At 38.9% G+C, this 260,619-nt stretch overlaps 3 protein-coding genes and 1 long non-coding RNA gene across 9 annotated transcripts; 2 read left to right on the top strand and 2 right to left on the bottom strand.

Annotated features, from left to right (window-relative positions):
• Positions 1 to 54,441: 54,441 nt before the first annotated feature.
• On the bottom strand, positions 54,442 to 55,820 carry LOC116444790. The gene is made up of 2 exons (XR_004240502.1): positions 55,317 to 55,820; positions 54,442 to 54,738 (listed from the first exon to the last, which is right to left on the bottom strand). It is a non-coding gene; the product is annotated as an uncharacterized LOC116444790 (long non-coding RNA).
• Positions 55,821 to 56,279: 459 nt separating this feature from the next.
• On the top strand, positions 56,280 to 164,759 carry ATP8A1 (ATPase phospholipid transporting 8A1). 5 transcript variants are annotated; one of them, XM_032108988.1, is made up of 37 exons: positions 56,280 to 56,463; positions 64,191 to 64,305; positions 65,471 to 65,570; positions 69,372 to 69,470; positions 72,470 to 72,515; positions 75,928 to 75,968; positions 79,492 to 79,565; positions 81,234 to 81,303; positions 81,898 to 82,025; positions 86,469 to 86,580; positions 87,356 to 87,521; positions 89,725 to 89,852; positions 92,472 to 92,549; positions 94,947 to 95,035; positions 95,561 to 95,605; positions 98,183 to 98,255; positions 100,188 to 100,293; positions 101,503 to 101,585; positions 101,738 to 101,787; positions 107,263 to 107,332; positions 108,340 to 108,424; positions 111,923 to 112,062; positions 113,918 to 114,056; positions 115,231 to 115,295; positions 118,786 to 118,958; positions 124,250 to 124,433; positions 124,541 to 124,651; positions 131,235 to 131,309; positions 131,428 to 131,550; positions 134,021 to 134,099; positions 139,292 to 139,353; positions 142,551 to 142,607; positions 143,076 to 143,183; positions 155,050 to 155,138; positions 155,543 to 155,635; positions 159,833 to 159,924; positions 160,257 to 164,759. In XM_032108988.1, the coding sequence occupies exons 1-37, from the start codon at positions 56,415 to 56,417 to the stop codon at positions 160,352 to 160,354; spliced, it is 3,495 nt and encodes a 1,164-aa protein (XP_031964879.1). In that variant the 5' UTR covers positions 56,280 to 56,414; the 3' UTR covers positions 160,355 to 164,759. The 5 variants fall into 5 exon arrangements, with proteins under 5 accessions (XP_031964879.1, XP_031964881.1, XP_031964882.1 ...); XM_032108990.1 differs by lacking the exon at positions 79,492 to 79,565 and adding an exon at positions 76,870 to 76,943; XM_032108991.1 differs by lacking the exons at positions 79,492 to 79,565; positions 95,561 to 95,605 and adding an exon at positions 76,870 to 76,943.
• Positions 164,760 to 167,273: 2,514 nt separating this feature from the next.
• SHISA3 (shisa family member 3) lies at positions 167,274 to 170,977 on the bottom strand. The gene is made up of 2 exons (XM_032109213.1): positions 170,683 to 170,977; positions 167,274 to 169,822 (listed from the first exon to the last, which is right to left on the bottom strand). The coding sequence occupies exons 1-2, from the start codon at positions 170,975 to 170,977 to the stop codon at positions 169,371 to 169,373; spliced, it is 747 nt and encodes a 248-aa protein (XP_031965104.1). The 3' UTR covers positions 167,274 to 169,370.
• A 57,986-nt stretch (positions 170,978 to 228,963) lies between these two features.
• BEND4 (BEN domain containing 4) lies at positions 228,964 to 260,216 on the top strand. 2 transcript variants are annotated; one of them, XM_032108122.1, is made up of 5 exons: positions 228,964 to 229,442; positions 237,746 to 238,312; positions 249,558 to 249,649; positions 252,947 to 253,116; positions 256,358 to 256,450. In XM_032108122.1, the coding sequence occupies exons 1-5, from the start codon at positions 229,079 to 229,081 to the stop codon at positions 256,365 to 256,367; spliced, it is 1,203 nt and encodes a 400-aa protein (XP_031964013.1). In that variant the 5' UTR covers positions 228,964 to 229,078; the 3' UTR covers positions 256,368 to 256,450. The 2 variants fall into 2 exon arrangements, with proteins under 2 accessions (XP_031964013.1, XP_031964012.1); XM_032108121.1 differs by having other exon boundaries at positions 228,965 to 229,442; positions 252,947 to 253,187; positions 256,358 to 260,216.
• Positions 260,217 to 260,619: the final 403 nt, after the last annotated feature.

The following is a 260,619-nucleotide window of genomic DNA, read 5'->3' as shown; positions in this document are numbered from 1 at the left end:
GGCCTACATGTTGCTTTCAATATTTTGGACAAACACCAAGTACATCATTAAATGCTGCATTGTTAAATTTTGAAGGTGGTGGTCTTCCCCACACACATTCTTCTGTTCTGTTAAACTTCTGAGTCCTATTGCTGAGCTCTAAACTTCATTATTGAGTAGCCTTATTTAAACATATCTCCCAAATGTTCCTTGGAGGCAAGAAAAGTTTAATTATATAGTTTTAATGGAATTACTCAGAGATTCTTATAGAGAAATGAAAAGAACTTATAAGTACTGTGAGTAGGCTTATGTTTTCTTAAATTTTATTCTTAGGTTATAGAAATGTTTTTTAGATTGGTTTATATCCAACCAGATTTTTTGGATGGGCAAAAGTTATTTTGGTGCTCTCACTCTGAGGGAATCAATGCTAACAACATGTAAGTAGCCCTTTTTTTGGTCAGATTTATTCTTCTGTGGTAGTTACTGCTTGCAGACTTGTGAGAGACTGGATAGTTAATGTTTAATGACTCAAACAATCAACCACTTAACAGCTCAGATGCAGTGGGCGTGCACACCTTGGCTGGAGGATCCACAGATTCTCTCTTTTCCTATTTCTTTCTCCCTCTCCCTCTCTACCTCACATTTACTGTTAAATTAAAATCCATACTATTGACTTTGGTATGTGGTCTCGTTTGCACCTTAATTTGGGCAGAGACATCTCTCTAATAATTTTAATAACCAGATCTTAACAAGACAGAAAATTCTGCTGCTGAGCATGCAAATGTCTACCAGAACCCTTGATCTGACTTGAAGCACATATCTTGCATGCCTCCCTCCACTATGTACTACTTTTCACATTTATTTTTGAGCCAAAACATGACTACTAGTTATCTATGGCTTTCACAGGAGAAAAAATATATTCAGGGCTTTCTTCCTATCATTTTTTTCTCCCCAGAAAATCACGTCATTATTGTGATAGTACACAGCAGATACTCTAGTGATTCTAATATATAATAATGCAGTTTAGGTCTCATTTCATACCCAGGAATAAAAGTGATGAAAATAAGACAAAGGACTTTCATTTAGTTCCATTGTCACTAACTGATATCACCTCTAGTATTCTTGCTGCAAGTTTCTTTCATTCAAAACTTGATAAATCTCTGTATGTTTGTTCTCCATGTCTTCAGTTTTCTCAGCTGAGACAAGAAAAAATTTTGTGAAGTTGGGTTTTTTCCAAATTCTCTTGTTGAACATGACATCAGATTGACTCCTGTATAAAGAAGATGATTTGCATACACGGTGATTCCCCGTACATGCATCAGCTGATAAGAAATGCCATCCAATCCCTGGATTGCTGTGCTGTTTTTAATTTAAGGTGGATATCAGTTTTTGTGACAGAAATATTTATTTATATACAAATATATTCAAACCTAGATGGCATTTCATACAGCCTTCAGGATATCAGAAACATATCAGCTTTCTCTTGTGAGCCTCTGGGGAGAGTTAATAGCCATGACTTCACAAAGGTAAATGTTTATGACACCTGAGGCAGAAGAACCATTCATGGACACAGAAGAGGTGAGACAGGTTTGACTTTTCCACCTGACAGTAAACCAAAACTGAGTCTAGAGGCAGAGAAAGACAGACAGAGGGCAGGGCATTAGGGCATCAGTCTGTTTAATGGCTGAGGTAATTGCAAGAGGGATGAATCATTAAGTCACTTAGGCTCTGTTATCTCAGCAAACAAATGGGGAATCACCTCACTCAGTCTGATTCAGAGAAACCCTTACTGTGAGCAGGGAAACAATGTCAGCAAATGCATGTCTGGACTGACTGATGAAACCATGCTGAAGCTGGATGAAATCACTGCCTCATACCAATAGAAATTCAGAGTGTAGTCAGTGCAAATGAGCAGCCGGGGCAGTGATTCACGCCCTGGCGCAGGGATGTCAGGTTCTGTCAGAGCCAGTCTCTGGGTGATGCTGGCACACAGCAGCCCCAGGCAGGTGCAGGGGGGCTGGAGAGGCACCACCAACAGAGGAGGGAGGCCTTTCTTTTCTGTTTGCCAACAAAGAAACAGGTACTTTTTCATCTATAGAGGAAGGACAGATTATGGTTTTTTTCTTCTGTCACTGATTGTTTCAAAACCATTGGGAAAAAATGATGCAGTGATATCCAGCTTTTTCCCTGCACTTCAGTGCACTGTTGCTATCATAAATAGTTATTTACTATTCCAATTGGCAGTCACTTCCCTGGGCCACTCATTTTCTATTTAAAAAAGAGATGCCAAACATCATCCAAAAGGATATGCACATACCATAGTACCAGGGAAAAAATTAAAATATGAAGCCTTCCTCTTTAGCTACTATTAATCTCTTTAGAGACTGCTCTTTAGAACTGGGAAACACTGACTCACTGAGTACCCAGCACTCTGATATATGAACACTGTTTAATAACTTGCTTTGTAAATTATAATGAATCATTTATCTTCAGTCACATATTCAGTTGTCATTGTTGTTGTTATCGTTGCTACTACTATTATTATTATCTCAGTCTTACTACATTCCTCAGGAAGCCAAAGGTACCAAGTATTGCTGCCATACACTTCCCTTATCTTGTTTTCATTTCAGCTTGGGTTTTGAGGACTTCAGCTGAGTTAATTCAATTTACAGGCTCATTAACCAGACTGCAAATGAAAGTGGAAGACAGTGTATCTCCACAGGAATTCTCAATGTCAGAATGGTCTCTGGGTCTTAAAATCTCAGGAGCTTCTGATGCAGCATCAGTCTGATTTCTTATACCTGCAATCCAAAATAGGATCCAATAGTGGCAAAAGAAACTGAAAGGAAAATTGTAACTCTTTTTTCTCCACTATATACTAAGTTGCATGTGAATTTCTCTATAGGCTTCCTGGTAAAATCTTTACAAATAACGACTGACTTGACAAAAGGCTTGTATGCTAAATCTTTTTTTTTTTTTTCTGATTTACCTTAAAGCTGTTTCAAAACAAAAGAAATAATTTTTCTCTCTCCAAATCTTTGTCTTTCTAGCTCTACCCTGATTTGTCACTGCTGAGAGACAGTGACAGCATTCAGCGCTGTTTCCAGAAGGCATGTCTGAGGGCTGTATCCTGAGCCTGCCTGTACAAGCTTTTTCAATGTAGCCAGCCCCACAGCATTATTACTGATCACAGTGCTATTCCACCTTTTAGTTATGAGATTCCTTCTGTGAGTGTGAGATTCCTTAATTTATAAATGACTTTCTGGTTAGAATACCTTTTGGAGGGGCTTTTTGTTTTGCATTGAATTGTTTTGGTTTCATTGGTTTTACTGTAACTGTAAACTTGTTATTTCTTATTTGTTTGCTCCATGGAGCTGAATTATATCAGTTCCCAAAGGATGCAGCCTTCAGCTGAACACATATATAAACATGACTATTTCTTTTGTGATATGTATTCATCAGAGGCAAATTCAAACATACACTCTAATTTTATTGGGTTTTTACATTTGAAGTAAGTATTCTCAAAGGCACAATTTCAAACCAAATCTTTGGTGAGGTTCTGTGGCAGTCCCAATTCTAAATAAGCTCAGCAGGAACTCAAACTGCCTCATCACCCCCCATCAATGATGTTGAGCTCAAGATATTGACTGAGCTGCAGCATACTTAATTCTAAAGTTTACCCTTAGTCTCCAGTTAACCACAGAGGTCTCAAACAAACCCCATTCACAAGCAGTGGCCTTTATGCCTGGCAGTTAAATGCCGGGTGACTAAATGTCACCTCTTTGAATGCAAAAGCTATTTCATTGTCCAGACCTGTCCCTGGAACACTGAGCAGCATAATGATTCCTGATAAATTAGGCACCTGGGATGTCTGATACTGCAGTGAATTTTCATAGACATGCTCTGCCACTAGAATTCCTTTTATTGTGGTCTCCAAAGGCATGTATTTATTGGATCAAAAATCTCCTTTTGCTGGGACTTCAGTTCCAGGCCAAGTAATTTGTGAGGTTTATCCTCACAAATCTTTCTGTATCTTACATTTTGAGGGAGAGTTTCTCATTTTTCTACAGCAGGCTTTGTTTATTTTCAGCAAAAATAACCCAGATGAAAGCTAAATCAGCTGGTCAGGCAAAGACTCCTTTTAAAAAGTGAAGCATTTTGATGGTGTATCTCTAGCACAGAGATCAGATTTTTTAAGGATGACCCAGTCAGTGACACAAATGAATCTTAGTTATCAATGGCATTTCCTAAATGTTCGGAAGTACTGAGCCAGGTCCCCTAAAATCTTAAGACTGGGTAAATATAGTACAATTTTAAAATGTGCATATTTCTTTTCTCTTTGATCTTGAACTCATTTGTTAATTTCAAACCTTTCCTTGCAACAACACAGAGAACAATCACATTTTTTCAGAGAAGCTAAGATCTCCATGCAATCCTTTCACTTCAGCAGTTATACAATCGCCCACGACCACGTCCAGTCAGGTTTTGAGCAATGACATTTTCCAACCTTGTGCTGAAGCTCGCTGGTCACTGTGATACAACAAAATTGCAAGGATTGCCAAAACTAGTCTCTTAGGGTGAGTTGCAGCAGGGTGCATACAGCACCTTGCACCTCTCTTGAACCTCTTCCGTATAGTCTGTTGTATCAGGATAGGCTAGCAAAAGATATAGCCATTAACTCACACAGCAAAAGTTATTCTGTGAGATCTCAACACCTGGCATCTGATAATCCATCAGCCACCATTTACTTGTATTTCTACTGTCAAGTTTGCCAGGTCCATATTACCACAGTGGATAAGCACCTAACCTTATTTTAGAATATCTTCACAATGGGATGCAAAACCACTCATCAGCAATCCACATTGCTTAATCAGGGAACAGCTGGGTAGCAAATTGCCACCACTTGCTGTGGGAGGACTCCAGATGTGAAGAGACCTCAGGGTGAATTTATAGATGCTGGATACAGACCCATCTATATTTCACATGACCTTTATTGTCCTACCTGGTATTTTAGTGATAGCATTTTGATGTTTAATTACAGCCCGGGTCAACACAGACCTTCCTCAGAGGGACACTCACATTGCCTGCTACAGGGGTGACGTGTGAAGGTTATGTGAACACAGTATGGATGCCAGCAGCTGGTGGAAGAAGCACTCTGACCTTCGAAGTAATCATAGATGCTATGGCATTTCCCAGGTCCCCAGTGATACTCAGGCACTTCAGCCCTCCTGGACAGACCTAAGTCTTATGATAGGAGACAGAATTTTTGAGCGGCTCAAAGACTACACAGCAACTGTGGTACTGTACAGCATTTACCTGAGCTGCCCCACCATTAGCATTTAGATGGCTGGACCAGTCTTTCTTGATGAAAAAGTTGAACCCTAGACCACCTGTCAAATTTCATTTTTGTTGTTTCAGTCCCTCTTTCCTTTAAAAATATCACAAGCACACAGTAAGGCACAAGGTTAAAGCCTCACTGAGTCAAGACAGGGTCAAGTGGTGAAGTGGGGGCTTTTTCTGATGTCTCCCTTCAGCAGCTTGACAGTGGAGGGCAACACAGAGTATTGCAGGGAATCAAGTCATAATTTGCATGAGCAAATGGGATAAAGTTCCTGTCAGAAACACTAAGGGCAGGTATGGGAATTATAAGAGGGAATTAGGTTGTGAGCTGTAAAACCTGCCTGCAGAGGCACATGGCAGAACAAGGGAGCACATGGCAGCACAGAGAGCCTTGTGTCCACTGGGCCCTGGGGGGAGGAGGTGTCACTCAGCAGACCCCTACAAAGTGTGCTGCTGATGTGGCAACACGGGATAGGTCACGCCACATAAGGAAATACCGTGCCTTGGAAAAGTGTATAAAACCAACTCACTCCTTTGAATAAACGATTCACGCTCCCTGCTGGTCTGAGTTCGTGATTCAGTCACTGACAGGCAGGGTTCTTTGGTTTTGGAATCTCAGCTACAGCTTTAACAATGTATTTGCCTAAAGACTTTGTTAAAATACTGCTTTTTTAAAAATACTATTTGTCAAATAGGGAGCAGAAATAAAGAAATTCTCACAGAATGCCTTTCCATGCTTTTATGAGCTCTGTATTACCATTATCTGTTCACGTAATACAGATTGATTTCTTTCCTTATAGACAAGAATGTCAATTTTTATACATATTATGTCCACAATTATACAAGGAATACTTAAAGTAAACACTGTATCTGAACACATTAGAAATTTCTACACTTGTGGCTACATATATTTCTGCTTCTTAGGACTTATTACTTATCATTTTATATCGTTCATAGACCTGAACAAATGTGCATTCTGGGACAAAAGCTGGCATATAATGTGATGATATCACTTACAAGAATACCATGATTGTATTACTGAAAATACATATGTGCTGTAAAATGCTGTTTTATGCTGATAAATAATTGATTTGAATAAACTTGAAGTTTAAATCCCATTTTTGGTTTTCTGTGACTACAACTGGAGTAGAACTACACAGATGCACACTCACTGGAATGAAATGCATGAATGTGTCTTATTTTTCTTTTTGGAAGAAAATTAGGATTGTTTCCTCTCTGTTGGTGCATAGTTGTACCCCTTACTTCATAAGACTACACTAGCCAGCATATGAGATGACAGATTTCAAGAGCTAGTAGGTTTCTTGGCGCACAGTAATTGAATTTGGTGCCATCAGCTAGAGTCAAGAGTCTCACTTTACCTTACAGAAAATTAATAATGCTTATGATCTTTCATTTTTAGCAAACACATATTGATGTATTTCATGTGTATATCACAATTTCTTTGCCATATGTTGTTCAACACGACAAACTATTCGCATGTGTGTTTCAGTGTCACATTTGAAGTCCTTGCACCTCCCTTTCTCTGTCCGAACTTCTCTCAGCTTAAAACATTTTTCTCTAACTTTCAGGCACTATTAACAAGAAAACAAAGCAGAGTGGGAAAGACATTAATTGGTATAAAAATTTCCATTATTCTCATATGCAATGATTTAATTAGGAGCAAATATTTTATTATGGCAAATTGTCTGAAAGCCTTTTAATCAGATTCAAAATTCCTGGCAAATAGAGTATTCAGAGCAGAAACACTGAACAAAGTTTTCACAGTCCTTTTTTTTCTCTACTGCTCTGAACCACTTGCTCACCTTCTCCTCCTCCACTCAAGCCTTGCTGCTTTACCTGCTTCTTTCTGATCTCTTTTGTTGATCCTTCCTTGGAGGAGCGAATCTCTACTTTTTACAGTAAAACAAAATTATTATTTAGAATGTCTAGATTGTAAGCTTTCAGCAGTATAAGAATTTATTTTCAGTTAGTCATGCTTTATTAGGTATATACAAGAAATGCATAATTCCTCTGACTGGAAAAAGATAGATTACGGCCAAGTCATTTCCCACCAAATTATCAAAATATGCAATTTGCTGTTTCATGATCAATAGATGGTGTAATTCAAGAAGTGATTTCCTACCTCTCTGGCTCCTGTAATAAAATAATTTTATTACACCAGAATTATATGTATTATCCTCAAACTAACTAGAGCTTCATGTGTTATCTTGGGAAACATACATATTCCTAGTAAATTGGCTGATACTTTAACAGTGTTTTTTTTACAGTTTGGCCTGAGAAAGTTATCTATCTTCAGTGCTCCTAGGAACCTATTATTTTAAGGGAAAATTTGTAATATTTCATTTGATCTGAGCATTTCAATTATTGTTTCCTTTTCTGAAATCAAGAACAAAACAAAATTTATGCAGGAATAAGAAATTAAATTACATTTACAAATGTAGCTTGAACTGAGGCAATGATTCCAATGCCCATTTATTAAACTAATTTCGTGTTTAAATATTCAAACAATCTGACAAGGCAGAGACTCATTTCATACTCAAAGTCCAACACTGCAAAGTAAGAGTTGATATTTACATCTTTGTTGGTTTATGTATATTTTCCTCTGGACACTGTTGTTTCATGGGCCTAACTCACACTCCCTAAATTGCAGGCTTAAAATATATAATATTGAAATAATGATTAAGCATTTACTGATTTAGTAATACACTACTAAGAAAGTAATTACCTAATAATATAATTAAATAATAGGCATCTCACTACTTCTGATTTAGCTGCATAATTTTGGATAATTATTGCATACAATTACAAAGCTATTATCACTCAAGTATTATGAAACACACAAAACTACTACTGAATTAGAGCTCTATCACCCCCTTTCCTCCCACCACCACTCAGCACATGGCTGCAAGTCCACCTATCTTTACCATACCCCACACCAAGTCTTTCAGACATAGACCTGATGGAAAGCTCCATGGTTGTCTAGGAGAGCTCCCTCCAGCATCCCAGAAGATGGGCCAATATCTCAGTTTACAAGTCAGCTTCACTGTTTGTAGATATCTGTGCTCCTGGCATCAGAAGTTTCACCCCCTCCTGTGTTCCTTACCTGATATCACTCCTTATTCTAATTTATTCTATTTCCAGAACCACCTTTTTGCCACTCTTGCATCTCCTTTCCTTTGACCAAACTCTTCTTTACGAATCAAAGGTGGACCAGACCTTTTTCTTGAAGGCATATCTGGCTCCTCTTCACTTTTGAGTGTAGTGGACCTATCTTGTACTTGTAAGCCCTTAGATAGTGCAGGATCCTTCCTCTTGGTGCTAGAAGTCACCAGCTTCCATACTTTCACTTCTCCAGAGGCAGCACTTACCTTAGGACTAGGTATGGACACTGTGCACCCTTTTATCTCCTCTTACCTCATCCTTATCTGACAGCAGCAGGCACCCTTAAGTTTCTCAGAGGTTTCACGGCCATTCCTCACCAATCCTGGATCTTGTCCCCAGAAGGCCCAGAAGCTCCCTAAGAAGAGCCCACACAAGCTGTCACACCTGTGGCTGCCTCTGTTAGCTGTGCTCATGAGAGTCCCCATAGCACGAACCACTGAAACCTTGCAGAGAAGCTAAAAGAACACAGAATCCCAACAGCATGGACCAGCTCAGAGAAAAGCAAGCCCCATGAAGCTTTGTAGAAGTGAAATATCAGTTAGATAACTGCACATATCTGGAAAAGCCTAAGCAATCTCTGTATAGGTAAGCTCTGAATCTGGAGGGGAAACATTTGCTGTTATGGTTTTCCATGGCTGATTTCCTAGACCAACCACAGAGCAAATCTGAATTTAAACTCTGAGTATATACTAAATATACTAAATTAAAAAGCTGTTTCTTATGGTCATGTGTTGGCAATCCTATGACAGAGGTGGCAGAAGTAGGGCACAAAAGCCCTTGCTCAAAGACTGACCTATTTATTGTACTGACCTGATGCTTCAGGTTATACCCACTGACACTACAGTCAGTCAGAAATTTTGCACTATGGCATGTGTCTTTCTGACACACTATCCCAAAGACTTTTCTTTGTGGCCTTATATTTTGTTGCATCCCTTGATGGCAAAGTTGTAGTTTGGTACTTTCTACACATGCAGACCTGGAGCTCAACTAGTTATCTGCCCCTCAGGTTGTAAAATTGAAGGTTTTGGAGATACCCAATTAAACTGTGACCACTGAAAGATACAAGAAAGCAGTCATGAGATCAGGCACAGATCTACAAACAATATTGTCTGTAAGACTGAGTGGCCTCAAATGTCAATGTCTTTAAGCTTTGTAATGTTTCTGATTCCCAGTGATTGCGTGTACATTGCTATGTGGAGCACCCTATAGGCTTACAGTCCAAATGATGTTCATCTGCATTGCTGCAGCCCAGGACGTCGCATGGTCTGCAAAGTTTTTAGGCTAAAGGGAAATCCTGGGTGTAGACTATTCTTAAAGTGTCTCTTAGAGCTTACTTGCCCTGTGAACAGGATAAAGCATCTTTCTATCTGATATATTCTTGGGATAGACATGACAGACAATACAGAAACTGCATGTATAGTGCAGGTGAAACATTTTGAGTCAAAATGTCCAGCAGCAGAGTTTTCTTCCATGCTTTTTTGTAGTTCATTCATTAGGATATTTGCACAGATGGGAGAAATTTAAACAATATAGTCTAAAGAATGTAAATATGCTCAGGGCAAACACAAACCTGTGGAGACCTATAAAGGGAAATCACTACATTCTCAGCCTCCATTTTATTCATGTTTTGTTTACTATACAAACACGGAGAGGCAGAGGTGATGAGGCATTTGCTCAGGAATTATTCAGGACCATCTGGCATCTTGAGGTAGTCTGCACTGTATCTCCTTTGGAAACCATAGCAACTCTACAATAACTTAATTGTGTTCTCTGATGATGGCATAATAAATAATAAGTGTCACTGCTAAAATATACTAATTAACGTATTTTCAACTGCCCAGCTGCTGTATACAAACGTACTGTCTATTATGGGTTTCTTGGTAAGAAGTGTTTGCAAAACAGGAACAGAAAAGGACTCAAAAGAGCATAATTTTGCATGACCTCACTTCTAGATAAATTCAAGGAGGAAATGGTACACGATTTAATTGATTAAGAGTTGTGGGAATCAGTCAGTCAGTCAACATGGTTTATGGGAAATACATCATCTTTGTCAAACAAATCTAATTGCATTTCTTAAGAGCATAGGCTTTGATGATTTAAAATAACTAAGCAGATGTAATCCACACAGCTCTATAAGGTATTTGATATACTGCAACATGACAAAATATGACTAAATAGCAGTACTACACATCATCAATAAGGTGCACACTAAAAAGATCAAGAAGGGGATAACAAATGGGCAAGGGGGATGAGGGGGTTTATGTGGAAGCCAAACCTCAAAATCACGGTTCAACTTTGCGAAATGTAGTTTTTTACATCTAGAAAAAAATGAATACAACCTATTCAGCCAAAAAAAAAAATCAGAAAAGTAGTGAATCTGAAAAATATCTTTGAGTAATACTAGATTCAGAAATTCATCCAGATTTTTGGGGAAAGAATACAGGCTAGAGGGTCCAGTAGCTATAAACCCGGTGTTAGAATATGGCTAACAAAGTTCAGGTGCATGCTTATATGCATTGCATGCTTATTGCCAATGCAGACAAGAGTGAAAGAAATTATTCATGATTGGAGAACATAAACAGAAAACTGTGGCCATGCTGAAGCCCTGGCCACGGCATTAGCCAGTGTTTTTCTGTCAAGCTAGTGGAGGGAAGTCATACAACTGCAGCAGCACAGTGAAAACAGGACCAGCGGAAAGAGCTACTTGCTCCATGTGTCATCTCTTCCACGATTACTTCCAGAACAGGCTCATACCTCAGCATAAGGCTGCCCTACATAGTGAGCACAGGCCAGCTTGCTCAAAACTATCCCAGGCATCTCTGACAAGGCCCAGCATCATGTTATTTAGACATGACAATTTTGTGTCCAGCTCAATTCAGACACCATGAAATATGAGAAACTGAAGCCAAATGCTTATTAATGTCCTAAAATCAAGTTGGATACTTTTCAGGAACACCCAAGTGACTGGGCTTAGTCCAGGAGATGGTAGTAATATAATGACTTATGATACAAAGAGGATCTGACAAGAAATGATCACATGGCCCCAATCAGTGAGCACTGACCTACGATTTATTAAAAATATACTGTCACCTCATTCCCAGACTGTGTTTACCACCATTACATTGTCACACTGTGAAAAAACAGCAGGATGATCATCCAGTCCTGGAACAATACAAAATTGGGAAATATTGTGTTTTCATTAAGGCTTGATTTCAATAAAATTTAAAATTTGTCAGTAGAAATCAAATACCTTAATAAAGGAAATTTCTAGGGAGAAAAGTGGAATTTTTCCAACTGAATGTTACTTAGAGTTAACTAAGAGTGCCATTGTCATGCATTAAGAATGTCAACATAGACCTCTCCTTAGTGATAGTCATATTCATTTCGTAGTGATAGGACAAGGAGTAATCGGTACAATTTGAAAGAGAGGAAATTTAGGTTAGATATGAGGAAGAAATTCTTAATTGTTAAGATCATGAGGCACTGGAACAGGTTGCCCAGGGAGGCTGCAGATATTCCACCCCTGGCAGTGTTCAAGGACAGGTTGGATAAGCCCTTGAGCAACCTGGTCTAGTGGGAGGTGTCCCTGTCGACGGCAGACGGGGTTGGGACTGGATGGTCTTTAAGGTCCCATTCAATCCCTTAACATTCTGTGAATTCTATGATTGCATAAAACACCGGCACAAAATATCATGTTTGTTCTCTTATCCCCCCAGGCCTGTTGGTCATGTGAGCTTTGACCCACCTTTGTTCCCTAACACAAACATGACTGTGTTGATTTTCCAGCTCCTTAAGGAGGAATGTACATTGTGAAATCCAATGCAAGTAAATACACTTGTTTTCAAAGTGGTAATTGAAGTATTTTATAATCTTATTATTACAATACTCAGTCCCATGCTATCTTAGGCCAAAACTGTACCTTGATCTCTCACAACAGATCTAGCTTGTTTTATAGCAATATAAATGGTGAGTTATAAACAGTTGTAGAACATAATATTGAAGATAATATCACATACAGTAAAAACAAAAAAAGTGTGGTTCAAAAGTATAATTACAGGTTAAAATACATTGATACACTAGGAAAAAATATTGCCAAGCATATACACAGGACTTTCAGACAGAGCAAATAATCACAAGACAATCGTGAATTATGCTTCTATTCATCATGACTCATATTTGACTCACGGTAAGTGAAATTAATTTCAGTCACAGGCATAAGCAGAAATACTTTTTCTATGTGAAACTAAGAGTTGTTTTGACTGGTTATTAGTTCTGCCTCAGACGACCATTCCCAAATATCTGGGGAAAACAAAATCCCACAAGGTGAAATGCTGGTGAGTTCATCCCCATTCCAGCTCACAGAAACACGGGAGTGATTGTGCAGTTTCTTCCCCTTTTTTGCCAGACAACCTTTCCTTCAGAGACAGGTCATAACATCTACTGAGGCTGAATTTAGCCACAGTAGAGTGAAACGTGTGTTGAGGCTTGTCAGGCTGCCCTCCCCCGTGCCGTGCCGTGTCCGCAGCCCGCCCCATGCGGGTACGCATCCCAGGGAACGCTCATGCCGCGGGGCCACTCCAGCACTCTCACCTTCCACCACTTCTGTGTCAGCAAGACACACACAGCAACACCACGGCAACACCTCTCAGGCAAAATTAGCTGCTTATCACTTACAGGATGACAGACTTGGGCAAAATTCTATAGCTTTACGTCTACTCCTGTGAAAAGCAGATGATTATGCAATATTTCACGCAATCGAGTCAATAGACATTTGTTAATTTATTTCTGTATTTTCCAATACTGAAAAAGCTAAAGGACTGCTATTACCTTCAGTTGAACCAGTTTCAACCCAGAGCTAAAAGGGACATGCTATAGACCCGTGTAACTGAAGCAGAATTCAATAATGTATGTATTATTTTCCTGATTCTATTGTTTGAGCATACTTCATTGTTCATTTTCAGATATACTGGGAGTTAAGCATAAAAATAACAGTAACTGTGTCTCTGTAATGTGTGGAGTGGGAGGAAAAGGGAGACTTTGAAACAATTTCAGAATTAATAATGGTGTGCTATTCTAGGCACACTGCTATTTTATACTAACTTCACAGAAAACTTTGAAATTGTTTAAATGGTTTTTGTTAGATGAGAAATGCTAACTGCACAAATTATCTTATGTTCTTTGCAGAACAAGGGAAGGGGATTGATCCTTTTCCTTTCCTTTCCCCTTCTTTCCCATCTCTCTCCTTTTCTTCCTCCATCCCCACATTTCTGCAACTTGTACTTTCACGTGACAATAAATCTTACCTTCACCACCCCAGTAGCACAAAGCTTTTAGGTAGCAATCTAGCAACCACCATCACAGTCAGCTGGGACTCTGTTCTTTCAAGACATTTATGGATACGTGCCAGAGAGTAAAAGTTAGTTCCAGGTGAAACCCAGCCAGAACAAAGGATCACACCCCTACTAATAAGCCTAAGTGAGATACTTCAGCAGCTTGACTTGACAGCCATCATCAATCTCAATGCAGAAAGCAGTTCAGATCATTTACTGCTTAGGCAGGTTGAGATCTTTCTCCATGATTCTAGTTAATCCTCAGAATCACTTAGGTAAACTCAGCGTCATTTCCAAGAATAGATGGATAGATGCTGGTTTTCCTGCCTCGGATGTTTTAACATCAAAAAGGAAAAATGTTCTGGGCTGGTTAAGGTAGTGGTGCTCTAACAAACACAACATCTCATCTGGATCTGCAAGGAAAGAGTGCAGTGCCAGGAATTTTCATGGCTTTCACTGTGAGGACTCTCGCACTTCATGAGACAGCCTTGGCTCACCAGCTCTCTCAAAGAACCTGCTACCCTTGCTCTTATCCTCCTGCCTTCCACAAGTTAACATCTGCTAGCATGAGTTAATGCCATTTAGCAATACCTGACATTCTCTAAAGGAGAACTACCTTCCTGAAAGGTTTCAGCCTGACACCCCAGGCAGTCTGCAGAGGTCTGCCTGAGGACAGAGCTGTCACTCACCTGCTCCCATTCTCCCAGATGTCAGTCCTGCATTCTGCTTCCTGAGGTCCTGCCACAGCCTCCCTCGGAACAGAGCATCTGTCACAGGCTACTTGGGCAGCAGCATGTCCTCGCCCCACAGTCCTACAGAGGGGTTGTTCTGAGCTGTGCACCGGCCTGTGCAATCTGCTGCATTGCCTTGATGTAGAGCAATGGGTCAATTCTGCCAGACGACATTGCAGGGCTTCCTTCTCATCTTTGTTTTTCCTAGACTAAAATCTCAAGCAATTTCCAGAGCCCCATTAGGCAAGATATTTCAGAAAACACTGAAAACCTACATAATACGATTATTGTAAAAACGAGGTCTTTCATCGGGGAAGTCTATGAATAATTACTTCTAATTAAGTAGCTGATCAATGCAGTAAACCATTCATCAGTGCTTTAGTCCTGCATTACAGACTGTAATATTTTTTCTGTTCGTGCAAATGCTGAGCAAGAAAGTGTAATCAATGAAAACATTATTAAAATCTTGTGTCACTGCTAGGAAACAAATTGAAATTTTTTTTTTCTTGGTTTTGTTTTCCTTATTTGATCTTGCAGTATTAGGCAGTAGTTGTCCATTGGCGAATGACTCATTCTGACTACAGCCCTATTTGAAAAACAGGAGTGAAGCAATAAGTACAACAGGAAGAATAAGGAAAAGAAGAAAGATGGGCTACATACAGAAAGTCATTGACTTTATTAGGAAAACTTAGGAGGAAGTTTTTTCTAGAAAGTGCTGAGCCAAAGATAATAGACACAGAAAACTTATTTTAGAGAGCTTTACATTCTGTGGACTGTCATTACACCTACCACATATAGCACAAACTTGCAGATTTATAAAGTTGCCATGTTATGCCTTATTCTGGGATCAGATACTCCTGAACTGTTTAGGGGATATCTGATGGCAAAATCAGTGTAACAAATATGGTTGTGATTACATGTAGAACAATAATACAAGAAACTATAAATATTGGCATACAATTCATATTAACTCAAAGACTGAATATTCATATAGAAATGGAAAAAGTTCTTCTTGGACCCAAGTGCTCACACGCTGCACAAGAAAGGGAACCAGAGCACACAAAGACTTCTGGCAATACTACAGGCATGAAAATAATGCATGGAGAAGCAGTGGCTGGGTCATTATTTGTTTGATAAATGCTGAGCCTTCAGACAATCTGGCTTAAAATTTAGGAGGTAAAATGCTGTTAAAGTTTTTGCCATGGACTTGTGAATTTTCATGTTTTCATGTTCCAAATTTTACTTGGGTTTTTTTTCCCAGAAGCAGAATTATAATCTTATTAATACAAGGAAAGTGTATATAGAATAAACCCAGGAAGGAAATATTTATTGAGATTCTCCAAATATATGTTGAGATGCCATATAAAGCCATGACAGACAGAAGCTTTTGCAGTATCTTAGATATTAAGAATTCAGTTACGAATCCAGGTCTTAATATGCTTGGGATATGAAATAATAAAAGCAGGTTTTCACTGTTACTTGCACAGTGAGTAAAACAGAGAACATGTAAGTCAGACTATATACTATACTTCTTAGAGAAAAATCATAATTACAAAAGGCAATAGCGGCAAATGTAAGAAGTAATTTTTAAAATGCATCAAGAATATTAAGGATCATTCAAAAGAATTTAAATTCACAGGTTCGTGAAGAAGAAACATGTAGAAATCAACTGTTTGCCCAGAAACAAAAAGCAAAAACAAAAACAAAGTGGTAATGCAACAACAGTAGTTCCTGAAAAAAAATCCTATTTTTTATGAAGTTTCAAATTTTTATCATAACAACAATTATAGGAATTTGAGTAGATGCCTACCAAGAAACCAGAGGGGGAAAAGAGGGGAAGGGAAGCAAAACAAAAAACAAAAATCAAAACCAAACAAAACAAAAAACCCAAACCAAAATAAAAACAAGCAAAAAAAACCCCAAACCAAAAACAAAAACAAAAAGATAGAGCAAACTTGTAAAAAAAAGTCTGAGACTTATGACAGTGTTCCTCCAACAGTATATCTGCCTATTCCATACTTTCACAGCATTCCAGTAGCCACTTGCCATAGGAGATACTGAACACCCCACAGTTATTTTTTTCACTACTGTGAATTGACAGAAACATAGCTTTTTATGTGAAGCAGAAACTAAACATCTTGATAGCATGCAAGTGCCTACTTGTTCCGACCTGTAAGTACAAGCATAATGTTGGTCATTATGGGGAGTCCCTCTGACTCTAAGAAAGCAAATCAAATTTAATCTGTCATTGTAGAATAAAGGCTGCAAGTTGTCACTGATGTAGAAGAAAAAAATATTTATATGGCAAGTGGAAGAAATGATAAATTGTACCACACAGTTCTGTGGCATGAGATTGCAAGAAATATTGCACATTTCTTTCCTTCCCTTTCTTTGAGTATATACTTTGCCAGCTGTAGTTATAGACAAATACCAACTTGGAGACAGGTTTTTTAGTTTCAAATATATTCACACATCTCTGAAGCTATCAGTCATCTGCAATCCCTGGGCATGGCTCTAGGTGGAACTATCTTATTTTTATTCATCTTGACCAAAAAAAATAAAAACAGCAATAACAACATGCTTTCAGTAATACGAATAAAAGTATCAAAGTCCATGTATTCCTCAATGTTTTCTTGACTGTAAAACAATCTATCTCCCAAGAAGTAGGAAGTAAGTCAGGGAAAATGGATAAAATAGTGTTCTAACTATTTTCTCTGATTACTTCATAAAAACAGTTTTGCCTGTTTTAAGGCCAGGTGGAATGATCCAGCAAGAGGAGATAACAAAGCTCTGAGCCAAATCCATGGCAATCAATGGAATGCATCTCACTTATTCAATGAATATTACAGTGTATTGAATATTACATTTAATATTCAGTGTATATTAAATTCCATCATCTTCAACACAAACCAGATTAATCCTACTTTAGTTCTCTTGACCTCAGCTAACTGGCTCAAATGTATCATTTTTCCCTTGAGCAGTTCCACTGTAGGGTTTTTTTAAATGTCTCCATTAAGAGAAGGCAGAATAACATCAGTATGACAGAGCTGGAGGGGCTGCATGTGCCCTATGGGTTTCAGTCAGATCATGTGCTTGTCACCCAGCCATGGAGAGAAGTCCCCCACTGATGAAAGCCCAGTGAGCTGCAATCTGCCTGGCAGCCTGCAAAGAGCCTTTCCCTCATCAGCAGGTGTTTTATAAATGGCTTAAAAGGAACACAAAAATCCCATGAGTATTCAGAAGTACACTAAGGTTTCCAGAGGATATGGAAAGAGACCCACATGAGACAACTCTTACTGCTGGAGGAGACACAGAGGAAGGTCTAGCAGACAAATGAATAAAAACTTATCCATATCTGCAGTTACAAAAATAAGGTGCTTAAGAGATGAGCAAATGAAGACAGGACCCACCACAACACTGGGCAGTGAGTCAGCCATGGCACAGTCTCCTTCTTGTTTTAACAGTAAGATGGACCCCCGCTTTTGGCAAGCCAACCCCATTACCACAAGGTTGTGAATCACTTCTAATGCAAAGCTCTCTGACAATGTTAATGTGATAGTCAGTGTTCCATTGGCAGAGCTGGCTGACTGCATAATGGAAACTGGTGTAAAGAGGCCACCTCTGGTTTTATAAGCAAGACCTTTATAGATTGCAAAGGTTGTCATGCTTGTCAAAACTTCTTACTACATGTCGTTCAATATTTATTCAGCTCCATGAGTCCACAAGTGACTGAGTATTTTTTCTGGGTTTAATTCATATTCTATGTATTGAAACAGCCAATTTAAATTTTAAAATGTGTCTCTTAGTGACAAGTTCTAAATCCCATCTTCAGGCAAACAACAATTTGTAATTCCTGTTTACCACTTTCACATTTTAAGCCAGTCACATTTAATTAAAACTGCAGAAGTAGGCTATTTGTTGTAAATCCTAGTACAGTGAATACATCAACACCACTGTAAGAAATAAATAACTCAGTGCTACTTTTACTTAACCAAGTTTCCAAGCACATCATGCATGATCACTTTACCTTAATCTTTGAACTCCTCCAGAGATTAAAAGAATGCTTCAGGATTCTTGCAGTCAGGAGAAAGAAATACAGTAGTGACACACATGAGAAAACGTTTCATTCCTTCTGCAGTCAAATTTACAGGATAATAATACAGTAGATTTTGAACATGCAAGTTCCAAAATGAATGCATTTCAGATGCACTAAGAACAGGGGCTCCATTATCTCTATTGTATAATAGCAGCTAGATTATCTTTATAGTGTAAGAGCAAAAGACACTCTATAAAATGAGTCCAGGTATTTACAGCGTAGGTTTATAACCCACTCTTCTTTATACTAGAGCATTATTATACCTCCCAAATGTTTCTATACTGAAAGAGTGGCTACTTCCTTGCAAAGTGAAATTGATTTAGTATTTCATAAAAGAGAAAAAAAAAATCAATTTTTTTGAAACTGCTTTTTTGAAACCTTATAAGGGGCTGTATCAAGTCAAGGGACAAAAAGCCCTTCTAACCTGATATTCAGGCTCAAGCAGTGACCAATACTGGAAGCCTAGGGATGCCGTTCTTTACTTTTCAAATTCCCAGAAAAACTAAAAAAAAAAATTATTTATGTTTTGAGAATTTATTTCACTGTGTTTCCCAACTGCTATGACTAAATAAAGTTTTAAATTAGAGATATGAAAAATTTTGTGTGCAAATCATCCATTTATAGTAAATACTCCCCATAAATTCTTTTATCCAAAACCACAAAATGTTTTGGAATACCATTAATGTAAAGCTAGCTGAGTTAGTCTCTTACTACATTACCTATTTTCATATTTATGGAAAAAACTTACCAAAGACCAGATTATATGGGGTGTATATTTAATAACTCTGCTTGTCAGTCCAAAGTGCTCTGTGTCATTTACCCCTAAAAGAATTCACAGAAATTGCAGATTTCTATTTATGAAATGTTTAACACAATGCAGATACCTGCTTCTCACAGAAATCACAGGATTTCTGTATATGTCCAACTTAAATCTATTTCTTCCATACCTCCAGCTAAACTTCATTACAAAACTGACACTTGACAATGAGGTAATACCCTAAGTTGCCCAACAGGACAGCAAACAAGCTTAGGCTCTTCCGAGAAAAGTGACAAAAGCAAACGTTCTGGGATGGAGTTTTTTGTTTGGTTTATTTTTTGTTTTGGGTTGGTTGGTTGGTTTGGGGGTTTTTTTTCCAAATTCAAAGTAGAGTTCTAAGTCCTTTGAATTCTTCAAAACTGACACATTTGGCTACTACTGAAAATAAGATGACGATGCAATAAACAGCAGCTGCCTGGAGATGAGAGCATTAAGACATGTCCCAGATGAGTGTATTTCCTAAAGTTGTTGATTTAGCCACAATAAAAATGAAAGCTCAATAACCATAGTTTGAACAAAAGAAAGTTTTGTACCAGGGTCACTTGGTCATGCCCACATAGAACCAGTGATTGCTATACCATTTCTTGGTATATAATTTTAGGTTTGAAAAGTAGGTAACAGAAAGGTAGTTACAAAAAATATTTGCACTGTGACCTCAAACAGAATGAGATTTCAGATTTCATTTTAAAAGTGTGATATCTGTAGTGTCTGATCTGCTTTCATTCTTGTCATGAGACCTTAGTGCCTGAAATCATTGCATGTGTTCCCTCTACTGAAGTGAAAATAAACAAGGTGAAGAGGGAAGTGATGAGTGCCTGTTGAACTACAAGAAATTTGCAAGCAACTGTTCACAGAAAAAGAGGATCTTCCACACAGAAGCTCAAAGTGAAAGACAATTCTCCATCTGGAATACTTATTTGATCTTGTTCTCCTGCTACTATTTGGAGAATGTTCTGGAGATGAGTATTGAGTTCAAAATTAATTGGGGCAATGATCATTTTTTCAAGCCCTTGATGTAAAGCTTCTTCTTGCCACCAAATTAATGACAATCTTCTATAGTAATAATCAAAGGAAGAAAGGACAACTCAAAGTCCCAATTTAGACAAAAGATTACTTCTCACAGTAATAACTCACCAGTTCCCTAACCACTGCTTCCGCCAGTGAGTACCATGGAGAGGGATCCACAGGATTTTCTCCAAGTATGGGAGGAAGTCCTCTAGTCAGGACTTCCTAAGCATCCAACTTCCTGTCCTTTCTGCTGCACTTCATCTAGTCATTGGACTACAAAAACTTGGTTTCTAAGCATTAATAAAAGTTCTTAAGTTTAGAGTGGGACACATTGCAAAACTGCAACAACATCCTCTTGCAGCCAATATATACATTTAATCTCTTTTTTTATAGCACGTAGTCCATGAAAGATTAATAGCGCTTTGAGGCTGGCTTTGTGGTCTTTACCAACAGCTTTATTGCTCATTTTTCACCTAAGCTCTGTATTCAACCTCCTTTTAAAAGCTCAAGGGAAGTGAAGTGCCATATTAAAAATCAACTTATTCAGACACAATGATCTATGAAGGCACCAGAACTGGCTATAGGCTGTGTATATATTGCATTTTGGTAGGATCACACAACTTTCTGCCAGTTCCCCAGGCATAGGGATGCTCTTCCACCACTCCAGCTGCATTTTCACTCAAGGTGCCTCAGTTGTGTCCATACAAGGTTTGCACACCTTTGTTTACCTTGTCCTTCATGCATTTTTGACACCTGCTAAACCAGGGCTGAGGTCCTACCTGAACAAAATGAAAGCCTATCCCTGGGTTTTCAATTGCTTCATGGCTTCAAGATCCTGCCTTTCAGGGCTATCAAGCAAAAACAGAGGCACAGGTCTCATGCAAGACATGAGACTACATGAACACGGTGGCTACCCTAGAAAGCATCTCGGCTCACTTTTTCTCTCTAAGGCAAGTGTCCTAGAGCAGCGAATAATGCCAGCAGTACTATTTATAGCTTTGCTTTTAAAGCATGGTTGTTCTGCTCATAGATGTGCCAGGAAACGTCCTCCATGAAGGCTCCCTATTTATTCTAAAAATGCACATACACAAGGAAAAGGAAAGTACTTTATAGCAAGTAGCATGAACAACATAGAAATGGACAGAGATGTGCCTTAGAACAAGGCAGGCTTTGTAAGATCACATCATCCAGCACTTGCACCTTGTAAAGTTCATTAATATGTCTCTTATGAAACCTGAAAATGGCACTGATTTGGTGCCATTCTTCTAAAGATTATGCAAAGACTAAAGGTCTATCAGCCCTAATTGAGTAAGCTCAATCTTCTTTCAGGTTTAAAAGCCACAGTAGATAAATTCATGTACCAAGGTAGGTAGCATGAAAATGTCTGCTTCTTACTTTTATGGACATTCATTTGGACTTTAATGTTACCAGGAGAATAAGAGAATAACTTACTAAACATACCAGAGGACCAATGCCTGTCAGAGTCTTAAATTTACATCTGCTGTTGCCATCAATAATCTTTCACCAATTCATCAGTTCTGTTCTATGTTAAAAAAATACTACGCTGATGTTTTAACTAAATTACCAACTTCACTAAATCTCTTTTTGGTTCCAGTTTTCACCTGGCATTCATTTCAGAGGGCATCTCTCAGCATTACAAGTCAGGTACATTTCCTTCGCTGAATTACCTGTCTCACTGAAAGCTGCTGCTCTCCCCCTCCTTTTATTAAAAAAAAAAAAAAGCCACCACCATAAAATATCAACCTTGCTTCAGGCCATAAGCATCATGCTTGTCTCTAGCCCTACTTTCAGTATTACCATCTTCTTAGATCACTTTGCTAACTACCTCACTTCAGTGGCTCCCTGACTGCCTCCTTGCAGCTCAGCTGGAGTAATCTAATATCACCTTCTATTGGGCCTCAAGGGCTGATCTTGATATTCTCACTTGCTCTTCTTCACCATCTACAGACATGCTGGAAGAAAACTGTAGAAGCCTAACTATTGCACAGGAGATAGAAGCTGTAGAAGAGCATCGGCAAATGGAAACGATAATTTAAAAAAACGAAACAAAACAGTTGGATAGTCTGCAAGAATGTGTTTTGTGTGAAAAGCACAGCAAGTTTTCTCATCGTATATTTTTCAGCTGGTCAACTTAATATCTTACCTAGCAGGAGGTCACCTTAGAGTGGGAAATTAAGAGTCATTCTCCAGATGATTTCTTCCCCTGTTACAACAATTGTTTTAGTGGTTTCATGAGCAGTGAATCTTCTCTGTCTTTGCCATGTATACAGATCCTTATCTGTCCTTTCCTCATCCCTGTGGCTTTTTCCAACCAGCATCAACTCCTGCCATTTTATGATAAACATTCTTTCTTTTCTTAGACTCTCACATTAGCAGATTTCATTTAAGGCCAACAGAGAGAAACTACCAATAGAAAAGACTAGTCAAGGGTAAAATGGGTGGAAGAAAAAGAAGAGGATCAACTAAGACTGCAGAAATTATTAGTCAAAGAAAGACGTTAAGGAGAAAATGGTTTCAGATTAAGAAAATAAGAAAAAAAAAGTAAGAGAGAAAAAAAAAACAACCTAAAAAAAAGAAAACTCCTCAGCAAAGTTAAAACAGATGATGAGAATCAACTTACATCCCTAAAAGCTCACACACATATGCTAACATGACTCTTCTGGGAACAGCATGGGAGTTGTGTGAGAAAAATATTTTGCCGCAAAAAGAATCTTAGGATGACAGCATGGTCAGTGGCAAAAACCACAATGATAATTTGCTCAAAAGGTGACAAGTCCTAGAAAAACAAGTGAGATAATCCCGCTTTATTTAGACAAACAAGCTTATGGTTCACTATATGAAATATAGAAGCCAATGGTCAGAGCTCAACATTAAATTCTCTATCTGTAAGTACTATGCAACAAATGGAAAAGCAGACCTGAGGAAAGAAGATAGAGAGTGAATTTACATAAGCATTTCTGCAATATTACAAGCATTTTTAAAAAAGTATAGGAGTGGAATATGCAAACAGCTTCTTTCTGTGTGGCAAGGTCTACTTAACAGCTTGGTATAACTGAAACCCTGCACTATTGCTCCTCACTATCTGCAGGGCGTGTTGCAGAGACTGGAGACCAGCTCTTGGGAAGAGACAAGCTACACCATGGAAGAGTAAATGCAAGTATGAGATTGCTGGGAAGGATCCCTGAAACACTGTCACATTTCTCTTCCCCATAGGCAGTATCCTGGAAGGTGCATTACTGAAATCTTCAAAAGGCAGGATTTGGGAAACATATATATATAACACATACAACACACACGCACCAGCAGCACACATATATTTACATATATTGTAACGATCACCATTACCAAACACGGACCATGGACCATGAGTTACCCAGGTAGTGGAGATCTTCACAAATTTGAAAATCAGTGGAAGGTCTGTACGAGAGATACTTACAGTAACAGGGATGGAAGAGAAAGATTTGTAGGGCTAGGTGGTCTCCAGGTAAGTAATCGATTTCATGTACCTAAGTTTAGGGACATTTTCCCACTTGAAACAATACCCTTTTGTTTGCTTCTGTGCTCCTACCTAGCATGTACCTAATATGTCTTACTTTCAAGCATCTTTCAGAAATTACCAGGCTATGTATACTGGGCAAAGAATGCAAAGTGACTCCCACCAAGAAATGACACAGAAAACATGGGAACTGCAACCATAGATATTTTTAAAGAACATATGCTCTGCAGGTGTGTGGGCCATTCACCACGAAACACAGTATTTTTACTGGAATCTCTCTCCCTTTCATGTGACACACCCTAACTGAGAGAAACGGCCATGTTGTATTACATATAACTACAGTAAAAAGGACAGACAAGATCAATATCTCCGGCGTAAATTATGCATATTTTTGGTTAGACTTTAATCTGTTCCATTTAAATTCATGACTCATTTCTTATGTGTAGCTGAGATTTAAGGAACTACATTTAAATTAAAGACTGTGAAATTACAATATTTTGACAAATCAAAATGGTTAGTGTTCAAAGTTTTCTACTTCAATAGCACCATAGATTTTTAATATGCTAAAATTAGTCCTCCAAAAGTATTATTAGAAATTAGTCCAGTGGTTTAATGAACTGGTCTTGTCCCATTAAACAAAAGAGACAAATTTAAGCAGAAATTTACATCAATAGGCAACTCTAAAACCCTTACTGTAGGTTTCATTTTCAATCAACTTTTTTAAAATTGCAGCCTGATGGCCTGGATTGAGCCGTCCCAGTAGATCTTCCGGCTACACCTACACTTCCATAGCATTAGGATCCCTCTCTTTCTCACTTACCTCAGACCTGGACAGCATTTGTCAATTCCACCCCAAATATGAACTACCTTAGATGTTTATTCCTTAGGATAGTGTGTATATAGGCAGATCTACCCTATAATTTCACTTCTGTAGATGCTGTCTCCAGCCAGAATCATGGTCCCAGTGCCACATTACGCTAGATGACAGACACACATAATTATGGCTTATTCCCAGTATCTGAAAACCCACAGACTGTCCACTCCCAAGTAGGACTGCAGATACTGGTTTCCAGGATGGTTTATTTCCATGACAGACAAAGTGGGGTTGATAAGACAGGCCGAGCAAACCATCTCTTCTGTGAGCAAGCTGAGCCTTCTGGAAGACTAGGTTTTGGAGACCTTAACTCTGACATGGCAGAAGAAGGAGTGCAACCTCCTGGCTGCATGCTCCCATATGGATCCCAAGAGGCTTGTGAAAAAATACTTCAGTGATAGCTGATATGATCAGTAAACACCACTCCAGAAAGATATTCACCATTAAAGAAAAACCCCAGCCATTAGCTTGTACCTGCATCTGGTGACAGTAGATGGATGGGTTGCATTGCAGTTTCCACGTGAAGTCCAGGAAGTTGGGATATGCTGATTGTTTTATTTTCTCACCTATACAGCTTTGCAAAAGACCTCCAGATATTCAAGACAAAGATTTTGTCTCTAGTTTTGACCCCACTCTCTATGTGCCTAAAGGTGCTGGAAAATTGATAAACCTATAATGCAGGAGTTGCAAAGTCAGGAGATACAGATGCTGGTCCAGCAGAGAAGGGAGCTGACTCAGCAGGCCTGGCACCAGTAACAGAGATATTAGATTAATCTAGAGCCAGAAGTGGGAAATAGTTCTTTCTCAGCAGCCACCCTGCAACAGTAGTTTCTAGTTTATGAGCCCTGAGGGAGAGCTGGATGGACAGCAGCTGCAAGAGTTTCCATCAGGAGTATTCGGTCTGATCCTGAGACTTCCCTTACTTTTTGCTATTTACAGTGAAAGCTAAATGACATAAATTCTGGGCAAACCTAGCTGGCTCAGGGGGAAGTGGGGCTAGAATGACCTCTCTGGCAAATCCTTCAGCTCTCAGGCTCCAAGAAAGAACCTGAATGAGATTGGAAACTCCTCTAGGGCAGGTGAGTGAGCAGGATTCAGCTGAGCATCCAGCTAGTAGTTGGGCTTTGGAACACTAAAGTTCTCAAGGTATATTCCTAAACGTTCCTGGGAGGTGCTGGGGTTAATAGTGGATGTTGTGTGTCTCTTCTGATGAGTACTGTACAGGGGAAAAGGAGGCACCTTTTTTTGGTTTGTATTTTTCTGTCCTGCAGAAAATAAGCTTTATTTCTTGTTTTCATCAAGGCACCACCAGCTTGGATGGCAGGCTCAGCTCCTCCTCCTCAGAGGCCACTCTGCATCCCACCCACTATGAACACCTTTCCATGAACACCCAATACACTTGGGCTTGACCAGCTCAAAGAATGGCCCCAGACACAGTTACAGCTCCCCCATTGGCAAGTTATTTGTCAAAATTATGTTCTATATAGGACTTCAGAGAAGTCAGCACTTAAAGCATGGAAAAGACATGGATAAACTAATTTTCAGAGTTTTCAAAAGTATCTGTTCATGGAATATGTGACAGGATATAATGCCTACCTAATATTATAGGGTGAAAAGTGTTTTGCTTCCACAGACAGTCTACGCGTGAATATTGAAAAGACCAGAGGAGGACAGTCTTAGGAAACAAACTGAAGAGAAACTCCCAGCACTGCATAAAAGTCTGCATGGTAAGATCAGAGAAGTGAGACTAATAGGATGTAACGGGATCTTCGGAGGGATGCCTGCATCTAAGGAGATACCTGTAGCACTGTTTTCACTGAATACAGTGAGATCTCTGTCTTGTACCTTCAGTGGCTGCCTGGAGACAACACTTACAGATATTTTTCTCATGCCTTCAAATAACCCACACAAAGTTTCTCTCAGGCAGGCAGAGAAACTCTTGCCATTTTGACCACAGAGGCTGCTATGCAAAACATCTCAAGTTAAAATTGTGCTGTAGAACATTACTTCATAGTCTAGACTTACCACTTCTGCAACAATTTAATCGTGGTTACGTAAGCTACATAAAACTCTTCACTATAAGAAGATAAGCCTTACCAGAGTTTTGTAAGGAAGCATATTAGCATATACTGATGGGTGGAAAAAAAAAAACAAACCAACATTTAGTTCCATAGCATCGAAAAACTGTGACTAGTTTTCAAGGTCTTGCTTTCTTTCTTTTATTGTTATTGCTGGTCGTAAAACATCTGAAGGAAGAACAGCTAAAGTGCCTCTACTCTAGAAGGAGATACAATAATCCATCATTCAAAGTACATCATCCATCAAGGATTAGTTTCCAGGAGTCTGGCTTAGTGTTGCTTGAAAAATTGCTTTTAAGCAGTCCACAGGTGGGAATGGACACATAGAGGAAGAAGAGCAAGACAAATGCCAATCTTCCTCCAACCAGCAGCACTGAAGCAGTAACATTAGATTGCCAGTTAAATATCATCTCCAAACTGAAATGTCCTCAGGACTCATTTTATTGTTGTAGTGGGTTCAGTTTGTTCCGGGGTGGAAACACCAATTTGGTGTAGTGGTTTAGTCCAAAATACTCATTACTATTTACCTTCTGTGAGATAAGAATTATGAGAAAGCAAAGCAGGCACAAAACTTGAAAGAATATAAAGAAGTTTATTAACAGACCTAAAAGAAGAAAAGGAAAAAAAAAAAATTCATACCACACTTTCAGAACATTTCTCCTCCCCCCACCTTTCCCCCTTCTCTCACTGTAAAAAGACAACCTTTGAGATATTCAGTCTGTTTACCACTTCCATAATAACCTTGTTCAGTTCACTTAAGGAGAGGAGTCTCTCTTGCTCATGCTATAGAGACATCTCCACAAGAGATTCTCTCATGACTTCAGTATCACGAGCCAGCCGCCCAGGTTGGTTCTCTGCTCGAATGTGAGAGTCCCTTCCCCTGACTTGCAGCTTTTCCCACAACTGCTTTCGAGGGTCCATCTTGAAGGTTTTTGGGGTACCATTTTAAGGTTGAGCTGTTCAGAAACAAAAGTTCTCTTCACTCATCTCTGGGAGCATTTCATCTCTAAGAATAGAGGCCCCTCCCTTTTCCTGGGAGAAAAGGGTCCTCATCACCTTCATCTCTAGGGCTATCTCTGGGAGTATCTCTAGGAACAGAGGTCTTCTCCTTCCAATTCGAGCAAGAGTCCTCACCGCTTCCATCTCTCCCTGTTCAAATTTCTCCTCAAATTACATCTTCTCCAGCATTTGCTTATTCCAGCAGAGGTGCTTTTGCTCACAAGTACAAGTTGAACGCTCTGTCCCCCATGCTTTCATGAAATGACAACGGGTACTCTGATATATCATAGTTCATCACCACCATAGCTTTACAACAGAATTTCAGCTTTAAGCATCTCCTCTTTCTCCTCCCTCAGGATTTGAGCTCTTCTTTCTTTACTTAATGTCTGCAGCTCTTCAGAGCACTAAAAGGGTTAATCTCACCCGGGCCTTGCAGCTGGAATTTCGCTTATCGCTGTTGGTCACATGATCTTTGCCGGGCAGCAGGGCAGGTTCAGCTGAATCTTCGGCTGCACTGGAGGGGGGGAGGGGGGCCAGGCTGCTCCGTCTGCCCACAGCAGGGCTGGGGGGCTGTGGGTGGAACAGGGCCCATCAGCTCCAGGATTGCTGTGGCCCAGCCCAGCCTGGCCCGAGCAGGTTCTGGCCCGGACCTGGCAGGGCCCAGCAGGGCCCGCTGGGCCCTGTATGGGCCCAGCCCAGTTACCTGTCCCCTGGCCGGAAGCAAGAGAGAGAGCTTTGCCCAGCATTTGTCTATTCTTAAGTGTGGATCACAGAGGCAGTCAAAATTTTTAGTGGCTTAAAAAGTTGCCAATATTCAAACTAGCCAGTTGATAGATTCTGTCAGGTCATAGAGGAAGCTGTCGAACCTCTTTGCAAAAGACTCACTTCCCGGGGCTATGCTTGCTAACCCATGACAATTGTACAGATCAATTACACAGAGTCTCCTCCAGTCAATGTTAAAAAAAAATCCACCTTGAAATTTATCTGACACTCTTTCAGCTGTGTTTGCTGAAAGTGGCATGGGACCTTTCATCCCCTTGTGTGCTGGTATGCAAGGAAGATTGATCAGCCCAGGAAAGGTGAAGCAATACAGGCTGCAGAGGAGCATCTCCCACACTCTCCACCAAGCAGGGAAGCCTTGCTCTTATTCTCCCATTAGGACCTCCTGCATCAGTCCAGGCTGTTGTACGAAATCAGTAAATTCCTGAGACTTCTGTTGCTACCTGGCGTGCTCTGAGACCTGTTTTGGGACAGCCAGCCCTATGTCACTGGAAAAGGTTTAGGGAGTCCCAGGTAATTTCTAGATAGTCCCAATCATTTTTCAGGGTGTTCTTATGAGTATGCAACCTACCAGAAGAACAAGAGGCAGTACTAGACAAGACCAGCTGTATTTCTTCTCATTGTTGCTGCTATTGTTACAGCTTCTAACTGCATATGGGTTTTGTGATGGAGATTGGCTTCCATCTCTCTTCACCACTATCAAACAGTGAAGAGTAAAAAAGCATTCACTCTTAAAGCAATGCACTACTAGTTCTACTCTTACGCACATTTAGTACACTTAACCTACTTAGTCTGACATAGCAAAGACTCAAATGCCTGGTAGAGGGCAAGATGGCAGTTCTGCTTCAGTCTCAAGTCAGCAAACAAGTATCATTTCCTAACTGTGAGTACTTTGGGAGAGGGAAACAGGTGTTCTGGATAAAACTCCCCTCTAAAAAAAGGAGAAAGGCTGAGCTGATACAATGGAGTAGATTACAAATTGTATTTGTCTGACTAAAAGGTGGGAGAGACTATTTGTCACTTGGTCTGTAAAGAAGGCCACTTTACTTAAGGCTTGGCCATGACAGTTTATGGTGTTTAAACTCTGAAATACTTGTGTAGACATTTGGAAGAATTTGTGTATCTGTAAAACATTAGAATTTTCTTTTTGGTTTAAACTAATAGGATAGTCATTTTTTCATATCAGGAACTGATGAATTTTAGGTCCATTATACTACATCAGTATCTTCTAAGCCTAAGCTTGTGCAGGTCATTGGTATGTTTTTTCTTGTCTTCTTGGGAATTGTCTGTCTTTGTCTACTTTTTCCCATTTTCATTTAAGCATTTTACATTGTTTCTCTGGCTGTTTTAAAATGGCACATAATTACTTACGGTCTAAGACCCAGCAGAACACTCAATCACTTACTAATGTATGAGCATTACACGTTTACTAGAGGGTAATAAAAAATCCAAAAATGTCACCTGGATAATTGCTTAATAATACTCATGCATTCATTGTGCTACATCCTGCCACAGATCCTGATAAAATGGAACACAGATGAATAGCTGTAGGCAACTTGCAGAGAAAAACTTCAACCCCCTTGTTGAAGTCTTCCTGTCCTCTGAGTTCGCCCCGTGAGCTCAGTGTGCACAGGAAAGCTGGATGTACACAGCACTAGACAAAGCTGGTGATATCACCTATTGTTAGTCTCCTGACAATTTCCATTGAAGGATCCTATTTTGGTTGTCTCTGCCTAACTCTTTGGACTAAAATTTTCTATGCCAGGTTCTCTGCCTGAGGCTGAATTTTATTGGAAGCATTGCAGGGAAAAAATACTCTGCTGTGTCAGAGAGCAGAGTTGATGGAGGAGGGGAATACATTGCTTTTTCCACATTACCAAAACAGTTTAATAAACTAAACAGGAATCTGCTTACCACTGTTTTTCCCAGCCCTTGCAAGGTGCTGCAGCTGATCAAGTGGCTGGATCTGTGTGACTATGGAAAAAAACACCTGGATTATGAAAGTTGCAGTGGAACAGATGTGTTTGAGTAAAACAGTTTTCAAAACTCCATTTTTGTTTCAGTGGGATTTTCCCAGCTAGAAAAAGAGGCTAGCTCTAACCATTTAGAGAGAAATCAGTATCTCAAAGCAGATAAGGACAAGACAGTATTGGGATGAGACAGAAAGAATATGCACTTGAGAGAGGGAAGGAGAAAGGGAAAAAGGGAGAAAGTGAGGGAGAAGGCGAAGGGGAAGTATGAGGAACACAGGCCTTGGGCTTGCACCATACAGCACTCTCTGTTTCAGACCCTGATGGTTCCCTACCCTTTCCCTACCCTTTCCCTGCTAGCAGAAGCTCATATTGTCCTCATCATATGGCTGCTCTGAGAACAGAATGACAAGCTGTCATCTCACCCAGTGAAGGAGATTTGTGTATTGAAACTAAAATACTCAATACTGTTGATTGGCCCTGCCAGTGTTAATATAGTCAGTATGATTCTTTTACAGCAGCATTGGTTTCCTCAGTTCTGGGAGGGATTAGACCTAAAAATACGCAGGAAAAACATAAAGATAAATTGCAAAGTCAGTTATATAAAACTAGATTAAGATTGATTCTGTATTTCTCATCACATGTCACATGGGACTGATCCATTTAATTTCTCACAGCAGTTAGCTGCCAAATTCTGCTTACATGCTTGGAGCAGAGACAAACAGCGACCAATGGTCTAGAATGGGCAGAGGGCTGAGGGGAAGAGCCTGGACATTTTTCAGTTGCCTGGCTCTCACTCCCTCTCAAAAGTATGGGGAGAATTGATTTTGACATCTATAATTTAAAACCAAACAGTTGGTAACATTACTGTTAAATGCAAGTGTATATATAATTTACCATTTGTCTTAATTCCAAACTTCCATTTTAAGATTCTTTAAATAAAGAAACAAATTTCTTTGGACAGACTTTTTTATTTCTACTTCCAATACTTGATAAGTGCAGCAGGCAGTGAAATGCTAGAGTCGTCTCTCCTCCCTTCCTTTCTTCCTCCCTCCCTCACATGGAGGATGTATTTACAATAATGGTTTTACAGGAGGCTTCCAGACTCTAAACACCCATAAGCAATGCATGAATCACAAGCACAGACATAATGCTGCATACACAGGAAGCAACTGAAATCACTCAAAAAAGTAACTGAAAAAATAAACATGTTCTGTGGTGGTGTTGGAAGTGATGGAGAGGCAGGAAATGCTCATTTCTGAACCTGTTCACTCTGAGTTATTTGAGGCATTGCAAGGAAAACAGCTAGCAATTCTACCTTCCATGTGATGTTTTTCATCAAATGAAGGATGCTAGCCAGAGACTAACCACTTCATCAGGTGTCAGGCTCAATGTGCTCTTCCCCAGCTCTCAAGGAAATGTGCTCTGCAGTCAGATTGGTTAGGGGATAAAAAAAGGCTTATTTTTAGTGATATCCATTTGAATCACTCAGATTTCCGGCAATTCAGAGGCCAGCAGCCAACCCTCAGACCCTGCGTGGCAGGTGGGGGCTTGGTGTATCTCTGAGGTGACACATTACTGGGCAAAAAGAAGGAGCCAGATGGCTGCCTCAAAGCCCAGCTCTAGGGGAGCTGCCTCAGGAGAGTGAGCAGCCACTGCTTTAGCTACCAAGGAGGTGGACTGGGGGAGGGGGAAAAGCACTCTTGGAGCATGGACCAGCCAGCCAGCTTGTATTCAAATGCCTGCTGTTCCCTTTCATTAGAAAGATAATCAGACTCCAAGTAAAAAGCAGTTGTGTTGGATATTTTTATTCCATAACCCACTCCAAATTGTAGATTTCATGATAGCCTGAAGAGATGAAATTTAACAAATCAAACAGGAAAGTCCATTTAGACAGTATTAGTTTCAGCTGTGTATGCACCTTTGCATCAGAGCATCTTTGGGACCTGCTCCACGCATTCCTGCAGCTCCTCACAGGCAGCCAGATCTGCTCTATTGAAGTGCAATGTCATTTGCTCAGTGCAGCCTGTGAGGTGACTCAGGTCTAGTGTGCTCATCAAAAACAACAATATGATTACATTAATAGGACACAGATTTCAGGCATATCAACAATTACCTGGAGCACAGCACAAGTCCTGACAGAAATTATGTTCCTACACATTAAAAAGATTGAGAGCTAAAGATCAGTTAATGGTAAAATGGAAAAATATAAAAGAATACCACAAATAAACCCATTTCTGCTGTGAGCATAGTTCTCTTTAGACGCAGAGATCATGTCCAGAAGCTGCAGGAGGAAAATAATTGTGAGAGTCTGCCAGACAATCTGCGACACCAAAAGCCTGGAGTGGAATGATAACCAGAGCAAAGCACTTTGTTCCCTTTACGTGATATATTTGTTTTCCCATCAGAAACCACAGAGCCATGATAAACTGATGTTAGGATTCTGCAGCTCTTTCCTTATGATGGATAGTTAAGAAATGGAGATATAACTATATTAAAAACTTCTGGTGGTGGAAGTTTAGGCCATCCCTGTCCAGGGAAGGGCTCTTTTTAACTACACAGAGAGCATCTCTTGGGTGCAAGACAGCACATAGCATACAGAGGTCTTGCAGTAGACTAGTGTAGGAAGGCAAGCAATTCTGGTAACTAAGAAAAGGGCTTCACAGAGCTCATTGCTATTCTGGGACTGCAGTTGTTTTGTAGTTTTATAGGAACATTTCTTCCTCTAATGCAATTTCCAGCAGATTCCCTGTAAACAGCTCATTTGCTTGAGCCACGGGTGAGAGAGACATTTCTGACCTAAAAACAATATCTGACCTAAAAAACATCTTGGAAAGAAAATGGGGAAGTGATTGGGAAAGGTATTTTTGTAGGAAATGGTTTAATCTTTCTTTCTTTCCTTCCATGATGTGTATGAGTGCCTTCCAGACACTGAAAACCCCAGGAAAAGACAGTCCTCTCTGAAGCAACATACAGCAGAAGGTGCTGCTCTGAGGTGTTACTGCGTGCTTAGCAGAAGCAGAGAAGTGGTTTATCATGTAATGCAGCACATAAAGCTCTCATTTGAATTAGCCATGTAAGTGATAAATATGGTTAGCAGCCCAAATGAACCCACTGAAATTTAAGTGAGCCGAATTTATTAATTACTTAAATCAATAATGAAACTACCTATGTTAATCTTTCAAAAACAGTCATTAATTTTTCCTAAGCTCAATCAGTACCCAGATAAACAGGCAAAGTCAAAACATTATTTTCTTCATGAAGTTTGTTGCCACAGAGGTTTTCAAGCTGCAGTGAACTAGCTAGTGAGATATTCCCTTTTCTTTTAACTAAGCATAAGGGGATACAGCAGAGGAAAAGAGAGAAGGAAATTAATAAGCATGTGTCAGTGTAACTACACTGAGTAATTTTAATATATAAAAAAATTTCAAAATAAACACATGCATTTTTTTCTTATGTTATTGCACCTAATTCTATCTAGTTATCAAGGGAATGTACTCAATTGCAAATAAGAGAAAAACCATTCACTGGAGGCTGGAAATAGAAGAGATTGTGCAGTTTCTTTGAATGCAGTCCACTCTGAAATTGCAAAACTTCTTTCTATGTGAATAATCTTTGTCAGTACTGAATTAATTTTATCCATATTAATATGGGCTGACACCATAAATTCCCTTTGAAAGTCAGTGACCAGATTTTTTTCTGTGCAGCTACTGAAAATGAATATCATAATGAATCACATTTTTTTCTTCTTCCGCTCCCTTTTAGTATATACATTAAAGGAAATTTGAGAGAGGAAATAAAAGCTCTTTCAACATTTTCCCCACCTCCAAGGTAGTGCATACCACGTAATGGTTCTGTTTGCCACTTTTGCAAACTCTTAAGTAGCATTACAATGTGATATTCTCATCCTTGACACTTCTTGGTATAATGCTTTTACCAACTACATCACAGCACTCTTTTATTTTGTCCATGAGGGAATTCACAACCCTCAGTGCTCAAGGACTTGCACAATTCCCAGTGTGCATTTTGCTCTGAGCTGTGCCAGGAGGTTTGTACCCAATGCTGAAGCCCAATTCTTTAGGATACAGTCTGAAGAGAAGTTCTGCTCCTCACAGTATTTTGAGGGAAAATCCACCAAAATTTATGACTAGCTTCTTAAAAGACAGTCGTAACTGAAACTGAAGAGTTGAATCTTTCTCTAAGCTACCTCACATTCATGTTTCTGAACACCAGCAGAGCAACAGAAGCCTGCCTTGGACAGCCTCTACTTTAAACAAGCATGGCTAGAAATTGCAGAAGCTGATTTGTCGAGAAGCAAACTCAGTTTACAGTAATGCAGTTGTTTGATCTGCTGCAGACTAACAGAACATTCGACTGAGGTCAGGTTTCCAGAGTATACAGCAAATACAGATCTGTAGATCTGACTCTTCAGAAAGTCTTGGAACTGTTTACATGCTGTAGTATTCTCTGACTCCCTCTGTTGACCTAGTAAATATAGGAAAAAGAAAAGCGTGATGATTTAAAGTAATCAGCCTTCTGTCACTGATTAATCTATTTAGACATCTAAAGGAGTTTACACTCTAAAGATACAAAATTTCCTATTCCCTGGTCTTTTTGTAGGCCCCTGAAAACATAAGTTGCTTCAGTGTGGTTAGAGGTATGGAAATAGACTAAGGCAAAAGTGGAAATTTGACCTATAAGCTAAACAGTATATTCATGATATAGCTATATTTAAAGGTCTAAAATCAGTTTGACAGTCTGGAATAATCTTTAGTCTAAAATCAGACAATTAATTTGGAAATAAAAATCTTATCAAGCTAGAGTAGTTGATATTATTGCACGTTGCTTTATCAAAGTGAGATGTTCCTTTGCAGTGACACCATTGACAGGTACAATTTCTTTGCACTTGGCATGCAGGGCACTCAGTTTTCCTCTGGTAAAAACTAGCTGTAGCTCTGTGCTGCCAAACAAAAACAAATAATTGCTATCTTAAACAGCTAAAATAGAAAATCAGTCTAATTGAAAGAAAGCATGCACCTCTTCTGCTCAGGTGTTCCTGCCAAGTTGCATGAAGGGCCACACTTTACATCTGGGTCAGGTCATTGGTGGTACTTTACCCTGCCCCTTGTCTGGATCAAACCTTCTCCCTACACTCAAAGCCATAACAGTGAAATCATAAATTCTTCTCCCCAAGAAATAACAGGAGGAGAAACATAAGAGTACCCTAAATCTTTACTGTTACTTTGTTGATACACAAAGGTAAAAGAAAGTGAGGTTTTCACAGCAGCCACTCTGAAAAATTACACACATATTTACATGAAAGTGTGCAGCAATTCTCCAAGAAGGAAAAAATTATATCTGAAAAATTAAGGCTAGTATGGTGATGACGTTGCTATAATACAATAATATATAACACAACCCTTGCAGTAATACAAGGCTTGCTAGATTCTACTCCTCCTTCCCCCTGTTATGGGAAGCTTTGTTTCATATTTGATATTTTCTCCAGAAATCAGGTCTACAGGTATGGAGTTCACAGTGCCTGTGAGTAAAATAAGTACCTAAAACCAAACAATATTAGGCCTAAGACTGCACGCTGACTGTGAATGGGGAGAAAAGAGGTAGCTGGAATACCGTAGACAGTAACAGAAGACTGACCACAGGCTCATTTTGGTCTGTCTTTCTGCAGTGCAGAGTACAGTCCCTGTGTCGTGTTGGCTGGGGAGTTGACAGATGAAAAAAGCACTAAGGGGCATGATTGTCTCTCCCATCATCCTGTCTTTAATGATCACACATTCAAACCAGTAATCTGCGGTGCTGCATGGTGTGAGATGGCACAGAATTGCTTCAAGTAATGTGGGTAATGTCTGACATAGAGGGAATAGCTTAGATCAGTGTTTAAAATTTAATTTCCTAGACATTTCAAATTATTCTTCACTTAACACTAATTTAATATTTAGATATAAGTCTCTTCAGGGAAGGGGAAATGGAGGATGTGTGACTGTGATGCCAATGACTGGGTGGTTAGAATGAAACAGCTAATCTAGAAAGTCAAAGCAATATAGAAGATAGAACTTACAGCAACTTTTCTTATTGGCTAGATTAAAAAAATTACACAGATAATTCTACTGTTTTGAAATATAACTGTTGAATTGAATGTCATAAACCTTATTACTGGCTCAGAAGATAGAGTGGTATCACTATGAACCCAAGCTGTATAATCCTAAATTTCTTTGTTACTGAGATTCCACTCCTAGAACATCATATCCCTGCTCTTATTAGAGCCTGGAACAAAACCAGGAGGCAAACAGCAAGAGCAAAGGCTCTTCCAAAAAAAAAAAATAGAGGGGCACAAAACCAAAAATTCTTCTTCTTTCTAGTTATTGTTGTAACAGAGATTTATTATACCCTCAAGGACGAATTAAAGCAGATTGCCATCATCCAGATATAAAGAGCTACTTAAATGAACCAGAAGTAATAAATTGTTCTGAAGGTTAAAAAAAAATCGGTAACCATGTTGCTGCAGGTGGGATACTGGAGAGAAAAGACTTTAAGGAAGCGGAAGTACAGACGAAACAGCTTGTACTAGTTTTTCCCCCGTTCCCTATGCAGGACCTATCAGAGAAACAGACTGCAGTGAGCAAGTGATGGGCTGGTCACTAGAGAGTGTGCATCTGTAGTAGTCCCTTCATCTGCAATATGGATACAAAAGCTTAAATGTCATTTTCTCTGTGGATAGTTCCACCTTTGCTGGTTTAACCCAAGAGAACCGAATCATTCAGATTTTCTCCACAGCAGAGACGACCAGCATTGCATGTGATACACAGACCCTGGAGGAAGTTTGGACACCAGAGCCAAATTCCACCACTCTCCCTGAAAACAAAATAAGCCCAAAAGAATGAAGAAGGCTCAACACTTCTATAACCAAGCCCTAGGAATCTGCCTCTGTGGCATTCAGTGAAATGTTTCTCTTCTAATCTCAGGGGAGCCTGTGCAATGTACAATGTCTGCTTCTGCTTTCTTCCTGTTCTGCTGGGCATCAGCAATCCCACCAGAACACCTTCTGTATCGTACATCCTTACCATGTATCTGTGAAAGCAGTGCTTTGTAGCAAGACCTTTCCTAATGCAAGAAAGTTTAAAAAAAAAAGCCACCACAAAATCAACCCACATATTTTCAAGGGTGGTATTTAAATGTAACTGCAATTCTTTGTCATATTGCCAGGAGAGTTTTCTGTATTTTTAGAAACTAGGCAGACAAAAATAGAAGAGTAAGTCTAATATTACTCTGCTCTCTTGACATATAAGCCATTACAAAATCAGTTTAATCACATTTTTTAAACGTATCAAAAATATTTTTTCTTGTTTTACACTGCCATTAACCAAACTAAACTATAAATTGGTATATGTCTTGATAGAACAATGTACAGTAGAATTCAAATTATATCCTATTCCCTTTTGAAATTCAAGAAAGTGAAATAATCATCTACTAGATGCTCCAAAGAGCAGGAGTGAAAAAAATTTATTTTTTAAAAAGAAAGGGGAGGAGAAAATTTCAGATATAATTTTTACAATCTCTATTCATAATTGTTTATTTTGGGTGCTCTGTGGTTTTGAATTGCTAATAGAAGTTCAAGAGTGGGTAAATCAGGGGCAGGAGGGGTGAAGGAGGTAGGAAGAGGAAGCAAATGCTTCAAACTGGAACTGCTGAGTGCAATTAATTTGGTCGGTTAATTTGACACAGCCAGATTCCGAGTGCTCCCTGGATATCGCTTTTCTAAGGTCATTTAGTAGCTGGTTTAAAAGAAAAAGTTTAAATTACAACTGAATTTCATTGCTATGGCTATTACCATTATGTTTGAGAGACAAACACATGTAGTCCTACTATCTTAGCTTCTTGAGTCATAAAAGAGAAAAGCAGGCAAAGCCAGGAGATAAGGCAAAATCACTACTTGAATTCAGGTAGATCCTGAATTTCTAGACTAAGGCTTATATTTTTCACTTACCATTGTGTCTTTTTTTTCCTCTCCCTTTTGGTATAGTGTGTAACTATGTTCCAAGAAAGCAGAAACTTATGAACAATAAAACACTTTTTCAGAGCAAAGAGAAGTTCCCACATAAAATACATGAGAAAAATGAGAAATGAAATGAGAAAAAAAATTAACCAACAGTCCATAGATTTCAAATGTGTCCTCCAAAGGTAGTAGAATCAATAGCCCAAGCAAAACAACTGGCTCATTTGACCAGCTTTTTCCCTGTGTTCAAGAAGAAGGGGTAGAAAAAATAAAAAATTTTTCTTAAGAAAAGAAGCTAGGAGTTCTCTTTATGTTGGAACACATGGCCTGGAGTGACAACAGAAGAAACCAACATGTCTTTTACCATTAAGTGAAAAGTAAATGTCTTTACTACCTTCTAATTTTAAAAAGACATCTTATCTGGATGAATCCTTATCCCCACTAGCAGAAATAACTTGAGAAGTCTTCCACAAGGTGTTAATTAAACTTAACCACCACACAACAGCAGATAAAAACAGAAAACAAAGACAAATAAAAATTTGGCAAGATTAGAAATTGCAGGATCAACATCATGTTAAAAATGTTTAACACAAGGGAAGTATCCAATATTGCTCAGGAATGGGAGGAAATGACAAAGAAAGGCAACTGAAGCAATGCATTTCTGTAAAAATCACACATTCCTCAAGATGTTGTTGTTCTGATGGGGAAAAATTAATCAAGTAGGAAAAAGCCTAAGAATATTTCAAGCCTTCTATAAAAAGAAAAGTTCGACCTACATGGCTGCTGTGCCGTCTTGCATTCTTACATTCTTAAAGCAGTTTTATTAACATGTCACACAACTTGTAACTCAGATTTTTTCCAGCCAGGTCCTACACTGTTCACCAGAGTGCCTCACAGCAGAGAGCTGCTAGGCTAAACTAAATAAAACATTAGGGAAGTATTAGGACTTCTATGGTTACTTTTTTCCTTTCTAGTCTCTGTCTCATTTTGTGAAAACAACACAGACAAGAAAAGTAGTTAGGAAGAAAATAATTCCATTGCCAAATAAACTTCATGGTGTCATAAAATCAAAGTATGCAAGGAAGACTCAGGTCAAGTAGAATTCTAATGATGTAAACCCCAAGAGTAGAATTCAAGGCCTACTCATGAACGCAAAAGGGAAAACTATCACTGTATTAAAGCATCTGTCATTCTCTTCCTCTTCTCCACAGAAATGAGAATTTCCAGAGGATAACATATAAAATAGCATCACAGATGTAGCTATAGCAATTCCTACAAAATATATCTCTGATAACAGTACTTTACTTGAAGCTGCATTTCTTGTCCTTTACCTCTAATAATTAACATGTCTGGGACCTGGGCACACAAAATCATCTGAAATTATTTCCTTCTTTGTTATCAGGAAAAAATACAGGCCTGTATCTCCCACGTGTCCTCCATACATATGCACATATGCATACACACAAAAGCCATTTTATACCCTGCTTTGAGGATTCAGGCTTTGCCCTTTCTCTCCTACTGAGACAGAAGTGATGCACTTCAAGGCATCAGAAGAAGCTCTCAAGAGAAACTATGTGAGTTTGGAAGTGGGGCTGGGGAGGCCTGGTGGGGAGGGACTGCTGGGGTGTATGTGCAGCAGTGCCCTGGGTGGAAACTAAGCTGCCCTGCAGGTGAACCAAGCAAAGGACAGTGGAAAAACTGTGTTGGTCTGCTACCAATACAATAGTCATCTCTGATTGCTAAATTGATTCATGCACATATACTATTTTTTCATTTATTTTATTTTCAGGTGGTTTGTCAGTTAGGTACTGAATACTCCTATATAGTTAAATCTGTGGCAGAATTAACAAGCACTTTCCTGATATGCATGCTCTCCCATATATTTTCAGAATAATCAGGTGCATTCACATTATGATGCCATCAAAAAAGTATTTTTGACAGGGATTCTTTCAGACAACTTGCCTTGCTGTTCCAGAGACAGGATTTGTGTCAGGTCAAACAACCCTCACATTTTTTTGACAAGAGAACGATGACAGATTAAGCACACACTGAGAATAAACACTGAGAATGAGAGATGTTTCTAGGGGGAGAAAAGGCCAGCTTTCTTCTTGGAAGGCAAGTGCTTAGGAAAACTACTGGGCTTTTTGTCAGCAGGCTAACTCTTGATCCTAGCACGCAGCTGGCAACTGTGTTTGCTTGGCCGGCTGTGGCTGCAGAGGCAACACAATTGTGGCGCTGTGGTGGAGCAGAGGAGCTCCCAGCATGGCAGCGTTGCTCTTCAGCCACTCAATTGTCTGCTGCAGAATACAAGACTGCAAAAGAAAAAAATCACATCAGGTGAAGGGCATCTCTCATTTCAGTTGCGTAATAAAAGTTCTTCACTGCATCCCTTTTGTCCCCACTGTAATCGAGACACTCAACAGAGCAGTGACATCTTCACTTTAACAGTATAAATAGTGGCTTTGAATCAATATACTAAGCATTCCATGGTGGAGTAAGAACTGAAATGGGTATTCTATAAAATACTTGTATTGTTTTAAAAGAATGTCCAATGCATTGAGTCTCAGCACTGCAGCCCTGAGACAAAGGACAAGGTAACAGTAGCCTGTGCCATAAGTCACTGCATGGTACTCCAGCAAGCATTTCAAAATCAGCCAAACTTTCTTCACCCAAACAAATACTGAGTATTTATTCAGTATTTTGCCAGATTGTTCATCAAATTGTATTGATTTTTATCAGTTCATAAACATATCTCAGTTTGAACTTTACATCACTCTTGACATAAGACCTAGATTAAAAATGTTTAAAACCTAATGAAAGTTTTCCAAGGCCTGGAAAAAAGGCCAGATAAGCTGTGTATTTGGTGGCCTGACAAATACTGTTAATATCTGAGAAAGAATGTCTGAAGTAGCTTTTTAAAGCATCAAACCTTTTTTAATTGATTCATTTCAGAAGTCTTGTCAAGTAGTAACACATATGGAGGTTCTTGTAAACTCAGTGGTAAGAAGCAAAATACAGGAACTAAAGCAATAATATTTGGCATTCTGGAAAAGAAAATTTGAAGACTGACAAATATCAAAATAAATTAAAAAATACCACAGCATATGCTCCTATAGCATCCAAAATTTATCTTCCCAAACAGGATTAACTGAATAATTCATAAGTGCTGCAGAATGAGGAATGAATGCGTTTCCTATACTAATCTTTGTGAAAGTGATTACTAGCATTGCATGGGATTCCCAGTACTCCCTTTTACACCATGAATGAATGTTTTACTTCTGTTTCATAAATGACAACTCACGAGAGCTTTTTTCCTTCTGTGCCATCATTATGTACGGAACATGCACTGTTGTCAGCTATTTTTTTTTCTTTTGTTCTTGCAGTTTGCATTATTTTCAAAAATAGCACAGCATTACAATTGGACATTTGTCTTTCATGGAAGCAGAGGATTTTCATGCATAGGCCTGAAATCAAACTCTTGTTTTACAGAAAAAAAGAGCATACTAAAGATGTTGATAGGGTTAGAGATTGTGTTTAAGCTCAGGACTGCTTCTTTTACTCTCAACTGTGAAGTCTCACTGATACTATCAATTTTATTACCTGTCAAATGTAGTTTATAGCAGGTACTTTTTCTGTGATAGCATCCCCATCCCCAGAATTATTTAATCTCAAAGTCAAGGAAAGATAATGTTCTTGTGCAATCAACAAGAATCCAATTAGTGTCTCCTTGGCTTTATCTCCACGCTTCAGGCACTACTATGAGGATCCAGCCCTTGCAGCCTCTCTCAACTTTGTGCAAGCAAACATTTTTTGGAGCAGATGAGCTTTGCACTGACCAACACACTTATACCATGCGGTGCATTTGCACAACTCTTCTGTTTCCCCTTTAGATGGGTCCTGCATCTATCTTTGCCTTCCATGAGTGGCCTGTGATCACACTACCCAAATATATTTGATACCCTCTGTGGCCATTGTTAGTAGAGACTACAGTTTTCTTTCCAGGTGGCAACAGGCAGCTCCCATTGGGAAGAGGAAGGCAGTAAGAGCAAAAGTTCTGGGAGTGAAACTGCTGGCCACTCACACAACAACAACTAAGAGCAGGGTAGAACATCTGCAGGAACCTGAACAGGTTTCTGGTCCTCTTTTTAATTTCCCTATGAGAGAAAGGAATCAATTTCTTTTCATTGCCATGTTCCCTTTGGGAAACTAAGGCAAAGGTCATGTGCTGAATGCTGAGTCACTGCTTTGATTTATAGACCTGTTGCAGTTTGTGTTTTATCCCTGCAAGTTCAGTAATCATGTGACATTGCCAATCCTTAGAGTCAACTTATCTCCACAATTAAAATAATTCTCCATAAATATACAGGAAATGCTTAGCTTGACTGTAAAATAACACGCAATTTTATGGATTGTTAATTTTAAATTTGTTTTACTTAGTTTTCTATATTTGCTCCTTTACAAGAGAAGAATGAAAAGTAAGCAATACTATTCATTTTGTTCTAAACTAAAAATTTTATAATTGTTTCAAAAAGCTATTATCAGCTACATTTTACTGGTAAAGAGACAATTGTGGAAATCACTGCAGGAAATGAGAGGCACTATCTTGAGCTAAATTAATGTTTGCCTTCTAGCTCACAGAAGGAAACAATTAATAAAACAGGGATCCTGTCAACTGGACACATGCTGCTTTTCCACAATGGAGGATGAAGCACCTTTACTTTTCTCCCTTCAGTGTCCCAGGAAAGCATCTGGTTTAGCAAACCCACGTTTTTCTTGTATTTTTCTTTGGCAAACTATACTTTCCCTTTAAATCAGCTCTGCATAGAGTTCCATTTGGGTTCAAGACCACTCAGTTCTCTGGGTCCTAAGCACACTGCAGCTGTGTGCAGTATTGCTGAGATATAAATAGATCACCATCTCAGCAGGTTTTAAAGCTACAAATAAGCTTATTAAAACTGAGACATTTCACAAACTGCATTCAGTTCTATTAATGCTGATCTTTCCATGCAGTAACACTGAATTCAGTTATTCCATAGCATTGCAGTGAAAGGTGAGTCAAAGTGATCTTGGATCTCTCTGGATCTAAGTTTACAGTAGATATTTCTCTGAATACAAACAGCCTCCTTTTCAGCAGGCTAATGTTTGAGAATTTTAAAAAATGTATAAAGTAATATTTTTTTGGCTTAGATGAAGCTTATCTTTATATCCTCACATGAATCAAATTCAGCTTGGTAAGAGAGATAAAATGTACAACAGGTAGTGCTGGTGCTGGTGGAGGTTTTGCTACTAGATGAACTAGTTAAACTCCACCAATGGCAAATACTGTTCTGTGTTTCAAAACCTGAATAATCATCTGTTTTAATTTTCGAACATCTGATGTAATAGTGATTTCACTTGGTAGTCTACATTTCATGATCCTTTTCTCTCAGATAAACATTATATTAGTCACCTGGTATCTAAATAGATGCTAGTATCTCTAAAGAACTTGAAGAGAAATGGAAATGGAAGACTTTGAGAAAACTTTCTTTTTGTTTCTCCTTCAATTTTCCTTTTCTGGGATAATAGAGCTTTTCAACTTCTTTGAAATCTTACCAACCTTCCACTACATTTGCATTCTAAAATAGATTTATTTATATTTAGCATTTTTCTTTGGCTAGCAGAAGAGGTTATGATGCTGGATTAGTGCTTTATTCATAGCAGGATTTCAGATGAGTCATGGATATATCTCTGCAGCAGCTGTTGCAGACCTTGTAATGCCATTATGCCCTGACTCTGAGATGTTACACCAAGGTACTGTGGCTACCCTCTTAGTAATTTCTACAACACAGAAGCCCTTCAATGTAGATGGTAGGAGAGTATCAAGAAATTTTGATGTAGAGCATATCCTGAAGGCATAATGCACACAACATGCACTTTACAAGTTTTGTGACTTTTTCAGATCTTATATGGAAAAACACTGCAGAAGATGAGGAGCATGTACTTGCAGAAGTTTGTAGCTGTGACCTGTCAAAAAAGATTCACTTCCTACATCATGGTAAAAAAACCCAAAACATTTCCTAGCTCACAGTAAAAAAAAAAAATGAAACCCAAAAACCCAAAACTCCGAACTAGCCAATGAAACAAACAAGGAAAAAAATCTCACAAACCCAGCAACAAAAAATAGCCAAACGAAATGCTTCCTTGCTCATAGTATGAAAAAAATCCACAAAACAAAAAGAAAAATAAACACTTCTTTGCTGATGATTTTAAAAAGTCCTATTTCCTTCTTCATCGTAAAAAGCCTCTGCAGACTCACTGAGAACCATTAATGTCTATGAGAGCTTTTAGGGGTCCTGCTGAAAAAGTACACAATTGTAATACAGAAGAAAATAGATCTCCTTTTGATACCAGAAATGTGGCCAGGAATTTAGCTGAATGCCTGCAGAGGATTAGAAAGCATCTTACATATTCCCAACATCATTATAAAATTCTGAGTTCTGGGGAGGAGTTATCATAAGCATAGACCCAGATAATGCTTGACATTTTAAGCTTCAATGCCAAGAACTCTGCTAAGCTTCCACCCTTGAGTGATGCCATCTGCACAGGAATATTAATCCCGTATTTATCTCTAAGGTCTTTTATGTTAAAATAGTCACACTCAGCTAAATTCATATTTAGAGCAGATAACCTGCTACACCTGGGGATAGGTACATAACGTTCAGCCGCGTGTCCTAAGCCCTCAGTAAACAACAGCTGAGATCACTTGTTTCTGTCAAGCCATCCAGTCAGATAATAGGCATTACTTTGGACTAATGGAAGATATATATCTGGCTTCTTACATACTTTTCTAACATTACACTTGCTAGTCAATGCTCATTTCATTTGATTTCATTCCACTGCCTTTATTTGAGCATATCTGAAGTTTATCTGGTTTATGAAGATATAAATAAAGTAATAGAGGACATTCATATAGAGATTTAATAGTAAAAAGTTATATTTCTGAAAATCAGAAATAGAATGGTGCAAAATTGTTATAGCATGAAGACACACAAATAAAAAGGGATAGAAGAATGAGACAAATAATTTTTTACACTGCTGATTACCCAAAAAGATAGATTCTTTTGACGTGTCAAACATCTCAAAGATAAAACAGGAATTCTCACTGCCTAATACAAAGGAATGGGCACCAGTCATGTTACACATTCACTCGCTCTGTATTAGAACCTCCCTTAAAGCTTTTCAGAGACTCCTATCATGCTGCATGTTTTCATTTTGCAATGAACCCAGCATAAAGACATTATTTTGTTTAAAGGTCATGCAAACATTAGCTGAGTACACTCTTAAACAAAACTATTTCATAAATACACATAGTTAGAATATTTCATAAGGGCCCAGTGTTGCAAGGCTTTGAATATATGAGCAATGACCTCATTTCCCACATTTGTCTGTATTTATCACCTACATAAAAGGGAATAGACATCATAAATTCTAACAAATACCTCAACACAGATCAAAATAATCTTGTGCCATAATGGTAAATATCACCTCTGGGCAACTAGGTATAGGCTAGATATAGCGTGTGTGAGCAATTAGGTACTGTTAAAACTGAAAGCTGGATGTTTTAGTTCCTTACATTGGGTGTTCAAAAGTTCCTGAAACAAGATACAACAGAATCGAATCTTCTTTTTTTTTTTTTAATGTATTGCAGCTGCCTTTCTATCTAGGTAGTTTTATAGCACTCTTCATTGTGGTATTGCAGAGCTAAATGAATGCCGAAGACAGACTATTAGAAAGTAAAATACCATGTCATGTGCATCTAACATAGACTAGGCATAATTATATTCTTCATTTAAGAGTGCCATTCTTTTAAAGATTACATGAGAATGCCCTTCTGCTCTTCATCTTTTTTTAATTGTGCCGCATTACCTTACTCTAGAGAAGACAGAAAGAAAATGGATAATGCAATAGGTCACCTCATTGAGGAATAATACTGATTTATACCACAGTATTATTTGGCACTTTGTGTTTTAGGCAGAAGCAGGTTTTTAGTTTGCTCTACCGACTAGACAATAACATGATGGCTTAAAACTACTGAAAAAAAGATCTGGGCAGTATCCTTGCACTCCTAAGGCCAATAGCAAAAGGGACTGTCATGTTTAGCATGCCCAGGATTTAATTCTGAGCTTTTCTTTTTACTGAAGGACACGGAATATATCAAAGGAAAGTTTTCACAAAAGCATATGAAAACAAAACTTCTTTGGGAAGTTGAGAAAAGTGGTTTGTTACCAAAGCCTAAACTGAGCAGTGCTTCATGTGTACATTAAAGCCTGTAAAGTTCAACAGGCAACCAGGATGCTGTGACTTTCAACTCAGGACAAACTGACTCTGTAACCCATACAGTGAAACTTTCTAGATTTTTAAAGGCATTCTAGAGCCAAAGATAAAAAAAAACATCATGCAGGTTATTTTCAGTTTTCATTAAAACCATTATATTTCAATCTAAACCACCTGCATCGTTGATGTCAAAGGTATTCTTTTACAGGTGGACTAACATTCTCCTGGAATGCTTGATGACATGCGCCATAAACATCGTGAGTATTCTGACACTCCTGAGTTTCAAATCTTACCTGTCATAACAGTTGTTGGACAATTGGTTATTACCCACAGCCCAAGAGCTGAGGCTCTTAACTGAGGACTAGGACAAGCACCCACCCCAATGCCAAATACCAGATGTTTGCCCAGGAGTGTGTAGAAAGCATGAGCTTCTTGACATCCTAAAAGAGGTGTACTTGGGTAGCTTAAGACACTTTATCCATTATTTTAACTCCTCTCTCTTCCTTTGCTTTGTACAATGTTCCAGTACTCCTACCTTCCCTATCCACAACTATTTCCTGACTCCAGTCCTCAGTGCTGCAATCACACCTCATCCTCCTTGCCATGCAATTGTCTCCAAAAGTGACACTGAAGAACACAGGAAGTTTAATTTTTTTAGTTGTTCACTGTTAACCTAGTAAGTGCCCTCTCGATCTGGGAAAAGCTAGTACGGAGGGGAATCCTGCCCTGTCCTTCAAGTCCCAGCAGATGGTGTAACCTTCAGAGATTTGGCTGTCAAATACTGACTGCACTGAGAATCTGCAAGCTCAGATGTTCGGAGTCATGACTCACCCAATTTCAAGTTGACTTTATTCTCAGCCACTTTTGAGCAATGTCATAAGGCATTCCTCTTACCATTAGGCAGATCAGCTGCATGTCTGCAAAGGTTCTGCAGTTTCTCAACTAAACAATCAGTTAATATTTAATGTAGGAGTCCCTCATCACACCATTTTCTCTCTCTCAAAAGGCTGGCTGCTCATATTTGGATGCACTGAAATCAGGAAGAGACAAGAAGGCACAGAGATCAGTTTCCAACTTCAAATCTGCTACACTGCAGAAGGGCACTACAGGCAGTGCCCATTGTACTGCCCTACTACTACAGAGTGACACCTGCTCACTCTCCTCAAAACATGGAGCTGACTCATGCACTATATTGCTTTGTTTAACAGATTCTGAGTGGATTTCAGATTGATAATTAATTTTTGGGTTGTGATTTTCTTCTCTTTACTCATATTTCAATATTCCTGCTATTTTGATAGAGGTTCTCCTTATTCCCCCTCCTTGTTCTCCCAGAAATATGCATCTAATTGGATATGAGTATTTTAACAATGTTTTTTGGAAAAGTATCCCAGCCGTTTTCAATTTAAACTTCAGCAGCCTTGCTCACCATCAAGTTATTCCAGATACAGTGTCATCTTTAAAATTGAAAGTGTTAAACCCAGCAAAAAATGGAGGAAAACAGCAATGAATTCTACTATTGTTATCAAGGTAAAACTATATAACTTAAATTTGCACTGATTTCTTAAAGTGAAAGTAATCACTGAACAGCAGAATGAAATGGTCATGCTGTGTAATTAAGATCTGTGTGTGCCACCAGGCATTACCCTTTTAGCATTTTCTTATATGATTTGCCCTCACAGAAGAAACCAATCTAGTATAAACATCTGCATTTTGTTTCTCTTCCGTGGCTTTAACCTAGTATTTGCATAAGCATGTGATCAGCCACAAAGAGGCCATCTGGCTGGCCACACTCTCCTTGATCCATTTTCTTCATGTGCCAACAGCGCTTGCTCCTGTGCCATCTTCCTTGTGGATAAATCCGCTTGCCACAACACTATACCCAAACTATCAGCATGACTGTTTCAGTTTCTGTCTGCTGAGCAATGAGTGCTCGTGTGTTTGCCAGAGCTTCAGAAACATCAAGGAATGCCTGCAGAATGGTACAATAGCCTTGAACCCACTATGAAGGTCAAGAAGTCTGGCAAGAGTTCAAATCTTTGCCTTGTTGGTTTTCTTTTGTCCAACATGATGAATTTCCTCTTATTTTTTACACTCATGACTATCAAGAGAGTTACACACAGACCTTGACCTTCATGTTCCCCTTTAACTGTCTGCTTTTGTATGACTGCTTCCTGTTTACCCAGTTTACCAGCTACAGCATGACAAGGTCCTGTAGGTTCAGCAGATATGTACTGGCAGTCCTGTAAGAAACTGTCTCTACTGTGGACCTATATTTATGACTTAAGACCATGGAAACCCAAGATGATGATCATTTCAGCCCAGTCTTGTAAGGTCTTGAACACCTGCAGAGAGACCTTGACAAATTGGGCAATCACCCACCATATGAAGTTCTGAAGTAGTGACTGGGCAATCACCAGCCATATGAAGTTCAACAAGGAAAGTGCCAGACTCTGCACCTGGAATGGGGCAGCCCTGGATATACAGACAGACTGGGGAATGAGAGACTGGGAGAGCAGTGCCATGGAAAGGGACTTGGGCTTCCTGGTCGATGACAAGCTGAACATGAGTCAACAGTGCCCTGGCAGCCAGGAGGGCCAACCATGTCCTGTGGGGCATCAGGCACAGCATCGCCAGCCGGGCAAGGGAGGGGATTGTCCCGCTCTGCTCTGCACTGGGGCAGCCTCACCTCAAGTCCTGCGTGCAGCTGTGTTAAATATAAAAAAGATATTAAACAATTAGAGAGTATCCAAAGGAGGGCAACAAAGATGGTGAAGGGCCTTGAGCAAAAGCCACATGAGGAGCAGCTGAAGTCACTTGTTCTGTTCAGCCTGGAGGAGACTGAGGGGAGATCTCATTGCAGTCTACAACTTCCTTTTGAAGGGAAGAGGAAAGGCAGACACTGATCTCTTGCCTGTGGTGCCCAATGACAGGACGCAAGGGAATGGCCTGGAGTTGTGTTGGAGGAGATTTAGGTTGGATTTTAGAAAAAGGTTTCTCAGTTGGGCACTGGAACAAGTTTCCCAGAGAACTGGTCACAGCACCTGACAGAGTTCAAGAAGCATTTGGACAATGCTCTCAGGCACATGGCGTGACTCTTGGGGAGGGAGGGCCAGGAATTGGAGTCAATGATCTCTGTGGGTCCCTTCCAACTCAGCTTATCCTGTGATTCTGCGATTCTGTGACCTCCTCTGAAAGGCTAAGCACTCTTCTTAGCATTATTACTGAAGCCAAGACCTCACTGTAATAGGGCTGGCATTATTCATGTTAATATCAAAAGAGAATAGCAAGGGACTGTAAGGATATTGTAGTTCCAAACCCCCTGCCATGGGCAGGGAACCTTCCACTAAACCAGATTGCTCAGAGCCTCATCCAGCCTGGTCTTGACCACCTCCAGGGATGGGGAGTCCACAACCTCCCTGGGCAACCTATTACAGTGCCTTACCACCCTTACAGCAAAGAATTTCTTCCTTATACCTAATCTAAACCTACCCTCCAGATGAAGGCCATTTCCCCTTGTCCTATCACTAGATGCCTTTGCCCCAAAAAAAAAAAAAAAAACAAAAACAAAAAGAAACTGTTCAAAAGATAAATAAAAGATAAATAAATGCTTCCAAAGTTGAGAATTTGGAAGTCATGTGTGACAACTTCTAAAGAAGTATACGGCACAATGAAGACAGCAGAGGTCCCCAAAGATCTCTTCCTACATAGCCTCTCTGTCCATATCCGTCCATCATTCTTGCAAATTGAGTTATGGGAAAGCGTATTTTGGGAAAAGATAAAGAGTAACTTCCCTCCACATGTAAAATAGACGATATGAAAGAAAAGGATAATGAGGTAGATTTAAAGAAGTACGGATACACTCGCTTTACTGACCAAAAGGAATGTTCCTGATGGCACATTTAATAGTATGTGTACTGTCTTTTCCAGGCCAAGCTACAAAGCAGACCAAGAACTGACCATAACTGTATTGCACCATTGTGGACATCTGTAGGTTGGCTGCTTCCAACTAGCACACTTCCTTTTAGCATGTGAGATCATAACTTTTCAGGAACTTGCATGTCTGATGTGGGCCAACTGATGCTGCCACACAGTGTTACAGGATGCACACCAGAGAACATGTTCTCGCAGGTTTCCACCGGTTCTGCAACCAACCATAAGTTTGGGTTTACGCTATGGAATTACAAATCCTTAAGTATTTTTCCCTTCAGTGCCCTGAATGTGAATCTAAAAGAGTATAAAGAAAATTCGAGTAAAGGATCTTTGGGCTCAGGTGTAGAGCTTGAATTACGAAGAACAGGATATATAGATGTAGTGTCTATTTGTTACACTCTGGATCTGCTCTCTTTCTGTTTGTCTTGGGGTTTTTTGTTTTCCTCTGATTTGTTTATGCACTCAGGCACTGCTACAGCAGCTGAGTGAGAAACTAACAGGAATGCCTTGACAGGTTTCTACAAAGCAGCCAAGAGATTGAATTATTTCATGTGTTTTGTGGTATTTTCTGTATGTCTAAATATCCACTTCAGGGGTCTTTTATTAACATGTTTTGCTTCAGGGAAGGAGAAGTTTTGTATTTCATAATCATAAAGGATATGCTCAATGTAAATTTACACTGGCTTGAATGGAAAAAGCACATTCTATAATAAAAATTTCCCAGAAATAACATTTGGGCAAGCAGAAGATACGCTGTTGTCTGTTAAACCACCAAAGTAACTGTAAGGAGTTTCACTAGAAGTATTTGAAATATCAGCAAAGTCAATATTTTTTAAAAAACTTGCTTAGGAGATATATCTATCTGAGAAGATTAAAAACCTAACATGAGAAATTCCAAAGTTTAGAAAATAACAACGAGGTAACATGTAATTTTGTAAATAAAATATTACCATTTTAATGGTTTCAGGAAGAATTTTAAAGCACTTAATCTGATCTGCTTATAGAACAGGTAGCAGAAGCTTATGCTTAGACATATGCACAATGGATTTAAATATCAGTACACAAAGCCTGTAAGCATTACCCTTTCAGAGGGTCAAAGAATGTAATGAAAGAAAAAATATGCTATTGCTCCTTTGAGCACAGCACTAGTTGTGTTCAGCAATACCACACATAGTCTTCTAGTAAATTACAGACTCACCTGAGCTAAAACGGTTGCTTCCCTGTACCTTTTTGAATTTTAGATGTAGCTATTTATAAAATTTCATTAGACACTTCCCATGCTATGGGAGTATCTTGTGTATTAAATTACAAAAGTAATGGTTCAAAATTATGAGCATTTGAGATTAATGGCACAGCCACGAGTTGCTGCAGTATCCTATGAAGCAGAAAAAGACATATACCAGAAACCCTTTCCACAAAGCTCTGGGAAAGAAACAAAAGTTAGACTAATAATTTTCCCTTCCACTACTGTATGAAACCTGGCCACTTGTTTTCTGTCAATATATCACAAAGGGAAGTTGCACCACTTCCTATGCATTAACAGCATTACTGGGAAAATCTAGACTAAAATTTTATACGTACCAAGTTTGTGAAAACTTCAAGCCTGCAGACCTCATTTATCCTGCTTTATATGCAGTCATTTTGTGTAGAGTATTTTTTACTCTGGTAGGTTAGTACAGTGCATAGTTAGTATACCACAAAGAATGAAAACTTCTGTATTTTCTAATAAAATAAGTGTTTATACCATTTGCAAGAACAGATCTGAGTTGGGTTAAGTACTCTATATCCCCAAAGGTCATTAGAGACGAAATGGTGAGATAAGACTGGATCATCACAGCTCAGTCAAATCATCAGGCTATGGAGTAGTGGAGGTGATATTTTTGACATATGAATAAACGTGTATCCTTTCACAATTTTCTTTTATTAGCTCAACATTTCAGCTGTCATTGCAAGACATTTTCTGAAATGTCTGGAATAACTTATTCTTCTCAATGAATATGCAATTTTTCTGCATATATTTAAAAAATTAGGATTCTGTCATCTTTTGTTCCAAAAGGTAGTGTGTGCTAATAAATTAATGCTAATAAATTTCTATCTGTTCCACCAGAGCTTCCACATATTTCAAAATAAACATTGAAGAGGAAACTCAATTAAGAATGTCATCTAATCTTTAAAGCAGAATATAGGCATATTGTTTAACTTACAGCTGTGTTGGAAAGCAGACTGGCTTGCTTCTGTTTTGCAGTCCTGTCATGTACATTCCAAACAAGCGATGATCCAAAACTAAATATTGGATTCCTTAAATATAGAGCATATTCTCAAGTGCATAAACTAAGCATACTCTCAACTTTAAAAGCTGCAGAAGCCTTTTCTGACCTGTTTGTATCAAAAAAAGAAGGGTGGTGTATGGAGGTGGAAAATTCTTGAGTAACACAGGCTCCATTTACATAGAAGAGCTGAAAGAATGGAGCTCATACAGTTGCCTTCCAAAGAAAAGAAATAAATACAAGGGCCAGTTGGTTCTGCTGGCAGATCTTGTGGGGGAAAGGCAGAAGAAATAGATGCTACTGTGCTTCTCCTGGAGTAATGTTGCAAGTGGATGGAGACTCTTAGGAAATACAGTGGCTGAGTTTCATTCATTTGGATGACATCTGGATTAACTGTCTGTTGTGTAACTAAATGGTTAAACATGTTTATCTTACCATTGAGACTTTGTAGAATAAAAACCGGAAAACCGGAGAATTCCTTAACTGATGGCAAGATTTAATAAACCTTTCTCATTCTTTCAAATATAACTCATGCTATAACTTTAAAAAGGGTTTTTTCTTAAAAAAAAAAAAAACCCGAAACGATTAAGCTTTCATAGTAACTCAGAGTACACAAAAGTAAACCAAAAATAAAGCTAGTAATTTTGTTGCTGTGCTGTTTTGTGAGGTGGATAGTGGCCTTATTTGTAAAATAACTATTCATAATTTTAAATAACACTTGGCAGCATTGTTATAGTATCTTCTGTTCTAAAGAGGGTATACTTCAAGCTGTCCAAAGGTATCAGGAATAAGCACCACCTGCCAGGGATATTACAGCCAAAAAAACCAGTTTATGCTTATAAAATAGCATCCAAATGTGGATTTAAGTGACAATCCTATTTGCCACCAGTGCTGCAGTAATTTGGGGTAAAATGCATGTTGACTGGCATGTATACTGATTTATAGTGAGTTTCACGGTTTGGTTGCAGCCTTTTAACAATAGGGTAGCTGCTAGAAATTGCAAACCACCACTTCCGCCCCCCTAAAGATCCTCTTTTACAAAAGGGCCCTATTTATGCTGGGAGGTTTATATATGTTGAGTCTCCTAAATGACTGCTTCAGTCAGGCTTCAATGGACTCTCACAGAAAACTAGTAGCTCTTTCTTGCAGAAAGTGATTTGCTCCAGCCAAGACTGCCCACAGCTGACCAACCCACACTAAGGATTTCTTAAAACTGGATGAGCAATGCATTTTGTTTTACCAGAAAAATGCATGAAGAGAGATCTTTCTACAATCCTTGTTTCTGGTTCTAAAAAAAAAAAAAACCAAAAAACCAAAAAAACTCAAAACCCACAAAAACACAAACAACCCACACAGATTGCTGCATAGGATGATGCAGTAGAGCATTCTCTTTTGAAGGACAGTCTTGAGCAGGTTTTCTGGCCTATGACTTGAAAGAAATCCATGCTATTTATTTCCTAATGCAGTCTTCTCTGAAGCAAAGTATTCCTCTTCTTTGGTATCTGAGCTCGGCAGCTACGAAAAACAAATTCTTGGTTCACTTTCCTCTATGAGTGAAGCGCTGTCTCATAAAATCATAAAACCATTGATGCTGAAAAAACCCTCTAAGATCATTGAGTTCAACCATTAACATAAGACTGCCAGGTCCATCACTAAACCATATCCCTAAGTACCAACAACATCTACTTGTTTTACTTGATCTATTTACAGAGATTAAATTTATAAAATTTTATCAAACAAAGATTCACTCTGTTGCTGTTAAGAAAGACTATATCTATATATATCCATATCTTATTTTCTCAGAGTGGGTGTGTATGCCCTGTAGTGAAAACAGCAGCAATCCTACATCTGCAATCTGTGTTATGTACTTTCTGAAGGACACAATGGTGGCCTTTAGAGGACATGTCAGCCTCAAACCCTCTCAAGATTCATGGGATAATAGTAGCTTTATTCCATTTCAAAACTTCCATCATCCTCTAGGCAGTTAGTATGCTTTATGCCTGACTGAAACAGATATAAGAAATAATTATGTCAAGTAGACCTGGCTCCAAATCCCATCATCTTTCCTATTTTCTTCTGCATCCTGTTTTTACCGAGACATAGGGACAACATGCGGCAGCCGCACTGCTCAGCCTGTTGCAGTCACCCCAGTGTCACGCTCAGAGCCTTGAAGTGCTGCTGCTGCTGCTGCTTCCGCCCGACGCATCTGCGGCTGGGACCTCCTTTCCAACAGCCCACAGGAGGAGCGCCTGGATTCACACTGACTCACGGCTCTCAAATTGCGGCATCCTGACTGAGGAAAGATTAAAAATACAAGCCAGGCGAGAGTTTGAAGGCTGCCTGTCAAACACAGCGTGGCACCAACCCTCTCTTCGCCTGATGAGGGCTATGGAACACCATTTCAAATTCCCTCTCTGGATGAACGCCTCCTGGCCCCCACCGCGCCCCTCGCTCCATTTACACATCGCTCAGCAGCGTACGACACCGAGGGAGGGAAGGAGTCCGCTCTGTATATAATCGCGGCTGAGCAGCTCTGCCGGCTCCCCGCCGGGCCTGCTGCCCTCCGCCCCCTGCCGCCCCTGCCGGGCTGCACACGCTTGCCAGGGCCCCGCTCACCCCGCCCGGCCCCCGCCACTCCCCGCCCCGGCCCCGGGTCCCGGCCGCCGCGGCTGCCGGAGGCACCGGGCGACCTTCCCCGGGGCTTCCCCCGCCCGCCCCCAGTGCCGGGCAGCGGCCCAGGGCTCGGCGCGTTCCATTCCCCCCGCGTCACGGGGTGGGGGGCGCATCGGAAGCCCTTCGCTCGCTCCAGAGGCGGGACACAGGCCGCTGCAGTGCCGGTGCCCGCTTAGGCGCAGTGACCCGACAAGCTTGACCCCGGGGGGACGGGGAGATGGCGGCGGGACGCCTCGGGACAAGGAGGCGGGGAGGGGAGGGCGGAGTTGGTAGGTTCCGGAGGGGGCCGGCGAGTGCGGAGCGCGGGCGCCGCGGCTGTCAGTGAGCAGCGGCGCCGCCAGCGGGGAAAGGCGCAGCCGGGGAGAGCCGCCGCCTCGGGTTGCCGGAGGAGCCGCCGCCGCCGCCGTCGGGACCCTCCGCCCTCGCCCCGGGCCTCGCAGCGGCGCAGGGCGCGCTCCGGCGCGCGGCAGGTGCAGGGCGCGCCGTTGGAGGGAGGTGGCCGCGCCACCGCCCCGGCGATGCCGGCGGTGCAGAAAACGGTGTCCGAGATCCGCTCCCGCGCAGAGGGTAAGAGCCGCCCGCCTCTCCGCGCCGGCACGGAGGGACGGGGGAGCCTGGCCGGCGTTCCGGCGCGGCGGGGTCTGCGCCGCTTGGCCGGGAGGGGGCGGTGGGAGCCGGCGCCGCGCCGCCGCTGCGCTCCTCTCCGCGGTCTCCGGTCGTGCCGTGCGCCCCCGGTGGGGCTGCGGCGGCGCCGACCCCAGCTTGGGGCGTCAGCGGTGCCGGTCTTCTCAGGGAGGCTTCGTATTTGTCGATGTCCGGTGAGCCCCGGGCGGCATTTTGCCTCTCAGCGATGGCAGCGGCGGTTTCAGGGCGAGCGGTGGTTTCGTTTCCCCGCGGTGGCTGGCTGCTCGGCCCGCCGGCCCCAAGCGGCAGCGGTGGCTCATGGCCTGGGGCCCTCGGCCCCCAGGAATAAGCCGGAATCCCTCTTTTGTGTGTAGCATGTACGTGTGCTCTGATCATCAGAAATAAGCGTTTCTGATACAGGGCATGTGCCAGGGAGCTTCGGACAGCGCTCATGTCTCGTGCCTAAGCGGGTTTGCTTAGCCTTCAGATATCGTGTCAGCAGCTGCCTTGTGAAAAAATCACTGCAGTGAATTTACTTTGCTATAACATTCATTGCATGCAAAAGTAAAATTCGGAATCGTGGACCCCAAAGCAGCAGTATGTTGGGACAACCTGTGATTTTTGGTTGCTACAGGTAACAATAACAGTGTCCCGGTAGTGGCACAAGAGGTATTGAGGCAGGTATGCAGGGTTTATCCCATTGTCTGAAAGTTTCCTCGTTTAAACCATACATCAGGGTTTTTTTATTTTACTTTATTTTACTTTATTTTATTTTATTTTATTTTATTTTATTTTATTTTTAGCTTTGCTTTGCTTGATATAGGGAGGCAGAAACTTCTTCCCTGTATGTTTCTTCCTTCTTCCAAACAAAGAATATTTTATTTAATTTCTGTGCAAGGAAAAGCGCAAACAAACATAGATTAGAAGTGGGCTGATATCTTGATGTTCTTTTCCAGTTTTACCATGTTATATCCCTTCCTCCACCAAAAGTAGGTTTGTAGGAGGTCTGGATCTGCTTCTGCCTAGGAAATGTTAGTGGCAAAGAAATAGAAGAATGCATCTTTCTAAGAAGAAAGGGAGAAAGTGCATCCTTTCAGGAACACTTCTGAAATGTGTTCACAACCAGAGCAGCAGTCCTGTATACTCACAGTGATTAGTAGACGTATATAATGAGACTAGTTAAATGTCCAATTTTTCAGTGCTTAATTTCAGTTCTTTACCACTTACCCTTGTTCCAGACAATTGGTTTTCACTGCAAGCTGAGCATTGCATATTTAAATTGGGAACGTTGATGCTCTCTTTAAAATTATCTAGTTACAGAACTCTTAATGGTTATTAACTGAATAAATGTGATATTCCCTGAAGGTAACTGGCTATCCAAGATTCACAGTTGCAGTAAGAGGGGAAAAAAAAGAGTCTGGTTTATTTTCAAGGTTGAATGACTGTGAAGCAGTTAAATACTGGGTTTAAGAAGCTTGCCAAAACCACTTTTTTTAGGGCTGGCAATAGGTATAAAACATCTTTTAAGAAACTTAACTTTCACAAAATGACATGATAGTTTTTTCATTATACCAGTGGAGTTGATTCTATATGACTCATAGTGTACTTTACTGTATATATAGTACTACTCAAAAAAATTAGAAATCTGGTACTGTTTTCTTTTTCTTATATTAATGTGACACTTACTAATTAATTTTTTCTATATTTAGTTCTGGTTGTGTATACATAATTCACAATGAAACCAACATTAATGCATCTCTTCCTTTTTTTTCTTTTTGAGATGAGTGCTTCCGAGTCTAGTTAGTCCACACATTTAGACTATGTAGTTGGCATTTCTAAACAGCTCTTTGTAAGTAAATGCTACTGTTTTCTAAAAAAGAGAACTCCAGTATTCTGCCATGTGGGTCTCAGTATTTGACAGGGACATAAAGAAACTGTAAAATCCTGGTTCTGGCCATCACCCAAGTCTCTTAGATAAGCACAATGCAAAGTGATGATAAGGCTGCTTTCAGAGAACTCCACCAAAGTCTTATCCCCAGTGCAGAGTTGTTATTGGCAGGGTCCCTCTGTGTTCTTGGAACACTAGTAATACTGTAATCACAAACAACAGCTTCCATGACTTCTGTCATGGTGTGGACCATTCCTTAGCCTAAGACTTGTGGGTCTCTGAGAGACAAGTTTAGTATTACTTTCCTTATTCTAGAATTTTTGTATTGTATCTTTGGATCTAAAATGTCATTTTTCTCTCCTGTCAGTACAGCAACTAATTTCTGCTTCAGAGACCTTTTCCATGGATCATAAGCTGCCTTATCAGGCTGGACTGTCTGGACGTCATCTCAGAAAGAACTAAGCTCTCTCTCAAATAACAAGATAGTGATACTGTTATTACGACTGTTGTGCTCAGATGAAGCAAACGGAATCTGAGCTGTCAGAATGATGTGCACATATGTCATTCCCAAGAAGTGGTCAACAGTTGCACAGAACAATTGACACTACAGTCTGTAAATTATTGCAAAATAAAAATTGTAGGTGTTTTAGGGTCTGTAAGCCAACATGTTATGTGCATAGAGAAAACAATTTGAACAAAAAGGAACTACTGATTTTGTGCCATTCTTCCAAACCTCAGCAGGTTCTTCATGGCTGATGAAGGATAACCAGGCATGCTTATAACCGTGTTTTAATAGATTTTTGTGTCTGTTATCCTGTTGCAAAGAACACATGCTGCTTACCATTCTAAAGTGGTATGTGTATCAATAAAGTCTTGCTCAAGGCACAGAATATCTGGCCCTCTTAAACAAATTTAAGAAATTGGTGTCATGTATTCTGCGATTGCAGAACACATGGGGAATCTTTAAGTAGTGTGGCCTACATAAAGCTTTATTAAATACAGTAACTAACTGTGGTTATTTTAGCTATATATAGCTTTCCAGTTAATATATGCATTTATTAAATAATATGAAATTGAATAATTAAAATAATTTTGTTTCTTTTGAGATGTTCTGGAAGAGTGGAATTGTTCTTAGCAGTTCTTATTAGGGTTCTTTGAAGATTGAAGCACTAATCCTTTTCCTCTCTGTGTTGGTGGAGTTCAGTGAACTATATTAGGTCATTGAGAAAGGGTAGAGAGTTGAGGTGCCATGATGCCGCCTACCAAAACTAGTAGGTAATAACTAGTTCTTCTTGTTGATGGAGGTAAATACCTGTACAAAATCTAGGTGAAGCTGAACTGGGTAAGATGAGATGACTTTCACATAAAGAAGGAATGTATTTTGAAGTTCTGTAGTAGTCATCAGATTGCCTTCAGCAGACTATCTGTTTTTGTAGTGCCTAATATATCCTTAGGTATTTCTACTTATGGTCTTCAGGACTATATAACATTTTGCCAGATTTAGTGATTTAGTCAGTTATGTCTGGGGTTTTTTTCTACCAAGTGTGTTTAGATCCCAGTGTTTCACAACAGGGAAAAGACTTGGTCTCATTCTAGACAGGCTTGGCCATCTCAGGGGTACCACCAGGTTCACGCAGGTCATTTAAATTCCCTTCTGTGCTCTGGCTCCTCAGAAGGACAGATTGATGGGTCAGGTTCCCAGTGCCTGTTCTGTCACTGAAGGTCTGTCATGGCTTTGCAACAAATAATTCTGAAGCCACCTTGTTTTTTCTAATGATTCCACTTTTGAACTCTGCCACATTCTTCAGGAATATGAGCTAGCAAACAGACTATTCTGGCTTTGGCTGGGATAGACTTAGTTTTCTTCCTAGTAGCTGATACAGTGCTGTGTTTTGGATTTAGGATGAGAATAATGTTGATAACACATAGATGTTTTAGTTGTTGCTGAGCAGCACTTACACTAAATCGAGGACTTGTCAGCATCTCAAACTGCCCTGCCAGGGAGGAGGCTGGGAGTTCCCAAAAATTAGGGAGGGGACACAGCAGAGCAGCTGACTCCCAGCTGACCAGAGGGATATCCCATACCTTTTGGCATTATGATGAACAACTAAACTGGGGGAGAGTTGGCAGGGGGCTGGCAGCCTGCTGCCCAGAGCCTGGATGGACACTGGTCAGCAGTTGATGAGCAATTGTGCATCACTTGTTTTCTATCTTCTTTTATCATTATTTTCCCTTCTTTTTCTGTCCTATTAAACTGCTTTTATCTCAGCCCATGAGTTTTAACGTTCTTCAGATTCTCTGCCCTGGCTCTGGGGTAGGCGAGTGAGTGACTGTGTGGTGTTTAGCTTCCTGCCAGGTTAAACCTCAGCACTTAGTTGTATAAAAGGTTCTTGGCTACAGCATCAGCTTTCAAAGGTTTTGAAAGCTCTACTCAGAGAATAAAAAAGAAATTTTTAATGATTAAGAGAAGTGTATTAAAATCCTTTTGGCAATTTGGTTGAGGGTTTGTTTTCTTCCCTTTATTTCCATATTACAGTATATCTGTATGTAACTTTGTCCCATTCTTGTAATGAAAATAAGACTGTTTTAAGGATTGAAAGCTGAAAGCCTTGCACTACCCTACCTAAAGAAAAAATTAGAGGTATGGAATCTACTGTTCTTGTTTTACTAACACAGAAACTTTTTAATCAAGATTGGTTTAGGAAGAGTCCCTGCAAATACTGTGTGCTGGAAGAGAGTTGCTTCTTCCAAATTTATTGTTGGAAGCAAAATACAGTATTCAATGGGTGCTCTTGTTGAAAGAAGCTCTAATTGGTTTGGGGGCTGTGTTTGTTTATTTCATTGGTTACTTATTTATTTGCAATTTGTTGTTATTGAAGATTTTTTTTTTTTTTTTTTTTTGCTGGCTTAGGCTGCCAAATAAGCCTGTGTGGTTCCTTGAGGAGTATTGTGTTGGCACCTGTTGAGGGGGGCCAGTCTGTCAGGCTGGCTGCCCTTCCTCTGAAGAGACTCCTTGAGAAATACACTGATGTTTGAATGTGTGTGCCTTTCAGCACGTGAAGAAAGAAACAGAGAAATTGCAGAGGGTCGATGTAGTAGTGGGGATTTCCTGTATCGTAATAGAGTCTGTGAATTATGAATGGCGAATGGGATGAAATTAAAAGTTTCTGCTGAGCCTTTTCTCAATGTGTGGAGACATGACCTTGCAAAGTAGTGTCAGGAATCTATTTTGAAGGTAATAGGTAAGAGGCAATACACTGGGCCAGTGGACTGGAGAATGGCTTGGATTTTGCCTAACCTGTTTGCAAGCATTTCTAGAACGTGCTAGAAGTAAGCATTAAGTTTTCATGTACAGCCTTAATTATCCTTGACATGCTATACATTCTGATGTATTCCATTGCATTATAACATACAGGGTTTCAGTTTCTTTTTCTCATTCTCGTACAGAATGAACAGTGTATATTTAACAAGCAGCTGTATAAACACAGATTATTGTTATCATGTTAAAACTTAATGGTGATTGATTTATGCTATATCCATTGGTACTTTATAAGCTCCAGCCTGAAGACTGCTTAGGCCTGTTGTCAGCAATGTCATCGCTGACTGGTTGACAAAACATTAGTGAAAAGCCTTGGGAGAGAAGGATACATTGGTATCCCTTTCACAGATGAAAATTGCGATGCAGGCTGGCACAAGATTCCTCATAGTCCATAGAATAGACAGAAAACTCAGCTTTCACTGGCTACTGGAGGCAGGTGCTGGGAATGTCAGTGAGTGTAATAAAACTATTTCAAGTTAAGCACGCACAAAATGAAGCATATACGGATGTCACTTCTCTGGGAATAATCTGGCTAGTGTCACAGAGAAAATCTGCAGCAAGGAGTGGTATCTCATTAACCAATGAGACCAACCAACCAAGATTAACCAGTTTAATGGCCTTGGCTTCCAGCTCAAGATTGGTCCATCACAATGAGCAAGAAATCAAGCCCAGGTGGCAGAAGGACTGGATGAAGCAAGGCATTTGTCACTGTCCCACACAATATACTTGTCTCTAGACATATGGATTTGATGGATGGACCACAGAGTGGATAAAAAAATAGCTGAATGGTTGCATTCCAAGAGTTGCAGTCAACGGCTCAGTGGAAAGCAGTGACAAGTGGCGTTCCTCAGGGGTCAGTATGGGAACCGACTTATTTAGCATCTTTGTCGGTGGTTTGGGCAGTGGGATTGAGTAACCCCTCTGCAAGTTCGCTGACAATGCCAAGCTGTGTGACGCTTAACATGCTGGACGGAAGAGATGTCATCCAGAGGCACCTTGACAGTCTTTAGAGGTGGGCCTGTATGAACCTCATGAAGTTCAACAAGGCCAAGTGCAAGGTCCTGCACCTGGGTCAGGGCAATCTCAGGCACAGATACAGGTTGGGTGGAGAAGGTGGACAAGAAGCTCAACAGGATTCGACAATGTGCATTTGGAGCCCTGAAGGCCAACTGCATCCTAGACTGCATCAAAAGAGGCATGACAGCAGGTCAAGGGAGGTGGTTCTGCCCATCTTCTCTGCTCTTGTGAGACCCCACCTGGAGTACTGCATCCAGCTCTGGGGCCCCCAGCATAAGAAAGACATGGACCTGTTGGAGCAAGTCCAGAGGAGGGCCACTAACTTAATCACAGGGCTGGAATACATCTATGAAGATGGGCTGAGAGAGTTGAGACTGTTCAGCCTGAAGAAAAGAAGGCTCCGAGGAGACCTTCTAGCAGCCTTCCAGTATCTAAAGGGGGCCTGCAAGAAGGTTATAGAGGAACTTTTCACAAGGGTATGTAGTGATAGGACAAGGCAGAATGACCTTAGTCTGAAGGAGGGTAGGTTTAGATTAGGTATTGGGAAGAAAATCTTTACTACAAGGATATTAAGGCCTTGGAGAGGTCGCGGACTCCCCATCCCTGGAAGTGTTCAAGGTCAGGCTGGATGGGGTTCTGAGTAACCTGATTGACTGCAAGGTTCCCTGCCCATGACAGGAGGGTTAGAACTACATGATCTTTAAGGTTGCTTCCAACCCAAACCATTCTATGAATTAGCAAGGAGTCCCTGACAAAGCTCAGGTGTAAAAAGGGGAACATACAAAAGGTCAAAGCAGCAACAGGTGGCTGTAGAAGAGTAGAGAGAGATGGGTTTAGCTGACAAAGTCGCAGCCTACCTGGGGTTTAACCTGGTGAATGACTTGCAGATGCCCTTCTTGTTCTTCCTTCATCAGCAGGAAGATGATGACTGTCGGAAAGGTGGGGCCTCTAGGCTGCATGCTGCAGGGAAGCTGGAAACAAAAAATAGAATGCAGTAAACAGTGTCTTCTCCCCTTTAGTCTCTAATGATAAGGTCAGCCTTCAGGAACCACAGGTTGCTGCTACCCGTTGGAAAGACTGAAACAAAAAAGATTTACCTTGGTGGAGAAGGACAAGTTTAGGGAACAGTTAAACAAACTGGCAGAACAAAAGTCCGTGGGATCGAATAAGATGCAATCACGAGTGCAGAGGGAACTGGCAGGTCTCACTGTTAGGCTGCTCTCAGTGATCTTTGCAAGGTAATATGGTCTGTGGGGAGTGTAGATTTTTACTGAGCATCTTGACTATATAAAAAAGACTTTCTTGTTTTTTCAGGGGTCATGACTTGTGAGAAATGCAAATACATTGGGTTCACTTTCACAATAAATGTCCCTTTTGTCTCATGAAGTGCCTTGAATTTTGTGTAAGTAAACCTCTTTATATAGAAAACATGCTGTGTTTTTACAGGCTATGAGAAGACAGAGGATGTTTCAGAGAAAACTTCCCTAGCTGATCAAGAGGAAGTGAGAACTATATTCATCAATCAGCCCCAGCCAACCAGATTCTGCAATAACCATGTCAGGTATTAACAAAAACACTAGAACACTGCATGATGAATAGCAAAATTGAAAAGCTTTAGTTTATTCCATTTCTGTCATTTCCACTGGCCACCAATGACAGTCTTAGACACCTGAGGAGACAAGTAAGCTGTTTCAGTAACAAATCTGACCTTCTGAATTTTTAAGAATGGGGTGGGGAAGGTACAGCTGTAAAGCAGCTGTACCATCAGCATGTCCCTAGAGGACAGGTTTGTTCTTCAGGTTTCAGTTCAGTTCATCTTTGAACCTATTCGTGGTAGCTGAATGCTGATGCAGGTGTACTGTGCTTGAGCACAGCATTGTTTGTGCTTTGGAAACACTTGGCTTTTTCAGCCAGCCAGTAACAAAGATGCTGTGGTTGCCTATGAGACTAGTTTTCAATTTCAGGTTCAGGCTTTAGGGACTTTGCTGATGGTTTATGCTGTGGTTCTTTCTTTGTTTTTGATGAATTTTCAGTCATACAGTAAATACTCATAAGTAATGTGTGTTTAGATCTGATAACATCCTCAGTTCTGTTGTTAAAATTCAAAGGAAATGAATGGCAAAGATACCTCTGTCCCAAGTAGGTGTGTTTTCTGAAGGTACGTTTGATAATGTGCAGAAATTCTGTAGACATTGGGACTAATGTGGCAGGATTTTCCATTACCCTGAGAAACTTTTTATGATGTTTCTTGGTGTATACAACTTGCCTTTCTGTCTTTTGCTTGGTTACTTGACAGTGTTGAGGTCTTTTGCAAGACACATTCATTGCCCCTTGTATTGACTATTTTGTGCAAGGTCAAAGTAAATATGACTGATTTAAAAAGAAGTTAAAATATTCTTTAAAATCTTTTGCTTAAAAGGTTTTGGCATGATTGTTTTAGGCTCTTAGATGGTGGTGGTCAGTTCTTAAACAGATGTAACAGGCTGACACAGAGCTGAGAGCTCAAACATTTGTGATGATAGCTTAGCGGAGATTGTTTTGCTAGGATAAATTATATTTTCTTCTTCCAGCCTAGCAGAAGCACACTTAATATCCAATATTTATCAGTTTAAAATCAAAAAGCAAACTGTTTCATTTGAAAGCTTGTATAACTGAGATGGAAAGAATACATTTGAAGAATTTTTAGTACTGTAATAATAGCGTGTGTTTTTGTCTCTTCCTCTCAGCACTGCAAAGTACAACATAATCACATTCCTGCCAAGGTTCCTTTATTCCCAGTTCAGAAGAGCTGCTAATGCATTTTTTCTTTTTATTGCATTGCTTCAGGTAAGATCAACACTAAGATTTTAATATTTTAAATGCGCTAAGAGAGCATTTATATTACAGACAGAGATACTGAGATACTAAGGTTTCTGTACTGTTCTTTCCAAGCTAGCTGGCCTATCAGAACAGCTGTATCATGTAGACATATCTTTAATAAAATGCTTGGGTTTGTGGGTTTTTTACTCCTTGGACATTACAGCATGCACACAAAGATTTTTCTATAAAACAGGTTAAGTATAGCTGAAATTCTGTTGGGTGAAGAAGTCTTGTGAAAAGAAAATTCTCTTTAAAAATATCTGGCATATACAGAAAACTGTTACCTGTAGTTGGCATTTCTTCTAGAGGGTACTATTTAAAATCCTGAAGTCTATGAACTTTATTCCTGCAGGTTCTTTTGAGGGACAGGAATTGCAGCTGAGGGGAAGTGATTATTTATTCTTAGAGATAAAGATTGAAATTGAGCCTAGACAAAGAAAACCAGTTATGCAGTCCAGTACTACAACAATTATTTCCTGTAAACCAGCTAATCAGTGTACTGGTTCGGAATGAAGCACACAGTCTTTTTCCTATCGCCACTGTAGCTTCATTAGGTATATTTGTAAAGTGAAATTCTTCACCCAGCTTACTGAAACTTTTTTGAAGAAGTACATAACATTTTGCCTATCTATCAGAATATTTTAATTTTGCGATAGCTCAAGTTGATAAAGCAAGTTGTGGGGTTTCTGTATACTATTCTTTCAATGCATTAGCTAATGTAAATGAAAAATTGAACTGTGTTCAGGTGCAGTTGTAATTACCATTGACTAGTTCTTCATTTCAGACATATTTGATAAAACCACATTTTCAAATGCATTGTTTAGAATGTGTTGATTTGTCTGTTGTGGAGGCCATTGTTGACATACCAAACAAAAATTACTGAAAAATGGCACATAAACTGCCATATGTATTTTTTTTATTCCTCACTTCAAATGTTTTTGCAAGTCGAAGTTTATTCCTCTGTCCTTACTCTGATTTCTTTGCTTCTTCTTTAAGTGCTTGGGACAGTCTTATGATACACCTGCATAAGTAGCTTACACTGTTTCCTGGGGGTAAAAAAGTTCAGGGTTTCATTAGGTTTTCTGCCTGGAAGCCTGTGGCTTCTGAATAAATATCCTGCTAACCCCGTCTGGCATCTCAGGTTAATCCAGTGGTCCAGCAGTGTTCCCTGTGGTGCCACTGTGCACCTCAAGCTAGAGACGCAGAATACGAGGTTTCAGAAGTGTAAGGAAGTGGAGTGTTAGGACTTTAAAGCCCGCTAGCATGTCAGGCTATCAGTGAGACTGCATTGTCAGGAGAAGGAAGTAGAGAATAATGGAATTGGAGTACAGGCTGGTGACCCTTTTGCTTTCAGATTTTGCCTGCAAAATAACGTGCAGTTGGAATGGGAATTTGGACATACATTAGGAAGGAATGAAAAGGTAGGAATAGCTGGAGAAGTGATGGATCCCTTTCCTCTGTAGGCAGCATATAGTCACTTGCTGAACAGGAACTTTCTGCCTCATTTCCATTTAATTCCTTGAAAAACATCTACAGTAACCTGGAAGATAAATCTGTATTAGTCTTACAAGAAACATAGCATATGTACATACAACATCCTCTTTTCTTTCAGAATTACAGTGTGGTGGTAGCAAAAAGAAATGTATATAATTCATAAGTAATCTTGGCTGTTTTTCAAAACATTTTATGATAAATTGAGGGTCTCTTTTAACCACATTGAGGCACCACTAGTTAGTGTACCATTTTCTTGCAGAGCTGTTATTGTCATTGCACTGCATTACCCATAGTAAGTCTGTTAAGGCAGCAATCTTTTCAACTATCAGTGTTGCCATTAAGAATTCTATCAATACAAAGATAATTATGGATAACCATCCATGTATATCACATAAGCAGCTGCATTTTCTCACAATCTACTTTACGTACATGTTTGCTTGTGTCACCTGTGCTCATACCTGGTTAGCAAAAATGGGGTTTTTTACATTAGTCTGGCAGAAAGCAGCTATTTGAAATTTGTCAATTAATATCTAATATGATTAAAAATATCTCTTAAGAGATTAAAACTGTAAAAAAGCAAAAATTCCTTGGACTAGTGTACACTCTAACAAAAATCTAAACTGGAAAGTTTAGCTACATTTTATAAATATGTATTTTAATTCAATTGTAAACACAGAAAAGGAAGGTGAATATTCTGCAAACACTAAAACCTCTGGAAAAAGTACCACTGAACACTACACTGCTTAAAATGCAAATGTTCTTTAATTTTATCAGCTGCTTTTGAATTAAAGCCTTGTCATGGGTTAGCAAGCATAGTCCCGGAAGGGACGTCCTTGCTAAGGGGTGCTTACAGTTTCCTCTGGGAACTGAAAGAACCTATCAGCTGGCCAGTTTGAATATGGACAAGTCTCTAAGCCACTTAAAGTTGTGATCACCTCTGTGATCCACATTTAAGAATAGGCAAACTCCCCCTCCAAGCTCTCTCTCGTTTCCGGCGCTGGGACAGGTGGTTGCGGGCCCCGTGTGGGGGCCAGCGGGCCCGGCCAGGCCCTGCTTGGGCCAGGCCGGGCCCGGCCACGGCCATCCTGAAGCCATGGACCTGTTCCAGCCATGGAACCCCCCCACTGCCTTGCCGTGGGCAGCCGGAGCGGCTCGGCTCTCCCCCCTCTCCACTGCGATAAGAAACATTCAACATTCCAGCTGCAAAGCTGCAAGGCCGAGGTGAGATTAACCCTTTTATTGCTGTGAAGAGCTGAAAACCGGAGGGAAGAGAGAGAGGAGATGCTTAAAGCTGAAAGTCTGTTGTGAAGCTATGATATATCAGAGTATCCTGTTGTAATTTCATGAAGATATGGGGGGTGGAGTGTTCAACTCGTGAGCAAAAGCACCTGCGCTGAGATAGGCAGATGCTGACGCAGCTGTAATTTCATGAGAAGTTTGGACAGGGAGAGATGAACCAGATGAGGACTTTTGCTCCAAACAGGAAAGGAGAAAACCTCAGTCCCTAGAGATGAACCAGATGAGGACTTTTGCTCCAAATGGGAAAGGAGAAAACCTCAGTTCCTAGAGATGTTCCCAGAGTTAGTCCTAAAGATGAAGATGATGAAGACCCTTTGCTCCCAGGGAAGGAGAAAGGCCTCTGTTTTTGTTTCTGAACGGCTCGACCTTAAAATTGTACCCCAAAACACTTCAAGAGTGGACCCTCGAAAGCAGTTACGGGAAAAGCTGCAAGTCGGGGGAAAGGACGCACACGCAGGCAGAGAGACTCCTCTTCCTAAATGGACTGAACAATATTTGGAAGTCGGCGGCTGTCTCGGTGTGATAATGTTTTCATAGCATGAGCAAGAAGAGACTTCTCTTTCTATATGGACTGAACAAGGTTATTATGGAAGTGGTAAACAGACTGAACATCTTAAGGGTTGTCTTTGAACATTGTCAGTGGGAGAAGGGAGGAAGGTGGGGGGAGGAGGAGAGTTCTGAAGGTGGTATAATTTTTTTTTTTCCTCTCTTAGGTCTGTTAATAAACTTCTTTATATTCTTTCAAGTTTTGTGCCTGTTTTGCATTTCTCCTAATTCTTATCTCACAGAAGATAAACAGTAATGAGTATTTTGGACCAAACCACTACAAGCCTATAAACCTCTCTTGGAAATAATAAACACCATGTCTAAAAAGTGAATTCACTTGTCTTTATTTGCACAGAGAGTACTGTTTCTTGTATTAAATGTTTTCAACCAGCAATGCAAAATATTTTTCTCTCCTTTTTTTTTTAATAGCAAATACCAGATGTGTCACCAACAGGCCGCTACACAACATTGGTTCCTCTTTTATTTATTTTAGCTGTAGCTGCGGTGAAGGAGATAATAGAGGATATTGTAAGTATTTAATAACAGTGTTTTGTAAATAGTTATCGTATTTTTCATTTATAATGTTATGAAAGTGTTTCCCAGTTGTCAAATCCAGGTCCAAGCATTTGATTTACCTCTTTATTTCTAACGTCACATGCATAAAATCCTTCGTTTCGCTCTTGTGACTTTTCATGGTTTTGTAGACAGCAAGGGAAATAGGCCTTTTCAGTTTTTCCTGTTGCTCCAGTCCAGTGCAATTTACTGTTAGCATTTCATATCTTAGTGATCTGCTGACTCCTGATGGCCAGGAACACAAATAGAATTGGTCCTTGTTAGGCAGGTGCCTCTACCTCTGCCAGGCTTTCCTAGGCTCTTTCCTTCACTGTCTGTGGTAGTGGTTGTTTTGCTTTCTTCTTGTGTTGAAAGAAAACTTCAAAAGAGCTGCGACATTGTCAACACAGAAGTGTCCGTTCTGACTTATTTTATTTTAAGGGGACAGAAAGGAATTTCAGTCTCTGTTTCACTTCATACAAAAGATGTTGGGGTTTTCCAAGTACCTTCCTGCCCTCTCTTTAACTAAAAGTATATGACAGAAACCTATCTCTCTAACTTACTTAAAAGAATTGAGTCTTTTAATTTATGTCTTTTGTATCTAAGGAATTAAATTAATCTTAATTATTTACCAAATCACTCTAGATGCTGAGAATTTCTTCATCTGCTTTTGTTCTATTTTAGTTCTGCAGCTGTGTTATAAGAAGGACAGGACATTAGATATGTCATGATACAGCAGAGTGCCTTTTCTCCACTAGAGGAAAAGTGTTCCTGTTTGTGGGCTCTTCTCTTGAGTTTTGGAAAGGGTTGCAGGTAGTGTAGTCTTTCCTTGCACACAAATAGTAAGCTCCCTGGGAACATCAGATTTATGGTGTTTGAGCAGAATTACAATGTATATGCAGAAAGTGGCCAAGAGGAAGAGTGCTGAGCTGCAAAGGAGGTTTGGAATGGAGGGTGGTTGGTCACATGCTGCCATTATTGATACAGTCAACTCAGCTTTCTTCTCAGTTACTTCAGTCAATGGATGGTAGGCAAGATACGGGCCCCCTAGATTGTACGAAGCTCCTGGGTCACAGAGTTGAGTGGTCCTGCAAGACACAATGAGGTTTCTATTAAATATTTTTCTTCTATTTGGCGTTTCCAGTTTTTGCTGCCTTACAGTCAGTTTCTCCTTAAATGCCTTTGTTGCTTTCTCTTTACATAAACAAAACCCCTTTTGAAAAAAAGCTGTAAAATCAATTCATGTTCTTTCGGATATTTTTAACCATTCTGCAGTTAATGCTTACGGACTTACACCATCTGTCAGAGTCTAGGCAAATATAAAACTGAGGCTGCTGCTACTGTACAAAGTGTCCTTTTTAAAGTATCTCATCTCGTCACTTTTCTTTTGTTATTTATTTCTACCATTTGCTCTTTGTAACTTGAAGTGTACAGTTTGGTGTGGCAGGGGAGAAAGACAGGGATCAGGTATAGTGGGTTTTGCATATATCAGCTAAATAAAGTTCTCATTACCAAATGCTACAGAGATACCTGAAACCAGTACAGCTGTACTGGCTTTTGATGAGAAAGCTGACCACCTTCTGCCTAGTAGAATATTCGAAGTGTTTTCCCTTAACCGTTAATTTTCGTTATATCTCAGTTTTTTTACACAGTGAGATACCTGGGATTTCCAGGAATGATAATCTTCATCTAATATTAAAGCTTTTGGATGGGAACCTTGTATATTGATATCAATAAATGTACTTATCAAAATAATACTTTCAGCTCAAGAACCAAATGTTTCTTTTTCTGGAATGAAATACCAATAAGAGAAAGACATTAGCAGAAGATATTATTCATGAGCAGCATGTGTTTTCCATATATGCTTAAAAGTGCTAGCAAGATTGGTGACATGCAATGCTAGATTGTCAGCTGTTTTTTTCAACGATTTTCACCCATCATACCTCAGAAAACACTGGACATTAACATTTCAAAATGGAGGACATTCACCCTGTGGGCAAATAGAGATTGCTTTGGTCAAGTTACGCTTTCCATTTGAGCAGGAGTTATTTATCTGTGCAGTCAGCCATCTTTTTGAAAGGAGAATCTGCTGGTAATCTGTGAAAATCTGGTAAAAATAATATGTCAATTTTGTAAAATTATAAGATGGCCTTTTAAGAGCTGCTAGCTCAGAATCATATCAACATTTTATTGGCAATAAATCACTCAAGTAGCTTGACTTACTTTTCTTTCATTTTACAAGAAGGCTTCTAATTTTGTTTGTATCACAAAGGCGTGAAATCTGAATGTCTGTTTAAAAAGTGTACCTAACCATTTAATTCTATTTAAATTAATTTTCTAAAACATATTCCTGCTCAGGAAGAACTGAGTTCATGAGTCCCAAATAGTGTGTTTAAACTAGTACTCTCCTAAGCTTTTCGTATCTGAGTTTGGTCATACCTTGAAAATGCTGGTTGTTAATAGTTGTATCAAAGGATTACTGTGGAAAGATTTCTCACGGCTGTATTAAAACTGAGGGGCATCATGGCCTGTTTGGAGGGATGTGCTGTCGACTTTTTGTCTGTTTGTTAGGGTTGTTGAAGTCTGCAGGCAGCTTTGTAGAAGTGGAGTCATGTAAACACATGTTTACACAGTCATTGCCTGACGTCAGATGTCTGTATGAGACACTTAGATGAAGAATTGTTCCATGATCTTTGCTCTGGTAGAATCATCTACCAGTTCTTTACATAAGGAACTTGTCTAGATAGAGATTGCCCACAGGACAGGATATTGTAGTGCAACACAATTAGCCTGGAACTTGGTGTGACTTTCCTGGTGTTCATAACTACCCAAGTAATTAATAGTCCTGTTAAAACATTTTGTTGGTTTACTGAGTAGATGAGAGGGAGGGGCTAATAGAGGTGGTTTTTATTAGAAATATGAAAGCTTTATCTTACCAACAGAAATCTTTTAACCACTCTTCATTTTTAATTTAGAAAAGGCATAAAGCTGATAATGCGGTGAACAAGAAACAAACTCAAGGTAGGAAATTTTTTTAACCTTTTTTGTGGGGGTTTGCATTTTTGCACATGGTCGTTATATAATTTGAACTGCTGACATGTAGTTGAGTGGCAAATTGCATGTTCAGATTACTTCAAAGTTTGTAATGTAAACAGTTGAAATAATAATTTGCAATTACATTAGCCCCACAAAATAGAGTATGTTCTAGATTAAGGTTTTGAGGTTCCTAAGAAACTTGAACATTTACTCATTTAGCACAGGTGATGATGTCACTGTTAAAAGATCATAATCACCTGTATATTTAATGGGCCTACATTATAATTAAAAATCTGCATTTCTGAGTACACATATAATTTTCTTCAGCCAGCAATAGGAAGGAAGCATCAAAAAATAGAACTTTCTTCCTGTGCTGGTTCAAAACTGTGGATAAAGACTAATGGAGTTCTTTTGGGTTTCATTTGTTGGGTTTTTTTCATGAAATCAATGTCACAGTTTGATTAGAGGTGATGAGATATTTAGCCAATGTACCCTAACCAAAACACTGGCATGTGATTTTTTTAATAGATTTTGATAAAGAAAAGTAGTATTAAATCAGGATTATTTTAGCTCAAAAAGTGAGGGAGATATTAGTATGTCCTAAACACATTTATCAGGTAGGAAGTCAGGAGTTTAGGTTCCTGCTTTGCTGCTCTTCAGTTTTTCGTGTTATTTGTTCTGAGGTAGACCTCTCTTGATGCAAATAGACCTGTTTTTATAAACAGGAGGAGGAATGAGTGTCATGTGAATTTGATTGCAGAAAGTATGAAAAATACCACAGAGACAAATCTTACATGGAATCCTTTTAAATATATAATGAAAATAACCTTAATTTTTTGGGGAGAAATGTAGTCATTGGTTAAAGATAAACAATTGTGTAGCACTGCTAAATACTGGAAACCTAAATTTTAAAGCCTACATAAATTGTATGTAAATCTTAACTGTAAAATTTATGGAGGATTGGAGGGCAAGATAACTTAGGAAACTATTGAGCATGTAGAAACTACTGTTCAGTAGCAGGTATGGAGAGATTAGGATAGGGAGACAAAACTATTGACTGAAAGCACAGGAAATAGAAATCTCCAGAGGCCAGGCCTGGAGAAACAGATACATAAAAAACAAAGGAAAGTTTAATGTCGACATCCAAAATTCTTTCATCAGCCACTCATAGCTTTTGAGATTACAAACAGTTTTGGTGGCAGTGAAATCTTAAAAGGCCTTTTCAATTTTTCTTTTTGTCTAGAGTGTACAAAGTTTTAATAAAAGGCTTGTTTTACTCTCTTCTCTGACTCTTCTTCTTGGTTACCTCTCATCTGGGTCTTTGGTAACTGTTCCTAAGATTGCCGAATGTTCCATGCATGCAGAAGAGTATCTTGGAAGTTAAATGTGTGATGAGGATAAATATTGCTAGCACTGAGAAACACATTTCTTAAACTAATGCAGGATTCACATAAGTGCAGCATTGATCCTAGCATCCTGACTAAGCAATTTTTAAATGTATTGTCAAATAAAATCTATTGTCAAATCAATAACTTAGAAGTTAATCAGTATGGCACTCTCTTACTTTACTTTCATGTGTTCAGCAGTTCTGTGACCCTGAAAAGCAGCGATGTGCATAGTATGTTGTATATACACCTTTGGTTGCCCTTTAAACACACAAAATTGTTAGTGAAATGACATGTGCATGTGTAGATCCTGTCTACGGGTCCCCGTTCAACTTTCTGTTCCTTAATGATGATCTGTATCTCAGTTAATCTTAGGTGACTAACTTTCTAAACTTCTATTACTATAAAAAAGCTTTTGCAGAGGATTTGGATGTATTAGGCTGCATTGGGGATGATTTTTGTTGCCTCAGGCTGAATACCTATACAACACAGCAGGACACCATCAGACGTTCTGACAGGATGAAATCTGCATTTCTGCAATGTGGTGAAGTAGCCTTCTGTAGGGCAGATGGAACATGCTTTTGAAAATTATGTTAGAGACAGCTGAAAAGTGGGAGATACAAATGCGAAAGTCGGGCTGCAGAAGGCTTTATGGTGCAAGTTCTCTAACCATTACATAAAAGATGCATAGCAACACCACTTCTTTTTTTTCTTGTGTGAAAATGGATTTACCTGAATGTTAGTGTATGTTAATTGTGTTTAAAAGCTTACCGGATCATGCTAGGGTGAGAGTACTCTTGAGATTTCAGGTGGCTCAGCATGTTTTCGTGAGTCTGACTCATCTGTTTGTGAGCTGATTTTAACCAGTTAAACCAGCCAGAAACAAATCCAGAAAGGAAAAATGATAGTGTCCTTCCATGTAGTGGGTTAAACTGGCTCATCAAAAGGTGCAGCAAACCCTGGAGGCAGCATGCATAAAGCAGCGAGGGCACACACCTTGGCATGGGGTGATGGCAGGACGGGACCTTCCCTCTACAGCCAGAAGCCCCTTCTTACGAAGCCCCTGGCCACATCTGGGGACGTACTTACATTTCAGACCTGCAGAACTCCACTGACAGTTATTGTACTGTAACTATTTGTGAAACTTAGTTGTCTGGATTGATGCAAGGTGTATTTTTAATTCTCATCAGTTCTTTCATCTGGTTGGTGCCATGAAAGCTGGAAGACACAGTGAAGGGGAACAATCTCTTAAAGTTATCTGAGTATTGATACATAGCAATATGTTTTCTTTTTCTTTTTGCACATCCAGCTTCAGTAACTGGGGCTAGAAAAAAGTTACCTTTATTATTCTCTGAAAACACAATCTAGGCAATTAACTGGCAACAAGGCATGTTTTTTGTATCATAATAGTAACACTTAAAACTAGAATAGTGGAATGTGGTTGCAATATTAATTATATTAATATTAATTGCTACTACCAGGGAAAATCTATACTCAATACTACTCTAAATAGCATGGGATACTTTCAGTATATTTGTGGAGGAGGAGACAGTAGTGATCCTAAAGTTCTCTGATATGCCAGTAACAGCAGAATAGATAAACTCTGAGCCTCCTGGCACTTTTTATGAACCTTGAATATATGCCTCTTGCCTACCCCCCTCCCCCCCCAATAATTTCATAACTTTCTAACTTTGCAACTTTCTATTCCAGTTACTGATTTATTTTGGAAAATACATTATCAGAAAATCTATATCAGATTTATTTGATTCTCAAGCCCTGTAAAAGGTTCTGACTGACTTTGTAATAAGATTCAATGGTACAAAAACTGTTATAAAGAATATGTGCTATATATTTGAAATGCTTGATCTGAATTCACAGAAACAAGGCATGCTGCAAAATATTATGTAAATGAGATGTTTCTATATGGCTTTTCATAAGGAATCTAGCACATACCTGTAAAGTGCAGTTAGATTGTATGACTGGAAAATTTTTTTTTTTCTTTTTTTTTTTAGTACTACGAAACGGTGCATGGGAGATTGTCCACTGGGAAAAGGTGTGTGTCTTTACTGGTTACTTTTAGAGGGTAATGTGTATTTAATATTTTTTTTATTTCTCAAAGTAATTGTTAATGATAAAAAATAGCTGGTATTATGGGAAATGTATAATCTCTTGTATTTTATTTTTTGTTTGTTGATATTTGTCTCTGAAAACATACTTTGAAGTCAAGTCAGTTTTGATGGCATGAGTCCAAACTGGTGGACTTTAAGTTCAGTGGGAATAAGCTGAATAATATGATGGCTGTGGCAAAATGACTCACTTCCTTAGTATTATTTGGTTTGCCAAGGCAGAAACTTCTTTATGGAAACTAGTTACTTTGTGGTTTTGTTGAACTTCATTGTTTTAAATCATGAGAACTTTAAAGACTTTTATGCAGTGATTAGGAAGGGAGTCTTAAAGGTATCTTTCAAGAACTAAATGTTATGCTACCATCTAGTCACTTAGTTTTAGTGATTTCCATACCTGAAAACTTGAAGAAAATTTGACCCACCGTAATTTGGAGGCAAGGTTTAGATGACTGGCTTATACCTTTGAAGAAGCAAGGATATAGTGTGATGCAAGAAAACCATGCTCTTAGGTGATATTAATTTCTTCTTTAACTAACTTCAGTCTTTCAGTAAAGTATTTTACAAAACCAGCAAAATTAAAGAACTGCATAGAGAAGAAGGCTATTAAAGATTAGGCTTATTTGGCTAATTAGGCTTATTAAAGATTAGATTTCCAAAGAATTACAATAACTTTTGACGGAACTCCAGTTGTACAATCTAACTTCTCTAAGTGTGTGAGTTTCTAACAGTTTTGCTAACAACTTCAGCAGGTAAATATTTACTGTGCTTAAAACAAGGAGATAATACATTTTGTTTGAGACCATTAACCAATTCCCAGTTTTCTTTCAGGTAGATGTTGGAGATATAGTTATAATAAAAGGCAAAGAGTATATACCTGCTGACACTGTACTGCTCTCATCAAGGTAGAGATGCCCACTGATGCTTAGAGTGTAGAGGCTGGTTTCTCTACCCTGCATTTATTTATTTATTTGTGATTGCTCCAAGGAAATAAAGAATAAACAAAAGTGCTGCTGTTCTGAAGTGTAGTCTTTTGTTCATTTGGTCATTTATCATTTCAGGCAATTTTTTTTTTAAACTGTGACAATTGCAGTTTTGGAATTACACTGGCATTCAATTTATCCCTAAGAAAAATGTAGTATGTTATTTTGTTGCTGGATATAATACAAAAATGGCTGATTCTCTGTCTAAAAATTGGACCTCAACTGCCATATTTAACCATGTTGGCTTTTTGGTATGTACCCAACAAATTTCATCCCATAAGTAAATCAAAATGGATATATTACAGGGAACAGAAATAGTTTTTAAATTATATAGTCTCCAGTTTGATAATTGAATCAGGAAAAAAGTGAACACAATACGTGAATCATCAAATTAGCACTGTCTGAACATTCACTTTATTATCTAATATACATATATTATGAATAATTTCATCAGTTGAAAGCAAGACTTAATTTTTAGCATGTCATGCTGTGACCCTTTTTACATGGACAATCAAAGGTTGTTTATCATCATTTCCTTGGACAGTTTTATTTAAGAAATCCACATCTTAAGTGGAAGATGCATGTTTTTCAACATCTATTTGATCAGGTCAACAGACAACATATTCTAAGAATCCTTTTCAATGAATATTATTTAAATGTGAATGTACTGTAATTTTTTTTTCTGGCACAAGCAGAAATGTTATGTGTATGACTATGATTTAGGTAAAAACCCTTTATGACCCCACTGAAGTTAATTAATCCACTCATGCCTACAGTTAATAAAGTTAGGATTCTATACGTTTCTGTTGACAGACTGTGGTATAGACTAGAACACTGTTTCTCTGTCTTCCATTTTATCTCAAAATTAAGTATAGCTGTTTCTAAAACACTTCTATTAAATTATTATCAAGTGTAAGGTAGTTGCCAGGTAATATTGTAAATTTTCCCCACAGTCTGTCTTCAGTGCTAATGTTAGTCATAACTTAGCTTGTATCGAGTGTCCTCTGTAAACCTTTTACATCTGTACTTTGAGAAGCATTTATAAATTTTAATGGTGCTTCTCCACCAAGATCTTTGTAGGCAATATACCTTGCAGCAAGGACACTAGTTCTATTGGCCTGATAATAGTTTCTGTCATGCTAACTACAGTGTCTTGCAGGTGGAACAGAGTACATCCTCTCAGAGCAGCTTCTTCATAATCTTCCTGAGTAATCCCCTAAATCTGAGTCTATGCCTAGGTGTCTTCGCGGTTTTGCCCTTTCGAATTTGGAGGACACTTGTACCACAGTTGTGGTTTACACACAGGAAAGTACCAACTTCCTGAAAAGCCTACTTTGCAATCCTTGTACCCCCTGAAGGAATCTTATGTCATGAGTTGACAGTGGAAATACTAGTTAGCTGCTACTGGACTTGGTCAGGACTGTTTCCACTTTCTTTAGCCCCTCTTCAGTGCCCTTATTAGAACACACTATGTGTGTCCAACTTTGACCATTACTTACACTGAATTTTCCTGTCAGGTTTTCTTCTAGGATCAAGTTTGCAATGTGGACTCTTTGAATCGTGATTGCTTTTCTAGGCCCAGTTCAGGCATTTCTTCCAGCTAAAACTTCTTCCCTAGTTACACTACTAGGATCCTGTCTCAGCCTTCCTTCCTGGAGAGAACCCTGTACTACTACATGACCTCTAATTCTGCCTGCATACTGGCATATGCTGTCCTCCATCTCTCATCTCCATGTGGCCATGTATTCCTCAGGAAGACTCTCATCAATTTTGCTTTCAGGTGTTCACTGATGCCCAGTTACATTTTAGGTTCCAAAAGCAATGAGAGTCTGTGGGCCTGGTTTTAATTCAAACTAATAGTACTGGGTTCTTTTCACCAGCAATAGCAGTTTCTGGAGAACAAGAGGATCTTAATTATTTTGGGAAACTATAATCTCTTAGGATGGAAGGACGCAAACCTCTGAGATTTAATTCTGCATGGTTCTTGCTAGTTCAGTGTACACAGAAATTTATGAAACTGGAAAAAAATAAAAAGTAAATTTCAGCATGTGTACATAGAAAAGGTACTTGTTACTTGGCTCTTCAGAAAAGTTGGTGGAAAATCTATCGTGGCTTTAATTTTTTAATTGATATATGGAGTGGCTAGAAACTTGGTCAGTTGAGAAATAAGCGTAACAGGTTTTCATGTTTACAGTAAAATGTCAGTGTGTTCTGCAGCTTAAAGTTTGTGCCTTACAGTAAAATAAATGACTTGAGTAAAAATGGAAGTGTTCTAGCTCTTTTCTTTCTGACCTGATTAAAATAGATTTTGAAAAAATTGTCATCAGACATTTTAATTAACATGTATTGTTTGAATAATAATTTCCAATTCTGTCTTTTTGTCTTTGTTCATTTGTTTTGTTTTGTTTGTTGTTTTTTTTTCCCTGTCACTTATTTTTCTGTTCTAATCATTTCAAACTGGGATATGTAGGTGGCAGTAGGGGAAGTAGTGAAAGTGACCAATGGGGAACATCTCCCAGCTGATCTCATCAGTCTGTCATCAAGGTTAGAATAAAGTAGTTGCACAGCATACGTGTATGTGGGTCCTCATATACCAAATATGAATAACACTGCCATGTTGATAATCTTTGCTTTGCTATTCACCTTTCTTCAACAAAACCTACATATTTATAAAATTAGAAAGGGTTCAGTTGATAAAATGATACAAATCATTAAAGTGTAAATACACAATAACACTCCAAGAAATTAAAGTTGTTTCACTCCTCTTGGTTTTTATGCTACCGCCATGAAATTTTATCAAACAAGTGGTCATTGAATAACACAGTTAAACACCAGGGTAAATATATGTTTAAGAGGAATGAATATACATGTTTCTACCAACTCACTATTTTCAGCAAAGAATATAGTTTAACATTGGTGGGACTGGTAGAGGACCCTCTGCACAAACTTGGATGTTGCACAATCTCTGCTGCATGTGGTGGTAAAAGCAGCATTGTTCTTGTGTATTGTGACAAAATGCATGTTTGTTAGACATGTCAGCTTTATGCTATTGTCTGTACTCTTACCACACTTTATTTTTCCCTAACCAATCAATGGGCCTGCCTTGATCTAACTGTAACTTACTTTGGAGGTCACGGTAATCTGCTACAGTTGTTGCAATTAAGCATGTGTCTCACTTGAAATGTCTTTGCTGCCTTAGTTTGTTTTAAAAGTGCTTTACAAAAATATTGTTTGGTTTTTATTGTCAACTAATAAAAATGTTGGAATTGTGAAAGTATCTTACACAGGTGTTGCTATCCAAACAGGCTAAATTAAAGTTATTTATATTTTTAGAAAAGTTTGCCAAGAATAAAACAGTAGCCTGAAAGCACCTTATGATAATTTGTCACATTTTAATGCTTGTACTTCACAAAATTGTGTTAGAATTGCCTCCTTAACCTTATCCTGCAAATAATCTAAAATTGTCACTTATCAGCAGCCACTGTTGCATTAATAAAGGAAATTTTAAAAACACTTGACACTCAAATTTCATGCTAGAAGGAAGGAAAACACTAGAAGCTTTAACGTGTAGAGAGTAAACCTTATTCTTTTATGTTTTAAGGGGATTTATTACTTACTTGATCCTTTTCAAAATCAAAACTTCTTTCTGTCTTAAATCTAAGTAGTAGGTGTTCTGTCCTTATGCCCAGAAAATGGGACATGACTGGAGTAATTAGTAATTTCTCAGTGTGTGTCAAATGGATGAAGCATTCAAGTAGTAATATTCTGCATGAACTTAAAACTTTTAGTTTAACAAAGCTTTTGAAATGGCAGAAGGAGGATATATTTCAAAAACCTTATTATGTTATCCATAATTTAGACTTCTTTTATAAGAAAACCTTTTGCAAGGAAACTTTAGTATCTTAAACTCCTGATGCCTGCTCTAGTAAGCACTACAGATGCACTAAGCTGTGTCTGTATCATAATCTCATGCATAAAGATAAAACACTTGCTGTATACAGTGCTTTTATCAATTTTTCATTTAAGAAAATAGGCTTTGGCAAACTTCTCTGAAAATGTACTGTTAATTTTTATAGACTTGGCTGTAAATTATTCTAGTTTGAAGATTTGATAAGACAAACCTGTTTGCATAAATAAGTATTACAAGATTACAGGAAGTTTATGGATTTTGCCATTATAATTTTAAATTCTGGATTTTTTTTCTCTTAATAGTGAACCACAGGCCATGTGCTACATTGAAACATCTAACTTAGATGGTGAGACAAACTTAAAAATTCGACAGGTAGGTATTTCACTTTTGAGAATATTGCTGATACTATTTTTGTCTATTATTGCTTATAAAAACATTTTATTACATTAATGGACATTTTAGAAGACTCTGAAATTTTAGTGGTTTGAATAAAAATGGATTATTGGCATCATAAAAGTGGAGCAATGAGTGGTACTCCTCAGTCATTCTTTGTGCTTTATTTTCAGGTTTTTCCTTTGGGAAAGTAGGTAGAAACATAAGTAGTTTGGGTATTGGATTTGTTTGTAGAGAGCAGATGATGAGGCAGAAGCCCTGCAGAAAGCAGCTGATGGGGCCAGTATTGTCCTTCAGGTGGGGAATAGCAGATTTTGACTGAGTGCGCTGTCGCTGTGCAGGGACAGTCTTGCTGAGCTTTGTGATGGATTATGACCCTGTCTTGGTCACGGTATTTTCAGATGCCAAGGTGACTTTTTTCACTGTAGCACTCAGTTGTGACAGTAAAGTGTAGCTGGCCCATTTTACTCCCATTGGGATGATTGTTTTCTCATCTTGCACTATCAGTTTCATAATTCATAGATTTTTTTATTGGATAGTGTTTCTTAATTTCATGACGAATTTTGTTTACAGGGTTTGCCACTAACATCAGACATAAAGGACACAGAAAGCTTGATGCAACTTTCTGGCAGAATTGAATGTGAGAGCCCAAACCGACATCTCTATGACTTTGTTGGAAACATCAGACTGGATGGGCATGGGTATGTAAATACAAGGAACAAAATTTTGGGAGATTCAGTCTAACAGTAGATAGCTATGAGATCTTAAACTACTGAAGTTAAAATATGAATAGTAAATCTTTTTCTATTTATTCTCTGCTAGACTTTACTCTTGAAAAACTAGAGGCATAAAACCTTACTTCTAACATCTACAACTCGAGTTGTTTTACTAGTTGTCCTTCAGAAAGCATTAGGTATTAATAATAGAAGAGAGTGCTAATCACATTCTGACAGTTCTGCAATATGTGCCTAGTAACTCAATTCTTAAACGTCATCTGTTACAGAAGCTGGATAGAAATGGTTGCTTGTCTGTTTTTTTTTAATTGTTCTTTTCTTCTCTTTGTCTAAGTCTGAAGTGGAACAGAGTCCATTGCTATATACCACCAATTCTTCTAATTTCATAGCTGAAAGATGTTTAATACCTTAGTGTACTGAAAGTATGTTCCTTTAAAAATAGAAAATGTGCACTTACAATACACATGCTTGTACAACTGCTTAAAAAAATTCCTAAAATACTTAAATGCTTACCAAATACTGATATTCAGAGTCCTCTGTGGGTTCCCAGAAGATTTATTGCTAGGTCCAGAATTGTTGAATCCTTCATTCCCAAAGATTCACAGTATTTCTTAGTTATTCAGTAGTTATTTCTTTCTCCATATCCAATATTGTTCATGTTTGTGGGTTTAGACTGATACATATACTACTAACTAATTACTAAATACCTCTTTTTTTTTTTTCCCTTAATATTCCATTTTTTATTTACTGGTTTCTTACAGATGCATTCCGGGAGTTTTCGGTCGCAAGAGTGTGGATGTATTATAATTCCACTGTACTTGTCATTAAGAAGAGAAAAACATTTACCTGTAATTCTTCTCTGAAGGTAATAGTTATAACAGATCCACACATTCATTCTTCCTCCCTGGCTATAAGGAAAAACATACTTTCCTTTTTAATCTAATAATTTAATTTTAAAAATTTGATTTAAAAAAATATTGAATATTCTGATGGCTGTCATGCCTGAAGAATGTGTAGGAAGACGCCATCTGCTGGTCAGGCAATTTTTTATTTGAGAAATTCTGTTTTGGAATATTATGCCTGTAGTTCTTGTGCAGTAGGATAGTTCCAAAAGTGTGGCTCTAATATAATATTTACCTTCAGTGAAAAAGAATTGCAGGTAAGTAACTCTTTTTGGATCCTGGCCTTCCTTCAACCTGAAAAATCAGTGATATGTTCTTTTTCTGTCCATATTAGAGGGAGCGCAAATTCATCTAATTCATACTTATTTGTCCAGATCTTTAGACCTTCCTACCAGATTATGTAGGTCCAGTTGTGATTTACACTTTATCCATTACCATCTTTACATATTTGCAAAAGCAATAGAGAATACTGAAAACATATCTCCCTCTTCTTTCACTTAATATAAGTCATTGGAGTGTCATAAATGTTGTATCTCATTGACTTTTCCAGTCTTTTCTTTTTCCTTTCATGGGAGAGCAACTCAAAAAAAAAAAAAAAAGGTTTTCTTTTTTTTCTTTTGGATACCCAGTATTCAAGAAGACAGAACACCCATTACCCATTAGTTACTTTGCCTTTTGGCTAAATCTGTGAACTAAAAGAGGCAAAAGTTTTCTTGCTACCCTCAGCTTTGAGTGTGCTAACCATATGACCAAAGTGTGCAGCTCTTTATTATGATGATGAGTATACAGAGGCATGTCAGCTTGGTTTTAGTCGATGAAGATATTTAGCTAGAGAAAGGAGAAAAGTTCTTTAGCCTGGTTTATATGAAACTATGACTGGACAGTGGCTCAGAGAATGGTGAGGGCATTGTGCCCTCACCATCAGATTCTAGTTGTCCAGACTTAAAGTAAGTGTTTTCCTGAAGACATTCTTAAAATTTTGGGTAAGAGTGAAGTATACTTGTTAACAAAAACATTCTGGTGCGTATATTTTCACATGTGTCTCAGAAATTACTAGTTCTTAATATACCTTTGGCAGCTCTGCCAGGAAAGTATTCTAAAAGCGTCTTTCCCCATTGAGAACATGCCTTACTGAAAACAACCCAAGCCTGTTGTTGAGAGTCAGTACTTATGTAAAATACAAGGGAAATCAGATGAGTTGGATCAGCTTTAAGAAGGCTGAGGCTGGGAAATAAGACACTTGATGCCTCTGTCAAGTCATTGCACCATTGCTTTATTAGAGTGAAGTGTGATCATGATGTTGAGAATTAGTCACATGACACCTGGCAGGGCTTTCCATGCCCCTGGGTGCTTTGCTGTCTGTTCTCATCTCATGTTAGTCTCTGTACCAGTTCTACTGGAGACAACTCCCAGTGTCTGGAATCCTATTCTCTTGTGATTGTCTTCCCAGTAAAACACTCTTCAGAATAAAGTCCTGTCCAAGTTGAAGAATGTTATCCATTTGAGAGCCACTGTCCTGATGGAAAAAAAAGTCAGTGGATTCTGCAATAGAAGGGAATTTGCTACATACTCTCCACAGGTTTTAGAGAGGGAAAATGAAGAGAAAGATCAGGAAGTTGTAGAAAGAGTCTTGGAACTTACCTGACTCTTGAAGGAGTACAAGAGTTTAGAGTTGAAGATTTTGACTTCTGCTTTCCTCTCCTTTAACAGCAAAAGAGACAGAACCTTTTGGCATTCCAAAGGAGGTCCACAGTTCAAAAAGTTTCCAATTTATCTATGGGAGACTAGCATATAGCCTAGAAAGTTTTTTCTTTCATCTTCTGTGACATTCATGTTAGTGTTAATAGACTGAAAATATCTGTTTATTCTTAGAATGATTGGGAATCCATTCTGTGACTGAAATGTCTGTGTTGTATTGATAAATGATTCTAAAGTTTTAAAACGATTCTGATCAAGGAGTGCAAATAAATACAAGTGCAGAAGCGGCCTTTGATATCAACAGGAGTTCTTCTTAATGATTCCTGAGTAATTCAACCCCAGGTGTTTCTTTCATACTTGAAAGGACATTTAGTCTCCTGGTTTTGCCATGATATGAACATATTTGAAATACATGAGCAGCACAGTTCAGATTTAGAAAACAAGTAAGTATTACTAAATATATCAGTAAATATGTCTTACATTTCAGTTTTCTCTTCCAATACCTTCTTTTGATGCAGTGCCTGTGCCTGGAAATTGTTTTCCATGGCAATATCATTCAGGATTTCAGTTGCTGAGGTATACTTAATTGCTGGGGAGAAGAATTCCTTAAACAGTCAGTATGCTCTGTGCTAGTTTCCTAGAAAGTTTAGTGGACCAAGTTGCAGTGGAATGGTGTTTGTTAGTAGTTTGGTTTTTATAGAAAAGCGCTCAAATATTTTTCAGAATTTTTTTTCCTAATTTCTTCCAGAACTGATTCCAAGAAGCTGTTTGCCACTGTTAATTTTAAAAGAGCAATAATTCTACTTGCAGTGTTTGAATCTTAAAAGTTTGTGTGAGAGGAGAGGACATGATGGTCCAGAAGAAATTATTGCCTGAATCTCACTCACTGAGACTGACTATAGTCTTTGAGTTACCCAAAATGTTACTAAATATAATGGCTTTTTCACATGCTTTATATTTTATATATCAGAGATACAGTTGCTGTCCTAAATCAGTTAATTTGTGATCTTAATAATGTGTTGCTTTCAAAAAAGTAGAGATAGTAGTCTTAGGTAAAAATTCCAAACACTAGAGCACTTTTGACACATCTGAACTGCTAGCTGGTATTTATAGGAAGAAAAGTACCAAAACAGGGCATGTTTTTCCAAGGGAAAGAGTAATAATTATCTAATATTTTTGTATTTTAAGGAAAACTTGACCTACATTATATGTATAAAGACAGCTGTCTGAATTTAAGACAATTAAATGTTTCCAAGGTCTTTTGAGGGTATGTTGCTCCTTTACTACACACAGTTTTAAAAGAATAACGGAACAAAATATACCTGGTTTTGCAGTTTAAAGAAGCCGCATGAAATATTATTGTGAATGTTAAATAAGTGTTTTCATAAGGATGTTTATTTCACTAGAAGAGTGGACTAACTTCAGAGTTCACAAAATTACTTCATTTGAAAATTGCTTTTGAAAATCAATTTTGTAAGAGACCATTTAGGAAAAAACTTGGTAATCATAAATCACAGGAGAATTAGACATTTTTAGTTTCAGTATGCTTGGTTAGTAGTACCATATCGAAATTAGTAGTCCATAATAAAAATTAGGTGGTAAGTAATATTTTTGCAAAGTTAGATTTTTGGCCTGATTTTTATCTGTCAAATTTTCTCTGTCAAAACTCCCAAAAAGTTAACTGAGAAAATTAGGTTCCTAATGTATTAATCCTGTAAATTTTGAGAAATTAGCTTTAGCAACTACTGATTACATTTATTCATTGACATTGATTGGTTTTGTTTTAAAATGTAAAATTTCTTACTTCTAGTACTGTGCCATTGGGATCTGATCAGATTCTTCTACGAGGAGCTCAGTTGAGAAATACTCAGTGGGTTCACGGGATAGTTGTCTATACTGGACATGACACAAAACTTATGCAGGTACAGAAACATGGCTTGATTCAATATAGTAGTAAAATGTCAATAATAGAGCATCTTTCATATGAATTAAAAGCAATAAAAATAAAGCAATTTCTGGTCATTTTTAGTCACTTAGTCCCAAAGTAGTTTTTCTACTTGTAAGCATATTCATTGATTCTCTCTTGTGACTTGTGCTTTGAAAACTTATTTATTAGCAAGTTCTATTATCATAGTTTATCTTTTTATTTTTGTCTGCTCCTAAAACTGTCCTCTTGTGGGGCTTTCTTTCAAGTGCAAAGGTAATCATTCTTGCCAGAAAACAAAATGAGGAGGGAGGATACTGAAATTACTTTGCCTAATGTGTTTTGAAATACCAAAACAGAGATGCACCTGTTGAAAAATAAGAATTTCAGATTGGTCATTTATGTCATATTTACTGCTTTTCTAATCTGTAAAATAGTTACTTGAAAAAGTGTGTTTGTATTAGCAGCTGTCTTCTATTGCACTGACAAGGTGTATGTACCTTCGTTTTTAATGTTTATTGTTAACTGTTGGTGTTACCAGTGTTCTGTGTGATTGTTTAAACTTCTTGTGACACAATTCTAAAGCTCTAATTCATAGATTTGTAAGATGCTGGGTGGGTTTTCTTTAAGTAAAACATTTTTAGAGCATTTATGATGATGGCATATTTGGGAAAATATTTAGAAAAGGATATAGTAACATGTAATTTGAAAAGCAAGAACCGTGTTACCTCATCTAATATTTAATAGCCACTGTTGGTTTTTGTCTTTTGCAGAATTCAACAAGTCCACCTCTTAAAATGTCTAATGTGGAACGAATTACAAATATTCAGATTTTGATTTTGTTCTGCATCCTTATTGCCATGTCTTTGATCTGCTCTATTGGCTCAGCTATATGGAACCGGAGGCATATGGGAAGAGACTGGTATCTTGATCTAAACTGTAAGATTTAAAATATTATATTAATATTTTAGTATTCAGTTGCCTTTCATATTTAGAAAGGACGATGATTGCCTTCCCTTGCACAGTGGGTTTTTTGTCAGTCTCTCTTCTTTGTTTGTTGGCTAAAGTCATTAGGCTAGGTATATCACAGCAAGTATAAAATTTGCCTTACTGTGCCATCTTAGCTCTTGCTAAATTCAGGAAGGGTGAGATGATTTGTTTTCCTCTACTTCTTTCAGGCACTACATCTCTGCAGCTCACCAAAGTCTGTGTCAGCATTCCACTGGCATAAACAGTCAGATTCCAAGACATCAGACTAAACCCTTTTTGAACTGCTTCCGATAGATTGCGTTTAAAGCTGCAGTGACTTCCTGAATTTTTAAACTTGCTTGTCTTAGAAAGTGACGCTGTGGCTTATAATTTTTAGTGTGTAGGGATTTAACTAGTTAATATCAGAGCTTAATAGACTTCTCCTAAAGAAGATAAAAGAGGCATGGGAGGTCTCATCTAATAGATTATACTGGGCAGCTGTACGTAAGGTGGATGCAGGGCACTGTGATGTTACACAGGCCTTCACGGCAGCATGCAACATATTGACATAGTCTGACCCTCAGTGAGGAAACAAGATTTAAAAGAAGTTTTCATGAATATACTTTGCAGTCAATTATTCATGTTTTCAGAATTTCTTATGGTGGGTCTATAGCCATCTTTACTTAGGCAGCACCAAAACTGAAACAAAGCTCCTGAGTACAAAGTTTCTGAATGTAGTCAGCAGAGTGGGGGGTTTTGGGGTTTTGGTAAGTTCTAAAAGAAAAATCTTGAAGTTCTGATTTGAAGGCACTCCTAAAATTTCTGTGTCTGTATTTATGATGAACCTTGCTTCCCTTTTCGATGCTGAGAAAGAAACTTTTTTTTTTAATTAAGAAACTTAACTTTCGTGTTTTCCTAGCAAGGTAAGAAAAAGTGAAATAGTTCATAGAATATTCACAATTTTCAGTAATATCAAAGAATGGCATTAGTTGTGCTTCATCTGTGCATTTTTTTTCTTTTCTGGGAAATACAAAAGTTTTAAGAATATGGTGGCTATTATATGGTTAGCACAGTAGTGAAGCAGTTCATAAATTGTTGTTATTCCTGAAAAAAGAATTCATGAAATAGTGGCCATTGATACTTCAGTTTGTGTGTTTTCAACTGATTATCCATGTCAGTTTATTTCCTGATACATGTCCCATGATTAAATGAAATTGTGTTGGGTTTTGTAAGGTATGTCATTTAAGGCTGTATTCAGCACATATTTGTTCTGATACCAGATGCTTTTAATATGTAAGAAGCATTTTATCCCCCTTTCCCCCTAGTTATTTAATTTTTTAGCTCCCTGGTCTTTTAGATTAGTACTTCATATGATGCTGGAATTGATATTAATGAAAGTCTCCAAAATCTTCTTTCCTGGATCTTAGAGTAATAACCAAATCCACATTGGACAGACAGTGGAAACCTATCTGAGGCCCTTTTTCTTCGAGATACCTTGAATACAGGCAGGCAGGCTCCATCTTTTACCCTTTTTCTGTACTGTAGAACAGACTTTCCCATTTGCATCCTCTCTGAGGTGCTGCTGCTAGTTACCTTTAAAAGGAAAACATAAAACTTTAAAGGAAAAAGTAGTATAAAACTGCTTGGTTTATATGTTAATATTCACATTTCCAGTTGTTTAGAACTTTCATTAAACTCTCTCATTTCATCTCCTCCTTTCATGGGGTGTGACTTTACCTTTTTCATAGTATTTTGCTCTGTTGAGGGAGATTATGTGATTGTGTGAGTGTGGATGGAGAAAAAATGCATTCCACTATGTATTTCCCCCTTTCAAAATATAAAACTGTTATATTTTGAGTTTAGAACTTGGTTGCTTATGTAGATATTCCCAGATTTTGATCTTAAAATGTAGCGAAAGAGGGAATGGCTGGTAAGTTTGCTCTTCAGAAATTGGAGATGATTGCAAAGGTCTCTGAAATTGAACTCCTCTATTATAATAGAGATCCTTAACTCTGATGAAGGTTTTATCTATAGGCAGTGACACTGTAATTAACTCCAAAATTTCTTAGAACACTTTAAAAATCAGCTGTTAATACAATATTCTGAATACAATAAGTATATATACTTCTAAGTACAGTCTCAAATGTTTATTGTTTACTTTGGTTTTTGGCAGATGGTGGAGCAAGCAACTTTGGATTGAATTTCTTGACTTTTATCATTCTCTTCAATAATCTTATTCCAATCAGCTTGTTGGTTACCCTTGAAGTCGTTAAATTTATCCAGGCATATTTCATAAATTGGGTAAATATTATTTTTATAATACGCATTAATTTCTAAAATCGAGGGATTCACAAGTAAGTGAAATGATGGATTGTTTGTCTATGTAACATTCTTTTCAGACTTTTTATAAATGCTGTTTATTAGTGGAATCTGAGGAGGTAATAATAAGTTATTTTATTTAGTGCTCTTATATCTGCACCAGATTGATTTTTGGAGCATGTTTGTTCTAATCCACTAATTATAGAGGAGCAAAGTGAGCTATCTGTGGATTGCAGATAGAAACTTCAGGTTCTCATATTCCCCAAAACGTGATTAAAACCAAATGAGGTTAAATGTTGATACCAAAAAATTGATATATTTTATTTAACAGTAAATGAGCGTGAAAGAAGGAAATAGAAAAAGTTGGGGGGAGGGCAGGAAGAGCGAGAGACAGATTAAGTAGAAATATATCACCCCTCCATGGCTCCCAACGACGTGGTGTCAGTCCTCTCCATCTGGTCTTCTTGATGGCGAGGGTCCCCCTCCAAAAGGCATAGAATTCAATGGATTAATATTTAGTTAACCAGCCTGGTTTGGGCCAGGTGGAAATGCCCAGGGCAAATTTGACAGTGTGTCTGGCAAGGCTCTGGGTTAGTTGCATCATTGTGCATCATGTGCAGTGCTCTGGTGCAAGGCCTCAGGAATGAGTCTGGGGAATGCTTTGGGGGATTGTAACACCCCCTCAGGTGCCCCTCACATGAATGTCCTGTGGATGTGGCTTTCCTGGGGTGGTGGAGGGTTGTTTCAGAGCTGAGCCTGTTTGTGTAAGGGAGGATGGATGTTCACTGCGTTTGACCAGAGGTTGCACCACACCCCCAAGACCTTCCTTCCCCTCCGGCCTTGGTGGGGGCAGAGTCTGTGCAAACCTGGCAGCAGGAGATAAGCTTGAGCTATGGCCTCCCCCAGCCCAAAGCCATCGAGGGATGATTTTCAGGACAGCTACTGGGATTGGCCCTCCCTCCCATAGATGCTCTCCCAGCCTTACCTGTTTCTTCCCAGACCTGAGATGACTGAACAAAAGTGTCACTTTATCTTATCTCAAGTTCTCTTAGCTGGCTTAACTTACAGTCCAAGGTTTTAGTCAGGGAGCCCATTCAAGGTGGGCTTCGGTGGTGCAGCTTTACACATCAATGTTTAAGCCATGAACTATAATCAGTCTCTGACAATGTTCTTGTGCTTTTTACTTTCTCATTATTGATATTCAGGTATCAGTTTCATTCAGAATGACCAGAAGACAGTGTTTTGCAGTGCTGGGGAATTTTGTCCAGTTTCAGATTTTCTTTCCTGACTCACCCCATGTTTTCGGGTTTTTTGGCATTTTGCTTGTTGTTTTTTTCTCAAGCACAACCATAGTTTAATGGAGTGGGGGTTTATTGTGCAAAGGCAGTGTCTGTTAGTATTATCACTTATGAAATACATAAAGATCATTTTGTCATCCTTTAATTTTTTTTTTCTTAATGAATTTAGTGGGGGAAATGAAGGTTTTACTCTGTTTGAGGTGGAAGTGAGCTATTTTCCTTAAAGCCATGTAAGCATGCCTTCCATTTTTCTGGGTTTTTTCCCGAGTGTATATTTATCGTAGCATTCTGAACACTTCAGTCTGATTCCTTGATCAAATGTGTGAAATAGATTTGTATGTGTGAGATATGTCACCGAGATATAGATAAGAGTGCATGTGAAGTAGCAGGTGAAGCACATGCTTTATTTTAAAAGTTAAATACTTTTATGAGCAGTCAGCTGGTTTCAATCTCTTAAATTTTTCTTGTGCTGTAAAACAAACTCTTAACAAATTGGAGAATGCAATGAAATTCTTCCTTAATTTTCTGTATTTTAAAATCGATATTCAGCAAAGACCCATTTTGAATGCGTAGATTGCCACTGTTTATACAGGAAATCAGAAAGGCAGTTTTAACTTCTCTTCCTGCCCCAGTTTCTGTTTATGAGGGATTAGTTGACTTTAATTTATCCTAATCTGGGACTCTGGACATTTATCCTAAATAATATTTCTCTTTGTGTGTAGATTACATTTGCATGGAGAAGTTGGTCATCTGCAATCTGTTGCACTACGTTGCCATATTTGACATTTTAATCTTTTACTGTATTTGAAAACAAACTCTGATGTTTATTTAACAAGTAAGAGGAAAAGAACTCACACCATGTGAATTGTATTTTACATTTATTGTGTACTTGCAGATTTATCTTCATGTTTTTATCTCAAGATATATTTATCTTGCTATTTAGAAATGACTGGTTGTGCATACAATAGAATTAGGTAAGACTGACTTCTCCCTAAGAGTCACAGTGTAGTATTTCTGCTTGTTGCCAAAGTCATTTTAGATGTATGGGTCAACAGTTTTTCAGTAATACAGATCACTAGAAATAATCTGAGCAAAATCTCCCATGAGAAAATCTTATTTCTTCTGGGGACTCTTGGAAGTGATCTGATAGTGTCTGTGGCTTCCCGTCTTGAAACAATCTTAAGTAGATCTATTCATGTTTGGTCTTTTCTTCTATACTTAACTTTTCTATTTATGTGCTAGATATTTTGTAAGAAGTTTTGGAAGACTGATTTCTAAATATATGTACTTTTTTTGTCTGTAGGACATAGACATGCACTATGAACCTACGGACACTGCTGCGATGGCTCGTACTTCCAATCTCAATGAAGAACTTGGACAGGTAGAAAAAAAAATTACTGGTTCTAACTCTGTGTATTGAAATTATTCATGTGAGGATTTATTTTAAAAAATATATTCTTGCCTTAGTATTTGCTTATTTTTATTCTCTTTTTGTCAGATATTTTTAAAAATACTTTGCAATATAAGCAAATTAAAACCAGAATTAAATGAACAATCTCTGTATCAAGGTGTATGTGGTCATCACAGAAGATTGAAGTGTATCAATAAAGTTACAAAATCAAAGGAATTTTGAGCATTAAGGCTGTCTGTGGCACAAAATTTAGTCGCAGTATATACACTCATGATAATGTGTCTTCAGTATGTCTTTTTTTCCCACATGCTCTGCATTCCTCAGAAGAGACAGTGACTATCTTAGGGTTGAATCACAGTTTATATATGTCCTCTTTTCTTGCCACTAAAGACTGGAAGCTGTGAATGGAATGGGATCTCATGGCTGAATTAAACCGTGGAAATTTGAGCTTAATTCTTCTTTTTGATTTGGAGTTCTCTTTGAATACTGTAAAACCAGTTTGACTTTTCACAAGAGATCACTTATATGTTGTTCATACTATGGAAGTATGACTTGCTACAAGCGAGTCTGGGACACAGGGTGTGCTTTTAGAAGCACTGCACATGGTATTTGCTCTTTCAGTCAATTGTGTTTGCAGTCTTGCTTTAAAAACATGCTAAACTTTCTGGTACACTGTTGATGGGCAACTCTTGCTGTGGAAAATAAATTACATGCTCATTTAATTGAATTGTATTATGAACACAAGTATGCATGTTCTTGCATTTCCTAACCTAGAAATAACTAATTCTTTACTTTATTGCATGGGAATGTAAATGTTGTCTCTGGCTTTCCAAACCAAATAAATAATAACTTGGTTTTAGCCATATAGCAAAGCAGTCCTAGGGCCTAATACTTAAGAGATGTGCCTTTTGGAAAAACTGGCTGAAGATTAACATGTTCTATGACTGGTTTACATAGAGGAGTACAGGGCTTTTGCCTGCTGGGTTTGACATGTATGTGCAGAAAAATTTGTTCTTTTCCTGGCTTTAAAGGGGGGTACGAGCTCCTCTAGTGGGGAAGAGTCTTTGTTGAATCTTAGCTTTCCTTCTGTTTCATTTTACACTGTCTGTTTTTTCTATCTCTGCAGCTAGTTTGTTATTCACATTCCCAGACACATTCTTTCCTTTTGACTTCAGTAGTTTTTGTCTTCATTTCTTAGGTTTCTCATCAAATTCTCCTTCACCATCAGGAGCTAGTCAGACTTCTTGGGATTTACACTTTCATTTTTTCGAGAGATTCTTAATTTGAGCAGATTTTTGTAGGGAGACCAAAGGACTGCGCTAAAAAGAGCAATTTTCTTCTTTGAAGTACATGAGGGTTGCACATAAGGAAGAGAAGATTTCCCCCAAGAGATCTTTAGGTTTTAAGAAAGGCAAAACTTTGGTGTTGGGAAAAAAGCTGAATTTTCTTAGCTGCAGCTCCCATTTTCTCATTGTGCCCATACACAACAAAAACAAAACAAAACAAAAAGTGCAGCATAAACCTGACACAGAGGAAGATTTCTTCTAACTGCTGATTTGGCTAAGTCATAATTCCTCAGAAACATTTTTACTAATACATAGCTTTATTAGTCCTACTAATTCCTAATTAAGAATCCTTGGATTTATTTTTAATTAGAAATGAATTTTAATCAGTTGAAATTTATCTGTGACTCACAGAAGTTTTCGTTCATCACAGATGACTTCATTTCTTCATACATTAACTTTTTTCTTAAAATTGGGTTTAAACGAAGCTTAAAAATATCACAGGTTCATGTACTTCAGCTTTGAATTTTAAAATGCTTTACCTAGTAGTTTCTGGAACAGAAGGGTTTATAATGCTAGGGAAACAGGAGATCTAGGTAGAAAGGAACGTATTTCTTCTTTTCCTGTTATTTGGCATTTCTGATCTGTTGCTCTTCTACTAACATTTCGGCTTTAAGAAGATATTTCCATGTCAAAAAGATGGGTTTAGAAATGCATATAGATATACTTTTCTTACCATATGGCTTTCTGTGAGAAGGTTAATGTTTTACTGGCAAAGTCATTGGTCTTCACTAGTTTCTTGCACTTCAGCAGAATGCAGAATGAGGGATGGTTAAGTATACCACTGGGCACTGAAGAACCTTAGGTGTCCTGACATCTCCGTTGACTGATTTCTTTGGAAATGGGTATGAGGGCTGTATATCTGCCATGTTTATGTATTGGTTTTGTTGTTGGCTTTTTTTCTATAAAATGTGAAAATTGCAGAAGAGGTGAAAATATTTCATATGTTGATAGCTATGAATGCTACTAGATATGTCACTAACTGCTGAATGTTAATCTATAATGGATTTTATCATTCATTTAGGTCAAATACATATTTTCTGACAAAACGGGTACCCTGACATGCAACGTCATGCAATTTAAGAAGTGTACTGTAGCAGGAATTGCATATGGGTAGGTATTTTTACATGCTGCTTCATCTGTGTGCCTCTGCCTGTCCATATGTACCCATGCATTAATACTGCAGTTAAAATAAACTTACACCTGGCAATATCTATAGCTCAGTCAGCTTTTTGTGACTATAAGATGTTACTTACAAGAGACAGGATCATTTCTGTCAAGACATCTCTTTTTGCAAAGAGGAACAGAAATTGAGAATACCACAGGCTTTCTGCTGTAAGGCAACTTCAAAATGCATGTTTTTGCCATTGTTTACCCTGCTTAATGTTGTTACAAAATAAAAGCCTGAGGGAGACTTGCAAAAACTTGGTTTGTTATAGTTTATGAAGTCTCAATAGCAACACCATATTTTTGTAATTTTCATTGCAATCTAGGCGCTCGCAAAATAGTTGCAAAAAGGGGGTTTTTTTGGTAATTTGGTTTGATTAGCTAGCTACTTTTTTTAATACGATCCAATTTTTTAGCATTTGTGATTCTTTCTCCTCTCCCTGTTCTATTTTTCCCTTGCTTCTTATGCAGCCATTGCCCTGAGCCTGAGGATTATAGTGTTCCTTCAGATGATTGGTAAGCTCTAAAGATCATTTAGCTTCTGCTGTTTCTTGAAGATTCAGGTTTAAAAACACTGAGCAATGTATTTAAAAATTGAGCTAAATGTGAGATTATTTCAGAAATTATTTCAGCATTGAATTCATGCAGACTGACCATCTTACACAAATTTATGCCATCCAAATTCTATGGCATTAGGTTGCGTACTCAGGAATAGAATCTCTGATAGGGTCCCTGAAATAAAGTGCAGTCATTCTACTGACAGTCCTGGTGCAATTCAAAATTACTTATTGGAGAGGAAGTTTTGTCTTTTGTTACGTATTTGGTACTATGGTGACTTCAATCGCACTGTTCTACTGTTAGTCAGTAATATGTTAGTAATAATCAATGATGTGCTTAGAAAAAAAAATCCATATTTGAGAGTGAAAAATATGTAATGTTATTGTTGCTATTTTACTTCCTACAGATAATTTTAGAATACTAGCACTACATAGTTCTTAAATGGAACTGAGATTAGAGCAGCCAAATACACTTGGGATTGACATTGATATCTTGACGGGGCATCAGGAAAGATAAAGTCCTGACTTCCTTTCTGCTCTTATCTACATGATGCCTTGTACTTCTTCATTATACTTTCTTAAACTAAGTATTTGCAATACCATTCAAAGTAAGCTCAGGTACATCAGAGAAAAAAAAACGTCATTTACAGCCTTTAAATTATCACTGTTTTATTTGTTGAAAGTAGCAACAAGGCAATGTCACACAGAATTGCAATGTGTTGTCACCTTTTGTTGAAAACATTTGAAGGAAAAAAAAGTCTTTTCTAAATTAGAATTAATAAGTTCAGATAGAAAAAACCCCTCAAATCCTGAAAAATTCCTCTCACAACACATAAAATGTAGTACACATGCACACCCCAAAATCTTACCTGATCTGAATGTCATCATTTGATGCAGAAGGAAAATGTTTCTTAAAGATGCATGTGTGCTTAACTGCATACAAGTGGTTTCATTAAAACAATGAAGTGCTTCCATGAAGTTAAACATCCTTGCTTATAAGCTATTAAGTAAAAAGACTAGTTTTGACTAGCACACATAAAAATCTTTTTGAGCGCATCTGAAATGGATAAACCGATGTCCAGAAGAACAAACCCAAACCTTTTATAGGCAAAGAATATATTAGAAATACTTATAAAATACAATGCTTGAAATTTCTTGGTGTGGAAATCTGTTGCAATTAATAAAATCTGTTTGTGACAGTAACATTTCTAGCCCTAACATGACTAATATACTAAATCCCAAATCTTTTATATCTTTTTTTTTATTATTATTAGAAAGAATTGTTTTCCACTTTGTCACAACATATACCTGCAAATAGTTTTCCTTATTTTAGCACTGAGAATCTGGAAAATTTACATCAGAAAGCTTTAAGCAAGCAAATCTTAAAGCTTAGACTCTAAACAAATATATTAAGTCTGAAGATGTTATTATTTGGCACTTCAAGATCTATTTGCTTTGCATTTAAAAAAAGTCTTCATGAAGGAGAATGCTTCAAATTTTTCACTTCAATTATAGTTAGAAAAAGTAGTCCTTGCATGGCTGTACAGAGGAGGTTCTGCATTTTATATCCCTCCACAGCAGTTATTGCAGGACTAAAACAGATCACATTTGGTTTTCATAGAGAATCCTTAGACTGCCTTTGATGTATATGGCTTATTCTTCAATTTAAATCACCAAACATATTTATTCTTTTGTAAGATTATGTAATCCAAAGCAAGACCCAAAGTAAATGGAAAAAAAAAATTCCTTCAACTGGATTCACCTTTCAGTATTGTTTTGTTTCACTCAAATTCAAAGTCATCTAGATATATTCAGCTGTAGTATTAAGAGTGTAGCTGTAGACAGCTGCAGTAACAAATCTTCTAAGAAGTATCTACATTTTTGTGTTCCCACATTCAGCCAGAATATTTGTGCAATTCGGGAGATGTTAGTGTATGACTTTATTTGTCCAGAACCATCTCCTTCTTGCATTTCTTAATTCTATACTTCACCATTGTTGCTGTGTCTTCTTTATCTTTCAATTTAATATGTTCCTTTTTGATCATAAGTAATAGAAAGCAAACCCTCTACATGCAGACTTCTCTCATGTCTGAACTCATTTGTTTACCTCTTTCAGATAACAGACTTGCTTTTCTGCAAACATTTAGAAACCTATCCCAAAACTGCTAATTTCTTGTTGAAATGTGATCTCTTTAGGCATATTTTTTTTGTGTCCCTTCTGTAATCTCATTCTAGAGATCAGAAGACAAGAAGCCTCAGTCTTACATTGTGGATATATTTTTACTTCATCCTTCATTACCTGAATTCAGCACAGAGACTTTGCTGGATTTAAGTGTATTTATATAAACCAAGGTTTCTTTAAATTAAACAAACTTTGGAAATGTGAAAGGAGTACCTTTTCAATTCTTTTTCTCACAGTACATGATCGCAGCCTTTATTGTAGCAGCTACAGCCCAAAACTTGTGTTTGGATGATTTGTATATAAACTGTTAAAATCATGCTAAGAATGATCTCTTTTTTACTTAATTATTTCTAGGCAAGGCCCACAAAATGGAGAAGAAAAAACATTTAGTGATGTATCATTACTGGAGAATCTTCAAAACAACCATGTAAGTTATATAGAAACAATTGTTTCGTGAGATGAAACCATTGCTTCCAGTAATTCAAAAGATTATGTCCTTTGAGGGGAAAATAAATAAATTGTGTATTTATACAAAATCAGCATGACCTCATTAAAGCTTTCATAATTGTTGCTGATACATGTTAATTACATCCAACCCTTTTTTTCCTCCTTTTTCATTTTGATGCTATGGTTCAGATGTTACAAGTTTGAAGTAGTCTCATGTTCTTCATTCTCTGGGTGTTTTACTGGTACTCCTGTGGTTCAGATGATGTCATGACATCCATTAAAGCTTTTAGGATAAGCCAAGTTATTTTACATCCTGACATGACTTACCTGGGCTGGGACAGGAGTCAGGAGTTAACCGTATGCAGTGGGTTTGTGTGCATGCTTCCATGAGGTTAGATCTTCAGATGATGAAATGAAAAAGGCATTTTGGAGGCTGTTACTTGTACCAAAGAGACAATACATTTCTCAGGAAATGAACAAGTTATTTTATGATCTGTTTAAGAATCAGTACAATCATTACAACCTTCTGTCTTTTGTTTGTACAACAGATGTTTTTACCTAGTCATAACCAACACCTACTTTAAACAGTGTAACTATTTGTTCTCTTTTTGAAGAGTGTAAGTAAATTGCTCTTTTCTTAAATTTTGTCTTCCCAGCAGACTAGTTCCAGTTTAACTGACAGACAGTGAAGCATCTTTTTCTTACAAATGGGGCAGTCTTTAATGGTAGACATCTGAGAGCCATTCTCAAATGTATCTAAAGCAGAGGGGACTCTTACACTTACCTGCACAGGCCATTTATATTTACAGTGCTGGTAACAGGGAGAGTAGCATAGTTTGAAAGAGGCATCAACTATTACTGCTGTTGTCAAAGTGTCCTTGGCGTGCAAGTGTTGAACCTTCACAGTTTTCTGGTAGATACATAGTGTTAAGTATATATATATAATATGAGCCTGCAAGCTATAAAAATGTGTTTGTATGCATGCTAAAAATTGAGATACACATTCAAAGAGAGGTTTCACCACTGTATTTTAAATGTCTTCTGAAGTGCTTTGGAAAAGAATTTGTAATTCAACCTGTTGAGGTAACTGAGCCACTTCTGAATACATCTTAGAGGATTTGGGGGCCCTCAGTGGAAGAGAACAGGAACCTCTCCCATTAGTGTTTCTGCACTACAGAATTAAATTAGGTCTTCAAAGATTATTGTATTTTATAGAGCAATTGTAATGTTAGTCTACTACAAATCTGAAATACTATAAATATGCTACAAGTAACCCTCAGCTGAGGTGGCAGCTGCTTTGAGCTCACTTACAGGGAATGCTGGGGTTTCTTTTAAACAACCATTCAGGAGTCAGTTCATTCATTTTGCAAATGCCAGCTGTAGTAATAAGGTTCTTAGCCTGATATATTCATTTAATGTCCTCTTGAAAAGCAGTATGATCTTGCAACATTTTCTATGTGATTTTTGCTGTTAGATGTTAGATGTGTGCTGCATCTTTGTAAAGATTCTTAAAAAGCATTGTCAAATACAGTATTAGAAAAAAGTAAAAGAGATTATTTTTTAATAAAAAAGACAACATCCAAAGAGACTTCTGTGAATAAAGTAAAATTTTTTCAATACATTATTCATACTTACCTTCTCTAAAAAATGATTATTTGAAATGTTATATGGTTATCTAATTTTGATTGTTACAATAGCAGATGCCACTAAATTCTATTTATATAACCAGTATTTAAGTACAGCAGAAAGAAGTTACCCTGCATGCTGATTAGTGTATAGGTGGTTTTTAAAGAAAAGAGGAACCATCTGTCATTAAATTTTTGTGGGCTATTATTTGTCTGTATCTATTATTACATTTTGGTTATTTATTGCTTAAATGATTAATCACACTCTGACATCTTTTTTTTCTTAGCCAACTGCACCTATAATATGTGAGTTCTTGACGATGATGGCAGTGTGTCATACAGCAGTTCCAGAAAGAGAAGGTGATAAAATTATATATCAAGCAGCATCTCCAGGTAAGACTCAGATAACTCAGTGAACATATTCTATCAACTCAACAAGCAAATTTTATTCGGTTCATTGTTTTTGAAATAACTTCCAAAATTTAAAAAAAAATCTATAAACCCTATACCTCAAAAAAGAGTTGGTATCAACTAAAATCAATTTTGTAAAAAAGGATTTAGACTTTTTAAATTTTCTTCAGAAAATACATCTGAATGTCCTGTGGATTATGTAAGGGCAAATAATCAGTAACCATACAGCACTACTAAGGTGTTGTCAGACTGCTGTGGAATTCTAAAGGAACTGCTCAGAAGTAAATAAAAATCAATCAGGAGACAAATTGATGTTCTTGCCTATGAACCTATTCTGTACTTGGTAACCATTATACTGATTTAGAACAGAGACTGTAATCAAAACAGAAATGTTTTTAATAGGATAGAAATTGTGTTAAATTCTGTTAGAGATTGACAAAATATTATAATGCAAAAGGTCTGTTTCAAGCTTATTGTGGTTCATAGACAATTTTCGAATTCAGCAAATGATGAAGCAAGGCAGAATGATTAAAATATGTTCAGCTCTGCTGAGCTAATGTGTTACAAGTTATGATGGTAAAAATTACCCAAGGTGGAGAGGTTCTTCCCTGACTGCCCCGGCTTCTAGGTGCCTACCTCTCTGAATCCTGTCCTTCAACAGCTGAGAGATGAGGGCAGAGGTAGGGCCATAAATAAAGTTAACTAAGTCATGGCAGTGTTTTACTGGGCATTGCAAGCAAATTCCATTCTGACATCCTGGAGCCACTTGGAGAGAACTGATGACTTTTGGAGATGTGGTTGCTGGTTTCCTGAATGTAGACAATGAAGAAACCTATTATTTACAGGAATGACTTCTAACTCTTCTTGTACAAACCAGAACTTAAACCAAAAGCAATGTGCTTTGTCCAGTGCCCTACTGAGGAAGGTGCTAACCTAGGTGCTTCGCAGAGGGTGCTCGCATTGCTGAGCTGAGAGTGTTCCTTTCAGGGCTTATTTTCTCTGAACTGTAAACTCATTTCATCAGTTTTAACAGGAGAACAAAGAGTTCTTTCCAGCACCACATCTAATCTTAAAATCCATAAAGGAAAAAGGAAATGAGAAGTAGAAAAGCCTGGACTGTGTTGATTCAATCATGGGGTAAACTAACCGTTTTCTGGTACATTTGTAAAATAACTATTTAACTTGCTGCAGATGAAGGAGCATTGGTCAGAGCAGCCAGGCATCTTCGTTTTGTATTCACTGGAAGGACACCTGACTCAGTAATCATTGAGTCTGTAAGTACATTGGAGTAACATTATAATTTACTGTATTTGCTTCGCATTATGGTACATTTGTATTGACATGTTTGGTTCGGTTTGGTTCTTTTGCTTGAGATTTTTCTTTTTATTCTTACTCTTTTTTTATTTATTCTTTTTTTATTCTTCAGCTGGGACAGGAAGAGAGATATGAACTGCTAAATGTCCTGGAATTTACAAGGTAACTTTTTACATGGTGTCTTTTTGTGGAAATACTTAGAAACTTCTCTCATGAATAAAAATGTTTGCCTTTTTTATATTTTTACAGACAAAGTATGCAGGTTGTGTAGCTTTCGTCTGTGTAATATGTAAACACACTATATACAAAGCAGAGTACATGATTAAAATTAAAATTACACCTGGTTTATTGTAAAAAAATTTTGGAGGTTTTTTTTTTTTTCTTGTTGTCTACATTGTGACTAATATTTTTCACTTTTGCCTTTGCTCAAAGATTAAGAAAACCTTTGATCTCAAAACTTTAAAAAAATCTGTGAAAAGTAATATAGGAAAGTACTCAAACTTCTAAACGTATTTCTGAAAGCCCTGGCACCATATGATTTATTAAAAAGCGAGTGTATTTATCATGACTGATAAAATTAAATTTTGCATTTGACCTTAAATACATTTGTATAACTATGGCTTGTTTAAATACTCTAGACTGAAACTCATTATGTTCTGAGCAGCATCACTACAGCATTGACCAGTTGGTTTACTTGGAATATGAGTTTATCACGTATTTTGCTTTCAGTAAAAATTTTGTGTTAAAGTTCTTGGAGTTACAAATGTACCCATAAGAAATATGAATGCAGTTTCAATTCTTATGTAGAGCTGTTTATATTTTATCGGTGTTTGCTGTCTGTGTTATAAATGTTTGTGTAGGTCCATTGCTTACTTTGGCAAAGGGTAAGGAAGGGATTTGCATGTAGAGGAAGTTCCTTTTTTTCTTAAAATGATTACTCCTAATTGTGCCTGTGGAAAGTGATTGTTGTTTTCCTTCCTGTCCTATTATATTTCCCTTGAGCTTAGCTAAAGAACCAAAAAAATGAAAAAATAAAACAATCCAGTGCAATACTGGAGAGACAAACTGAAGATGTATGAGTTGGGTGAAATCAGAGTAGTTGCCTCTAGTTATAGTAATAGCAATAATAATATGAAACGTAATGAAAGATGCAACAGAAAGTAGTTTTTATGGTTATGAATGTCTTTTAGTGTCTGTTTGCAATTAATGTTCTTTTTATATAATGTAGAGGACATACGTGAATTTTTTAGATTTATGTCATGGTTTCATTTTTTTTTGCAGGCATTGCTTGCATTTTCTTTTCTTGAAAGTTAGCAACTATGTACTGCAAAGTGCATTGCTATTAATTTGACTTCTGTGGAAGTTCATACTTCGTTTCTGGAGTAACAGTGAAGGATTGTTACTTTGTTGCTGGTTTTCAGCTTTGTCTTGATTTCACAGATTTTTTTTTTTTTGAATTTCTGTGTCAGTCTAAAATTGTAATTTAAACAGTGATACTTTGTGGAGATGGGAGAATTGCTTATAAATCTCAATCTTCGGAGGTTTTTTGGTGGATACTGATCACAGAACTTTATTAAGTATTCAGTTTTTATAGACTTTTTTTTCTTATTCTGCAATATTTAGCTGTGCTTTGAATTGACTTGTTGGAAGCACTAGAGGTCACCCGTGTTCCACAGCAAGAGAAATTTTGGCTCCAAAACAACACCATTTGCATGGGTAGGAGCATGTCGCTTCCGAGAAGTAATCTGTTTTGAATAAACTGTTAAGAGTTTGCAGGTGTTCCAAGTTTTTCCCAGAAAAAATGCAAATTAATTCATTGCCGCTTTCCAGTACAGGCTAGATTACTACTCTTCTGCAAGTAGAGTGCAACAGTGTCAACATTTGATAGGATAGTCTTCCGGAGAAGCACATTACAGAAGTAAAACTTGTAGGAGTACCTGGTAGGCTTGCCACTTCTGGTATTCTGTTTTTTCCGTGATTACACTTGTGCCTGTGAAAAGAGAAGTAGACTTATGGAACATAGTAATTATACTTTGTTCATAGCAAGGAAGTAGTTGTCAATCTAATTGGCAGGTGAGCATACTGAAAGCATGCTGAAAATACTATACTGATAATTCTTAAAATTAGCAAATAGTGTTTTAAAAACTTGTGCTGAGTTTATGTTGCCTCCAGTAGATAGTCTGCTCAGATGCCACAACTGCTTATGGTACCTTTAGTTCTAGAAAGTAAAGAGTTGTTCAGATTCTCTGCTGTTCAGGGCTTCCTGTACTGTTAGGGAAGGAATTGTGCAGTGTTGTTGTGCCTGTTCTTGTATTCTGTCACCTAGTGCTGTAACAAATAGAAAAACTGCAGCTGTCTCTTGGCAGCCCAAACCAACTCCTAGGGTATGTGTTTGCAGGGCAGGGAAAAGCAAGGCGCTGTGTCAAAGATGCAGAAGCGTAGAACGTCTTATGTTTGACTATGTGCACTGTCTTTTCACCTGGGCTAGTTGTGAAAATGAGTAAGATTTTGAGTTTGTGATTCCTTGTGTCATTACGTATAAGCAACGTCCACTATCAGTGCACAAATTGCACGTTGGTCCTTGAATCAACATGTCATTGCTAGCCGTGCTACTGAATGAGGTTTTGATTTGTATCTGCTTGTTTTCCTAGAGGAATAAATTGCATTTTTAGCACCAGCATTAATTTCACTGGCAAGTATTGAGTACATATGTAGTAATAATATCTCAATATCTGGAGTATGTCGATGTATTGATTTAATGACTGATTTTCATTTATGTCCCTGGGGCATACTTCCATAGCTAGCAGAAACCATCTGTGATAGTTACAGTTTAAAGCTTCTTGTCTGAATTCCTATATTTTGGATTTACAATGCCAATGTATTTACCTGTAATTCATACCTTGACTAGTCTCTCCTGTGTGATCGCTTTCATGAGTAATCCATGTTGTCTTAGCTGTTGTAGTGGGCAGACAGAAGTCATCCCAGAGCATTTGAGGCCTTACCTCCTCACAATCATTCAAAGAGCTCCAGAATACACTGATTTTGTGACTGAAGACCTGATACTTCTGAAAGTAAAAAAACAGTGACTGGCTGACAGAGGAGGTACCAAAACCTCTGTAGCAGTGTTTGTTTTCTGTGGTTGTTTCATCCTAAATGTCAGATTTTAGAGTTACTGGACCTATGAAGATCTACTTCTGAAAGCTGCAAATCTTGTGACTGAGAGAGGTATTTCTGTCACTTTAAGATGCTTCTGCCTATTTATAATCCCATTGCAACTCCATGGGAATTACCAGGTATTCTGCCTCTTTGTAACAGCCCAAAGGGTTACCCAGCCTGCAGGTACATAGAGATGACAACAGGGTTTGCAGGATTCCATAGCACACAAGGACACGGGGGCGCTTTTTTCTACTTTCTTTTTTTATTACAGATTACTAAAAATTACTCTTAGTAAAGGAATGTATACAAACACACCCTGAGGATGATTTGCGTGGAGCTGGCTCTTAAAGAGGCTCCATGCTGGGTACAAGTAAGTCATTCATGTGGGGCGCAGACAAAAGGGGATGCAGGACACCACTACATTCAGCAGTTGGTAGATGCTGCTAATTCCTGTATTTCCCTTGGGACAGCCAGTAGATGATGGTGTGTTCTTTTCTCCCAGACCAATTTTTATTTTTCCAGATTTTTGTCAATTCCTACATTCTCCTGGTATTTTCTCCCTTTTCCAGACAAAAAGTTCTGGTTATAGTCTCTTGTTTTGGGCAGATTGATGGTATCTCAGGATGTCTCCAATTTCTAGGCTTGCAGGCATTTTCTCTGTCACTATTTCAGCAAACATCTTCTGTTTTTTCCCATTATAACCAGGTCATCTTTATGGCTGCTCACATCACGTCTACAGTGAAGAAACAGAAAAAAACAGTGGTCTCACACTGACAGTTATTTGTAGTAGTGCAATTTAGTGGCTTACTGTAGTTCACCAGGAAAGGAAATAAAACTGTCACTGCTGTAAAAAGGCTTATAAAACTAAGGAGTCCTTGACAATAACTCTTGGTCATTAGCTTTATTGCAGCTTTACTAAATGTATGTCAGTCAAGATTCAGTATCTGTCTGTCTAGCTAAAGTTTCAGAATGCTATGGGAAAACACTGGTTATTCTTTGATACACCTTCAGTAAAATAATATGATGCTCTATGCAGGACTTCAAGGTTGCAATCTTCTGGTATTGCTCAGTCTTTACCTGGCAAGGGCAAATATATCAAATTATTGTTTATACAACCCTCTAACCTGCTGTAATTCCTCCACAATTTCTGAACTGAACATTCAGGCAAGTGTAATGAATTTGAGTAGGCTATATTGTCTTGGCAGGGATCAATGTGAATCTGCGACTTTCTTTTATTTTAGGCAGCTTAACTGTAGTTTAGATGATCTTAATTTCTCCAGTGTTGTCTAAGTAGATCCCCAACTGGACACTGTCTAAAGTTTTTTGGAATTCTACTTACCTGAGGTTTTTTGGATTAGAGGTGAAATGGAAAAGCATTTGCAGTAGTTAATAGCTTTGTATGCTCTTTTGTGCAATATTCATGGTAACAGTGTAATTTAATATTACTGTTGAGAAATTTTTACTTGAAGCAAAGTGCACACGCAGGTGGAATTAGAAAATGTTTTCCTGAAGATACTCTTCAGCCTGTTACTTCATCAGTAATCATAAAATTCTTTCCTTCACCTATGTGCACATTCCATTTACAGGAATTTCCATGGCAGTCTGAAAGTTCAGGAACCATTCATACTCTTTGATGAATGAATATATAAATGGGATCCAGTTCCAACAGAAACCAAAATTGTTAAAGGACGATTTATTTCCATCTCTGTTTTAGTGTGGACTGTTGTATGAGAAATGTTTTGTTCTCTGAATGGTTTCTGTAGATTTATTTCTAAAGTTGAAATTTGAAAGACTTATGATAAAAATACACATCTTGACAGGACATGATCTTGCACCTAAAGAATGCTTTTTGGTGAACCTCAAAGAGAAGAAGACAGAAAACAGGCTGTGACAGTCTTCTCCATGCTTTCTCCAGTTTCTACCTCAGTTATGAGGACAAAAATAAAAAATAACTTGGATTTTATTAACAACTGAGATCCAGAGAGTAGTTAAAATTAGTCCAGCCCCTTTCCAGTTCTTAGCATACTGCAAAGTTTGCATGATAAATGAAACTCTGGGATGACAGTAATAGGATTGCAGCACAGTACAGTGTACGAGTGACTCTGGCTGACTGGGAAGGAAGGAAAAACTGAAACAGTCCACGATACACTACCTCTTTATGATATTGATGATAAGTGCTTTGTTCTTTATGATGCTTTTTTGTCATCAGTAGACAGTATTCAGATGAAGGTGAAAATTCTCAAAATCATTTTGATGGGAAAAAGGCCTACAGAAGTATGCCTAGGAAAATAGCATTCCTTTTAATTGTTAGGCAGTAAAACTGTTTCCATCCCAGTCAGCTGAGAACATCATTCAGAATAGAGAGCGCTGACTTTTTATCCTGTGTGTAATATAAAATATATATTGATATTACTAGGTAAAATATTGGTAAATGCTTGTATTGATGAACTACCTTATATAGAGCATTTATTTCTCTTTCAGCACTAGGAAGAGAATGTCAGTGATAGTTCGCACACCATCAGGAAAGTTAAGACTCTACTGCAAAGGAGCTGTGAGTTTTATTCTGTTTTCCCTGTAACAAAGAATACATGCTACCAATACAAATACAAAAGTAAAAGATTGTTATAACTGCAGTCAAAACATTGAAAATGTGGGGAAAGGAATGTCGATGTACCTCTTTCAATTTACATTGTTTTGCTGTGTAGCTGTTCAATGTGATGGACCAGTTAATGTCTTTTTTTACTAAGTGCCTATGAAGATACGATGGACCTGTTCATCCTATTCTTTGTACTGGACTAATACCTTTATACTTCCTATTAATTGCTTCCTTCTGTACTCCAGGAAAATGGATGAACATGTAGATGAATGTATTAATTACTTGCTGGAGTAGCTGAGCATGGATCACTAGGTAGAGATAGTAATCTAGCATAAGTGACTAGAGTGGAATTTTAACCAACCATTGATATTACACAGAAGTATTTTTTCCCAAAAGCAGGACCTGTGGAAAGGTATCCTTATCATAATGCTTATGGGAATAGCAGAGTTGCTCTTTAGTTCTTGGTTTGTATGTCAGGTCAAGTTTGAGGGGGAAGATGATGAAATCCAGTTCCAGAATGGTTTAAGAAAGGAAGTTTGTTGAATATAAATAAATGTCCATTTTTTATCATCTCAAGTGAAGAAAAGAAACTGTTGTTAATATTCTGTATATTAAGCTGGCTACAAAAAAACTGAAAATGGCAGTTATGAAGCACTAATTTTATTTTGTGGGCGTAATATTAAAAGAGGAAGACAGCATTTTGGCACTTTTCAAAATAAGGGGAAATAGCATCAAAAAATGTAGAAGAAAAAGCTGCATTATAGCAGAATTTATAAGTTTAGAAAATCTGAGGATTAGAATATCCTTTTTTAACTTCTGGAATAAAATTATGTCTAATTTTTGATGCTTAAATAATACAGTTCTATTTTTCTGCCATTTTCCTACATGATTTGTATTGTGTACCTAAAAAAGAAATAATTTTTCTATTAAAGTGTTCTGAGCTAATTTTATTTGTTTTGTAGGATACTGTAATTTATGACCGTCTTGCCGAAAGTTCAAAATACAAAGAAATCACCTTAAAACATCTAGAGCAGTTTGCTACAGAAGGTGGGTGGTATTACTCAATATAAAAATAAATACAAAATTCAGTTACTGCTCAACTTTCCAGCTTCTCAATTTTGTGTTACAGTGGTGGTTTACTCATGTTAAGTTTGAAAATTATGTTTGAGCCATGTCTCCTTAAGAAAAATCTTCCTGAGAAGTTTCATTAATAACTTCATGCTTAAAAAACCCTGAAAAACAACCCAACACACCCACAGAGTACACAGTGGAATCTTTTAACCAAAACATATTTTTCGAGAGAGCAAACACATGGCACATTTTTTCTGTGAAGATCTCATTTCTCATGGTCTCTTTCATGTCCCATACCCAGTGAATGCTGTAGGGATGGCACACAGGAAGAAGTAGCCAAAGTAAAGATGGTTGGAAATTATTAGTGTCGTGCTTTTAAGGTAGCTTTTAGCTGTATTGTTTCTGTCACCAGTCCCAGTAAGGGGGATTGCCAGCATCCATATGGTGTGTTTTGGTGTCTGCAGTTTTATCAATCACTTTTACAAAACAGCTGCAAAAGCTAGGGAACCTGTCTGTGAGGGTTTGTGAAGTAGGAATAGTAAATAAAATTGCAAAGACTCTGAAATTAAGATGATTGACACAAGCAGCCAGTTAGTCATTTATTTACAGTGGATTTCACAGTACAGATGTGAGCAGAAAAGCAGATGGTAGAAAGGTTTCTGCACAGTTCCTAGATGTTCAATGCTGTACCCCCTTAGTATCTCAGGAAAGGATTATATTGTTGTAGTCTGCAGTATCATAGTGTTTCAATTTATCAGTGAGTTGATAGAGAGTAGTTGAAAGCAAAATTTGAAGAGTTAAGGGAATCTGAACTGCAGAGTTTTTACGTCTTCATTTTTCAAATACACTGCTACTGAAACATCAACATTATCTTTAATATGTCTTAAGAAATAAACTTACATTGGAAAGCAAACTTTGGTAAAATATTTTCCTTCTAAAAAAAATCCTTACGTTTTGTTAACTGATCTCTGGCCAGATCTTTCTTGCTGTCATGAAAGGTCATTTTTCTGTCTTACATATGAGTCCTCCAGTTTTTGTCTTTTGGTTTATCATGGAATTTAGAGTTTTGACTACTGTATTAAGCAGCTTCAGTCTCTTAGTTCTATCAGTGACAGCAGAAGCAAGTCACAGATCTGTTTCTTTTGTTAGTTTTTCATATCAAGATCTCTGCTGGAAACATTTGGTTAGTCTTAAAGACTCTTAAAGTAATAAAGTTAGAATAAGTTATACAATGAAGTTGAAAGCAGAACTGTACCCAAACAAATTGGTACAGCCCAAAGCCTCAGATACACTCTAGGGTTCTAGAAAGGCTTAACCAGAATAAATCAAGAAAAAGTTACTTAGGTGTGAAGTTAGTTTGGGTCATAAGGTATATATTTGGTTACAGAAAAGACAAAATTAGATCACTATGTGCTGTCCTGTAAGAAAATTTCAATCCAGTTCTTAATTACTGTTCTTATTAAATCAGTAATACAACTCCTTAGCAGTCAGGTTGCAGTAAATGAATCAACATAAAAAGTGAAAAATTCCACCTGTTTTTGAACCGCTGTAGATATGATAGGATTAAGAGGTTTGTTCAGGTGCTTTTTGTATCCTTCTTTTCAACATATGAAAAGATCTACTGTTCAGAAGAGTGAATTTCTAACCTTTTAAAAAGCATAAAATTCAGTCTTATTAAAAAAATTACATATCTCTGGAATCGATTAAAAAATTAGTATTTATGCAGCCAATAATGTTGCAAAGTTTCTCACGAGTATCCTTTCATGTGGCAGGACAGTATGTCCTTGGCATTTGCTGCCTGCTCTTGGTGTGTTGTTCAAAAATGAAGTGGTTAGCATGGCTGGCATTTATATATAAGCATTTATTAAGCTTGAGTGTTAATGCCTGCTTGGATAAATAGAAAAATCATGTGTAATTTTCCTGTGTTGTTCCAGTCTGTTAAGAACCAGGCTTAATGATATTTTGTTTTCCACATTTTATTTGGAAGATTCTTTTAAATCACAATGAAAAGAATCCTATTAAAAACAGGAAAAAATAATTAGGCACTGATTTTAAAAGAGAAAGTAAATATGTTGAAAAAACCATTTGCTGACATTCCATACACTTGGATTTCTTTTCTTCATTTTATGGTCTGCAGAAAATACGTTGAAAGCATTGTGGAAATAGTATCACTGTTAGTCAGACATATGTTCCTTTCCTCCCCTTTACCTGTATTCATTGCTTTGCACCTTGTTAGCATACCCTTACTATGCAGAGAAAAAAAATCTGTTGAGTTGTCAGCCTTGAGTTTATTCTTTTAAGTCTAGATGGTGAGACACTGTCTTTCTAATGCTGTTTAGTTGTCAGGGTACTAGGATTACACATGGTTTTTATCTAAACTAAATTACTCCTACATCTAAGACACTTGTGTTATTTCATGCCCAACGTCTTAAAATTTCAAAATTGCCGCTGGTGCTGAGCTGTATGCTCCAGAAAGCTGTGAACAAATAAAGATTACATTCAGCCATCCCTGGTTATGGTGCTGCTCATCTCCTAGAGCAGAGTGGGCAAGTGACCAAAGGGTAACTACATTAGTCCTGCCTGCACCCCTTCTAAATCCATCAGCCTGCAAATTGTGGCTAGTATATAAAGAGTTAGGTCAACTTCATTCTCTAGAAATCTGGTAATATGTGAAAATGAGCTGTTAGAAAATTCACACCTAGCTACTTAAATTGAATGTAAATGTGTGTTGTCAAAAAATAGGTATTTCTTATAATCACACAGTCTCAAATTCTTGCTGTAATGCTTAATTCAGATTTCTGATGAAGGAAAAAATCTGTTAATAATAACAACCAGCTCAAATGTCGTTAAGTAAAATTGCCAAATGGTACATAATGATTTTATTTTAAGAATTTGGAGAGCTGAAAAAATATGTGAGACAGGAAAATTAAATGAGGGGACTCAAAGTTGGCTTCTAGATGATAAACTTCAAACTAGAATTTCCTAAGAATATTGAGGAGGGGTGAAGAGGGCAGCTGTAACCTTATGCTGATATGTTTTAATTTTACTTCTTTCCAGCATAACAGCATTTAAGTTTATAATTTTTTTTTCTCAGAAATACAATCCAGTTTTACAGTTTTAATGTTTCAATGTACATATTTGTTCAGCAAGTGTTGGGATTGCTTCGTGTCTTGTTTACAGTTTAAACTAAGTTGAATCTTACATAAAAATTGATTATTTTTTTCCTCTGAAATATATAATGGGTATTACATTCAGCTTTTTTGAAACTGTCATTCTGTTGAATAAATTTCTATTTATAACACATTTTTATTTACATATATTTTAAAAGTTCTTTAAGATGTGCAGCAGTAAGTTGAAAATCAGGCATAAGCATACATAAAATACAGAATAAATTCAGCTTTCAAAACTTACTCATTGCAGGCATATCAGGGAAGGGACTAACTAATATTGAATCATTATCTGGTTTCTCTTTAGGCTTAAGAACTCTGTGTTTTGCTGTGGCTGAGATTTCAGAAAGTGATTATCAAGAATGGTTAGATGTCTATCACCGTGCTTCTACAGCTATACAAAACAGAGTACTCAAACTTGAGGAGAGCTATGAACTAATTGAAAAAGTATGTGCAGCTTGATGTAGCTTTCTCGGGTTTGTGTTGGTGGGGGGGAGGATGGGGGTGGGCAGAGGGATGAGCAGAAGAGTGGGTTCTTAATGATTGTCCTTATTTTCTATACCATGAAAAGTGAATCACTATTGAGGAATAGCGCTTAGACAGAAAAAAAAATTCTGGAAATATACTGACAGTGGTGTCACGTAGTCCTTGCAGTTTAGATAATCAAAATTAATGTACAATTAATCTGACTAAAGTTTTTGCTACAAGTAGCTACCTTGCTGGAAAAGTGTCGATTATGGGTGGAAACTACTGGAAAGATTTTTTTCAGAGTTCTTCTAGTGTGTGAAAAAGTGTAAAACAGATAAACAACATCTGCTTCATTATATAATGATCTTGGAACAGTGGAGTAGTCAAGTTAGGAAGGGACTTTTGGAGGTCATCTAGACACAGATCCCTACTCTAGTTTTGCTTCCCCAACACTTTGATGAAGTTTTGAATATCTACAAGGAGGGAGTTTTCCCAGCTGCAGCAGGTAATTTTTTTTGATGCGCAACTTAGTCTCTTTTTCTGAATTAAATTTTTTATTGCTGCAGAATGTGACTGTTGCCTCTTGCTCTTTCACTGTGCACCACGCATTTTGGAGAAGGATGGCTGCTCTGCAAGCTTCAGTTAGCAGAAGGAATCCCTCCCTTAGTCTTATTTTTTTCCCATGTTAAACTCATCCTACTTCTTCAGGTACTCTTAATATAGCGTGCTCTGGGCCCTAAGCTATTTTTGTGTCCCTCTGTTGGAATTTCTCCACTTTGTCAACCTCTCTTTTACTGAGGGCCTCCAAAGTGAGCTTATACCCAGATACAGTGTCACAGGAGCAGAGCCTTTCTAGCAACACTGCTTCTGGAGTAGCCACGCTTCTGGAGTAGCCAGTGTGTTTAAGACTTCACTGCCTAAACAAAAAAAGGTCCCATGACTATTAAATTTGTAAGAAAAAGGAGTGCATGAGACCAATAGTGTTTGAAGTTTTGGTACTTCAGTTTTGAGGGGCTTATTTGGGGATTCTTTTCCTTGGAAAGTATAAAAGAGATTAGATTGATGAAACTGCATAAAATTCAGAGCCTCAAGAACCTGTGGTGTTTAATTCATGAAAAAGAGGGATGAGGGTATATAGCTTCAGTCACTAGTGAACATTGCTGAGCAGTTTATCTAGATGTGACAAAACAGTCTTGAAACTGTGTAACTTTTTAATGCCGCGACAACCCCGCTGCCTTTACAAATTTTTGTATTAGCTGCACAAGTACTTTCTCAGGATGTACTGTGCAGGCCGTGCTGCTACCAGGATTGCACACTATTAGATTTATAATGGTGTCTTTAACATTTAGCTAGTTTTAAAGGTATAGAAATAGGAAATATAAAAATGGCTGTATTCACAAAATCTGTGTAGATTTGTTCCATAGGAAGTTAAAATCAGACATGAAGTACTAAGATGAATTGACAGGAGTTTTGGATTTTTTTTTTACAAAGTGAAGAGAAATCATTAAAAGAGAGAAGACATGGTAATAGTACTCCTGAAGCCTTCAAATCAGAGAGGTACTCCTCAGGAAAAGGTAGCTGTTGCTGAACAAGCTACTGAGCTTGTGAATAATTGGTTGAAGTTTGGGTGGTCACACTGTGTAGTTTTGTCAAGCCACACAGATATTTAAGTTAAAGCTCATAGGAATAAACTGGAAGTTCTTTATCCGATTAATGAGTTTAGATTTCATTAATCTTGATGTAAATACAGAGAGTTAAATAAAATAAATGGAAGATTGAAATTGAATTTAAACCAAAAAAAAACCTATGTGTACAAAATATTTTATGTTCACAGAATCTTCAGCTGCTTGGAGCAACAGCAATTGAAGATAAACTACAAGACAAAGTGCCTGAAACCATAGAAACACTCATGAAAGCAGACATAAAAATTTGGATACTTACTGGGGACAAACAAGAGACTGCCATTAATATTGGTATTATATTTGCATTTATTTGATGGCTTTGTTACACGTTTAGAAATAATAGCAGTTGGTGGAGTAAATTTCTTTCAGAATGGGAAGTTGTCTTGTAAAAAATAATAATATTATATGTCACTCCAAAATTTGAATGTGAACTTATTTTTTAGTCACTGATAGGTGGAGGGTAGGGAATGGTGGATTCTGCCTCTGTTAAAATACTAAGAGCAAGAAAAAGTTATGGTAGAGAAGAGGCAGAAAAATAGGCAATTGTTCTTTTTTGTAGCATATGAAATGAATTAGAAAGAATACATTGGCTTTTGACAGTGAGAGAGAATAATATTAAGAGAATGTAAGTATTCTTAGTTTCCCTTCTCTGTTTTTCCTTCTTTCTAAGAAAGGTGAACTAAAGTATTATAACCTTTTAATAGAGGTTTATTTTTATTCTTTTATTATGAAAGATGGGAAAAAAAGACTTAATTTCAACAATGATAAATCTGTATTTTTAAATAGTTATACATGAAAGCTGCTTTTAAGATTTAATATTCTTTGCATGTGACCATATCTGCACTTTCTGCTGTAGTGTGGATACATGCCCTAAATAAAGCCTTACTTTAGTCATATGGATCCTTTTTATTGGGTGTTATTGTTTCTAATCTTAAAGAACTTTCCATATGCACATGATACAGTTGATCTAAGGTCATTTTTCTTAGTACCTTCAGGTTTGAGGCGGTACACATAATGCCAATATTTCTACTTTATTAAGAATGGTGATACATGTTTTTGACTAGGCAGCCTACCTCGTTAGCACAACATGCATCCTGTTTAATGCAAAGAATAAAAGAAAATACTGGAAACATATATATATGCAAGTTTTGAGTGAAATGCAAGTTGCGTTCTAAAAATTACAAGGCTCAGGGAGATCTATTGTTTTCTGTAACACTCTTTAAAACACTCCCGAATAAGGTAGAACAGTTGCAAGTTGCAGCAAGGGAAATTCTAACTGTTCTGACTTAGTACCTGTATGTACCTGTTTAAAATGCAGTTGAATTTTTTTTTTATCATTGATTTCAACAAGGGAAATCTTATTTTTAATTTTGTCTGTAGTTCTCTTACAGGAAAAAAAAAAGCCTTGTTATGTTGTAATGGATTTTGTGGAACAGATTTTTGAAAACAAAATCTTTTCTAACAGGTCACTCTTGTAAACTTTTGAGAAAGAACATGGGACTAATTGTTATAAATGAAGGCTCTCTTGATGTAAGTAAAATCTTCAGAGTAAAACATTGTTTTACTGCTTAAAATATCCAGACATCATGGTGGAGATGGTGTAAAAAATAAGTTGGAGTGTCTGTTTGTTTGGAGTGTCTGTTTGTTTGGACAAACATAGAAAATTCTGTCAAAACTGTAGTTTGGGGGGATGTTGTTCATGTTTGTTTTGGGGAGTTGCTTTCTTAATTTTAGTATTCCATGCTTGGAAGACTGTATGGTCTTTGTGACAGAATGTTACTGAATAACTGGAAAACAGTCTACACCTTCTGAAATCACAGTGTAGCTACTACACAAAGGAACTTCACAACTGTGAGCAAAAAATTCCATGTAGTAGATTTTATCCATGCAGGCACAAAGCCAGGAGCTTCACATTAAACAAGCATTACAAATGAACCACTTCTCATGTGATGATTCAAAAGTTCAATAAATATCTATCAAGCAATATCTTTTTGTAGTAAATTTATGTAAATATAGTTTAAGATTGAAAGGTAGTAGCTGAAATGATAGCTGCACTGTACTCCCTGTTTCAGACTGGAGTGTCTAGATTGTATAGAGGTTGAGAGATCCTTTCCTTACATGCCCAAAGTACAGAGTACATGGAGATGCAAATATCTTATGGCAGCTGAATTTGTATATGCAAAACTGGTCACTTGCAAATCTAGTTTTGGTGATTACATATATAAAGGGTTTTTTCAGCAGCAGGTGAACATAGTCTGAGAGACAGTTCAAAGCATAAGAGTAAACTAGCTCTGTGCAAGTATTTTAACAAGAGACTGTTTACAAAGTTTCTGCCTCATTTGATGGTGTGTGCATTTTACTGTTTGATGAACGTCTTTCTTGTGTCCTTGTGTATATCTTGTGTGTTTGCTTGCTAGTGTGGTTGGAATGACATGTCAGTCTCTATTTCTAGTGTGACTGGTTGAGTCAAAAATTACCTTGAAAGTTCTAATTGAGGAGTGGATCAGGTCTCAGGAAATGGAGAGAGGGATGGAGTGCTGTGATTGCAGAATGCTGAGTCAGTGCAGCTGCAAAGGTGGATCAGTTCCTCTTTCCTTTCTGCCTACCAGTAGCAGTTGGCAAGAGACTCTTAATACTTAACTGGAATGTTTGCTAAGGAGTCCACACAGAATGAAACTTTGGCTTTTGAGTGGCATAGGTCTGTCTCTTGTACTGGTACCTGTGCACCCATGAGGGCTGCTGGGCAGTGCAGTTTCCTCAACTCAGGTGGAACTGAGCAGCCGTGAAGAAAGTAATCCCAGTGTAGTGGCACTTGTGTATTTGGGATCTTTGAGAAGAGTTGCTCTGTGGCAGTCCTCTCCTCCTTGTCTCTAAGGTATAGCCTATTGACTATATAAAGATGTTGATAGGGTCATTGGAGTTAGGGAGGTTGGCTTTTCTTGGTCTGCATACTCTTCTGAAAAACACTAAAACATTGCACTGAGAACAGTGGCATTAAGTGGTTGCTTCTTCCCCTTGCTGTTAAAATAATAGTACATGTCCACTGAATACCAGTGGCTTCTCCTAAAATCCCTTTATGGACGGGCAGAGTCCCCTGTCTCTAAGACATGTAAAAAAAAAAGATTTAATAAAACAAATACCTCATCAATATGGTCATTGTTATGACTTAAGCATGCAAGACAGAGGAAGTTAGAATAAAAAAATATATTTGTTCAGACTATATCCCAGCTCTGTGAACTGAGCTTACAAAAAGTATGCTAAAATAAAAGATCCTCTTTTGTATAAACAAACACCCTTATTTACGAAATTAAAAGACAAATACCTCAACCCCACCCACCTCTCCTCTCCCCAGTAGGCATTAGCTGGTATAGAACTGAAAGCATTTCGATGTCTCAACTTTTTGCAGTGTTGTTTGGGGCTCTAGTCCCGTGAACATCTGCTTAGCTTCACAAACAAAATGTGGGTTTTGTTGGTCAGTTCTTATAGTTGTAATAAAAAAGCACTGGATTTTCTTTGCCTTCATATTAACCTAATGGACTGCTAAATTTCACAATAGTATTGTTAATCATAGACAGAAGTCATAACATAGCCTTATTCTTTTAATTGTGAATTTAAACTGGAACTACAAAATAGTTTGATTACCATTCAGTTTCACTGAAAAATATTTCATGGAAGTGTTGTCACCTGAATAAGGGACATTTTTATGCTGCTTTTAATTTGAGGCATGTGATTTCAGCATAGGGAGTGTGCCCACAAAGGAATTTTAAATATGACAGTTTTATAATTGGGGTTTTGTTTTGTCCTGGGTAGGGGGTTTTTTTGTTTTAATATGTAGTATTCTTGGAGCTACCTGATGGCATTCTGCTTCTGATGAAAAATTAAGGCCAGTTTAAACAGAAGAGTTCACCACTAAACAATATCCCCAAGCGTTTTGAATACTTCCATGGGTGGTGACTCCACCACTACCGTGGGCAGCCTGTTCCAATGCCTGAGCACCCTTTCAGTGAGTAAGTTTTTCATAATATCCAATCTAAACCTCTCCTGGCACAACTTGAAGCTATGTCCTCTTGTCCTATCACTGGTCGCCTGGAAGACAAGACTGACCCCCATCTCACTACACCCTCCTTTCACACAGCTGTAGAGAGCAGTAAGGTCCTCCCTGAGCCTCCTTTTCTCCACGCTACACAATCCTAGCTCCCTCTTCTGCTCCAGACTCTTCCCCAGCTCCATTGCCCTTCTCTGGACATGAACTGGCATCTCAATGTCCTTCTTGTACTGAGAGGCCCAGAACTGGACACAGGATTTGGAGGTGTGGCCTCACCAATGCCGGGTACAGGGGGACAATCACTGCCCTGGTCCTGCTGGCCACACCATTGCTGATACAGGCCAGGATGCCGTTGGCCTTCCTGGCCACCTGGGCACAGCTGGCTCATGTTCAGCTGCTGTCGAACAGCAGCTACAGGTGCTGGTTTTACAGTTTTTACCCAGCTCTATAAAGGTCATTCAAAAAGAAAGAAATGCAACAAGCAATATTTTTTCTTCTTCATGACACTCCATGGTAGAGGTGGACTGTAGCTAACTAGATGTCAGTGAGCTTCCCAAAGCAGGCTGCTGCATAAATACAGATGAATATATTGTCTACTAAGCTGGAGTTCTCAGTACTGGATCACAAAACAGTGGCTGGTGTAGGTATGATTCAAACTGTCATTAGCAATAGAAAAATACAAAATAATTTCTTTTGTATAACATGTACTCGATGTTAAAATTGTTAAATTATGTTAAAATATGATTTTTTTTTTTTTTTGGCAGAATGCAAGAGCAATCCTACACAACATTTCTACTGTGTTTCAATAGTGCAACTATTGCTAATATTCTTTTCACTTTATAATATTTGATAGCAGGATCAAAAAAGGCAATTTCCTCAAAAACCAAAATTCCAGTGTTTCTGATCACACTGAAAATTTTGGATTTAAGAATATTAAGAATTAAAAATAATGGACACCATTTTTTTGTGCAACAGGGAACAAGAGAGACACTCAGCCATCATTGCAGTACTCTTGGTGATGCTTTAAGGAAGGAAAATGATTTTGCTCTCATTATCGATGGTAAATCTCTGAAGTATGCTTTGACATTTGGAGTAAGACAGTATTTCCTGGATTTGGCTTTGTCATGTAAAGCTGTTATTTGTTGCAGGTAAGGTTTACATTATTCTCTCTCTATGCTGTTTTTATTGACATTTAAAAATTAAGAAACTGAAGTTATGAAATACAGTCATTCAAGTGAAATATCACTGTAGAGCAGTCCGTAACAGAGTGTACCTGTCAAAGTCACTCAGATTGCGTATTTCCAGAAAAATAATTTGTAATCCATTGAGAGTAATCTCAACAAGGTTGAGACACTAGTCTTGACCTTGAATTGATATTACAGTTAGCTACAGGTTTTAGCATATCTGGAGCCGTTTGTAGATCTTTCTCCACAGTCTACTTTTCTGTAAGCTGTGGATTACACTGTATAAGAAGTGCACAAAAATGTTAAAGGTACTACTCTGGGTGCTTTTTATTACCTGAAGTTGGTGGAAATTCCTTTTTTAATCATTATTATGCCTGATTATTATGGAGTTCTTTCATGCAGTTAAGCCTTTTTTCCTTTTCTGTAAATATCAACTATTAGAGCTATAAACTTCCATTGTTCCATTAAAATAAATCAGATTCATCTGAAAAATCTGTTCAAAATGGAACTATTTTTCTGCCTTTGCAGAAGGACACAGCAAAGGAAGTATTATTACAGTATCCAAGTAATCACTGGGTTTGCAGTCTTTCCATCCTTTTTGAAAAGCAAAGTCATGCTACCAAGAGATTTCTTAATTAATGTTTTTGTGGTTAAGCTTTGTAGCCATGCTTCAGCCTGAAACAGTTTGAATTTCAAACTAAGGTTTTACTGTCTTTTAGACTGAGATCTTAACACTGATGAACAATTTATACTGTGTATAAACACAGTGTATAAACACTTTCCTAATGGCAGTAGTCTTTCTGACAGATAAGTTGGAGTTTTGTGCTTGTTCTACTAGGTTGAGTTTTGCTCAGTACAGTAACAAGGAGATGCATGTAGAACTGATCTTCCAAAGCTATGTTTCTTTTTCTTCTCTTTCCTTGATTACAAAATGTGTTTTATGCCATTTGAAGAGATAATTTTGCTGTTTCTGTTGAACTGTGGAAACATTGAGGGGAATTGTGTACATAAAGCTGTCTTTGGCAGTTTTGTGATGAAACAACAAAGTACAAAATGAAAGTTTCTGTTCTAGTAGCATTCTTTCTGCCATTTCTTCATTTTACACTTCCATAATAGACTTAGGTCAGCTGGCTTCAATGCATATCTAGATATATGTCTGACATATTTTGTGGTTGCTTAAAAATTGGCTACAGGTTTAAAACTAAAATGCTTGATCGTAATACTCACTGTTTTAATGTAAATATTTTAAATATCCCATGTTTCCCAAAAGTCAAAATTCTGCCAAAATATTTGTTTATGTTAAATGCTTTGTCGTTAGTAACAAAAACTTCATTTCCTTGTTTATGAGCTTGAAAATAAAAATTTTTAAATGGTAATTTTTAATTAAGGTAAATAACTTTTTAAAAATTTATTTATATATGTGTATATATATACATATATAATCCAGACTAAACAAAAAATGTAAGCTCTTTCTTCATCTGTATAAAGGCAGTAAACATCTTAAGCTCTCCTTGGTTTTAAAAGTACAAATTACATCACTTTCTTTTAAGTTTGCAGACTGCATTCGCTTGTGCAGAAGCATTTGTTACCAATGGATTCGTCTTAAGACTAGTTGTAACCCAGATGAAGCTGAAAAATATTCAGTAGATGCTTCTTTTCAAAAAAAATTCTGTATGTTATTAATTCCAAGCAGATGTTTGGCTTAAAGACTTTAGCAAACTGAATTCCAACTCTATATTGGATTCAGAGTAATATATGCAAGAAGAATGTTAAATGGGTTATTCTGGAGTGAAAATGTACAGCTAAGAGTGAGCAAAATGAATGAAAAATATTTTTTACTGGCTTCACCATGAACTTGAGGCAATGAGAGTGCCATCTTCCAGTTGCCCCTATAACATTGTCTAAAAAGGAATTAAGGCACTATTCATGAAAAGTTTAAAAAATTAAAAATAAGTACTCAGGTCAGGAATCTTCTGTAGAAGCTGGCAGTAGCAAGTTTTAATACAATTCTCAACAGCAGAGTTCAAATAAAACATGTACCAAAAGATCATAGAAGGATTTTTTTTCATATAGGTGGACCACAGAATTTTTCAAAAGGGGTGTTGCCCAGAAACTTTCGTCCCAGGTTTTCCACAAGGCTGTAGTCATCCCACACAGCTTTTTCAGAAGTCCAATAGCATGTGTTGTGCTGGCCACTGAATAATGTGATTACATAGCTACCTTCAGTTTGAAGGCTGTATTATTTTTATTCCTTTATTTGTTTAAATACATTTTAAAACAGTTCTGTCTAACACTTGGTAAGTTGACTTCCTCAGCATAGAATCCTCTTTCAGCTTTTAAGTACTCCAAGGTTCAGGGATGTTGTATATTTTAACTACTAAGAATTCTGATTGTTACTATAGTTTACTGGTTTAGACAAAAGTTATTTTTTCCTGAATGTTATATGAATAAATGTGGGTATCAGGACATAAAAAGCATGTCTAGAAAACCTTGGTTTTCTGCTGCAGTTTTAAACTGTGTTTCAGAATAATAATGAACAACTTTAGCTGTCTTACAAATAACCTTTACTTTAGTGGGAAAAGGCTTTCCTTTCATTGAAAATTATGTTAGTTTGGTGAAATTTGCATTGCTAAAGGACATATTCATCAAAATTTTTCAAACATTGTTTCTATTTTTACCCTTACTAGCTTTTCACAAATCTTTGTAACTTGGATTTGTTAATGACGGGAATGGTTAATAGCAGTGTGATGTTAGAGATTTGGGGGTTTTATGAACTTTTTTCCCACTCTGCTGCATTTACTTTTTCAATGAACACAATTTAATTAGTCACAAGCCTCAGATGTCAATTCCAAGAAAAAATTTGGTTTCCATTTTGAAAGTTCATAGCTTGTGTGTCATGTGAAGGAGTTATGCTGTCTCTGATTGTTTTGGTTTCTAAAGTTATTTTCTAATTTCATTCTTATTCAGACAGAATGGAAGGTAGCTGGTATGGCCATTAGCTTCAGCAGTCATGTAATTTCTTGTTGGTTGTGCTTTTTGTAGCTATGGTACAGTTTGCAGATAGCTGGACAAAGTGATGGCCAAGCATTGTTATTAGTGCTTAATGGAGAGAAAATAATTGGTGCTTTAGAGTTCTTTAACTATAAAAACTTAGAGTGGAATGTGAAGAATTTAACATCTCTTTTATGTTTATTTTAAAAGAGATGGCAGTTTTGTTCCGTTTCTGTTTTTTTTAGGGGGGAGCAGGAAGAAGTGTAATGAGGAAATTTATGTGACCAGTGGGAAAAGAAAACTTTTCCTCTCAAATTAAGGATCAAAAGTTTGGTCCAAATAGAGAGCAGTGCATTGTAACCTGTAATGTCAGTCTGTCCAGTGTCAGGACTGGCAAATCATCCACTCTTGGCTGTAATGCCAGAAATCACGGGGCAGGCATGAACATTTTATTATGACATCTACTGAAAAATAGTTTGACTAATGTGTTTAGTCAAAGAAACACTGTGTTTCCTTTTAGGTGACTTGTTTTTACTATTGCCCTCATTAGCACTGGTTTTGTGATCTTAAAAATCAGTTAATATAAATAGGACAGTATTTTTTGCTAGTCGGTTACTGGATTTGATTGAATTCTTTGAACTATAATTCTTTAAAAAACCTTGCCTGTCAGTAATCTCAATAATATAACAGTGTAATATTCTCAAGTATCATGAGGCCTTCACGTACTTTGAGAATGTTCCCTTTGGGAGCCTCAGCTTGCAGGAGCAACCCCAGCATTACACAGATGCTACAATACAGCAGAATTTGTGGTGCCTAGTGGTCTGGTTCTTTTTGTCACTGAGCTTGTCAGTGCTATACCAGCAGTCTTGGTTCAGGTGGGAAATGTACTCACAAACTCCACAGGCCCTGTTGCTCCGCAGTGTCTCAGTCAGCAGCAATTATTTAGAACGAATTGCTCTTTCGTGCTTTCCTTTGCAAATTTGTTCCCTGAAACTTAATTTCCTGTATATTTCTGTGTGTAAACATTCTGAAATGTTTATTTCAATTTTTAACCTGGATATTTAAGTCCAGGTTATGAACATCCCTGCATATAAGCTTTAACCCTGAAATTTTGTCATTCACAACCCAAATTGCCACGTTCCGGAAATTTATAATAAAAAACCAGGAGGTTTATTGCATTGAGTGAGCATATAGAAGACTTGTAGGAAATTAATTATAAATACCTGGTTTTGCTCCAGTTTTCAGTGATACTATATATCCATCTTCACACAGGAGTCATGCGTCGGTACCAGAATTGCTCTCTTTGTAGGAAGCAGTGAATGGTGGTAGTTTGGGAGACAGACTCACAGGGCTTTTTGCTTTTCATCTGGTTTCTGTTTGTACCGTGAGACAAGAGGGGTGCAGTTAGATCCTTGACTCCAGTGCCAGAATTCACAAACACAGATTGCCACGCTGCTTAAGGCTTGCTCCTTATTTCCCCACCCTGTGAAACACAGCAGTCCTAGCAAATAATTCCTGTATACTGTTTTTAGTTACCATGTCTCAAATAATACAAGGACTGAATTTCAACTTGAAGAGTAGAACTTTTACAAAACAAAATGGGAGGTACATGTGTGACACATACAATGGTAGATGTAGGCAAAACTGATATATTTTCAGTCAGCTGAGCTGTCACCCCTGGAATAATTTGTCCCGTCAACTGTGAACAGACATTCTCTTAATGACAGGTAATTGAACAGTCCTGAAAAGAACAAGGTAAAAGTTACCAGCAGATAAACTAAGTAGAGGAACAAGACTCCATGTGCAAAGTTACTTCCTCTAATTTCTCAGTGTAGGCTGTGGTAACATAGTGGCAGTCCATTCTATTTGTGACTGTTTGCTTTTAAATCTATCTCTTCTTGTTTCTGTATAAAGTAAGTATTTAAACAGAGAGGAAAATAAACAGCATAACAATAAACCATGCCAAAGTCTGCACTTGTTGTAAGTTGCTACTGGTAGGGGCAGCATTTGGGGTTCCTTCCATTGCTGTGGTTTAGGGGCCCTTTGTTTCTCCAGTCCTGTTAACATCTTGCTTCAACAAATCCAAGTTTTCTATGCATTTTGCTGTGAATGCACTTTTAGTGTATACCCTTGAAGGGCAATAACAAGACCGGTATGTTAATTGACCTGGGTTTATTACCTTTTCACAGAATATACAGTATGCTGTAAAAGTACATACGTATGAAAGTCCTGTATTAAACTTGCCTCTTTGTTTTATCCCTTAGGGTATCACCTCTTCAAAAATCTGAAGTTGTAGAAATGGTTAAAAAACAAGTTAAGGTAGTAACTCTAGCGATTGGTGATGGAGCAAATGATGTTAGTATGATACAAACAGCACATGTTGGTGTTGGTATTAGTGGGAATGAAGGTCTGCAGGCTGCTAATTCTTCAGACTACTCAATTGCTCAGGTCAGTCATTACACTGCAAAATACTACAATAAAATATTTTAAAATATGATTTATATTGGTGTATGTATGTTTTAATTGTATGTTTGTTCATTTTTCATTTTTTGCAGTTCAAGTATTTGAAGAACTTGCTGTTGGTTCATGGAGCCTGGAATTATAACAGAGTAGCTAAATGCATCTTGTATTGTTTCTACAAGAATATAGTCCTTTATATTATCGAGGTAATTTTACAGTACATTAAATGTTACTTCTTGAAAGTGAAATCTTAATTTTGAGCTTTTGGTTGTTATATATGATTTTAAAGAAGTATTTTAACTGTAAATAAACACTTATTAGTACTGAATCTTGACATTTTTAATAAACTGATTAATATTAATTATTGTTTTTTACTTTTAAAAACCCAGTTGTTTTAAAAATGCATACCTAATATGTTTATAATACTGGTAGCTTATTAAAATGCTGTACATGTAACATCACTGCAGTAATTAAGGAATCCAGTTACGAGTTTGTCTTAAATTTACCCAGAGATGTTTGTGCTGAAGCTCTTTGCGCTGGAGTCAGTGACGGTCAGGTTCTCAGAAGCCCTTTCGAAGGTCTCTGTTGCACTGCAGGGCAGAGCTGTGCCCAGGGCTTTTACAGGCAGGTTTAGTCCCCCTCTTGGGTACCTTTCACTTGCTGGTGGGGTGACTGTGCATCCTTAGGCTCCTGCTGAAGAACAGGGATACTTTCCTGGAAGTAGCTGACCCAGTTTTTTCACCTGGGATTTTAAGGAGTGAAGTCTTGTGAAAAATACAGTAGTATGAGAGGATTGTGTTGTAGTAAAATGTACATTTATTGGTAGGTATGATTAGAACAGCATGCATAGTTATAGTTTTCACTATCTTCATGACCACATGGCAGCCTTAAAATTTTGAGCATATGTTTTAAATAAATTTTTGAATTTCTTCTCTCCCCTCCCTTCCTTTTCTTCCAACAGCTGCTGCCTCTTTTATAATTAAATATGTATCTAGTAATTACATTTATAATGGATTCAAACTTTATATTCTTACTGAAACTTTGGGTTAAAAATGTGGAAAAAATATTTAATTTTTGCAAATCTTGACCACAAAATAAATTTTATCCGTAGTCTCATGTATTTTTGCATTAATGGGGTTAACAGATACTCTATAAATTTTCATAGTTTTTTAAATATATTTTCAAATTAGTATCTTAAACTGACAAAGTGTTCAGTTTTACTGGAGGAAAGTGCCTTATTTCTGTTAAACCTGATACAAACATTAGCCTAATATTTCCGATTTTGATACTTATTTATGTGACCTTACACATTGCAATATCTGGAAATACTTTAATCATTTTTTTACGTACAAAAGTTGTAGCCAAAAGAGCCAAAAACGCATTGTAGACAATGCATTTTTCTTACCATATTTTTACATTTTCTAAATTTTCCTCTTTTTTCTCTCCTTACTGCGTTATTACAGCAAATAAATTTCTACCTAAGTAGCAGCAAGTTTGTAGCCTGTTTAGAAAAAGGACAAAGTAGGAAGGTATAGAAAAACTAAAGATCCTTTTTTGCTTAGAAATGGCAGACTTAAGATCCTGTGTTTCAAAGGCTGGATATCTACTTACATGATCAGACTTCCAGATGTACTCATTAGCAATAGCTCTAGAAGTATGTGAAAAAAAAATATTAATGTATACTTCGTGCTTATAGAAAGCTTACAGAGGTGGGCTAATACTAACTTATAATACTAACATACTAACTTATTTTTCTTAGTTTTCTGTCATTGTCACCTGCAAGCATATTGTAAATTTATAACCTTAATCAGATATAAGTATCCCACTGTTTGTATTCTTTGAGAAAGAAAGTTAAATGCAGTGTACAGAGATCATAGTCTAAAGATCAAAAGGCTTTGATTTTTTGAACAGGTAGTCTCTGACTCCTGAGCAGATGGAAGGGCAAAGAGATCATTTTGATATGGGTTGTTATTACCCTTTATATATATATAATGCACACAAGGATTTTACCATACACACCTTCTCTGGAAGACAAGATGCATTCTGCTTGAATTCCTGTATATCCAACATTTGTCAGCTCAGAAAACTTTTCAGAGATGTTAATAGCTCATGTCAATACTGTGAGTGAATGGGCAGAAATTCATCATTGAATGTCTCCAGAAAGGACAACTGCCAGTCTTGAGTCTCTCTTTTCAGTTTTTTTTGTACAGATCAGGCGTGGGAGCAGAGAGCTCAATGAGTATTTGTAAGCTGCTGCTTAATATGCAGAAATGCTACATCAGGAAAACTTCTGTGAGGCTTTTGTGGCCACACCTCCTCTGTCTTGGACTTCAGAAAATAGTATTGTGAAAGGCACGTCTGGAAGTTACTTTAAACAAGTTTCCTTTTATTTTGACAATAACTAAAAATACATACCTTAACATAATAGATGTGTGTCCTATTTTTAAATATCTGCTCAGTACTAATCAAGAAAGTAATGCAAAATATTCCATATAATCTAAAATAGAGCATTTATCCTAGGCATTCATGGGCTGATACAAAATTGGTGTCAGCTGGTTTCTTGGTTCCGAAAATGGTAAAGGTCTATAGTAATACTCAGGCACAGTGATCAGTGCTTGTTGACATTTCCTATTCGTAAGAAACTAGAAGTGGTCTGTAATAATGTTTTTCTACTCTGTGTCTTGATGCAATGTCTCTTTAAATATGGGCCTCATCTTTTGTATAGGACAAGTCACAATGACTTGAGAGGTTATATTCTGAGGTATCAGTCTAAATTGCAAGTGAAAACTCTGAATCTCTAATAGACCACTAATGTGCTTTATGAAGCCTGGTCAGAGCATCACACTCATGTAGGATAAGCCTATGCAAAGTCTTATACTTATTTTGGAGGGGCTGTCATTACTTTATAATGATAGTTGAGATTGAGATTGATCTCATGATTGAGAACTCCTTTGTGGATTGGGTTTAGTTTTACAATTACCATTACTGTATACACTCTATCATTAAACTACTCATTTTATGAAGTTATGCAAATCACCCTTTGACATCAGACGAACAAAATTTTTCTATTCCTATTTCTCATTTCTCTATGTAGTAATAACATAAAATAACTGGTTCATATTAAATAAAAGGGATTTACAATTCTAAAAAAATAAGAAGAATTTTGAAGATGTGCTTGGGTCATTCATATTTCATGGGGAAAAATCAAATGGAAGAGTAAAATACCAAGACAGGCAGAAGCAGATGTGGGGAGTTGAGATTTAAAGTTCAGTTACAGATGTTTAAACATGGCTATTTAAGTGATACTATGAAAATAATTAATTTATTAAGTAATTAGAGCTGTAATGACTTTTTTTAATCCATAAACTTTGGATGATGGGGAGGTTATTTTCCCCCTCTCCCAAGCTCTTTTCTTCCCACTACTGAGTTACCCATTTTCTGCTGCTTGTGTCCATAACTGGAATTTACAATTTTGTTCCTGATTTCCTTTGCCTGACATGTCAGATGAATATCCATGATCATGCTGAGACCCATATCATGCATAATCCCAAACATGAGCAGGCTTTCTGTGCAAACTCACACTGGGTCTGAGCTGCACAGTTCAGCTGCTGTGGCTCATTATGCCATGGCTTACTTGAGTGTGCAAACTGCACTGAGTTCAGTTTGAAACGCACAGCAGAAAGTGGTTGTGCTCATGCCCATGTTTTTGCATTGCATGGTTGGACAACTTAGATCTGTGTTGAGGTCCATCTCATTTTAGATGGGCTGGGGACCTAAATCTTTCCTTTTCAGTGGAAAATTTTGTAGCCATTGAACTACAGAATGGTCTGAATTTTCACTGCCTGTTCACATATATACTCTAACATACTTTTTAAGAACACCAATTACCTGTTGTTCTGTAAAGGGGTGCTGGATTAGTAATTTGAGTTGTTAGAGTAGGACCTATACCCTAAGAGAGAAGTGTTTGAGTCTGTTCCTAAATTAGAGTCATGTAGCGTCCTAAAAACTTACTTTGCAGGAACAGCTGCCTTCATTGTCTGTCATAACTAGGATGAAACACACTTGTCCATGAACAAATTGCCCACTGCAAAGCAAGTGTTTCTTGTCATTCTCGCTATTAATAATGTAGTAAGCTCCATATTACTTTTTTCATATAGAGTTAAGAGTGTAATTTTCTAGGGTCCAAAGTTGAGAAGTTAGGGCAAATACATTGGTTATTTTCTTCCTCTCTTACAGTTTGAGGTGAGGGCTGTATTTGTCCTTCGTCTTCTTTTTTTCCACTCTCTTGATCCTTTAATTTTGAGCCATAGTTGTTCTTAATGTGAACATTCAAATACTGTCTTGTAAACAATATAAAATTAATGTTTCTGCTTAGATATTAAAGATGTTTCATCTCTTAAAGCTATGTATCTGGTATTCCACTAAATAGTAATGTTTCTAGTAGAGATCACTGCTTTTGGCCACATTGAAAGATTTCTTTTCACAGACTTTTTTTGAGAGATTCCATAAGAGCTTCAGAACCTAGAGATGCTACCAAATTTCATGTCGCTTTAGTTTGCCTCTAGACCTCTGACCAAGATATATTCCAGTTCCTTATTACACTAAAATGAACTAAAATGCATATAAGTTTGCATGCTTTCTTTAGAACAAAGTAAATGCTAATATTTCAGGAAGTCAATATTATGCCTCAAAGGATTTCTTTACAATTTTACAGTAAAACCATTTTCAGTTTAAATGCCTTGAAAATTCTAACTTAAATTCTGTACAAAATAAGCTGAAAGCAACATTCCATTGCAAATTAAAATTTTTATCCTAAGTACTTGCATTTCTTTTAAAAAGTCACTCCAAAACATTTCCAAGTGTTGCTTAATGTCATTTACCTGTAAGAGCAGTCAACATGTGGAATAGATTCAGTGTATGTATTTAGGCCTTTCATTTAAAATTAGAGTTTTATAACACTTTGCCTGCTCTTTAAATCACAGTAGAAAGTTAATGTCTTTTCCATGTACTCCTTGGTTATGAAGGGTCAAGTCTTATGTGTACTTGTGGTCTTGTCTTCTCTTCCTAGAGAGTAATACTTAAACTCTGTCTGAAATTACCAGCAATGAGATGTACACGTGTTTATGACCAGCTACTGAGTCACACATTTTCCACCACCCTAACACTTTCAAATTGAGATTTCTAAAATTTATTCCAGTGTTCGATACAAACAAGAAAAAAAAATTGTACTGATGTTGAGTGCAGAATTAATTATTCTATAATGCACAACTGATTATGTACTCATCTTGCACCCTCACACTCAGCTACTGAGAAACTGCTGCCAACAAATCTCTGCTAAATTCATCACAGTTAAATCATAAATCCTATTCTGAAAGTCAAAAATCGACATGCACAAGAGCTGATAGAAATCTGATTCAGCTGAAATAAATAATTCCATTTTCTTTTCAGTATACAGTCTGAAAGGTTAGAAAACTGTGCTTGTTGCACTTAAATCTACCAAAGTAAAGAAATTTGGCATTATAAGATTTCAGAAAATTCAGGGTATTCTCTCTTTTTGTATTGCAGCCTCAAACACTCATGGCTTTGTATTCTATCTTTTTCCAATAAGTGGCCACCAAAAAAAAGAATTTACTCTTCTCTTATCTGTTGAACAAATAGCAATTTTTGCTGGATTTTACCTCCCATTTTTAGTGTTAATAGTTGCCAGATTCATGGGGTTTTCCATCTCAAAGTGGTCACAAACATGTTCAGACATTCCACCACATGATTAAAAAAAAAAAAAAAAAAAAAATCTGAGTTTGGTCATAGAATCCAGTCACCTGGGGGCCAGCCTGGGAACACACTGATAAACATATGTATTGGCTGTACAATTCATGCTCCCTTAATGAAGTTCAATGAAATGTGAACCGTAAGAAAGCAGCATCTAAAAATTCACTTGAAAAATGTGAGTCTTAAATTGAGTAGAATGTTCAGATGATTTTGACTTGTGTTACCTAAGAGCTTACATTTGTCCTAGACAATATCGTTTCAGTGTAACTTGTTAATAAAGATTCATCAGATGGGCTGCTTCTCCACTTCATCATTGAACTATAGAAGGATGAGAAAATAGGAGAAAGTAGATGTGCTGCATGCTATGCTGAAAAACATTCGAAAATATGTTATCATGCCTTTCAAATGAAATTTGTTTTCTTTCAATCTTTTAGCAAAAAATGATAAAAATTATGCAATAAAAGAGATATCCACTTCCCTCTCTAAAGTACCCTGTAGCTGAATTGGTGCTTGTTAACTAAGTAGTTTTACTTTAGTGCTCTGGTAAAGCCTAATCCTCTCATGAGTAAGGAATATTGGTAGTTTTAAGTTCCAAACAGCAGCTTACTCTATGAAATCTGTTAGTCAAGTTTGCTAACAATGAGAAGACGATAACTACTAATCTGTAGGTTGCCCCTCTGCCAGCCCATATTTCTCAGAATTTTTATTTCATTAAGACTTAAGTGAGCTTAAATCACTTAAAACCTTAAAGAGCCTGACATTTCTTTTGAAAATAGTTACTTCCTTTGAATGTTCTCCTGTTTACATGGAATTGCTCACATATCTGACTAGATTGCCCACTATCTGTTCTAGATTGAAAGTTGGATTTGTCATTAATTTTTTCATATGGGTTTAAACCAGAACATTTTCAACTGTGTTGTAAATGTGTTCTAGGGATATCCCTTTTTGCAAAGCTGAGGAAAAATCTGTTTATTGTAACTTGCAAGACATTTCAGTAATACACGGTTCTGTCTTTTGCAGATCTGGTTTGCATTTGTCAATGGCTTTTCTGGACAAATTCTTTTTGAAAGATGGTGTATAGGTCTTTACAATGTGGTAAGACAATTTGTGTGGCTTTAGTTTTTAACCATGAATGTTTCTTGAATAAGCAATCTTTAAGCAAGTCCTCATCTCTAAAGTTTTCCAATTTTTTTATTTTTAAACCATCTACTAGATGTTTACAGCAATGCCTCCGCTAACTCTTGGAATATTTGAGAGATCCTGCCGAAAGGAAAACATGCTGAAATACCCTGAGTTATACAAGACTTCCCAAAATGCACTGGACTTTAATACTAAGGTAGATCTTTTTAAAAATCAATCATAATACAGCAAAAATTCATAGGAATTCAGTATAGTTACTCTTTTTGTTCTATTCTGCTCATAATTAAAAACAGAGGGGATTTTTATATCTGCTATTTCCAGGTGTACACTTGTCAGTGAGTGGTAGAAATCATATATATATATATATATATATTCATTTTTAGCAAGTATGGAAATGGACAACAAGGATTTAATTTTTTTCAATCCCTTTTTCTTTTTTCACTGCTGGTAATAAAGCTGTCTTCTATAGGCGGAAGTGATTAGACCTCACTGTCACTGGGCTGTATGTATTTGTACTGTTATATGGAAATGGATTACTGAAGCCTGTGGAGAAGTGTTGCAGAGAACAATAAGAACTGTCACTAGATTTGTAGAGGGAAGGACATGGTACTATTCTTTGTCAATTTGGAGTTGTGATTTTATGGTTTAATTTTGAGTTTTGGGAAAAAATACTTAGAGTCAAGAATGTGTCTGTGGATCAAAAGGAATCTGAGGCTACTTTTGGTGGGAAATGGGTGACATTCATCTTAGAGAGGTTAGCATAAGTAGTAGTAAAAGAATGTAGGACTCTTTAATAAATAAAATATATGAAATTTCTACAGCATTGCCCATAAATAATTTCTTTAAGAAAACTAAATTAAACTTATTCCCGAATCTGTGGTTTCATTGAGTACTTGACTTTTGTAAGAGTTTCTTCTGATTTTTTTTCTTGCAAATGTAATTGTGACATTTCAAGTAATGTCATTTTATGTTGAACTTGGGGACATTTTCGATACATCCTTGAATTAACAATGCCTACATGTGATGGTCTGTAGTAGATGTGCAGAGCTGACGCAGCATAATTAGCTCTTATATCTGTGCCACTTGTGCTGTATAACTGCAGTTACCCCAATATATATATGTGTTTGTCTAAACTATCTTTGTTTGCTGAAGCAGATGAGATTTTTCCCTTCTTCCTCATTTAATCCCTTCCCCTACAAAAGCCGACCTGAAAGCTGTAAGGACGCTAGGTAACAGAGTCTCGTGTCCCTGCTTTACAAATATGAGACTTCTCATGGTCCCGTGAATATAGACAATTTTGTGTTGTGATAGTTTTAATAAATAACTAGTTGGTTTCTGTTTTAAAATAAGCTTTTAGTATTTTTATTATTGCAAAGATGTATTTTTGACTTAATCGGAAATTCTGTGGCTGTTCCCATACAACATTTGCTATGAGTAAATGTCTACAAACTCACCAGCTACAAAATTCCCACCTATATAAGTTGAATAGTTGGTGTTAAAGATTTGGAAACATTACTGCCTTGAATATTGATGCAGATATTTGTTATGGTAAAAGGGATCAAAGGTTATGAGGTCATGACAGAGGTTAAAGGATTAGCATGGGACAAAAAGAATTGGTCAGGAAAATGGAAAAGTAGAACTAATTTTTCTTGCACCCACCTGTGCTTTCTGTCAAATAAAAACTTCTGGTTATGACATAGCAAGAAGGAGAGACAAAGGTTAATGAGTAGCACAAGTTTAAATGTGCAAAGTATTGGAGTGTAAATTGGATCATGCAACCTAGTGTAGCTGTATAATCTAACAAAAGACATTGAGACATTGTGGAAAATGTGAGACAAGCAACTTAATTTCAATTGTTTGAACACCTTAACACTCAAAATACACATCAGTTAGTTACAGTAAAAGCCATAATAGTCAAAAGCATTGTTAGTGAACATAATTTCCATGCTGATGGAAATGGGCTGCATATTTTTTATTAAGTCTTTTTATGTCATTATGCAATATATGATGGAAAGCATTAGTAGATTGTTTATCCTTAAACGTATTGCAGTTCTTTGCAGAAGGCATCTTTTACAAATGAAAATAAGTTTGAAAGTAAAACTTCAATTATTTAGCAAATACATTAAAGGAATTATAATATGATCAAACTGTGCTCTTCAAGAATGGAGCATGTAAAGAGAAATTTAAGGAAGAAACAGTTTTTTGTCCTTTTTGAATTCCTTTGTGTGTGGGAATATATAGATTAGGCATGTGTGTAACTCAGGTTTTGATTTTTCTACTATCTAAATTTATTCTTACACTAAATGCAAATTATAAAAGCTAGAGTCCTTTTTAATTCCCTACTTAGAATGTAAAAATTGTTCCAGCTGTCTGGTTTAGTTTAATTTTTCTGATGGTATTCCCATATGTTTGTATTTTATTTTCCCTTCTGAATTGAAATTAAAAGGAGGAGATAATATACACTTTTTTTCAAAGCATAAAAATAAACAAATGACCCATGAAGAGCTAAGAGGCAGAAAGTGCCTGTCAGTTATATTACTTCACAGTGGTGGCCTGACAAAAACACATTTTGTGAATCTAACACACAGATAAAAAGAAAGGTCAGGGTTCACAGAGCTAGTTTATTGCAAATGGTTCTCATGGATTTTCTGTTTTCTCTTTCTTAGGTTTTCTGGGTTCATTGTTTAAATGGCCTCTTCCACTCATTCATTCTGTTTTGGTTTCCACTAAAAGCCCTCCAGCATGGTAAGTATTATGAAAAATAAAAATAAAATGTTGAACAGTACGAAATATCTAAATATTACCTTTTTTCTAAGGGAAGCTTTATAAATACTAACAGTTCAGTGTGATTAAATTTCAAGATACCATTTATAGAACTAGACCAGATGCCATATACTTACAATGTTTTATTTAAAATCTGTGTAAAAATTGGAAAAATATTATGTACATATACATTTAACTATCTCAATAGGGTTTATGTAAACTGAAACGAGATCAAGAAAAAGAGATTGCTATTTAATTATGCTAATTTTTATAAAATACACTACCATGGTAAATACCTACAAGATCCTAAACTGCTACTATCCCTTGTATTGTCTCTTTCATTTTGTCGACGTTTGTTTTTGTTGTGTATACATTCTATCCTGTTACTTCAAGGGCACTCTAACCTGCCAGTTTATATTTCTATGAGTAGGATTGTGGCAGAGGAACAGTGACATCTTGGACTGCTCAGTCCTGTCCAATTTTTAGTTCAGCTGTTGTATATGCACTTGAGCTGCAGAAGGAAGTGAGGTGGTTGAGAGTAGAGTGGTGTTAAAGGAAATTTGAAACCACTGCTTCCAGTTTGCAGGAATGTTTGGGGCTGGGAGAGCTCTCATAAATGTGGGGGGTTTTTTTGCTTCCAATTTGTGGGGAGAAGAAAACCAAGTGTGTACATTGCAGCTTTTCTGAAAATTAGTCTGTGCTCAGTTTTAGTGATGTAGCCGAGCAGTCTGCCCTGGCATAGGGGTCAGAAATGTTCTCATGGACATCTTGAAACTGTTAAGACTAGATAGTGAGACAGTCACAGCTGCTTGTGCCCCAAAAGATTAGGGGAAAAACTTCTTGCACACTATTTTACACTCGGTAACTCCTAATGGGTAAAGGGAGGTGTGTGGCAGCTTGTTTTCTCTGAAAGGCCACTCACATCACACTGAATGTGAGTTCAGTGGGAACAGTTTCCATTGGAGAGGTTTAGACAGCCCAGGAGGAATGAGATCCCAGAATGTCAGTGCGTACTCTAAAACCATAATCCCAAATTCAAACTGAAATCCCTGTTCAAAGCTGTAGCCAATCCATGTGAGAGATTTATGCATTACACCATGGATAAGTGTTTAATGAGTTTATGTGGTGATGCAGAGTAGAGTTCATGTGTACATGGCAGAGCTGAGATACCTGTATGAGCACTGTAGCTCAGCCTTCCCAGCCCACAAACCCTGGTCTAGAACTGACTTGCTGGCAAGTGGCCTCTACAAGTCTGAACAAATTGTCTGCTGCCTTCCCCTTTCATTGCTAGAGAAAGGATGGGTAAGGCAGCAGAACTGAGACCTGAGGGAGTTGTGTACATCATGTGGTATAATCAGTATCTGGAATGGGTCTGGTGGTGCTCAGAGTTTTGCGTGAAAGAGATACGAGTGCAAAATAAGATGTGCTATTAATTAAATCTCTGCTGTCTGTGTGTGTAAAGAGCAAAGGGAAATAATGCTGTTAGTTTCCTACGGAGTACCAGAGACAGGAACTTCTGAGAACAGGTCTCAGCTTCTACCTTCTCTTAGCAAAGAAGAGGTGCAGGAAGATCCTGAAATATGAAAGGCACAGCTCAGCTTTGTGCCTTAGGGTGCTGAGTCCCAAGACTCTGGCTGGTGGAAATAGACTTAGCTGTCTGCCTGTGCTCTCTGTCTTTTTCTCATTATGCTCTTTACTGCTAGGTATATATTGTAAAGCAGTGCAGTGCATATTTGAGCATGTATTATTAGAACATTGAAAATCAAATCTTGAAGATTATTAAAATCTCTTGGAGCCCTTCTCCTGGTCAAATTCTCCTGTTTAGTCTTATTCTTGCTTATCCACCAGTTTCTTATCTGTAAGTAGAAATTTTCAAACTGCATATGTCATAGTAAAGCCTATCAAGAAATATGTGATCAGAGCATAAGCATGGATTTGTAAGAATTGTTTGTCAAAATTGGCTCCATGGGACCTTACCATTGTACAGTACCCAAAATTTACACTCCATGTGCTGTCACATGGATATGAAAAGTGACGCATAAATTTTCACAGAAGCTTCTTCTGATGCAACTTTGTCGACATAAGTGGCAGAAGCCAAACTTTTATGTACTAGTAAATTCACCAGGTGCTTCCTCTTTTGTATAATCTTTAGAATAAGCCATGGTCTCAGCTTTTTTTTTCAGGCTTCAGCTCCTGTAGTCCATCTTGGTGTGCTAGTCTCTCCAGGGAGAAAATTAGATAGGGAAGTGTCAAACATGCAACCAGTATCACTAGAGCTAAGGATGCAGTCATTGTGAGCTCCTCATCATGGAATGGGAGACAGCTAAGTGAAGGAGGACTTTCAATCTAATATTTTTCTGTGGAGTTGTCACCTGCTGTCTCTTCCAGAATATCAGTAAATAGATCATTTTTTTCTGTGTTAAACTGTCTTCACAAGTCCTGAAAAGCTTGTAGAGAGGAACACTCTTCATCCACAACCAAAATGGATTTAATTTCAAGCATATATAAAGATGATATGAAGGCTGGAGAATGTCATAGGTTAGCAAGCATAGTCCCGGAAGGGGCGTCCTTGCTAAGGGGTGCTTACAGTTTCCTCTGGGACCTGATAGAACCTATCAGCTGGCCAGTTTGAATATGGACAAGTCTCTAAGCCACTTAAAGTTGTGATCACCTCTGTGATCCACATTTAAGAATAGGCAAACTCCCCCTCCAAGCTCTCTCTCGTTTCCGGTGCTGGGACAGGTGGCTGCAGGGCCCCGTGTGGGGGCCAGCGGGCCCGGCCAGGCCCTGCTTGGGCCAGGCCGGGCCGGGCCACGGCCATCCTGAAGCCATGGACCTGTTCCAGCCATGGAACCCCCCCCCACTGCCTTGCCGTGGGCAGCCGGAGCGGCTCGGCTCTCCCCCCTCTCCACTGCGATAAGAAAAATTCAACATTCCAGCTGCAAAGCTGCAAGGCCGAGGTGAGAGTAACCCTTTTATTGCTGTGAAGAGCTGAAAACCTGAGGGAAGAGAGAGAGGAGATGCTTAAAGCTGAAATTCTGTTGTGAAGCTATGATATATCAGAGTATCCTGTTGTAATTTCATGAAGATATGGGGGGTGGAGTGTTCAACTCGTGAGCAAAAGCACCTGCGCTGAGATAGGCAGATGCTGACGCAGCTGTAATTTCATGAGAAGTTTGGACAGGGAGAGATGAACCAGATGAGGACTTTTGCTCCAAACAGGAAAGGAGAAAACCTCAGTCCCTAGAGATGAACCAGATGAGGACTTTTGCTCCAAACGGGAAAGGAGAAAACCTCAGTTCCTAGAGATGCTCCCAGAGATAGTCCTAAAGATGAAGATGATGAAGACCCTTTGCTCCCAGGGAAGGAGAAGGGCCTCTGTTTTTGTTTCTGAACGGCTCAACCTTAAAATTGTACCCCAAAAAACTTCAAGAGTGGACCCTCGAAAGCAGTTGCGGGAAAAGCTGCAAGTCGGGGGAAAGGACTCACACGCAGGCAGAGAGACTCCTCTTCCTAAATGGACTGAACAATATTTGGAAGTGGGCGGCTGTCTCGTTGTGATAATGTTTTCATAGCATGAGCAAGAAGAGACTTCTCTTTCTAAATGGACTGAACAAGGTTATTATGGAAGTGGTAAACAGACTGAACATCTTAAGGGTTGTCTTTGAACATTGTCAGTGGGAGAAGGGAGGAAGGTGGGGGGAGGAGGAGAGTTCTGAAGGTGGTATAATTTTTTTTTCCTTCTTTTAGGTCTGTTAATAAACTTCTTTATATTCTTTCAAGTTTGGTGCCTGTTTTGCATTTCTCCTAATTCTTATCTCACAGCAGATAAACAGTAATGAGTATTTTGGACCAAACCACTACAGAGAAACATTCAACACAAATATGCAAACATACTTAATTAGCAGCATTTAATATACTGTATGCCAGCTGAGGTAGTGGAAAAATAAGTGTTTTCAACTACTGGTCATTTTTTTCAGCTTTTATCACCATTTTTGTCACCTTCCTCTGTCCAGCCTAATCAGAGGAGTTATAAACCCATCCCTCAATGCCCCCCACAGATAAATACCTTTATTCTTCTCTTTCTCCCAATACAGCTTTTTAAAAAATCCTTCTTTATTATTATTTTCTTTTTTTGTTGTCTTTTATCCTTACTTGCTACATACACAGCATTTTGATATCTCTGTGTAAGGCAATAAAAAGCAATATCCCAGTGGTTAAAGCCTCTACAGTAGAGTGTTAGAGTTTAGTTGGTTTAGTTGCAGTATACGAACAATCTTGAACGCTAAAAGCATTTCAAAACTGAACGTGAAAATATAGCTACCTCAGTGGCATACACCTCACTTTTAATTGAGAATGAGGAATTTCCCCATAATAATTCCGTTGTCAGTTTTCCCATGTCTAAAAAGAAATTTGACAGAACTGGGATCAGAAAAGCCTGTGCTGTAAAAATAGTCATAAAATTCCGATAAATAATGGAAAATGCTTCAGAATCCTAAACTTAGGAAACACATGTGGTTTTTATGAAAATGTGATGTTTTATGAAAATGTGTCTCTTGAGAGCTCTGTCTCGGTGTAACTGATGTGTGTGTGTTTCCATATAGGCCAAATGGATATGTACTTACATTAATGCATATATTTGAGTTGAGTCAGTTTTGAAAATTTTATGAATGACAAGCATCTCAAGAATTTAAACTGAGTATATTTTGTATTTTTACTGAAGTTGAATTCAGAAATATGGATAAGAGCAAAGTTTCCATACCAAAAATACCAGAATTCATGAAAATCTGACTCTAAGCTTTCTGCTTACTTATATGTTACAATCAATATATACTAAAACCATTATATTTCACATTTTTCTGAAGGTAAGATGCTATATCTCTGATACTAAAAGTAACTCTATTTGCATTGCTACTGAATACAAGGTTGGTCCTATTGATATGTGGTGTTACAAAAAGCTCCTGTTCCCTGCATAATCCCTGAAGCCAGTGAAAGTTTTAAAGCACTAAACATTGTACAAGTCATAGTTCTCTAGTGTTCAGTACAGTTCAAGATGAAATCTATTAGTACCCTGTAGAAAGTGTTACCATCTTTTTTGTATCAAAATTAGGATCATATACAGTGCTGTGGCAGATGTTTAAATGTTTTATTTTTATTCCTCTTTCCTTTTCCAGGTAGTGTATTCGGCAATGGCAAAACTTCTGACTACCTGCTCCTGGGGAACACTGTATACACTGTAAGTCTATATTGGCTCTAACTCTTTTAAGGATATGGTGCTGCTATTACTATTAATTCTCTTCATAGAAGACTTAATTCAGTGCAGTGCCTTAAGAAGTGCCTTAAGAATAAGAAATGGCTCTTGAATGACTCTTTGAGAAGTTTTGAAGTGCACTTTGTGTTCTAATTCCCATTTTTGAAAAAAAGCATTTCAGTAAAGATGCAGAAGATACATTTTTCCTTTCCTGTAAACTCTCTGGTTTTTTAAATAATGAGAATTACTATTCCCTAGTTAGCATGCTTATTAGTTTAGGTTAAGTTTCTGCATTGGAGAAATCTCAGGTTATTGATTATAGAAATGGTTTGTGGATTTCTGAAGATACAGTCCTGTTCTCTCTCTCTTAATTTATCATGAGGCCTTAAAAGAGGCATTGAGCCATATTGAGCAAAGGTTGTGGAATGCCTTTTCAGAGTCAATCAAACCACCAGAAGTACACCTGATCCATACCTAACAGTAAGCTTCTGTTACTGTCATAGATACTAGTCATTACTGGGTTTTTTTCGTTTAATCTTTTATCTCCTAGAATAAATTAGTAAAGCTAAATACGTGGTTTTCACTTACTAGATATGAATGTTACTCAATAGCAGCTGTCCCAAGTTCTCTCTTAGAAGCAAAATTAAATTTATGCTTACTGTCCTCTGTTCTTCAATGTTAAAAGTTTAATTAATTTCTCAAGTTTCTTAGTGTTGGCAGGTACAAAAAAGAAATTAATTCTTCCATTAAAGTAAGGGGGCTGTAATATGAATTCACATCAAAATCACTTTCCTTGGGGAATAAGGAAACATCAGAACTGAAATAAAAGGAAAATATTCTAGACACATGCTAAAACAGAGGTCACAATGCTGCTCATCTGTCACATTCTGCAACTGGTTTTCAGCTAGGAGAGCTGAAACTTGAGAGGTTAATTTCTTGCTACTAACCTGCAGAGTGGTCAAGAATTTCCCGAAAAAACACTTATTTTCCTTCAGGTAAAAAGTCGGGGGATATATAGAAGTTGCAATTTATGTTTTCCTGCTCTTGCACAGGAGTTCAAGGAAATCTGGAGCATACGAGAATTTTGAGAGATTTTCAAAATGGGGGTGGAGAGTTTTATTTTTTTTTAAATCCGTGCATGTGAAGTGTATGGGCAGTAACAGTCATCAGTCATATCAAAATTCTGAGGCTAGGGTAATTCTCATTCCTCATACTGTTTTTAATGTGGTTTTAAGAAGTCTGCAGTCATCAGTTCTGCAAAAGTCAATAAGAAAAGAATTCAGAAAGTGATATAGTTTTGTTTCTTTGGATCCACAAATAAAGTCAGAAATATTCATATCATGTCCTGGAATTATTTCTTTAAACATAGATTTCAAATAGGAATATAGTGCTGTGAAAATATCTGTATGACCATTTTTGAGACGTTTGGGGTTTTTTTAAGAAAAGCTCAGTCTTTATACAGAGTACCAGTTTGAGTTCTTTTTTCCTGGGTAGGATTCAGTGCACTATTGTAAGTTTGGATCAAGCAGAGGAGGGAGCAGTAAACCCCATATTCCTGAGGGAGTGGCTGTGCCGAGTTGGTGATTTTGTTAGGGGTATCAGTTATGATCCCATCACAGGTCAGTAAAGGCTATATACTCACACTGTGTATCTCCTTTCTCAGAGATCTGCAGTGTTTGTTTTGTGTATGCATTTTGTCTATGCAGCGGGAATGTTTGATCTCATCCTAAAGGATGTTTCTTTTCATATGACTGACCTAAGTAGCAAACAAGTGTACCAAATGATTTTGTTGGGTTATTTTTCCATGATTAATTTTTTTTCACACATCCAAATACAGAACCCAAACTGGATAGACGAAGCAAATTATAATACTCATAATCATCCTCAATTTTCTTCTAATTGGATTTCACACATGTTTTAGATAATGAAATTGTGGTGCTGTGACTTTTTTCTTTTTTTCTTTTTTTGGTCCTTAATAGCACAGTTGAAATAGGAGATTTCGGGATTTCAGAATTGAAAGTATAAGCTTATAGGTGAAAGCTTTCTGGCAGTATTTGTATCCCTCTGTGCACCAGACATAGGGAAAGTTTTGTCATACATATTTGACTAGTTGCTTTCAGCTTCTGATGGAAGTACATTTCTTCTGAATTTCGGAGGCTGTTTGAAGTTCAACACAAACAAACTCACTGACGATCAGTGCTGCCAACTTGTCCAACACACTAGAATTTAAACTTTAGCTGTTAGAATTGGAGCTTGGTCTTTATGACTCCTTTTTTCAGCCTCATGTTCTTCAGATTCCAGGTAAAGCAGAACTTGTGATATACATTCACAAGTGAGTTAAAAAATGTAATAACTATTTCTTTGGAAAACAGAAAACTTGTCTGAGTGAATTTCAAAGGAAGGAGATAAACAATTTTCATTTATCAATTAGTCCTTGGTGTGGGATTATAAACTTTATCCTATTGCTCCTCTGTAAACTAAAATGGAGCATGTCCTACAAATCTGATATTTTCAGAGACTGCTCTATAAAATGTATAAAGATAAGAAGAGTAAAGATCAGAGGGAATAATGAAAATGACATAACAGACTTCAACATGTTACTTGTATGCAGAACATAGGTCTTAGATTACCAACATTTGACTCTGGCTTTACAGGGTTTGGTGCAGATGAGTAATTTAGTAATGAAGTGAATAAAACTTCTGGTTGTTTTTTAAGTTTAGACTAACATAAGCTTGAACAATTGCAGGCTTTCAGTCCAGCATCTGTGTCTTCTAAATCTGTCTTGGTGTGGAAAGTTTTAGTCATCCTGTCTGTTATTAGAGGGTCTTCAGTCTCTACTGAAGAGGACTACTACACTTTCCACAAACCTTTCTGTGTAACCAAAATGTCATCAATAAAGATGCTAACAACTTGGTAATAGCCAGACTTAGAGAGTTCTGAGAAGCAAGGATAAGATTTCTAATGCAAAAGATGAGTTTTCCAAATCAAGTGAGTGGCCATTATTAATGGAAGCTGGTAATTCTTAGTGTTCTATTATTCTTTCATCACTGGGGTGTATCCTTAAATCTTCTACTGGCAATTTACTTTTTCTTGTCTTCTCCTAAAAGTTTAGCCAAACTAATAATTTCTGTATGTTAAGATTCCCATATTAAGAATTCTCTCTCTGTCTTTCTCTCCTTAAGTTTGTGGTTCTGACTGTGTGTTTGAAGGCTGGGTTAGAGACCTCATATTGGACTTTGGTAAGCAAATGTCTTTACCATATTCTCAAATGTTCTGTGCAATACGATGGATGAATAATTGTATTGTTTTCTTCTTATTTATTATATTGCATCCTTTAACAGTTTGTCAGCCCACACAGTAGCAAACTGTGGTTACTGTGTGTGGAAGGACAGAATATCCACATATAAAAAAATAATGCTCAATATTGAAAACTAGGACAAATTTAATACTTAAACTATAAAAATCAAATTACTCTGGACTTACTGTAACTGAATTTAAACTGGCTTAAAATGCAGTAATAGTGCTGCTGACAGTATCATTTTCCTTTAAGAAATAGCTAAGTGAAGTAGTAGAGTTAAAGTAATACAAGGCATTGGAAATTTAATCCAATATATCAAAATAGCATTGTAAGTACGAAGTAGCAAAGATGTTATTTTATGTTATAATGCATCTGTAATAATTGTTCTTTTGTTTGTTTGTTTTAACAGTTCAGCCATATAGCTATCTGGGGAAGCATTGCACTTTGGGTAGTGTTTTTTGGAATCTACTCTTCTTTGTGGCCAGTCATTCCTATGGCACCTGATATGTCAGGAGAGGTAAAAATATATTTTAACTAACACCCAAATGTGTGAAAAAAATATTGTTTCAGTCTGTAGCACAGACCTAATCTTTACTGGATCCTTCTGCTTGCTAGAGGTGCATATGTCATTCTGTCTTTTATACCTTCAGTATGGTAGCCATGCTTATTTAAAATACAGTCAATTTTTACCCTTGTGAAAATGGAGGTCAGCTAACGGGCTGTGAGTATGTGCTCTAATGAGAAAGTATAGACAGGTAAGCTGCTCTGCAGTTCTTAGGTAAGCTTTAATTTTCTAAAGAAAAGTCTTACCAAATGCAGTACTCAGAATTATAGAGCTTATTTTCCTGGAGCTTTTTTTTATAATGAAGTAACCAGTAGTAGCCTGGTTAAGGCTGTTTTTCATCTTGAATTCTACTAATCTGCCAAGTACTTAAAACTGTGAAATGCCTCCAAAAAATTTGAGGTGCCATAACATTACATGAACTGCTTGTCATGCACACTTCCTTTTCTATTAATGCACTGCTTGAAATGCATTATTGTAGTGTATCTTTAACCTTTTGACAGTAATTAGTGGTTTCTCATTCATTTGTAATCCCACTTGTGTAAACCTGCTCTGAATATTCCAAATTGGATTGAATCCATAAAAGATGCTTTTTTGCTGCCTTATCTGATTTAACTGGAACTGCAGTCCCACATTCTCGATACTGTTCAGTTCCAGAAACATCTGAAGTATTAATTTCACAGACACTAATGTCTGCTTCTGGGCATGACCAGTACCTCCTGAGCTGAGAAGCGTGGTGTGCATTCTCAGTGGGAATCAGAAACTGAAAATACCTGCTTGTGTCAGAAAGATACTCTTCTAATGGTTCTCAAAGAGTATCAACTAAATCAAGCCTTACACCAGTGAAAGAGAGAGTCCCTTTAACTCCACCACTATTGTGATATAATTCAGCAATTTAAAAATTTATGCAGGATGTGGGAAATGTAGGTGCATCTCTCTCCCTCACTTGAAAGTAATTAAGACCCATAAATCCAGCCTCCTATATAAACAGTTACAGGAAAAAATTGTATGTAGGCATTTCTGTAACTACTACATTATAATGGACAACACGAGGCATTACCTTAAGTACTTGGACACCTAAGGGAAAGAATTTTAAATTACACAATTTCTAGCTGGTTTTCCTCTCTATTATAATGTCTTATCTATGTATATATGTAGGTTTTGTTCATTACCACATTGCCTCCACTACTCAAAACTAATTCTGTACAGTATTGTAAATTAAAGTAATTGAAGCTCTCATACTTCAGCATTTTTCTTCATATACACTGTATTTTATTGAAGAAACAGAATGTTTTTGGAATTTGGTGTTTTTAGAGATTTTATGGTTTTTAAGACAGCTGAACTTTCATGGTGATAAGCATAGTTGGAACAAAATGATGCGTTATACCTGTTATGACATAAGGGTGGCTATTTCACTATTGAAATAACCATGTTTTAGTTAGTACATTTTCAGACTCTGAAGCTGCTGTGAAAACACATTTTTGAGGGAATGTAATTCCCGTGGTCTTGTAGAAATGGTTCTTTGTTAAAGAGATGTAGCTGTCTACAAAAATAATTCTCTTGGGGTTTGAATTCAACATTGTGCCAAAGTAGTCTGATTTATGAACCTAAAATCATTTATTTGTTGTGGTAGAACTTTATCTGTGCTTAAAATGGAATGGGTAGTCTTATTTTGTTCGTATGTTTGCTTATTCATGTACTGTGTATATCGTAGTTTTGGTGTATGTGCATGAACTTGTTTGAAGGGAGAAGTTGTTGACTGAGGTTGGTTTTGTTTCCTTACTAAGAATATATTTCAATGTCTATGATGTCAGAATAAAGTCTTCTAAATGTATCATAGACCATTAAAGCTTATGTTCAAAGCTCTGGTCTAGCATTTTGCACTGCACTCTGTGTGGCTAAAAGTCCTGTGGATGCGTACTGCAGCTCAGACTGGAAGCAAGATTTTTGACTGCTTTCCTGGAAGCCACCGTACTGACTGAGTGGTCTCCGGCAGGGAAGAATTCACTGAGTTTCTTTGTAGCAAATCAGGCCTTCCATAAGTACTCAAACTAAAAGATTCACAGATTTAACTGTGCAAAAGATTGTGGTATGACAGAAACAAATCCGTATAAGCAACTCTGCTTGCATGTGCAAATACTGGTTGTTTAATTTCTTCAAATTCATCCAACTACATTTGGCAAAAGTTAAATGAATGTGTCAAAAGCTGACATCTACTTCTTAGCTTTTTGTCCATTTTAGCTGGTCAGATCTGTTAAATTATGCTGAAGGGGACATTATGCATTTTTTGTCCCAAATGTGTTCATTAAAAATGCCCCCTTTTTAATAAACTTCAGATTTATAGGTTATATATCTGTAGTCCTTAGAAAGCTTAAAGGTATTCTCTTTCTTCTTCTTAGAGCTCGTAACAACAATTCTGTCTCAGTAGGTTTATAGTCTTTCCAGTCAGTATTCTTGACATGACATTCCAGCAATTAAGTCCCAGCTAGATGATGTCTTCTAGAAACATCCTTTTCTTGTCTTCTTTGAAATAGAAAAGAACTTCATGAAAAATTCTAATAAGGATTCAGTCTTTCTTCATAATAATGTCATGAAAATAATAAGATTCTTCCTGCTTATTACTGGTTCTGTTCCAAGAAAATAAAATTCTAGTGCTCTCGAAGGGGAGAGAAAAAGCATATAGAGGTGATGGAAAACTCATTCATTGGATGCAGGGGAAGGTTTTCATCTAAATATTTTGAAACTCATTTTTTTGTATCCATTCCTATAAAATATTCAACTCTGATAAATGTGTTTCAATGGAGAACACTGCAAGGTAATGTCTTGAGATAAAATAGAGTTGTAACAGAAGAAAAGTCTGTTCATGCTGCTAAAACACTCTTATGTTTGAGCACTAAAGCTAGTGGCCCAAAGTTAAAGCAGTAGAGTTGTTGGTCTGTGTTCATCTTTTACTATCAAAGCATCACCCAATGACTTATTCAACAAAGAAACAAATATGTCACATATTTTTGCAAGTTTTCCTGACTTGTTACACTATGTTTTCCGTCTTTTTGTGTATCATTCCAATTGTACAGAAGATAACTAAAGTTGGCTTTTACATGTAGGTTGCTGTATGTTGGTATCACAGAAGGAAAGATTGCAGAATGCCATGCTCAAAAAGAAAATACAGTGAAATGAAAAATTATGACAGTTATAGCATTTTTTTCTCTGTTGTCTAGGTCACTAGACCCCTTTCCTTGGCATGTTCCTAATAGTATAGTCAGGTACATTTTTCTGTCTCTCTCTTTTGCTCTGAGTTTTCCCAGAACAAAAACACACAGGGGCCCCCTTGATCCAAAATGTCCAGTTCATCCAGAATGCTGAGACAATTTGTTTTCTGGTTTTTCAAGGCTAGTAGACCCGCCCTAGCCCAACTTATCCACCCATACAGTAGTTTTTCTCCCAGTGTGGGAACTGCATGGCTCTCCATGGTACAGTAATCCTAAATCCTGTAGGTAGTGGTAACTTGTTGCCAAATAGGTAGTGCACCAGAAGAGTTGAAATTTTACTTTGGACTCACATAAGTAAGGTGTCTGGCACAAGTGTTCTCCTGATATGAATGACTGGTAGTTCTGTAGCTGATTATCTGTTAGAGATTGATACTAGGCATCTGGGTTATAGTAGCTGAAACATGTTTCCATATTAAAGTTCTGAAACCAGTTACATCTTGTCAACCTTAAAACAGTTTCTATTCCAGTTGTGGGGTTTTTTTTCGTAAAGAAATAAAGTTCCAAGTGAAAGAAAACCTTCATTCGTTTTCCATGATTGATGATGTTCAGATGAAAACTGTCAGTTCACCATGGTCTTTTGGCAGACACAGGCTAGAGGGAAAAATGGATGAAAACTACAAGAGAAGCAATGGGCTTTATGAAGCTGAAGAAAATGGAAAAATAGGCCATAAAACTGAAGAAGGGTATGTGATAAAAAGGGGTGATAACCTAAGTAATTAGTTATGTAGTATAGTATCTGTAGCTAGTTCAGGTACTGTAGCAAACCAACTTCATGAGTCTTTTAGCAGAAACAAGACATATATATTTTAGCATTAATTAAGCTGAACTTACTGTTTACTTTCCTATTATTTTGCTTGTACTTTAAAATCATTCATTTAAAAATTACTTTCCTTGAGTTTATTCTAAGAATTAGGGACTATATTCTTCTAGTCTTAGATACAGACCCTAAAAGACTAGAAATTCAACTTCTACCTACTTAAAGTACTAAAATACCTTTTCTGCAAGGAGGATTTTGGTAGTAGTAGCAAAACACTATTTCTGTGGGAAGGAATGGGGATGCACCACTTAAGAGAAAGAAATACTGAAAACGTTTCAGAAGCTTTCACTGATTTTATAACAACTTTGCAGCCTCTGTAACACAGTCTTTATTATATTACAATTTGCATTACATCTGCAGAAATGTTTATTCATGCATTTGTTGTCTGTCAGTACTGTCTACCATGGAATCATGTGAACAAGGAACTTTACAGGTTATTTTCTTAATATTTTATCAGTAAAGACTGTGCTTTTAAATATAGATGCACACAAAAGAAAGGAAGAAAAAAAACCAACATAAAATTCTTTGTAGGCATTTTGTGGTTACGTTTAACACCATATGTTTTGACCCGTTACATTAAACAAGTTGCATTTAATTTCAAAAAAAGGTGTCACTACAGACTAGAAGAAAATTTTTATTGTGGACTTGAAAAAATCAACTGCTGGAGTCTGTCCTTCTACTACATTGATACAAATTAAGTTGATACTTCTATGCATAACATTAACAAATAGATAATTTAAATATACTTTCAAAATATTTTAAATAACTTAATGGTATTTTCTGTTTAAGCCAGATGAACTTGGCGTAAGTTTTTAAAAGTAAATGCCAAGTCTGTTCATATTTGATAAGGTTATTTGCTTTGTAGGTGTATTTTCTTTTTTCTTTGAAATTCTTCAATACACAGAGAACTGTTCTGTGATACTGAACAAAATGCATTTTTAATCTGTGATTCAGGGAATTACCAGAAGTTTCCTGTTGTCCATGTTTTGTCATATTGTGTATTATGACTGCACAAATAAATGAAGCTGTGATTAAATTGTTCTATGTTTTTATATCTATGTAGTCCTTTTGCAATAATTGCATTAACTAATGAAATTTCTGTAACTTATATCACCTACTAAGAGCAGTCTCCACTTGTGTCAGTAGGCTGTAAAGCTGCTAGAACCTTCCATTAATGCTTCCACCCTTGCAGTTAATAGGTCTACTTTTCCTTTAAGTCCTCTTAAAAAAAAACAGATTGATTTTTAAATTATAAAAATAGATAAATTTCTAAACTGTTATGGTTATCTCTCTCCTGAAAAAATCTGGTTGTGGTCTGAGTTGAAAACCTGTAATTGAGGAGGGGTGAAAAACAAATCAATCTGTTGTATATTTCACACTAGTAAAGCTCCTTGTTATTGTTATGTGCTCTGAATTGTTAGGCCTCTTTTTTTACACTGGTATGATTAATAAGATAGCTTAGAATAAAAATACTTTACTCGAATAAGAAGTATGACATTGACACTAAAGCAACAGTTCAGTATCCACAAAACTTTTTAATTTATTGTGGTACTGTAGACAATGCACTGTAAAGTTCTCCAAAGCACCATCTGTTTCTGCTCTGTCTGACCCAGGGGATTTATAAAACTACTGACGGAAATTGGAGTTAAGGTACAAGCATGTATTTTACAGAATTTTAGATCATTTGATTGAGGTTTGCAGAAGCCTTGTGAAAAACAGTAATATTTCTTGTGGGATGATTTAGCTGCACTGTGTGGAAAAGATGTATTAGAATATACTCTTATTGACAGTATTCGTTTCTTAAATATTGCTTCTCTCTGCATTATGCCAAGTATCCTACTTATATGGAATCATGCTTATTAAAATATTAGATATGCCTTTACTGCATTGGGGTTTTTTACATAAAAACCCCAAATAACTTTTTTTAAAATGTAGTTTTCCAGATACTTCAGTCTCTAATGAACAGGTCCTCTCTAGTAAGATGTTTGTCTAAAGTTTGACCCTAAAGTGGGAATTTGTTTTAGTCTAATGTAGAGCAAAGCCTACAAAGCAAAGTTTTTAGGATAGAATACAATCATAGAACAGTTGAACGGGTCTCTGGAGGTCATCTGGTCTAATGCTTTTGACCCTACACCAAGTTGCCCCGGACCATGTCCAGACAGCTTTTGAATGTTACCAAGGATGGAGACTCTGCAACATTTCTGAACAACCTGTGTCCCTGTTCAGTCACCCTCACAGTAAGAAAGGTTTTCTTGATGTTCAGATTCGAGTTTTAGTTTGTGCTCCGTGCCTCTTGTGCTGTGACAGGGCTTTGCTGGAAATAGCTTGACTCTGTCTTTGCACCCTCCACTCAGGAATCTGTCTGGAGACATCAATAAGATGCCCCTAAGCCTCCTCTTAGGCTATAGTCCCAACTATCTCAGGTTTCTCTCTTGTATGAGAGATGCTTCAGGACACTGGACTAATTTCAGTACGCCTGTTTTTCTTGTACTGGGGAGCCCAAAACTGGAGACTTCCCTAGGTGTGGCCCCAGTGCTGAGTAGAGGGGACCTGCCTTCCCCTCTGCTGCCAATACTTTATCTAATGGAGCCAAAGATACTGTTCCCTTTCTTTGTCACAAGGGTCCATTGCTGGCTCATTTTCAACTTGGTGTCCATTGGGATCAAGTCCTTTTCTGCCAAGCTGATTTCCAGATGGATGGTCCCTAGCATACACTGGTACCTGGGGAATGTCCTTCCCATGTGCAGGACTTTGCATTTCTCCTTGTTCAACTGCATGAGGTTCCTGTCAGCCCATTTCTTCGGCCTTTTGAGGCTTCTCTGGATGGCAACACAATCCTCTAGTGCATCTGCCACTCTTCGCCCTGTTTTGTGTCATTAGCAGACATCCTGAGGGTACACTTTGCCTCTCATCCAGACCTTTAATGAAGATGTTAAATGGAACTGAACCCAGTATTGACCCCTGGGGTACACTTTCAGTTGCTGGCCTCCAGCCAGACTGCCACTGATCACCAACTGCCAGTCAGTCCGTTTTCAGTGTATCTCACAGTCTGTTCATCCAGCCCATACATCAACAGCTTCTCTATGAGGATCTTACAGCTTTTGCACCCTGCTGTGTTGTCCCTCCAGCTGTAAAAGGTGCTATTAATTGATACTTGTCTCTTGCATTTTTAAAAAACAGCTGAGTGTTAGTTCAATAGCTTTTGCAGAATACAGCACAATAAATTTAAACGGTTGTATATTTAAGAAAAATTGCTATGGGACTTCTCCTCAATGTTAGCAAGGACAGTCATAAATAATGCCCCTAAAATTTGGGAAGTAATTATTTCTCTAAATTCTTCAAAACAAGAGAATTACTGTGCCATGCTTTGAAGGGAACCTGGCAGATAACGGAGTTGGCAGTCTCTATTTCTAAAAATTGCTTTGAGCTCTGTATGGTAAGCAGATACCAAAGTCTATCAATTCCCACTTCATTGTCACAAAATTTGTGGGTTATAGTTATTCTTCAATGGCTAATATCTAGGGTAGTTGTGCTGTAATTTATTTCTCTCTCTTTTTTTTCTCTTTTTTTCTCTCTCTCTTTTTTTTTTTTTTTTTTTTTTGCTTTTGCACTGCTTTTTTACCAGTCTGGATTAAAATATTATCCAGATTCTGTGTCTTCATTTCATGGGGAATAACTGGTGTACTAAATTTTCAGCAAGGGTTTATTCCTTGATTATAGAGCATGTTTGAAGTACAGCTTTCAAGAACTTTGAAATAGTTCAACAATAAAAGTTAGGCTTTTCCTTCATGATCCAAAATATTTCTACAACCCATTCTCAGCAGAAGGTCCCTACAGGCATTATCCCACAGTTTCAGCACATTTTCATCTCCCAAGTTTTCCCAGCTTGTCTTTTCAGACCTGTGAGTCTTGGCAAAACAGTAATCAGTGATCTGTATTTGTCTTCCTTTCTACACCTATGCAAACCTCTTGTTTAGAGAAATAAAATGTTTCAGTGTGTGGAGAATATTATTACTTCAAAAAAATTCAGTGATTTATTGATGATTTTTTTTTTTAAGTGAATCAGTATTCATCCCTTAAAACATACCCATTTTTGGTCATCTGTCCTCCCCTCAGAGCCTAAAATTATGTTACCATTGCAATACTAACATATTTTAACTATTTAATTATTTAAAGTTTGCTTTTTGTCTTTCACTTCAGGAATCAAAAGTATTTGTCTAAGGGGTTTTTCTTTTTCTGTTTAATTCCTGATAAGTAGTTTCCATTTTGACTCCTCAAACTGTCACAGTTTAATTGTACTCAAGGCTGGTGGTAGACATTTATTTGTGAGCCAGAATCTGCTATTCCCAGATACACTTTAAAGATCCTTCTCCATATTCAGTAGTTACATTCTCATTCTCTCGAGCAAGAACAGCAGAGCTGATCTTTGAACTGCCCAATTTACCTTTTTTGCTTCCAGTGGTCTGTCTTGGTTAATGTACCTAATAACCAGTGATCCTAATAGAGAGGAACTTAATTCTTTGGAATTCTGAGGAACACAGTTCTTAATTAAAAGTAGCTAAAAGATGTTTTTTAAACTCTACATAGCAAAGAAAGACTAGAGGCAGTACAAGAACTTACTTGTAGGAACTTCATTGCACTGGAAGTTAATGCAGATCTGTTTTAATACTACAACAGTAAGTACTTTGGCACATATGAAGGCAAACACATGCACATAACTACTACTAATGAAGTTTTTTCTGTATGTTGAGAGGAGAAACTTTTGCTAATTTGATGCTGTTGAGGTATTTTATATCTTTGTAGTTTAGAGGAAGAAGATATGTACCTAGATGATACCTGAAATAGATAAACTGAAAAGGGTAAGCTTTTCTACAGCAAGAATTTTACCACTGTTTTCATCTTTTCTCTTCTTATTTTTAAAAGGCTTTTTAAAATCTGAGCTAGCTGTTTTGGCAGATCATTTCATAATGAAGAAAAAGCAAATATTCTCTGTTCATTCTGACATGTAATTTCCTAACACTACATCTTCAGCAGTGCATTAAAAATGTTTTGCAGCCAGGATTTCTTATCTGCCACTAAGTCATGAAAAGGAGTATTTCTCAGATTTTTTTTCTTTTTTGAAAAATGAGAACCTATATAAAAATCTAAACTTAAAAAACAATGTTAATTTATTTTAGAAAGTTGTAATATATTGGGCATGAGCTACACATAGAACAAATTATTTATCTTCCCTGCAGAATTTGTAAGTCCTACAATAAACTGGGCTTCCCAGCTCTTATTTTGGATTACTTCTGAATTCCCCTGGGAGCCACTTTTGTGGCAGATTCCATTTGGTTTCACAAGGCCTAAAGGGGGAAGACTTGGCATAGACCACAAATCTCTCACATTAGGAACAATTTGTAAACCACAAACAGAGGCAGCCAGAGTCCGTCCCCAGAACAGGCTGCTCCTGTTAGTGCCATTGTCTGAAAAGGATTGGTTTGCCATTTCCCAGATGACCTGCCTATGTGTAGAGAGATGTGAAAAGTTAGAGACAAAAATGTTTTCTACAGAGTGAGGGGGGAGCTTTCTTGTACAGAAAGGAAGGAAATACCTCTGTGGGATTTTATTTTTTCCCCTCTTCGTCCAAAAAATACAAAGAGGGCCTCTGTCTTTAACGCGAATGTCGGCTTTAAATCTTTTAGGTTTGGATTAACTCTGTAAAAAGAAAAAAAATCTGACAGGCTTTCAAATATGACGCAGAAAAACTTTTTTTTTTACCTCAATTCATGTTGTTCATTTGTAAAGCCAAAGGCTGGATGGAGTGAATAGTAGGCGCCAGTTGTTCCTTCATTCATAGTTAGCATTACAATGGTCAGAATTAACATCCTAAGACCTACATTATCACTTTTGCTGTTTCACCAGCAAACATTTAATACTGGGAGGCTAACACAAGGACAGCTCTTTGCTATGTCCTTATAAATTAAAAAACGTTGTTAATAATAGGAACTAACAATTGTAATTAGTTCAAGTTGTATTTTTGTGCTTTTTTCTTGTTTTTATGGGAACCGTCTATCTAATTGCTACTTAATTATAAAATGTCTTGCAAAATGCATTTGTGATAGACATTTCCTATTAGCTCCTGTTCTAGAAAATGAGTATTTCATCAAGTATGTCAAAAGTCAGGTTTTGCTTATAAAGTGACTGCTAATACATTTTCTTCACTTATACATTTCCTTCACTTCCTGATACAAAATTTTCTCTTTTTTTTCTCTTTTAAAAATGTGAATTGTTTCATTTTGAACTTGCCACTGCTCAGTGTTTACACCTTTGCTGACAGCTGTTGGCAGAAATAGTTAGTAGAATATCAGGGCAATATCTATGTCCTTTTAACATAGCCATGGAAAGTTTACCATATTTTTAGTTAAAATACATTCTAATGCTTTCCAACGAATCAATGTCATTGGGGATTTGGATACAAAAACAAGGTAAATAGAACTTCTTGCTTATATGAGAATTAGGGTTCTTTTCTGAAAATAATTCACTTCTATTTTTATATATTGACATATTGAGTATAATTCTAAAATGTTCATGTACGCATGTTGAGAAATTAGACTTCAGCTACTGCAAGCTACCTACTGCAAGCTTGCTCTGCTAATTAAAACTAGTAAAATTTCAGCTTATTTGTTTTACATACTGTGACTTAACCTTTGAAAGAAATTGGTCTCCAAGTAATGAAACAAAGGATTTGAAAGGATATTGTTGTGGAGTCATGTTACTTTCAACCTCTCTACAATCTAATTACATTATAAAAATATTTCTAATACTGACTGCAATCAAGCTTCTAGTAACATGCTTCAGTAAGTATTTATCATACTCCTTGCATCCACAATATTATTGATGTAGATATTTGAACATGAATTACAAGGGTAAAGACTTTTTTCCTTTGATGTCCATATATTGTGATGTTTATTTTGGCCATTCAGTACATTTTAGTTTTTAGTATTTCTACAGACCAAGTTATGAACAGAAGAAATTCCTATGTATTACATATAGCAGTGTATAGAAAAAAAAAATACACAGATAAAAACAATTACAGGGTTTTCAAATATTTCGCCATGCATTAATGTGTTAGATCTTCATTTAACAATATGTTGCATACTTTCATAATTACATAAATAGCTGTTTCCTTAACTCTCATTTTTAAGCAGTCTGTTTAACAGGAGTCTGTGGCAGTGTGGGAACTGTGGTACAGTGAGTTCTGTGGGAGCTGACTTTGATCAAAGTTATATTGCAGAATGATTGTAACAGTGTCCAGTATCCATATGAAGGGTCAGAAACCATTACATCCTATTAGAGTCGATTGCAGACTGGAAAACTCTGCTCATGATGTTGGGGAAAACTGTGTTTACAAAGTTGGGAAAGGGTGAATTTTTGATAAATCTGATTTTAGTGGGAATGCCTGTAATCAACATAGTGGTATAGAGCAGCACTGCGGACGGGTGATTCCCCCCTGCAAAGAGCTAAGCAGGGTATCTTTCCACCAGCCTCTCGACATGAAATAGTGCTTACTATTTACTGGATTTATATTGCAACTCAGGCAGTTTTAGAAAGGAGTTCAAGTTCTATTTCACCTTAGTCAGACTAGAATGGTTCATTTTAATCTGCTTTTGATAGCCTCAACTAACTACGTGAAATTTGTAAAATCTTTTCTAGTTCTTGTCCTGACACCGCATTTTGTGCATTTTCTCTTCAGGCAGCTATGATGTTCAGCTCCGGAGTGTTTTGGATGGGACTCCTGTGTATTCCAATGACAGCTTTACTTCTTGATATAGTATACAAAGTGTGAGTACGAAAATGCCAGTGTTTACAGAACGAAGTACTGACTTCTAAGTGTGTATTCTAATTGCTAATATAATAAAAAAAAAATTAAGATCAATTCTGGTGATTATATAAAATTTTTTTTTTGCCATCTTTGTTTTTGAAAAACCTTATTACGAAATTTAGTAGTATTTTAAATGTTTCAATAATTGTAGTGTTTTATTAATAAATATTTTTGTTTCTAATTTGCAAGAACAGCTGATAAAATTCATTCTTTAGCTTTGTTTTTTGATATTTCTCCATGTAATGCTTAGTTTTAAGTCTGGGGAAATGGATTTATAAATTGAATATTTATGTAAGTGTTAAAACTATCTGTTGTTCTGCTTTCAAGAAGAGTAAATCTGGCAGTATTTTGTATGTACTTACAGAGTAAAGAGAGCTACTTACAAGACACTAGTAGATGAAGTTCAGGAGTTGGAAGCAAAGTCTGAGGATCCTGGGGCAGTTGTGCATGGCAAGAGGTACAGTAAAAATCTGTAGAACATTGTCTAAAAAAAAAAGCTAAATATTTTAAGCTTTATACATGTATCAAAGACAAAAGGTTGTTTTTCAAAAGCTGTACAAATGAAAGGCATCTGTGAAGGACCTTCAGGTCTACTGAGCCTGTGGGTTTTTTCATATGCTGACATACAGGTTTTTACCAAAAGCTTTAGCTGATGTGTTTCTTTGTAGATGACTGGTTTCTGGTTCTTATGTATAGAACAAACCTGAGGTACAATTTTAATTGTGTCACTTTGGCCTGTGTTAACAGTTAATTCACAAACAAAATAAGAAGGAAATAGGTTGGAACAAAATGAGTTCAAACCTGCATCATTTTCTATTATAGCCATAAACAGGGCCTAAGTACAAAAACCAAAAACTAAATTCTGTAAAAGCTGCACAGTAGCATAGGGACAAACAGAAAAAATCTGTCTAGGATTTTCTGAAATTGAATATAACAAGCTGGCTTTGTATTTGATGCCAGTCCAGAGCAAACTAATTTGATTAACCTATACGAGGTAAGAAAAGTTTTTAACTTAAGACTCCACAAGAATTCCCTTGTTACATCCTCCTTCATGCACCAGGCAGATAATTTGAAAAGGGAGAAGGTAAAACTGGACGTTTTCTACATGTAAAGGTGTGCGCTTACTAAAGTATTTCAGACTTTTTAACCCCAGCTGGACTCATAGCAAGCACTCACTGAATGTATGAGATGACAAAATCCCCCTTTGCCCCCCTTCCAATTCATTAGTGCCATTTGGCTGAACTAGAGCTTTCTTTTCTTGTCTTCATTTTCATGAGTTTTGTGAAGTCTGAAAAAAAAGCCAAAACTGCTGATACTTGATTTTCCAGTTCTTTCTTTTCTTTGGATGGCTGTTCTTTTAGTATCTTCATGGCAAAAAGCTTAGCCAAGAAGGCTTTTTTCCTACCAAGCTATGCACAGAAAGAGACCAGAAAAAACACAGCCACTTCTTTTACTATAGGTTCAATTTTCAGAAAGTACTTTATAAGATGCTTTAGTTCCCTTTCCCTTCAATCTTATTGTATCCCTCCTCCAGTTCAGTGGGAATCAGCTTACTAGGATTTACCAGGATGAGATCAAACCATACCAAGGTGATAACCACCATTTTTAATGGGCAAGTATCCAGCTAGTGTAAGAGCTTTCACAAGAATGTTTTGTCTGTAGTTGGATTCATCTCCCCTGGTAACAAGGAACAGGGGAGGTGCCAAGAGGCCTGGAAGCTTATCCCAGCCCATGGAACACCTAGTCTGGTGTGGTGGGCTACAAAAGAGGAGATACCTGCATGCAATCTCCTATCAGGCTCTATACGCTGCCTTTGTAGCAGCAGCTTCACACTGGAAGTACTGCAGAACCCCCTAGCTGGTGGCAATTCCTACTTTCAGAGCTTGCTTTTCCTTCATCACTGCAAGACCTAGCTAGTGCTTGCAAGAGTAAGTTCTCTTGCTTTTAAAGGTGATGTGAATTGATTGTTACAGATGCTTTTCTCCAGTGACAGTGGTCATTCAAACAGATTGAGGGCAAGATCTTCCTCCAAATTAACCAACTCATCTGTCAGTGTGCTGAGCTTTGAGCCAGAAGAAGTTATACTCTGTGCCCTTTTGCAAAGAGAAAAAGCTGTGTTCAAGGATGGATGGGACTCTGAGCAACATGATTTAGTGGAAGTGGGGCTGGAACTAGGATGATCTTTAAAGTCCCTTTCAGCCCCAGCCAATTCTGTGATTCTATGAAGTATGATATTGCTAATTTTTATTGCTGTTTTTTTCAGCTAGAATATATTTGTTGCACATTTTTTAGAACTGTGTTGACATCATATTGAGTGCATTTAATTACAACTAATATTGTAAGGCTTTGCCCTTTTGGTTTTTCCCTGTCAAAGATTCTTAGGATGGGAATTTTCTATTTAAATTATAAATTTGCATTTTCAGCTGTTTTCTGAAAATTAGCATAAAAATTGGCATTGACATTGAAATAATTTTAAATATTGTTCCTAAAAGACTTTTATTGTACTTTAGAATGTGCTTTAAAAGTAGGACATGATAATACAGTCTTAAAATATACCATCCCTTTTATTTTTACCATGATGATTTGAAAAGGTTTTTAAACTGTTTCCATTGAAGGCTCAGGAAGAGCATTGCTATTGTATCTTGCTGTTTCAGTATGTGTAAGGATGTTTAATGAGCTTTTTCACTGAAACTGTACAAAAATACTTTATTTGGCTCTTCTGTAAGCAACACATTAAAATTTGTTTTGTCCCGTATATTTTTCAGTTAAGTAAGAATATATCTTGAGTAAGAACGTGCAAATTTTGCACCACCACTTTTCCAACAGAAAGTGAACTTTCATGTTGGAATACTACTGACTTGAGGGTACCTTGATAGCGTAAATAATAGAGCAGCTTCGGTGTATTAACAAATTTGTGCCACAAAGAGTACAATTTCTATCATTAGAGACATAAAATTGGAATGCCACTAAGCCATTTCTACTTAAAATTGAAGTGACTAAGGTAAAAGGATACTTTTTTTTATATAAGCTATTATTCAGAAAGGGGTTTTTGGATAACTTATATAAAATGCTTAAGCAGAAACAACAGTATTAATACTTACTGCAAAAATATTATTACTGTGGTGAATCTTACATGGACTAACAATAACATGAATAACAGCCCAAACTTGTGGAAACATCTTTAGAGATATATACTTCAAATGCTGCTTCATAAAATCATTGTTTTTAATTCAGTTCACTGAGAAATTATTTTTAGACCTGATAAGTGGTTGGTCAGGAATCCATAAAGTAGTAATTTTTTTTTTGTAACTGTGTTTAATTACCTGTAAAGGTATACATTCCATGCTCAAAAACAGTTAATATTCTGCTTGTCCACATAGGTACATATAATGAGCACAGCCACTTAGTTACTGTGATCTAACATTGGTTAATTATGAAACCGTGTTTTCTTGGCTTACATGTAGATATTTAAATATGCTTTTGAATAGGCTGATTTAGAATAAAGAGCCCACAGTATTTCAGTTACAGAAAAAGAGCAGAATATAATACCTGAATAGCTGAAAGCGCTTTTCTCAAGCGTATTTCCTATGTATTGTGTATTTTCTTTACCAGCAATCAGATCTGTGCTGTGGAGAAACTTCATTATACATCAGCTAAGATGTGTGCATACTTCATGTTCTTGTAAAACTTTGAGGTAGTATTTTCACGAGAACATACTTTGCACATATTTAGTATGTTATTAAAATGATAGATTTTGCAATTTTTCTGAGCTATGGCTCATCTACCTGGTATTTAGAAACATAAGTTCTGATTACAGAGAACTTCAGTGTAAGAAAGACAGACGGGAGACCCAATACCTTTGCTATTCCATTCACTACAGTTTGCAGCATTTGGCTGACGCTTGAGTCTCAATTTAAAAAATGTTAAATGCTTCTGTTTTCCACTTGGGCTGAAATGGGGTGTACCTTGAGTCACACTAAAGCACAATAAGCATACAACACAACAAACTCAGTAGTGCTGAGGAGGAAGGAGATGGGCCAACCTTAGCAGCAACAGCAGTCTGTTATTTGGGTATGATCTCCAGAAAAACACCTTCTGGAGTTTCCTGGGGAATACTCCTTCCTAGAACGCTTTTCATGGAAGTGATATGTTTCTGTACACACAGCTGATGACCATGAATGTGGCTTTACCTGCACCTCATTTCCCATCCCCTTGGGGTACTGTGTCAATAGAGGCTGGGAGCACTTTCTATGTAAGAAAAAAAAAAGACTAATTCAGTTCAGCCTGGCAATATTCAAGCTGTGCTACATCAAGGAAGACAGTGTCTTCTCTTTACATTGTGTGTTTCTAAAGGAGTCACACTGAAAGGTTCACAATATTATTATTTGTGTTGTCAGCACACAGCAGTGTTTCAAACAGATATTTTGCCATTGTACTGTGACAAGTAAAACCATTACCAGGGGTCTGGACTTAATAATCTGTCCTCACACAAGCTTCTAATCATCATCTTGGTAATTCATCAGGCACAATTTAAAAAGAAAAAGGAGGGTGGACACTTCTCATTTAATAATAAATTCCCATTGAGTAAACTCAAAGATAAAGGGATAGGGTAATTAGTAAGTAAATATTTTTCACGTGTCTCCTTTCTCTCTAGCTTAACTGAAAGAGCCCAACTACTGAAGAATGTTTTTAAGAAGAACCATGTGAACTTGTATCGCTCTGACTCTTTGCAGCAAAACTTGCTTCGTAAGTGCTTACTGACAAAAATTAATATCCATTAATAACATAGTAAAATTCTGCCTTTTGCTGCATTTATTTATAGTAAAGATGCAGTATCCTAAATCCATTAGACCATGTTCTTTGCCTGTGGTTAAGTTTCCCTTCATACCTGAGATGCTGCGCAGAGTTCTTCCTGCTGTTTTATAACTGCAGAATTCTGTAAGAAATGGCACAGGATTTAACTAACTGTTGAAAAGGGGTTTTTTCCCCTTTATTCACCTTCATTGTTTCTATTAAAGCTTTAAAAAAATAAAATTGATCAAAACTTAATTTGTTTCTCTTTTGCTTTATATCTGCAGATGGCTACGCCTTCTCTCAAGATGAAAATGGAATAGTTTCCCAGTCTGAAGTAATAAGAGCTTACGATACCACAAAGCAAAGGCCCGAGGAATGGTGAAGGAACACAGCTCGAGACTTGGGCCTTAGTTGTTAACTTTTGTGAGACAAGCTACTAGATCTTTGCTGGGAGCTGTGACCATGGTCCAGTTATCAGACATTGAAAGATATATGATGGTCTTGTTCCATAAAGTTTGGATTTGTGTATTCAGTAGACATAAGCACTGTGCAACTATACTGTAACACACCATCTCTAAATTTTTAACAAGTATTTGCTTAGCCTTTGTAAACAGATTGGAATTTACCTTGTATCTTGCCAGCTTGCTTATTTTACAATGAAATTGAATTAATACTGGTCATGTACTAGAAGAGCAGTGGTCAGATTGCTAAACATACTTTACATTGACAGATCAACTAGCATCTGTGAAGGTTTTTAAGTGTTAATATATTTAAATACAGTTGATAACAAGCCTTTGATTTCAACAAGTGCTGAAAAAACCAGTATCTTAATGGTGTTAATTCACCTTCTTTAAGAAAGAGTCAATATGCTCATAGATGTTTGTGTCAAACTAATCTAAAAGCATTTGCCAAAGAAGTTCCATAAATGTTTTCTGTTGTTAGAAACAGTTTGAAAGGAAACTATCTCCAGTCCTGATCTCAGAACTGCATGCTTGAGTCTCCACACTTGAGGAGAAAGTACAGTGAGTCTAATTTGAGTGGCCTTTTTGGCATTTGCTTTCAAAACTGCAAGTCTTTGCACCTTTGGCCTTATAAAAGCTTTCCCCTTATGTTCATTTAGTATTGCATATGTTGAATATGGCTGCCAACTTGTATAATGGAGTACACATAATATTTTATTCAATTTTTAAGAATTGCTCTGCCTTACTTCCCTTTAGCAAACTTAATTATTTTTGTGATGCTTAGTTGTATCTGCTTATACTGTAGGTTCAAAAGAAAGTTTGTTTTAACTTATTTTTTAAAATTAATCGAATTTTCAACATTTTTATACTAAGATTATTTGAAATGCATACATTGAAATACAGAGCAAAGCATGCCCTTCGCTAGTCTGTGGTATGTACTGGTTTATTTGCACTAAAGTCACTTCCTATAAAGGTGTGAAATACATTGCAGCAGTCTCTTTACAACTTATTGGTCATGCAGAATACTTACATATTCTCACCTTTAATTAAAATGGAGAGGAAGTGACTGCAGAAAAAGATACACACCTGGTATGAGGGAAAAAAAAAAAGAGGGTGGTATTAAATGAGAACATTGTGATACATTCTTTAAGTAGTTATACTTCATATTTCTCAGCTTGCCATCCAACAATCATCAGGTTTCAAATTAAGAAAAGCTACTTGAACTTCAAAATTTAGTTAATTCTTGCAACTTCTTAGTCCATGTTTAATTCTGGGTTTAAAAGCCACCATAATTACATTTAAAGTACAATTTTCTATAGTAGCAGTTGGGTTTATTGTTAATTAAATTTTTATGCATTACATAGGAATGATCTCTTTTTTTTCTTTCAATGGAGATCAACCAGATGGAAAAGCAGAACAACAATATCCCCAGTGATCTGTTAAATTAAGTATTTCCTCTTTGCTCTCAAATCATAGCAAGTCATCCAGTCCCATCTTTTCTCTGCCCTCCTTCATCATATACTTACTAAAGGTGACTTGACCTCCTTGCCTTCCATCTAGCTAAACACTTTACAGTTAATCTCACTGTCCAAGTTTCTTATGCTCCACTCTAAGAGGAACTTGAAAATACACAGAGAAAGCCCAACAAAAGGCACTGTATGAAAGTACATATTTAGGAAGGTGTACCAGTGGGAAGGCGGTCTGCATTTCATATGCACGTTACGCAGTGTCTTCCTCTCACTTGCCCGGAGTGATCTTTAAACAGAAGGCACAAGGACAAAGGGAACGTATCCCACTAGAAACAGTTCTGCCAGTCAGGCATGCAGACAAGGACTGCCCTCAGAAAAGCCATTTCAGGCATAGATAAATAGATGGATCAATATGGGAGGGCCAAATCACTTGACCTAAGGCAAGAAAAAATTTGGGGGCATGCCCCTTTCCTAAAATGGGGATCCCTATTTTCTGTCGTCCAAGGGAGAATGACCAACTTCAAAACATTTCTGAAATTAACCATTACACTGTTGCCCCTTTATAATCTTTCAGTGTACTTAACTCGTATAAAATTAATCTGTACATACTCTCTTTATGGGCAATTTTTTTTCTGTTCTAAATGGTTTCCTTGCTAATTTTGCAAATAAGGATTAGAATACATTGTAAAATGTATACAGTGAGATATTTACATGATCTCTCATTCTTCCGATGAAATAAAATTCTGTCTCACCATTGTAACACAGTTCGAAGAAAACACGCAGTATATCCCAAATTTAACTACCTTAAAAAGGAAAAAAGTGACTGAAACAGCTAAGATTTAGACTAATTTAAATTTAGACTAATTTAAAGGTTTGTAAGATAATCTTATCACAGCATTTCATCCTTACACTGTTTCAGAATTCAAAGTAATATTTTGCAAAGTGCATTTTTCTTACTACTTTTGATTAATTTTTCTCCTGTCTCTGTGCTTTTTCTGATAATTAGTGGTTGAAAGATACCACTTCTTAAAAATAGCAAAAAAAACAAATGTGGCAAAACCAGTGGATTTTGATTGCTTATACAATTTCACTTTAAAATATAAGATTATCTTAGCTATGTGTGCCCATTTTTAAGTCAGGCCAAGTATACAGTATGCACTTTATTTTCATGTTAAGTACACAGTAATATAATCTATTACCATCCTGTTAGTACGTCATATCTTTGTTAAAATAAGGGGATTCTGCTGATGTTTGTTTAAAGGAAAAAAAAAAAACAGTTTAGGCAGAAATGCTCATAACAATGCCTCTGTTCTTACTGTTTGAAAATTCAAAAGTGTATTAAATACAGGGTTCACATGGATTTTTCCATCTGTTTCATGTGCACTGCAAGTTAGTATTAAAAATTTCCATCTAAAAGTTGAACCTGTGCCACTAAAAATCGGGTATCTTATATAAATAATTTTTCTTGATTATTTTTAAATATATACATACATATATATATATATAAATTATTCAAAAGAGTAACTGGAAACAAATTTTAACAAACCTATTGACACTTTGTATCTGGAATTTTTTCTTGCCATTTCCTAATTTTACACATATTTTTGCAAAGCAGTTTCAACAGATTTATACTTAGTCATCATTCTATTTGTATAAAATGATAAATAAAATATTTTGAAACACTAAGAGATAGCTGAAGATTCCTGTATGTCCACATACATCCATAAAATTCACCTTGTTACAAAGATGAGCATTAAGTGTCTTAAGACATATATCATGACATTTGAACCCATCTTGAATGATGAGTAATTTGGAATATGTGTTAAATTTAAGGAGAAAAGTTTTTTCCCTTTTTTTTTGTGTGTGTGTATTGTGTAAAAGCACTTGTAGTTCTGATGAATTTATCATTCTGTCTGCATGAGGCACTATTTCTAAGTGTTCTGAGGCGATGCATGGTGGTTGTTGATCTCTGTTTTTTAATGCCTTCGTTAAAAGTCTGCTCATAATATATAGAGAAGCTAGTGCTGTGTAAGCAAATGAGTTTGTCAGTTCAGCTTCCTTGGTACTGGATGTTTTCACTGGTAACAGAACTCAACAAATAATGAGTTTCTCCTTACCCCCCTCTGCCCTCGCTCCCCCAGTTTCCCTGCTGTTAACCAATAGATCTTTATTAAACAAAGGAATATTTTAGCATTCCAAACCTGGTTCCTGCTTATGCAAACCACTACTCATATAGGCTTCAACTGGACTGCTTGTGAGTATAAGGGCGACTCATCTGAGCAATGATGTGCGAAGTTGGGCACTTTTGAGGGTTGATACCAAAATAAAAGTATTTCCATGTAGAGTGTGATTTGTAATTGCAAAGCTGTGACCAGAACAAGTTTGGTTATTTTTTTAATCATATTTTATGGTGTTTCTTTAATGTAGCATAGAAGCCATAAGTATGTTAATATTGTTCTTCTACTTCAACATAATTTTTCATTACAATTTTCAGTGTTTGACATGTATGAACCGCTGCAGAAAGCGGTCAGTCTGAAACAGCAAAATTTGCATTCAAGATAAAGTGAGGTTTTACAGCTCCACTAAGCCATTACTGCTGAAACTGTTGTGGAAATTATGAAGCTGCATGAATGAAGATTTTTTGACTCGGTGTTTATGGTAGTTTCTCAGGTTTAGTTTTAACTGGATGTTAAATGCACTGTGTTTTTTAAATAGTTCTTTTAGTAATACATTCAGTTCTATGCAGTGTTAAATGTCATTTGGGATTTGGTGAATGTGCATGTTTTGAACAGCAAATTTTAAATGTTTTGTCTTTTAATTGTTAAAAAATTAATAAACTTTGCCATTAAATTAAGAAGCTTTGTTGACTTGATTGGTTGAAAATGCTAGGGATTACTTTCAGAGGAAAACATATCTCATCATTCTTGGGTTTGAATTCTTTAAAATGAGACATACCAGAAATAATACTTCACAAATACCATAGAGTTCTTAAGGTTTTTTAAGGTAAACTGAAAAAGCAGTAAATGTCACCTCCTTTTTCAGACAGCAGTGGTAAATACTTTATCCTTTGGCTTTGATAGTAGCTGGTATTTCTTTCCTCTAACAGTGCCTGCCACTGAAAAAAATCAGTATATCCAAACCTTAACTGAGTTTTGATTGTAGATAGGTGAATGATTTTTATATATACACTACACAATGAATTTATTTTGTATTCTATCCAAGCAGGTTCAATAATAGATGCATCTTAGATGGTGCTAGTGTCACAAGATCCAGTCTGTAGCAGCAGAGCTGGTTTAAGAACATTCCACCTCATGATATTTTACCACCTCTATTACATTGGCAGTCATGAGGCCATTGAAATTATTCCATTTATAATACAGTTTATAATGATCCAGGCTCCCTCTCAAATCCTTTTCCTCCTTTCTTACACCAAACATTATTTTTAAGCTAAAATCATTTCACTAACCTGATTTACACTACAGCCCCCTGAATTTGCACAAGTCATAGATGGAAAGAATAAAAAGAACAGAAAGGCATTTCCTTGACTGCCTTTGCTAATGAAAACAGGATAGCATGGAATTACAGCCTCGGTGTAACTGTGAGTCAAAAACTTTATGCCATATTGTGGAGCAGTGGCTCCCTCAAAAGCAGACACATTGTTCAGAGGAGTTCAAGTCCAGACAGCACATTGCAATAGGTAGCAAAACACTGAAAACCAACTTCATCTCCTTAATGTTCCTTAATGTCCTTATGTCAAGCTGTGACTGAGCAGTAATGACAAAACAAAAGTGACAATTTAAAAGTATTTTGATACTTTTGAAATTGTCGCTTTCAGGTTTTTTTATTCCAGTGGGATTAGTATTACAAATAATCCATGAGTTTACATAGCCACATACTGTACTGCTTACCTAGTTTCAAACAGAATCCTTCAGACATTCTTGCAAGTACTTGTAATGTTTTTCCTAGCACTGGAAAGTCTTGATGCATTTTGGAGATACACACTTAAGAAATCCCAAATTGTAGAAACACGAAACAAATGGCATGTCACTATTGCTCATTGTCCACAGAAGGCTTGGGTTTGATCTAAGTCATTACCAGTTAATGGCAATCCAAGCATTTCTTGCATCGTGTGTGAATTACAATAATCAATTTAATGAGTATGAATATTCTTTGATTTTAGATTGGTGTAGCGCTAGTAAAAGGAGTATGAACTAAATCCGGAATTCCAAAATAAATAGTTAAATCTACTTTGTTAACGTGGCAGTAAAGCAAGTACTGCCTGCAAATGTTACTTCTGATAGCAAGCAATTGCTTTCAGTTCAAGCATACATCCAGCCCTTCAAACCATTTCATTAGTCATTAAAGTGCTATCATGATGTCGTTTCTGTTCTGTCTGCAAGTTTTAGGAAATTTTCCTATTCCTATAAATCACAGGAGTATCTAGTGCCAAAAGGCTCTTTCCATTAGGAAGGAAATCCAGCATTCTCGCCTGCACATCAAATCCATCTGGGTCAGAAACTACTGGCACAGACAAAAGCATTTCCATCCATGGATTGTATTCTGGCCACCTTCTTTCCTCTCCCTTTAGCTATATAGGTCACTGCTACTGTAACTACATGAACAATAATAGGGGTTTTTTTTAATTTACAGAGTCTTCTTTGTCCATCTATTTGTAGATGGTGCATAATCCCCACCTCAACTGTTTTACAGGTAACCCAGTACAGCTATTTTAACTACACCCGATCTTTCCCACCCTAAGAACCACATCTGCAGGATTTGTTGGAGTCTGGCTACTGATCTGTGAAGTACTTAGCACTCTATAAACTTACAGACTTATGTGAGTCTGATTCAGTAAAATTATTCCTGTGTGTCAAGTTCTTCAGCTATTCTATGAGGACAAACCCATTATGCAGCATCAGGGGAAGAAAGGAAGTGGCTCAGAGGGGTCTTCCCTTCTAGGCTGAGTTTCATGCTACATGGCAAACTTCACAGCTCTCCTTAGGCTGAATAGTCATTAAAATCTAAGGCTGTATGCAAGTGTAGCAAAAATCTGTCCACATGTTAAAGCATTAATAATTGACTGCAGAGCCCTCTGGACCATCGCAGTGAAGCAGCCTGGCCTGTACAGCACCAAACGGTAACGGGCAGTGACTGGGCCAAACTCACAACTTTGCTGTGTACAGCCTTTATTTGAGGAAAACACTGAATTTCAGCCACTCACCATCTGTCAGTGGCTGTGATAACTAACCACTCTTTAAAGGTACATAAATTGCCCCTTCTTAGTTAAAATTGATCAAGTTTCTGCTTCCAGAATGAGTCTGTGTTGCCTTGGTTTACGAGGTAAAGATTTCTTCTAATTGGAGACTTATTATAATGTGTAAAAAAATACAGTTTAATTGGTTTGCTGTTTCTGCTGTATACAGGAGTGATCAGTACATCTCACTGTATGCTTCTGAACAAGACAGCTGATACCCCTTGAAATATTCAATGATCTTTCCAAGAAGTTACTTGACGAACAGTCCATATTTTGTAGCCATTCAAAATATGCAGTGAAGAGTCCTGTGAAACCTCATCAAAGGCAAGCAAAAATTTTCCTGTCCCCTTCCTTGCAGATTGTTTCTAAAATTAAATTACAGGCCAGAACACTTAACTTTCAATTAATTTCCTGAATACTCAAAATCTAATTTTTAGTATCTTGCAAAACATATACACAGCTGTGTATCATGATTTGGGTTGTAATTAATGATTACAGCATTCAAGCTGGAGCCTGTTGCTTAAAACATCATTGTATAGAACTCCTCTTTCTGCTTAGAAACTGCATTTCCAGCAGTAATTTCTGTTGGATTGTAATGCTAATTGTGCAATAAAAAACATATTAAAAGAATTATTTCAAAATATTTTTGTCTTAACTACTGATCACTAGATATTTGCTACGAAAAAAATAGCTCAATTCTCGAACCAATGAAGCTTTTCTAAACTACTTGTTAAATAGGTCAGCTATAACATACTTCAAGAGATCCTACCCATGGGGAGTTTGAAGCTGATAAAATAGGAAAGCTCAGCCTCTGATATTGTAGATTCTGGCCCACAGAATTACTTCATTTTTTCACAAAAATAAGTATACAGAGAAGCCCTTTAATGACTGCATTTTTTTTCTGTGTATTTTCCATTTGCTTACTGCATGTATTTGGTTTAGATGTTTTTCTTCTTCCATTTGGTTTGTTGGTTTACTTAGGTGAAGGAATGTAGAAGGGCAAACAGAATTTATTCCTAGTGCAGGATGTTTAATCTAAAATACCCAACTAATCAGTGTCGTTTTCACCAATTTTTCACCGCAGCTGCATGCAAAAGACATAAATGAATCTATTAGTTTGCTACATAGTCAGAATTTTATATTATATTAAATCTGCACAACAGGTGCAGTTAAAGTTGTAAATCACTTTAAACAGCAGAATAAACTATTTTAGCAGGAAAAAATACAAAATAGTTACACCAACCAAATTCAACAAGCACTATCTGTACAGAGTCATACAGATGACACAACATTTCAAACACACAGTTTATTGGTAATTTTTTTTGCGTGTTACTACTAAATAATTAGTGATGTCAATGGTGTAAATACATTTTAAATTACAAACTTGTCTTTACATTTTATACATGGCTAATTTTACAATCAGAACTTCATGATCAGTTTGTCCAACTTACACTTGCTGAGCAAAAAGCTGACAATAAATACTTCCTTCTGAAGAATGCTTTAGTAGAATGGTATTTTTAGAATTTTATGTGCAGAAGTTATTGGTGATATTGCTGAATACATTCTGCTTTCTTCATAGATAATTCAGCTACCTGGGACTGTCTGATCTTCAACTAGCCTAATTAGTACTAGTTTTATCTACCATAGTTAAAGCTTACTAATACAAATACGCAGTGTAAGTTCAGGTAGATTGTGTATATTTTTAAAAAACCTCTGCATTTTGACATCTAATAAAATTCTTCCTCTTATTTTCACTGCTCATGGAAGCGGTAAGCAGTCAGATGTTTTCAAGGATCCTCTTTAGTAAGTATTACTCCTCTCTTACTTCTCAGGCTTATTGCTGCTTTATAGAACTAGTCTGATTATTATCAGCGGAATGCAGCCATTGTTTGTTAACTAAGTTAACTGCATTAAGGTAAAATGCCATTTATAATACTGAGTACCTTTGTCCCAGTATGGTTCTTTTACTTGTCTCTGAACACATACTGCACAAATTAGGCAGAGCAGTCCGGTTTTAGAGCAACTGTTTGGAGTGTTTTACAATTCCTTTGTAAGTGTGATCCAAGTTTGGGAAGTGCAATCTCAAGTGAGACCCTGCACTTTTCAAGGGCAACTCACCCACAGGAACAGTTCAGATTCCTGCAGCCACAGAGCACACCCAACAGCAGCAGTCCCTGTGCTTGCAAAGGCTGCGTTACTTCTTCACAACTTCTTTCAGCTCTGAGTAAAATCAGAGCAGCTTTTCCCAGCCAGGGCAGGCTCTGGCTGGAGAGGATACCCAAAGTACTGCGGCGACACCAGAAATCCCGAAGGCTGGGTCAGGTGGACTGTATGGGCTGTCTGGAAGCAGCCAGATGTGTACGCTGGAGGTGAGGAGGCCACAAGGCACCCTGGCTCTGCCCGGGGGAAGGAGAACCTGCGCACTGAGCTGCCGGTCGAACTGGAACTTGTTGCGGTACTGGACTGCCTGGATGGCGTCCTGAAGCTTGTGGAGGCCAAGATCATGGGAAGAGTCTCGGTCTGATAGCTCCGCAGAGAAAATCGTATTGGCTGCGATGGTTGTTTAGGTCTTAAACATGTGCAACAATAAACTGCTACCAGCGAGCCCACGATAATGAAGGCAATAAATATTGATCCCACAATGAGGAATGGAACGTAGATTGGTTCTGGGAGAAGAAAGAAGAAGAAAAGCCGTGCAAATTAGCCCACTTAAGTAATAGGTCTTCTGTATAGAAGTAAACTTCACAGTGTTTATGAAGCCCCACATCATTTCAGTCCCAATGACACACCAATCTGCTCAGAAGACAGAACTTTAAACCACTATCATTGAAACAAAATCAGAGTTTAAACCCTGTAGGTTCCAGTAAAAATTTCTTTCTGTTGACAGTTTTAATAGTTACCAAAGGTAAAAGCTGTCTACATCGTGTCCCGTTCGCTGGCTCTAGTTAGGTATAGCTCACACCTCTCCCCCTCCCTCATCCCGCAAATCGCCGGCACTGTCCAGCGTAACAGCTTAAACCTGCAGGCGAAGCTCAAATGCTGCACATGCTGTTAAATCGCTTCCTTTCCTAAGGTGGAAAATAAGCGCAGAACGTGTGACTTCGGAAACCAGTCTCCGTACGCGCTGCCTGATTTGTTTGGGAAACTGACGGCCACTCGCACGGTGGGGCTGTGCGTGCAGAGCACCGGGGCCCACTCACACCTCCGGGAACAGTAAAGTTAGACAGACACAGCAGAATTTGCCGATGCGAGCTTAAAATACAAGTGCGCCTTCCAGTCAGGAGGGATCGTGCTGCCGGTGCCCTCGGGACCGCGGAGCTGCAGCCCCCGCGCACCCCACGCTCCCTCCCGGTCTGTCCCGGCTCGGGGCCGCTCCGCGGCCGCGCCCCCCGCGCCACCGCCTGAGCGCACCTGGAGCCGCGCCCGCCTCTGCCCACCCGCCGGGACGGGGCGCCGGGCTCGGCCCGGGGGATGCTCCGCGGGCACCGCTTCCCGCCCGCCTCGGGACCCGCGGCCGGCCACTCACGGGCGGTGACTCCCGGCTCCGACGGTTCGCGGTCGTTGGTGCAGCCGCCCTGCTCCAGGCGAGCCTCGGCGGCGGCGCAGCAGTAGCGCAGCGCGCAGGAGCCGCAGCAGATGGTGGCGGCCGCCGTGTCGAAGCCCTCAGGGCACTGGAAGCCCTCGTGGTAGCCCCCCTGCCCGTCCACCCAGCCGTGGCAGTACTCGCCGCCGCCGGGCTGGCCGCCGCCGCCGCCGCCCAGCAGCCCCAGCAGGAGGCAGCGCAGCAGCAGCCGCGGCAGCGCCCGCCGCCGCCCCGCCATCGCCCGCCGCCGCCGCCGCCCCGCCACCGCCCGCCCCGACGGGGCGCGCAGGGGGCGGCCCCGGGTGCGGTGCGGGGCCTCCTGCGCCGCGTCCGGGGGCTGCGGGGTCAGCTCCCCCCCCCCACACACACACCCTCACACCACTCACTCACACCCACGCGGACCCCCGGCCGCGCCCCCGCGGGGCCGCCCCCGCCGCTCACCTGCCGCCCTCGGCCCCCGCCGCCTCCTGCGCCTCCGCAGCATCGCCCCGCACCTCGCTGGCCCCGGCCCCCGCGGCTCGGCCGGCCCCGCTCTGTACCTGTCAGTCGGACGGGGCCGGGCGCGGAGGGAGTGAGGCTGCGGCCAGATACGCGTTTGCTTAGCGTGGCCTTCTTCCTTTCGGCAGGCTGTGCCCGGCCTCCGCGAGAAAAGGGCTGAGCGGGGGTCCGGGCATCTCCCGTCCTACACACCCGGTTGTGCCCCTGTCTCCCCGCCTGTGGCCAACACGAAACAGAATGGTCTCTGTACTGCCAATTTATTAAAGCAGCCTTGCGCTTCTAAGGGTTAAAAAACCAAATACAGCGTATGATTTATTACAAGGACTTTTTGCTTTTTAACCTGTTTCCCTTCCTCAATAACTTTTATGTGCAAAGACGTAGCAGCACATCCCCGGAAGATTTATAGCCTCTTTTAGTCAAACACCAGGCCCATCGCCTCTATTTTCCAAAGGGAGAGAATGAGCGTGGGGCTAGGGAGGAGGAACACATCTGTTCATATAAGAATCCAATCCTTTTTCTGCTGGAAGAATAATAGCAAATCACCAAGCAAAAACCACAACAGGAACTGCTTATTCATTTATTCTAGAGGAAAAAACATTTTAAATGAACTGAGCAGGTTTGGACTTCTGGTTCAAGCAAAGAAACATTTCTTTAAATGATGCCTCCCCTGTGTGCTATCTAAGAGGCACTCTTGCTCGAACAGTGAAAGTGCTTACAAAACTTATATTAAAGCTGTGCTGGACGAAAGAATTCATTTTTCCTGCATCTCAAACTTCCTGACATCGTTTACCACTGGGGTATGAATATGTATATCAGAGTCTGACCACTTGTCCAACATTTTGAATGCCCGTGTCACTAATTTCCAAAGTTGGCAAGTTCAGTCAAACAAAAGGAACAAAGTGTGCTGTGTACCAGCAATAAAACTGTGTACCCAGAACCATCTATCAAGACATTATTCTTCTGGCCAACTCCTAAATACAGTCCACAAGCACAATATTTGTGGGGTTTTTTCTTTTAACTAATATATTTGCTTATTTTTTTCCCTCTGACCCTTTTTTCCCTGTTTTGATTTCTGTATGTATAACCAGTACCAACAAATTGGAAAAATAAATAAAAAATTGCATAAAGAAAAATATTTTTCATGGCTGCTTAACAGATATGGCTATAGAAATAGCAAAACTGGATATAAAAGAAAACAAGTAGATTTTGAAAGTGAAAATGCAATATTCTGTTCTCCTCTGCATTTTCATTTTGAAACGATGATGTGAATTAAACTTTTACCAGCTGTCCTGACTACAAGATCCTAGTTTTTATAAGCCAATGTTAAATATTAATACAGTTTTGCATTTACTTCACCGTGGTTTTAAAGCAAACATAACCTTCATGGAATGTTTTAAAATGTATGACTTTTAAAGGCCTAATCCAACTTCCAGGAAGGTCAAAAGGAATCTCTGTGTTGACCAGGATGAGGCTTGGAGCAGGAACTCAGTAAGGTCTTCATGGTGCATTTAGCTATCTCAGGTGCAGAGGAAAGAGAGACAACAGAGCCATCCTCTCAAGTTTGCAGGAAAGACACATTTGGTAGGAGTCAATGAGTAAATATCTCACAGCTCATATGTTGATTTTGTTAATTAATTCACCAGCTTCCAAAAAAAAAAAAAATTGGTCTGAAAAAAACCTTCTGAGATATACAGATATTTCAGATCTTAAGCTACGATAGGAACTGCAGTGATAGTTCTGGGTGGGGGCACTGAGGCCCCAGTTCACAGACATCAGGAAGACTTTGACCTGGGTTTATTTCTCCTTGTTTGTTCCATCTCTAGTGCTTGGATTGTTAATAAAATGTTCATCTTTGTGTTCCTTTAGGCAGAGGCTACTCTCTGCTCCCCTCTTGCATGAGGTGATGGCAGCTGTACAGGATCTTCTGCAAATGGACACAATTAACCTTCCTTTTATTTGAATCACAAATTTCCCCATCCTGCAAGAAAAGTCTTTTAAGAGTTTCTTAAGTATTGGTTTGCAAGTGTGTGTGATTGGTTTACTTTTGTGTGGCTAAATGGCATTTCAATCACACAAGTGGATTTTTCTCCCTTGTGCCAAATAAGTCAGAGGCAAATTTCAGGACTGATCCTGCAAACACTGCCAACCTGGAAAGCTTGGGAGATACATGAGTTTTCCTATAAACTGCTGAGGTCTTAACCGACTTCTGTGGTCTTTTTCCTTTCTCTGAAATACTGACACAGCTTGCAGAATGTGATGCAACTATAGTGGAGGTGAACTGGATTGTTCTGACATAGATAGGAAAAACCTTTGTTCTGCTCCCCTTCCTGTAAATGTTGCATCTGGGCAACCATGTCCTTAAGCAGTTTGACATGCAAGCAGATTCATTTGTTTTGATTTTTGTCATTTGCTTTAAACTAAACCCCCAAATAATTAAGAACACCGGAAAAAGGCTATCATGTAAACTGTTGGTGAGCATCCTGCATCTGCAGTTTGAGGACGTTGGATGTCTCCGAGTAGCTCACTGTTAGGCTGGCTTTTGTTGGGTGATGTTCCTGCAAAGTACCTGTGCTGCCTTTGCCTATTATTTGTTCCTAGCCAAAACCGTCCAGCTTCCAGGTGATGTGTCATCAACTTAGTTACATCACATTAACTTTGAATGAGAAACACTGTTTTTAAAGCTCGTGTAGTTCTGATTGTTGTTGTTTATAAAGCTCAGTATTAAAACTATGAAGGTGAAATCAGTCATATAATAGGGAGAGAAGATACTTTAATTGCATTTTAAGGTATTATTATTTACCAGGCTTTTCTTAGTGTCTCCACAGCAAACCTACAGGGAGAACACATTATAGTACTCATCATCTGCTTCTGTGCAAGATCAAACAATTTTTCTTAAATGACTTCTGAAATCATTGCCTCCCTGCACACAGTAATTACCTCACTACTGCCAAATAGATCAGTTGTAAGAACAGATATTAAAATCTTCTTGAACATATTCATATTTCCTAATAATAATTTTGCTACATTCTCTTTTCTGGATTTGGGGTTTTTTTTTTTTCCCATGTTTTCACTATTATATTTTTGGCATTCTTTTAGAGTATAGAGCAAGCCAGTAACCCATGAAGCTCTAGCATGAGAGTAAATCCTAATATCATTTCAGGCAGGCACTACCAATGTTAGTAAAGTCCTGAAACTTTGGCTTGGCTACTAGAGTCCAAGCAGAAACCAAATCTCACAAAAATTCCTAAATAACATCACACTTCTGTCTTGACTAGGGCAGTGACAGATAGGCTCAGCTCATATCTTTCTTGATGGTCATATCCTGTAGGATCAGTCATTTCACCCCAGCTTTTCGTTAAATTTTGTCTTGGATTTTGAAGATTAAAAAAGGCCAAATTCAGTTAGCAGCTTCTCAAAACAGCCTGGTGCAAGCAGATTTCACTTAAAAAAAAAAAATAATAATTTTCCACCTAAATTGCAAGCCCTTCAGCTACCTGAGTTGCTTCATTAATCATATAAAGACTGTGTTGAATAAAATCCTCTATGCTGCTCTCTAAAATGACATCCTTATTCTTGGCTGGTTGTGAGAACACCCTTCCTGTAGCTGCCTTGCTTGGAGAGCCACCTGCCAGGCCACAAGCATCCCTATCACCTGCCAGGCCCAGACTGGAAGGGCTGGCAGGAGTGCTGGGAGGTGCCCCAGAATCAGCCCCACGCCCCAAGGAGGCTCCGGCTGTGTCTCCACTCCTCCTCTGGCTGCAGAGCCTCATCCTATTGCCTATGTCAGCAAATTGAAACAGACCCAAGAAGCCCATAAAGTGTATTTTGGTTGACTGAATCAAGGGGAATCAAGGGGTGGTGCTTTTCTTCTTTCTTTTGCCTTGCTTCTTTTTCAGTATTCAGTATTCATATTTGGGAGGGAGGCATTGTTCTGCTCCGTTTTGGGCTGGAGGCTGCAGCTCTGACAGTCAGCCTTTTATGATTTATTCCTGGGATTTGACCAGTACTGCGTGGTTTCCCACCCCAGTCAGGAATACCACCATGTTTTCTGAAGTCTCTCAGGAATATTTGAGGGGTAAGGTTACTTAAGCCAGCTCTTAAAGGCTGCACCACTTCCTCTTGCCCCCAGGTAACCCACTGAGAAAGCTAGTTACAGTTGTGGGGAAAAAGAAGTCAGGTTATCCCAGCCTCATGTCTGTCAAAGTAAGTGAGATTAATCATGAGTGCCTTAGGGCTCACTCAAGCAGCAGAATGTTGGATTACTGGTATACCCATGTCACTGTAATGGTTCCTTATCTGAAGTCTGTAGCAGTGCTAGGTAGAGGAGTTAGGATCAGACCTCAGAAGCCATCATTCTCCTCCTAAGACACCAAGAGTAGAAGATATTTTTAAGCCAGCAGTGCAGCCGTCCCTATTTGAGGAACATATTATCCCAGCCATCCCCCATCTATCCTTTAGAAGATCACTCTTGCCTTACTTTTGAGCTCTACAGAGACCATGTAATGAAAGATGAAGGGATTTGGTTACATCCAGTAACTCACGTGTGCTGAATGTATCTCCTCTATACAACCACTGCCGTGCTCTCCATCTCCGCATCCAGAGGGGCACAGAGCTGGGAGGAGTAGAAGAGCAAGGACAGATGTCTAGGATAGATAGGAATTGGTGATCTTACATGATGTGCAATTACCCTTTCTTCACTCGAGCTGTGGCTTAAAATAGCCTGTCTTATGGCTATCAAGTAAGGTTTTCTGAAGAAGTGTTTAATTTACTTTTAAACCAGAAGTTCCTGTGCTTTGGAATTCAGAAACAAATTCTCCAAGCAACAATTCTTGATTCTAAAAAAAAAAAGGCCAGTACGTAATTACACTAACCACTAGTAGAGCAAGAGCTAATAAAAACCTGAAATAAAAAGTAAAAAATAAAGTACAAAAATGACTGTTTTGTTGTAGTTCTAAGAGCTGTTTTCAAAGCACTGAACATGGGGAAATGTTTTGACAGCCAAAAAGAGATTGAAAAATGGCCACATTTTCACCTGAAAACTGTTAATCAATTATGATTTGGCACAGAGCTGCTTCTCTGTAACTTGCAGAGAAAAAATGAGTTATTGCAAGTAAATAACTATACTTCCTAATAATCTTGACTGCTGTAGCCTTTTTCAAACAGTACCAAGCTTACCAGCTGGAGGTGGAAAGCTCAGTGTACTATTGCCAGGCAATTCCCTAATCCCCCAAACAGTCACATTAATGAACAGTGCAACAGAAAGGTCAGAGGAGAGAGATAGCATCAGACCTGCTTTGCTCTGTAGCAGAGTGTGCATTTCTTTTTCCTTGAATTAATGACCAAAAAAAAAAGTGAAAGGATGTGAGAGAACATGACACTTGAGTGTAGAAAAGTGTAGAAAGAAAATGTGTTTACCAGAAAATGAAGACAACTGTTTTGGTTTTTTTCACTCACACTGGGAAAAAAAAATATGAGAATTCAAAAAGAAAAAAATAATATATACCAATGCTTTTGTCTTTTTCTCCAAAATAAATAGTGCTGCATATGAGAGCACTGTTTCAATCCGTAGCTAACAGAGTGCGTAATAAAAATATGCCCAAGTTTAAAAATATGTAGTTTCCTTTTTATTGTTATCATGAAATTAAAGCGTGAGAATAACTGGCAAATAATGCACAAAGAAATCTGAAAATGGGCACATTATGGAACATCTTTAGCCTTCAGTAGGATACATTCTGTAAAGAACTAAGGAAGAACTTGTTTTGTAGGACATATTAATATCTACCTCTAGTAGTTTGCTTATTACACATGAGAGTTGTACACAAATAACTCATAGGCAATGGAGCCTATGGATTTAAAAGAGTAATTCCTTTGTAGCACTAAGCCTGGTAAATTAAACTGGTCCCTTACGCTTGAACTGGCAACCAAACAGATAATTTTATTAAATATTTTAGTAGTGCAAACAGGAATTTTTAAAAATGATTTTATTACTGCTGCTGCAAATTTATTGTGGGCATTAAATAGCAGCTCTCCAATGCTAAAAAACACAGCCAAATTCTGCATCTTTGAACATATCCCTCAGTTCCTCTGGCTCAGGTCCTCAACCATCTTCCTCAGGCTACATTTCACCCAGCTGAGGACCACCCATCCATTTTTTGCATCGATATCTTTGCATGTTTATAGCAGATAGTTGTGGGGTTTTCCATTCATTGTATTTATCCTGTCTTTGGAAAGGCCTCTTAACACTTCCTACAAACAGCAGATTTCCCAAAGAACTTAAGACATGTCAGGTCTGAAGAAATTAGCATTTGGTGACATAAATTAGTTCTATATTTATGATAATCTAATCAGTGAAAGAACGATTAGGTGAGATTGAAGACTGAGACCCATATTCTTTGTTCTGACTGCATTTAAGGAGGAGCTCTATCTCAACTCCCACTAGGGGAAGTCAGGGGCTGGGTCACCTTGGCGCTGTTTTGAGTAGGTGCAGAGTTGCTGTGCTCAAGTGCTTGTTGCTCCCGATATGCTGCAATTCCAGATCCCGAGCAAGATGGGTCCTGCCACTCACCTAATCCAGTCTTATCTCTGTGGCCATCCAGAACTGTTTCAGGGGAGGTAAGAAGCCCTGCAGCAGTGCCACTTCCAACTCCCCATGCAGTGAGCAGGCTGTCAGGCGCAGGCTGTCTGCCTGAGCAGGACGTGCACAGAGGAAATATTTGGGGATCCTGTTCTTCCTGTTTGGGGAAGTGCAGTGTCCTAAAATTTACCCAAACAAGATCTATGTGCCAGAAAGAGGTCTTATGTAGTGAGATTAATATATAGTAATTTTAAATTTTGGATCAGTAATAACTGGGGACTGGCTTTAACTCAAAGCCTAGAGCAGACACACTAACACTCTTTACAAAATAAACAAGGAAAGGTTTAGATTAGCTGTTCAGAAGAAACTCCTTACTGTGAGGGTGGTGAGACGCTGGAACAGGCTGCCCAGAGAAGCTGTGGATGCCATTCCTGGAAGGGTTGAGGGCCAGGTTGGACAGGCCTTTAAGCAACCTGGTCTAATTAAAGGTGACCCTGCCCATGGCAGGGCATTTGGAATGAGATGATCTTTAAAGTCCTTTCCAACCCAAGCCATTTTATGATTCTATGATTCTCTGACACAAACAGCAGGGTCTGCATAAGCTAATTTCACCCTTTGCACTGTAGAGGTTACCACCATGTAGGAATCAATGCAATTGTGAAGCCTGATTGTTACTCAGGGAAAAATTGTGTAGGAAGACATTGCATGCAGAACCAGTACAGGCTATACTCTGCCATGTAGGAAACTAAAAAAGACTAAAACTTTAAAGAACTATGAGGAGATACATAAAGTGTTTTGGTGAACACATTAGTTATTTTGGAGAGCTGTAATGTCGACTTAAAATATTTAGCTTTTGAATTTGACTTAAAGTATTCTCGTAGACTGAATGTAGTCATGTTTGGGGAATTGATAACTTTATTTCAAAGTTTTACTTATTATTCTTATATGCAACAGCCTGAGGAAATTTTCTTTTGCTTATCTACATTTCAGTCTCTTTGCTTAGATTTCTTCCGGGATCTGACCTGTAAAAACAACTGGATTTATGATACTCTGAAGTTTACAGCAAACACTTAGCAAATACTCCTATTTCAGATATGAAATTTATAGTGTTTAAATATAGTTTTCCATGTTATCATTTTTGGTGTTTACTGAGTGAAGTAGTTTTCCAGCAAATGTCAAGAAAGCAGCTAATAGGTAAATATACCACAGAAAGTAACTGCACACTGCCATCTACGGAGCAGGCCTGGGATATGGCAGGAGCGGTTTATCGCCAGGAGACATGAGAGGAGGTATTCGTAACCAAAAAATGTCATGGCTTTTCCTCTTCTGGCAGCAGTTTCTGTTAGTGCAGAGTATGTGTTGCAAAAGAGGCATTGTGATACAGACTGCGTGACTGTCGTGTGAGGAATGAGAAATGACACAGAGTGTGGAGAGTAATTATTTGTCTGAAAGATGATGTTTATAATATCAAGGCTGCGTTCAGAACAGCCGGGTGAAGCCATGCAAGAGGGCAGGAGGAGTGCATGTCCCATTCCCAGTGGGAGAGCTCCCATGGGGATGGCAGTTGCAGACATCACTGCAGCCCAATTCATGCAGTGTGTTGCAAGAGCATAACAGATCGCGCCTCTGGTGGCAGTGGATGCTTCATCCACCAGCTGTCTCTCTCTCCACACTCCTGACCTGTATCTGTCTCTCTCCAGTTGCCTCTCACCTCGCTTCCCTGCCAGTGCTGCTACTGCGCAGAGCTTGCATTTCCCAAGAGCTGGAAGGATCGGTAATGAGTGCAGGACATTCTCGAACCTGCCAGTTCAATTCATCCACCCAGCAAGGCTGCAAGCACCTGCTCAGGCACAGCCAGTGGCTTCATAGGGATGTGTCACACAGTCCTGGAGGAGAGAAGCAGGAGGGTGTCCAGCGTACCACACACATAGTTTGTTTTAGTAACATATCGGCAATATTTTACTCTCTGTCACAGGCTACTTTTTGCAAGTGAAAAAAAATCAAGGGAAAATACATCACTGAAGAGTCCTCCTTCATCTCCCCTCCTATATCTTCTATCCTATGTACAGTTGTCCTTTTCAAGAAGCTTTTGAAGGACACTAGGTGAATAAAAGAAACTGCAAACCATTGCGTAAGGCAAAAGTAGACATAGAGGAAGAACCAGGAATACATGTGGCTTCTGCTTTCACCACCCCCTTCTGTGGGCCTTGCAGACCTCCAGCAGCCCACAGGTTGTCCCTTGAAAATCCCCAGTGCTCAACAGAGCATGCTGTGCTCACATCCTGGTATTGAGCTCTTTGCTGCTGGGTGGCTATGAACTAGAGCATCCCACTTGTGTTTATCACTTTATTACTGAGGCTGTTTGTACACCACCTGTAGTAATAAACCACTGGGGTTTAGGCTGAGGTCGGTGGAGCTGGGACTAATGTGTGTGAGTACACTGCTTAGTCCAACAACTGGGTTTGATAGCTGGCATCTCGATATAAATCTTTGACAACACCAGTAACAGTAACTTCAGCCCTAGATTACTGTTAATCCAGTTATAAAAACCAATCCTAAATTAGCTGAATCATGAATTAGCCTCCCTCTCAGAAGAGAAGTTAATATTTATCAAACAGACTGCCTGTAGTCCCCTGCATTACCCATGTTTGGCTTCCTTTGAGGACTTTATCTCATCCTGAATTGATGATGAATTATTACGAACTTGCTTTGGATGTCTTACTGCAGACTTTTGGCTCAGGGGCCACTACAAATTTCTTCAGTGACAGATTGTTAACTTCAGCCTCAATTAATGATCATGTTTTATCAGCTTAGCTCAAATGTTTGGTTTCTAACTTTTGGTTGCACAGTCTAAACAGTTCCAAAGTCCAGATAGACGACTTTAAATTAAAATGTTATGATTTTGATACTGACTTGATGCCTTCCTGGCTGAGCGGGAATATTTTATTCTTCCATCACTTTGATTAATAGACCTGTTACAAATGCTATGCTTTAGAGTACCCAGGAGTGAAACAAGCAAACACCATGTAGATTAACCTAGTTAAGACCTAATCTTACACTCCTGTGAGAAGTCCTCTTTTAATTGTTCAGAAGCTAATGTGCTCTCTAGTGCAATTTTCAAATTATGAATAATTGCACTTCTCTGCAGTCACCTATTTGTCTTTTTCTTAGCCTAAACTTTTGTTCTGCAGCTCACATGCTGTATGGTCAAACATCACTCTATTACACAAGCACTACAGAGTTGAACTTAAGTATCAGAAAATTATTCTGCAGGAGTCTCTGCTAGCAAGTTTCAGATCTTTGCCACCAATAGTTAAGACAGGATAAAAATTCTTGTCTTCACATGAAACACTGGTAACTATGCCATCAGTACCCAGTCCTCAGGCATTCTCAGCTTTGAATGCTAGACCAGTCACAGATTTCATGATGGCTTGCTCCCACACCCTCCATCAAATATCCCTTAGGTATTAAAAACACACTACAGGAAATCACAGTCCTTAGCACAGTAAGAATAAAAATGCTCAGGTTCACTGTTACTAATAATACAGCTCATTTTGTCATATTGTTTTGTAATTGAAGATGCATACATATTTTGTGGACTTACTTTAGTACCCTCTTATTAATTAACCAAGCAGATTTTAACAATTTTTTCCCAAAATATAATTTAGTTAACTTCTGGTAAGCAGGAGATATGTTTGAAATTATATACAGTTTTCATATTCTGAAGTTTACTGTACCAGCTAGGGCTTTCTATCTAGTTAGAGAAGTTGAACTGAGACGGAGACACTAAAATAATTATCGGTCTTGAAAATCATAAAAAAGCACTTCATATTTTTTGCTTTGGGTCATTTGAGATTCTTAAAATGCTCATTAAGTTTATTAATATATGTTCTGGTATGAATATATGTGTATTCCTGTCTTGCATTTGCCAGCAGTCGTCAAATGGAGTTAGCATCTCGTCTTAGTGCATACTTCAGGTTTATGCAAAGAATGCTGCAGAGTATCCCATCACTTCGGGATGAAAGGTTAAATACAATGTTGAAAGCACAAGGAGTGAACATGTCTGCTTAGCTCCTTACGTGGCCATGTGGACACTCAGCACAAAAAAGGACTTGTAAATATGCTGAGACTTATTTGAACCCTAATTCAGTTAAATAAAATAGAAGCATCCATGTGATCAAATCTGTGCCAATTCACCCACTGGTGAATTAATGGCACATGAGCAGCAGGGAGCTGGTGACACAAGAATCTCTATGGAAAACATGTAGGTGCCCAGAGTAGCAGCTTCCTTACTGTGATAGAGCCAAGACTTCTTTAAAGCAATGGCCGCTTGTAACCACTCTCATTCACAAGGCAACTTAATCATACAGATAATTTATTTGTTTTGTTCTGTTCTCATCTCTAATAAGTTTATACAAACCTTTGACTTCTTTCCCTCTGTACAGGTCAGGGACATCAGATACTATCTCTTTATGCGTGCAAAAATCATTACTATTATCTGCTTATTAAATGCCTGCCTTACCATCAGTTGTCCTGATTAATTCTATGATGAGAAGTGGGATGAGTGTTAAATCCTGCCTTTATTGGAGTGCTTAGGCCTCTGTGCATAGGCAAGTCATAAATGGAGGATTATTTTGTACCCTGGCTGTAAGCATGATGGCTCCAGCAATCACAGTTTTTGTATGAGTGAATGTGCTCAAAACCCGATGTTTAAATGTAGCTTTGGGCAAGAAGTTAAAAATTTTGTCACTCAGCAAAAAGTGCAAAGTTAAACCTAGGTAAATTTAGAGATAATTTTCCTTCTGTATTTATGTATTTTTTATTGGATAGTTGAAGAGGTAAGAGCCATAGATAACAGACTTATAATGAAATATGTTATGATACTTACCCGCATTCTTTTTTACTCATTCATATGTCTGTTTGAGTATTACAGAGCTCAGGTGGTCTCCTCTGAGATAACTTCAGAGTCATACTGTTCTTGGTCAGATAATCTGTCCTGAAATAGCTGATAAATTTTTATGGGTATCAGATTATTTTTCTCCTGGATAGCTGCACCTGATACTATAATAATACCTCTGGGGGTAGTTAGCAAATAGGCTTTGGTATTGATATCCGAATACTTTCTAAATCTCCTTGAACAGCTTGGCAGTATAATGAAATATCTGATGCCTGTGAAGTTTTTCCTACAAAGAGCTTTTTCTCTCCTACTGGGATGTCTTTAGAATAGAACAAGTTCTCTAAAATCTAAGCAATTTTAAAACTTTCCCTTCTTTTCTGCAATTCTTCCTGAGGATTCAATGTCCATTTTTTAAACTACATCATTCTCTGTCTGATATTTATTACTGTGAATTCAGTTTAACCCCAATAACATAATGAAAATAATCATCATTTGCAAAGGATGGGTAGCTCTGATTGCATGTACACCTCCAGCCCTGCACTGCTGACAGTCCTGCCTCTCCCTCTGTTTCATGGGGAGCCTGGTCAAGTGCCCACAGTGTGCTCAGGACATCAGACAACTGATGTTTGCTAATGTGCAACCAATGACCAGTCCTTGAGAATGTGGGTCTCCTTTCCCCAGTCATACACCTTAGGTTAAGTCCTATTATTATTCATGCTCTAGGAATAACAGAGTTAAGTCTCTCAAGATGTCTGTGTGTATTCAACCACTCCGTCTCTCCCTCTCTCCAACAAGACACTTCCTTAGAATAGACCTTCTCCTTGCAAAGCAGCCAGAGTGGAAGACCACAGAGGCATTTCAGTAGAGATAGGCTGGTTAATCAAGATTGACTGCTTTCGGGATGAGCTTCTTGGTGCTGCATGTGTTTCTAAGTTGATTCTGAGTGCTGGGGGAGAATCGTATCCGACACACTCCATCATCAGTAATGTTCTTTGGACCAGCTGTGTCACATGTATCTGGAACACTCAGAGAAACTGAGGGAGACTTCTGAGTAATTTGCCTCAGTTTCACTGTGACAGAACCAATGTGATTACAGGGAAGTATTCCACCACCCTCAAGAGTGTATGCTCTCTATGAACTTTAGTTAAATTTATAGCTTCTCTTAGACAAATAGCTGTGAAAAAAATAGCTGCTTTCTGACTAGATACAGGCAGAACAATTCTGCTCAAAAAAATAATTGCTTCTATCCGTCATCTGTATCTCATCTCAAGAGTGGTCTGCTGCAAGTGTTCTCCTTGGGATAGCTGTGGGAAATACTGTTTGAATCTTCCAGAACCTGGTAACACAAAAAAGTATCATGACACAACTTGGTGCTTGCGGTGGCCAGTGAACCAGTGGTACAACAGACAAAGAGAGTCTGCTGGTGAGACAGGCCCTGGTATCAGAGATCCTCCTCAGCTTAGGGTGAGCAGAAAAGGCTTCCCCAGCATGCTTTGTTCTGTTATGTTAATCTACCCCAGTTCTGCTTCCCCAGTTGGCTCTTGCCCCTCACCACTCCCCCAGAGTTTCCATATTGGTTCCCTTACCCTAGTCCCCCCTTTGTACCGCCCTCATGCCCTCACATCGTTGGTCTCTGATGCTCGCCCCGCTCCTCTACTTAAACCTGGACCCTCCATTGTCTTTTGTCTTTGTCCCTGGATCCCTTTACGGTGTGGCTGCAATAAATGCTGTCCATGGAGCTCTATACAGCGACCCTTCCTGCCTCTTTGCCACTGACCCGTATTACTGAAGCTATCCATGCGTTTGTGCATGCACGCGTGTGTGAGTGTGTGGCTGCCCTGCCGAGTGGCTTCACAAAAAAGATGCTTTTGGAAGGTCGCTGCATCGCGCTCCGGCACTGCAAAGCCGAGCCCGGGATAGTGACAGGTGCTGGATACCGATATTTTTGGCCAAGGGGTCTACTTGAATTTCTGGATAGAAGAAGGAAGGATTTTTATTCTTATTTACATTTGTCTCTCTTCTCATTCAGCTCCAGCTCCTGATACAGCCTCGTCCCACTCAGACTGGAGCTCTCCAAGAGGATTGCCCTCTTTTCTGGGGAAGAAGAAGAAAGATCCTGGCAAGGGCATGGGGAAGCAGGGTGCTCTAGGCATCATTCCTCCAGTGCTGGAGCATCATCCCTGTGTGAGCAGGGCAGAAATACAGCACAGCCAGGCAAAGTGGTGCAAGGCCTAGGACAAGGAATGCCGCCACTTCATGGGATTTTGGTATCAAGAAGTTTCATGTTCACTTGAAATCACAACACTCCCAGAGCATCTGTGCACCCAGAGAATTTTAACTGCATTGTAAAGATGCTCAGAGGTGCGGTTACTGATGGCAAGTGGGTTGGCCGGGGGTGTGACCGCACCACAGGGGGGTGATGCAGCCTGGCTGCCTCTCCCAGACCCTCTCCAAAGGTTCCTGACAGCGCCATGCCTTAGCGGTCAGTGGGAAGCTCCCACAGGCTTGGGTAGGCTTCACGTCAAGCACCCTGAGTAGAAGTGGCTTGGGAAGATGCTGTCCCCTGACTGACTACAGAGTGACTGTCCTCTGGGGACAACTAGCAAGATTTGAGGAGTGGGAAAGAATAATTTATTTGCTATTTTTTTGGCATATGTTTATGTTCATGAGGGCACCATAACAACTGATACCTTTTGCCGTTCTCTTGCCTGCTTTTATTAATTTAGATGTTTTAATGCAATGGTAAACACATTAACCTTTAGTTTAAAACGTTGCTTCTTTTTGAAATGAAAATCTTATATAAGTTATCAAATTAAATCCAAAATATTCTTCAGGCAGCTCAGTATTTACTTATTTTTTTAATTACTCTAGCTAGAGGCATGCTGTTGGATTTGTAGGTGTTTGGATAACTTAATTTAAAGGAGAAAAACTGACTAGACTAGATAAGAGAAACTTAGGCCAAATTATTCTGGTTGTGACATATGTGATACATAATGCTGTGTAATTAGATATTAAAATGGTTTCTGTACAGCAGGATGTTTTATGAAAATGGGACAAATGTTTTTTAAATGTACCACTGGAAACCAGACAGATGGTAACCTATATCCCCAAGGAGGATAGCTGAATTCCACCAAGTTTTTTATGTGAATTTGAACTGTAGTGAACAGGAAAGGAGGGAATTTGTGATTATAGCTTAGCTCGCCATTAGTCAATGTTTGGCTGAATGTGAAAAGGATGCTTATATGGTGCTTAGTCTGGACTGTGATATTTTCTGGGGATTTGTTCTTTCTTGAGCAATAGCAGAGCAGATGGTGACAAAGCAGATCTAGCAATAAATCATGGAGACAGGATACTTGAAGGAAGCAAGATGATCTAGAGGAACAAAATAGAAACCAGGGGATAATTGTTACACAATGCAGAGTGTATTCCCAATAATTTTATTAATGCTGGGGACAGTACTTAAAGGCTTAGCATTTTCATGTAGCTTGGCTGTTAAAACTCCTATTAGAATTTTTAATCAACATCCTTTGGGAGCAAAACTTTTCAGGACACATGCAAAAAAATATATCTGCTATGTACTGAAACTCCTGGTGGCCACACAATTTAGAAATGCCTGACAATCTTAAACTGCAAGACGCCTTTTGAGATTCACTGAGTTTGTGGCTACATGAATTTAGCTCTGAAACCCTGACAGCCTTCAGGACAACCTCGTGCACATAATAGTAATGGGAAAGACACCTACAAATACAACGGAAGAAAGAGCAATCCCAGGAAGCAACATCTCAGTGGAAAAATTTTAGCCCACTAGCAGCTGGAGAGTAGTGGTCCCTCTGCTCCCTGCCTGGGAGGCAGCACAAAGCCCCATCTCTGCCAGAAGCTGATACTTCTTTGTTGGCCAGACTGCAGTGTGACCCTGGGAATGGTGGTGCTTCCTCATAACTCCGTGCTGTTTGCTCTCTTGCTGTCACACCAGGTCCTGCATCAGTGATGACAGTCCCTGTCTCTGTCAGATCTGCACTCACACTTAATATTTCACCTGGAATGTTTATAGTTCCATTCCCCAGGTTGGAGGCTGCTCATACTGAGGAAGGCAATGGTGGGTGGTTCAAGGCTCTGGATAGCAAAGGGTCCCCTAGCCCCCCTTTCTTGCACTAAAGAGAGGCAGAACCTTGGCTTCCAAGACACACAGTATGATGAGGAGCTGCCAATTCCCAGCTTGTCAGGCTCAGGCAAAGGATTACTGTTGCATTTGGTGGAATACACTACAGTTTGGATAATCCAGAAGACAAACTATCATTGGCTCAACCCACAGATCTCCGTATCAGATCATTCTTGGAGCCTTTCAGGATGCGCCAGGCACGGGCAGCATCATACATCCCTGACATGCACTCAAGTCCAACAATATTATCCCACAGCAATTTTCAAGTGGTGGTACTCATGGTCCCCTTGGATCATTTGTCATTCACTTTAATTTACCATGTCTTCTAATCTGCCTCATCTCAGTGACCCTCAGAGACAGTCCCACTACAAATAATGGCTGCAATGAGGTGTGTTTTTGTGCTGCACAAAGGAGCATCACACAGAGGAGCCTCCTTTCAGCAGATGAAGGACTAGGCAAACTAAAGGCAGGACTATTGAGCAGGAAGACTGGCGTTTTTGATGCAAAATGTGTCATGAAAATATATTTCAACAGCATGCAGAGATAATAATTTTCAATCAGTAATTATAAAAATAGAGCTATTAAACTCACATGAGCAGTTTTTTGGTATCATAATGCCTCCCTTTTTTTTTTCTGATCACATATTAGAATGACTTGTCGAAATGTGAAAACAGGTAGAAAAGAGAAACAAGCCATTAATGGGAAGAGCTAAAAGCATAGTATTTTGTTTGGTTTTTCAGTAGCTTGTACCGAAGTTTGAACAAAGAGAGCAACAAAGCTTATGTCTCCTGTCTGCACATATTCATGTGTAGTAGCTGGAATTCAGCATTACCTTGTAGACTTTCAAGAAGAAAGAGCCTGATTTCCTATGTACCCATATATATCAAGGGTATATATTATTATATATAATAGTATATATTACATTATATTATATATTATCAAGGCTTGCATGCTGAGACCCATTTGCGATGTGGTTGCCAATTTGTCCATTTCTGATTATCATCAGGACATTTATGTATTAGCTAAATACCACAGAATTATCATCCTTTGAATACTAGAGTATGTGTAAGGGGACAGAACTTCTACTAAGGGATACAAACAAAATTAGTTTGATTGTAAGCTATGTGGTGCAGACATATAAATAGCTAGAAAATGTTATGTATTAGAAGAGGTGATGAGAGGCTCAGAAAGATAATCACTAGAAAACTTTCAGGCAAAAATATTTCCTTCCATGCAAGGAAAAGACAAAACTGGCACCTGATGCGAGTGGCAGCAGAACTGCAAGCAATACCACAGGCTGCTTGACTTTGTCTGATATAAGCTCACCAAGCCTCAAAGGGGGTGATTGCACTTGAGGTACATCTGTATGCCATGATTTTACCTTGCACTTGTGTTTGCAGCCTAGAGCCATGTACTCAGGCATGCCGCTGGTGCGTTTGTCCCTCCCAGTGGAGTGCTGGCTGAAGGTGAAGACTGGGGAACTGCCTGCGGCACCCACAGGGAACATGGGCACAAGGTTCCCTGGCCATTAAGTCTCTCCTAAGCTGGGCCAATGGCTGGTGTGAAGGTCACTGCTGGTAAAGATGTAGTACAGCTGTACGGCCTTGCAACTGTGATGGACTCAGAGTAGTTGCCCGTGGCAGTTGCTGCACCTGCTTTGTCCCAGGCTGCACGTTGGAGCTGGTACTAGTTTCACTTTGACCCTACCATCTCTTCTTCCCAGCATGTAGATTGGACTTGATTAGTGAGAGATGCCTCTGCCCAAGTTTAGGTGCAAACAAGCCCATACGCAAAAATCAATAACAAAGATTTTATTTAATGTGAGGTAGAGAGATAAAAATAGAAAAGAGAGGACAGGAAGAGAGACATCAAGAGGAAGATAGTCACCACCCATGGATCCAGCAGTATCCTGTTGGTCCTTCTTTACCCTGGGTTTCTCGGTGGTGGCAGTCCCGAGGTAATTCAAAGTTTTTCTACTATTTATATGTTTTAGCAAGCAAAGGCATTAATGCTCATTGGCTACACAATTATTTTATTCATTAAATATTTTCCTCACTTCTGCTGCTAATTAGTCCCATGCTCAGTCTTTCTCTTCTGTTGAGTCAGTGGGTTTCTTGAGCAGGTGGGTTGTGATCTTGCCCTGACAAAACTACCTTTTACTCAGTCTGAGCTGATTCCAGCACAGTTGCTCCGTTGGCTTTCCTTTGTCCATTATCAGTGACACCTTCTTCTCCCCAAGCTTTGTTTACCTCCCCCTCGGTCTGAGATAACACCTGGACAGTAGTACCACCTTTATCTTACCTCAATTTCCCACAGTGGTACCTTAACTTACAGTCCAAGTTCCAGGGATCCACGGAGGCGTATTCAGGTGAGGGGCTTTGGTGGTTGCAGATTCCATCTCTCTCATAACTTGGGGTGATCTTTGTTTCACCAGTGCCTATGAGCATTTGCTTCTTGACACAGTTTGCCAAAGCAGGAGTTTTAGTCTGTGTGCATAACCCAGGATGATCTCCCTTCTTTTCTCCTCCTTCCTATCAAAGAAGGGATGAGAAGATAAAGTGAAACAGAATTTACTTATGTCTCTTCAACTGTATAAAACATTTCTAAGAAATGGCATTGGAAAAAAAAGTTTAATGAATCACATTTCAGGTGCCTTATATAATGTTTATTTCCTGATAACATTAAAAGATCATCAGAGTAAGGTGGCTGAAGTTCCTGCATCTGAAACCTTGCACGTTGGTTATCATTTAATGCTGTACATAGCCAGGGTTATACTGACACCTTTGATCCTCTAGAGTCATTAATTCTGTCAAAATCAATGCAGCCAGACCTATTAAAGTTTGACAATAGCAAAAAAAATTACCAAATCAGGAGGTAAATGCATTGTAACATGGTGGCACAACCTTTTCAGTTGTCAAGAGAACTAAACTTTAAGGGCAGAGTTTACTCTTCCTAAATTTTAATTCTTCATCAAAGTCAATATAAGGAGAGAAGCAAAATATCTGGATCTATATTCAATATTATCTGTTAGAGAGAGCTCTTTGTGACAGGGCTACTCTCATCTTAAAGCAGAGGAAAGCTTTGGGACTCCAGACCTGGGAGCCCACCTGCACTGTTCACCAGAGGGGTTTGGGTGATACCTGCTCCAGGAACAGAGGGCACATCCTCACGTTATCCACGAACAAGACTACTGCCTTGCTCCTTATAATAATTTCACATTGCTGTGGAGTGTAACAATTTTAAAAAGAGAGGCCATATAACTCATAAGTTTAAAAATACTCTTACAGTTTAGGAAAATTGTTCTGTTAGTCTGAGACATAATGATGACAGAAAAGCCACTTGTCCGCAAACAATTTTACTAAATAACTAACCTTTATTTCATCTTACTGTTAGCAGCTGGAAGCACGATAGCTTCTTTTGCTTGGAGTTAGTATTAAGGTTTGATTTGAAAGGTCTTGTTTCAGTGAATGAGTAGTGCAATTTAAAAATAGACTCAAATATACAATGAGAACTGTTCTTAAGGTATGATTCAGTAAGATAGTAATTGCTGGTATAAAATTTTCAGTGCTATCTTGTGCAAAGCTGTTATTTTTAAGGAGAAAAAAACTCTTCTGGTGCTAAAGCTGTGGGAATGAGGCCCTTTTCTTGTCAAGAATGATGTATGGACTGATAGCTCCTGAAAGGTGAAGACTTACTTATCAGACGTCTACCTTTAGAGTTATGGCTGGCTGAAGTCATTTGACCAATTACTTTTACTGATGTCCTGAGCAGTCTGTGAGGTTGTTTTTGTTACCAGTGACAGTACGGTCCAATTTGATGCCCTCAGACCAACATAACTAAACAAATTAGCTTTCCATTCCAAAGAAAATATAACCTAAAGCAAGTTGTGACTTATGTGAAAGAAATGCTGGCTACAGCCCTTGGGGTCTGTAGTCTTACCTCCAGCCAAATTACTTTTAAAACCACACAGGAAAACTCTGAAATTCAATTAATGAGTAGGACTTACTACCAAAAATAAATTGCTAGGGCCTGTGTGGATACTGGCAAACATATCAAACCTTCCAGAAGTGCAGCTTTTTATGAAATGTTCGAATGGTTTGAGAGTTTGGGGCACCGAGTCAGCAGCTGTGCTCTGTAAGAGCAGCGGAGGGAGCAGCAGCACAGAACGTGCTGCTCTGGGTTGACTTTCCTGTGACACCATGTATCATGCAATTAGAAACACAAAATATATGTACCTAACTGAAAATGTCTCTGTTTTGTTAGCATCTGATATAGAAGCAGAAATAACTTTGCATTTTGCATAGTCCAGATCTCTTTCCTTTGTTTTTTTTTCCCATTTAAGGGAGTCAGTGTTCTTCTGCCTCTCAGAAAGTGGAAGGTTGGAGGGTGTTGTAGGATAAAGGTTAAGAAATAATAAACCATTACAGTTACAATTGAGTTTATTTCCTTTATTCCACATTACCACCTTTCTGTGGTGCTGAGGTCTTGTCTCAGTAACAACAGGAAAAACAAGGACTTCAGTCCCTGTTGTCATTTTTCACATTTGATATAAACTAAACCAAAATAAAGAGAAGTAAAATAAAAATGTTTGGAATGTCTGTATAACAGGAAATGTTTAAGCAATGTGAGAATAAAATGCACTTCCTGACAGTATGAAACACTGGAGCTTTTTTCCCGCCTGTCAGGAGAAGGAAGAGGAGAAAGAGTATGGACAATGACTTTTTTAGAGCTCCAGCCCCTGGAATCACAGCATTTTGAAAACAATATTTTTTATTTTATTTTCAAGATAGTTGTCTATCCTTGTGGAACTAGGCAACCTATACAATAGTTCGCTTAGGAGAGAAAACAACAGCCTGATTAATTATTTTAGAAGAGTTGACACAGATAAGATACTCCAGTGCCTATTTTCCCTACCTTTCTTTGGCTCCTGAGCACCTCCCTAGAATTTATACATTTCTTCACTAGTAGCAACAGGAACTATTTTAAGCTACATGTCCAAGATCAGAGGGATGTGCTCTCATCTCTCTTAAGGTTGTTTAGCTTTACACAAATGTCAAAAATGTTTACTTTTGTTACATATCGCTACAGTTACTTGTAGTTCTTAGAAAGAAACTCATAATGGTAGTTGTTTTTCTTGTTTATTCTCATTATCCTGGGCTTGACAGCATGACATCAAGATTGTCTGGGTATGCTTGAGGATCAGAGGACTCTTACCAATACCTGTGTAGAATTAGATGTCAGGCTGCATTTTCTTATAATGAAAATATCCAGCTGTGTGTTCTGGGACTCTTGTGACTGTAGTCCTTACTTCAGGCCAACTTCTCAGCAACTGCAGTCTCATGGATTTACTCAAACATGAGATGCAGACTGGAGTGTGCGTCAGGGGTAATTCAGAAACCACTCCAATGAAAAGTGGTTGAACTGAGATTTCAGGTGTCCTCCAGAAATTTTCCTTTTACAGGGACACTGTGAACTTTAGCTGTGGCATTCTTACAGAATAAAGAATAGATTTCTGATACATGCCTGTGTTCTCCAGAAATATGGTGTGGCATTTACCAAACATACACCTATAAGCACAAAGTGTAAGTTTATAGTTCTCATTTCTAAGTGTAAACATGCTTGAGATTTCGCTTGTGACAAGTCCGTCCATTGATGGATTTACACTTGTGGAAATTGGAACTGGATTCCTGCAGGGTGCAAGTCTGACTTTATTCCATATAGGAATACAAATGTATTTCCAAAACTCACGTAAGCAAAGCTCCAACTCTGAAAGAATTGCAGACTATATTTCCACCCTTTAAGCTGAAGTTATACTTCTGAAAAATCCCTTGTTATCTTATTTCATCACGAATAACTCTTCTAAATACGGAGGTCAGGTTCAGACTCAAAATGGAATCTGGGATCCCAGCTGATTTCTCTCTATTCACATACTCATCCCAGCTGTAAAGGTCTGTTGGTTAAATCAGGCCTTTAAAATGACTCCTCTGTAATTCTGTGTCTTACAATTCGGCCTTTCCCAATCATCTTTGTAACTCAACTGCCCTCCAAGGATTCACAGAGGAGTGACTGACTGGCATTGAGACTAGATAAATTATTCTGTTGATGGTGCCTAGGAGGTAATAAAATTCACTTGAGTCCCTCAGATCTGGAAAGCCAATGAAGTCTGAAGAAGGAAATAGCAGTAAAAGCTGTGTTTTGGCAAAAAGTCAGTGAGTGTATGACTGTGAATACCTACAAGGGGTAGTCTCTAGAAAAAGAGGTTAGCATTTCTGCAGCCACCTTTGACACAGACAAAACCTAGAAATAATGGATGATATCTCCATTAGCTAGGACTGTACCTCATTCATTTTCTTTGTGACCAGAAGAATATTTATATAGCAGTTTCCAGCCAGGGAGCTCAAGAAGCTTTGAAAACTACAATTAGTCTCACCTCTGAGTTTGGGCAGTGCTATCTCTATTGCACAGATGGAGCAACAGTGACACAGGGAAGCTGTTTATCAAATGAGCAAAACCAGCCTGTAGAAAAGGTAAAGCATAAGCCCCCAAATGCCTGCCCTCTTTCCTGCACTTCGACCATTTTTCTGTCAAAGAGTCTTAATGAGCTTTATATATGTATAGAAATATCAATGCATAATAATCTGCCTTAGCATTCTGAGGGAGGGCTAATAAATGTAAGAATAAGACATAAATCATTGATTAAAATGTCAGAAGTGATGAGAATAAAAGATTGCTTCTGCCTTTGCTGAATTACATATGCAAATTCGGATGCACTACAAAATGAACATCTCTAAATGAATGAATTAGAATCTCATGTAGAAATGACTGAACCACATTTGCATACAACATTTATTAGAAGGAGATGTGCTTATTTTTGGAATAAACAGTGAGAACAAATCCCTGGAATCTGCTGAAGCAGCCTGTGCCTGCAGCTTGTCAGAGCACACTGTCTGCCCTGCCAGTGTCTGCAAACAAATATGAATTGTGCCCTGAAAAACCATAACCAGCAGAATCAGGAGAACATGGATGCATCCCAAACATTTACAGGAGTTTACCACATTGTTTGTAGTCTGAAAAAAATTGAAACCACTGAGTTTTTCTTGATATTATTTTCTTTTCAGACAGCCAGATTAGTACTTTGGCAGGTTTGAATTTACCATTAGGACAGGAGTATTTGAAGTGAACTCTATATTCTATTAGCTAAAAGGCAAATTTTCAGTAAGACCCATCCCAAAGGTATTGATGCAATTAAAAAGTATTGGAATTGGAAAGTACAGCATACCCTACTGATCTATCCAAAACCCAAATTATCTGGCATAAAGAATCATGAAAATAAATCCTATTTGAAGTCTATGTTCTTATTCTATGTTTTGATTCAAAACATTGTACTTTTCACAAGATTTCATTAAGTACTGAATCTTCTTTGAGGCTTTATTTCACCCACAGCTTCTTTTATTTGAAGTAAAAGTGAGCATGCTCAGCATCTGCATTTTCAGCCACCATAAAAACTAATCCAAGTATAGGAAGGTGTTTTCAACTAGTTATAGTTAAAGCACAAGGGGAGAGACGAGAGCAGGAGGAAGCATGTCAAATCCATCCTGAGTCCCACTCACAGGCCTCCCACAAGAGAGTCAGACCACCTCTTCTTCTTCTTCTTTCTTTGTTGCTAGTTACTTCTTGAAATGAAGAGCTTATGGAAAAGCACGTAAACCGCTTTTCTCTGGGCACGGTATTTGCAGTAGTGACACTACAACTATTTCAAGAGCTTTGTGTTTTCATGTCGTGGTTTAACCCCGGCCAGCAGCTCAGCCGCAGGCAGCCTCTTACTCATTCTCTTTGGTGGGATAAGGGAGAGAATCGGAAGGGTAAAATCCCCATACTAACCCCTATGAAGAATATTAACCGTACCCCAGCCAAAACCAGCACAATTCAGCAAAACCATGGACTGTAATGAAGAAAAGAAAAAAGCAAGCCACCTTTTCTATACACCTTGCTGGGTTTTTTTCTGGAAGGCCTGCTGCCTGTGTTGATGTCTTTCATCAGCAAGCCCCCTGCGAGCTGGGGTAACTCGCGCTCGGCAGATCCCCCGGGATGCGCCGGGCCGGGCCGGGCGGGAGCGGCGGGGCTGCGGGAGCGCCGCCAAAAGGGGGCTGGGAGCGCCCTCTGCGGGCGGGTCCCTCCCGCCGCGGGCGGCTCGGCCCGGGCACTGCGGCAAGCGGCGCGTCCTGAACCTAACCCTGCTCGCCATCACACTCCGGCTTGTTCCACCGTGTCCCCCGCCTGAGCATCCCCTGGCACATGCTCACCTATTCACTCGCTGCGTGGGCAGGCAGGTGCACTGTCTCAGGGCACCCTCAGCAATTCACAGGTTACACCTGAAGTTGACATGCGAGGTCCTGCACGTGGATCGGCACAATCCCCTGTATCAACACAGGCTGGGGGATGAATGGATGGAGAGCAGCCCTGCCAAGAAGGGCTTGGGAATGCTGGTGGGTGAGAGGCTGGACATGACTCAGCCATGTGCTGTTAAGAATAGAGAAAAGAAGCCTCGGGGGAGACCTTACTGCAGCCTTTCAGTACCTAAAGGGGGCTTACAAGAAAGATAGGAACAAACTTTTTAGCAGGGTCTATTGCAATAGGACAAGGGGTAATGGTTATAGAAGTTATAGAAGTAGGATTTAAAAGAAACCTGGATTATGCTTGCCAAAGACATTTTCCTGTGACATTCCCAGTTCTCAGAGACATGAAACAACACAGTACTTTGGTACAAATGAATCTTGGACAGCTGGTTACTTTATCAGTAGCACTATGTGCCAGATACCTCTTGAGGCAAACTGTGTGAAAAGGAAGGTGGTGGCACTGTGGCCGTTTGTAACATTCCTATTTCTCTGTCACTCTGAAGTGTAGGACACAGGATATCATTCTGTGTAAAGTAGGATCTCAAAACATGCCCAAAACTCAGAAGAGCAACTGTCTGGCTACACATGCTGGCTTCAGATCCTTCAGAGTTTCTTTCCAAAGGCACGAAGGTGTATCCTTTCACACATAGCCACCGTTCCCTTCTTGGCAATTCTATCTCACTTTTGGCAAGTATGTCAGTCCCTCGAAGCCCATCGTTGTTATTTGGAAGGACTAATTTTTATAAATTAGACTAAAGCACAAGTTTGAGCAAGGAACATGGCATTTCTTTTCATCTCTGTAGCACTTCAGTGGCTTGGGCATAACCTGGACCCCTCTGAACAAGCCACAGAGCAATAGGGTGGCTCCTACTCTGGCTCACTGACCTTCCAGGGACAGACAATTTATAAATAATTAAAGTTCAGAAAGCTTGAGAGGTTAGCCTGTAAACAGGTGGATTTGATCTGATTTGATTTGAGTAATATATCTGCTAGGTATTATCTTAGCAGTGTCACCAACATATCTACTGGCATTTCTAAATTGTGTCTCAAGGCAAGGTGAAGCCTGAAGAGATTGTCCTGATCTTTGTAGTGACACCAGATTTTACATTTTACTTAAGACTCCATCCTCCTCATCATAAGCAAGAAAGGCTTCCTAGAACAGACCAAAACAAAATAAAAATTCCCTCACCAAGGGGAACCTCCCTCAACTTACAAAATCAAAAACAAGAAGAATAAAAAACACATCCAAGAAATTCATCTTTTAAAGATAATCATATCCTTGAAAACATAATACGCATTGCTCTGCTAATACTTTGGGGGGGAAACAGTATTTGCTAAATGTACTTTCTCCATCTCTGGATACAATATTTTATTGTTGGAGACATGCCAATCAGCTGGCATTCCCTGCTCACCATAATGCGCTGAACATGTTCCCAGAGTCATTCCTCTCAAGTTATACCCTGGATGGATTTATCCATTTGTGTCCTTTCATCAGGTTTCACCAGACAGCTGCTAACAGAAGGGCAGAAGGAAATATTGGCAAGTGTGTCAAAAAGTGGTCATAGCTATTTGACCATTCTGAGTCTGAATATAATAAGTATTGATTTTTTTTCCTCTTTCTTTTGTATTTGGTACCATTAGTTTAGCATTTTGTTACCATATAATTATTAGCAAAAAAAACCTGGAATCAATATAGTACAGCCCATCAGTTCTTAATTTTCTGAGTTATCTACAATCATTTGTGTTTGGATTTGGATGCATTTCTGTTAAAAATTCTCTATTATCATTTAAAAAAAAAGGGGGGGAGGGGGAGTAAGTCCAGTCTTATGATTCCAGAAATTTCTGTTAAGTTCAGTAGGGGGGGTACTAAGCATTTATAACGAAACTCAGACTTGTGCTTCAGGAGCTTCCTTCCCAGTCTGGAAATCACAAACTGCTGCTTATTCTATGGATTTGTACAAGATAGATCCAAACTGATGGGATTCTGACCCAGCAGTCATCCAGGAGGTACTTAAAAAACAATTATTTCGTAGCAGAAGGAAGTTTCTTTAGAGACCTGTGTAGAAATAGGGGAAAATTTTATGCAGTTTCTGTTGTCATGGTTGTCTCTATCCAAATCACAGAACTTTTAAAATAAGTCCCAGTAGCAGGTATTGTGTTATCACTGTCAGGTAGAAGCACAGGATCTATACAGTCCTCAGGACACTGAAAAGATGGCCCAATCTCTCTGAAAGAGAGATTATGGAAGATAATATGAACTGAAGTCACGAACTTCTTCACATTACTTTATTCAATTTTGCACTTGCCTTGAAACACTGGTGATCAAAAAGAGGCTTTGAGGTCTTGGTTTTCCCAAACCAATCCAAATTTGTTATTTTGACAATATATGGTCTTAAATACCACAAGTCTCCCAAAATCCAAGGACACCCACCCAGTATCCAGCTAGCCTAGTGAAAAGTAGTTCTTGGGGAAGCTCTGATGAACCTCCAGTTCAGCATATATTGGCCTCCTCTGTAAGAACAATGAACCACCAAAAACTGGTCACTCTTCTCCCTACAACCCAGAGATCTCCTGCCCACTAGGCTCTGAACCTACCTAACCACACCATCAGAATCAGCGCCTCAGTTCAGTCAATAGTGGGTGTTCTGTACCATGGTGATGGCCTCGCAGGACAGCCTTGCTGGATGGGAGCTGTGGGTTTAAGGGCTCTTGTCCCAGACCTCCCACTTCTCATGTTGCCCCTCCAACCACAAAGGATTGCTGAATTGCAAGCAGACCCTCTGATTGCATTTCATGCTCTGGGGGACATGAAACTCCCAATGAGAAACAATGGTCTCTGCTCTACCTTTTCAAGGAACTGGTGCAAACTCTTAGCGGAAGGAAGGAGTCCATGGTGGAAGTAGTAACGAACAGCCCTGAATGGATGAGCTGGTGATCTGGGAGGAGGGGACATAATTTTTTGAGTGACCATTAAATGGTGTTTGGAATCATCCTGTTGGTCAATACATCCCCCCTGAATATTGAGGGGTTTTTTAAAAAATATTCACTTTATTTAGTTGTTGAACAGTGTCTGAATTTCCAACATCTGCAACAAATCTACCAAGCCTAACAAGTAATTACAAGAGTTTCCCAAAGCCCTGAAAACCTTGCCCCTCTGTCATCAACAGCTGTTCCATTAGTTTAATAGTCTGCATAGTGCCCTCAAGATCCTCAAATTGCTGCTTTATATTTCTGCCTTGACAACATTAATGTATTTTGAGAGCCTTTTTGTCACCAAACCACTCTACTCCTTCCAAAGAGAAATATATGAAAACAGGAAACTCTCTTCTATGGTTGCAAGCAAATGGTACAAATGGTCCATGGGATGTGAAAGATTCCCAGGAAATTTCCCCCTCCTGTGCACTTCTGACGGGGTGTTTTACAATGTTGTCAGCATAAATTAATGAAAGCCCGGTAACATCTGAACACTATAGAAAAGAAGGGTGGTAGCTTACAAAAGCAATTACTTTTCAGTGTGAAACAGTAGGAGTGTACAGACCATTTTAAAAATACTTTCTGGGTTTGTACTGCCCATTATTGCTAAATACTTTCAATCCCAGAAAGAGTTTTCTTTGTCTTTATTATTCTTTTTTAATTTTCTTTGAAATTATAAAACTGCATTACAACCACCTAAAAAACACATTCAAAACAAATACAGAGTGTGCTTAAAGCATTCTGTCAGAATATGTTTCAACTAGAAAAATTCCCAAAGTCGATTCAGAAATGTCTTACAGGAAGATTTTCTATAATATTTTGCTTCAGTTAATAAAACATTTTCAAAAATTATAACGTATGTTGCAACATATTTGGTCTAGACTAACTTGATTTCATCCTCAAGTTACTTAGTTCAGAAATTTTAAATCAAAAGTAAAATTGTAAACATAATTCTTGTCAAACACAAGATTCAGCTGTCTTTCTCCACAGCATTATCTTTTTTTCTGTGTCTTCCAGAGAATGGAAATTCCACTAGAAATTCCCACAGAAACAGGACTCTGTGCACAGCTCTTACTAAAAACAGAAGTCCTACTGTCAACTCTGTAGGAACTTGCTGCCCCTAGCTCCTTAGCATCACCTCTCTGCTCCCTTCAGTAGCAATACTAATGAAGATGTGGTGTCTCAAAGATTTGAATTTGAATTTAGGGCAGCAGTTTATCAAAAGGTTTCCAGGTTTCAGAGCTTCAGGACAGGCTTGGCTCCAAGGCTGGCTCCAGCCCTCCGCACAGAGACACCTGAAGGAAGATGTCTTTGGATGCCATCAGCTTGAGTCCATCAGCTCAGCCAGGCAGAGCCCATGAGCAAATGCAGGAGGCCTCCAGAGTCCATTCCAGCTGAGTCAGTGTGGATGGAGATGAGGAAGCATTTAGACCAGCCCTTAGGAAGCCTGTCAGAAGGGTGCCCTGCCTCTCCTTTGGATTGAGATCCAAGGGCTCTTTCCCAAAAAAATAAGGCTCTTACATGTAGTCAAATTTGCTGTGAGTCCATTCACCTCTCTCCGGTTTCTCTCCACATGAGTGCTGTGAAGTAAAACCTGCCTTTGCAAAGTGCTCAAAGTACAAGTGCTCAGAGAGGTGGGATCCATGGCATGGCCAGAGGCAGAGTGAGGGTAGCCAGCCCTCAGCTCCTCCCCAGCCTCTGTCACCAAGTGAAGACCCTCCCTCTGTGAGACTGATGTCACTCCTGTACGACACTAAGCCAGGAGAAAGGGAGTCAAGGAAATGAACAGTCTTTAGACACTAACAGGTTGTTTTAACAAAACAATGTTAAGGATCAGGCAAACTGACAAGAGAAGTGCCAGGCCTGAGCAGGAGCCCCCCGGCACTTGCTCAGGGGAGGTGAGCAGCATTGCTGTGCTCCTGCAAGGATGTGCCAACATGCTTTGCTCACCGCTTACAATAAGGACCACCAGTTCTGTCCACTGGTGATCCCCTTCAGGGATGAGCTGCCTTGACATAACCTACAGCTCTGCAGCTCACCTATGCATAAAAACTTCACTGTTTTAAGTCATTGTTAACTCTGTATATTTGTCTATTAATACATGAATTGAAAGCTGGCCTAGGTTTTGATTGTCACTCTTCAAAAATAAGGCTCTGTAGTTGTCTTAAGAATGTAGTATACAGAAAGAAATAATGACAAAGGGCTGAGAACAAAGCGGAACATATTCTACCACAGTACAGTGCTACAGACCCATGGTATACACAAATTCTGAAGACTGTTCAGTTAAGTCTTGGAAAGGAGATGAATGGAAAGGTAATATGATAAAAGCATCTTCATTTATAGGCAATCATCATACACAGTTACCTGCATGATGACCCGCAACTTCATTGATAATGTACGTCATGCAATAAATCATTGTTCTGACGTTCTCATGGTGTCACATAATTGATCTCTCTATTTCTTGTAAGTGTAAATCTTGCAAGATCTGGGGAAGTACTGCTATTCCGTTTTGGCAGTCATAACCTCCAGTCACTCAGGCCTTTGGCATTGCACAGCATTTCCGTATTCGCCCTCACGCATCCAATCTGTGTGAGCAGCTTCATGACTTCCCTTCTCCTTTTTAAAAGCCTTCTTAATTGCCATATATGCTCATTTACAATTAAGAGGCCTAGATCTACACAAGAAATCAAAGGAAGGTCTTTTTCTCCCAAAGTCTAATTAAATTGTGGTATTTAATGCCAGAGAATGTTACAAAGGCCAAGCAAAAATGAGCTCAGAAGAGATTAGACATATTCATGGACAATGGTGCTACTGCTGCCTACTAAACACGGATTCAGAGGCAACACCTAGCTTAGAAAGTCCTTCAGTATCTAAAAGGAAAACTCATGCTACATGTGCACTGTTACTTATGTTCTTCCTTGGGAATCCCCTTCTGGCACTTTCAGAGAGCAAATACTGGACCAAATGTAGGTGCTCTCTTCCCAGCCTGGTGTCTCTGATGTCACCATTTTCCAGAGCAGGATGGACACACTTGTTCATGAGCCACCAGACAAGAAAGTTCCTACTCCTTGAGCTGGAGGGAAACATGGTTCAGATTTGGGATAGAGCTGCCTTAAACAGCATTTGGGTTGATTGCAGTGCCCACTCTCAAAGCCCACAAGACTGCACAGAGCTAGTACTCAACACATTTCTCTGCTTTATTTCTCTGCTCGGGGAGGGTGGAGTGTGTGACAGGAGCAGGAATTGCAAATCACAGGTGAATGGAAGAAAATCCAAGCTACACATACAGACATCACAGCCTTCAGTTTAATGCTACTAATCATTGTATGGCCAATGCAGACTCAATCTCTAATTTACAGGCTCCTGTGTAGATAACTGAAAATAACTGGTTTCAAGCAACCAAAGGATCACAGATCCAGAAACATGCAAGATCAGGGCCTTAGAGGGGTTTCTGCCTCAGGACCAACATCCTCATCTTGGTGACACCTTGCCCCACTTCACCTGCTTGGAAAGAGTCCTACAGCACAACCCAGTTCCCCAGCACAGAGGAGAGCCAGCCCAGCCTCTTTTTTTCTAGCCACCTATTTGCATTTTGACATCATTAATCATCGCTCTACAAAAATATCCTGTCTCTTCAGGAATACGTCACTGTGTGACCATTTCACCTTCAACTTTTTCCACATTGGCAAAAGCTATGTATTTTATGCTTAAAATCTTGATATCTCACTTTGGCAGCTCAGCCTTCCAATACAGAAAGTATGTCACCCTATTTTGATCTCAAGTATCTCTAGCTGGAGCCCTAAATCCTACTTATAGCAATGAATAATAATAATCAATATATACTGTATGCTTTCTTTCATATTTTCATGTATAAATTGCCCATATCCCTTAAGAATTGGTGTGGGAAAATACATTCTGTAGCATTCTTCATAACAAAATAGTTACAGCCTATGCTACATACTAGAAATTCAGCGAGACACAGCAAGAAATCAATAAAAACACAAATTGCTCCATCAATACGTACATTCATTTATACTCTTCAAGGTTATCTTTGCTATGCCAGCACAGAGACACATTTTCTCCATATGTAGCCTTGCATATTAAACCAGGCAAGAGAGAAGGGAACGGAAACAAAAGCTATCAGTACAAGTCTAATCTAGCTAGCATGCACATTCACAGACTTTAGAGCTGGTTTTCCTCTCTGTTCAGGAAGCAGTCTGTAATCTGGGCACACCAGCTGACACTGACTCTCCATTCCCTGTAAAATTATCTTCTCCCAAGGCAGATTTGTTTAGTCATAGAAAATATCCCCAAATTCATCTTAAGTACATATCACTCTATTCACTGGTATAACATCTATGAACAGGACTTCTTTTGCGTCAGTGAAATATGAATGTGTTATGACCAATGAATTATTGATGGGTTAAATTCTGGTTGGTGGTCATCCATGTCAAAGGAGAAAAAAGAGCACTCACAAAAGTGTCTTTTGGGCACTTCATGTACATGGACTTGTGCTGGAACCCACAGCTCCAGGAAGACCACACAATGCTTACATCTTTCCTCGTTCCCATTCAGAGATTATGATGGTGGTATTTTCAAAGCAGAACTAGGTCTGTTGAGCAGAAAAACAGATTCTGCAACCATTGGAGTTTAGAGACAGAGGAGGCTGTGTTCCTAGTAAGAAAATGGGAAAATACTAGGAAAGATTTGAGGTAGGATCTGTCGGAGGTCTCTAATAGAGTCTAAACAAGCATAGCAGTGACAGGGAAAGGTTTCTTTGCACAAGGTCTCTGATGCAGACTAGCTGCACTAGCAGTGCCTTTCTTCCTGTAGCAGTCAGTCATTGCAGAGAACAGCATTTCAAGAGACCACCCTGGTGAGTACATGCACTGCTAGTTTGGCATGTTATTAATATTGCACACCTTAACCCATTACTTAGTTGCAGAATTCTAATTGCACCATTTATTATTTGTACTAATCAATCAAAGCCTGACTTGCCATGTCCATGTCATTGGTATTTTCCCATTCTGTCCAGTCCTGATGCAGTCTCTTGCCTCTTATTTCTATCGTGTTTATTATTAAATGCAAAAATTCTGCAAGGTCAAGCTGAACATGCACTTCCTACTAGGAACTGATCATTACATTGCTTATGGTGGATATCCATTATTTTTGTAGGCTGATCTTCACAGTGTTCCCAAGAAGAGAAAGTGAGCCTTGGAAAAGCACAGAAGGAGCTGCTTCCTCCATGCCACCTTCCTGATGCTGAGTGTATGGACAACTGTTATTCTTTTCACTCTTATCCACCACTAGTGAGAACATCAAGGTATAGGTGTAAATCAATTAGATATGTTCTGGGCATCTCAAATCTTACTGTAGGATAAGCCATGTGTTACTGTAGAGTGTGTCATGGACTAGTTCTTTTGTTTCTGGTCAGATATCCATGCTTAGAACTTAGATGTCTGATCCAACTACTTTTCTGAAAACCTGTTTAATTTTTACCTGATATGGATTTTTCTTTTTTCATCAGATAAAACCTTCAGATGAAACCTTCATAAAAGACCATACCAACACCATGAAAGAAAGTAAGATGGAAGTCTGTATTGTTGGAAAGCATCTTGCTGCTCTGGAGACAACTGAATGCATCTCTTTGCCCATACAACAGTTAATATGACTCCATTCCTCTGCATGTGAGGTGCATTTTTATTACCCCTTACTTTCAACACAGGTGCAGGGAAACCTTTCTCTGAGCTTTCCCTGACAAAACTTCAGTGACTCTTACAAGCAGTAGCAAAAGTCTGTACCAAAGAACCCAAACATCCATATACCATGGGAGTTGCATAAGCAGCACAACCTTAAAACTGTAGAAACTTTTTGTGATGGAAAAGTTAAACAGAACAGTTAGCAAACTCTTTTGTTTCCATCTCTGGAGGCAACTGAAAGCAAGCTTCCTAAGTGTTTTCCCCTACTTGTGGTGTCTCAGCAATACACGTGTTATGATTTTTGCCCAGTCTGTGTTCAATATGGAAATGACAGTCTTGCAATTTTTGTAATCATCTCACAATCTATCTCTGGATTTCAGCATTTAGGCAGACAGGGGCACTGCAATGCCCCATGATTAGCTCTGATTGTGAAACTCCTTCCATAACCAAAATGATAAAAGTGATCAATCACCTTAACAATAGTTAATAGCTCTTATCCAAAGCCATAATAATCCCGCTCTGCAGTTTGACTATAGCAAGCTATTACCCTATGAGCCCAGCCTTGTGTCTGAAACAGCACTGTTCTCTCTCATCTAACAGCCAGAAAGGACACCATATATCATGGTCTTACAGGCTTCTTTCCATATTCCTACATCCCTGCACTGTAACTCCTGCTTGTCTCTAACTCTCAGTGTCATAAAATCTCAGTTAGCTCCCTAGGAGGCTCCCATAGGAAGTCTCCAGTCCCTGAGGCCACCTCTTGCTGTCTGGCTGTCTTTTACCTCACCATAAGTCATATCAGTACACCATTTCTTTTCACATCCTTCCTTTTTCCTAGAAAAATGGAAAAATATTGTGAATTTTTAAGCACATTAGCACTCGGCATTTGAATGCTAATAAACAGCAGGAAAATGAGCTTGTATCACAACAAGTGTGATTCCACTGGCCTCCATGCCAGACCTGAAGGCCTGCAGTGGGACTTACACAATCTGTAGCAACTCTCTGAAGGGTGATGCAGGGATGCAGTGACTCTACATTTTCCAGTTCAGCTACTGCCTCTCTCAAGAAGTAAGCAATTACTGATGACGCCACAGCTTTAGGGTCATTCCACTGAACTCTCTGCCTCTCTAGTTTGCCTCAAACCTATTTTTGCTAATTTCTAATTAAACTAAGCTGAGTATATTGAATGTTAAAGGGCTTTTCACTTTTATAGGTTATGAGATAAAACCTTCTGAGAAAGTCAAGACGACATTTGTGAGAATGATGGAATACGAATTCATGACAAATTTTCATGCTGAAGCAAAGTCAGCTGAGCATCACACAGGAGGGATCATAGAATCATAGAAAAGTTTGGGTTGGAAAGAACGCTTAAAGGTCATCTAGTCCAATGCCCACTCCAATGAATGGTCATCACCATTTGTGTTTGAGGAAAAAATCATCTTCCGTATGCTGGACTCAGAAAGCAGTAGGACCTTCAGCATCCTGTAACTGAGAGTTCACTATTGCCATCTGCATATGTACTGCCTGATACCTGCTGCTCTTTTTCACCAGTCTGCCATTTCATTCATAAAACCAGGCAGGGCACTTGTGATGCTGATTTAGGGACAGGGTGAGTTTCCAGTTAATATTCCTCAATCACTTTTCTGCAGATTTACCACTAAGAGCTAGTGCAGCCCATCAGCAATCCTGCAGGGGTGAACCCATTAATGGAAAAAGGAATTCCTGCTGAGACAGGACTTCTCTATAACTTTTGGAGAGCCATACAGACCTCTGGCCTGAGATAAGCAGAGAGCACCATGGAGCTGGGAGAGGTCTGTAACCCAGACCACAGGATGAACCAGGAGCAGCCACAGCCTCCCAAAGCTTGAAGAGCAGCACAGCTTCAAAGTATTCTTTCATTAATTATCTTTTCATTTGGTAATTTATTAAATACTGGACAGAAAGATTAAAAAAATCAACTCATAAGGACTGTAAGATAAGTAGTATCATAAACAAGGTAGAGATAGGATGAAATGCTTGAGAAAGTAGAGCCAAATTTTTCAACAAGACAACGGAAAATCTGGGTGCAGGATGGTGAGGGTTTTGCTGAACTCTCTGCAGGAACATAACTTGAACTTGTGTTCGCTTGTAATGATCTAGTACAGTCAGCAGCCCCTCAGGAAGGCTGAGGGTGAGCAATGTGGGGTGAAAACCCTTTTTCACAAAGGCTGGACAGCACCAGCACATCACAGTATCTTTGGCAAGGTCCATGTTTCCAGAGATCTCTGTCTCTCAGAAGCAGACTTCAGCTCCCACAGCCTTATTTAATATATCAATAAATAACCACTGTTTCTCTTTTCTCCTGCAATGCCCAGAAATTGCATCCACTCTAGAGGGACGCTTCACTTACCCTGTGATTCAGTAGCAACGACTTCACTAGCTGAGCTTTTGCCTTCTGGTTTAGGAGAGAGAAAAACCTGATTTGGAAGTGTTAGATGGAGGATAAAAGGTTTATTCAGATTTAGTCTGGAGTTTTTTTCCTCCTTGCCTGTCCTCTGACAATCCCCTCAAATTCTTATCAAATATATGTAGTATTTTTTGCACTATAATAACCATACTTTCTTTATTACATTGGGGTTTAAAGTCAAAAAGAGATCCCCTCATCTTTGGCATGTCTACAGGTCTTTTTTTCTTAATTTATTATTTGCTTATACATTCAGTTCACATACTCTCTTAGTAGAGATGTGTTTCCCACTGTAAGCCCCAACATTTCCAACTTCCCACTGTCTGCAGCTATGTCCATGGCAATATCTGTGTTTCTGGATTCACAGCAGCTTGTCTACCTTTGTCCAACTTAACATTCATAAGAGTTTCATTTCATTTCATTTCAAGCTAATATTCCATTCATCTTCTGCAGCAGTGTCCATTGGTCAGAGGGAATTTTTCTGAGCTGGTGATGCTGTTGTGATCTTCTTTGTCCATGTTGTGCACACTCTGCTGGCATATGCTCTCTTGCAAAGTAACATAATCCATTTCAATTTGGCATTTCTTCCCAAATATCAGGCATTATCATTGCTTACATTGGTTTTCAGTGCATATCTATACATTATTTTTTATTGACCAGGACTTTCTGTCACTGTCTTTTCCTCTAACATTCTGTATTTCTGCTACCAGCCATAGTGTCACTTCATGTAGCCTCCACAAGAAAAAATGCAGCTTCAGCTGCCACTTTCAGGAATATTATTTTTTTGTCACAGATTAATTCTAACTTCTCAAGCACTCCTGTGAGTATTTTGTCCAAGATTCTTGTCATGATCTTGTCCCTTACTAAAGACTTTGGACATCAGGCTTGTTGGCCTTAAATGAGTCATGGACTATGTTTCTCTTTCTTAGAGTCTTGGATTTCTAGACATAAATATAGATAGGTATACCTACACATATGCTTGCATTTATATACATATAGGAACATACATATAATGTGTTCATATATAATATATGCATGCATCGTTAGCAACATGTTTTTCTTCTGTGATATTTTTCATCTCTTCCCAGTCATGTCTCCAAAACATCAGAAATCATTAATGAAATGAAAACATGACCTGGCTCTGATCAAAGTGTTGCCAAAACCAAAATTGCATTCTGATTATCTTTGTTTGCCAGTACCTCTATCTTGTCAATGGTGAAGTGAGATTTAAACAGTCTTCAATTGTCTACACATTTTCAGAGACTTGTAATGTTCAATTTCCAGCCTTTTTCTCAAGATACTTTCTTAGCTGCTTCTCCTCCTCCTCCCCCTCCTCCTGCCTTGTGTCATCCACTAGCCATGCAGAGCCAAAAAATATAAGACACATGCTTTGTACAGTACCCATGATAACCTGATGAGCAGCGGACACCGCTCCTGCATAACAGCTGGTCTGAGCTGGCTCATGCTGAAAGGTACAGCTCCCTGCAGCTTGAACCCCACAGAGCTTCTTGCTTAAGATAAACAGCTGGGATGATGACATGAGGCCTCATGGGGCAGAATTTATTTTCCCCCAGAGCCCAGAAGAGCTGAACACCATGAGGAATTACCAGCCACCCTTCTCCAAGGTCAGAGCATGATTCCAGGGCCAACAAATGCCTAGTGACTGCTGAGCTCAGACCCACTCCTTCAGTGCTCAGGATTTTGGAAGATTGCTATATCATGCACCATATAACTTTTCTGTTTCCTCAGATCAGGTCAACTTACAGCCATATCCGCCAGGGACATGAAATGATAGAGCAAATTTGGGTTGGACTAGAAAAAGCGGGAACTTGTAGCTGTAGTCCATTGTGACCAGACGCACTTCAAGTGACACAGACTGTGTGGGGAACACCACCATTGCAAAGTGCTGATTGATGAAGGGATTTCCACAAGGTTTCAGGCAGCGTCAGAGCAGGGGATCTGGTAGGTGCCAAGAGCAGACCTGCTGTGGGGCCCTGCACCCTCACTGAAGGCTGCGTGACAAGTCGTGGAGCACCAGTTTTGGTTCACAGCATCTCCCTTCCTCACTCCAGTGTCAGCTTGTTTTTCTCTGGGCTAACTTGACTGGCTGGCAAGACTAAAAGATTGTGAAGGCCAGTGAAGCCCTGCTTATGTTTGTCCTGCTTTTGTCACAAATGCTGATTTAATGAATAGATCATGAAAGAGATTGCTCAGGCTTAGCCAAATGTTTTCAAAACCAAGTGATTCATGGAAATACTAGTCATTCAATACACAGCCAAAACCATCAGAGAAGTCCCTGTTGACAAGCTAATTAGGGAAGACAATGGAAACATTTGGCCCCTGCAGGAAGACTGCAGCCAAAGAAATTTCTCCAGTGAAGGTTTAAGAAATGTAACAACACTGGAGGCATAAAGAGAGTGGACAAGTTAGTGCTAGTGCAGGGGAGTCATACAGTGAGCAATTTGTGAGACTCAGAAATACTTGAATACCAGTCCTCAGGCTACAAAATCACAGAGATCTTGTCTTGAACAACCCTGATTATAAATCCACTCTGGGCAAGAGCTGCTCTGTCGTCTGTCTAGAACTTCCTAAAAAATGTGCCACAAGAACTACCATAGGAATTCACTGTCTCCAGAGGACTTACCCTTATTGCAGTGATCATAAAACCCTTGAACTGGAGTGGTATTGGAATGGACCTTAAAGATCGTCTAGTCCCAGCTGCCCCCTCCCCACAAAGGGCAGGGATGCCTCCTACTAGACCAGGTTGCACAAGGCTTTATCCAACCTGGCTTTGAACACTGCCAGGGCTGGGATATCCACAACCTCCCTGAGCAGACTGTTTCAGTGCTTCACCACCCTCACAGTAAAAAATTCCTTCCTAATGGCTAACCTGAATTTTCCCTCTTTCAATTAGTGCTCATTAATCCTTGTCCTATTACTACAGTTCCTGATGAAAAGTTCCTCTCCAGTTTCTCGGTAGGTCCCCTTCAGATACTGGAAGGTTGCTATGAGGTCTCCACACAACCATCTCTTCTCCAGGATGAACAGCCCCAACTTTCTCAGCTTGTCTTCTTAGGAGAGGTGCTCCAGTGCTCTTATCATCTCTGGCCCTCCTCTGGACTTGCTCCACCTGTTCCATGTCCTTCTTTTGTTGGTGACACCAGAACTGTACCCAGTACTCCAGCTGGGGTCTCATAGAGCAGAGTAGAGGGGTAGAATCACCTCCTTCAACCTGCTGGCCATGCTGCTTTTCGTGCAGCCCAGGATCCATGGGCCTTCTGACACTGCCAGCTCATGTTGAGTCAACCATCACCCCCCAACCCCTTCCCTGCAGGGCTGCTCTCATCCTCCCACTTTTCTTTAAAACCACTATTTTATCCCTCAGTAAGAAAGGCCATGTGAGACAGTGGGCCTTGAATGATTGTGCTGGAACTAATTTTTTTTTTTTTTCATGATTATTTTAAACATATCTGAGGTAATATAGGTTTTAGCCTGAGCAGATCTTATTTAATCAAACTTCTCAACAATGTCATTCATAATGATGACAGTCCAGTGGGAACTTGCAGCATCCTGAATTAAATCAAGTAGAATATAAATATAACCAAGGTATTCTCAAAGTAAATACAACTAAGCAGTTTAAAATGGCAGCTGGCTTTTGCTTTTTAATTGGGGTGACATTTTGCAAGGCCATTTCTGGGTGAGTTTCATATTCTTTCATTCTTTTCTGCTTTTTCTATTTGTATAATGTTACCAAGGCATATATGAAATACATTTCAAAGTACAGATATCAGCTCATTTACAGCTAATTATAATAGGCAAGTGGAGCAGTAAATGGAACACCCGATTTTCTCCCCTCTTTTTTTTCCTTTTGGTTGAAGCTTTTGTGATGTTCTCCAGGTGACTCCCATGCATAATGTAACACTAGCAATGCTGTTTGCATAATAAGCTATTTTCTACCACAGAAGCAGAAACATTTTATCACTATAGAGAAGGCTTGGATTATGAATACATTTTCATATAAGTTGATTTATGTGAAAATTACCAATAAATGCATTCTAGCCATGAGTAAAATGTTTGTTCCTACTTTACGGAGTAGTATTATTTGAAACTTAGGGGGAGGGGGAATGCACATCCCACCAAGGGAAACTACTTTATTAGTATGACTCAAATGTCAGAGCTTGGAGTCACCTTCTGAGGTATGGAGCTCCCTGAGTTTCCTCCAGTGAAGTCAAATGAGAGTGCAAAATGCTCAGCTCTAGATAGAAGTACTCTGCATCTCACTATACTGAACTCCCGGCTCTGTGGTATTTAATGCAGTATAAACACTAAAGACACCTTCTGCAGTCTTTGCAACGGCTGTTGCTGCCCTCTTGTTTCAAAGGCAGCTACATTTTAATATTTTGAGGTTTCCTTATTAGTCTTTTTTTAAACATTGTTATTTAAATTAGAGCAACACTGTCAGTAAGACCAACTCTGGAGCCTCACCTCCCTGCCAGTGCTCTAGGAACAGGACTATGAAGCCGCAGTCCAGCCCAGCAAAAGCAGACCAGCACCTCCATGTGCCTGAGTAGACCCTCACCACTCTCATACCCACACTGCAGCAAGTGGAGCAGTGGCGTTAAAAAAGCCTCCACGTGGCCCTACACCCATTTCGAGATCAGCACAGGATCACTGCTCACGTGTTTGGTCACAGATGAAATCTGACCTAGATGCATATAAAGCACCAGTCCCAAAACTGACACCCTTGAGACTAAGCTGGTGCCCTTTGAAGGCAGAAAAATAGAGGGCTTTGGATGTGGCCATTTGCATTGGAGGGTATCCCAGAACCAATTAATTACCATTGCAAGTGCGTTTTTGATGGGCTAGGGTAAAGAGGCATTCCTCGGGAAGTGCTGGACTTGCTCCTACTCAGTGAGGAGCTGTTCCTGCGAAGTACAGTCTGTGGGCAAACCCTGGTCCTCCTGAGTCTGTGGGGACCTCAGCAGAGCTGTCTGGCACAGCAAGGCTATGTCCCAGCAGAGCAGATCAAGCCTCTACCTTTGAAATAATGAATAAACGTACACCTCAATTTTTCAAAGCAATACACTGCTCAGATCTCCTGCTACTGTAAATCAAGGTGGTTTTATTGACACCAGAGGAGTTCTGCTGGGTTACATGAGCTGAATGCCTGATCCAATGCTGGTGATCAAGATTATTTCTGCTTAATAGATAACTCACAGAAGAAAACTTTTCATACAATATGTCAATTGTTTTCAACCCTACAAAATTAAAAGGCTAATGCTCTGGTTGGAGGGGGATTGACTACTGCAAATGAAGAACATATAACATTTTTTGCCTGAAACACTACTCTGTAGTTGTAAACATTGCTTAATGTCATAATTTCCCTGTAGATTTTGTAAACTTCTGCAAAACCACTCTTTGTAGAAATCCATTGATTTTACCTGCATTATACCAAATGTGAATTTTCTTCCAAATACATACTTATTTTTCTAAATGCCTTCCAGTTTTACTAATTAACCTCTCTCCCTTCCCCTGCAGATTTGCCTGTGAGGAAAAGCACTGTTCAGCAAACAGCCTTGAGCACTACATGCCATTCTTCAGTTCAGCAGCTGAGAAAATGCTGTGGCTCTTTAGCAGGTGTCACTGAACCTCAGTGGGAAACTGGGCCCATCCACAGTGGGCTCAGCGGTGCTCAGGCCCACATTGCTTGTGGTCCAGCCCTTGTTGATGGCAGGATACACAATGCACTGTCTTTGTGCAAGATCTGACAGTGCTTCTGCCCTGAGTTGCCTCCAGGCAAAATCCTGCATCATTCATTCCCACACTCTGCTGCTGAGAAGTGTCTGTACCTACGTCTGCTTCTCATTTACATTTGCTATTAGAGTCACCTTATAGAGCCCAGCTCACTGTTTTTCTCACCAGAGGGAAGGGTGCTTTGTATGAAAAGTTAATTATACCCTTCTCCTAAGAGCAGTATTCCCTGGACACACCCTGATTTCCTACATGACCCAGGCAGCACTCCTGTGCCCTGAAGTCTGCTGCTTAGGTGTTCAGCTCCACACCATTCACCCAGAAGCACAAGTCAGCCAGCTCCTGCTACTTGTGACCGGTGTTATGTTTTCAGCCCCTCTCAGGTGAGCATTGCAAGCTACATATTTTGGCTCAGGATCCCTTTTTATGGGTACCACAAATCCTTTCAAGCCTGTCCTGCATGATGCCCTTTTCATGCTATGGCTGTCTTGCAGCTTGCTTGGTAGCCCTCCCCACACATCAAGGAGACTGGCTAACAGCTGTAAAGATGCCTTAGCAAAGTTCTTTTTCCCTGTGAGATTCCTATCTGCTCTCTGTACTCTGACACTCACTGCTGGCTCTGGTACTGTGGCAGCTCCCTTGGCCCCAGTTGTGGGTCATTGAGCCAAAATCTCTGACATGATGAAGGAGAGGCCCAGGTTATCCTACTGCAGACATGCCAGGCTCTCCTAAGCAGAAGGTACCACAAAGAAGTCCTGGATAAATTCCCTCACTTATCACTGAATCTTGGGCTCCCAGCATGAGGTGTCTGGTTCAGCTTCCCTTGTCCTACTCCTGTGCATAACAAAACTGATGCTAATTCACAAAGTAGCACTGACTCCTATGTTTTCATATTTTCAATTTAAAAATATTTTAAACTATATCTATTTTACTATCTTAAATACATTTGTTTCTCTTGAAATAGTAACTAGTGTAACTGCTAGAGCATGGATTCAAGAAATTAAACTAATTCATATTCAGATGAGATGGTGTGGAGACTAAAGGTGGAAGGCAAGCTACAGAATAGGGGTATTAGATCATGCATTTAGTTACACATTTACTATATCTATAACAGCTCACTTTTCTATTTTAAACCCTACTAAGTGGAGACTATTTAAATGTACTGCTGTAGTAATAAAGAAAAGGTCAACTCAATGTCTGTCTTGGCCATTAATCAATCTTCCCCATACTTTCTAATTATCTTGATTGCCTGATTGAGTGAAGCATGGGACACTGATCATCTATATGTTCCTTATATCTGCTCTTGGCACCTTTTTTTTTTTTTTTGAGACAAGAGAGGATTTTTTCATGTAGTGACTATTTTTCAAAAAAGATCACCAACTTCTTGCTCTGATAACTATCTCCTTTGCTGCCTTATCTCCCCCCATTTTCTGTAGCAGTTTTGCGGGCTGTTCCCTATAAAATGCTGAAGTGCCTTTAATCATCTCAGGCAGCAATTTTGTGTTGGTTTTTTCCCCTCCTTTTCAGCAATCTGGGATTCCCAGCATTACTCTCTTTCTCGCTCTCTCTTTCTCTCTCTTTCTCTCTCCCTCTCTCTGTGTCTCTCCCCCCTCTCTGATTATGAATTGCAGCTTTTTGTTTTTAGAGAGAGCTTAATGCAATGCAGTAACACACAAACACAGGAACAAATTATAGACATGAAAAGATCTGACTTTTTTATAGTGATAATTCTCTTTTACTCCTGGGTGTCACATATCCATGAGGGACCCCAGAACTTCACCAAGAGCGGACAGATAGCTTGTTACCAGGACACTCGGGACCGCACAGCACATCTCCATCCCCAGGTGACAGGGAGAGCCTTGTGGAAAGAGTGTGGCAGGGGACAGGCAGCAGGTCACATGCAGTCTGCATAGATCTAGCCCAGGGACTGAAAATACATGTGACAAATGGCATACAGAAAGGGGCAATTGTGTGGCTCCCATATGAGCTCTAGGAGATTGTTTGGTCTCAGTTCAGCTGTACAGGATGACAGGAGACCTGCAAGGATGTAAGCCTCATCTTAATTCTTCTGTACTGAATTCATTGGGAGTTTGAGATGTTTGAAGAATGCAAAGGGGGATCCTTTGGAAGCATTTCTCACCCCCTTTGATTATCTCTACAGATTGACTGAATGAGTCATGCAACCCAGCTCCTTCAGATATCCATTAATGCCAGGCAAAGAAAGCATATTCGACACATCACTGCCTTATTGTGAGGTTTATTTTTTTCCTGTTCATAAATAGTTTGAGAAGAAATTTATTCATTGTTTGAAATCTTTGGCCAGTAATTCGTGCAACTTACACAGAGCCTACGATTTTCTCAAGTAGCTTGTGGTGAGCACTGTCTTCCCTCAAAGCTGTATCAGCAGGCAGGCAGCCTCCACAACCTTTCAGTGACAGGCACCAGCAACATCTCCAAACCTCTGCACACCTCGGGCCTTGCTAGAACCAGTGTGCACTGGTGGTATGATGCTTCGGTGCTGGGCAAGTGTTCTATTTTTCCTGGTGTGAAAGCTGTTACCGAGAGAACTCCAACTCTTAACATCCCTGTTCTTTACACACTGACACCCCCAAAAACAGGGTAATTTCCCCAACAGCTCTGGGGCAGTGGGCTGAAGCTGGGGGAACCTAAACCACTGCATTCCCCACTGCAGCACCAGGATCCCCAAACCTGGGCTGAGCCAGCTGGCACCCTTCCAAAGCATCAGCTACACTTTTCTGTACTTTAATGGCAGAAAGGACCCACAATGATGTCTGAGTAGCTCCTGCTGCTGAGCATGTCCTAAGTCTTGGTACTCCCCCACTCTGCACATTAACCACGCAGCAGATGTACATAGATCTCTGCCCTGAAGGTCTAGAGAGCCCGGCAGTAAGATTTTCTTTCTTTTCTTCTTTTTCTTTTTTTCTTCTTTTCTTTTTTTTGGAGCATTTTGTTGGAGCCAGCTACTGCTTTGATACATTGCAGAGCCACACTGGCAGCATTTGCAGTACCTTGGTAGATGCCACCCTGGCAAATGGTGCACTCTACTAGAAATAAACAGTACAGCCAGTTGACCATGGGTTAAGGGAGATTACTGTTATCTGACTCTGTCGTATTTCCTAGGCTTCCAAAGACAGCCCAGCAGTGATAAATGAAACAGTACCCCTAATGGAGAATTACTATCTGCAAAATTACAAACTTTAGATTCAGTAATAGTACATTCAGGCAATATTTACATGACAAATAAGAAAAACCTCTGACAGAAGAATCTTTCATGTACTTGTCTGGTTTTATCACTCAGCTCACAGTTTTATCTTGCATTTAATCATATTGCCCTTCATGTGCCATCCAGTAGCCGAAGGACTAAAATATCCTTAATCTCTCTGTATCTCATTACAATGTGAGACTATGGTTTTGCAAAACTTTTTGTTAAGTATGATATATCTCATCTGCACAAAGTAGATGCTCAAAATTCATACAGTACATGGAATAGCACTAAAAATTCTAGGACCATCTTAAAAGCAGAAGAACTGGATAAAATGATGCACAAAATACAGAGTGATGGGTAGGTAAAGTGTTATTAATAGATCATAAAGACAAATGAAAAGTATCAAATGCAATTTCGTTTAATAAAGAACACAGAGAAATACATATGAGTAGGTCTGATGGCATAAGATTTGTTTTGGAGGTTGTATCCTTCCATCCTCAGAGGAGGGCTCCATGATATCTGTTTAGGGCAAGTACAATTGAAGAGAAATCACTTTGTTTTGCTTTTAATATCTAAATCTGTAGTCAGTATGACATAACATATTTTCAGGCCAGAAGAACATAATACAATAAGTCAACAGTATTTATAAACATTGCTATTTGCTCGATTGTATCCTTATCAGGTGTAGATCATAGATATTCAGCACTGGGTTCTTAATTGCATGTGATTGTTTTCACACCTTGGTGTTAAAATTACTCGTCATCTGCCTGCACTTACAAGTGGAAATCCCTTCAGAGAAAAGTAAGTGTGAATAACACTGTTTTTGTTGTTGTTGTTGTTACTATTATTATTATTATTATTGTTGTTGTTGCTATTATTTTAGCCTCATCTTGATGGGGTTTTACACTCTGAAGAGTATCAAGTGGAATTGTGGAAGTCTGTAAGTCTCTAGAATGACTGAATTTGGGATGTTGTATTATACTGCAAATAGCTGGCAATTTATTAGTTACACATTCCATTTAACGACACCAGTTTCTGTGTATTTTAAGATCTCTGCTTTTAAGTCTCTCTAAGACCCCTGTTGTTTCAATTACTTATCACTGTGGCCCGAGGTATCATTACTGTGCTGAGGATAATAAACAACTCCTCCTATTTCTGCTGCCGGAGCTGTGACTAACTTAGCATGATCAAGAAGCAGCATAGGATGGAGAAGTAAGTGCCATATGGTAAGTGGTTGATCTTAAATCATATTCTGCTCTGCCAGCTTTATTATGTGGTCTGGGGCAAACCTCTAAACCTTACTTTTTGGGACAACTGAGCACTGTGTGAGCCCACACCATATATTGACTATGCAAGGTCAGATAGTGGTTTTGAAATCATATATCCTCTGCTGTTTCTTTGCTGTAATAGGGTTGAGGTCTGTTGTTAGGAATAAAAGGAGTCTATTTAATACAGCGAATTTAGAAATGCAACATTGAAAGCCTAAGCATCAGAGCTATTCCATTTGCATTACAGCATGGAGCTGGATGTCAGTGTATGTTCTGATGGGGATAGCTTTAGCACTTAGTGTCTGAGAGGTTCGTCTTCTCGCATGAAGTCACAATGCTTTACTGAGTATCAGTTTTGACAACTATCCCACAACCCTAAAGTTCCCTTTAAAGTTTGAATACAGTTTCACCTTCTTCTTCCTGTGAATGTCTGATTAATGTTGTCTCCATAGCATATTTGTATATTCTCTTACCTGGTATCAACATTTGACCAATTTAAAACAGAATTTAGGTCATGTAACCTCTGCTAACTTGTTATAACCAGGTTCATTCTGTTGATTAAAAAAGTCTTCGTTTACAAGAATTTTGTCAGCCCTGAAGAATGTTGTAGTTCAGAATTATCTCATCTGTGTCTGTGCATCATCTAACGTAAGTCAGTTTTAAGGGCAAAGAATTATGTCCTCTTTTATTTGCTTACAATGCCTCAGAAGTTATATATTAAGAGCTTTTTGCTTTGTGGAAGAGTAGAAAAAACACTCTCTAAACTCAAAGTTCATACAGGATCCTGCTGTTACCATTCTTGCAATCATGTCTTTCAACGAATTTATCCCCATTAAGTCTAATGTTACAGGGAAAAACTGCTTTGCAAACATTTAATGGCTTCCATCAGTCTGAAAAATGAATCCATAAGTTCCTTCCTCTTTAAATATCTTTTTTTTTTCCCCCACTGATACTCAAAAGAAGCAGTCTCTGGTTGCTTTCTCCTGCAGGTGGGAGACTGTGAGGTCTCAGGCATTTGAACATGGCTTCTTTTTCAGGGGGTTTGTGGACAGACTAACTTGCCAACTTGCTGACCTAAAAGTGGATTTGCCATCCAAAAAAACCCCGACACTTCAATAAGAAGGTTCAAAACACATCTCCAGTGCTCCTCTATCTGTGTCCAAGCATGGCCGAGCTGTAATCATATTGCCTGTACGTCATCTTCCACCAACAACTCTAAAAAGAAACTGTCTTGCCCCATCATACTGCTGGCTCAGACATGTAGACTTTTCAGAGTGCTGGGAAGTCACACAGCTGTGAAAGATTCCATCTGCAGCTGCCTTTAAACTCGCTCCACCCATGGATTTGCCATCACAGCAATTATTCTAGCCCAAATGTCTTTGTGCTGTATTCCTGTGGTATTGTCATCTGCCAGGCAGGGGTAAAATCCTGCACATGGCAAGGTACAAGTGTAATGGAACAGGGTAGGGGACAGGCACTGGAGGCAAATCCTGGAAAACAGAGCTGCTTCCAACCATGTCAGCCCTTCAGGACAGCTGTCCTCCACATATCTGGCCCTGGAAGGAATATCAGCCAGCAGAGATGAGTTTTAATACCTCCAGGATTATTTTGGAAGGAAATTCTCTTTACAAGATGGGAAGAGTCCACAGAGAACTCATATAGGTCCCCATGGATGGACTGTGAGCAGAGCAAGGCTGCCATGCTCTCCAGAGACAGTAACTGGTAGCTGGGTCTCTTGCAGAGATAAAAAGATTGATGCCTTCTTATCTATCCATTAGTGGAATGGTTAGTCCCCAGTTTGGAGGAAAAAAAGAGAAATATTTTTGAAAATTAAACAGAGAGACAAGGGTTGTTTACAATCTCTGCATTAAAGATGTGCAATGGGATGAAGTTACCCTCCCCAGTGTGGAGGGTGTTGTGCTGTGATTTGTTCCAGTGCAAAGTGTTTATACAGTGCTCGTATTTTATACCCCCATAAATAAATGGCAAAACAACCCCCTCCCCAAATTAGTAATGACCTTTTTTCAGCATACAGGTAAGTAATGGGACAGCTGTATATGGTCAGCACTTTAGTTTATGTCCTTACAAAAGACTGTAATTCCTCTCACATTTACTTTTCCCCTCCCTGATTGAAAATCCTATTGTATGAGTCACTGTAGCGTGGCAGAAGTAAACATCAAGCTTGGTTTTCCCCACATACAGAAAGCTCCCGCCTCAATAAAAACTGAACAGCTTTTTTTATTTTGCCTCACCCAGATATAATCTTGAGGTGTTACATATAGAGCTGTATTATTGAAAGTTACAGACATTTTACAAAATACAAAATGAAGAATTCAGTATTTTTAAAGTGAAAATTGGCACTGTTTTTATGTTGCTTCATCTGCGAAGGCATGAAGAACCTTAGACTTCAGAGGGTGTAAAAATCATCACTCACATATTATATAAAGTATTATTTGTTTCCTAAAAATAGCATTTGTATATGCTAAATCTTCTAATTGAAGATTGTTTGGTGCTAATTACACATAATACCTTGCTATCTGTCAAGATTTCCTCAAAATCTTATTCCCAGAACTAATATTTCATGGTCTTCAAGTATGTAAAATACTGACTTCTAGACCAAACGAAGAGTGAAATAACAGATCTTAAACCTCCAGTGAAGCAACACTGTCATTTCAGACCTGTCAGGGAGCAAAGGAAGGGCTGTTCTGCAGTTTGGGAAAAGAAAGGACCATTTCTTTCGAAATCCGGTGAGTTTTTAGCAACAATTGTTTAAAGACCCTCATTAGCATAATAAAAAGGCTCTTGGTAGAAATGAATTAGCAGTCACGGTGCAGGTGAAGGAGGCAGATAATAGATGCAAGGTAAATGGAATTGACTGTGAATATGGTCGATCACATGGCTGTCATCTCCACCTGCTTTTTGTCTGACATACACTCCCATGTCATAGGAAAACAGCCCCACTTCAGTTTCGTGCTTCATGTGGGAACACAGTCTCTACCTGGAGAGTGTGTAAACTCCTGTGTCCCTTTGGGTATCTCTGCTCCAGGGCTCCCAGGGGTGCTCACCGTCACTGGCTGGCTGCCCACCAAGGGCACTCCACCCCAGCCAGCAGTGGATTGTAACAATCTCACAATCGGCGCCTGTCACTAGTCAGGTAGAGAAGGCACTGAGGTACAGATATATATGTCCCAAAGAGCTGAGAAACATCGAGGAGGATTCAGCTGTCCTCCACTCCGTGCTTAAAACACCCAGTTCTACAGATCTAAGGAGAGATCCTGCTTGAGTGTGGAGCAGTGAACAGGAATGGAGTCTTACAGGGACAGTCCTGCAAAATTTTTAGGCCAGGTTATTGATGTCCACAGAAGCATCTCCGGTAAGGAGCAGTTCTGAGGATGGGGTAAACAGACCAAGGAGTCACACTCACCTCTCCTTTCCTTGTGGCAAGGATCCCAAATGTTGGGTATTACTGTCACCATCATCATCATCATTAGTTTGTATGGAAACACTGGTAACTGCAATGCTTTGAAAGCGTGGTTAGCAGTGGTTGTTTGGAGAAAGAACAGAAAAAAAATTAAATGAGCCCTTCACAGGTAGATCCTCTTACCTCCTGGTCACCAACAATTTGGTGACTTCTTGGCATGGGCAGTGTACCTGTAGCTCACATGTAATAGTCAGCCACAGCCCTATGGCCTATACATTTATCTGGTGTCTTTTGGATGTGTTATAGTTTGGATCTTCTCAGAGTCTACGGTGCTGAGTCCACACATGTGGCATGTAAAATAAGTGTGTTTTAAACTTGCTAGTTGAATGAATGGTGTCCAGCTTTTACAGTTGAAGGAGTACTGAGTCATCATTCTTCATTCACCTTTCCCACACCACTCATTCTTTTATAACCCCTTGTTATAACCCTTTTCAGGTATCCCTTCTCCAGAATGACAAGCCCATGTTTATCTGAAGTCTTTTTACATGAAGGTGAAGCTGAAGCCTCCCTAATGCACCTCACACTTTGCAAGATGAAAAAAAATGTAGATATTATACTGTATAATCTGAGAAATAATATTTGATCATGTAATTAGACTGTATCATAGGCAAATGCACTAGGGAACAGAGTTAATGTTGCATGTACAACCTTAATTTTATTTCCTGACTTTTAAATGCCGAACTAGGCAACTTTAACATTTTCTTAATGCAATTTTTGTATGGAATATTATATAGGCTATTACATATGCATGCATCTTGAAATATGGAATATATTAGGCTGTGGCACACAGATTGTGGCACACACATCTGAGTACTAGATGTCGGCACTGGTCTTGACTGGCACCAGCTCAAAGTTACACAGGTCATTTCAGAGTGGTGACCTCAATGTTTTTGAATGTCACTGCCCTCTTGTTTATTTGGTATATTCTGTAAGTCTTACACAGGAGTGTTACAGAGAATTAGCTTGAGAAGTCTTTTTTTAAAATGGATTGATGATACTTTTTACAACCTTCTTTTTACAAAGCTAGCCTTATTTGAATATTTAAGCTTCAGCAACTTAAGAGAAAAAGTGTGTCCTCAGAAGGTTTAAAAATTATGAAAATGTAAAAGAATACTATAAAAACATAAAATAATTTTCCAAACATAATGACACCATGGCTTTACTTCCTGATCTCTGCAGACCTCCCTGGGTATGAAGACAGTACAATCGAAAGCTAAGAATTTCCCCTTTCAAGTGGTAAGTGTAAGAAGTCCTTTTCTAGCTACAAAGGGCTATAAGATGACTGACTTCAAGGCTGACTTGTAAAGGATTAGACACTGTCCTTTCTCCATCTTGTTCCACACTGTAATGTCAGGGTATCTCTGAAGCTTTATGGCAATTTTAGAGGTTAGAAGAAATCCTTTGCAAAGACAGAGTACTGAAAAAACTGCAGGGTAGACACTTGGATAAACCAGAATACAGGAATGATTGATGTAGCTCATCTAAATAATTCAATATTCAGTCATCAAATGAAAAATAAAATGCACCATACATGTCTTGTCATGAATTTGTGACACAAAAGTGTACCGTTGGACATAGGGTTTTATTTCCCTGGTCAAAGACACCTAATACGTGTCAGGATTACAAAAGTTTAATATCATATGACAAGAGCAAGATATCTACTGTCTTCGGAGGTTACTCTTGAAGAATGTCACCATGGACTGGATGGAATGTACCACTAATAAATCACAGCAATGTTCTTCCAATAGACTAAGTGATTTTTGAAAAGGGCAAAAAAAATCAAATAACGTATTCAGCTAACAGGATTTGATCAGCCGATCATCTAGTGAATATTAAAAAAGCTGATCTGATGAATAAATTATTCATTGGAAGCAGGCAAAATTAACAAATTATGTATTTGCTGAACAACAGCTAAACCATTCAGCACATATATAATTAAATATTTATTCATACATATTTATAAATAGTTCTTCCACTTTTTTTGTTTCATTCAGGTGAATAAAAACTCTCAACTCTCGTTTCTTTCTTCTGAGGGAAATGGAAAGAGCCTGTCTTCAGAAAGCTTGATCTCAGGTCAGCATCTCATTGAAGACAGCTTCATTTGCATTTTTAATCTATGTAAGCGAACATGTGAAATCTTAAATGTGTGTCAGGTTTTAACATTTAGTTTTCCAGTTTTCTGGATGCAAGTCTGCAATTGTAAAGAAAGAAAGAAAGAAAGGCTATGTCTGTGCTCATGTTTTGGTTAGATATACTGGGGCAATGGATTCTCTTTCGAACCTGGACAGCTGTCATTTTTGATACCTGGGTTTTCCAGGAGCCACAGCATCTTGCTTTCATACATATATATAGTTAGAAAACAACAATTTCTTTGGAAATCATGGCCTACTCAATCATTAATAGAGCTGAGCAGAGAGGATTTTTTCCCAGCAAAATTACAGCAACCATAGTATTAAAAAATAAAAGTGGTTGAAGAAGTACAGAGACAAAAAAAGGAACAAAAACCCAAAAGCCTTTTTTTCTTAACAAGCTAAATTCTACATAAGTGAAATGGTTGTTTGTGGAGGGAGAGCAAGAAATGCAGTCTTCCTTGCTTCCTTGAAGAGCCACTCTTCTAACAGCTGGGAAGATTTTCATAAATTTTTTAATGTTAGTCCAGATTAAAATAATGTAAGTTATCTAAATTCTGATGTTGTTTATTCTACCTAAGGATGGAAGAACCAGCATCAAACCCAGTAGATACTTCCAAGGAGAGTGGCTGATATAAGACTTCCTCAATTTTAAATTAGGATTCAGAGACAGAGAATTAGCTAAAATTAACTCTTACCTCTCTGTTGGTATCAATGGGCAAGTTCTTCTGTTGTGGGTCACAAACTCACTGTCACATAGCAAAGAAACAAGAATATAATAATGAGGATGCTTAGTATATAAAGAGATTCTCATGACAGAGTAATCACAAAAGTAAAGCTGATGGATGCTCAGGGTATTCTCATATTATTACCTGAGACAACCACAAACATCTCATCAATTTCTTTCCCAGATCCTTTGCATTTAAACAAAAAAAAAACATACATTTTTATAGAAGGTTACTTATTTGAAGTACTGTTCTGAGATCACCTCTGGATGTCTTTTGGTAGCAACTGATCTGTGTGTGGAGAGCCAGAGGTGGGTGATGCATCAGGTGAATTCCAGCCTCTGCAAATACAGCATCTGTGCATTTACCATTGAGCAAACCTGGTTTCACCTATTTTTTTCCCCTAAGCAAATGTAGCTTGTGGTGGACACATTCCCAGGCACAAAGACTTGCAGGGTGGGGATTATTTCTCACTTGAAACTGCACCAGTCTCCTGGCCCTATTTCCACAAAATTTTGCCTTTGTGTGCTGTCGCCTTTTTCCCCCCCCATTTCTATTAAGGAATCACTCACAACTGAGCCATTTTGCCGGGCACCAGTCAGTGTGCAACTGAGGCCTCAAGAAACTCCAGGTTTTGCCCATCACTTTCCTCTCTTCTGGACTGCAAGAAATTATTTTGCCCCCAGCTTTTTAGGATTTCCCACAGCATTACTAGTGCTACTTCTACATGATTACTAATGCAGAGGAAGCCCTTCATTTCAATTCCATGAAGTGGTTGAACTCTGCATTTAAGAATTCAGAAAAACTGTTGTCATAATTTCATGTAAGTTTTAGGGGCTGCCTGAAAGTGGGATAGTGATGAAGGGAAATGCAGGGAAGAATTTGCACCCTTCGGTTCCTAGGCTCTCTTTAAAGCTGGGAAAGACATCTATTAAGAGCTGAAGCTTTACTTCAGCAAAGAATCGTGTGTCATTCCTGTGTCTCCATCACTGTTGGTATCTTCAGACATCTTTCAGGCCTGTGTTTTTCATCAGAGTAAGCTGAGTTGTCTCTGCTCAGTAGACACCACAAGGCTGATTGTGTGTATCCTGTTGTGCTTAAACCACAGTCAGGTTCCCCATCTAAATGAGTTTAAGGAAGATTCTGCATCCAGCTGTTTTCCTCTGTCCATCCCATCTGTGTTTTCATTGTAACTGATGTGCACAGCTTGCTTGACAAAATTTGACCGTATTTTTGAACAGCCGCTGAGCTGTGTGAGTGCTGGGCCCAAGTGTAACACTTCAGTGCAAAATATCAGTGAAGTCTCTACTTGGGAAATCAGCATTTTCTACTCCAATTGAGTTCTAGCTCAGTCTGACTTCTGACCTGCAAGGACCACCTTTTTGCAAGCCTGGACAACAGAGACTGGAAAGTACATGAAGGGCAGGAACCATCAGGACCAGCGAGAGTTGCTCAGGTTTAGTCAAGAAGCTGGGTCCCAGCCTGTGGAACACGAGCTCTGACTTTAGGTGCACAGCCAGCAGACCTCTCAAGATGCTGGTCTCAAAATGCCAACTGCTGCAAAATGAGGACTAAGCTTTGCAAAGAGCAGCTATGCATTATAGAGCAACTCTGCTTCATATGGTGATGGCCAAGACCAGGAGAGAGCACCATGCCTGGGCAAGGGCTAGGGCAAAAGCTAATGCTCCAGAGAGGTGAAGCTATTCTAAAACACTCCAACATAGATAGTGAAGATGTTTTAGGGCAGGTGGAAGCTTGGACTATGTTATGTCATTTGTTTTATCCATGATGTATTTCTAAAAAATTCACAGCAACAAGTAACCTATACTGTTTCTCCCTGCTTGAAACTGCTTTATGTAAGCTATCTTTAATTTAAAACAAGCTTTCCCATGTGTCCACAATTGATTCCTTAAAATATTAATAATTTTCCCTACATTGGGTATCAGAGCCATTACTTTTTCCTGTGTATCTTTTAACTATATTTAAATAATTCATTTATCCATTTTCCAGCCCTTGGGAAGACTTGGGGTTTCTTTTACAGCATGCGATCCCATTTAAAACAGAGGATATTTTCTCCTCCTAAAGTTATAGGATATTTTCTTTCTTTCCAGTGTTTACTCAGCATAACAAACCAGTTAGCAACCATTTTATTAAGACACAAATGTAGCATGGAAATATGTGTCTGCCTGTGTATAAATGCCCTTTCCACTGCTCATCAATCTTGCACTGATTAGAAAGACAAAAATATTTTAAAACCAATTAATGTCACTGAGAAACATTCCAGTAATTCTCAAAATACAATGTAACCATGATAGATACATTTCAATTAGTTCAAAGCGTTTTTGCAGAGCACTGAGTAAGCATAAAGGAAAAGAAGGGGCTAAAAGCTGCACTGCTTGGCTGATGAATCTCTGACATAGGATGTGGATTAAGGTTTAAGTGAGACCAGCAGTTCACATTCTCCCTCAAAAAGCTCCTGAGTCACCTGATTAAAGTGCAACCTTGACAAATATGCACAGCGTTGTCTCTCACAGTTGGAATCACCAAAGAGGCTAAAAACAGCACCGTGCACTGCATAATCTCTAACCCCAGGGGACAACAAAAACAGAGAATTGCTGTGTCAATCTCATTTCCTTGTTAGGCTCATTATCATAAATGCAGGCCTTTGGTTTTGAATGCCACACTTCAATAACATTTACCTATTAACAGCTGCTGAAATATTGAATTCCACAGTCATCTTTTCCTTTTGATGCTTTCCCTTTTGTTTCTTTATCCATAAACATGAGCAACTGAGCTAAGCTTAAATTAACTAGCCGGGGTTAAATGTTTAGGGCAGCAAATTATGGCTAGCCTGCTTGCAGAGTGGTTTAGATTACAGAGGATAGTTGCCAATCTCAGCTCTCATCATGCACTCCAAATGTGCAGAGCAATATTGGCAGTTCATGGCCAAATCCTCCATGCTTTAGTTATCACAGGAGCACTGCTCCCATGAATAAGTGGAGCAAGATTTAGCCCCTGCTCGGAAGATAGAGATGAATCACACTTTTATTCTTTGAGTACCTCACAGTACCTTCAACACAGGCATGTTCCATGATTGATAGCCTGTGTCTAGATTGGGTATTTTTCTATATACTGACAAATATTCTCTCTGCAATGATTTCTAGGAGCAGAGGAGTATATACTGCAGCAATGTTGGGTTTCTTATTTTTCATTGTGCCTGTTGTCTTTGTTTTGATTAGGTTTTTTTCCGAGGGTCAGTTACTTCCCATCATTTTTCCACTTAGAGTGCTCTGCAATAATCCTGTTACAGATCTCCAGCCCTTAGTGTCAGTGAAACAGTGAAAACTTGCATTAGTAAACAGGTAGGAAAGACACAACCTTCTCTTCAGGGTCAAATCCCAAGTCGTGGCACAGTCTAAGGGAAATGAAGGTGTTTGGCTTTCTGAAAATGAGCTAAGCTAAGGCTTTTGGTTTTTTAGTTGATCAAGGTAAAGGCTATGTGTTAGCTGTTTTCATCCAGTGTGTAACCAAACTGGAGCTGTAATTCAGAGTTAAATGTTTGGTTAATAATAATTTCAGTACTACTTGCTGAGACCACAGGGGAGCTGTAGGCTGTGCCGTGCGGAGCAGCCGTGGAAAAGGGTAGCCCAAAACCGCTCACAGCAACATCTCCCAGTACTTCAAGACCATTTGCCAGTCTAGAGCCACTCTCCTCAACTCCAAAGGCATGTAGTCCTCCTGCAAGAATGACTGCACACCTGTCCAGGAACAAAATGGTGTTTCCTTAAAAAAGGGGATTCCACAAAGGAAAAGGTGGGACCACCAGGATTAAACACTTTACATCACAGGACTGATCTGCAGGAGCCCATCAGATTACATACAAAACACAATCTTTTGAGCACAACACCAGACTCCCTCATCTGAAACTCAGGGGAAATCATAAAAGGAAAGGTAGGGAGACATCAACACATTTTTTAGGTCTACATACCCAAAAGAATCACTGAAAGCAAACTAGAGGAAAAGCCCATCTTTCCTAAAACAGCTAAAGTGGTCTTTTGGTGGTGATGGGCACTGTCAAAAACCTCAGCAGAAAGAAATTCAGTGCATATTCCATTTTCCTCACAGATGAGGTCCCCGCCTCATTTCAGTGGCCTTGAGCCCCATTAACTCCAAACCTGCTTCTCTCTTCCTGTCCATGGAGAACCAGCATCTGCCCAATGATCTGCCTGGATCCCTGGACCCTCTGCCTCGAGGACATGACCTGTCACCTCTGTTTTTCTTCGTCTGTACGGGACTCATGTTAGGCAAGGGTTGTCTCCTCCATGAGGAGCTGAGGGGTATGCATCTACACCAAAGAGTAGTGAGCTCTATGAAAATAGTTGACACCTAAGAAAGTAATTTTGGATTGTTTCTTTGAATCTATTAAGAGTCTAAAAGAGTCTAATACTAACTTTATACAATTTTAGTACTGAACTCCAATAGCTGCTGTGGCAGAGGGCAGTCAGATGAGACAAGGCAGAGGACATATTTAATTTCTGAGTGGGAACAGTTTCTCTCACACATATTTCCAGTCTTTCTTGTGCATTACAGTGCAATTTTTTTTTTTTTAAGCACAAGTGATCAGACTCAGTCAGGAAACAGAGACTTATGATTGATTCTGCTTAGCTAAAACAGTGATTTCTATTACACTAGCCTTTTACTTAGATGCTTTTGGCTGCTACAATGAATCAATTTATTCTACTTGTCAAAAAAATCAAAACCAAAACCAGGTCCTGGTACACCCTGCATGAAAAGAATGCCTGACTTGTAGAACTCAGCTCCACTTTTCTGCAGTAGATGGGTTGACGATCGGGGGAGTTAATTACCATCTGTAGAGAAGGGTCGCTTTTCATTTCCAGCAAGCCCAACTCTGACTAAATAAAAAAAGCTGAAATGGGAGAGCGATGACCACAATAAGTGGCCCAAACTCCACGTGATGACAGAGGAATGATTTCCCACTGCCACCACTTAAATACAACTAAGGTGTTCTGCAATTTTACTTCCACAAGCCAGAGGGTTTATTGTAATCCTGATAAATTATAGCAACAGAAGCAGGCGAGAAGTGGGACAGAAGAAGGGAAATGTTAATGCAAAATATAAAATTGCCTCGCAGAAAAGAATGGGGAGAGCAAGCGAGCAGTTTGTTATCGTTTATTTTTCTTCAACATATCATTCGGTTTCAGCTGTCTCCCATCTCACCCAGATCTCCACCATTTCTCAGAAACGTCTCTCGATGGCATCTCATTCTCCTCCTGTCTTTCACCATCGTTTCATTATTTCTTAACTGTCCCTGAAAGAGCCCGGGCAGGCGACAGGGGGAACGTGAGCGGGGGTAGCGGGACCAGCTTGTGCCCCACGCGTCCGCCCCATTTAAGCAGTTTGGAAAAAGCGGACGGGGGGCGTTGCAAATAATGTTAAATGTGATTAATCTCTCGGATTCCTGGAAATCTGACATGCATGAGTTACAGCGAAACCTCTTTTATTTCGCCATGAAACGCTTTTGCATAATGAGAAAGAAAATGTCCTCTGTGCCCTAATCAACTCTGACAGGTCCTGGACTCCCAAATACTTTTATTTATGGCATTATTTATGTCACCCCTACTAACCGGGGAGGCGGGCCCGCGGCTCGCTCCGTGCGGGGAGAGGAAGGGAGGGATGGCCGGCGGGCGGCGGGGCTCCGCGCCCGGCCGAGGGGACACAAAGTTTTTGCGGCGGCCGTCGCTCGGCGGGCCGGGGCGGTGCCGTAGCCCGCGGCCCCCTCGGGCCGGGCGCGGCCGGACGGAGGCGGGGGGGCTCCGCGGCCGCTCGTCCCCCGCCCCGCAGCTCACCTGCCCCCGCGGGGGGGTGCCGGGGGCGCCGGCGGCCCCGCCAGCGCCCGCCTCCCCACCCCGCTGCCATTAGCAGAGATTACCCTAAACATTTGCCGGTCGCCGCCCGTCTCCCTCCAGGCATTGGCGCGGCCGCCTGTCAATCAGGCCGGCGCCCCGCCGCGCCGGGGCTCCGCCGTGCCACAGAGACGAGCCGCGGCGGCAGACACAGCCCCGGAGCGGGGCCGCGCCGCGCCGGGGGAGGCGGCGGAGGATGGAGGAGGAGATGCAGCCGGCGGAGGAGGGGCCCAGCACCCCCAAAATCTACAAGCAGCGGGGTCCCTACAGCGTCCTGAAGACCTTCCCCGGGAAGCGGGCGGCGCTGGCCAAGCGCTATGAGAGACCCACCATGGTGGAGGTGCCCCGGGGGCGCGGAGCGGGGCAGCCCTTCCCGCACGCCGCCGAGCCGCTGCCCTACGCGCCGCACGGCCCCTTCCCCAACGGGCCCGCCCGCCCCGCCGCCGCCCCCGGCGCTGCCCAGGGCCACCCCCGCCCGCCGCCGCCGGCCCCGAGCTCCTCGGGCCGCTACGGCCCCTGCCCGGCGGCGGCGGGGGGCGGCGGCGCGGAGCTGAGCGCAGGTACCCGCAACTCCTCTCTTTCCTCCGCGCAACTTCGCGGGGCACTTTGCAGCAGGCGGGAGCGGGATGGGGGCTGCGGGCTCCCCCCGCCGACACGCGCATCCCTCTCCCGGGCGGCTGGCGAAGGGCGCGACCCCCGCGGGGTCCCCCCGCTCGGGGCTGGCGGCCCGGGCGCCCCGGGGCTGGATGCGGGCGGGGACGGGGCGGGCGGCTGGGTCCGTCCGTCGGTCGGGCATCGCTGAAGTTCCCGGGGCGGGCGGGGCCGCTGCCCGGCCGGCGTCGCCCCCGGGGCGGTGGGCAGGGGGTGGCGGCGGGGACTGTGCCGGCAGCCGCGCAGGACTTGGCGGGGCGGGCGCCCCCCGGCCGGTGCGCACCTGCGGGAGGGAGCTGCTGCTGCTGCCGGGGGCGGACGGGGGGAGCCCCGGGCCGGCCGCTCCGCTCCGCTCAGCCCCGCTCCGCTCCGCCGGGGAGGGCGGCAGGCTGGGGCCGGCTACCGGAGGAGCTGCTGGTAATGGAGAGGCTGCTGATAGAGAGGTGGTGATTTTAACAGAAAGAAAATAGATCGGCTGCTTGCCTGCACCGTTTTCATAAGATGCAGTGACAAACAGGAGATCAAATTGTTTTGTTTTTTTTTTTCTTTAAAGGTGTAAGATACCGAGATGCTGAATGCATATCTTTCCTCTAGTGATGGCTTGGAGTTAAAAACCACGTAGATCTTGATATGCAACCTAAATTTGGCATCAGGAAATGGGAAATTGCATCTTTAAGCAGAGTACAATCAAAAATGAATTACAATAAATCCTATATAATTGCATAGGTCATTCTCTTTAATGAGATTTTATTAACCTGACTGTCAAGCTTTTGAGTCAGGCAGATATTTTATCTTCTTCAACTGATAAAAGTGTCAGCTATAAACCACCATATAAATATTCATAAATCTACACATCTGTGGCAGCCTATCAGCATCATTCTTTTGGACATTAAAAGCATTCTAATTACTTTCTGTCTAGCAGAGCTGAAATGCTGCCTGTTATAGTATGTGCTTGGCAGGCATGATTGCTTTTGTTTGCCATCACAAATAGCAGCATCCTATTTTATATACTGATGGTCCAGAATATATTCAGGGTTTGACTGAACAGGATGAATATTATGAAGCACCATCTGGTTTTGATAACATCGGGTATATTAACTCATCTGTTAATTTTTGACACATCATTGATTTATTTATTTAGAAAAATTGGATCCTGTTTTGGTATGTTGCTGTTTGCCTTTGTAACAAATGTGATGACATTTCCTTACTAAACAGGGAGATACGCTAGTTAATAGGATATATGGCTATGTTTTAATGCCTGTTTTCACTTAGAAGTAGCCTTGTGCTGGATGAATTTAGCATGTCTTGTTACAAATAATTCAAGTACTTTACCAAAAAAGTTTAACACTTGAATAGATTATCCAGAGAATTCACATCTCTGGGGCATGGTTCTGTGATCCGTGGCAGAAGCTAATCTTTTTTAATGAAATTGCTTCTTATATGAAATGCCCAAATGGTGGTATTTAAGTATTCTTTGTGGCCCATAATCAAAACACTGATGATAAATGTGACACCTACATTTCTTTACAGAAGCAGATTATGCCATGGAAAACATTCAGCTGTCTGGTAGATGATATACGAGGCCATATTCACAGCAAAGCCCTCTGGGCTTTGATGAGCAGAAGTTTGGACTTTCTTCTTCCTGTGTACATTGCACTAACCAGGCACTAGAGCAGGCTTCAGAGCTTGTCCTTGATTCAGTCCTATGCTATAGAAAGAGATAGTCAAGGGACTGCCATTCGTGCACCAAAGTTCTTTGAAGTCCCTGTCCCTTCAACTGCACGTTCAGGCTTTACTTTAGGTTCCTAAATGGGTCCCAACTTACCCTTTGCTCAGACTTAAGTACCGAGAGAAACAGAACAGGAGAAAACAGACCAGAAACTTGGTCTGGTGTGTACAAGTGGTATTTTACACAAGTTGTTACCAGAAGCTGATAGTTGTTAACAGAGATGGCCCACGAAGTTGGTAAGGGGACTGGAGCACCTCCCTATGAAGACAGGCTGAGAACATGGGGGCCGTTCAGCCTGGGTAAGAGAAGGCTGCGTGGACACCTCATAGCAGCCTTCCAATATCTTAGAAGGGCCCACAAGGAAGCTGTAGAGGAACTCTTCAAGAGGAACCGAAGCGACAGGACAAGGAGTAATGGGTTCAAACTGGAAGATGGGAAATTTAGGTTAGATATACAGAAAAAATTTTTCACTGTGAGCACGATGAGGCACTGGAACAGGCTGCCCAGAGAAGCTGTGGATGCCCCATCCCTGGCAGTGTTTAAGGCCGGGTTGGATGGGTGTCTGAGTAACCTGGTCTAGTGGGAGGTGTCTCTGCCCACAGCAAGGGGTTTGGAGCTAGATGAACTTTAAGGTCCCTTCCAACCCAAAACATTCTGTGATTCTATAAAGCAATAGGCAAGGTTTAGATCTCCTGGGTATTTTAATCGCAGAGGTAGGGATGCTTTGCTGAGCTATGTGCCTGTCCTTCCTGCTTGGTGATGGAGTAATACCATGCACCTTGTGCTTAGGAGCCATAGCACCACTCAGACAAGCAGGGAGCTAGTTGGGACTCCAGAGCTGTACGTATGTGAGGTACTCCCATTGTCCAAAGGCTTGAAGTCCTCTTAACTAATGTGTGAGCCAATTTAATAGCTCAGGCTGCCTCTGGGGAAGCAGAGCTGGGGTTTTGCCCCTGGGGAGTGGGAGCATTTGCATGTGCTCCGTGCGCAGTCACCCTGTATTTGGCCAGCAAAGTCTCTTGGCTCCCCACAGCAGTGAGGAGAGCAGGCCCAGAACACGTCTTAGCCGCAGGTTCATCTCAAGTGGTGGGTGTTGTAGGGAGGGACAGATCATCCCCTTAGCAGGTATCCAGCTGCATGTGCATTCTCCACAAGGCAGTCACCATCCATGATGTGTACAGTTTTCCCACTTAGTTTACCCTCAGCACCTGGCAGGTGCTTAGTTGAATAAAAGAGTGGAGTGCTGTAGGTTACTTTTGTAGGGACACCCATTTCCTAAGTTCAGTTTCAGGGATACCTTTTCACTTGTGCAGGCAACAGTGAGTAAATAGCTCGTAAAACACCGCTCCTGGGATGCCTAACTGTGCCAGCAACTTAAACACTTAATGCGGTTGATTCTTAAACTTCAGGCATAACATTTCTGGCCTCTTGGGATTCACAGCTCCAAATTTGCTTTTTAGAGTGGGCACCTCAAACTCAGTCATGACTAAAGATGCTTCCATATTTTTGCAGTTTTTTCTAATGGTTAGAGCTCTTCCCAAGAGTGACCAAATTTTCCCTCAGTTGCTTTCTAAGAGACCACTCACTTCCATACTTCAGCAGAATTGCAGGAAGAAGGACTAGGGAAGGGAGGAAAAGCAGGTGTTCTCCACCCACTGCCATGGTGAAGAAAAATTTAGCTCAAGTGCCCATCATGTGGGGAAAGATCCTGCATGAGAAATGTCATCTTACAATGAGAAATGTGAAGCTGCACTGCAACACAATCCTTCTGTCTCCTCTAGTGGTTACTCTGACTGCTGTTGCTTCTATGAGCCATGCAGATGGATTCAGTCAAAGCACCAGCAGATACCCATTTTCTTCTGTAAAATACCAATTCTTTGTTAATATGTTCAGATTATTTTCCTGGTATGAAAACAATGTGTATCTCTGTCTTTGGTATCATGTGCATTGAACAGTACCATAATCCACCAAAGAAAGTCCTTTTCCTTAGGAAAGCATGATGCAGACCTTGCAGGGCAGCTTAAAATTTAGGGTGGGCTTTCATGGAAAGCAGAGGAAGAAGTGCAGAGCTGGTAACACCTTTTAGCAGTGCTAAAAATATGGCGTATTTAACATGACCAGTTAATTAAGCTCTGTCATGCCCAGAGAGAAAAACTGTTTGTTCTGTGAACAGCAAAGGTAAAGACCAGTGTTTTGGCCTTATCTTAGGAATTGGGAGCCCTCATCTGGAAGTAGATCTCTCAGATCAGTACTGAAATGGCCAGACACTTGTCGTCTTGATCTACTGGACCTTCTTGATGATTTTCATTCACGATGCCCAAAAAACCATCTCTTAGTCATAGGAGGTGTCAGATGCTCTCAATTTTGTGACCTAAGCACAGATATCTACAGGGATGGTCATATCTAAAAGCATAATGACTAAGTCTCTATGCTTGGATAAAGGCCAGTTCAAGGGGTACAAGGCTGCTGCCCCAGGATCTCAATTAATAAGAATATTATAATAAACAAATCAAGAAATATAAATAATCAGGTGAGAGGGCTGAGTCACTGCAAGGTGAAGAGTGAGATGATTGAAATTGCTAAGGAACCCAAACGTCACAATCTTGCTGAAAATTAAATACCAATGAATACATTCCCTGCAGGGGAGAATGTGTGGCATTCAGATCCACTCAGTACTTACAAAGATGACTTTTTAAACCGGCTGCCCAAGAATACAAAGGAAACTGTGGAAAAGCCACAACCTGAATCCAGAGCTACTGAGACCCAACACAATGCCTTATTAATAAAGCTGTCTGATCTAAGTATTGAAAAGATCTTTAGGTGTAGAAAAAGCTGAAGTTAACCTGCCAAATTTTCCAGACATCTTTTCTGGTGCCTTAGTGTAAGTTATCAGATTGAGTTTCAGATGTTTGCTCATACTAAACCCTGTTTTCAGTCTGGCAGTTGAATAGCTAAGAAGATCGCCTAGTCCATCATCATTGAGAAAAAGATGTAAAGATGAATGCTGTATTTGGGAGCTGGTACCTGATTTACCATATGATAGTATCTTCTGGTTGCTTGCAGTCTCAAATAATCTAGTTAGGAATACTTACGCTTTCAGCAATTTAATCCTATTCTCTTAGCACTTTATGAGTCTTATCCAGCAAGTCCACCTCCAGGCAAATGTCTAGTTCAAGTCAATAGAAGTTCTGTAAGACTAAAGACTCTGGGGTCTGAGACATTAGAATTACATGGTTGGTGAGCAAGGTTATAAGGAAAAGGAATATCACAATAAGACTTTAATAAACTGCTTACACTGTTTTAGTCCAGCACAGTGATTTCAATAGAATCCTACTTTCACAGAAAATACATACATTATATTAAATCAATTAAGAATCATAGACTGGTGTTTATTCAGTAGTAATCACATAAAAGCAACTTTTTGTCATTTCTTAGGTGATTAGACACTGCACAGTGCTTGCATTTCTAATTACAGTCAGTCTGTAAAAGCTGAAATCCCAATCTCTACAATATATGCTAAATGGGCAGCATTTGTTTTTATTTTTTTCTCCATCATAAGAAATTACTGTAGTTATCATTCTCATTTAGGGTTGTTCAGACTGTGGGTGTGTGCACCATTACTGGTGTAGAAGTATCTTCAAAGCAGAACCTACTTCAGCACAGAGACAGATATTTCCAGAATATGTGCTGAGAGCATCCCTCACTATTGCTGCCCAGCAGTACCCACAAAAAAAGCATTTGTGCATCTCTGGGCTAGCCTTTCAAATGAGCCCTGCTTTGTCATGGCTCATTTTTATGTCTTTGAGTATGGGTTGAAGTTAAGAAAAAAAACAGTAATTGCTGTTACTGTGTCCTTGTAGTAGATCTGATACTGAAGATTAAATCAATAATGTCATTTCTGTATAAAATTTCAGTTGCATTTTAAACCATTATCACAGTGAATGTCTAATGCATTAAATTTTAAAACAAAACTAATAATTAGTTTTAATTAATTAATCTTTACTGATGTTAATGTGTATTTTGGTATTCTTCAAAACTAGTAATTTGAATGTCAGGTTACTTTTTGCTGGTTTTAGAATAAACCATAATATTAGAATAACATCTCTTATAATAGTCTAATCCCTTTGCAGTTGTTTCATTCATATCTTGTCCCCATGCAACAAGGATATGCAAGGAATAAGTGACTGTTTTGTGAACAGGGACAATAATGATTAAAATACAAACAGTATATATGACTTCAGGTCTGGAATCAGATTATAGGATTAAAATGAATGAAAAGAAATTCTGTCGTGGGATTCCAAAGTTACAGTCAATATCATCCTGTAATAATTTTAAAGGGGAAATATGGAAAGAAATAAGGCAAAGAAAACACATCTTGAGGTTGTTAGTGATGCTTGAATTTCCTGATTTCCTTTTGGTTTATCAGGTCTCAGCTAGAAAGTTGCCATGTCACCAGGATTCTCTTCTTTTAAGTCGTATTACATCTGTTGTGCTGTGTTGTTTTGCAGTGGCATTGACTATAAGGGTTAAAGGCATCTGGCCTTAGGTTAGTGTAGAAAAAGAGAAGGAAAGGCAGTGGATAATGGACACTACAGAGCACCTGGCACCTCACTGGCACCCCCTTGCAAAGGGGGCAGCAGTGCCTGTGCATTTCTGCCCTTTGGAGTTTGTAGTGTGGGCAGAGGGTATTGCATAATGCTTTGGATCAAAGATGTGTTGTAGAAATCCACCCTCGTTAGTCTGAACTCATTTACAGGAGTGTGGTACGGTGTGTAAACGCAGGAGGCTGATGGTGAGGATGCTTGAAGTGGTCTTAGGGCTACTCCAGTCCTTCACACAGAGTTCCTGGGCAATCCCTGCATGGCCCTGGGCAACCTCGTGACCCAGCACTGGGCTTGGGCTTGCTCTGCCCACCCCAGGTTCCTGTTCTTTCAGTTAAGTCCTCAGGAGATCATATCCTAGGGTTTTGTGTCAGGGAGGTCTCCTCTGGCTGCATTCAAGACTGAAAGTATTTGTGTGCTGCTTCAGCCCTGCCCTCTTTGCAGAGATCTGGAGGATGGTGCAAATGCAAATTAGTGTTGTTTCAAATATTCTTCAGGCCAGCGGTACTAGCCTCAGTGTGAAGTAGATTTTCCAGCAGACAGGGTATCTTCTGAATCTTGAAGAAGTGCTGTGAAAAGTGGTACCTCTTAAAGACCTGAATTCTGAACGCTTCTGTTCTTTATGTATTATGAGTGTGATGAGGCTACTGATGAAGTGAAGGTAAATGAAGGTCTGGGGGGCTTAGTCTCATGCATCTGTAGCAGGTTGCCTTTTCAAAAGTAAATGTGTTTGCCACTTTCTAAAAGTCAAGCCTGCCTGAGAAGTGCTCTCCAAAATTGGCAGCACTTTAACCCACCAGTCTTTTTTTCTTATGCAAAACGTTAGTTACCTCTGTTTAGATACCTAGAGGAACTTAGCTTTGAATAAGCTAAAAAAAATTAAAAAGCACTATTTTTACTGGGGAGCCGAACAGGTCGTGTCATAAATATCTTGGTCATTTTCTATCTGGGTCCCAGAAGTATTACAGCAGCTTGTGCTATACATGTAGACATTGCAGAAATGAGCCATCCTACTGCGTAGGTTTAGCTTGAAGCTGCTATTGCTCCCTGAGATATGACACCTCCTGTCATTAGAGGCAAAGCTGACTATGTGCAGCACGGCATCCCTATCCTACTTCCATAGCTGAGCTGCTGCCCCCAGAAACTGCTGCACAACCCTATGCAGTTTCCTGATTGAATCCAGAGCATCTTGAAGAACTCCGCTCTTCACTGTACTGGCCTGCCCGCAAACCTGTAGGGTGTTTTTGCTCGATTTAAGAAGAGGAGTCAGTGCTTATCACTCTGAGTTGTTCCTGGACATATCTGGAACCTAGAACAAAAGAAACAGAAGCAAAGTCCGTAGAATTGGGGGTCAGTTTTGTGGAGTGTCCTGTGCCCAATGTCAAACAAGTGCATCAAAGACAAAAAGGAGAAAAAAACAAAGCTTGAAAGCCTTGTTGGAGAGGAACCGGGCGAAGGACAAAGGTGTGGTGCAAAGTCCTACAAAGATGTACAGACAATGCCCTCCAGCAGCTTGAAATAGGCTTTCAGGGAAGTACTTACTTGAACTTTTACTTGTAGCAAATTGGATGGAATTTTTATTTTCTTCCCCATTTTCCTGACTTAATCCCTCTGAAAGAAGATGTCAGTAAGTAGTGTCTATCATCACAATGCATTTCTGATTAACAGCAAGGGCACAAGGGCACTCTCAAAATAGAAACAAAGTCAGGATTGTTTTAAATCACAGTGTTGCAGAAGTATTAAAGCAGAAGCCATAATTTTAATGTGTTCAGAAATAAAATGCATGCTGCTGTAAACAGTTGTGTACATTCATCTAGCTGCTGCTGCCTTGGCATAACCTTTTGCATTAGGTTTCTGTGATTCATCTTTTCTTTTGTTGCAGAGAGTCGAATGATTCTGGATGCCTTTGCCCAACAATGCAGCCGGGTTCTAAGTCTCTTAAATTGTGGTGGAAAACTGCTGGACAACAATCACTCTCAGTCCATGATTTCTTGTATAAAGCAGGAAAACCCAAATTATAGTGAAAGACAAGAGCAATGTCAGCTCGGGAAAGTGGTCCATAGTCAGACATCAGACATTTTAGACATAGAGATGCAGTATATGCAAAAGAAACAACAAACCTCAGCCTTTCTGAGAGTTTTTACCGATTCCCTTCAGAACTATTTGCTTTCTGGGAGCTTCCCTTCTCAGAACACCTCATCAATAAATGATTTTAGCCATTTGGCAGATGTGGATCCACTTTCAACCTCTCCAGTGCACACTTTAGGTGGATGGACATCTCCAGCAACATCAGAATCTCATGGTCATCCATCATCTTCTACACTTCCAGAGGAGGAAGAAGAGGAAGAGGAAGAAGGTTACTGCCCTCGGTGTCAAGAGCTAGAGCAGGAGGTAATTTCATTGCAACAAGAGAATGAGGAGCTTCGTAGAAAGTTGGAGAGCATTCCAGGTAAATAATCCCCTGCCATATAATGTTGCCATTCAGTGATAAAAATAGTTTGGGTAATAGTGTATTTCAAGTTCTAGTAATTTTTTTAAGGTTGTGATCATAGTAATCAAACACTGGAATTTGTCTCCAGCCAAAATTCCTATAGCTGTGCCCAGTGGAAAATTACCTGGTGATACTCCTCTATATGAATCTTGAGTCCTACACTAGTTGGCTGTGTTCAGGTAGGGATGTACTTGCAACCCCAAATTCCAAATATCAGGTGGTTTGTTGTAGTAATTTCAAGCATATGCTTTTGTAACTCTTTATCTGTCTTGTTATTTAAGTGACATTGTAAACCTAGTTCCCTTTTGGGGCTCCTTCTTTTGGTTACTCAAGGAAACTAAACAAAGTTACACCATAGTTTTACCAGAAATAGATTTGGATTTTACCTTGAACAGTTTCTTTTAAATTACTGCTAGTTTGGTGAGAAGCATTAATACATCTCCTCCTATTCACCTTCAAATAAAATCTGAAAAAAAAAATTCTAACAACTTTTCCAGTTCAGCAATACCTGGAAGCCACTGGGAGAGAGCAGAAGGACAGAAACCAATCAAATAGAAACCCCTTCTGTGAAAAGCTTCTCTTGCCCTTTAAACCCAGGACTTTTCACTGTTCAGGTGCGCCAAGATACTTGAAGAATGGTGTGGGATAAGAACAAAGTGTCTTGGACTTGTATTTTCTAAACTTTCAGCACAGGCAAAAAAAAACCTCAAATAGTAACACTAAAAGCAAATTGGAACTTAGCAAAGGAAAGAAGCGTACAACATGCTTCTGACTTGTATAAACACTAGGAAACTGCACTTTTTTTACCGGAATTTGAGGTGCTTAGGGTAGATCATGAAAAGTTAGTTGAACAATCTCTGAATGGCAGAAAAGCAGGTATAGTATAGCATGAGCTGCAAGAGAGAAAATACTTCAAAGCTCCTAACTATGCAGAAAGGAAGAAGGCAGAAACCAACTATTGCCCCAATATGTAGAGGCTGTTGCAAAATCTGAGCAAAATGCAAGCAGTAGTCCTCATAATTCTTCTCCCCTGATATCAGTGATGTACTATGCATTATTTATATCACATTGTGTTTTTCTTCTGTGCATTGGTCCATAGGGATACTGGCAAATCCCATAAGCAGCATTGTTTGGTGCAAAGAAAACAGAAAATTTGGAGTAACTCCCTCACCCCTCCCAAAAATGTGGAGTTACCATAACTCATGTGCTGTCACTGGTTTCAGCAGTGGTTAGTACATCATCTGGTAACACTGCATGACAAAGGGAATTGTGTGGACTTCCAATTCCTGTTGGGTCTTACCTTCAGGTGTATAAGACCAAAAATGACCCTGTAGGGTCCATAATCTGATTGACAGCTTTCATTCAGTCACCTGTACTGAACACAGTAATTTTTTTGACTTTCACTAACGCATAACTTGTATTTGACTCAAGCAGTATCTCAGAAGGCCTCCAGTCGCGGGTGAGCAGCGGCTGTATCTCTTACCCTGACACTTGGTTCCAGTGCTTAATTACACTGGTGAAAATATGTGCCGTGTTCCCTGCCTGACTACCTGAAATCAGCTTTTAGCCATTGATTTTTATGCTTTGCTCCACTAAATGAAGTGCTCTATAGGTCTTGGTACTTCTTCAGATTGAAAGTACTTAAAGACTGAAAGCTGACTTAATTTCCATTTTAAATAAACAAAGCAAACAGAACTGTTTGAAACTCCTCAAATGAGCTGAATCCTTCTTTGCAGTTTTTTTCTCCCCTCCTGCTAATTTCTTTAAAATTTGGGCACTACAAATGCCTGCAATATGTTCCTATGAGCCTGAAAAAGGAGAACAGACTCTTTGCTTGCACCCATGGTTTCCCTGGTGGGTTGTGCAGCTGAGCTTCTCATTCTGTGCACATTTCTTCCTAGAGGTACACACCTTGTATTGTCTGTGTTCATGTACTAAGTGTTCCAGATTGCTCCCACTGTCCCACTTGCCCACTGATTGCTGATTTGTCAATTTCTGTATCATCCAGAATTTTTCTAGTTGTTTTTAAATTAACTTTGTTATACTGGTTAGAAACGTTGAATGGTATTGAGGGTGTTGTTAGTCCCTGTTGGACCTTTCTAGAAACACATCTATTAATGATGATTCCTGCAATGACAATTATTTGAGATGTCAGTAGCAGGTTCCTAATCTATATATGTTCTAGTCTGCTAGACTAGGTGTTGAGTGTTGCTACTTTTGCAATCTAACTCATGATAGTAAGTTAAATACCCCTCAGGAGTCTAGGTATCTTATATTGTTCAGCCTAACTTTTTCGAGTGAACCTATAATCTCATCAAAGAATGACAATCTGGTTAGTCTGGCAAGATCTACTTTCCATATGACCATTTTGACTGGAATTAATTACATTCATATTCTTTAGTTCTTTGTCATTTGGATCCCGTTGTGATTGCCTGTATTTTGCTAGGATTAATGCTGGGTTAAGCAGCTAGTATTTACCTGGGTCATCACACTTACCCTTCATCTCCCTTTAAAAGTGATAAACATTCATAATCATAGTCATTTTACACCTCCCAGGAGTCATGAAACTCCTTGTTAACAGTGTATCAAAGGAAGCAGACAAACATAAAAATTGTGCAAGGAGGTAAGACTTCATCTGCCAACATAAAATCATCATCAGATACATCTGCTGCTGTCTGGTGGCATATCCAGATAGATCTGAAATGACCCATGTGTTTGGAGAAGTGTTAAGAGCCGCAGAAGCTCCCTTGAATTTTGCTACATGGTAGGACAGAGCTCCTCAGGCAGTCACACAGCCACCACTGAGCAAAGTTAATCAAAAATCACCTAAAGGCAATGTCTAATTATTTTTGTCACTAATGTTCATTTTGCTCCTGTGAGCTTCTACTACCAAAAAAGCTGGCAGTAATTTTTCTGTGACTTGAAATGCCCAGCTCTGTATGGAAACTGGCACTTGTCCTCTGAGCCTTTTTTTTTTGCCCATCAAGATGTTGCATGCCTCAGGAGGGAGACAGAAAGCCCTCTACGGTGTTTCAGTGTTGTCTGCCACCATCTATCACATCAAAGTAATCTAAGAGCACAAACTTTCTTCCCTGAGCATTCATCCACCTCATGCAGGGCATCTGATGGGCCAGGGAAGGCAATGAGTGCGGCAGAGAGGCAACTGAGGCGGTGGCTATATGAGTGTGAATGCTGCCATACTGTCTCCATCAAGCCACTGAAAGAGCAGGAATTTTTTTACATAGTGGTTTTTCTTCTCATCCTTGGGGGAGCTTGTCCAGAGCTGCTGGATGAGACTGGCAGGGTACCCTGTGGGGTGGTGGCAGTGTGCACCATGCCTTCCCCACAGTTGCTGAGACTCCCACTAGCAACTCTACCAGCAGAATATAAAAGCACCAACCCTTCCCTTCTGCTGTATAATATGAATCATTTTATCCTTCTCCTGAAATACTTTGCATTTTTTTTTTTTAGTTTCCATATGCAAAAGCCCTTTTAAAATCCATGAGAGTTTGCGATCTAAAAATAGTTGCTGCTATACATCCCTGCCTCCAGCTTTGCAAAGCAAGGCTGACAAAGAGACTACCGAGAAAAAGAGTGTTTTCTCAGCAGATGTAAAGGCAATGACACTTTTTTCTGTTTTAACAAATATTACAGAAGACATACCCTCCTGTAGCTTTTGGACACAGAAAATAAGATTTTTCAGTTTTCAGGACTCTGCCCTGTTGCTGTAGAAGTCCTTCAGTTCTGTAGGATCTTTTTGTCTGTAGCCTAGCATCACTCTTTGGCAGATCACCACTGGAGAGAAATGATTACATGGGTAAAATATTGCATATATTTTGGTTGCTGAATGGGTGAATCTCTTTTTCTCAAAAAGTACCCGTTTGATTTGACTGAAACAATACTTAGATTTGTGTGAAATCTTAATTGTTCCAGCTGTAGAATAAATGAAGAAAAATTAGTATTTCAGCGCTTGGGATTTGGAGCACTTTAACTTCTTTCAACTTGTCCAGTTTCCCCAACACGTTGTTTTTTTTTTTTTTAGGGAAAAACATTAATCAAACATTTTCAGTTTTCAATTCAACTGAACGGAAGAGAAAGATTTTCATTCAGTGTGTTATCTTGTCTTCTTTTGAAAAATAATTAAAGTTAAAGCAATTTTTGGAAGGAGTTTGGCAAACATCATTGGCTCTTTAAGGTTTTGAGATTATCAAGAACAAAGCAAAGTAATCCATCCACATGAGGAGCAAAGTGTCTCCTAGTCCCTTTCCTCCATACAGAAATTACTGTGGCTGTGATACATTCCCAGTAGTGAATTTAAAGACATATTTGTGGAGCTGCATGTAAGACCTGGGTTTTAACCATGTAGTATATGAGGGTATTAAACAGTTCTTCACTATTATCAGCATGATTTTCTCACACTTTCTTACCTGAAAGGGAGAAAATGTTTCCAGGTGGTTAAGGCAGTGGTCTATAATCATGAGTTAGGGTTTGTCTCCTAGTGCTCCCAGCTTTGCTGCGTGGTTTTGGATAAATCAGTCTGAAAGTAATGAAAAGGTATAAATTAGTAATTAAGATGAAGCAGTGTGTGATAAATACAATGATCATTCTTACTTTGTTAGCTGAGCAGCAAAAAGTACTCCAGCAAATAGCGGAGGGATGGGGAAGGAAAACCCCCTCAAATGTTGAGGCCTGGTCACCTATGGAGACTGCACTCGCAGTGGCTGGATGCAGCCAAAGCAAACTGGGATTTGCAGGTAGAGTTAATAGCAACATAATTGAAAAAGTTAGACAAGCTTTCCAGGAGGTTTTGTGTGCCCAAGGCTTGACTCTTCTTCCTGACTATTGGATGATCTAATAAAATATATTACTTTTCCCTCCAACTCCTGTCGCCTTTATACTTTCAGAGCCTCATGTTTCCAAAGAGCCTACCACAGCCACAGCATAGATAAAGCAGCCATCAAGGATTATGATGAACACTTTTTCATGTCCTTTTTTTTTTGTCCTTTTTCTTGATGTTCACATTTAACTGCTTCTTTGGTTTCCCTTGATGTTCTGGATGTTTTGGTCTGATCTGTGGCCTCGTTGGGCTGTTCAGCTTCAAAGTGTGAAGTTAGTGTGAGAACAGAGAGCCTCGAGCACGGTTACCCAGTGTTTGGCACAAGAACCCCTTTGAATTTGTAGCACGGCTTTGCTTGCTGCTGGGGGTGACAGCTTACTTTGCTAAACTAACCTGAGTACAAAAACTTACTGAGACATGTAACTGCAGCAGACCAGGCTTGCTTTATCTATTTTCTCCATGTTTCTGGATACAAACCCACAAGAATTTGGGAGATCAGTTTTCTTGGCCTACTTGAGGAACAGGAGCTGGTGGGAATTTTGTGGGGAGCTGCAGTCCAGCCTGTCAAGGATGAACTCCCTCGTCTCAACTTTGGTTTGCCCTTTGCAAGTAAACATTTGGGTTTTGGTGGCACAAACCTGTCCCTTCTCACAGGGGACTTCTTGGTTTCTCTGTTAGTTACCAGCAGTAGAAATGTGTAGTAGAGGGGTTTATAGAGGATGTCTCTTCCAAAGGGAAGACTTCACTGCTGAAAGGGATCGCAAGAGGGGGCTCCTTCTAATGAGTAGAAGGAACATGAGAGAGCACAGACAAAAATAAAAGCCACAGGAGCATGCGGCAGCATCATTTAAATGAGATACACAGCTGCCTTGTTTTATCTCTTTTAATCTGTTGTTTATGCAGAGGTGTACATCCCAGGGGCATATGGGAGAGGAACATTGTTTTTCTGGAAGAAATCTATTGCAAAAGAAAATTAAAAGTACAGTGGCTTTTCAGAGGTAGATTCATAGAAATTTGCCTGGAAAAACACAGCTGAGAGGGATTTTAAAAGTAATAGGATATTTCCTACAATTTTTCTCCCTTCCCTGTTTTCAGTTGGCATGTAGGTCAGTTTAGGAAATCTTTAACACCCTCCTACATATTATGTCGATTCTTTTGATTTCTGCTGTATGCTGTCACTACAAATGGGTGCTGGTTTTATTTTACCATCCAGTCACAGACATCCAAATTTTTAGGCTCTTGAGCACTGAGATCAGTTCCTCCACAGATCCTAACCTCCACCTCTTCTTGCCCCTTGCTGTTTTTCCAGCTCATCACACCCCAAACAATTTGCCTTCGTGGACCATCCATGCAGCTTTCACTGGCTTTCAGATGACTATTGAAATAAATTACTGTATGAGCTAAAATAATCCAAACTGTGCACACTTTTCCAAATCTCAGGCAGCAAAGGCATCTCCATTAATGTTATAAGAAATTCAGACAGCCTTGTGGTTCGTCAGCACATTCCCTATCATTTGTTACATCTTTTTGACAGTCGAGCATCAATTTAGAAATGCCCGGCAATGAACTCGGAGAGAAGCGTCGCTCAAGGTCAAGTGAAGGAGGACACATTGCAGTGCTGAGCCAGTCTTAGCTAACAGCTGCTGGCCTGAGCGGGGTGGATGTAGATGTACACCCTTCCCAGTTCTCCTCCTCACTGGTGAGTCAGAGGTAAACGGTCTTGAGTGCTAAGGGATTCATCTTCTGCAAAACACCAGGAGGAATACTAGCCAGTGTCAGCTACAGAGCACAAAATCTTATTAATGAAGAGAATAACCAGATTTCTTACTGTCTGTTTATGGGGCTGAGGCCACTGCTCAGAGACATGCAGCCAAGCTGGGGTTGAGCCATCCCTTCTCACTGGGACTGTCTGATGCTGCAGGAGAAGTTGGAGATACACTTTATTTACCTTGGAGATGTGCCTTATTTACAGCAAGCCCAAGCATCTCTTCACAGTGCTGTGCTTTGGCAATATAAACAGCCCTGGAATGTTTTACACTGGAGGCCGCATTTTTGGGAGGATAGATGAGAGTTCTCATTTTGACAGATACCAATGCAAGTGACTGTGTCCCACTAACATTTATAATGAGCAAAAACCCAGCTCAAACCAATAATAGAGATGTTCTTGGCACTTCATAAAAATTTGGAAACAATTATTAGAGACAAATGTTTAAAAAGAAAAAAAAAATAGAGTGGGTGATAACTGGGAAACATTAAAAGCCTGTTACTGAGGGCCCCAAAAGACTATCTAGGAGGAAAAGTTTAATGTTGGTTACAAAACCAACCAGCTTAGAGGGAAAGGAACAGTTAGAAACATAACAAAGATTAGAGGGGAAGTTAATGGTGATGCATAAAAAGCAGAAGTTTGGATCAGTAACAAATTAATAATTAAAATTAAATCTGGAGCGTTGTCTAGAGAAGGCTTTCTTTCCCTGGCAAAATAAAGGAAAAATACGACATCCTAATAACAGTGTTGGACCATTATCAGATGGAAATAGATTTTATCAATAATATGGAACTGTTCATTGAGTATTTCTGTTCTGGTACTTGTGAAGGGTAACGTGATGCGGTCACACCAATGTAATGATGATGGTAAGCAGGTAGAAATATTTTCCATTTCCATTGTAACTCTGGGTGTTACCACATGTTCACCACCAGCTTCATGTGGGACTGCAGCCTCAGCTGCCTGTCCCAACTCCCTCCCAATGCTGGGACAGCTGAAGAGCAGTAGCTGCTTGGGAACACCAGCTTTTCAACCCTAAGTGCACATCAACTTATTACCAAAGGCACTAGGCAGCTGCTACCAAAGCAGCTTGTTTTCGGAATCATGAGGTTTGGACAACTCACTTCAGGAGCTAAACCAAACATGAAAAAGACAGGTCTGACCATAATTTTTCTTTATGTTTTGTAATATTTTGGATGCTTCAGAAGGCTGAAAGATGCAAATATTATCTGAGGGGGTTTTTTTAAAGGACATGAGATATCCTGGATGATGGTGGGTTTGTTGGTCTGATATTGAGCCCAGACAAACTAATTGCACAGCTAATGCCAGCTTAAATTAATAGAGTACTAAAACAGAATAATGGCATTAGTACCAGGCAACATCTTGCCAAATTATGGTTTTGATGAGATGAAAAGTTTGGTTGATGAGGATATTACAGATATTCAGGATGTTACATAACATTGTATCACAAAACATGATTTTAAAGTACAAATATATCTGTATTCGGGAAATTGCCATTATGCAGTTAAATTTCTGGAGGGATTTTTTTTGTGAAACTGTTCACAGCCCATGCTTTTAATACTTTAATCCTTGAGGGAAAGCATACAGTCAGTGAGTGAGGAAGATGAGAGGTGACAGACCTGGCCGATCACGTGTGTTGAGGCACAGAGAACATCGCTCTGCTTGGTTTCAGCCCCTGGAAATGTACACTGAAAAGGCTTTTGGAAGACACGGTGACTTTCTGCCTGAGTAGTGATGTACAGCATGGCCAAAAGAGCCACAGCCTTCAGCTGTACAGACATGTAAGTAGGTGTAGGGACTCTGCTAAGCTCAGCACTGATCTTCCAGAGGTGCTGAGCTCCGCTAAAAGCAAAGGGAGAAATTACTTTACCACGAGGTATGTATCAAGTAACAGGCATTTTCCTTTTTTTTTCCAAAAATTTTGTAAAACCCGGTTTGAAGGAAAACAAAATGCAGACTTGAAATAAGGTTTATGTTCTTGTGGGTAGAAACTGCATCACTGGAAGATGATGACTTGAGTGCTTCTGTTTTACCCATCGATGCTGTCTGTTGCAAGGAGGATTTAGTCCAGGGAGTCGCTGTGCTGTGTGGCAGCTCAGGCTGAGAGATCATAGCCTGGTTTTTGTCATTGGCACAGTTGGTGACCACCACACTCACTGTTCAGCTATTTATTAGAAATTAGGATACTCTGCAGAGAAAGCTGTGACAAGCTGTGCTGAATAAGCACTTGTTACAACATACAGACACCTAGAACAACAACAAAGACTTAAACTTGGATCGATAACAGCAAATACCTGCCACCTCCTACATGTGTCCTGCTTAACATCTTAGCCAGACCAGCCTTCCTTGGCACACCAGGTCGCCTGTAGGTCCTTCTCCTCTTCGTCCTTTAGCTCCTGCAAAGACCTTGCTCTTTCATTCATTGCAGGCCAGGTTACTTTGCCACCTCCAGTGTCCGTTCTGAGATGCCAGCACTTTCAGAAAGTAAAGGCTGTGGAAACTTCTTCCCTAATGGGCAGGAAAATTACTGCCTCTCCATAGGCTTTCTACTAAATCATAACAAGTGTTATTTCGATGTTGGTGTCTCTCCTACTGCTTACAGTAAGCACAAATCCCTGTTGGTGATGTCTGTGATAGTGGATACCTGCATAAACATGCAGAGTATCAGCCCTTGGAGCTATGATCTTGTTAACCCTATAGAGGCCACATCAAAGACAAACAAAATAAATAAGCTAGCAGACTTAAATGATTATCCATCTTCACAGCTAGGACTCCAGCAAAACAGCTAGGACAGCAGCAAAACCAAAGCTTTGACTCTGCACCTCATGCTGCCCTCTTTGTGGTTTTTTCCAGGCTTCGGGTAATATGGCAGCCCAAGAAGTCTGGATTTGCAAATAGCACCTGGTGTTTGAAAGGCCGAGGTTATTTGTACCAATAGCAAACTATGCTCTGTCATGGCTTTAAAGTCAAAGGTGCTCAGCATCCTCCAGTCACTACAATGATAACAAAATCATACAATTTTGTGCTCAAAACTGCTTTTATGAAGATAGAAGTTTTTGTAAGCTTCGGCCAGCTTTTAGTACTTTCATGTTTCTCACTGGTATTGAGAAGGCATTTTATCAGCAGCATACGTTTAAAGTAGATCTATACTTCATCTGCTGGGGACACAACAGGTTAAGTAATTTCTTGTTGTCTTCTCCTTTGAGCCCCATCCCTTTGGAAGAACATAGGTAAGCACATCCTTGGATAGCCTGCAGTGAAATTACTTACTGTGTGACAAACCAGAAGCAGGAGTAAATACACAGGTTGTCTTTACAGAGAAGTCAATGTGGGGTGCAATAACACAGGAGTTTATTCATCAAACCAGGCACTTGGCATGTCTTCTGTAGGCAGACTGCTGGATGTAACTCCACTTATCACTCAGTAAAGGATCTGTTTTGCACAGAGTAATGTTGTTCTGCACCCTGGCTGCCTAGACAGGGGTGTGGTTGCTGTGTGGTGTGAATGCCAGGCAAAGAGGGCAAAATATCTGTAAATCCTACCTTGAGACATCCTCAGCTATTTCAGTGCTTGCTTTCAGATTGTCAACTTAAGATAAAGCCCAAAACACCACATTTTTTCAGGTGTAAAGAAATAATAAAATGCCAAGAAATAGTAATAAAAAAAGAGGAACACAAATATTTCTTCTGGGTTTTGAGCTGAAGCTATGATTAAATCTGAATACTTTGCAAAAACAACCCATACAAAATGTGAGAGTCATAAAGTACCTTAAAAACTATGCTTATTTAGTCTTGCACCAGTCAGTTGTAATGCTGGATTAATATCTGTTTAATTCTCCTATGGTGTTTCAGGCTCAGGAGAAAAGAGCTGTATTTCAAAAATACTCCAGAGTTAATCAGGGATGTGGCAGCATCTGCTTAAGAGAGACCCGTAATTGAATCATCCCTAATTAACCTATCACCTCAACAGAAGGGAATAGGATGTTGGTACCACTAGTGAAATGGATGAGAGTGATGGGAATGGAAAGGGGGGAAGATGAGAGAAAAGAGAAGTAAAGCTATTTGCCTAACACCTAGTTTTATAACAAATTTGGGAGGAGGAAAGGAATAGAAATTAAAGTATACGAGTCATTGAATCTCTTTAGTATATTTAATCAGACTGTAGTTTGAAAAACATTTGAGCATATTTACATGTCAATCAATGCATTATTTAGGTCCAAGAAATGTTTTCTCCTTTGTGTGATTTTGGATTTTTACAGTACTTACAGATTTTTTTCTTATTATCATTACTGCTGACCTAATTTGTATTTGTAGTAATTATAATTTCAAACTTGGAAAAAAAACCCTTTGAAAACTAGTGGGCAGAAAATAAAAGTAATTTCAGAGATCTCAGTATAGGAAATACAACATTTGTTGTGCGTTTATTAAATTGTCTGCACAAATCAAAATGAGAAGTATTTCCTATTTGAAATAAATTTCACAGGCACAGAAAATAGATACTAAAGAACACTGCTTGATTTAATATTGTTGTTCTATTTTGTGCTTTATAGCTAATATACAGTAATTGCAACTTGTTTCATGCAGTGCCCTGCCAGACCGTTTTAGATTATCTGAAGACCGTACTTCAGCATCACAACCAGCTGATGGTACCGCAGCCAACAGACCATCCGACCGAGGTAGTGTACAGTGAAAACAAGCTACCTCTCTTTGTGCTTGATAATTCATTAAACACATGCAGGCAAATAAATCAGTAGGCACTTAGTAGTAAAAAATAGGTTAAAAACTGTCATTCTTAAGTACAGTAATCCCCCAAATGGAGGAAACTGATCATTAGTATAATCTAGAATGACTTCACTGAGCAGCACGTAACTCCCCCTCCGTCAGCACCAGGTGTGCTTGCCTTGCTTGGGTAGTTTTTCTCTCCTCTTTCCTCAGAAACACCGTATTTGTGGGTAGAATTTAGGCTAGGGCTAGCCTCGTGACAGCTGTGGCTGGGTGACTGAGAGTGGCTGCACGTGGCATGCAGCAGTTCAGGGTGTGTATCACTTTGCTCCTCCATTCAGTTTTATCCTGTGCAAATTAATATATACGTATTTATATTTATCACTAGCTGTTATCATTCAAGTATATTCCAATGATTCATTTTCCTTTTTTTAATGCTCTTTTGCTTAACTAAAATTTTCAAATACTATAAAAACTGAGGCTGTTCTGTAATGTCCCACAAGGAATAGCTTGTCATAGTGTGACAGAATTTTTTATTCAATTAAGCACACAGATATTAATCTTTTATTCATAAACTTAGTCATGTACAAATACAAGCAGAGATACATTTGTATTTTGGTTCTTCCTTCAGAGTCTGCTTATTTAATTTCTGGGAGTTTTTATATTTGTTGTAGTTTAATGTCTGCTGGACACACCAAACCACATCATATATTTACTGAGAATGTTTTGCCCAGAAGTGCTTTACTTTCCAAGGAAGCAGTGAAAGTGTGTCTGTACCAGGAATCCAGTAACTGTTTAATAGAATAGCATAGCACTATATCATGCCTTGGAGAAGAATGAGGAAAAATATCCCGAGTTTCAGGGGAAACAAGAGAGAAGTGTTATAAAATTGAGGCTGAGAAAGTTACGCAAAATTCATTACCCTCTCCTCAGTTAATAGCAACGTGAGCTCTCATGAAATCTAGATGTTATGCCTTTCTGCTCCACATTTTAATCACTGCTATATATATAAACACAGAATAGCTTCTAGGATAGCTTGCTGCTTAGCAAAGCCACGCATGAGCATCTGTCCTTAAGGCACACGAGTGAGCCTGGAGCCTTACCCTGTGCCATTATGGGCTTGCATTGCATAAGCCAGGCTTGGTAGGGCTTAAAAACAAGGCAGTGCCTACAATTACCTGCAGTTTATACTTTACAGTGGTATCAGTAAGAATGGTCCTTGCTTCACTAAAAGGTTTTTTTAATAGGGAAAAAATAGGTCTCAGAAATCTAAGGTAGGAAAATAATTGACTTTATGTAAAAGGGATGTGAAGCTAGCTGCTGAAAAAAATTAAGTACCAACATGAGGATCACAAGGTCCTTTGTACTGATCTAGTGGAACAAGCCAAGGAAGTACTCATGTCAGCTCCCCCTGGGACAGAGTGATCACAGTTACTTCAGCATAAGGGTATATTACCTCCAAAGAGCTTTCCATGCTGCCCCTCTGCTCTTCTTCCTTCCTCAGCCCCTGCACCCTGTTGGAAGAGGACAAGGAGCTGGACTGGATGGATTGTAATGTTCTTCTTGGCAGAGCTCTTCAGACTTATTACTGGCTTCCCAGGGGTTCATGTACTGGGCAAAAAATCAGCTGCCTGTATCATGAATGGAGGGGGAGGAATTGACCATGACCTGTTTGCAGTGATGTGAGGAGATAACAAAGGGCAAAGAGAATTATAACAGGGCTAGACTCTAGGTAAAGGGTCTTTCTCTTAGGGGTTACATGCTTGAATTTACAGCTGCAAGGGAGTGAGTGAAGCGTTGAGATGTTTGGGGGAGAGTGGCCCTTCAGACAGACAAAGCCCATCTCTTCCCTTACATTTTGGCTTCCTTTGCAGAGTTTTGGGTTTGTCCATAGCTGTCTTTGCCAGCAGCTTGCAGCAAGGCAAACAAGTAGCAGACAGTCACACAGGCTGAGCTCCCAGTGATGCTAACCCCACTGGGAGATGGTGGTACTCTAGATCATACAGATTATCTAATGATAATCTCAGCATGGTCTTCACTAAATTCAATCTTCCATATATTTATCAAGTTTGCAAAAAGTTAAAAGCAAATACCTGAGGAAAAACTTCAAAGATGCTCTCAAGCTGTCTCCCAGGATGCTATAATAGATATATGAAAGAAGGCAAGGGTAGTCCTTAAAAGTTTTCAGCTATCAAAGGGCTGGAAGTGAGGACTTTGCAGCAGTTGCCCACTAGTGCAGCATGTGGCTGCCTCGCTGAGCGTCAGACCTGTGTTTCTGCAGCTCACTGCAAGCTCCTGGCGAACCTGGGGGCTACGCAAAGAGTTTACTACTTGGGCTTCCAGATTTATGTGTTTCGATAAAGAGGTGCAGCTGTAAAAGTGAATGAGTCTCTAGGAGGGTGTGGTTTGGGTTTTTATTCTGTACTTCAATTATTTCAAGTATATTAACAGTACCATCTTACATTAATTGGGTAATCCTGAACTCTAGCATTTTATGGGCAACAAGAATTAAATACAATTTGGGTACAATTGACTTAAGAGAGCTTATAAATGTGTGTGGATTATGGGAATCCCCATAATTAGTCCCACAGCATTCATTTAATGTTGGAATATTGAAACACACAAATTGTGAAGGTTAAAAGCAAAATTTCTTTCCAGCTGACACAGTGGCATTTCTGTAAAGCTATAATTTGAGTTAATACAGCATTCATTAATAATAATGAAGCTTTTAGTTTTCATAGTTCCTTTATTTATTTTCTTTACATTTTTCACAGTAACAGAATTGCTGTCAAGTTTCAGGTGTGTTCTACAGAAGTAATAAATTTATTATAAAAATAGACCAAAAGAGTCACCTCTGAAGGAAACTATCAGCAGCGATGAAGCGATCCATTTGATCACACTCTTCAAAGACCCTTTTTATGCATTTTAACGTATTAAGAAGAAACATTGCACTTAAATAGTATGCCCAGTTGCTGATTCTTAACTCTTTTTAACCTGCTTGTGATAGTGGAAATTATCAATAGCTACACCTCTCAAAATGTATTCATCATACCTCACCCAATTTGATTTCTAGAAAATGGAAATATAATTTTAGAAGTACTCATTCTCTGTAAGAGCAATTACGTGTTCACTTCAGGTTGTGTTTCACTGTCAGTATCGCAGATAGTTAAAAAAATGTATCTTTTATTGCAACTGACATCTTCACTTATTTGCCTTTTAAAATAAGCAACAGAAATATTTCACTTTTTCAGGGGAGTAAGCAGTTGCTGAACAACTACCCTGTCTACATCACTAGTAAACAGTGGGATGAGGCTGTAAATTCTTCCAAGAAAGATGGACGACGGCTCCTTCGCTATCTCATCAGATTTGTTTTCACAACCGATGAGCTTAAGTACTCATGCGGCCTTGGAAAAAGGAAAAGGTCAGTGCAGTCAGGAGAGACAGGTCCTGAAAGACGTCCTCTGGATCCAGTTAAAGTAACATGTCTCAGAGGTACTGCATCTTTTCGCTCAGTGTCCACCATATGTGATCTCATTTCACCACATTGGCTCTGGCTCAGTAGAAGCATTTGGCTGACAGTTGCAGAACTAGAAGGGGTTTCACAGGCAGGTGACAAGCACCCAGAAACCCTCCACTTCCTTTTCATACATACATACAAGTATGTATGTATGTATAATATATGTGTTTTGGGTATTTTTGATGGGAAAAAACAAGGCTGCTTATTTAAGAGAGGAGACAACTGCAAGGGCACATGACACTAATACACTTTAGCAAAACCAGACAGTCCTGATTACACGCTTTTATAATAAACTCAGGTCATTTGTTTACACTGATACACAGCAAAACTAACCAAAGGAATAGTTACAGTCTAATGTCTAGTAAGGGTATGATGCATCACTGGAGTTAGAAGCTGAGTTTCAGAGTAGGTTTTGAAAACCTCTTCTAGGGTCAAGAACATCTGCAGGTTAACTGCCTACAAAGTACACAAGCGTGTTGCCAAGAATTTAACTTCTTTTTTGGCATACTGATGCAACATTGCCTGAAAATGTTAGGGAACAACTTTCCCCCATGTTTAGCCTGAAAAGGGAGGGGAGTTTTGCAAGCATTTCACAATGTCAGAGAGTGAGGATATTGCACAGAAAGGGTACAGATTGAAAAGAATGTTGTGTACTTTGGTTTCCTAAAATTGTTTGAAAAGGCTGGTACCAAGCTTTATAATAAAGCATACAAAACAGGACTTTTTAAAGCCAAAGTAAAAATATGTTTTTAGTATCAACATCTGCATTGTATGGCTGCATAAGCTTATTATTCCTTTAATTAACTCATAGTTAACTTTATAGTATTTTGTGACCGCATACATGAAATTTTGGTTGAACTAACCTCAATAATGTTTTGCTAATCAATGTAATGTAAAAGCTATATTGTGGTCAGTCAGTGATAAAAATATCTTCACTCATTCAACTGGAGTCCAAAGTGGTTATATACATCAGATGGGGCCTCTTCCCATTTAGGGTAGAAGAATCCAATAAGGCTAAGTAAATAAAACTTGTGGTTAGGGTACGTTGATGTAACCAGGTAATGAACTCAGATTTTACAGACAAATTAGGCAAACAAACTCTTTTTGTACTACAAATGAATCCTTTAACCTGCTGTATGATACTGTACCAGAACTCACTCAGAGATTAATTGAAGGGCAAGTCCATTGCACACCATGCTGCAGAGGTCTAGAGAGAGATTCAGGGGCCCAGAAGTCCTCCTGGAAAATGAAGGCTGGATACAAGTGCTTTAGCATTTACTAAGTCACTTTAAGTATCACCTAATAATTTATGCACAAGCAGAGTGTTGATACCCTTTTCTTCCCCTTTCTCTCACCTGTCTCCTAAGACTAATAGTAAATTCATCTGTACATGGAATTTTGCTTGTAGCCACTCTCTTTTCTGAGGTCCTGGACACACAGAACATGGGGAGCACTCCTTGGAAGAAAGAGAAAGGATAGTTTCTTTAATTTTCAGAAGCTTAAAGAGGAAGCCAAAACATGCAGTATTTAATGACCAGCTAAGAAAGCAGAGTAGACAGCTCTCCCTTTGGGTTTTCGTGTGTGGGTGGGAACATGACAACTTTCTCCAGTGCTGAGAGTTGGCCACTAGCTCCTACTCATTTACAAGCCAAGGTAACAAGTGTCTGACTAATTCTCAACCCAGCTAATTATGCCTTTCCACCATAGCAGGGAGTTCAAATTGGTTCTCTTTCTGCACTCAGAGTAGTTTAAATATATATAAACATTTTTAATATATTCCTACAACTGACTGGTGTCTGGAACCAGTTTTAAAACATCCTGGCATGCTTAAATTATAGCGCTACTCCTTTACATGGTAACCATTTCTCTGAGAAAAAGATGAGTCTGTGGGGGCACATGTGAACATAACTAGGTAGGAATTACTGTTGCCTGTGTGGATTTCCAGGGAAATGAATTTAAAACAGAGATCGCTATCACTTTTGTAAACACACTGCTGGAGGAGCTATGCAAAAATCACATCCTAATTGTCCAACAGATGAGATACCTTGCAGGCACGGGAACTCATGTAAAAGCACAGCATTCCCTGTCTGGAGATGTGGTGACATTAATGAAGTTACCTTACACCACTTACTGTGCTTGTCAACAGTAGAAAATAGAATTTAAAAATATCCTGGGATGCACAGTACTGCATGAGGGAATAACTAATGTTACAGAATAAATAAGCAGCTCAGTTTCCATATGAGGTGCAGTGTATCCAATATCCCTAATAAGGTGCCCTCACATTTAAAAATCATATTTGGATATTTCAAAGTCCAAATACACCTATTTGAGCTATGTCTAGCAGTTACAACTCCAGAACTGGCAAGGCACTTTCTGCAAGTCTAACATATAGCATGTCAAAGAATCTGAAAAATAAATTATAAAAAATGTAAACATCACATACAAATAGCTGTATGTGGAAGCAGCAGCTATTTAAATAGCTAAAATACATGCAGTACAATTCATTTTCTCTTGCATTGAAAACTATTGCAAGGCTCCCCAAATCTCATTTAGCTATTTTTAAGGCCAAATTAGTCTCTGAAAAAATAGGTGTAAAATACAGGGAGATGAAAATAGCAGAACTTAGAAAGGAAAGATATCCCAAACAGAAAGGAGCACCAAACTGAAATAATGGCAGTGACATTTTCCAGCGGGCTGGGGGCTCCTGCAGGTTGCAGATGCTGAAGAAGCCAGCAGAGGGAGGTCAGAAAGATCCAACAGCAATCACCTTGAGGTATAGACACCAACAGGTTTCAAATTAAATACCTCCTGGCTCGTGTTAGCTTCCATATTGCACATGCTAAATCACAGCCTTCACTTCAAATTAGTTTTTTGTATTTCCACAAGAAGGGATTTTATATCCAGGTCCCATGAGTCACTGAGGTAGATCAGGTGTAACAACATACACTGCATGTGGAGAAACACACTTGTGCAGAAATAAAATATGTCCAAGTGGCATTATCATGGCATCCCCCATAAAGACTTTACTTCTGCTTAAGTAGAGCAGCAATACCTCCTTTCTTATTTCCCATGAGCTTTTGATGCCTGGGCAATACCAGGTGCTGCAAAGACAAGTTGCTTTTTATCCTTGCATGTTTTCCTGCAGAGTTCATTAGGATGCACTGTACCTCCAACCCCGACTGGTGGATGCCATCTGAAGAGCAAATAAACAAGGTGTTCAGTGACGCGGTGGGACACGCGCGCCAGGGCCGTGCCGTGGGGACTTTCCTTCACAATGGCACCTCATATTATGAAGGGACTGACCACCCCGGATCACAGGATGAAGTCTTCAATAGAGGTATGCAAGATGGATCTGGAGATTGATGGCAGTGAGAACCACATCATACGACAGTAGCAACCACTTAATTTAGGAGAGACTGTTTGTTAAACACACTTAACCCTGCTGTCATTTAGGAGTCCAAAGCATGTTTGAACATGTATTGCATACATTTCAGCTTCTCCATCCTACCATATCCCAGTTAACAGAAAGAAATCAATTTCAAGACCTGCTTTATGGGACTTCTCAGTGCCTATTATTTCCAAATCCCTCATAGCACACTCAAAGGGAACGTGCAGTTCATTTCATCCAGCTATAGAGGAAAGGTTATTTAAAAACTCTAAAAATGTCGAAAGAAACAACAGCTACTATCTCTTCAGCTTATTGATAACAATCCTAGGCCTGGACTCAGAAGAGCTGGGTGCTATTTGCTTTCCCTGACAAGAAGATTTAAGTATAAGTCTGCACACTTACAACAAAAAAGGAGTGGTTTCCCATTTGCTAACAGAAGAGAACGTAATTATAAATGCTACCTTAAAATACCACACAAGATAGAAAATCCAGGGACTTTCTTAGCCAACTCTGTCAGGAAATTAAGCTTCCCGAGTAAAACAGAAGCACTCGTCAACAGCAGAATCCTTCAAAGACCCAGAACAATAACAGGCACCTCTAAGAGATAAAAATTGCATTGTATATCAGACAGACAGTATATTTATCTAGATTTCCAGAGGATTAGAGTTGATCATGACAGTTTTCATTAAAACAAGATTGCTAAAAACAAATTGCCATTTCAGAAGACAGATTTTCCTTTGTCTGTTCCTATTCTGCAGCCATATTATGTAGCTTTAGAGGCTTTAAATTGCCTTTTCTTGTTTTCACTTTCATTTGTGTTCTATATCTATTCCTTCAAAGAGGTGAGGCAATGTGCTGGTTTTGCTCAGTTTTGCTTTCAGGGAGGGGTTGGGCAAGAAGAACCTGGTTTAGTGTTCTGTAGTAAGTGGACATAGGATCCAGACTGAGAGCTATAAGAAAAGAGCTGTTGCAGCAGAACTCACAATGGTGCACAACATTGGAAGCAGATATTAGCTTTAAAAACAAAAGTCAATCTACAAAAGAAGTTTAATTTTAAAAGTTTATGAGTTCATTGTCCCTCTAAATTGATCCATGCCAGAAATACGCAATGCCAAAGAAATGATGCCCTTTCTTTTCCACATCAGGGTGTTTCCATCTCCTTACCTTTGTGTTATTTCAGGCCAGTGTTGGCATCCTCCACAGCCTGAACCAGCTCTTCCTGAGGCAACATTTCCCCACTGGCAGGTACAGGGAACTGTTTTTGGGAAAGCAAGCTCACTTCACTTTTGACCATCCTTAGTGCTACCTCATCAGCGTTGACTCTCCTGAACGCGTCTCTCATACTCCCCAGCTTTCCTCACCGCCTTGTGCAAGCCACAAGCATAGCTACTAATGGCTCCTTTTACCCTTCTCCTCCCCTTCCCGACCTTCTCCCCATGCACAGGGCAAGGCAGGAGGCACCCAGCCCCTTCCTCAGAGACCAAGAAGGGCTCTCTGGGGTGCAGCGCTCCTCAAGGGCCAGCCTGGCTGCAGGGCTGAGGAAGTCTCTCAAATTTCAGCTCACCCACACAGGAGCTCCTTCCTGCCCTCTGCCTCCTCTTTGCCTGTGGTTGTGACTGGTCTCTCCTGGCCCATGGGCCATCTCGGGACACAGGCTCACTGTGCACTGCCATAGAGAGGACCTTGCTCAGCCCCCATATGCTTTAGGTCCTCCAATGTCCAGTATCTCTCGGATCACTTTAATTTTGGTGATTTTTTGAAAGGGGGTTGAAAGGCACTCACTGGCCCCAAAATAACTAATTTGTTTTCTAAAAGTCAACTACCAGTTTAGTCACACAGGACCTCACTAGACCAAGGGGTTTAGAACAGCATTCCCTCATTACAGGCAGGAGGTGACTTTCTTGGAGTGGTCACAGCACATGGTGGCCTCTGGAGGAGAAACTCTGTGTATAGAAATGTCACAGTACAGATATCCTATAGTAGCTTTTCGGTGTTGAACTTACACTTTTTTTAAAAGAACTATAATAGAAGATGTTACATTGCTCAGATGGTGTAAGTCTTGCTGGTCTATGTTTAATGTGGTGACACATGCCAGAACTATTTGGTAAAACATGTCAGAACGTGTGAGTCAACATTATACTGTAAATTTGTCCACAGCGATATGTATCATGCTGTATTTTTGTAAACATTGTAATGGTTTCCTTTCAGATGCTTAATTGTATGATGTTTAGGATAGAAACACTTTTTAAGAGTCACAGAACAGAATTACTGAACTGGACAGACCTCTCACTTACTAACTGAAAGATTTGCTGAAGTAACTAGTAAGCTTAGCTTTATTTTTAGTGTAAAAAGCATAGCCAGCATCCTGGAACCACTCACAATCCTCTACTCTCATTGTGCAAAATAACCAAAAGTATAATTTCATCCTGAAAGCCACTTTGGCGGTAGAAATGGCTTTGCAGGTTTGGACCTTTCTTTATGAACAAAATGTTGTCCTCAACTGCTTATGTGCACTAGCCAGTGACATGAATCATGGCCACAGACAGGCATTAACAGACACCAGCTCATATTTTTGTTCATGTTTGGTTTTAAAATAACAGAGTATAAAAACTTTTGTCAGTTGTCTGTCTTTGTTTTTAATTGCCATCATGACCACTTAACCCACACATTTCATTTTAAAAACCCCAAACCTTGCACATCATCTTATTCCAGTTAATTTGTTCATTAGGTGTTATAAATTCATACACATTGAAGCATCTAAATATCTGCAATATGTTAGATTTGGGACCTGAAATAATAGATAGCACATAAGCCCTTGCAGAGGGAAATGTCCATATTTAGGCAGTGTGCTTTATAAGCCAGTACATCTCTTCCCAGCAACAGAAGGAAAGTGCTATCTATCATGTCACTCCAGAAAGTCCCAGGAGGATAGAGATTCTTGTCTTATCCTTCCATACGCTTTAATCTTACTGTCATTTAGGTATCTGCCTTCTCTCAAACTTCGTGTAGCAGCACCGCACGCCCATCTGTGCCAACATGCCTTCGCTATATTTTCTATGACAAATATTTGTGGAGAAACTGTGATTTAAAAAAAGCATTAATCCTGATATTTTTATTGTTATGGTGTAGTTAATTCTATGAATACTTTCTAATGATGATTGTACTGTGTAGAGTAAGTACAGGTTAGGGATAGACCTTTATCAGATATTGTACAAAAGAAAAGTGCATAGTGTAATATAGACTAGTAAGGTTTTTGTGACAATTTCTATAGGATGTGTGAATTGTTTTCTATGTGGCAACACACATTTCTTTTAAAGAATATAAAATCTTAGAGAATTTTTTAAACAGTCAATATTTTTTAATTATAAAGACATTTGTTACCTACAGTTTACTATTTCAAGTGTTAATTCTAATTTGAATATTGATTTTATTACTACATACCTCCAGTTCCATTTGTTCTGTTGCATAAAAATGCACAATAAAAGTTAGTCTCTGGTTAACCTGTCTCTCTCTTTCTCTAGAGGCAATGTTGTGTCAGTGTGACAGCCATGACACCTGGGTCTCACTATAAATATATATTAAAAGTTTTAGATTTATATAAAGTGCTAGAACATTTTCTTTTGCATTAAATGCTTGTTTGGTATGAAGCACCGAAAACCACAGTGAAAGATTATGAAGAATTCAAGTATGAATATAATATAAATCATTTTCACCTCAGTATACAACCACATAGATTTATGTGCTGGTTAAAGAGAGAGACTGCTCAAAAGAAGTACCCATCTGCAATCTTAAAACCTGGATTTTCAAGCAGTGACGTTTAAATCCTATTTTAATTCAGAACCCAGTGATGGCTGAATGTCTCCTGTTCTCTTTAAATGCTTTAGAAAATCCTGGCTCCAGATCACTTGTAGGGGAATTACGGTTACAAACATTCACCACAGCAAGCCACTGCTGCTGGGCTGTGGAGCCAGACGGGCCTGCCCACAGGCTGATGTCAGCCATTTGAAATGGTTACCAAG

Source organism: Corvus moneduloides, chromosome 5 (genome assembly GCF_009650955.1).
Source record: "Corvus moneduloides isolate bCorMon1 chromosome 5, bCorMon1.pri, whole genome shotgun sequence".
NCBI classification, from domain to species: Eukaryota; Metazoa; Chordata; class Aves; order Passeriformes; family Corvidae; genus Corvus; species Corvus moneduloides.
The sequence above is the reverse complement of the archived record's forward strand: the minus strand, read 5'-3'. Positions and strand labels throughout refer to the sequence as shown.

Excerpts from the sequence above, each read along its gene's own strand:
- ATP8A1 (XM_032108988.1), top strand. The coding sequence starts at position 56,415 with ATGCCGGCGGTGCAGAAAACGGTGTCCGAGATCCGCTCCCGCGCAGAG. Across the intron at positions 82,026-86,468 it reads ATCAGACTGGATGGGCATGG|TACTGTGCCATTGGGATCTG; the intron begins GTATGTAAATAC and ends TCTTACTTCTAG. Across the intron at positions 108,425-111,922 it reads AGAGCAGTTTGCTACAGAAG|GCTTAAGAACTCTGTGTTTT; the intron begins GTGGGTGGTATT and ends GTTTCTCTTTAG.
- SHISA3 (XM_032109213.1), bottom strand. The coding sequence starts at position 170,977 with ATGGCGGGGCGGCGGCGGGCGCTGCCGCGGCTGCTGCTGCGCTGCCTC. Across the intron at positions 169,823-170,682 it reads GGAGCCGGGAGTCACCGCCC|AACCAATCTACGTTCCATTC; the intron begins GTGAGTGGCCGG and ends TTCTTCTCCCAG.
- BEND4 (XM_032108121.1), top strand. The coding sequence starts at position 229,079 with ATGGAGGAGGAGATGCAGCCGGCGGAGGAGGGGCCCAGCACCCCCAAA. Across the intron at positions 229,443-237,745 it reads CGGCGCGGAGCTGAGCGCAG|AGAGTCGAATGATTCTGGAT; the intron begins GTACCCGCAACT and ends CTTTTGTTGCAG. Across the intron at positions 249,650-252,946 it reads CAACAGACCATCCGACCGAG|GGGAGTAAGCAGTTGCTGAA; the intron begins GTAGTGTACAGT and ends TCACTTTTTCAG.